The following is a 230,595-nucleotide window of genomic DNA, read 5'->3' as shown; positions in this document are numbered from 1 at the left end:
CTGTCTCAATTGATGCAGCTTTCATGAAAGCGGCACCAAAAAGTTTCCCAACTTGATTGATTGTTATTGGTCTTCCCGGGTGGGACTGCAACCACTTCCTGGCCTCTTCGGAGTAGTAATTGCTACGTGGAGCCATGAAGGACACATCCATAGGTTGCATACGATGCGTGCAATGTGGGGGGAAACATAGAAGAATGATGTGGTTGTTGCGTGCCATATCGATCACCTCAATATTTTTTGTATGCGTGGCATTCCCATCCAATAAAAGTAACACAGGCTTTTCCTCGGTAGGGTTAGAAAACTCTATGAATCGTTTGAGCCACTTCAATAACAATTCTTTTTGCATCCATCCACTAGGGTGATATTCTGCTGTTGTGCCTGGTGGTGTATCATCAAGAAGTTCTGGTTTCGCTCTTTGGCGGGGAAAAACAAACATTGTAGGCATATATATTTCCCCGAAGCACTCATGCATATTTCAGCAGTCACTAGAACGCCCCTCTCTCTACAAATCAAACCTCCTACTTGCCGTTTTCCTCGTAAAGCCAAAACTTTGGGTTGCTTATTTGGCACCGTTTTTATTCCACTCTCATCGACGTTATACACTCTGTCAGGAGTGAAAGAGTATTTTTCATAGAGGCCAGTGAGAAGGTCAAAAAATGTTTTCACAGCAGTTCTATTAAAACCTTTTGCTCTGGCCAGGGAGGTTGGCTCCGGCGAACGTAGTCTTAACTCTGGGTTTCTTTTCAAGAATGAATGAAGCCAGCACTTACATGCCATTTTCTTTGTGGTATTGCAATTATGCTGGGGGTTATTTCGTTCTGCCAATTCATATGCAAGACTTCTAAGCTCAGCTAATGTCACTCCAAACAGACGGCTTTCCATCAGAAGAACATATTCCACCAAATATTTTTCTTGATCTGGGTTGAAAACTCGCTTGTGACGGCCCAAGTCTAAAACATAATAATTCACACATTATGATGCTTCTTATTTTAAAAAGTCAACATTCAGCAAAATAATAGAGATTTTATTTAGTTTTTTTCCAATAAATATATTTAAAACTGATACATATTTATTTTTTACACTTCTTAGAATGCAATAATTTTAAAGTGCTTGCCTTTCTTAGTAGCATCCTTAAGCGATAAACCAGTTCTGGCTTTTTTCACTCTCAACAGAGTTGATTGTGAGACGCCAAACATTTTAGAAGCCTTAAGGTATCCCATTCTGGCAGCCAAAACCTCAGCAACTGCATTTTTCATAGCATCTTGAGACCAAGACTGTCTGTTGTTTGGCGAACATAAGGCATGATGATTCACTGTCTAAATAAAATACTGTACATTAATTTGTGGCCGAAACCAAATAAATAATGGTTTGGAACTTATGGTTAACAATATCAAATGATCATTGTACTTACAGCTATAGTTAAGAAACGGTTTGATAAAACAGGGTATAGTCGGATAAAACAGGGTACTACCCTGTTTTAACCGACCACGCAGTACCCTGTTTTGTCAGACTACGCCTTGCTACAAAATAAAATCATTTCTAAAGAAAGATGAGAAACGTACAAGTTAGTACACACACGTATTTGTAGTGCATACTACACTCATTTCTATGCCCACTCACCTGTATAATTTGACTGTTTCATTCATCTGCAGTTATCATACTAACAAAAGCCAAAAATTACATCACATCAGTCAGAAAACACACTTTTCTCAATAGACAACGCTTGACGCTGCCGACTGCCGCGCTATTAGCTGCTGGCTAGCGGTACTCGTACGAGTAATTAACTGACATGAGCAGAGGTAGATGGCAGCACGGTAAAGTGGAAATAACAGCGGTACCCCGTTTTACCAGACCACCCGGTTTTGTCCAACTCTCCCCTATTCATATCTCTTCGCTAACACACATCCACTACTAGCTAGAGGAACCGTTAAATATGTCTTCCCTTCTTCACTGCGTTTATTAATATCATTGATATGTAGTCTATTTTAAGAAACAAATACGTCTGGAAATAATTTTTCAGTGACTGCTTAGTTGAATAGGTGTATTAAACTGTGTATTATAATTACTTGGTTGTTTGTTTTGCAGTGGGAAGGATGAGTGTTAAGTAATGTCTGTGGTGACTGGCTGTGGTTGTGCCAGGGGCAGCCAGCGTCGATGGGGAGAGGCGAGCCCAGGCCAGAGCAGAGAGGTGGTAGGATGAGTGTTAAGTAATGTCTGTGGTGACTGGCTGTGGTTGTGCCAGGGGCAGCCAGCGTCGATGGGGAGAGGCGAGCCCAGGCCAGAGCAGGGAGGTGGTAGGATGAGTGTTAAGTAATGCCTGTGGTGACTGGCTGTGGTTGTGCCAGGGGCAGCCAGCGTCGATGGGGAGAGGCGAGCCCAGGCCAGAGCAGAGAGGTGGTAGGATGAGTGTTAAGTAATGACTGTGGTGACTGGCTGTGGTTGTGCCAGGGGCAGCCAGCGTCGATGGGGAGAGGCGAGCCCAGGCCAGAGCAGAGAGGTGGTAGGATGAGTGTTAAGTAATGACTGTGGTGACTGGCTGTGGTTGTGCCAGGGGCAGCCAGCGTCGATGGGGAGAGGCGAGCCCAGGCCAGAGCAGAGAGGTGGTAGGATGAGTGTTAAGTAATGCCTGTGGTGACTGGCTGTGGTTGTGCCAGGGGCAGCCAGCGTCGATGGGGAGAGGCGAGCCCAGGCCAGAGCAGAGAGGTGGTAGGATTAGTGTTAAGTAATGCCTGTGGTGACTGGCTGTGGTTGTGCCAGGGGCAGCCAGCGTCGATGGGGAGAGGCGAGCCCAGGCCAGAGCAGAGAGGTGGTAGGATGAGTGTTAAGTAATGCCTGTGGTGACTGGCTGTGGTTGTGCCAGGGGCAGCCAGCGTCGATGGGGAGAGGCGAGCCCAGGCCAGAGCAGGGAGGTGGTAGGATGAGTGTTAAGTAATGCCTGTGTTGACTGGCTGTGGTTGTGCCAGGGGCAGCCAGCGTCGATGGGGAGAGGCGAGCCCAGGCCAGAGCAGAGAGGTGGTAGGATGAGTGTTAAGTAATGCCTGTGGTGACTGGCTGTGGTTGTGCCAGGGGCAGCCAGCGTCGATGGGGAGAGGCGAGCCCAGGCCAGAGCAGAGAGGTGGTAGGATGAGTGTTAAGTAATGACTGTGGTGACTGGCTGTGGTTGTGCCAGGGGCAGCCAGCGTCGATGGGGAGAGGCGAGCCCAGGCCAGAGCAGGGAGGTGGTAGGATGAGTGTTAAGTAATGACTGTGGTGACTGGCTGTGGTTGTGCCAGGGGCAGCCAGCGTCGATGGGGAGAGGCGAGCCCAGGCCAGAGCAGAGAGGTGGTAGGATGAGTGTTAAGTAATGCCTGTGGTGACTGGCTGTGGTTGTGCCAGGGGCAGCCAGCGTCGATGGGGAGAGGCGAGCCCAGGCCAGAGCAGAGAGGTGGTAGGATGAGTGTTAAGTAATGCCTCTGGTGACTGGCTGTGGTTGTGCCAGGGGCAGCCAGCGTCGATGGGGAGAGGCGAGCCCAGGCCAGAGCAGAGAGGTGGTAGGATGAGTGTTAAGTAATGCCTGTGGTGACTGGCTGTGGTTGTTCCAGGGGCAGCCAGCGTCGATGGGGAGAGGCGAGCCCAGGCCAGAGCAGAGAGGTGGTAGGACCGGCGCGTGGACTCGCTCCCTGCCGGCCCAGGGTGACCACAACTACCACAAGCCCGCCCCCAGGAGACAGTTCGACACTCTTCCTCCGGGCAACTTCGGGCCCAAGTCGTCGCAGCAGCACCAGCAAGAGCTTCAGCAGCAGGAGTCGCAGCAGCAACAGCAGCAGCTGCAGCAGCAGCAGCACACGAAACTGCTCAAGGGAGTGCCAGCTGTCGTCCCGGACTTTGTTATCCCCAACAAGGAATCTCCGAGTGCACACGATGGACCCAAGTTTCCTGAAACTCCAAACTTAATGCAGAAATTCAGTGAAATCGCAGGAGGTGCTGACACTTCCGTCGACAACATTATTTCAAAGGGGAAAGAGCTCATTTTTATGAAGTTTGGCCTTGGAAAATGAAGTTTATATTTTATAATTTTGAAATTCGCACAGGAAATTTTACAGTTAGGAGTCACATCATCATGCATTTATACATACTTAGTATCCGGTTTAAAGTTTACAATACCTTAAACTGTAGTATACATGGTTTAAACATGGGAAAATTACACTAACCACAGACTGCATGTTTTTCAGTACAAAAAAAAGAACTGGTAAACTGCTTGCACTATTTTTTATTCATAACACAAACGTATGATTGACCAAATATTCTAGCAAATAATTTCCAATTGTTAGACAAATCTTCTTTTCAAGAATAGGTGTCACATGTAGAACTTAAGATAGTTGCATACTTTTCCTACTTTCAATTCTCTTAAACAGTGTCAATAGCGCCTGAATTTGTCTTAGATAAAAAATGTATCAAGCCCGTGCGGAAAGAAATTTGTGTTCTCGTACATACAAAACAAATAAAAATGAAAATTTTTCTAAAATCTGTGAACTGCACCTATGATAACAGAACGTTATATTTCCCTGTTTACATGAAAAATACTTTGTAATACTGCATACAAAAGTTTTAAGCTAGAAGCAAATGATAAGTTTTGTGTGTTTCTCGAAATATGTAAATAAATGTACGTTTATATTACTACAAGCAGCATGCATTTCAAGAACTTATAGATATAGTTACGAGAACTGATGCTATGTTTGTAACAATGTATATGAGAATGTAAAATAATTAAGACATATGAAAATGTATTTATTTAGTTGCAGAGTTGTATTTCTCGACTTAAGTTTCATTGAGTGTAAAAGAGAAATGGAAAAGTGAAAAATATTGTCATTGGTTCCATCGTTCATCATGGGTATTAATGAAATCATAGAACCTAGCTTGTGAAGCCTGTTAAGTTGTTTATACAAACCTTGTTACTATAAGCAACGCATTTTTTACACTGTATAGTTTATTTAATGGAACATAAAATCTTCAGTATGCCATAAACATTCTTAGCTGGTTTTGATATGTATAATGTAGATTTATAAATATATCATATATTTAACAGCAAAAAATATAGCATATAGGTTAATCCATTAAAACTATTTTGTGAAGTAACGAAGATTCCCCATGTAACGTCCGTATATCTTAGAAATCTTCCACTTTTCTGAAAGACAAGTGAATTATGCACAACATACCACAAAATGTTTTACTTAATTATAATATTTTGGCTGCCGTGGTTCATACCACGAGTTTTTATGTGATATATATTATAAGGCTTATATCAGTGGTAAATTAAATAACGAAATTTACAAAAAATCTTGCTTGAACTTGATGATCAAAATATTGGTTCGTATCTATATCATCTTAATGTTTCCTGGAAATAATATTTATAAAATGTTTAATAATGTTATGCAAAAAATACGCTATCAAATTATAACTGAGAAATACAGCATGCATAATCAAAAAATAATTCAAATGTATAACTACATAAAATATTAGGTAATATTTGTGTTGTATGTATTCACAAACTGAAATTACCATAATTGTAGTTTTGCTCTCAAAAAGTAGTGAATATCATCTGTAATATAAAAGTAAATATAAAAATGTTTTGGATAACATCACATTGCAGTTATTGATCAGTGTTAAAGTCAGGCAAGTAAATTTAATTTAAGTTACGGAAAATTGTTGCATATGTTGTTATGTAATTATTGTGTAAACCAATTGCTTTAAATTAAAATGTGTTTACAAAATGTTGTTACATTAAAAAGTCATCATGAGTTTGAGCTACCTATATTATTAACCATCCCTTCTTCACAACACCCGGCAAAGATTTAATTTAATTGTCGGTACTTTAGGGATATAGTCCAGATTAGTTATATTATACAAAGATAGATGCTGTCATGAAAGCATAAAATGTACTTTATTAATTCCGTATATTTAAAATTCACACTGAGTAAAACATTTCTTGTATGATCATTTGTGAACTTTTTTATTGATCTCGACCACCTTCAAAATTTGTTCGCATAACAAGAATTGTTTTAAAAAAAAATGATTTTTTCGGCAAAAAAAAAGAAAATATTTATCACCAAATCACATTTCTCATATCGTGAAGGAATCAATATGTCAAATGAAGTACACAGAGTGTATCATCAATACTCATAAAAACTGTAGGTACAGACGGAGGACTTTTAGAGAAGGCAGAATGTTCAATGAACTTAGCTCCGTAAAGGCTTATGTTCACCGCTAATGCCAAGTACAATGAGCTGCATCTAATCTATGTTACAAGTAATGCCATATCGACTATCGTGTGCACCGTCCGCAACACACCACACGTGTGGTTATTTATGTAATTTTCCAATGTGGCATTCCCCGAAACAGGAATCCAATGTATCTCTTTCTACATAGTAACGGATCTAGCTATATGAATATGCATTTCCGAGACTATGTCCTTTAATATTTCTGCCTTCTCTTCATGTCCAGTGTCTGTACCCAAAAGTTGACGTGAATATTAAATACAGCGATAATACGGAAAGCAGCTAACAAGTGGAGGGCACAACTTGGGTAGGTAATTCACTTTGGGACGAGACTTGGTGTATAAGTGGTATAACTTTAGGGTGTTCACTCCTTAGAATAATAAAGCGCAGTGACCAACCAATTCTGAAAAAAAAAATCATCTGAAGATTTCAGCACATTTTATAAACTAGTTTGGTTTCACTTTGTCCAACGGCGCAACGGCATAGATGTTAACGTACTTGCCTGCCGCCTTGATGCACATGTTTCAATTCTCGCCGAGGGTGATTTTTTATGATTAAAAAATTTATAAATTAACTTTTTACAATCATTATTTATTTATTTGGTATTTAAATTACTGCAATAATTTAATCGTTCAAATATAAAATAATAATGGTTATAATTATATTTATAAATAGTACTCATAATAATTAAAAATTTGATATTTATTAATACATATTACTCATGTATTTTGTTTTACAAACAAGACTGGGATGAATATTATCAATAAAATTGGAAACCAAACTTGTTTTGACATCTTGAACAATTAATAAAATATGATTGTTTCCATGAAGTAGATCTGTGGAAAAACATACTCCATTCATTCAAGAATAAACTGACATGTTTGTTCACGGTCTGCAGAGAAATTAAGAATGACGAAACTGTAGGAAAATAAAATAAAATATTCGGGTAAGCAAAATAAGTTACCCCATTATCTTTTTCAATGGAAACCATACATACTGATAGAAACGCCACTGCTCAGGATTAGTCAAAACAGGACAACAGGTGTCAACCAAATATTTTTTAACTGTTTGAATGAAACATTTTAAAACTTTTAATTACATTTTAATGACAAGATTATTAAGAATTTTGTTTGAATGAAACATTTTAAAACTTTTAATTACATTTTAATGACAAGATTATTAAGAATTTTTATTAACTATTTTTATACCATTATTATTTTATGTTTGAAGGATTGAATAGTATTGTAATTTAAAAAATCCGGCAATATCTAATAAATAAAAAAAATTATAATAAATTAAATTATTTATATTAAAAATAATATTTGTGAACAGCTAATTTATTAAAAAATTAGTCATTAAAAAACTGACTGTCAGTGAGAATTGACACTCGAAGCTAGTGCGTGAGCACTACACCGCTGCACTGTTAACCAGTGTGAAATTTAACTAGGATATGATCCGTGCTCCGGAATTTGCTGGCCTTGCGCTTTATTATTTTAAGGGTTGCCCTCCCCTTATAAGTGTCAAATCACTACGTATACATGGTCATTAATAATAACTGCCATAATTCTAAAATTTTATTGTAAAATAAATATTTAAAGAATAGCAACCCGCCCCGGCTTCGCACGGGTAGCAGAGCATGTACGCCTACAATAATTTTCTGTCCAAGTGTTGTATCAGCCAATTAAATTTGCATTTATAATGACTTTTAATAAAGCACAAGATCGAAATTTGAAAGTTGCTGGAATTCAATTAACAACTCAATGCTTTTCACACGGCCAATTGTATATGTTCTTGCATTACCTTGACTTCTGACCATGACCTTCAAATTTTGCCAAAAATTGCCAAAAGATTAATAATTCTCCGCCAAAATTTCCAGGTTTAAAAAAAAATCCGCCAAAAAATCTAAAAAATAAAAAAAAAAACTTAATTCGAGGAAAAATTCCCGTTTTGAGGGAAAATTTCCCGTTTCAGTCCTCAAAAATTTCAATAGCTGGAAAATTCCCCATGAGCAAGCTGCACTAAACCATCGAGGTAATGACCTCGACTATTAGAATGCCATGGCCCCCATTTTGAATTGTTACCACTGCACTTTTCGTTACGGTCGTCATCTTGAAAATCCGTATTTTGTATGCTAGAAAATCTAAGATATTTTAAAATTAACAAAAAAATATATTTTATTAAATTTTAATAAAAAGATTCCATTTTTTTGAAATTATGACGGCACATCCACCATCTTGAAAATCAATTATTATTTATCTATAAATTCAATAAAAAATTTAATTTAAATACAATTGCAAAAATATTTTAATTTGAAAAAATGCACTTACCTACATCTTCGGTTCGAACTCGGAGAAAGCAAAAAAAGGGCGACGGATCCTTTCTCCACAGAAGCCAACGACTGACTGAGCTCCCACCAATTATTTTTTTTCCTAACCTAAATTAAAACTAAGTGTGTTGGGGAGGGGTCTGGGTTAGGGAGAGACTCTAAGTGCGTCTCAGGCCAAAGCCTATACGCTCTAATCATGCAGGGGTTAAGCCATGCGGGAGAGGGAGCATGCATCGTGTGCTAGGAGGGGATTGGCCAGCCATGGCAGCGATTGGCGCCATGACTAACTCCCCTCACTGACTATTCTAGACTATAATTAGATAAGTTGGGCCCAGGTAAAATCTGCATAGACACAGGGAAAACCCTGGGCACTTGCATGCGGGATGCAAAATTCATGCATTATTGGCAAGCAGGTTGAATACGGGAAACAGAAGGATGGTTCAGGATGAAGAGTTGGGCAGAGTAGAAAAGAGTCTCCCATGCGGGGGGTTGGGGGCTTGCACATAGCTGTGCGCTTTGGTTTTGGGTGGAACTGGTTGTTTCGGGGGCGACTTTAGTCGTTTCCCGCCAGGCTGCCAGCCAGCCAGGTTAAAAGAAAGAACCTAATTTAATTATATGACCGCAGCTCCCAGGTTGCCCCAGCGCCGCGGCCATGTATGCCCGACACATTGTGCTGCCAGCCTGGGCATGTCAATCATTGGCTAGTCCAATGTTGCTTATTTGCACCGCAGGACGTGGTCAGACACATGGTCAGACACCTATTAAACGATCCCACCACCAATGCCAAGGTGAATATACATAACCAGTTCATATGACGTCAACCCCGCCATCTTGTTTAGTCTGCTGGAGGCCACCATCTTGTATCTGAAATATGGTTTTTGTCTGCTAGAAAGTTCTACAGTCATGTTAGTTTAATTTTCACTCACTGGAGTGCAGTAATTATTTAGTACCAGGGGCACTTGCTATCTTGTCGACCGTCTTGGCCACCATCTTCGTAATCTGTATTTATTAAGTCCAAAATTAATAAACAAATTAATATATTGATTGATTCGATCGATTACAGTGCTTGGTTTAATCCTTGCTCGATCCAAAAAGGTAAATATAGGTAAAAAAATTATTGTTTAGTAAAATATGGTGGAAAGTCCTAAAAGCAGCTTAGGTTCCTAATTATACCAGCCTCCAGTAAGCTAATGATGATATATTGGCCACCATCTTGAAAATCCATAACACTTGACATAGAAATTCTGAAAACTTTCCTAAAATCATTTTAAAAAAATCACTCATTAATTTACTAATTTATTTGATCGATATCCTTCCTCAGTTAGATCCTTGGTCCATGCAAAAAAAAAAGGTAATTTAATTTAAAAAAACCTCAAAAGTGACAGATTCAAGAAATAAAACAACAAAATTACAAAAAAAAGTACCTATTACATAAATTCTACACTACTACAGGAGCACTTGTTAAAGTTAGCAATCTAATAAACATTTAGTTCTGCATTGGCTTGAACTGACTAATTCTCAGCTCCAAACGGTTTACTGAAGACAGAGACTAGCCTGATCCTTTTCTACACAGTCTTTTTCTTCCCGACACGAATAAAGATAGCACATATACTGATGGATTTTAATGTCGATAAATGTAAAAGTAAAGATTTTTTAATTTTTTTTACTTTCTTTTCCCAAATGTTCAATGTGCCGTCCATGGGACGCAGGCATACATCTATACAGCAATAAAATAATCCTGTAGGTGCTACTGCAGCCACTGCTGTTGCACGCAGGTACTGAAAGGATGAAAGGAGAGGCATGCAGGCGAGCTCTTTGACAAACCCTCAAGAGAACAGATCTCATGCGCTGAGGTCGGGTGACCGAGGCCACTGATGCATTGCGCTTCCGTAGCCCATGATAGCCGATCTATCGTTCAGGAAGCTCGTTGTTGAGAAATTATCTGAATTGCAGATGCCAGCAGAAATTAAATTCCCGTAAGTGTTTTCCACAAAAAATAACGGACCGTAAACCCATTCTCGGGAAACGGCGTGAAACACTCATTTTCGTACTTATTATCTTTGAAAGATTTGTGCAATGGGAGAACTCTTCTGTGTATGTTTTCGTATTTGTGGCGGTTTTTTCGTTGTTAGTCCATTTTTCTTTGTTTTTCCTTTGTTTGTTGACCATATTCCTGTTGTGGAGTATTGTGTGGTGTTTATATCCTGATAACAGCAATTTTTTGCTTAATTTGTGTTTTTTTGTAGTTTTCTTCTACAGACCTACATGTGCTTAGCAATGGCGTATGTCCAAAAGCCTACATCAAGTTTTTTTCGTACTATGGTATCTGACCGCTGTGATCACCACAGTCACCCGTTGTGGTGTTTTGCTGTGCCACTGGAATATAATGTGGTCTCGCCGCTGTACACCAAAAGTGAATGACAAGAAATAATTCCCACAACTCAACACAACGTCGTCCATCACCATCACTAAGGGCTTGCAGCACTTGAATCCTGTATGGTTCAAACACAATCGTCGCGGCAAAACATGCCAGTCAGTCGCAATGGGGAATGGCCAGCTCTCGACTACCACGACAAGTGAACTGTAGTGGACTTCGTAAAAAAAAGCACTGCTGAATACAAAACCATCAGTCCAGGTATTTGAGAAAATAATAATTATTTCATAATTAAAGTAAAAAACATTCTAACAAATGATAACGGATTCCACTTGGTAATTTTGTGGAATGTTGAAAGACTACTATTATCTAAATACCTTTAGTGAGTCGAAAGACATTTGTTCTTTTCTTGACGATATCAGGCAGAATATCATCAATCAACTTACTGATGATGAGTTTCTACATATGGACCTTTCAAATATAACATAAACAGTCCTTAGTTTTAGAATGAAATATATATAAAAAAGGAACTTTTCTCATAAAATTATTAAAATAATCCTAATTCTTTTTAAGTTTATAGTGCAAAATGCGAAATACTAAACGCAATTTTTGCTTGATTAAAAACCATGTCTAGTCAACATATTACGATAAATATAGGAAAAACTGCAATAGTAGGTACATTATGTCTAATTTGCTAAGACATTAAAGACCTGAAAGTCCGTAAATAAATTACACTACAATTTTACGTGATAGGAGGGAAAGAGTGTTCGCTGAAGACTGTCACACTGGAAAACTACCATAATGAATTAACTCCGCCTGGCCTGTTCGAAAAAGGCGAAAAAGTACCATAATGGAAAACTGCCATAACTTTAAAGGACAAAGAGTAATTCTGCCAAAATTTCTTATACATTCTACGGAATGAGAAAAATGGCCTTACTCGTCAAATCTTAATGTAACTAGCTTCATAGAATTTACATTTTTCCACACTGGAATAATTAAAATAATTGTAGATCATTATTTAATGAGTGCAAATCCAATGCAAATATTCAAGGGTTTTCTTATGTAATGTTTTCATTATTATGGTTATTAGAGATTAAGATTTTATAATTTCCATATTAATTAATTTAAAGTCTACAAAATGTATTTTTAAGATGCTGAAATGCGAGGAAAATATTTTTGTGTAATGTAGAAGGCACAGGTCAAGCAGTACAGGCGCTCTAGGGGAGACATAAGCTCGTATATCGTATGTTAAAAATAAAGTCTGCTAAAATTTAAGTATTCTTTATATTAGGAAAAAAAATAAATTCATTTGTTTGTGCCTTACAGCACCTATAAAGGAAATACGACATAGAATAACAACAAAAGATACACACTGATACATATCAATAACATGACAACAAAACACACAGATAGATAAAAATTAATAAAGTTCATTTTAACTAATTGGTTACTCTGACATTCACAAAAATCTTAAAAAGAATCTAAAATGGTGAATATGAAATAAATATGTATATTACAAAAGTTTAAATTAACTTATTGCTTAAGTTTTATACCTATAAATGTTTCAATATTATTCGAAAAGAGTTTTAATTTTTTAACGGTTTTAAAAGTGTCACTAATTCTGTAATTGCAAGATAGAACTCTTAATCCAAACCGAGATATTAAGTCTGAACCAACAAAAATGGTAATAAAATGTATATAATAAAACGTGCATCACTGATTGACGTCTAATAAATAGACAATGCAAATAGTTTATATAGGAAAGTAGCATATTAAAAAAAAATTTAAATGTCTGAAATTTTTTAACATTAATTTAAGAAATTTTTCTGAAAATTTCAATTCTATTCTAATTAAAATTAGTTGATGCAGAGACCTAAAGATCTTCATGTGTTGCTTATAGTATTATCTACATGTAAGTGAAAAAAAAGTTTAGCTTCCAACATAACTCGAAGGTCTTAAAAGAGGACACCACGTTTAATGTCAACACTTACTAAGTGATAATTATGATTAATTGAATTAGTTTTTTTACTAAAGGTTATAAAATAAATGCTATCTTAATTCAGAGACTTTTGATAACTTGAAAATCAGATCTGCACAGCTGAAATATATTGCTAAATAGTTTCACAAACATATTTCCCAATTATATATTTTTTTTTCATGAAAATCTATTCTTGATCAATTCTGATAGCAGTTGGAATATCATTTATTAAACATTAAAGAGTAGTTGAGATAAAATACTACTTTGCGGAACACCTAATACCATGAAATTGCATTTGAAAATTTGACTGAAAAGCGTCTATTGTAAGATAATTAAATATATATACCACGCATTGTTTGACGAGGCCTAAAATTGATGATTTTTTAATATTAAGATTGTGTTGGAAAGTATCAAAGGCTACATAACAAAGGTATTGGTCAATAGACTGTCAATAATACTTTATGAAAATATACACCGATAAATGGTTGAACATACAACATCGGTATACAACCACTCACTGACTGATACACACTTAATTCAAATATTTTATGTACAAAAGCCAAATTTTTTAAGTGTTTGTTTGAGCTTAATTTATAACAGTTACTAAAAACTAAAAAATATTTTTGCAAAACTCCGTTCCCCCGGAGAAACCCCCGGAATGGCCACCGCATGGGGAGCCCAAGAAAAGAAACGGGCTCCCCATTTGGAAGCCACCTGGAAGGTTTTTTTCTGTTCCACCCACCGTTTCTTTGGTAGCCTGACTTGTTACAAGGGATTGTATTCCTACCAGAGAAAATGCCACCATTTTGTCTGGGCAATCCGCCTTGGAGGAGCCGGGGCGCGAACCCGGGTCCTACAAGTCACAAGGCAGGCGCTCTACCCCAGAACCAGAGTGGTAGAGCGGATACTTGCAGTCTTCTTAACACTGACATGATGTTATTCCACGAGTTTACTGTAGTTTCGTGTTTCATTAACACGTGCAGTACCTACCTACGTGCAGTAACATCTAACTTCGGTAACGAACAAATTTATGTGTTCTTATGTTGTTCGTTCATGATGAATAATGTAAACATAACAGTGAAATATAATTTGTATAACTAGTCTGGCAATTTTTTAGTTGATTTCCTGCAAACAAACGTACAGTCCCGCTGTACAATAATTATATAGAAATATATAGGCCTACTAGTAAAACATTAGTAAGAGCTTGCACTGTCGATGGTAAAGATATTTTTAAATAAATGTTAGATATTAAAAGAGTGTGTTTAATTAATAATGTGTGTGCTTACAAGCATGAAGTTAATGTGTAAACATTTTATTTATTTTAGTTAAAGCCACAAAAAAGTTACCTTTTTTTATATCACTTTTGGCTTTCTTTGGTTTTGCCGTGCTTAATATGCGCAGCTAATATTGGAAAGCTATTCAAACAACTGTTTGCAAATAGGCGTTTTAAATTCTTAAATTAAGTACTAAATCTATGATAGTGTTGGAGATGTCAAATTTAAAGATACATTTTCATACTGACATCGCCGGCATTTCAGGTAATGATAGTACTGACCTTAAATCGATCAGTTTGTGAAGACTAAGAATTTAGATGACACTAGTTTTGTGAGATTTGCTTACTTATTTAGAAATATTCACATTATTTGAATACAACTATATTTTATAGGAACTTTCAGTACTCCTGAGTACAGAATTCTTGGTAATAGCTCACCTCAGAGTTTAGAAGGAGAATAAATCAAAGTTTAGCAGGAGCATAAAAGTTTTATTTCATACAATGAAACCCTCAGAAACTTAATTAAATCATCGGGATCATTTAAACATTATCTTCTTTGAGTATACAACCACAGAACGTTTTTGTTTAATATTTGTGCACATCGCAGTGACATCACTATTTAATTATTTGTAATTTTAATTGTAACAATAGTCGGAATACGGTGTTTTAAATATTTTGGTTGTGTAATATTACTACGTGTAATAGTAAAAAATACGTATTATATTTTAACTTTTACAGTATCAAAAGTTCAATAAATGGTTGTGTATGTTTATTTCCGTCCAAAAAAAATATTTTATACAAAGTAAAATATCCTTCAACAAGAAATTTCACTTTTCTCATAATTTTGTTGTTTTAAATTATTATGTTCGAACCTTACCTTCAGTTTAACAACTTAAGTATATATAATAATTTCGCTATGAAATTAAATACTCCATACATACTACGCTTGATATTTTAAGATTATTACGAAAAATAATGTAATTTTATTTTAAACATTTTGTTTGCAAACGTACGGGTTTCAAATCCCAAATAAAACTTTTTTTTTATGGTTCTTGCAATAGGGGAGATTTATATATAGTTTAGGACATACACCATCCTGATTACAATGTATGTCATAAGAAAAATCAGAGAACATCAAAACATATAAAACATAGACAGCACAGAAAAATACGTAGAAAGAATTGGTATTATTACCGGACAGACGGATAAAGTTGGCTAACACCGACGAGACAGTAGCAACTAGAACAGTAAATAAAGCAGAAAAATATTTTGGACAATTCACAGAATTGAATTTTCAGTACTTTTACTTAAGATTCTTTTGGGAACCAGTTGACAAGGAATTGTTTGCAATACCTACTAAAAGAAAGATATTATAACTTTGTACATCACATGGCTTTAGTTATTTTTGCATGTATGAAATACAGTTAATCGCTGTATAACTGAGTATTTCTTACAAACATTAACTACCTAATAATTTAATACTTTAATTGATATGATCATTCGGAATTTTTTTTCCGATGGAAAAGATAATCGATCGAATATTCAAAAATTTGCCCTTCTTTTGTTTTCCGTGCTTAATATGCGCAGCTAATACTGGAAATCTATTCAAACAACTGTTTGCAAATAAAATATTGGAGGTACTGGGTCAACACAAAGCATAAATGGTAACACTATTTTGTAGTTATACAGTTATTTTCATGTAAACAAATATGTAAGTTTACATGAATATTTATGTTCCATTTGCCTTTAAAATTTACGGTGCACAGTGGCAAACAGAATAACACAACGATGAAATTTAACAGGTAAAAATTAAAAAAAAAAAGCTATACAGAGACGCACAGGTGAGAACCCAGCGATGTGAATAAACAGTGACGACAGCACAGACGAATACAGTAAGTAACCGTTGAGTGAAAAACACAGATATTTTGAAAACCACAAAGATGATAGCGCAGAATAACACAGTATATGATTCCTAAGAGAACAGTTGCGACGTTTCGGGAACAGATTGAGGTTTGTCATGACATACATTTTAAAGAGTAATGGCGTATGTCCGAAACTTAAACTTGAATTAATTTACCTATTATTTAAAATGCTGTTTGTCTGTTGAAATTTTTATAATGAACTACACAAAATTTGTTGAAATTCGCATAGATACTGACTTTCTTCAAACAGATTTGTGTTTTGTTCGTTTTATGTGTATGCTTGTTTACACTTCTGTTAACAAGGCACAGCTATAAGTGCAGATAAGCTTACTCAAAAGAGGAACATTTTTCTATAACAATAAGTGTCAAGAGCTTAGAAGTAGGGTTACCAGATTTATTTAGACAAAAATTTTTATGTTACAACAATGGCAGGAATTTCAAAAAGCACTCACGGGATCTTCAACTAGCCTAAAAATGTATTTTCAAGCATTATCTTTGTAAAATAGTTTCCGGAGGAGACTGGCTTCTGTCCTCTCCTTCCACAAATACTGGATACACCCATGGTAAATGTGTATACTAAATCACATGTAGTTAGACGCACTAGTACAAAATATACTCAAAACACGTGAATTAAAATTTTGGTGACTGTAATTTTTGGAAAAAAAAAATAGTAGATGTATTTATATTAGATGTCAATATTTTTTCAAGACATGTGATAGCGTACATGCAGTACTCTTGTCTGAAACTATGTATTTGTACTGTTATGCAATGATCGTATACTCACACCTGTGGCATTGGGGCATCAATACAAGGCAATATGAAGATGTGAAAAGATACACTATCGAAGTTTATAGACCGAGTCGTAAGACACTAGATTCATGACTTGATGTAAGCTTTTGGACATACGCCATTGCTTTAGCAATGGCGTATGTCCAAAAGCTTACATCAGTCATGCACTCCCATTGCACAAATCTTTTAAAGATAATACACTAGATTCATATTCCAGAGAACACAGTTTCAAATCCCGGCTGACATTAAGTAGCTCACGACTCAGACGTAATAGGGCGGTGATTCGTGTGTTTGTGTATAGAGAACCAACAACACTGGGCAGTACAGATTGTACGTTCACCAAAAAAAAAAAACCATTAATGTTGATATTATGCCTTCGATATCTCATTTCGCATATCACAGGTTAATGTTAAATACAATTTTCGTCAAATATTAATTGAAATTAATAGTAAGTAACCATTTAGTGTCTGTTTTGAATTAAAATTTTCAGAACGTAGTCACTGTCTCGTTTTTATTGTTTTTATTTTAAACCAATACACTAAATGCGACTCGCTGACATTGACGTTTCACGCGAAACCAACGGCCGCGTGTTCCGATACAGCCCCACCGATTTTCTCTGCTGATTCCTGAAATAAATCTAGAAAATTGGTAGGATGCTGTAGGTCATGGCTAATTCCTTTGACATTGTCGCTATACTGTGGCGTTGTGTTTGACAGTCTGCATTGACCTCGCTATTAATCTGTTCACCGAAATGCAAGCCTTTCAGAATAAGAAGAAATATAATTTCGGAAATAGGCTATTCTTCTAGTAAACATACATAAAATTGATTTCAAGGCTTTCATAAATTAATATTTGAAAATGTTTTCACTTAACCAGCTCATTTGAGTATTTCTAAATGATTTCGTAGTCAATGACGCATTTAAAATATAGGCCTAATTTCACAACTACTTAATCAATAAAAAGCAAACGTGAATCGTTCTCAAGTAAAGTATAACAAATATTCCGTATTCACAGTTCTCAGGTTGGAAATGTTGATTGTTTTTATCTATTCCTAATAGAAATTGTTTTTCTTTAGATCTACATGTTAAAATACTCTCCTAGTGGTTTTCTCAGCACATGCTAAAAACATAATGCTGGAATCATAATACCCTGTGACAGCCCCGACACGACAAAAACAACACCACAGCCATTAAGAAGTAAGGTCGTAGTGAAGTCAGCCCACGAAAATAGAACCCTAACAGCCCATCAGAAACATAATGTGAGTATTATTAATGATGTAGTAACTAAACATATTTTTATATGTGAATTCATTTATGCTTAAGTTTATTTTATCGTTCATTTGATAGACATGACATAAAATAAAATCAATTGACTCACCACCTCAGTACTAGATGGCTATACACCTGATGGTGACAATCTGTCGTGGCATTTTAAACATATGATATAAATCATGCAATATTTTACTTACTTAATAGTCGATGTTCAGGGAATTGTGATTTTCGGTCACTAGATTGCATGTCATTTCAACTAGTGACCTAGAGTTAACACATGAATTAGAATCACAAGACTTTTTATATGCTGCTTATTTCTACAAATTCTTTCTAAGATAACAGACATAATAAACTCATGTTGTTCGAGTATTAGGACTGTATGGTTGTGTTTTAATCTATGGTAGTTTTCCATTATGGCACTTTTACATCATCCCCCAGCGGAACCATATTATGGTAGTTTTCCAGTATGACAGTCTTCCGATGCCCCCCCCCCCCTTCCCCCCCGTCAAAACAGGAGGAATAATGCTATAATGGAAAACGACCATATTTATTTAAAGATCGTGTTTATAAGTATACAGTGCTGCTTCCAATAACCCATTTTTGGAAACATTTGTTTCTACTAGTGCGCAATCTGTTCAGTTGAATTATGACTAACTACAGAAAATCACCACCAGAAGTGCTATCTGTAGCCTTTTAAGTTTACCTAATTAACTGCTAGGGGGGTTAACAGCGCTACCTAGCGACATATTCTCTTCGCTACTTCGAGAGCAAAGCAGTTGTACTCATTCCATGGAGTGAATAAATAAATATGGAGAATTCCGTCTCGTTATGGCAGTTTTCCATTATGGTACATTTCCACCTTTTTCGAAGAGGCCAGGCGGAATTCTATCATTAGGTAGTTTTCCATTATGGCTGTTCTGTCGCCCTGGAAAGACCACGATGGAGAAAGATAGAGTTAAATTAATGATTCAGACGTAACACAGGTCACACCAAACATATAAAATGAAAATCTGGCCAGTCAACAGAGAGCGGCGTTATCGGCCGCACGAGTCATGCTGAATTATGAACTCAGCCGAAACTTCTGCGTGCTGAAAGAACAGAAAAAAATAACTTTGCCCATACTTCTACAAATCCGATTTAATAATAGATATGCAAGCGGGAAATACCCTTGCATAAATATAACATCAGTCAAAAAGTGTAATAAATAATTATGTAGTGCCACATTAAAAAATATGCATATGGTAAACATAATTTAGTTATATAGTCTTAAAATATGAAAATAGGTTCTGCAAAGGATTAAATTAATTAAAGTATCAAAACAATTTAAAAAAAACTTTAAAAATTCATACAAAAAACCCATGCAAATACATCTTTATCATATTTAATTTAAGAAGTTACTCAGAAATGTACAATGTATGGTAAAATGAGTTAGTACAATCGGGAGGCCTCTAGTTCAGATTCTGTTTCATCAATCTTGATTTTATTATTCCAAGGTTTTCCGAAAGTACACAGCATACATATCCTGTGACCTCGCTGTCACATTGAAGCCAGCTGATTGGCTAAACGTTTTCTCCATATCCTGTAAACAGAGCTTGTGTGTAGTATATGAATTGGGCTCCTGGGACTGGGTCCTGGGATGTGGTGCCTGTGATGCCGACCGCCATCTTGGATTATGACATCATGGTGGCCATCTTGGATGACCGTGACCTTGACCCCGGCGGCCATATTGGATCCGCCATCTTGTAACCGCCATATTAGATCCACTATCTTTAAATCGAGCGCCCCACTCACTCATGATGAAATTTTCGTCACGGCTGCCATATCGATTTTTTTTTCTGTTCCGCTGGAGGCCGCCATCTTGGATACCGTCGACTTTGTTTCCACTGTTTGTTCCTAAAGAGCGACAGCATCACTCTTGATTTTTTTTTCTGTTCCACTGGAGGCTGCCATCTTGGATACCGTCGACTTTGTTTCTGCTGTTTGTTCCTAAAGAGCGCTAGCATTGCTCTGTCTCATCACATAAGGTCGATGTTCCATTACCTACCATAGCTATTATGGTCCTTATCGACATATTAAATTAATTTTTTTATGCAAAATACATTGGAAGCGCTGTGATTCGAACCATCGCAGCTCTGATCTATAGGTTGGAAAACATACACCTTTAACCGCACGACCGTCGAGACATTTACCAGACTGAGAATTAAATAAGGTATATATAAAAATAACATGCATATTCGGACTTGTAATTTTTTTAAATTTTAAGTAATAATAGCACCACCTGTTCGAGACAGAACCACCATCTTTTATTAAGACGTAACTGTTGCAATTATCGTTACGGTCGCCATCTTGAAAATCTGTAATTGTTATGCTAGTAATTCCGAAAAAAATTCCAAAAAATATTTTAAAAATTACCTACTTCAAATGATTAGTTATTTAAACGATATAGGTCCTCGGTTCGATTTCCGGCGAGAGTAAACCAGTAATTTATTATTATATTTAAAAAATTCTCAATAAAAAGTAATAAAAATGTCTTACGCCACACGCGACATTCTGAATTATGTTACCACTTGTATCAATTGCCGTTACGGCCGCCATCTTGAAAATCTCTGTTCATTATCCGATTTTAATGAAAAAAGTTCAAAATTCATTTTAAAAAATAACTTATTAATATACTTATTGATTATATCGATTCTTGCCATGATTCGATCCCTGGGCGATATAAAACAACTTTAATTTAAAAAAGTACCACCAAAGTGACAGTTTTGAGAAAATAAAAACACCGCAAGTTCTTTTAAAAGAAAATTTTTTATTACATAAATTCTACACTACTACAAGTACAAAAAACACAGACAAATTACAAAAGTCTTGTTCAACGAAAACAAACTGTACAAGATTTATTTTCGCATTTAATTTTGTGCTGTTCAAGACACTGTATAGCTGTTAGTCCTGTTTTCCGAGGTCGATTAGCGAAATACTTAAAGCACATCTTACACACATAAATCTTGTGCCGGATATTAGGTACCGTCAGTTGGGGTAACATTGGCCCTTTGAGGGTAACTTTGGGCCAAGACAAAAAATGTTATACCATGTTACAACCCTTCCAAATATTTATTAGATGTGATGATACATATGTAACATATGTATCATCACATCTAATAAATATTTGGAAGGGTTGTAACATGGTATAACATTTTTTTGTCTTGGCCCAAAGTTACCCTCAAAGGGCCAATGTTACCCCAACTGACGGTACTATGGCTTGTTTTTTTTAAATTGTTATTTTAATTTTAAATTATTTTTGGAAATTTTATTTTCTATATAATTTGGTTACAAAAGGGTGATTTACACTTTGATAGGCTGGTGTACGCTACTTAGTTAAACTTTGTGCCAGTGATCCGAGGCACCTTTTCTCAGGGACCAATCTGATCTTTTGCAAGTCTAAGATGTCGTTGGTAGCCCGGTTAACATTTCTCCTGCTTACAGTCACGTCCGGGGCCTGTAACATTATTTCCCTGCATGACTAAAACTGCACACTACAGCTCTGGACGAGTTGTTACCATTTCTCAGAGACGAGCTTAGAACAGCGATTACCATCACGCATACGTCTTAGGTTCACGCATAGAAAATCACGTTTAGGATGCTCGTTCCCAGCCTGGTTGCATTTTTTCGTCTCCCTCCACCCCCCTTGATTCTCAGAATTTAGCCCAGGATCATTGTTCTGACGTAATGCCGCCAGGCAGTGACCGACTTCAAGGACGACTTGCCATAAAAAAAATATGTGCAAAGATGGACCACACACGACATCTAGCGGCTGAAATAGTTACTTATTCTCTTGTCGCCAACTCGTGGAGCTGACGCCCGCGACATCTGGAGGTGACTTTGCTAACCTCCCAGCTACCTTCCCCTGTAGGCCGCCAGAGAGCAGCTCCGACTGCACCATTAGCCCCAGGCTGTAGCAAATGTCTCGGGCGAGTCGATCCCTTTTTGTTTCAGACACCCCTCAATAGGTAGCGCTAAAATCGGCCAGTGCTACCAACTTTGAGATATCGAAGTCAGAGTTTTTTGTGATTCCCACTCGGGGAACTTCGGAACCTTTCGGTCCGGATGCCCTAGCCTCCCCCACCACCTTTTGGCTTGAGCATTTACTTTTAATTACGAGACGCGGTCCTTCCGCGGAAACTTCGCGTCGCGATTCCAGACGGACTGTTTGCGATTATCGGCTGATCGACGAGACGCTCTACAAGAATTCCATCCAGCCACAACCAAAAATGTAGTCGATTAGACAAGGGATGCTATCCCTGTATAATTTCTTTAAGTAGTTTAGTCCGTCTGTACAGTACTCAGCATAATAGTTATTTCTTTTAAATAATTTTTTTTGAAAGGATGGAAACGTCCGCGCCTGCCGCGTATTCGCGAGCACCAGATCCGGACTGGCGACGCATCAGAAACTAGAAGCCAACTTCTCTGTCTGGTGAGTTACTATCAGTGTTATTCCCCAACCTCCTCTTATCTTTTGCGGGCATTTTGTGCCCAGTTTGCTAACTGTCTTTGTACTATTTCTGATCATGTTTGATTCGGACTGTTCACAGACAGGGTCCAAGAGCCGGATACAGAATTAGCATTTTCACGCTCTTCCTCTTCAACCAACAGGCGCCCTGGCACCATGTTGAATACTGATCTCCGGGCAACGAAACACCGACCACCGGTGCTACAGTATTTATAAACCTCTTTTGGAACATTCTTTAAATTTCTACGTTCGAAGAAATTTATCATATAAAACATCCATTCTGGACTTTAAGAATATAAACTGGGATGTTTTAACATATTTGTATTTTTTTATTGGTTTATGTATTTTTAATGAAACCTTTTTTAATCTAATTTAGGGCCGGCATATATTTTTTAAAAATATATCTGAGAGCTCTTTAATTATGTAATTGAAATTGTATTTTAACACGTTTTAATATATGTCATAAGTTTCCTTAAATAAATATGGAGTAATTATATTCAGACGGAATCACACCTTGTTTCTATTCATTCCGCATATCTTTGTGAAACTTAAAGATCCACCGTGACAGCAGAGTATAATGTCAATACTATTATTTGTATTCTTAATGTGATTTAACTACACTGCCTCAAAGTAACAAAATGGTAATTAATGAACAAGGCTGTAACAATCTTTCGTCCATATTTTGTAACCAGAGGTCGCACAAGTCGGGAGAAGTTTTTGATGTAGCAGTAGTGTGCAGCACCGCTTTCATTTGTCACAAGCAAAAAATCAAAATATTTTTTTTTTCTTTTTTGGTTACCCGAATCGGGCACATTAAGTAACTGAAACTTCAGGGTTATTCTTCTCAAAAATTTTTATCTGATTTAATGGTAGTGGATAGTACAGACCATCAAAGTTGTACTTATTCTCCAAAGCATAATACCTCTTATCAACATGGTTTTATGACTTCCCTCGACAAATCTTGCCAAAATACTCCATTTAAAACAATACTGATCCTTCAAGTTTTGGCAATTGACTACTGCTCTTTTGTTGACTATTGTCTCAGGTAAAGCAATAAATGAGGATGTGTGCTGGTATGGAAGCAAACTAGCACTTGATTATTTTCCTATGCACATAATCTTGTGACTATCCAGACTGTTACAATGCGAAAAAACCTTATCGCATTTGTCGCACTTATATGTCTCTCGAGAGATTGTCGGATACCTACTGCAGGTTATTAGATGTCTTTTTAAGTTATCATGTCGTACAAATTGTTTATTACATTTGTTACATTGAAACTCTGTTCTTTTCAGTAAATTATTTTGACACCTGCTTTTTTCATGTCTGTGTAAGCTTGAAGTTCTAGTAAATTATGCACCACAATATTTGCACTGACTCGATGAACGCTCTTCATTAACTGATGTCTGGAATGCAGATGATGAAACTTCAGCTGATAATGGAACAGCATGTATCGTTGTCTCCTCTGCAGCCTGTATCGGGATCTCCACAGCTGTCGACACCGCAGCCATTGAGCTCTCCGCTGTCGTGGTCTCCTCTGCAGCCAGTATCGGGATCTCCGACTCCATCAACGTTGCTACCATCGAGAACCCCACTGCTGACGGTAAACAGTCTATCCCGGTCGACATTGGAGCAGTAACGAAATCTCGTGAAACTTACTGAAGAGAGCCGGTCCGTACTGCACAGCGACCAGAGGTGGACTGAGGGCCTACTCGTCTGAACCTCGCTTAAATACCCACGGTCTACTGGCATACTACACGAGTCAAAATATTGTCTGTATTTAAAAATAATTTTTATTAGGTACCTAAAAATTATAGAAACAAAAACACAGAAGTTCAAGTTTTACACATTTATTTATAAAAATTACACAAATACATATTAGGTTAAGGAATTAAGCATGTTCGCAAGCAAGGTTTTTAATGCTGCACGAAATGCCTCGTCGACTCCGGTTCCAACTGGTTCGTTGACTCTGGTTCCAACTGGTTCGCAGGTTACTGGAACAGGAACACAGGTTTCAAGCTGGTCATCTTCTGAACCGACGACAACTCTAGTGAGACATGGACGATTACGTCTGTGACCACGTCTGCGCCTGGGCTTTGGCTCAGTGCTAGTTAGAACAGATTCACTGCCTGAACTTCGTCGACGAGACGCACGTCGTTTGGACATCTGCGTAGAAGCATCACAGGTCGCAACAGGTTGCAACACGCTCATGTTTGGTGTTGCACGTGCAGACGAGGCGACTACCTCAGAGATGCTAGACGGAAGGATTGTGTGTGGTCTCGTGTGATAGACGGCGCAGTTTCCAGGTTCGCAACAATCTAATTGCTGCTGAGTCGGTTCGTAGTACACAGGAAAGTGCGCAAACTGCCAATGCTGAGCACCTCCATCACAGGTTTCTGTATATGTACATAGATACCCGGCATCCCAGTAGCTGTACTCGACACTGCTGAAGCTAGGTCTTACGCTCACGTACACATTAGCAGGATGAAACGTAAACATCTTCTTGCAGGTCGAACGACAACTGAAGGCACGTACGAATGTACGCCTTTTATATATGCAGGCTCCTACTAACACTGTGTGTGCCATTTCTGCATTAACTGCGAGTTTGTACTGGCACATACTCGTTCAAACTTGTCACGTGGCTGCACATCATATATTGCACTAAGCTTGCGCAGAGACAGCTGTAGTCGGTCTGTAGGTCTACAATTTCAACAGGAGCTTCACACAACTTGTTCAGCCATTTCTTCTGTTCAGGTCCGGCAACGTAAATTTTTTCGTTTTGAAATAATAAATCTTCAATAGTGTTTTTCACTTGGTGGTACGGAATTTTTCCTTCGTCCCACTCTAGTTCGTGATAATATTTACATAGCCATTCATTTGAACGTTTACTTTTTTTGTCTAGTAATTTCCAATGATACGGAGGTCGGAACTTGCGAGTTCGAGTCTTGTCTCCGGAGGTGACGCTAATTTCCTTGAGCACGAATCCATTTGACTCTGGAAACCTTGCAGGTTGCAGTACATCTTGTCGCTAACAATGCTCAGTCGTAACTAAATTATTATCGAAAACGAAACAGTATTTATGTCAGAATTTTCACAAGTTTGTCGACAATTGTACGATGCAAGCCGATCGTGAAGTATCAGACAAAAAGCGTAGGTGTTTGGTTGAATATTTCCGCTAGTCGTTATCTCGATCCTACAGTCGATGATGTTTGAATTTATTCGATTATCAAACACCATTAACGGAGCCTTGTTCTTGAAACTGTCGGGACTCAGTATCGGTGACTGTCTCCGCCCATAGTAAGCGTGCTGAAACTTGGCGTACATTTGATATGCGAGAAGAAATCTTCCACTTTCAAAGTCCATGTTCATATCAACATATGGATAGCTTTTGCTGTTTAAAAAATATTTTTACATTACGTATTTGACAGTTATCGAATAAGGAGCGACTTACTCCTGCATTGAGCTGTCTTCCGGTCTGAAGCCCGACAATGATGTATCTTGGTTTTTCCGCAGCGAAGCTGGACTTTACTATCCAATTGATACGCTGACTATGAGGCAAGCCGGGATAAGTTTTCAGGCTCCAGGATCAGAATGGCACATCGAAGTTTTTGCCATTTTCTATGTTCTTCAACATCTTGACTCGTTCAACGGTGCTCACTTGGATGTGGGGCAGCATCCACTCGATAGACTGTAGTGTTAGCGAGACATCTTGAGGGTTTTCTGCAGCGGTGACAATTGCATTAATGTTCGTGTTAGCTAGAAGCAGTACGAGCTCTTGTTTCGAATTAATTATTGTATGCTTGCAGTCCTCAGCGAATCCAAGAAGCATGGACAGAGGAACACAAACTTCGAACTTCCCTTCGGCATAAACCGGAAGCTTATATTCATCCTCGAGAGCCCAACCGGCCATCTTTGCAGCAGACAGTTCATTTGGCGTGAGCGATAGGTAATTTTCCATAACAGATGTTATGCCTACATCTCTCGTCTGGTCTACCTCGACACCATTGAGTACATATGTAATGCGCTCGATTAGGTGAAGAATACCATTGCACGATATTGATGTCGTCGGGTGCATACCATCCGCTTTTGTCAGCGTGCCGGTTATACAAAGAAATGACTGCGAAGGTAAAGTACAAATATCTTGGTGCTGTACGGCAATGCGTATTTCCTATGGTAGTGCGTACGGTCCGAGAAGGAATGGCTGGTACTCGTGCAATTCCATTTTCGTAATGCTGTCATAAAAAATGACCGGATCTTCCACGTTGAGGATATCATCTTCCATATTTATTCGGCACTTGTCCAATACTGAGAAGATACTTTATGCTGTCAGGTGTTAATGCACCGATGTCTAGTAGAGAAGAACTGTTCTTATTCAAGCCAATGCGATTTCTTTTATAACTGTTCGGTGTTACGAACTTTATGCCCATCGCTTCAAGTGCAGACGTAACGTAATTTTTTCGTCTTGAAAATTCACCAATCGTTCTCGCTGGTCAACGATTCTGACGACGACATCATGTGCGCACTTCACGACGACTGGAACGTAAATGATAATTTGCGGTACTTCGACCAGTTTATATCCTGGCGGGACCATCGGCGAAAACTCGTGTAGCATGTTGCTTAGTCTTCCGTTGAGATATGTTCCACTTGCCAAATTACAGTTTATTCTTATGACATTCACAGGCAAAATGTTTACTGCACGCGTGGATTCGTATGTTCTTCCTGTATCATACACCTTTGGTTCGAATCCGAGCCTTGTACCTATGGTCCCAGGTTTCGTAAAGTCGACATTTTCACTGCATGTTAGAATGCTTTTTTGAGTGTTTGGATTTCCACGCAGTTGAAAGTCTACATTCTGTGGTGACATATCCCTGATGTAATTATCAATGTCGTCAATTTCGTAAGAGCTAACAGGTAACTGTATTTCATGAGCGGTCCCATCGCTTTTCAGGAAGCAGATCTTGCTATTTTCTTCGTCGATATTCGGTAAGTCATTATACGTTTGAAAATCTACGAGTCCGATACACCATTCTCCGTCTAAATCCAAAAGCGGGAAATGAACCAGCCGCAGTTCAGATGCGTGATCTGTAAAGGTAAGTGTTATCGACATGACTAATAAATTACCATCACTGCACAATCTTTAAGTAGCAATTGTTTTTGTCAGTTTTTTTTTTAGTTGTAAAGCGAAGACACAAGTCTCCGCAGTTTGTTTGATTAGGTGACTGTTCGGTTTCGTAATTGTAGAACAATGTAGTGGTTCGGCCCAGGTACCGCCTAAGTTCTGGCCGAAGCCGTAAATTTCCAAAACTATTGTAGTACTCGGCCATTTTTCCAGATTTTATGTACGCCACCCAGTGCGTGCCACAACCCGACGATGTATCTAAATAAATGATGACGCGTTCGTTTGTTTTTGGTTTGCTGGGTAAAATGTCTCGCATAAACACGCCGCGGAAATTTCGTATTTTCAGTTTGCGTGCGTACTTGTATTTGTACTTAATATACAAAAAATATGGCACAAAGCGCCTCAAGTTTTTTTCTCATTTATACTAGTATTGCTTATATACTATTGTCATAAATTAAATTTTAAAATTATTTTTAACTTTTTAGTTTGATAATCTTTAAAAGCATGTTTCTTTAGTTTTTTAAACTATATTTATTCATTCGTTTCTTTCTCATGCCTCGACCTGATTTGTGAGGTCACAAGTAGAGTCCTGTGCCTTTTTTTTACCTATGGCAATGGCTTCCATGCTGGCATTGTGTCGTAGTGCTTCCTTTAACTGCTTGCGCTTATTCTTCGAAGTGTTGACTGCCCGCACTATACCGCTCGTTGCACCGATAAGGCCGCCGAGAGCACCCAATGCAGGCAAAAGCAAAGGAAGAAATCCTCCTATAATCTTCTTTTCGAGAGTCTGTAATTTTTGCTTGGCTTTTTGCACACCTGCACCTGTTTTGCGTTTGGTCTTGCGAGAGTTAGTCTTTGACTTGATGGAGCTGGCTCGAGGTGCACCCAGTCCTAATTTGGTCTTTGCATTCATGATTTTGGAAACGCCCCAAGCCGCGATTTTCTCTCCTAGTCCTGCGTTCGTCGATTTACTTATATCTTCGGCTTCCTGTGCCAATATCTCGTCGTCCCGGTGCCTGGATTCCAGATCCTTGCTTAATGAATATGCAATATCGTGCTGCTTGCACTTTTCGTCGAGAGAATTAATGCCCACGTCACCGCGAGCTAACCTTTTCGCTAGTTTAGTGCCGGGGCCGCAGAATCTGTAGTCGGGAATGTGTAGCTCGAATGGCAGATTGTTTATCAGCGGGTGCACGAGTCCTGCACCGATGTGTTTTTTGTTCTTACCTCTTCGAGTCATTGCGCACAACTGACCAGAAAGTTTAAATACGCTTCTTTTATACAATTTTTTTGTCAGTACAATGCACATCGTCAAGCAAGAAGTGTGTTTGCCCGTGCGCATTACGCAAGACGATGTATTTAGTGCATGTGAATCACGACATGGATTACTGTTGCCTACTGCCATACGATGCATAATAGTGGGTCCGTCCAATGGCGGTAAAACGTGCGTTCTACTGAGTTTATTAGAGGAACCAAACGGTCTTAGGTTCGAAAATGTTTGCCTCTATTCGAAATCGTTGCAACAGCCAAAATACCAGCGACTAGCTACGGTTCTACAATCGGTGGATGGTCTGGAGTATTTTCCATTTAATGATAATGCGGATGTGGTACCTCCAAGCGAAACAAAAGCCAATTCCGTGTTTGTTTTCGACGATGTAATGTGCGAGAAGCAAGGCATAATACAAGAGTACTTTTCCATGGGCAGACACACCAAGGTAGACTGTGTTTACCTGTGTCAGACGTACAGTCGTATTCCAAAACATCTCCTAGGAGACAACGCGAATGTCATGGTGCTTTTTCGCATGGACGAACTTAATATACATCACACTTATGATGATCACATAAACACCGACATGACATTCCAGGAATTTAAAGACATGTGCTCCTTTTGTTGGAAAGACGAACACGGATTCCTAGTTATAGTCAAAGACTGGCCTCTATATAAAAGCAGGTACAGACATGGTTTCGATCAGTTTATCGTCAAACATGAGACATAGCATTTCAAAATTCGGTCGTAGCAGTCGAGACTTAAGTATTGGTCTCAAGTCTCATGACGACGTTATCCGCAAATACATTTCGCTACTGGCTCAAAAAGTATAAAGTGTGAAAAACGAATTACTAGAGTATCTCGTTGCCATCGACCAGCGCGTGGAAGCCTCGGATTCTCGCATTCGCGACATGATCAAAATATCGAAAGCACAAAGACATGACGATTTGAGGACTTCTCAAAGTAGTCTGAAACCATCACTAACTCACTTGTCAACAAATTCAGATTTAGCGAAACACAAGAAAGAAGTTTCTGCGAACGAATAAAAAAGTATAAAAGGAGGTCTTGCAATATGTTTTCAGCCAGTACAATGTCGGACCTGGCCAGTGACGTTCATCGAGCTATACAGTCTGTTCGTGAAAAATATCTACTTGCTAGGCGAACCAGACTTGCACGTGAGATGGAAAATGAAGAGATATTTAAACCAATCACTAGTCGCCTCGACGAACTTAAAAATAAGGAAGAACCAGCCGTCAATGTGAAGACAGAAGTTGAAGATGAAATGCCAACTGTAAAGAAGAGAAAGTATGAACCGGATCGAGAAGAAGAGGATTTAACGAGTACAGAGTCCATGCACAAGAAAACAATACCGGAAAAGGGAACTGATATCGTTTACGAGTCGGAATAATGACACGACCTATGGAGTGTACACAAAACATAAAAAGTGGTTCCTCGGTGCTAAATAAATTAACTTTCTACCAGGAAATATCGTGCGTGTAGAAGAGTTCAAAACGCGCGGGACTCTGGGTCTGTACGAATTACTGTTTCGCAGGGAGCCTAAAGGATATTCTCACAAAGACTTACAAGAGTACAAAAAACTGCTAGAGCTAACCAATGCACATTTTCGCGTTAACGATCTAGATAGTGGTGCATATAAAGACGAAGATTATGAAAAAATCGACATTCTCGCTAATCTCTTCAGTGAACTAACAATACATGGTGAAGGTTTAAAAATGCTAGAAAGTGGTCAGATATTTGACTATGTATATTGGGACGACCGCAATGAATTAGTTGATCGACTTAGAATTCTACATGCTTCGCTTATGTAGGAAACTATTCGCACATCAACGAAATAGTGTCCATACTTGAAGAACTGAGGGAAGCTGGCTACATACAATAAGTCGAACCAGAATCGCTCGCGAACTTCATGCTCCTGCTAGACGAAAATACCTTCGTTGCAAGGTTATAGTTCGTGGAATTGATGATTTATTCCAGGCGGACCTTGTTGAGATGATACCATATTCCCAATTGAATAAAGTTTTCAAGTACATGTTGACAGTCATCGATGTTTATAGCAAGTTCGCTTGGGCTAGACCTGTCAAATCAAAGACTGCAGCTGAAGTAGCCAAGGCCATGGACAATATTTTGCGGGATGGTCGTGTACCATCGCACCTGCAAACGGACCTCGGGAAAGAATTCTTCAATGCAACCTTCAAGGCTTTGATGCAGAAGTATGGCATCAAACACTATTCTACATTTAGTAAAGTCAAAGCCTCCGTTGTCGAAAGGTTTAGCAGAACTTGCGTTCCAAGATGTGGCGACAGTTCACGGCTAACGGAAGTTACAAGTGGCTTGACATCTTGCCGAAAGTAATAAGCGAGTATAATTCCAAAGTGCATTCAACCACGAAAATGAAGCCAAAGGATGTAAAGGACAATCGCCTACTTCGAACAGTGTTTTCCAACACGAAGAAGAAAGCTCCACGAAAGCTTAAAGCTAACGTCGGTGACATTGTGCGAATCTCCAAGCAGAAAGGTATCTTCGAGAAAGGTTTCATTGCGAAATGGAGTCCCGAACTTTTCCGTGTGACACATGTACGTCAATCAGAGCCTATAACCTACTACCTCGAAGATTTGGAACACAAACCTATCCGTGGCGGCTTCTATGCCGAAGAGATTCAGCCTACGTTGTATCCCGATACGTACTTGGTGGAGAAGATTATAAAACGAAGAAATGGACGAACCTACGTTAAGTGGTAGGGCTTTCCACCTCGCTTTAATTCGTGGGTGGCAGATGCAGAAATCGAGAAATGCTCAAGACTTTAGTAATTTGTCTGTGTTTTTTTGTACTTGTAGTAGTGTAGAATTTATGTAATATTTTTTTTTTCTTTTTTAAAAGAACTTGCAGTGTTTTTTATTTTCTCAAACCTGTCACTTTGGTGGTACTTTTTAAATTAAAGTTGTTTTATATCGCCCAGGGATCGAACCACGGACAAGAATCGATATAATCGATCAGTATATTAATAAGTAATTTTTTAAAAGAATTATGAACTTTTTTCATTAAAATCGGATAATGAACAGAGATTTTCAAACTGGCGTCTGTAACGATAATTGATACAGTGGTGACATAATTCAAAATGACGATTGTGGTGTAAGATGTTTTTATTACTTTTTATTGAGAATTTTTAAAATATATTAATAAATTACTGAAATAAAACCGAGGACCGAAAACAATTAAGTAACTAAACATTTGAAGTAGGTAGGCAATTTTTTAAATATTTTTTTGGAATTTTTCGGAATTTCTAGCATAAAAATTACAGATTTTCAAGATGGCGTACGTAACGATAATTGCAACTGTTACGTCTTAATACAAGATGGTGGTTCTGTCTCGAACAGGTGGTGCTATTATTACTTAAAATTTAAAAAATTACAAGTCATAATATGCATGTTATTTTTATACATACCTTATTTAATTCTCAGTCTGGTAAATGTCTCGATGGTCGTGCGGTTAAAGGTGTATGTTTTCCAACCTAGAGATTAGAGCTGCGATGGTTCGAATCACAGCGCTTCCAAAGTATTTTGCAGAAAAAATTAAATTTAATATGTCGATAAGGACCATAATACCTATGGTAGGTAATAGAACAATGACCTTATGTGATGAGACAGAGCGATGCTGGCGCTCTTTAGGAACAAACAGCAGAAAAAAAAGCGACGTTATCCAAGATGGCAGCCTCCAGTGGAACAGAAAAAAAATCAAGAGTGACACTGTCGCTCTCTAGGAACAAACAGTGGAAACAAAGTCGACGGTATCCAAGATGGCGGCCTACAGCGGAACAGAAAAAAAATCGATATGGCGGCCGTGTGTGGGGCGCTCGATTTAAAGATGGCGGATACAATATGGTGGTTCCAAGATGGCGGATCCAATATGGCCGCCGGGGTCAAGTTCACGGTCATTCAAAATGGCCGCTGTGACGTCACAATTCAATATGGCGGTCGGCACCACAGGCACCACACTCAGGACCCAGTCCCCGGAGCCTCATTCGTATACTACTCTTGTGTAATATTAGTCCAGAAATGATAATGAAATCATCACCTTAATTTGTACTTTTATGTAAAGGATAATATTTAAAATTGTTTTTTCCTTAGTTAGACCTAAAATTTGAAATAGTTTTAACTAAAATGTTTTTAAGAGATTAAACAACTACACTGTGGCTTAAAATTAACATTTCTGTTTTCTATACATTATTAGCATTCGCACTCAGTGTTTTGACAAGTATTTAACATAATATCCGTTCCTATGTATTTTCTTAAGATATTAAGTTTATCGTGTCTTTTAATAATGAAAATATATAATATATTAACTAATCGACACCAATGTAACTTTATAGAAGAGAATACCTTATGATGCAACAAAAATAGTAAATGAGATACTAAAATTTAATTAGCCCTACATAGGTAATATAATAATTTTTTTTTAAATTTCTGTTTTAAGTCTCGTCAACAGCGAGGTCATTATAGATGGGAATGTTATATTTAAAAACTGTTCTTGGTTATACTTGAATTTAGTAAAAGAAGTTTGTGATCTTTATTTAGTAAAAAAAAAAAAAAATAGCCTAATGTTCATCGTTTAAATTCAAAACCAACAAAATTAAATACAAACAAAAATAAATGTTTTTATTAACAAAAATATTAATTTATTCATGGAACATAAGAATCTAATAATTGTTTCGTTAAGATTTGGTTGACAAACCATTAGCTGATGTTAATTTAGATATGTGTGGAACTGACAGTACCACCTATATTGTGTAATCCAAACTGAACGCAAAAGTTACTTTTTCGCTACAAGAGTGCAGCTCTCAATTCGGGGAATGTAAAAAAAAATTCTTGTTACAGCCTTGATGTCGTCTGGCCGAAGGCCACCCCAAAGGCCGACCTGCAACCGCCAGTATCCGACCCCTCAAACAGAACGCACCCCTAGCAATGGCCCACCCGAGTCAGGCGAGCCCTTGAGGACCAGGTATAACCAAGGGCCATGTCTTGCTTAATCAAACACCTAGACCCCAATTCATTATAAATCAGACCTAATTTAATAATAACGCCACTTTTTATTTAAAAAAAACCCGCCCAAAGAAAGTGCGACGCAGGAGTGCCTGAATCACTCACGTGTGAAATTACGTTAATACGTTTGTGAGTGTTTCCCTTGCGGCCTTCAGCCTAAATTAATTATAGTGTTGTGTTAATGTAAATATTACCTCCCCGTTTTTTGTGTGTAACTAGCCACTGGAACAGTCAACAAGTGACAAACAGTCTCTGGTGTGACTCTTATTATTTAAACTTAATTTATGTAAATTTGTTAACCCTAATTCCTAAAGAGTATATGCCAATTAGATTAATCGTTAATAATTAATGTACGAATTTAGAGCCACTCTCAGTTTCTTGTTACTAAAATAATTTCCGAATAACGGAACTTTAGCAGCTTTGGCGCGAGAGAAGGCTGAAGCCTCCCCTCGCGCCAAGGGCAAACGCTAGTGCCGAGCGACTCGCATACCAGGGCGGACGTGCGTTCCACGGGGAGTAATCACCCTTTGTCTCCACTGAACATTATTGCTGGTAACTATCAGGGGAGCAACAACAGGGTGGGGGGGCAAGGGTATTTTGCCCCCCCTCTGAAACCTTGAAGTGGGGGCAAACAGGGGCAAAGAAAGTTCTGTGTAATCAATTTTTAGATCAAAAATGGCTTAAATAGCACCATTCACCTTGAAATACAAATTTTCCCGGGGGAGGAATGCTGGACCCCCCCCCCCCCCTCCTGCTTCAATAGGGGGGGATCGATGATTCTTTATAAAAAGTTATATTGCCCTCCCCCCTTTGGAAATGTATTTGTTGCGCCCCTGGTAACTATAGTCATTTAAACCAAATCCTTTTTCGTTGCGTAAACTCCCCGTGCGTCCCCAGTCCTTTTACGGTGTAGGGCCTAACCCAGCCGCTTCACTATAAACTCCCCGCACTCGACAGTACGCCAGGCAGTTCACCATACGGCACGGGCCGACTCCCACTCCAAGTGACTTTTTATTCAAACATCGAGTGCACAGGCACCGACGACAGCTACGCATAGAACTTGCATATAATTTAACTGCGGGCCGCGGTCCACACAGTTGGACCCGGGTACCGCCGCATTAGCAATTTTCGGGATTGGCCATCTCCAATTAACCTCCCCCTTAACCTCGACTGGTGTGAGGGTTTAAATTAGTGACAGTGCGTCAGAGCACTCAGTGTTAATTCAATGTAATTTCGTAGGGTAATTCAATGTATGTCGTGTAAGTATAAACTGTAATTAATTCTAACTGTTCGAGCCGATTAAACATCCACTCCGCACACTCTGTGCGCGACGTGTCACCGACAGTACAAAATCCGAATTCATGTGTGTTATTGTGTTGAGCCTCCCTACCCCAGCCAGGAATCAGCGTGTTATGCTGCACAGGGCCTGTGACGTGTTAACAGCCAGGGATCCCTCCAACCGCAAACTTTGCCGACAGTCCTAGCGGGCCACGCAGGGGCTACGCACCCACAGAACCCAAATTTGGTTAGACGCAGAGCTAGCCTGGTGCCCTTCCGGAACACATTTCACTAAGAGCCAATTTTCCCGCTAGTATCCACGCCCGGTCCCGAACACGAGAACCCGGACGACGGCAGCCTTTTCAAAATACTCATGCCTTCTCATCCAAAATGCTAACTAACAAGATTAGGTGTTATGTTTTTCTAAGTTATGACAGTTCTAAATTGTGGCTTTATAAGTTATGCTATTTTTCAAGTTGTGTAGTTTGGCATTGTGTGTTTCTAAGTTATGACTGTCCTAATTTGTGTGTTTCTAAGTTGTGATAGTTCTAATTTATGACATTTATAAGTTGTGTGCTAAGGGTATATTGACGTCGTACCGACCGGAGGCCATTAAGCCCGGACTCGACCCGCCAGTATTGGCTCCTGCTGGTGGAACGCACCCCTCGCAAACTCTACCTGGGTCAAACGGGGAGTAGATACGCAAGTACTCCCAATGTATAAATTTTGTCACGCAACTGCACCTGATGCAAACAAACGATAATAATTCACGGAGTAAGATCATCAAGCCATCCCCTTAAATTAACACGTGATAAGAAATGTGCGACGTAGAGCACAGTGTTTAATGAACACCCTTAATTCTCATCGTGGCCTAGAGCCTTAATTTAAGTAAGAAACAAGGTGCTGAAGCAATATCCAGAACAAACCCACAAACATAAACATAACCAGTGGTTTTTACCAACTAACCAGTAGTCTTTAAGTTGACTCATCTTTTTAAATAATATTTGTTCAATTTCTTAAACTGAAGCTTTAATCAATATTTCATAATACCTACATCTAATGTTAGCATTAATATTCAAACAAGGGTCATGTACAATTAACAAGTAAGTTTTCAATTAAAAACCAAATATGGTAACTTATTTTCTTCACTCGTGGTTTGGTGTGCAGCAGAACTGTCCCCCCCCCCCATGAGACAGCCCCCTCCGGCAGTCCAGATCAGCTTCCGGCCCGGGGTGGATGTGTTCGTGTGTTCGTTCTGTGGGGAACCTTCAATTTAGTACTAACTCACCGATACTTCACTCTGGTAAATATAGTCATGAACCAAATCCTTTGTAACGTCAATTCCTCATGCGACCCCTGTTCGGTTTTTACGGTGCAGGGCTCAACCTTAACCCGGCCGTCGTAATTCCTGCCTTAAGGCCATGGGCCACAGGGCTGCCTTAAGGTCAGTCACTTTACAGACCTGGCCGACTCCAGGACAACCAACGAACTCCCCCCTCTAACGGACTGCCTTAGGGAGAGACAATCATAATTAATCAAAAGTAGTGTCGTGTAATATTGTGTATCAATTATGTCCAAATTATCAACCAAGAGTATTGTCGTGCAATATCGTGTACCCAAATATGTCCGTTAATAAATACGTGTACCACATATTTTCAGTTCCAGTGCGTGTATTACATCTGTAGTTAGGCACCAGCCACCTTATGCTGAACAGGGAGTGTCACCATTGTCTACTACCACCCTTAATATACAGCCACCGAGTCTAGGGAAGCACGCTGGGGCCGATCGACCCATCCCATTGGTTAGATGTATGAGCTAACCTGGCGCCCTCCAAGAAAAACACACCATAAAGCACCACCAGCCCCTTAGACTCGCCACGGGACTCGAACCCGAGACCCCGGCCGACGGCAATATGTGTTTTTAAGTTACGATCATTCTAACTTATGACAATTGACGTGTCCCGGCACCGTGACTGGTGCTGGAAAGGCTGGAGGTGGGGGTGCGAACCCCTTGGGGCTGGATGTCCTCAGTCGCTACTGCCGAACAGCTCCTGGAGTCCAGCAGCGAGTCTGGCTGAGAGGGGCCGTCAGCGATGCCGGGCCTGGGTTGACGCCGAGTCGGAGAGGGTGGGATGTCGACGAGGACAAGGGGGCGGTTGTGGGTCTTGATGGTGGTCGAGGAATGGGGAAACAGTGGCTCGGGAGGCGGGATGTGTGCGGCAGAGTAGGGGACAGGGGCGAAGTCGAACGAGTGGAGGGGGCTGTATTCCGGGCTGGGCGCCACCGCGTCCGCAGGTCCTGAGAAATATCTCCGCCGATAGGCCGACAGCTGCTCCTTGCCCTGCTCCTTGTCTCCCTTGGAGTGCCTCTTGCTGGGCATGGGGAAGAGTAGGGAAAGAGGAGTTAGTTGGAGCCCTAGAGCGAGCTCCCAAAGGCCACTTCAAGGGGGGAAGTGGGGCTACTAGAGCGAGCTCCTGAGAGTTAGAGGTGGGACGCAAAGTATAAACCTGATACTTTGTAACTGATACGCGCCTGTATCAGGTACGGCAAACGAGTACACTATTCAAGTATCAAGTACTTTAATATCAGTTCAGAATTCGCCTGGAACAACACCACGGTCAATGTGCGCAGAACCCGATCGCAGATGAAGGTCACTTGGGCGGAACTTGTGAAAGGGGAGGGAGCGGCACGACGAATAAGGGATAAAGAAGGGAAATAATGTAGGGGAGGAAGCGCAGGGGAAGGCGTTGAAGGAGAGGCGCAGAGCGAAATTGTTATGAGTCGTTTTGTTTATTGTCCCACATCAAAGTACGCTCAGTGCGCAGTGCGTGCACCGTCTCGTTCAATAATAAAACTAATGAAATTTTAATATTAAAAAGTACATTAATACAAGATATAATATTTATATTTGTGCACCTAACAGCTATGAAAATGCAAATAAATTCTCAGTTGACGCTAATAACAGATGTAATCAACATATGGACTTTCTTTTTTCGAAGACAATTAGTAACTAGTGTTTTCATACATTAAAAGATTACGATTTTATCAAAAATAAAAAATAAAAAAAACAGATAGGTGCATTAGTGAGCATACTATATCAAAGTTTACGTTTCAAATGTTTCTTCAGATTAGTCGATGATGATTTATAACTCAGTTTTTGTTTACACAAATTACAATTAGCAAACTCATTATTTTCCGTGAAAAAATTCCACACAAATGAAGTCTTTTTCCTGCACTTATCCATTCCTTATTTCACTATAAAGATACTAACTACAAAGCATGACAGCCCGCAACAATGTACATGGTAATACACGGCCAGGACGAACTGAAGTGAATGTTGGACTGATTGATACTGGCTGTATTAGGCGGGCATGAGAGTAACAGAGGTAGAGAATTACCAGGTGTGATAAATAATGTATCAGAAACACCGATACCTTTTTACGCTGGTGATGACGGCACGGAGGATGTGTAACCTGTAACGAGAATGCTGATACCTTGTCGCTTCCTGAGACTGCTACTGCTCTAACTGATACAGAAGTATCCGATATTTGTAACAGGTACATTACTGTATCAGTATCAGGTTGTAATAGATACCGAAAATTGCTGTAACAACCCACCTCTACTGAGAGTTGATTCAGGGGAGGGTATCTAGAACGATCTCCCGAAGGCAGTACCAGAGGAGAGATAGAAGAGATAGGAGAGATAAGAGTGAATGCATTTACTTTTATTTTTTTTTTTTTTTTTTTTTAAAATGGGAGACCCCCCCAGGGGGTCCGCCCCGCCAAAAAATGCCTCTTTATTTTAAAAAGAGTGGTTACAAGGTATTTACATGGAAGGAAACATTTGACATCAATAAACAGTAATACGATACAAACATATTTACAAAATAATTACGCGGCACTGGGCCCCTTCCAACAAAGAGTCCTTGGGGGCTGGTGGTGTTGCTTGGCGTTCTATCGTTGGTTGGTGGTGCTGAGGATGAAGGGCTGTAGGTGAGGCCGGGCCCGTTTGGCTCGGGTCTGGCCTGAAGATTGGCGGCCGGGTCATATGGTCAGCGGTACAAGTGGGGGTGGGCAGTGGTGTTGATGGTTTGTCCCGCAGTGCATTACCGTAAGAGGTGCGGGCCACCGATGTTAGCCGTCGGCCCCTCTGGCATCGGCGGCTGCATCTTCGTCGACGGCATCACCCAGGAGGAGGTGGGCAGTGGTGAAGAGGGGGCGTCTGGGATGTGGGGTGATAGGGGGTGGTTCGGCGAGAAGTCGGATGAGAGGGTTGAGGTTGGTTGAGCATTTGTGTAGGAATTTCTGTGTGATGTGGGAGATGCTGTGGTGAAGGTGAGGAAGGCCGGTTTGATCGAGGAGGTGTTGGCGGAGGGTGGCGCGTGGGAGGCCAAGGATGAGGCGTGTGCCGAGGAAGAAAGAGCGGGTGATCGGGCGGAGGTTGAAGAGAGAGGAGTGTGCCCAGGTCGGGCATGCGTAGGTGAGGTGAGAAATGACGTGGGAGCGGTAGACTGTGATGCGGTTGGAGAGTGATGTACCGGATGTGGGACGGAGGACATGTGCTAGTTGCCCCATGACAGCGCGGGTTTATATCACACTGTATCATGGTACATAATTAATTACTCGGTGTGAAACTCTGTCAATTTATACCTAGCTTAAATATAACTCCTCCATACACTGGTCACTGATACAAGCGATACATATTCTACACACAGGTCATCATTTGTCCTTCCCAGTAACCCGCGAACAAGAACACTATTTAATTATTACACACATAGCACTGACACGCATCTTACATTGTACATTAATTATAAAATACATATGCACTGTTATAAATGTCAATAATGCTTGATGCTATCTACGTTTGGGTTGCGGCACAACTCGTCGCCTATACCCCAAGGCTGGTGTAGAGAAGCCTGTGGGATACGGCTTTCTTTGAGAGGCAGCCATGTTGGTTTCAGAGGGAGGAGGCCGAGGCCAAATTCAGGACACGACACAGTTTCTAAGTTATGTGTTTTTTTCGAGAATCCTAAATTATGAATGTTCTGAGTTGTGTTTCTAAATTATTTGTGGATTCCATTTCAGTTTCAGTGTCAGATGGTTTGACAACCATCGATACATTTGCTACACCAAATATCCTACAGCTAGCAGCACTAATGCGCGAATCAAATGGTGTAATTTTAATTTTCTCGAGTACTTTTAAAGTTGCAATTATTTGTTTTTATAACCATTAAAGTGTCAAAATGTATTCCAGGACGGTTTCGCTATCATAAGAATTATTTTGACACACCAACACACTTGGTACATCCCGATTATCACAAAAAAAAATAATATTCAAGTTAATGGTGCCAGATTTGGTTCAGTCAACTGGAAGAAATCAACGAAAAAATGAACTGTGCAAATGTGTAATTTGAGCAACAGAACGGCAACAGGTAGGACACCAAAATTCGTTGCCTGAAAATAAAGGACTGGATGTTTTCTATTGTCGCAGCCTCGTCTCAGGTGTGGAGTGGAGACGGGGTGGACGTCGCTCGGTCGTTTGGTAGTAGTGGTGTTTGCCTGGCGCCAGCTCTTGGGTAGAGCAGCCTCCCACTTTGAGGCAGGAGTGGACCGTTCGGCCCAGTGCAGCTGACCGAGGACGTGCTGACAAGGAAGGTGCCCATGGTCTCACAAGGAGTCGCTAGCAGAAAGTCTGGGAGCAGGAGAGAGGAATGCCCGCGGTCTCACGAAGAGTCGCTAGCGGAAAGGTTGGTAGTGGGAGAGAGGGATGCCCGCGGTCTCACGAAGAGTCGCTAGCAGAGGATTGTCCGCGGTCTCACAAAGAGTCGCTAGCGGGTGGGTAGGCAGAGAGAGGTAGGATGAGAGAGAGAAGGAAGCCCGCGGTCTCACTAGGAGTTGCTAGCTGAGGAGAAGGAGAGAGAGGGAGAGAGAGGTATTCCAATAATTCCAATATTACTTATATTGGTGTTTATTCTCCCAGATTGGCTGGGAGAGGAGAGCTGTCTAGGCGATTTTTTTTCCTAGCCTAAGTTAATTCTAAGTGTGTAGGGAAGGGTCTAGGTTAGGGGAGGACCTAAGTGTGTCTCAGGCCGAAGCCTATACACTCTACCATGCAGGTTTTTAACCATGCAGGACAAGGGCGCGTGCATCGTGTGCTTATTGGGGTTTACTGGCCAGCCATGGCTGCGATTGGCGCCATGACTGACGCCCCATTGGTCGCCTAGCTTAAAAGCTAGCTAATGTGACCCAGGCAAAACCTGCATAGACACAGGGAAAACCCTGGGCCGGTTCATGCGGGGATCAATTATCATGCATTAAGCAAGCAGGTAACTACTGGACAAGAGGGAAGAAGGGTCCAGTAAGAAGAGTTGGAGGGGCTGAAAAATCAACCATGCTGGAGTTGGGTGCTTGGGCCTTGCGGCCCGCATTTAAAGTTGGGAGCTCCTGGGTTATTATTAACCAGGGGCGCATGCGCCCCCAGGGGCGGGCGACTTCACGCGTCAGCCCAGCCACAGCTGCCCAGGCAGCCACAGTTAAAACAGAAGTGGGCAGACGAGCCAGTAAACCGGCTCGAACTGCTGGCTCTCGGAGCGAAAGGCAGCCTGACATTGCGCCATCTTCATCTTCCTTCTTCCAGTCAACAGCCAGCGACCTTTCAAACCAGGGTGGGGGTAAGTCGTTCAGGCGAATGAAGTATCTTGCGAGTCGGACCCTCTGGCCCCCCCAATTCCCGGGTCGGTTGAAGATCACGCCGCCCAGGCTACCACTGGCTCCAACAGGGCCCCAACTTGAAGGCACCGCCATCTCTTCCTTCAGAATTCCGATGCTGTTCAATGTCGTTGCGCGCGCGGCAGTCCACAGCTCGGCAAGTTCCAGCCCGCAGTTCGTCTTCACTTCGCATCCAGGGCACATCAAGCTCCCCTGCGGTGCCTTCGCCGACGGAACTGTTTTCTGCCGCGCGCCGAGCTACATTCAGGCTACTTTTCTCCCCGACAGCCATGATAACGACTCCACAGACCGGCCATTGGTCCGCGGACTACTAATGGTTATTCACAGCCACTCCAGCGAGATTGCAACTCTCGAGCTGGGCTCTCATATCCGCCACCTGCGGGATGCTTTCGGTAGCAAATGGCACTGCTAGGCCGCCTCCTGTATGCACACAAATTCCGCACACACTGCCGGCCTTCGGTTACCCTATAGGGCGCAGGGAACTCCCAGCCAACAGCCTGCAAGAGAGACGACCGCCGACGCTGTCTAGGCGATTTTTTTTCCTAACCTAAATTAAAACTAAGTGTGTTTGGGAGGGGTCTGGATTAGGGACAGACTCTAAGTGCGTCTCAGGCCGAAGCCTATACGCTCTAATCATGCAGGGGTAGCCATGCGGGAGAGGGTGCATGCATCGTGTGCTAGGAGGGGATTGGCCAGCCATTGCAGCGATTGGCGCCATGACTAACTCCCCTCACTGACTATTCTAGACTAAAACTAGATAAGTTGGGCCCAGGTAAAACCTGCATAGACACAGGGAAAACCCTGGGCACTTACATGCGGGATGCAAAAATTCATGCATTAATTACATGCGGGTTGGCTACGGGAGTAGAAGGATGGCTCAGGAAGAAGAGTTGGAAGAGTAGAAAATATCTACTAAGCAAGGGCGGGCGCTTGACATTTCTGTCCGCATTTTGGTTTGGGCATGACTGGTTTTTAGGGAGCGACTTTCGTCGTTTCCCGCCAGGCTGCCAGCCAGCCAGGTTAGCTGAAAGAGAGAAATGCAAATTACAACTATAATTATAATTATATGGCCGCAGCACCCAGGTTAACCCAGCTACCACGGCCATGTAAGCCCGACACATTGTGCTGCCAGCCTGGGCATGTCAATCATTGGCTAGTCCAATGTTGCTTATTTTCACTGCAGGATGTGGTCAGGCACATGGTCAGGCACCTATTAAACGACTGTGAGTCTGCTCACTTAATAATTAAAATATGTGTATATTAAATAACATAATTATATGTCCGCAGCACCCGGGTTGCCCCAGTTGCCGTAGCCATGTATGCCGACACGTTGTGCTGCCAGCCTGGGCATGTCAATCATTGGCTAGTCCAATGTTGCTTATTTGCACCGCAGGATGTGGTCAGACACATGGTCAAACACCTATAACCATTGGTGAGTCTGCTCACTTATAAAATTAAAAATACGTATTTCTAAAAAATAATGGGTAAATTTTGTAGTCGAAGCTACGCGGATACGCACTCCAATGTACTCGGCACAAAGCTGAATGCATTATTGGCTTACCGTGTCGTGCGTCTGTGTCTGTCGAGCCTCGCTGCTGGGTTACAGCTCAGCTAGTGTATTGGGAGCGATGGGATCCAACACATTATGCTGCCAGCCTGGGCATGTCAATCATTGGCTGGTCCAATGTTGCTTATTTGCACCGCAGGACGTGGTCAGGCACATGGTCAGAATCCTATTAATTAATTCTTAATATTATACTTAAAAATTGTATGTTTAATTTTAAATCTGGAGCTGCCAGAATACGAGTGTCGATCTGCGCGGAATTTTCTCGCCAGTCCGCAACCGCGGTGTTGGGGTCTGGCCTCGGCTGCGCGCAGGTGCGCTGTGATTGGCCGGAGCTACCAGTCAATCACAGGCCACTATGGGGGTCGGTGCACCAGGATGGATTTCGGGCGTTTGTATTTTTGTGCAACGTCTGGATCATAATTACCAAGTGAGGAAACATGTGGGTTTAAATTGTTTGCACGTTTATCATAGAAAGTTTGTGTCGTGCGAATGTAAAAGTCTTGCAGAGTTTCCGACTCGGTTTCCCTATGCAATGCTTCTACTGGACAGTACTTCGGGGCATCGGTAGCGATTCGAAGATACCTGTTTTGAATTCGCTGTAATTTAATTAAGTGTGTAGGGGCAGCTGTTGCCCAGACAGGGGCTGCATATGTGATTATTGGGCGTATGAGAGCTTTGTACAGCAGTAGGCCGGTTTTAACCTTGCTGCCGCATCTCCTGCTCATTACTGGGTATAGCGCACTAATTCTAGCCTGTGCTTGCGCTTGCTTAGTGTCAATGTGATTGCGCCAGAATAGTTTCCTATCCATGTGTACGCCTAGATATTTCACTACATCCTTGTGCGGTATTTGTTCGTCAAACAAACGTATTTGCGGCCTGTGTTCTGCAGACGGAAGATTTTTGCGAGTAAACACAATAGCCTCTGATTTAGTTGCGTTTACTTTTATACGCCAAGTCGTGCACCATCTTTCGAACTCAGTGAGCGCGACTTGCAATCTGTTTGTAGCTAGTCGGAGAATTTGGGACCTGCTATACAGCACTGTGTCATCTGCATAACAACCCAGCTTTACCAGTCGGTGTGCGGGGCGTGGCATGTCACTGACATATATATTGAAGAGTACAGGGCCTAAAATGCTACCCTGTGGAACACCTGCTCTTATTTGTTTAATGTCAGATAGAGCTCCTTCAGTAAATACTCTAAAGGTTCTGTCTGCTAAATAGGACGCGACTAGTTTAATGTAACAGTCCGGGAATCCTGTTTGGTAGAGTTTGTAGATTAGCCCCGCATGAAATACTCTATCGAAGGCTTTCTCTATGTCTATAAACGTAGCAACTACGTAGTCTTGTACGTTAAATGCGCTTGTGATTTCCTCAGTAAGGCGCACTAGCTGATGTACTGTCGAATGCGTATTGCGAAAGCTGAACTGTTCATTCGGTAGTATGTTATTTTCGTGAATGTGCACATTAAGTCTGTGTAGTATGATAGTCTCCACGACTTTAGACACAGTGCTTAGCAAACTGATAGGTCTGTAATTCTGTGGCAGTGTTTTGTTTTTGCCTGGCTTGTGGAAGACTATAACTCGAGCCTCTTTCCACTGCGAGGGGAAAATATTTAACCTAAACATTGCATTGATGCATTCGGCTAGATATTCTAGTGTTTCGGTCGGGAGTTGTTTGAGAACAACAGCCTGTATGCCGTCATTTCCGGGAGCTTTTCGCGGATTCATTTTTTTGATAGCACGCTTTATTTCTTGTGCCTGTGTTAACAGAGGCGCAGAGAGTGTAGGTAGTCGCAGTTTAACGCGGAGTTCGCGGTAAATTTGTGCTGTGAATAGCCTATCGCAGGGCTGCATGTTGGGTTGGAATGCTGTTTCCAGTGTGTCAGCGAAAGCTTGTGCCTTGTCACGGGGCTGGAAAACTATTGAGGCCTTACTTAAGGCGCTCGAGTTTGAAGTCGGAGATCGCAGAAGGCAGTACCAACTAAATGCAGTGAGATGTACGGTCCGTAGGCAAAAAAAAATGAACTGAATAATAATTGAAAGCATCACTGCCTGTTTACTATTTAATTTTCCCGCTTGGGATTGGCTTGGTACATTGAATACAGAACCATTTACACACATCTGCAGATCTAGATCTCGCATTAAAAAAAAATACATCTAATGTAATTACTCATTACAACCACCATATTATGGTTAATTTTACCAACATTAAGAAAGCATTAGTTTTCCCTAACAGGTCCGTTGATTACAATCTTGGATGACGTATTGTCTATAAAGTTTGTTTAGGCACATTCCCAATATTTTGGTCAAACCGGTCTCTAGTTATGACGTTATTAAGCGAGTCTAACATCCCGCACCACAGTAACTTGTTAAGTCTGGCTTGCAGTTTACGTAATTTCTCACGTAGCGTAAAAGAAAAAAGGAGTAGAGTTTAATTCGCCACATTACGATTCAAGATGCTAGCAAGATATGAATTTGAGTTTATGATCACTCAAGTCTCTCTGCTTATTGTTTCCTTGAAAAACCAACCCGGTCTCTGGTTGTTAATAACGGTTGCGTCGAGGCTTACTTGTAGTCGCGCAGCATGTTGGACGATAACCCGGGCTGGCCACTGGTCGATGCGTAGGTGAATGGAACAGCCTTTCCATTTTAGCAGCGGCGCAACACGCCTGCACCCGTGAGGTGAAGTCGACTCCACCAGCCGCCACCACCGTCTCTCCCGCTCGTCAGACGCAGACCCGTCGCAGGTTAACGCCTCACCATGATGTCATAAGGCTCAGCGCGCCGCGCGGTGTTGGCTCGCGGAAACACACACACGCGCAGCGCCGCGAATGTCCGTAATGCTTTTGTTTTAATCAAGCTTCAGGGCGAGAATGAACCAAGTGCCAAACAATCTAATCATAATTAATACCAAATCAATTTAAAACGACGTTACTGTTACAAAAGGACGTTAAAACAAACAAATAATGAAAGTGAAGTTAATGGAGGCGTGGCAAACGCCTCAAATATCCCCCCCTTAAAAAAAAATAATTTAACACCAAAAACCAAAAAAACTTTAGGTAGCTTCGAACCATAATAAGGCGAGAAAACGGGGAAGCACTCAAAACACGCCATTCAAACAACTAACCTCAAAGAAAAGCAAGAAGAAAAGCACACAGTGAAAAAAAACACGCGAAGAAAAACACTTGAGAGAGACAAAGAAAAACAACAATAAAGATCAAACAATGCTTTGTGCCACTTTCCCGTTTACTCGTTAACAAACAGCCACATACCTCAAAAAAAAGTCTCTATTTACAAGGCTAAAAGGAGCGAAAACAATCATTTACTTTGATCGGGTGTGAACCTCTTAAGATGACTAATATGCGCCTTACGTGTCTCAAAACTTTTGTCCACACGCTGCAAAAGAACGGTTACTCCCCCTTAATGCCTTATCACCTTGTAAGGCCCCTGGTAAGAAAACTCTAATTTAGCGGTTTTGTGCAGCGCTTTGTTACTGATGGGAAAACTTTTGCAGAGCACCCAGTCTCCCACTTTAAAAGGATTTTCCAAGCGCCCCTTATTATATTGTTTCGCAACCTTATTCTGAGCGTTCTGGAGATTTTTTATAGCTTCTACCCATTTACCTTCTAATAAACGTGGACTACTGATCGCCCATAATTCATCTCCTATACCCCAAACATTTAAAAGAGGGTGTGGTATTTTCCGCCCCAGAAATAATTCGGCGGGAGTAAAATGAGTGGCGTCATGCTTAGCCATGTTAAAACCTAAACTCAGCATATCCAAATTTTCATCCCACTGGCGATGGTCTTGATGATGATAAATAGTAAGTGCAATCTTAATATTTTTATTCACTCTTTCTACCAGGTTTGGGCAAGGATAATGCGGGCTGGTGTTAATGTGGCAAATTCCCCAACGAAAACACATGTTCCCAAATATTTGACTATTGAAATAGGCCGCATTGTCAGAAACCACATTCTCAGGTGCTCCAAAAATTTGCCATATTCTTTGCGTAAGAGCCTTGACAATTCTCGCCGCTTTCATGTCAGACAAGGGTAAAAAAAAATTAAATTTAGTGAAACCATCCACAATAATCAAAAGACAATTATTTCCCTCTCGAGATCGAGGCAAAGGACCAAAAATATCTATGAAAACCTTCTCCCAGGGACGCGTGGGCAGAGAAACGGAATATAATAGACTTCATCTCTCAATTTATGATATGTCTTGTCCACTCCTCCATGAGCCCCAAACGCACTATCGTGATAATATTTTAGCACCATAGGCCGTAAGAGCTTAGGAATATAAAGTCTTTTCTCTTTCCCCCTTTGTTGATAATATAATCTATGCTTCACTAACACGAAATTCTTATTTTTGCCCTGCAGTAAATCCCGCATTATATTTTGCCCTTCCAAATCTTGTTCTAACACCTCCTCTACTTTGTTGAATAGTTCTGGCTCCACAGTAAAACGCCCACACCTAATTACTTCACTCTCGTCTTCCAAATCCTGTTCACCCCCTTCCTCCTCAAACATCCGCGAAAGGGCATCCGCGACTACATTGTCCTTTCCCTTTACATGAATTATTTTGAACCGAAACCGAGTGAGCCTCATTACCCACCGTCCTATTTTCCCTAGTTGTCTCGGATGCGAAAACAACCAGGTCAAAGCTTGATTGTCCGTGTAAAGGTCAAATTCGTGATGCTCCAGATAAGTGTCAAAGCGTTCCAAAGCATACACGCAAGCAAGGGCTTCCTTTTCATATGTGCTATAACCTTTTTCATGTCTATTAAGCGTTCTTCCAGCAAACATAATGGGTTGTAGACCCTTGCCAAAATCCTGCAAGAGAACCGCGCCTAACGCGACACTCGAAGCGTCAACCTGCACTACAAATCGCCTCTGGAAATCAGGTAACGCTAACACCGGTGGGTGGGATATGGCTTTTTTCAAACCTAGAAAAGCGGCCTCCTCTACCTCACCCCAATTAAAACTAACCCCTTTTTTTCTTAAATTATTTAAAGGGTGGCACAAATCCGCATAGTTCTCAATAAAGCGGCTAAAATAGCCCATCATGCCCAAAAATCTCATGATGCCTTTAACATTACGAGGTCTCGCGAAATTTACAATGGCCTCAATTTTGTCAGGGTCCATTACAATTTTTCCTTCCCCAACAATGAAACCCAGGAACCGAATTTTCTTTCTGGCCCAACAAACTTTTTCAGGATTGACCGTTAACCCTGCACCTCGTAATTTTTGCAAAACCCCTTCCACATGTTCCATGTGTTCCTCGAAAGCATTAGAAAATATACAGATGTCATCCAGAAAACTAATCACATTTTTAAATTGATATTCTTTCAGGATGTAAGATAAGATACGCGATAAGCATTGTGAGCCAAAATTTACCCCGAAAGGCACTCTTTTCCATTGGTACTGTCCCCACGGGGCAACAAAAGCCGTAAACTTCTTGCTACTCTCCTCCAACATGCATTGGTGAAAAGCAGCATTAAGGTCTAACACCGTAAAATATTTCGCTTGCCCCAAATATTGCAGCACAGTTTCCACCTTGGGCAACGGGAAGCCGTCTAGTTTTATGCGATCGTTCAAGATCCGGTAGTCCAACACTAAGCGATACTTCCCCGGTGTTTTTTTTTTTACTAAAAAGGCGGGTGAAGCGTACTCTAAACTCGCTTCTTCAATAACATTTTGCTTAAGTAAATCATCTATGATTTCCCGAAAAACTAGCATTTTGGGAGGTGCACATTGATATGGCACACACCTCACCGGACGTTGATCAATTAATTCAATCCGGTACGGCATCAATTCACATTTACCCACCTTTTCCGTAATTACATCGGGATAACGAAAACAAATATCCCTGATTTCGTCCTTCTGTTTTTCTGTTAAGTGTTCCTCCACCCCCTTTAAACCTCCGCAACAAACTTCAATTTTATTCTGGGGTGCCTCAAGACTAATTTTGACTTATTTATCAAACGCGAAACATAACCTCCTATTCTTACAATCCACTATAGCTCCCGTGCCCTTTAAAAAATCCCATCCTAAAATCAATTCTTCGAGTAGTCCAGGCATTACCCAAAAATCACGTGTCCAGGCAAAATTTTCTATTTTAAAGTGCAAACGTACTTTCAAGGAGATTTTCCGACTTTTCCCATCAGCCAAATGTACCTCAAACCCTGGCTCCATTTTTAAATTTTTTCTTAGTTCGGGATGTCTCGTTATTAACCTACTCAAAAACGCCTGCTGTACAAATGAATTGCTAGCCCCGGTATCAATTAAACCCGAGACTCTCTCCTCATAAAACCTTACCCTGACACACATATTACTTCTAGTTTTCAATACCGCCAGACGATGCTTATTTTCAAAACGAAACCAGCTAACCCTTTTTTTTTGTAAACAATTGCGAGACAAATGCCCCCACTTTCCACAAAACCCACACACTCGTCTCACGTTATTCCCCTGACCTTTACGCTGCTTCTTCTCTGCGCATTTAGCAATGAGATGCCTCTCACTGCCACATGCATAGCACTTCTTTCTAATTTTATGTTTATTACTTTGATCATATGCTGAAATTTCGGACTTTACACCCACCTTATCAACTTCACTGCACCTATCCACTCTCGTGACATTCAACTCCGCCTCCCCATTTATCCCAACGCTACTTTCACCCTCTTTTGAAATGTTTGATTTTTCCTCCTCTTCGCATAAATCGGACACCCAACACACATTATCCACCTCCACCGCCCAATTACTAATATCGAACAAGCTGGTGGGCCTCTCCACAAAGCTACACTCCCTCCTAATGTGAGGATGCAAGTTTTCTAAGACTAACCGTATCCACTCCATTTCCCTCATTTGGACATTAAGGGCCGAACCATGGTCCAAAATGTCATGCACATAACTCAAAGTTTTTTCCCCTTTTCTTTGGAAGCGACGGGTTTTCTCTATTATAAGTTCCTCTCTAACTCTACAAGGACATAAATTTTCCCATAACGCCTCCTTGCAATCAACCCAGGACATATGACTCTTATAACCCGCAATGACTATATCGTAAGCTAAGCCTGTGCAACGCGAAGCAACAGCCAAAATTAAATCACTCTCATTGGAAAAATAATTTGCGTTAGCTAGCTTGTCCATGGCCATGCAAAACTCTAATATATCCTCTACATTTGCTGACTGCAGTTTCGGAACATTTTCTAGTGATCGCAAAGCAAACTTATCTTTTAGGAAATTTGTACTAAACGAGCCAGACCCACTCGCTTCTGCCTGTTCCGTTTGCCACGAAACTCTTTCTCCTTTCAAATGTGCCACAAACTTCTGTCTTAAAACATCTATGCTTTCGTCCGCACTGTGCTCGACTGACGCAGCCCTTAAATTAGTCATTATCTCCTCTTTATGTAATTTATATATCCAAGCCAATGCCATACTGGTGATATAAAAAATCAATAAGTATCTTAAACACCGAAAACTACCGCGTCTGCGACTCTGACTAGCAGAGTAGCGCAGTTTTGAGGCCTTACTTAAGGCGCTCGAGTTTGAAGTCGGAGATCGCAGAAGGCAGTACCAACTAAATGCAGTGAGATGTACGGTCCGTAGGCAAAAAAAAATGAACTGAATAATAATTGAAAGCATCACTGCCTGTTTACTATTTAATTTTCCCGCTTGGGATTGGCTTGGTACATTGAATACAGAACCATTTACACACATCTGCAGATCTAGATCTCACATTTAAAAAAAATACATCTAATGTAATTACTCATTACAACCACCATATTACGGTTAATTTTACCAACATTAAGAAAGCATTCGTTTTCCCTAACAGGTCCGTTGATTACAATCTTGGATGACGTATTGTCTATAAAGTTTGTTTAGGCACATTCCCAATATTTTGGTCAAACTGGTCTCTAGTTATGACATTATTAAGCGAGTCTAACATCCCGCACCACAGTAACTTGTTAAGTCTGGCTTGCAGTTTACGTAATTTCTCACGTAGCGTAAAAGAAAAAAGGAGTAGAGTTTAATTCGCCACATTACGATTCAAGATGCTAGCAAGATATGAATTTGAGTTTATGATCACTCAAGTCTCTCTGCTTATTGTTTCCTTGAAAAACCAACCCGGTCTCTGGTTGTTAATAACGGTTGCGTCGAGGCTTACTTGTAGTCGCGCAGCATGTTGGACGATAACCCGGGCTGGCCACTGGTCGATGCGTAGGTGAATGGAACAGCCTTTCCATTTTAGCAGCGGCGCAACACGCCTGCACCCGTGAGGCGAAGTCGACTCCACCAGCCGCCACCACCGTCTCTCCCGCTCGTCAGCCGCAGACCCGTCGCAGGTTAACGCCCCACCATGACGTCATAAGGCTCAGCGCGCCGCGCGGTGTTGGCTCGCGGAAACACACACACGCGCAGCGCCGCGAATGTCCGTAATGCTTTTGTTTTAATCAAGCTTCAGGGCGAGAATGAACCAAGTGCCAAACAATCTAATCATAATTAATCTGATTTGTTTAGAATACGCTTCGTCATTGTCCAGGCGCTTCCGTCCTGGACGTCGAGTCTCGCGATTTTAGTTTCCCACTGGCTGCTTCGCCAGAGTGAGATTTCGTCGGAAATGACTGTTTGTATTTAATTTATTCGGCGTTTCGTCTGCTGTGTGCGATGCCGTGTGTATTCGCGCCGCAGTCGATTTTTTTGTGAAATCAAGCTGCGGATGTATTCTGGCATCTCGTCGTGTGCTAACCTAACCTCCTTTTCCGGGATGCAGTGGCTAATATCATCCTGGATTTTCTCTGTTAATTCTAATATCGCGGAATTTAAGTTGTCGCCATTCTCAATGCTTATTTCTGACGCATCTGGGAGATTTATTGATAAATAATTTTTAAATTGTTGCCAGTCCGCATTTTTGTAGTCCCTGAGTTTTCGTGGCTGGTTGGAGTCTACATTGGCATCATCGAAAATCAAGTGGACTGGGAAGTGGTCTGATGACATGTCATGTACAACCTCGAGTTCGAGTCCCGTGTGTACACGTTTATTCAGGGCGATATCTAAAATATCAGGCATGCTATTGAGTCTACCAGTGTCATGTGTAGGCTCTGAGGGAGCATGAACATGGTAGTTTCTGCTAAGTTGGTGGGTGTAGAGTAGTCTGCCGTTCGCTGTAGCGTGTCTGCAGTTCCACTCTATGTGTTTAGCGTTTATGTCGCCTACAGCGAGGAAGCTCGGGGCCGCCCCATACAAGGCGTCCAAGTCCGCCTCACTGAGGGACCTACCTGGTGGCGCATACATGGAGATTAATTTAATCTGTTGTCTATTAATAGTTAGATTGATCTATAGCCTCAAGGTGTTGGAAATCTGGGAGCTGGCAAGCAGAATGCTTTACACTATTGTGGACAGCAAGGGCTACTCCACTGCCTCGTGCGTCTCGATCGCGCCTATAAATGACATAATTTAATATTGTCAGCCTGTCTGTCGGAGTCAGATGCGTTTCGTTTATCGCAGCTATTTTTATTTTATATTTATCCAGGTGGTTGATAAATTCCAGTAGTTTATTTTTAATGCCACGTGCATTCCAGAAGAGGAGAGAATGTAACTTAAGACTAGTGGCTGCGTGTGTGCTGCAATTCGGTCCCGAATTATTGCTGGTCATTAACGACCCCAGCAAGCGCACACACGCAATCCATGGTGGCACGTATTTTGTCGGCCATGGATTTGGAGGTGTCTAGCCAGATGACTAGAAGTTGGCACAGAGGACCGATGACACTCTGCAGTCGGGCGTTGCCTCTGATGGCCTCGTGGGTGTGGATGACCGCCTGGATGTCCGCGAGCTGCGGCGCCTGGGCGCTGGTGGATGGTGTCAGCTGGGCAGTTGGCAGCTCTGGTGCTGCATCGACTGCCATTGCTGCCACTGGTGCGGCCTGCGGCTGGGTGGGGGCTGGCGTTCTCTTCGCCGGTGTTGGTACTGGCTTGGTGGCTGCCAGCTTGTCCTGGGCGGGCTGTCGGGGCCTGTCTTGGGCGGGGTGCTGGGGTTCTCTTTGGCCGTTCTTGTGGCCCGTGGGATTCTTCTTGAATCCTTTCCTCCACTGCCACGGGTTGTTGGCGAGGACTGGGTACTCCAGCTCATTTTGGCTGGGCTCCCAGTGCTGCTGCAGGGGTGCGAACCAGCTCCCGCTGGCCTGCGCCAGGTAGTCGCCGAGGCTCGGCGGCGGGGGGCCCCAGGGGTTGCGTCTTGGGGGGAATGATGTCCCTGCGGTGCTTGCTGTTGGGGCTGGGGCTGGTTGGTGGCGCACGTGCTGTTGCACATGTCGTGGTGGGACTGCTGCTCCCGCTTCTTGCGCTCTTGGGGGGGAAGGTGCCTCCATGTCTCCTTCTTGTATGCACTGCACCCCTTGAAATTGGCACAGTGCTGTTTCTCACAGTGAGCACACTTTTTGTGCTCTTGCTGGCCCCCGTGCGGGCATTCAGTGGCGCAATGCGGGCCACTGCACCATCTGCAAACTGGTGCCGCGCTGCAGCCTTTGCCCACGTGGTTAAATCGTTGGCAGTTGCTGCACTGCGCAGGGCCCTTCGGTCACCTGTAGTCGTCCACGCGAATCCGCATTCCAGCGAATTCGCGCAGAGCCTGTATGATGGCGGAGTCGCACGTCTGCGGCACCTCAATGACGAGGGTGTCGCACTTCTCCCGCCACTGCCTGCTTTCCAGGAACCAGTGGTTCTGGACAGGCAGGTTCAGTGTGGCGAACTCCTCCTGAAGGAAGTCCGTCGGCGTGTGTCGGTGTACAGCGCGCAGCACGAATTTTTTGTCACTTCGTGCTGTTGCAGAAGCACCGAATGCTGCGCCCCAATGGCCTGAAGGGCCTTAATCGCGCGCGTGTGGTCCGCGATGGTGGCGGTGTGGATCATTAGTTCATCCTTCCCGCGGTTCGTGCAGGTGAAGCGCTCGGTGAGGGCATTTTTGAGTGCATGGTACATTTGCGGGTATTGGTGCCCCTGGTCAAGGAACACGAAGAGTGGCTTGACGCGAGGGGCCTTGGGCGCTGCTGCAGGTGGCTGTTGGTTGGGGGGGGGGGGGGGCGGGGCCCGCCTGCTCGGTCGAGGAAGAGGCCGTCATCTCGTGGTGCGACCTCTTCGCCTTTTTCGTGGCGACTGTCTGCCAGTCGCCATTGGTTGCTTCCTCCTGAGGGGAGGGCATTGAATTGTCCATCTCAGTCATTGTCAAGTCCGTGCCTCACACTCTAGCGCACCCACTGACCGTCCCCCGGGACTAAGTTAGCCGGGTTCAGACTGGGCTGTAGGCAGGGTTGGCAAAATGCCACTAATTTTCAGTAAATTCCATGCCACTGGCAAAAACTTGGTTTTTACCGGAAAATATTGGTTTTTATTGGTACAAATTGGAAAATATTGGCTTTTATTGGAAAATATTGGCTAGAATTAAAAAAAAAATATTAAGTGATCGCTTTCTTTTATTTAGGTATTAAATATTAAATAAACCAGCATGTTATTGTTTTTTATATTTGTTAAAATCCCTGAAAAACAGGTTTATGTTTAAAATACTAAATTATCATTTTAAGAATGTAATAAGTTACTCTATGGAAAAAATGTACACACCTCCAGAAATGATATGGTAGCCTAGTAAGTTCTATGTCACTTGGGAAATTTAATGTTGACTTGCAAGTGGCCACACTGGACAGCATTTATAACAATTGAGTACAATTTAACATATAACCTCAATGTTGTTTGAATGTTTTCTTACTGTGGTGTAATGTGTAGTATGTTATACATCTATTAATTAATTTACTGTAAAAATGAGTTCTAAAACAATACCAGGAATTGGTGGGAGGAAGAAAGACATTGTGTGGTCATACTTTGAAAGTGTAACAATTTGTGAAGATGGAAAGCAGTTAGACAAACAAAAGTGCAAGAAATGCAAGACATTTGTTAGTTCGAAAGCTCCTAGGATGAAAGCTCATTGGCATGCATGTTCCAAGAGTGGAAATGAAAAACAAATACATGTACCTGTAAATGACTGTAATGTGTATGCAGATGTTCAAGACATGGACTTAACATTTGATTCAGTAAGGCCTAGTAGTTCAAGTGTGTCAATTATTGACAAATTCACTTGTATTTCTGACTCTCTTTCAAAAAGCTTCCATTTTAATGGGGATAACCAGAATATGCATGCTCTTCCTTCAAAAAATTTAGTAGTTCTGGCTGCACCAGCAGCATCTACTGTTAATCCTATCTCCAGCTCACAGAAATGTCCAAGCTCAAGTGGACCGCATTCTCAGACATCAGTGTCATCAGCTGGCACATTGAAAAAGTTTCAACAACCAATTACTACTTTTGCAGTAAGAACTTCAGTATGCAAGAAGGTGGTAATCAACAAGTCTATTGCCCGGTTCTTTTTTGCATGCAACATACCATTTAGTGTTGTACAGCACGGTGCATTTATCGATATGGTGAAGGAATTGAGACCTGGTTTTGAACCACCTAACAGAAAGCAACTAGCTGGACCGCTTCTTGATTCAATGTATGAACAGCTCAACCAAGAAACATCTCTTGAACTATCCGGTCAGTCAGTTACTTTGATGCAAGATGGGTGGAGCAACCTACACAACGATCCAGTAATAGCCAATGTTTTGTCAAATGGTAGCAAGTCCTATTTTCTATTTGCAATTGATGCTGGCACAAATGCTAAGACTAGTCAATATTGTTTTGAACTAGCTAAAGATGCAATTACTGAGGCACATGAAAAGTTTGGATGTAAAGTTACAAGTTTTGTTTCCGATAACGAAGCAAAGATGAAACTCATGAGAAAGAATCTTGAAGATGAATTTAAAGAATATTACTTTGTATCATATGGTTGCATGTCACACAATCTGAATTTACTGGGCGAAGAAATATTCAAAAAGGTTACTCCAGTTGTGAAGCATGTTACAGAAACTCAAAAATACTTTCGGAATCATCACCATCCAGCAGCATGGCTAAAGGAAGCTGAAAATTCATGCAAACCTCAGCTTCCTGGGGAAACTCGTTGGAACAGCCAAATTGTGTGCCTTGAAACTTTCATCAGAAATAGACCATGTATGTTAAAAATTTGTGAAGAGCATGAAGATGACATTGAAGAAAACATTGTAAGAATCGTTAACAATGTTGCAATCTACACAGAAGTGAAAACTTTATGTGCCCAGCTTAAACCTATTTCTACAGCTTTGGACAGATGTCAAGCAGAAAATTGCAACATTGCAAATGGCTTGGAAATTTGGTTCTCTCTGTGTGAGGAGCCTGCATTGACACCGTATCAAGATGTAATTTCAAAGCGGTTTAATGAAGCTGTAACCCCAGCTCATTATCTAGCATTTTTCATGCAACCTGGCCGCTCAATTTTGCCAATGTTATCACCTGACAACGAGGAAAAAGCCAGAGTGTTTGCTGCATCTCTTAATCCAGATTTTTTACGTTACATAATTTGTTTTGAAGCTGAGTCCAGTCCTTTTCCTAAATCTTTTTTCTCGGCAAATGCAAGAGCAATGGACCCCCTCATATGGTGGAAAGCAATGCAAAAGAATAAAGATATCGACAATAAATTCACATCTTTCATAGTTCACCTGTTTGAGTGCCCTGCAAGCTCAGCCTCTATTGAAAGGGTATTTTCAAACTTTTCATTCATTCACAGCAAACTTAGAAATAGGCTTGGCCTGAGTACTGCCAACAAATTGGTGACATGTTATAAAAATATAAACCACAGCTACAAAAAAGGTGAAGGGATTGGAAGTACCCATTTTGAGTGGTAGTTTTTTTTTTTTAATTTTTATAGTAGGTATGTATATGTACTATTTTTGACTACCAAGTAAATTTTGTAATTTTTTTTTCCATATTGCTGTACTATTAGTATGAAGACACTGCTACTGCAAGAACTGAGTTATATGAATTATCGTGCCAAAACCAAGTCATTAGAGACTGCTAGTACATTTTTTTTTGTAATTTATGAATACTTCCACTATAGTTATGGAATCTATATATTTGTAAAGTATAATACATCAATACTGTAGTTACATGTATTTTGTGCTTGACAAATATTATTGTTATAGTACTTTGTGGCTTTTTTGTTGTCTGTAATGATGTTGAATGAGACATGTACAGTTCACAAATGAGTCACTGTAAATATGAAAAACTTGAAAAATGATTTTAAGTTCTAGACACTGTGGTTGTTTTTCAGGATTTTGTTGTAATAAGTCAATATTAAATATTCCTCATGCATACTACTATAAATTTCATTATTCGATAATTTTTTTCCTATGTGGAAAATACTGGCAAAAACTAATAAATTCCAGGGTGGTTTTAACCTGGAATTTACCAGTATTTTCCACCCAGTGGAAAAAACTGTGCCAACCCTGGCTGTAGGGGATCTAACTCCCCGGGTGTCGCAGAGCTCGCTGGTCGTCAGAAAGATACCTTTACCTGCCTGCGCACACTGGGTGCACAGGCTACCTTCCAAGATACCGCTGGGTAGCACTGAGGGGTGCTACACACAGCTTAGGATCGAAGGTCAAGACGGGCGGCTCCTGGACATGTCCATCCTCCTTCGCAGCGCAGCTGGAACTCTGCCGTCTAGGCCGCCGCCGATCCATCATATTGCCATCCGGGGCAGTTAGTGTGTGTGAGACCAGAAACCGAAGTTTCTATAACTCGCTTAGTGCATTGTAAATCAGGTGCACCCCACACTTTTGTAGAATCACTTGGATCAACGGGCGGGGCGCGTGTCTTGTGGGATAAGTTTGGCACACAGGCCTGTGTGTGCGCTGGTAGGTTGTGTAATGCTAGAAAAGTTACGTGTACCTAATTCGGCGGCGGAGAGAAGCTCCCCACCAGCTAGATCGGCTAACTGGCATGATGTAGTGTCGTGTTGGTGTGCAATAGAGGCTTGTTGGTGTGCTGTAATTTCAAGTGACCTAGTTAAATTCGGGTGTGGCGTGTAGTGTAAAGCTGTGCAAGCCGCTACTACGAACCCCTGGGAACACAGAAACATGCTAGGGTAGTTAGCCCATTATTGCATGTAACAACCAGTAGTTCAGGCCGTCACTCGCACAGGCATATCATCGTGTGGTCGTGTTGGTGATACGGTAAAAGAAATTACATAGATTAGTAAACCACTGGCCGCCTGAAGGACCGAACTATTGCGTTCCAATATAGTTCGGTCAAAGTTAGGCTAAACCAGTATTGCTGTAGCTAGCCCCCAGGCTGTTGTCTTCTAAACCTGAAAAATAGAAAGTGAAATTAATAAATGAAGGTCGTCCTATTCTATTATTGTTCGAGCAGAGAGATGCCCTCGTCCAGTTTTTTTTTTTAATATTATTTTAATTTTTTTTTTTTTAAATCTAGACTTAACGCTACTGTACATGCCCCCAGAACCCTGCCCTGACAGGCATGCATGCCTCTCGGCCCGGATCCCCAGCGAGGGCTGGGGCAGCTCCCTCTACCAGTTAACCTGCATGATTATGCCTTGACAAGGTGCTACGACGTGTATGTGGATTGTCGCGCGTGTTGTAGTGGTGTGACTAAAATGTTACGTACCCCGGGGAAGGGAAAATAAATATTTATTAGGTGATGATAGATTTACGGAACTAGCTTTGTTAATTCAAAATCCCATGCCTTCTGAAACGCGGCCGGCACTGGAGGTGAAGCCTGCCACGCGAGTCTCGCCCTTCAGGCATAGGGAGTCGACCCTGGCAACACAGGCAGTGAACCCGAGGGGATTGTACATACACCTGCGTGCTTCGGACCATTTTGAATTAGCTAGGAGAGAGATTTGCAGAGAAGTTGAGAGAATTAATTGGCTACTATTAAGTGGTGAGGTAGGAGTGTATTTTATTATTATTATTATGATTCAAAATCCCATGTCTTTCCGAAACTCGGTCGGCACTGGAGGTGAAACCTACCAGGCGGGTCGCACCCTTCAGGCATAGGGAGTCAGCCCTAACAACACAGGCAGTGAACCCGAGAGAAGAGTCTAGCAGCAGCAATGCTACCTTCCTGCAACTGGCTGCAAATGCCGCACCGCTCACGCTCGTTCCGGGGCCGGCGGCACGATCATATATGTCATCTGAAACTTCTATTTATCAAATATGGCCTCGTGGCTGAGCGATTAGTCGGCCTCCGTAGCGCAGTCGACGGCACACCGGGCTACGGTGCGGGGGCTCCGGGTTCGAATCCCGGGTAAGACATGGCTGTAATTTGTATTGTCTTACTAACAACCTTCAACGAACACTACCATTCCTCCATGACTCGGGGTGACTTCAAACTACAACATTAAGGGGGGGAGATTGTTGCACACTGGTGACTGTCCAAACTTGCCAGTGTGCCATCAATCTTTTAAACAAAAAAAAAAAAAAAAGCGCTCAGCGGTGCTATCACCTCATTGTAATGTTGATGGTTCAAATCCCGGCAGGTGCGAATTTTTTTGTAGTTGTAAAAATAAATACGAGCACGTAACATTTCAAAAGTAATAAATATATTTGAATAATGAATGCAAATAAAAGTAAATTTATTAATTAAATTGTAATTTTCAGGTAAGGTCATGATAACTAATGGTCAATTAGGTTAGGTTAGCTACATTATAAATACTTTAAAACTTTGTGGACGGTTGATTTGGTTAGGATAGTTACATTAAAGATACTTGGAAATCATGTAAACGGTTTCCTAGCGCTGGATAGCTACATATTAAAAAGTTATTTGCTAATACTTAACCAGTAGAATTGTAAATTATTTCAAATTAAACACTTGAATAATTATATTAAAATAAACACAACATAATTAATTTATGTGTTGTGCACAGTAAATAAACATAAATTACCCTTAACTAAATATTATAGGTTATGAAATATATTTACTTAAGTATATTATAAAAGCCCGAAGGTGATAACTGAATAAAATAAATTGGTTTAATCAAATGCTACTAAAACCAAAATATTTAGGAACCTATAAGCCTATATTTGTGATTTTTAACTAAAGATAACATTAAAGGGACTAACCCATACATTAGCATTCGTGTTCTACAGTCAACGACCATATAGCGGCATAGCTACAGTAAGTAGAAAACTTGTTAGATGCTTTAGCAATTTTATTAAATCGCGAATATCCTGTTAATGCATCACATAAATTAAAAATCAGACTGAAAACAGCGCACATATAAATATGGCACGGGAATGTTTGAGCATAATAAGCATACCGACATTCCTTAACCTACAGCTTTACACATTTCGAAGGCGCATAAAAGATTGTTTCTATACCGGTACTTGCTTAAGTGCGAAAGTAAAAACAAAAAATAGTAAACTAACATGAAATAAATAATGTTCAATCTTACAATTTATTCACCACATATAAAAATCCAAGTACCATAATACTGCGCCAAAACAAAAAATAATACACAAAGACAAAGATTTCTAAACTTCAGTGCCAACAAGCATGATGGGAAGTTTCAATATAATGTCTCAGATACATTTCAGAATCAACTACAATGTAATATTGCCAAAGGAATCTTGCTGAAATGTATCTGAAACTTAATTTATAGACATGAGTACTATGTGTCCAATGAAATGTTTATGAAATATTCCAGAAACATGACAGATGAAATGTAATCTATTCGAAACATAGTAATGTTACTGCAATATCACAGACATGTTTCTGAAACATTGTGTGCTGTATGGGAAGCAACCATAAAATGATTTTACAGGATGTTTAATGTAGCTATACTTACCTAATATAACCAACCATCCACTAAACAGTCTATGTGGCATTTTTATACTGGAGAGAAAAAATGCGCGCGTAAAAATAAAAAACATCCAGGGGGTAGGCACTCCCGAGCGGCCAACGTCGGAGAGGATCTGCATTTGCAGCCAGTTGCAGAAAGGTAGAATTGCTGCCGCTAGACTCTTGTAACCCGAGGGGATTGTACATACATCTGCGTGCTTCGGACCATTTTAAATCGAAAGAGGTGCAGTTAGTTATGCTGAAGATAATGTAAGTAGTATTTATTTTTTTTAATTTTATTATTACATATAAATTATAGTTGTTTCACAATTCATAATCCCATGCCTTTCCGAAGCGCGGCCAACACTGGAGGTGAAGCCCATCAGGCATAAGGAGTCAGCCCTAACATTACAGACAGTGAACCCAAGTCTTTTAAGCGATTTTCTTTTTTTCCTAGCCTAAGTTAATTCTAAGTGTGTAGGGGAGGGTCCAGGTTAGGGGAGGACCTAAGTGTGTCTCAGGCCGAAGCCTATACACTCTACCATGCAGGTTTTTAACCATGCAGGACAAGGGCGCGTGCATCATGTGCTTATTGGGGTTTATTGGCCAGCCATGGCTGCGATTGGCGCCATGACTGACGCCCCATTGGTCGCCTAGCTTAAAAGCTAGCTAAGTGTGACCCAGGTAAAACCTGCATAGACACAGGGAAAACCCTGGGCCGGTTCATGCGGGGATCAATTAACATGCATTAAGCAAGCAGGTAACTACTGGACAAGAGGAAGAAGGGTCCAGGTAAGAAGAGTTGGAGGGGCTGAAAATCAACCTTGGTGGAGTTGGGTGCTTGGGCCTTGCGGCCCGCATTTAAAGTTGGGAGCTCCTGGGTTATTATTAGCCAGGGGCGCATGTGCCCCCAGGGGCGGGCGACTTCACGTCAGCCCAGCCACAGCTGCCCAGGCAGCCACAGTTAAGACAGAAGTGGGCAGACGAGCCAGTAAACCGGCTCGAACTGCTGGCTCTCGGAGCGAAAGGCAGCCTGACATTGCGCCATCTTCCTTCTTCCAGTCAACAGCCAACGACCTTTCAAGCCAGGGTGGGGGTAAGTCGTTCAGGCGAATGAAGTATCTTGCGAGTCGGACCCTCTTGCCCCCCAAATTCCCGGGTCGGTTGAAGGTCGCGCCGCCCAGGCTACCACTGGCTCCAACAGGGCCCCAACTTGAAGGCGCCGCCATCTCTTCCTTCAGAATTCCGATGCTGTTCAGTTCCGTTGCGCGCGCGGCAGTCCACAGCTCGGCAAGTTCCAGCCCGCAGTTCGTCTACACTTCGCATCCAGGGCACATCGAGCTCCCCTGCAGTGCCTTCGCCAACAAAGCTGCTTTCTGCCGCGCGCCGAGCTACATTCAGGCTACCTTTCTCCCCGACAGCCGTGATAACGACTCCACAGGCCGGCCATTGGTCCGCGGACTGCTATTGGTTATTCACAGCCACCCCAGCGAGATTGCAACTCTCGAGCTGGGCTCCCGTATCCGCCACCCGCGGGACGCGGTCGGTAGCAGTTGGCGCTGCCAGCCTTCGGTTACCCAATACGGCGCAGGGAACTCCCAGCCAACAGCCCGCGAGAGAGATGCGCACGCCCCGAGAGACGACCTCCGACGTCTTTTAAGCTTATTTGCCCGCACAATTTATACACATTTCTTCTACAATCATTTGTGTTAGAATTTTACATCTTCTTATCCCTTTGGATCTTTTGCATTTACAATATTATTTATAAGTCTACAAAACATACTTACAATACACACTTAATAACCTTTATAAATATTTACAATAATAACATATATAACATAACTATAATACATTGTCTCTTTATATTTTCAACTGCCATCTGGTGACGAGTGGTGGCACTACCAGGGCCATGGCTGGAATGTTGCGCCGCGGACAGGACTGTGACCCGGGTTTTTGTTTAAATAAAGAGGAGGTACGACGTCACTATCGTGCACTGATTTTGTGTCTTGGAATACCAGCCTTAATATTCAACAATAAAACCATATTAACAGTAATAGTAGGTCGTACGCACGAGATTTTACCGCCATGTTTTCGAACATACTGATTCACAACAGCGTATAGGACGGTCGTGTGCATAGAAGACAGGTCGTGCATAGCAACAAAGAATGAGAGTAGAGTAGGAAGCCATTTTGGCGGGACTAGAGAACTGTTTATATTTATCAAACATATTGTGCCAATTTTTTTTATATATATTACAATGCTCAGATGTAATTCTTGCTTTAAAAATTAATTAATTTTATATTTTATGTAACCAGAAAAAATTGGAAATAAAAAAATGTGTCGTAGTTAAAATGGTCTAAAAATTTTATATTCTCTTGTTTATTTATATGTTGAAAAACTGTTCACAATTTGCTGGTCAAATGTCACGGAATACTCATTTCTTAGTTAATATAGTTACATACTAACACTACTAACATGTCGGATACCTCGAGAAATTTTATTAGCTGAAATTAACATTAAGATTTGAATTGTGAACCGATTTCGAACAATTCCTGTGCATAATCGAGCGCATAGCATGCTAAGTACTCGCGTATGTTTTTTAATTAGCCTTTGATTTACCAATTTATCATAACGTCTCTTTTCAAACTTAGTATGTTGGCTATACATAAATATTTTCTGTCTTTGTCAGTGTTTACACACGATCGTGTTTTGCAAAATGTCCGCAAACCGGACTATTGTTGTTTATTGTTGTCTGAGGAAATATAAAAAATGAAATATAATTTTATCTTAGTAAGTTTTGTGAGCAAAATTATTATATTTCGGAAGATTTAATGTTATGGAAATATTGCAAATGTCCGTATGGTCGCAATTTTTTCGTGTGCATTTTTATTGCAAGGAATTAGAGCTCTTTATGGAAACGGATTGTCATATTTCCACATTTGGTCACATTTGGTTATTGTATCTTAATATCCCTTAAATTTGAGTTCCAGTACATGGGTACGTAGAGATAAACTTAAGACTGTTGGACTTTTCGAATATTAAGGATGTGTCCTTTACTACCGATGCAGCCTTAACCAAAGAATCATGTAATTTTAAGGTTGCATTCAGTGAGAAACTAGCCGTGTCATAAGATCCGAATTATTTTAACGCTAATACAACTTGATGTATTATGAAATCAATATTTTTTGGCAGTCATTATCATTTATAATTTTTTCGCACCAATTTACAGGTTATTTTCAGTATTTACATGTTAAAGTAATTAAATTGATAGTACCATATACACATAAAAGGGTTTAGACAACAGTTGGCTGACCAAGGAACATACTATTGTTACATATTACTCCATATAGCCCCACTTACCCTTCAAAGGCCACAAGTATGCATGTAAGTAGGTGTATAACGTGTCCTTTAACGACAGTCTTTATCAGTGATTCTGTAGGGTTCCTTGAATATATTTGGACGATCAACATAAATGGCTTACATTTAAGATCCTTTAAAATGCACTTTAGGCTAAAGAGTTCTTTAAGAAGGTATTCAGAAACAGTGTTTATTTTGAAGGGAGTTGTGTTAAGATTAATGTTATGTTTGGTTTAATTTATTTCTGCTTATACTAGATATATTTTGTATTCAAGAGTATAGATAAATTAAGTATTTTACATTCATGCATTTGGGAATAGTATACTATTGTATACCATAACTATATGACATCAGCATCGGGGTCTTTATCAAAAATATTAAGTATGTTATTGCTGCCCCTATCTTTTTACGATACAAGAGTGAGAAAATAGGATTTTGGGCAGGGAACATTAATTTTTTTAATTTTATATTTTAGTAAAATAAATTTCTTAGGAAGATTAAATTTCTCGTATTGTAAATTATACAAGGCCCCATACTGTTTATTACACAATAACAATATGGAACATAAATCTGTAAGGTTTTATAGTAAAATAAAATCTCAATTATTCTGCAATATATTTTGCTATTTTGCAATATAAATATATATTTTTTATTTTTTGCTGTTTCTTTAGTACACACTTTAAGGGTTTTAATTTAACTTTACTTGTACGATGAAACATGAATAATAGTTACAACTGTTGGGACCTATTAAAAAACATAATATTTACTATAATTTTTTACTAGTTTTATGAATATAATATAAACCCTTTTTTTATTTTTACTTTATCTAAAATTCCAACCGTTATTCTTAGTTTCCTCATAAAACAGCTTTTTTTTATATTACTTCTATCCTCCAAAAACTCCCGCTTCTATACCACTGCAGAATTACAATACATATTAAATATTGATTTGTCCTATATATAGGTATTTTGATAGTAAGTAGTGTACCATACCTTTGTTTACGACACCCACTCAAATATACTATCGTGTAACTCTTCAGCTTAAAAAATTCTTAATTTTATTAGCCACTCAATATAACTATTTTTCATGCTAAACATTATATTCTTTGTTTTCTGATTTTGAACTACACTTCTCCCTACATATCCTAATAAATTAATAATTTACAAACATTGTTTCTTTTGTCATTCTTAAGTAGTAGTGCCTAAGGATAATTTTGTTTCCTAATTGACTTAGTAAATTCTTTGACTACATACTCATTGTCATCAGTAAAAGAAATGCTTTAATTTGTATAAATATATATAGTGTTGAGGCTGTGACACCAAACCTCATTTATTCTGTAGATTAAAACTATCCACATATTGTTGAGTATTAGAGTGAATTTTGTGTTTCTTACAAAAAAAAATTAATCGCTCAATTTCAACTTTTGGATCATAAAAGTTGCCATAAGACAGTCTCAGCTGTTTCTTTTGACATTAGTTTGGGATCTGGTCTCTCTGTACACAGTGTAGGCAACTGTGTAGTAGGTTCAGGTAAGAAGAATTTTTTGCTGTTCACATTAAACCAAATGTTTGTTGGTAATCAAATGTACATAAAAAAATGTTTAATTATTTTCATAGTTATGCTAGGAGTTGCAACTGCTAATCTTAAAAATGAAGGAATTTATATTTTATTGTCTTTGGAATTTCCAGGCACCAAGATGTTATAGTACTGTGATTTTATACTTAGTTTAAAGAAGTAAGTTACCATTTGAAACATGGGTGAGATAATTGGTTCAGCAAGTTTCTTGCATCTGGGCGACATTGTATCATTGTACGCTGAAGGCAGTGTTTGTGGATTCCTCAGCACTTTAGGGTGAGTAGCACAAACCTGGTTTTAAGGACAGAAAAAAAGATATATAAGTTGTAGTGGTTGTGTGCTTCTTCCCTTAAAGTTGGCAAAATGTCAGATTATGTAGTGGGACCCTATTAGAATCTTTCCCTTTACAACATTGTTGTGTTTAGTTAATGAAATATATTTGATTCTCAATCCTTATTATAAATATTTTTAAAATGTTTATTTGCTTTTTATATTGTTTTCACTTGTGACTGTAATGAAGATGGGTTGATCATCACAGAGACTGGATTGTACCCCAGCCATCACCAAAAGTAAATGACCACGGCGTGAAACTACAGTGGTTTGTCATTGCCTTCAGCAGTGTGGAGGTGAAGTGGACTCGAGACTCAAACCGATCTTTGGCTCGAGTCGGAAGCATGAACCTCTGAGTCACATCTCATAACAGGGTTCCATTGTATTTAGTAGAATAGTTGCTAGTACCTCTAGGTTTGTAATTATGATTCTGCTCATGAAATTCAAGGATATTGCGAGACATGAGCAACATAATAAAAACAAAAATATAAAATATGAAATGAAATAAGCTGAAAACTTATTACTTTTTTTCTTATCTTAAATTGAGTTTGTCTTAGCGTCAGTGAGGTCATTAGAGGTGATAGCACACACAAAACAGTGATAGTTGAAAAGGAATCGGCCATGGTCTATTACCACTGTGTCAACTTGCTCTGTACTGTTTTTTTTCTTAAAATAAATTTAAAAGTTTCAAGTAGTGTAACTGTCATTAACAATTTTGTCTTGACAGTGTGCATACTTAAACAGATTCATGGTAAAACTGCAAAAATTATTATATCATGTACTCTGATTTCAACATGAAAAATGCATTGTTTGTTAATGGGTGTCATCTTCCCAAAAGTCAAGAATTTTAAAAGTTTTCCTTTGGAGTCAGTAAAATAGTTTTCGAACAATTGAAACGTCTTGACCACCCAAAGCTCTCCTAATTTTGTATTTTTGTTATACTTAGTGATGAGAATGATGTGAGGCTAGTTTGGGCCTTTGATGCAAGTGTTATCTTTTTGTTGGAGCCTTGCTTGAGTACTTAAGTAATGCCTGGCCAGACGGTATCCATTTTGCATTTTGCCACACTAGATAACTGCAGTGTTTAGTCCATTATTTTGTTCCTTGTCTCTCTTACCTTGCTTTTGCTGGTATCTCGTTTGAAGTTAGCATATTTTGGTCTTGAATGAGTCTTGGATTTTTAATTATTAAGTTTCATTAGTTATTTGTGTGTTTATAATTTACTGTTGTCACAAATGCTTCACTTAACTGTATGCAAGGACTGTGCTGCTATCTAGCCACAGCAGGGTAAACCTACCTACCTGTTACGAAAATGTGCAGGTATGCAAGCTCTGAGCAGACAATCAGAATAAACCATTACCAATCTGTTAATGAGATGTGTGTTTTCATCAGTATTCAGCTATTTAAAATTCATTTAAAAAAAATACTTCAAAATAAATAAAATTATTTACATGCATCAGAATTTAAAATGTTATGTAACTTAAAGAAAACAATAATTAAATTTTATTAGCATAAAAGTATTGTAACATATGAGCTACTGTACCGTACCTATGTGTGAAACAGCCAAAAATGTTCTTAATGTGTGCTAAAGTTTTTTTTTTTTAATTATGAAGACATATTGAAGACACTGAAGTCAAGTCTCGATCTCACACTTCATGTTGATTTTTTCATTTTCCCATAATTAGTTTTTTCTAAGGGCATTTTCTTAAATTCTAATTACCTCCCTTACTTTGGTTTTTCCGCCTCAGATATTTACTTAAGAGTGTAATATCATAGATGTAAAAAAGCGTGCAAGTCTTTGTAATGATCATTACTGTGCACCTTTTTACACTCATGATATTACATGTAGTGAATATATTAAAAATTTCAGTGACAGAAAAGGAAATGCAAGAAGGTATTAAGTTAAAATTTTATAAATGGCCATTGAATAATAGTAATGATGAAAAAAAAATAAAAAATTAGAATGCAGATGTTTTTCATCCAAAGTATCTTATTTATCATCACATTGAATTTTTTTTAAAAAAAATTTAAACTTTTTAGGATAAGCTATTCTGTGTTTTTCCTGGGTACATCTATACACTGAAACATTGAGCATTAGCTCCACTTTGAATGCATTTGAACACAGGATGGCTAAACAGGCTAACTTAGTTAAGTTGGGCATAAACAGTTATTTCTGGAACTTCCTACCTGTCCTGTGTTGGTGCCATGTTTGTTCATTCACCAACTTCCCTCCTAGACTGAAGAGAGAGTATTGATATAGGCCTACCATTTGGATGGTTGTATTGTTCATGAGTGTCTTGCTTTTATTTAAAAAATGTGGGTTTTCACTTCAGGTTGGTAGATGACAGGTGCGTGGTGTGTCCAGATGCTGGTGACTTAAATAACCCACCCAAGAAATTTAGAGGTATGTGATTCTTCTCTGTTTTATGTGTTACCATGCATAATTTTATTGAGAGCATATTCTTGTGAAAAAGTACAATAACAGGTACTTTGCTTAATTTAGTCATTAGCGCAGCAACAGCAACAAGAGATGGCCTAAGGGGACTTTTATGACTTTGCTGGTAGTTAAATGTAGCTAAGTTGGGTCAAATTTTTGTAAATTAGGTAGGTGATTTTTTATAAAAAAAAATGTAGAAAGTTTATTTACACAGCTTGAAATACTATAGTTTTTGTACTAATTTTTTTTTTTGCTTGACAAGGCATAGAACTTAGCTTTGGGCACATGATGAAGTCTACATTCGTGTACTTAGGTAATCATAATAGTTCTAGTCATCCATGTGAAATAATGAGTTATTTTCTCAGGGTGGTTACAGGCTAGAGCCTGTTAGTAAATATCAGTTTGTTAAAATGTATAAATGCTTAGGAATATACAGTTTATGCCTTGTGCCAAAAAATTGGTTAAATAGCTTAAAATTTAAAATTGTTAAAAAAAAATGAAAGTAATATCTAAGTATAGGTCCTTGAAATCAATGTTATAAATGCATTTGTTAATTATATTTACTAATATAATTTTTAGGTTTTGGCTAGCAATGTTTCGATATGAAAAATGGTATTGACATCCTCTTTTGGCCTGTAATATACAAAATTAATGTGGTGTTCAGTTTTTTTTACCTGAACTCAAAAGTAAATAAAAAAGTTGACTTGCTATATAGAACTTTTGTATTTTAATTGGTACCTGTCATTCTACCAGATGCTTTTATAAGTAATGATCTCATCTTTCTTTTAAAAAAACAGCTAGATTCTAAACATTGAATCATTGTAATAATGCCCATCAAACAGTGGTGTTCTGAATGTGTTTCTTCTATTATGATCATGTTAATCCCAACAGCGTGTTGAGTGTCAAATTGTTAGACAAGTTGGAAACGTGGTGGATGTTGCCATAAGCCTGTGTGTTATATTGGGGCACTCCTGTTTCTCCCACCTATTCATCCAATCAATATTCCATTGTAATTTCATCATTCCATATCATCTCGAATGGCATTAATATTAAAAGACATTAAACCCAAATTAATTTATTGGATCGCATGCTGTGATATAACGTATATACACACATCACTATTGGGCTCATAAAATATTAGATGTATGACTTTAAGTTACAAGAAATAAAAAGAAACTAGTGCATTATGGCAGCTTGATTACTCTCTACTATTTGTATTACTACATTATATGTTTTAAAAATGCAGTGATCATGTTACTTACATTTCTTTTTATATTACAAAAAATCTTTGCACATACAAAATTTTATCTATAATTTCATGTATATTGTAATATTGATTAGATATCACATTATTTCTATATTTGCTAGCTGATCCTTACATTGCACGATCTTCTCAGTTTAAAGCCATGGGTTTTATGTTACATAGGCTGCTTTTTTCCTTTCCTTCTTTTTAAAAGCTCAAACATGTTATTAGTTTTCTAACTTTTATTATATAGTTACCCAATGTTGAGTATTAATTTCATATAAATTTCTCAATTATTAGTTTTGCAATGCTGTCAGAGCACTTTGTACTTGTATTCCACCAAATGAATGAATGTATTATATATGTATGAATTAATGTATGCATTAATGAATGTATGAATTTTATATGAATGTATGTATATACATGATTAAATATACTTATTTATGACTATATTTAAAATAGACATACTAATATATATATATGAATGGTTATATAAATGAATGTATGTACGAATGAATGTATGTATGCATGTATGGATGCATGGATGTGTTAGTCATGATTATAAATTAGTGCTTAATTTCTTGTTGGCATAAGGGTAATGAAATAAGAATGGAGCATTAGGGAAATATGTGGGTGAAACAGGAGCACACTTGAGAAAATCCACCAACTCACAACAGTGTCCACCACATTTCCCATTTGAGAAAATTCCTATTTGGACGCCACCAGGAACCGAACCCAGATTACCTTTTCAGGAGGCCGTCATTTATGGTTTTGGTAATTTACGTTTGAACAAAAACACATGCTTAAATATATATGTTTGAAGTTAGAGATACATAAGTCTCCCTAAAAAGTAAACTAAAAACCACTGTCACTTAAGTCTGAAACTGAATGCTTTTTGTGAAGAAGAAAACAATTTGCTTGGTTTGTGGTAACATCTTAAACTAGTTAATTTTTTTCCAGGATATTTATTATGAATACTGATTATACATTTTCAGATTGTTTATTCAAGATCTGCCCTAGTAACCGTTACTCCGCCCAGAAGCAGTTCTGGAAAGCAGCTAAGCAAAGTGCTAGCTCCTCCACTGATGCTGTGCTGCTCAAGAGACTACACGTGAGTAGTGCATATGCAGAGTATCATTCGAACACATCATCCTTTCGGGTTTTAATACTTCCACAAGGAGTAATAAATTGGTTTTGAATTACCGAGTTTTGTGTTAAAAAATTGGAAAGAATTTTATTATTTTTAATGAGTGTGAATATGTCAAAATATTTTTTTATAGTTTTCTTAATTTTAAATTAATAGCTAAATCTTAATTTTTTTTTGGAAAAAGTACTTAAAATCTATTTTTTGCGTTTATTGTCTACCTTGTGCTTGTATGTGCAGAAACATAATTTTACGTAATTTGAAAATAAAAAATAATTCTTCTGTACTAATAAGACTGAATAGAAACCTATTGTTTATTTCATACGAGGCATGTCCGGAAAGTAAGTACTGTTTGCCACCGCATCAGTAGTGTCGCAGTTCCGCGCATGCGCATACATGTCTCTGGATTATGTTGTGTTTACATGTGTTAGTGTGCGTTCAAAATGTTTCAGACGGTTGCCGATCCCACCGACTGTGAATTGCGTTCTGTAATACATTTTTTGAGCGCAAAGAATGTTAAGCCAGCAGAAATTCGTCAACTTGTAGAGATTTATGGTGAAATTTATGGTGAATGTAGAAAAATAGTTTAAGAAATGCTCTATCATGTAAAAATCAATTTCCTATTGAAAAAAAAACCTTTTTTATACAAGTTTTTCGAAAAGTTACTTACTTTCCGGATATGTCTCGTATATGTTACCTGAACATTAAGAAAGCCCGGAAATATTTTTATTTAACACTGACTAAACCAGGAAATATTAAATTGTGCATTCAGAATGCAAGAAATTGTAAATAGTGAATAAATTTGGTGAATAAACAATCACAAACTAAGACAATATTTAAAATCATTTCTAAATATGGACCCTAGTGTTCACAACTATTACTTTTGGTTGACTAGAACATTTCACACAGTTTGAAAAATTTTTCTTTAATTATCTTTTAGTACATTCAAAAATTTTTGGTACAGAGGTAAAATTTGGTGTATTAGCATTTCTTTCATGGCAGCAGCACTGACCACATGGTTAGTTTTACTGATACTTGTGAAATTACTGTCTTGGACCATAAATGTAGTCAAATGGTCACAAGGCACAAAGTATTTGGTCTTGATGTCTGGCTGCTTATGTAGCTGTTAAAGTTAGACATGGTTTGTATGTTATTTTATATTAATTTTTTTTACGCAATTTACTTATTGGAGTACAAACAAAATTCTGTGTAAATATAAAATTTGTAATTTGCTTTAGTTTGTTTTGTTAAGTTTTTTTATCATTATGATTTTGAAAAGTGAATTAATGTGAAGGTTTTGTTCTTTGCTTACAGCATGCCGCAGAAATTGAAAAGAAGCAAAATGAAAGTGAACATAAGAAAGTGGTTGGCTCAGTGGTCCATTATGGTAGTGTTATTCAGGTATGCATTAAGCAACTTAGTTTTACATCAGTATTTGTGCAGTGTCAATTTATCATGTAAAATTTTTTGCAGATAATTTTTTGGAAGCTTACACTTTTTGAAAGAAATTAGTTAATTTTTTGTTAAGATCAATTATACGTTCAGTAAAGCTGTTAGGTGGTTCTAGCAGAATTCCTCCTGTGTCTAAGTAAGTTTCAGCACTAGTGGAACAGGGTGATGTTCATATTTTGCTCAGCACAAGCATGAGTTCACAGTGTTAAACATGTCTCACCTTCACAATAGATTTTCTAAGTGTTGGCCCCCAACCTCAGCGCAGGCATTACAGTCACAAAGTAAATTGTCACCACATTCTATTTGAACATCTGTGGTGCTTCATATAGGTGTTTGCAAGCTGCCATTATCCGTTGTTGTATTCCTCAACCGTCTCAAACAGTATCATTTAGACATGGCTTTTTAATGGGGCCCCATAGGAAAAATTCCTGAGGTGTTAGGTCTGATGGAGATGGCCAATTGCCTGGACCGCCATGCCCCACTCATTTTCTAGGAAAGGTGTGAAGTTGGCCATGTGCCCGGACTGCCACACCCCACCCAACATTGATGAAAGGTGTCAAGTTGACCAATTGCTCAAACCGTCATGCCCCACCCATTGTCCAGGAAAGGCATGAAGTCTGTCAATTGACCTGACAGTGATAGCAACACCAAGGGCATCAAGATTCCTGTTCTTGATTGGTTGTAGTGGCAATGACATCTTTCTTTGACAGAATTTACCATTTCCCTAAACAATGTGTTGTCTGCCTAACACCATGGTTGGCTTCTGAGCAACATCGTACACAGTTTGCTTAGTCAAATGTCGTCTGCTCTTTGCATTTGCTTGTATTTTGTTTTTAATTTATTTCCCCTAGTGGCAAGATATCCTTAGCAGGAATTTAAACAGGTCTTATATTAGTATTGTTTTGATTTGTTTCAGCTTTTGCATCTGAAATCAAATAAGTATTTAACTGTAAATAAAAGACTACCAGCCTTACTTGAAAAAAATGCCATGCGAGTTTATTTGGATGCAAACGGAAATGAGGGCTCATGGTTTTATATCTTGCCATTTTACAAGCTGCGAGCGACTGGTGATAGTGTTGTTGTTGGAGACAAAGTTATTATGAATCCTGTGAATGCTGGACAGCAAGTTCTGCACGTAGCCGCTAACTATGAGTTGCCAGATAATTTGGGATGCAAAGAGGTGAGTTTTTTTTTGTTACTGTTCTTTGTGACTTTTATTTCATGATACATCTGTCCATGTTTGTAATTGGAAGACTACTTTTCATAGGTAAATGTTGTAAATTCAGGCACGTCATGGAAAGTAACTCTTTTTATGGAACATCGAGAAAATCAAGATGAAATTCTTAAAGGGGGAGATGTGGTACGCTTGTTCCATGCAGAACAAGAAAAATTTCTTACGATGGATGAGTACAAGAAGAAACAGCACGTGTTTCTGCGAACAACGGGCAGAACATCGGCCACCTCAGCAACCAGCAGCAAAGCACTTTGGGAAATTGAGGTACCTAATATTAATGTGAAAATACATTATACTAAGAGGCATCCCCTAGTTAACCACTGATATGCATATGCTGAACTGTGACTTATGTGTTACACCTTGGGCCTTACTCTCCTGACTTATAAAACGTTATGTTAAAGACTTATTATGCTTTATGATCAGATTCAATACACGGTTTGGTTTTTGGTATAATGTAAATATCTATTTTTCTTTGTATTCTTGTATAACTATTTATTTTAATACTAGTCATATTTTGAAGTATTTCTAATAATTACCTTTATTTATTTTGGTGTATTTTTTTATGGTGAAGTTTCAATATGCATAAATGTATTTTTCGGTATTATTTGCCATTATGCTTTGTCTGGAAGCAGGGTGATGCAATGGATGGGTAAATATAATAATAATAATAATAATAATAATAATAATAATAATAATAATAATAATAACAGTAATAAATATAATAGTGTGAGAACAAGGATTCCTGATATGTCTCATGGAAAAGGTTGAGTTTGACAGAATCTGCAAAGAACATTGAGAAAATTTCAAATTGAGATGTGTGTTGTTATTGGTAAGAATTTTTAAGTTGTTTAGTGATTAGACCACGACTTTGCTTTCCTCCAGAAGATAGAAAGTACACATCCATTGCAATTGTTTATTCATTGCTTGGAATTTGACAGGATGAGCAGTGTTTTGCGTGATAGCTCACCAATAATATTTTAATGTAAGTTGCGGAGAATTTCTTGTCTGTAATCTGGGTTGCGCTGTTACACAATTATTTTGGACAGTCTTCTACTTGAATATTTTAACCACAAGTGGCAGCGTACGATCAAGTGAAGCTTTTTTGATAGTTGGTGGCCACACAGAGAGAACAATAGTTCTTTGTACCGTACGTTGCCAGCGACCATGGTAGTTTAATATTGCCAATAGAGCAGTAATATCAGATAGTCAGCAAATATTTTTCCAAGCTATGATCTGTCTTGTTTAGTCAAGCGAAATGGCTTTGTTCTGAAAGTTTTGTTTTCGTAATTTCTTCCTTGTCGTAAGATGGCGGCCGTGTTTTTTATTGAAAAGAAAAAATCCTTTATTTTCAAATTCTTCTATTTTTACAAGAGAATCATTTTAATTCTTAGGCAAATCATCATGAGTTACATTTTATGAAACTCAACCAATACTTTGGAGCCCAATAAAATTATATTAATGTATGTTACAGTTTGACCATTAAACTAGCCAGAAGATCTGAATTGTTACACTCTAAAACCCGTGATATTCTGTCTTAATATTGCAGCATATTAAAACCATTCCATATTCGTATCTTCATGCCATTATGTATTAAATTACTGGCCAAAGCATGTGTTGATATTCTGTCTTAATATTTGCAGCATTTAAGAACCATTCCATATTCGTATCTTTATGCCATTATGTAGTAAATTACTGGCCAAAGCATATAAAAGTAAGAATTTACATTTAAAACAGTTTTATTTTGCCACAATTGAAGCTGGCAGGTAGAGAAAGAATGCATGTGGCTTACGGTTACGCCATTATGTGTTGTGTTACTGCACTTTTATACAAGTCTGTATGCTTTCTTGACTTCTGCACTTTCCTCTCACCAACCCCACATGTGACACCATGTAATGAGCTTACCTCCCCTTCACTTGCTCTCCAATATATTTTATCATTCCATTTTACATAGTCATGATTCCTACTCAATTATTTTGACTCTGCCATACAACTCCACCAACCAACATTACCTCACTCCACTTCCCTACCTTCAACATATCTACCAACTGTACTTCATTCAACATCCCTACATGCAACACAGTCAATTTTCTACTTTAGTCGTAGTAGACAATATAAATCTAAAGTAACAATGTAGAAATTAACATGAAAATAGTATTTACAGACTTATAAAAACTACAGTGTTTAGTTTGTAACCCTTCTTCCTCCTTAATTGGAAGAGGGGTTGCGTCCCCGACTCACTCTGGGCGCGAAGGGAAAAAATAAATATTAAAACCAGGCATAAAAAGCTAAACAATATAAATTCCCCACACCACTGCCCAGGGGTCAGGCCAAAAAATTCAAAGGATATAATAGCAGAGTAACCATTAAACAAACAAGAGGCAAGACTTTGGACGTATGTTATTAAAAAATAGAAATTTGCAAAAATAATTTTTACTATACATAACCATACAAGCTTAGTTACAAAAGCTGACGTTAATAATGGCAGCATCTTATCCCCATTTGCGATACTAACAATAACCTTTAAAAAAATGTAAAAATATAAATACTGATAACAACAAGTATAAAAATATATAAGGGCGTGAGGCGTGGCCACTATAAAATACCAAAATTAACTGACTGCCCTAATACCAAGAATCAAAAAAGACAATCAATACATATATATAAAAATTCTACAATAATAAAACTTAAGTACAAAAAAAATTTATTTAAATAAAGTTCTTAAACTCTCAATCAACGGTTTAGTCTTTCTTCAGATGTTCGTTGCTAAAGACTTGCCAAAAAACAAAGTTAATATCCTAGGCGTGCGCTGGCTTCCTGACCTTCCTCACCAACTCCAGAGTCTAATGCCACGCCGGGCCATAGGTACGAATTCACAAAGGCGTGAACGATAATCAAAAAAAAAATTATCTTATTTTTAAGGGAAATGTAGCAAAAACTCTTCACGTAACATAACTATGTTACCACAGAAGTATTTATCATCTACTTCAAACAAAGTCTTACTTCTTTATTAACTTGCCAATGATTTCATAAAAACGTAGAATGGCCGCACCAACGAAAATCAGACTGCGCATGTAGTGCAATATCGATCGCATACTTTTAATAATACTGCACAAGCTGATTATATTAGCTAAAGCCAACTTTAAGTATGCAAATTCCGAAGACAAAGTCTCAAAAACAAATTGCAAAATGTTCGTTTCTCCCAAACAGGCAAACGGGCGACCTTTTTAAAAAAAAAATCCCACACTGGAACAACGTGTGAAACAAATGGGCCTCTTCACCAAACAGGCTAATAAAAGTTCCGTCCAAATAAAATTTAGTATGGGAAAATACACAGTTCACTAGGTTTGCCAAAAACCAGTGCAGCACCACGAGGGTAAAAATCAAAATTGCGGCCTCTCTTTACCTTGATTTCTTCTGTATCACAGGGCAATCCATTGTTCTGCCACCCAGCGTGGATCCTCCATCCCAATACTCTTCGTCGCCCGTTGCCGTCCGGCACACCAGTCCGCACCGTCACATAGCTCTGTCCTCCACGGTCGCTGGCCACCCACTTCACGCGGCCACAGCTGATTTCCCATTCTCGGCAAGCCGAATGTCTGACGTCATCAGCCAACCGCCGGGCGCTCGCCAAGTGGTAATTACGTGAAACACAATCGATATTCTTAAGCTTATAATCCATAGCTACCAAAAGGTGTATAACTAAATAACAGAAACAAATATAATTAAAAAATTACAGATAAATTAACAATAATTAAAAAAGGCATAAAAATACGTAAAATAAAAAACCATATAAAATTTAGAGACCAGCAACAAAATAAATAACAAGTAAAAATGTGGCCCTGCCGGCCACAACCTCCGCCTAGAACAAAAAAAATATTTAAACAGCAACCTTAAAAAAACTAAAACGTCAAAAAAAAACCTGGACTTGGAGAAAAAGTATTCACAAAAACTTCTAATCCAACAAACCAGCCCAAACTCAAACAAACAAACCAGCAACAAGGAATACTTGCCTCCAAAGCCCCAGCCAAAATTTCAACGCTAAAAAAAAACAAGAGAAGGATTTTCCAACAAGTAACGGAAAAGACAAACTAAACATCACAAACCCAACAAACGGGATCTAAGTAAGCCAAAACAAACAAACAAGCTCCAAAGTCAAATCCGAAACGTATTAGACAAATACTTCTCTCTCAAAATTATCAATAACTAAAGAACAAAAAAAAAAAAAAAACACCAAGTCTGACAACCCGGAGGTTGCAAACAAAGCAAAGAACTATAAAAACTATAACCTCACAGGAAATATATCAAAACCATCACTGGTAATCTAAATGACCACTATAATTCCTGGTGCTGTTCTTGCTCCCGCTTCTTTTTAAAGCAAAATTTTTCTGAATGACCATTTTTGCCACAAAAACCACAAACAAATTTATTAACCTTCGAAACCGAGCAATCCTTAGCAAAAATGCCCTACCTTATTACACTTAAAACAAGTCTTATCACTTTTTTTATTACCCGGCGTTTTAAAACAAACCGTTTTAAAATTCATTTTACCTTTACACTTATCGAATTCACATTTAGCGTAAAAAATATTATCAACCTGGATAGCCCAAGTGTTGAGTTCCTCCACACTATTAGGTCTGCCAATAAATGCGCATTCGTGTCTGATGGCAGGATTTAGATTTTCCAAAATAATAGCTACAAAACGGTGATCATCTAACTGCAGACCAAATACATTAACGTGATTTCTAATATCCTGTATAAATTCTAAGGTGCTTTCATTTTCCCGTTGAAAACGGAAAATCAATTCCTTAATTAGATCGTCCTTCACCCTCTTAGGGCACAAATATTCCCACAAATTCTCTTTCACTACCAACCATCCAACAGACTTATTTATACCTGACGTAATCACGTCCCTAGCGATCCTGCTACATTTAGTCGAAATACACCTTAACAATTCTTGCTCATTTTGTAAACAACAATTAGTTTTCAAACTATCTACCCCCAAGCAAAACTTTATTAAATCTCTTGGCCCACCGGAGCATAAAGATGGCAACCTATCCAGTTCCTTAAAAAGTAATTTACTTTGCATAGCAGTATTCAATGAATTTACTTGGCTGATCTCCGAATTCTCCACATTTTCCTCAACAGGTTTTTTCCTCCCTTCTTTAATGTGGGTACTTAATTTCCTGCGTAAGGTATCAATGTCATCCTCCAGACCACTCTCTACTCCCGCTGCTTGCAAATTAGCGTAAACCTGTTCTTTGGGAAGTTTATAAATCCAAGAAACTGCCATTATTAAAAAAATCAAAAAAGTCGGCAAAATCGCAAAAGTCCAAAGTCTCTGCCAAGCAGAGTGGCGCAGGTTGTAACCCTTCTTCCTCCTTAATTGGAAGAGGGGTTGCGTCCCCGACTCACTCTGGGCGCGAAGGGAAAAAATAAATATTAAAACCAGGCATAAAAAGCTAAACAATATAAATTCCCCACACCACTGCCCAGGGGTCAGGCCAAAAAATTCAAAGGATATAATAGCAGAGTAACCATTAAACAAACAAGAGGCAAGACTTTGGACGTATGTTATTAAAAAATAGAAATTTGCAAAAATAATTTTTACTATACATAACCATACAAGCTTAGTTACAAAAGCTGACGTTAATAATGGCAGCATCTTATCCCCATTTGCGATACTAACAATAACCTTTAAAAAAATGTAAAAATATAAATACTGATAACAACAAGTATAAAAATATATAAGGGCGTGAGGCGTGGCCACTATAAAATACCAAAATTAACTGACTGCCCTAATACCAAGAATCAAAAAAGACAATCAATACATATATATAAAAATTCTACAATAATAAAACTTAAGTACAAAAAAAATTTATTTAAATAAAGTTCTTAAACTCTCAATCAACGGTTTAGTCTTTCTTCAGATGTTCGTTGCTAAAGACTTGCCAAAAAACAAAGTTAATATCCTAGGCGTGCGCTGGCTTCCTGACCTTCCTCACCAACTCCAGAGTCTAATGCCACGCCGGGCCATAGGTACGAATTCACAAAGGCGTGAACGATAATCAAAAAAAAAATTATCTTATTTTTAAGGGAAATGTAGCAAAAACTCTTCACGTAACATAACTATGTTACCACAGAAGTATTTATCATCTACTTCAAACAAAGTCTTACTTCTTTATTAACTTGCCAATGATTTCATAAAAACGTAGAATGGCCGCACCAACGAAAATCAGACTGCGCATGTAGTGCAATATCGATCGCATACTTTTAATAATACTGCACAAGCTGATTATATTAGCTAAAGCCAACTTTAAGTATGCAAATTCCGAAGACAAAGTCTCAAAAACAAATTGCAAAATGTTCGTTTCTTCCAAACTTATACTTTTATTACCACTACAGGCAAACGGGCGACCTTTTTTAAAAAATCCCACACTGGAACAACGTGTGAAACAAATGGGCCTCTTCACCAAACTGGCTAATAAAAGTTCCGTCCAAATAAAATTTAGTATGGGAAAATACACAGTTCACTAGGTTTGCCAAAAACCAGTGCAGCACCACGAGGGTAAAAATCAAAATTGCGGCCTCTCTTTACCTTGATAAGTTCAGTATCACAGGGCAAACCATTGCCCTGTCACCCAGCGTGGAGCCTCCACCCCCATACTCTTCGCCGCCCGGCACACCAGTCTCGCCGGCCACAACTTGATGTGCATCAGCAGTTTTTAAAGTTTTTAAAAGTTTTTTGAGAAAACATGATGAAGTAGATAGTTAGCCTAAATGTGTTTGATTGAGGAATGTATTTTTATTATGGTGGTAATTTTTTAAATCGGCTAATATGGTCTGCATCACCCATATATCTAGATCTCACACCAGCATACTTATTAGAATAGTTTCTTTGGTTGTACCCGTAAGAAAGCTTCTAACCTAACATAACCTAACCTAAATGAAAACAAATAATTGTTTATAATAACACTGATTTAGAAAAAACTATTCAAATATTATATTGTGCTCTTTGCACTTGTAATCCAGAAAGCAGAGAACTGCAGATTTGGGACAGTGATTAAATAAATATGTTGACATAAAAAACAAACAAGTTATGTAAATGAAAGATGAAGATTCTTGAACAAGGCACAAATTCTATTTTATAAAGATGTGCACACTAAGTAGAAATTTTTACAGCAGCAGTTTTCTCGAGTGTAGTTTACTTTCAAACCCATCAGAATCGCTTTTAAGTCTTTGCCAGATCTATTAAATTCATGAATTTTGACATTTTTTACCATCGCAAAATCTAAATGTGGCAAAAAGTAATGTTGTAAACACTTAAATTTTGTATTAAAGAAGACAAAGTTTATTGAAAAATTAAAGAAATTTTGGAAAAATTTGTTGAATTATTTAACTTTTACATATCATTGTGAATTTTATTAATCTATAAATGGTAATTTAACCTATAATAATTACTAAACATTGGTTGTCTATTTTATATACATTTTAACATTTGTTTAAAATTAGGTAGTATGTGATTTATCCAGGACTACTTTTATTCTGCATTGACTTACAAGGCACAATGTGCAAGTGATATGCCTGATGTCAATAACATCACTTTGCCTCACAAAAATACACTCCTAGCTGGACGGGGACCCTGGCTCGTCGGTTATTTGGAATTTTGTATATCAATTGTTACATTGCAGGTGGTGCAACATGATCCTTGCAGAGGTGGAGCTGGTCATTGGAATTCATTATTTCGCTTTAAACACTTGGCTACAGGCCAGTACTTAGCTGCTGAAATTGATGATGACGATTCAATGGATCAGATGCGGTTGAAATTAAGAGGTAAGCACAAATCAGCTTACTCTTGATTGATATGACTCTTGATGATTTACGTATACATATTCTTTTGTTTTTCATATTATGTATACTTTGAAACACAACTGTTTGTTCATGCAAAAAAAAATTGGTAATATTGCGAAAGTGTAGGCGATTACTGTGTCATCCAGTGATTAACTGTCGTATCCTTACATGGCCAGAGGAGACCACTCATGTTTTGTGCTCAAATTCTGCCATGATTCACAGTTTATTAGCATTGAGCTTATGTCTATGGACTTTTGAGCTTTCATATTGACAAAACTCCTGCATAACTTTATTGGTCCTTATGCTTTGCACCTTTTTTTTTTTTTTAATTTTATAATTTTGTTGGTTTTTCATCTTTTGGACACAGGAAAGTATTTGTCTATGGCTTATAGTTAAGAACTATCTCCGCATTTGCCTTAGTGATTTCGGAAAACCATGTCGCACCAAGATCACAATAGATTTACTGGAATTCGAACCCAGGACCTACTATCCAGTGTTTCACCATGTGCCACTTTGCTTGTGCAGATTTAATGAATCATGGGTAAATATTCACGGTTGGATTTTGATGATCTAAAAGGTAAATAAGTAATGGTGAACATGAGAAATAAACTAATACCCTAGGATAATCATTAAAAACCATGAATTTTATATAAAGAAATTTTTTTAAGGGAGATATAATTACTGAATATATATATATTTTTTGGTGACTTTTTCAAACTTTAATGTTAAGTTGTTTGTTTGTTTGTTTGTTTGTTTGTTTGTTTGTTTGTTTGTTTGTACTACTTCTGCCTGCTAGAGGTGTGTAAAGGTTATATATAATTTTTATTTACATTCATTTTTAGTTAATGGTACAAAAGTCATGAATCACTGAAATACTATCAGTGATAAAGATATAGGGCTCTAGAGTTTCTGAAACATTGAGTGTGATGTACTTGAAAAACTACACTGAATGAATTGTGCCTTTAGTAGTCAAAAACAGCAAAACACCATATTTGTTGTGAAATGTATGAATATGAATTTTTTTTGCATAGTAACAGCAGTAATTAACAATTTTAGGTTACGTAACAAAAAAAATTGAAAGAAAAATGTAAAATTAGTATTATTATAGTAATTTTAATTCAATTTAGCACTACTAGATTACAACATACAAAGGTTTAGCTTATGCGATAGTTGTTTCTAAACACAGTTATAGACTGCTTATAGCAGGTCATAAAAAAATAATTATTTAACATAATGTTTTCCAGTTCCAAACTATCACATTTATGTGCAACTTAACAAAAACACTATGTTGCAAATAGCACATCTGATTTAATATTTTATGGTTTTATGTACAATGCATACTGTATGTTTATGTTACACTTTGTTTGAAATTAGAAAGTGAATATAAAAAATACTTTAAAGCCCTGTTAACAAGTTTCTCAAGGTACTAAGAAATTTAGACTTATTAACACTGAAATTTTATTAAAACTGTAAAGTTGTATGAATTTATAGGTCCATTGCAGCATTTTTTAAACTTACTATGCAGGAAATTTTCTCAAGTGGTATGTTGTTAAGAAGGTTTTACTGTACATAAAAATATATAAGAGACCCAAAATAATGTGGTTTACATCATTTTACATTCAGATAAGGTACAAAAGAAGTTGTTTCTCCTACATGAAAAATCAACACAATGAGTGATCAGTGAATAAAGTTGTCAGTAATTGCAATATAATTTATGGGTGCATCCCATCTTCTAGTTGAGCGGAGAGGAAGTATTCACTGCTGCTAAGAATAGCAGATGTTGTCCACAGTTGATTCCAGTTTGTTTCATTTATATTTGGCTAAATAGTGTGGAGCGATGCCAGCAGGTTATGAACTGAAGACGGACTAAGTGAAAAACAATAGCAGGTACTAGCTGTTAAGTGAACGCGGGTTGACTGGCTGTAGTAAGGAGCGGTGGAAATGTTTCAACCAAGCAAACCAAGAGGGTGCTGTTGTCTCTTTTAAGTGTGTACACCATGAAATCTCTTGATGGCTTGGTGAGAACCTCTCTTTCTGTGTGTGTATGTGTGTGTCTGTGCATGTGCGTGTTTTTTCTATCTCTCTAATAACAGAGTGTACTGTTGAAAGACCCATGTAAACATATGATTTGACAGTGCACTTATAGTCTTAAAAAAGATTCATTTTAAATATCTAGTTTTACAAAAACGCCACCTGAATAATATATTTTGTGGTCTGCTAGCATAGTGTCCAATGGTTTTTACATTATTTTTGCTCCAAGTAAAGTGTAATAGTGATTATATATTTTTTTGTTGTTGTAATTTTAGACATTTTTATTTGGGGTAAGCTTTTTAATTCAAACAAAGTATAATGCAAATTAATTTTCATTAACAATATTTTATGTAGTACTCTACTGAGTATTTTATTTGATAATTTAGTATTCTTATTATTAATACTTATGTTATGTTTTGCTGTTTTTGCAGATCCGCATGGAGGAGCAGTGTATCACTTGGTTTCAGTACCACATTCAAATGAAATAGCTTCTCTTTTTGAGCTTGACCCAACAACTTTAACAAGAGGAGACTCTCTTGTTCCACAGTCGTCATATGTTCGTTTGCATCATTTATGTACCAACACATGGGTCCATAGTACTTCTATACCTATTGACAAGGATGAAGAAAAACCAGTGATGTCAAAGGTAAAGATTTTTACATCACTAATATGTATATTAGCTTTGGTTACCTTATGTAAGCAGTAGGGAAGTGTGGACTCCCTAAATGTTTGGTTTTATTTAAAGTATGTTCTTGACTATTCAAAGCCCGAACCAGTTTAATTTATTGAATACAAAACACTATTCTAAAACAGAGATGCATATAAATATTTCTTTCAAAAATTTTTTCCCTTAAATACAGAAGCTTACTCATACACAATCATAACATATTTAGTTAAATTTTTGGTTTAAAAGTTCAGGTGACTTTAAAGAGAACATGTTTTACCACTATATAGTTACTACTAGACTTGATTACTTCCCTATGTAAATTTATTTTTCCAATTTATGTAGCTTTTGTCTGAAAAAAGTTTACATCTTATTGATGAACAATGATATTAATATTATTTAGTTGTGCAATGGGTTATTCGAATGTTACAGACATTGAAAATCATTATAATCTCTTGTCATAAGGGAGGTTTTTCGGGTCGGTGTAAATAGAGATCTTGGGTGCCACCGCGTGAATGGGCATGTGGACTCGGCTATTGACTGTCCCTGGGCCGTGATGTGGCCCGTGGGGAGCTAGGCTCGATTTCCCCCTGCGCGGATACACTAGAACTTACGGCCCCGCTCTCAGCGGCAGGCACGCTATGTTATCAGCGAAGGTGACTGCCAGTGACATCTTGAGGTGCCCCACATACCTCAGTCTCTGTACTCTGAAGTTTGTGGTCAAGAGATGAATATAATCGAGTCAGAGTGACTATCGGTTTTATTGGCACCGTCACGTACATTGATAAGACTGTGTAATCACACAATAAGGAGTTGTTACGTATAAAATAATTAATATTGCCAACGGCAAGTAGTCCAGCTTAAGAGGCAGTGTCACAAATTTGCGCTCCTATCTATATCAATGTTATTTTAAAAGGCAGTTTTTCTCAAAGTCTATAAGAGGTAGTGGCCGGAAATTTTGCCTACTGAAAGTATACAATACATTTAACATAACCGCTTTTTTCAAATTTAGTTATCATATCATATATTATTTCTGTGATGAAAATAATATTATCAATATTTTGATTTGTCCAGATACAATGAAATTTTGCTTATATTTATAATTATTTAGCAAAAACTAAAAAGGCCATTGAAATGTATTGCACATTACCTTCCGATCAGTGTCTTCATGATCATGATGGGTTTAAAAACCTGGGTGTAATCAAGTCTTTAACTATTACATGACAACATTTATACTTAATAATTTGGAGATAGGCCTTTTCTATCCTCAGCCCCTGAGCTTTTACTATCTGGTCTGGCGACGGACCTGACACTCTTCAACCACCCCAGGGGTCTCCGATTGCATATGGATGATGTACCATAACTACGGTACAAACCCAATTGTTATCCTAAGATAATTACCATAAAAAGAACAAGATTCTTTGTCAATACCATAATTGAGGCGGTCTACGTAAAACGGGCGTATAAGCAAAAATGATGTTTTGAGAAAACACAAAAAGAATATTTCATTGCTTTCTCCTGTTGTCATAGTAATCATTATTCCTGTAATTTAAATTTAATATAGATACTAGATCTATATGAAAACACAGTCAATGAGTTTAAAACAAATCAAACGAACAGGACTATCAAAACATAATATAACCACAAAACAAGAAAACCTGACTGTGAAAACCATCTGACATCACCTCACAAAAACAGGTGTACCAACTTCAATTTTCAAGATATTGCGATGAAACTTGCACCACTGAATTATACACGAAATGGCGGATCAAATAAAGCGATCTGCGTAAAAAGGGCGTATGAACCTATACGCCCGTTTTACGTAGACCGCCTCAATTACTACAGAAGCACGATAGCTACCACATTTGCACTACAGTTACCGTAACAACCGAGATGTATATTTACCGTGACGGTACCGTATTTATTTATGACATATTAAAATTAAAGAACATATTGAAAAAAGGATGTTAAGTTTTTATATGTACGGTTGGCACATGTTGCGAAGAAATAATGTGATCTGAAAGAATGCAGTACTACTACGAAAAGTGAAAAGGGTACTCGTGGATTTTTAGGTTATGGCAGTCTCTCTCGTTTTTCAGTAATATCGGCCGAAAATTAACAACCGTATCGGAAGTCGGCAGAAATGCCGATTCAACTAAATATTGGCAAAATCGGCTTCTTCAGTACAGCTCTACATTTGATGACATGAGTAAACATATTTCAGACTTCAGGATATTATAAAGACTTTAATTTCCATGTAGATTTATTGTGCGTATGTTTTTTTTTTTTGCAAGGGTAAATTGAATTAAGTAAAATACTTCCATTTTTATTTATTTTTCAACTGATTTAACTTGAATGACAAGTAACTGATATATTTCTGACTTTAATTTTGAGGTTGAAATATTATTTTTTAAAAATTCTTAGAGTGAAGTCCACATCTATTGAATGTCCGCATCTACTGAATTTTTTTGTTGGTCCCCTGAAAAACGATAGATAGAGGTTTGACTGTATAATTATATGTGAGTAGTGATTTTCCTCTATTTTTAAACGTTAAGTATGCAAAATGTGAAGAAGTTCTGCTTTGAGGGGTGTGAAAGGGGGATAGTGGTTGTTTTGTGAAATATCATGTAGTTAGTAACCTTCTTGTTTTGAAAATCAAGTATGCAAAATATTATCTGGGTCTGAGTATAAAAAAAAATCACTCCCATAGAGATTTATTTTCAGTAAAAGGTTTCTACATTTTCGGAAAATGGTTTCTTCATGTGCTCTTGCATTTTAAAAGGAACAAAATTCTAAATTTCATGTTTCTCAAGCCTGCTTTTTAGAAGTTTCAAACTTTCAACTCTCCCCCCCCCTTTCCCCCCCCCCCCATTTTACCTTTTCAGAATTTTAATTTCATAAAATCCATTCTTAGTGAGCGACTGGAAGCTATAAGAAGCATTTGTGCAAAATTTCAAATTCATAAACCTTATAGTTTGGGAGATTTCACAATGAGTGAGGTAGTGATATTTTGATTTTATATACCTAAATATAATATACCTTTGTGTGCATGCGTGCACACACACAAACACACACATTTTTTATACCAAAAACTTGCTTGATAAATATCAAGTAAGTATGATGTCACAAAAATATACAAATAAATTTGTTACAAGTCTCTGGACTGTAGTTTATTAAATAATTTACATTATTTGGCCAAAACTTTTAGCTATGTTTCAGCTTGTGTAGAATATTATTTTTAGAGATAAAAGCTACAGTGTAATTGAAATATAATTGCTCTTATGAAGTTAAATATTGTTTTATAAGTTACACTTGTTTTAGGAATGGTAATAAAGAAGCTGGTAATTAAGTGTGTGTTGTTTCTTTCCTTATTAGTAATTTTTATTTTTACATTTGTTTTGAAATTTTACTGTTTATCAAACAATTACATTTTTAAATGGTGTGCGCTCATGGTTAACTGTTATATAATTTTTATATAAATATTTTATAATTTAGGTGGGCTGTGCAACCATAAAAGAAGATAAGGAAGCTTTTGCTTTAATATCAGTATCGCCAATGGAAGTGAGAGATTTGGATTTTGCAAATGATGCTTGCAAAGTTTTGGCATCAATATCATTGAAACTGGAAAAAGGAACTATATCTCAAAATGAAAGGAGGTAAAAAGGTTTTTGTTAAATAATTTAGAACATTAGTAGTGTGTGCTATCTATGCCCATGTAAATTGTTCCCATTGTTTAATGAGGTAGAAGTTATTGATGTGTTGGTTCTGCTTTTTTCTTGGTTTGGCTCTTCTGGTTCTTAAAAATTGGTTCTCTGTTTTTTGTTTTGGGTTCTCAGTTAACTCCACACAATATCCGATCATACTCTTAGGGCCCATTAGGCAGCCAATTGGCGGCGGCGAGAATCACTCAAATGACACCATTGGAGGCCACCATTGGCAGCTGCGACCACCGTCATGTCGCAACGACACGTCTGGCCGCCGAGGCCAAGTGTACACTCTTTCAGTAGTTGACACACACCCCCAGGCCGCCGTGACCTGGCTGCCACGACTTGGCCACTTAGTGTGAGGGAGCTGTAAGTTTGCGGATATGTTCTGATAGATGGCATCTTTATTGGCTCAGCACGACTTATCAGCACTCCGTTATACCTACATCTGGCCACAAACAAGTCACCTAGCAAGCAAATGTGCTTTCGTCTCATTATATGGCTAGAGCAGCACACTACCTACATCCTGCGGCACGGCAATAGCCAATAATGTATTAACTATTCTTTGGTTAAGAGAATATTTAATTTATGCATACCAATAAAAATTGCTTGAGAAAAATGTAAATTTCTGTTCACAAGAGTTAAAATAAATAATAAAAATTAAACATTATGACTGACAGTACCAAAAAACCAAAAAGAATTGTCAGTCAGGTATATATTATAATGGGCAAGGGATTGTAACAGTCCAGACCTCTGGCTAGTTCTACTTGGTCCGACTCTTACATGCATAAACCCTTAAAGAATTTGCTGGGTTCCAAAATACTGTTCAAATTTTGTAAGAATATTGCTCCATGATTTATAATAAAAATGAAGTCTCATGGACACCTTACTGATTTTAACTGCATTTTATTAATCCTTAATGAAAATTTACAAGTACTTACAATGGCTGCCATCTTCCGACCACAATACTTTTCCAAATTATCCACAAAAAATGTTTGCTGCTTGAAGAAAACAATTTACTTTGAAATGGTATCATGATGTCAGATTATTTATTATTATTAAGATTATTTATTAGTGATATTGAAATCCCATAATTACTTATGATGCACAGTACAACTCAAAGGCATGAATACAAAGTTAATTTGCCTTGTTATGTGCCCTCACTGACTGCAGTTAACGATTTCTAAATAACATAACCAAAAATGTTTATTAATCGGTGCCACCTGAACCACAACTGCAAAATTGTTTATCCACTTACATTTTAATTAAAATTTTGAATCACATGATGTTTCGACACCACGATGAACAAATGACTACTGGAAGACCTGATTATCTACATCGACGAAGGAGGGAGTTGGTCATGTGTCCCTCACAACCAGTCACACACACAAGATTGAGACACACTTTATATAAAATTGGCCAATCAGGCCACAAATTGCGTACACGAAAAATGTTTACATATATAAAACTAGGGACTTTTCCTTCTCTGTCTCTTTTTATTTCTAATGATACAATTGTCCTTGAGTTCTCACGCACAGCAGATAACTACTGTTTCTATCTCTCTCTTGCACTTAAAGGCATCACCTACCTCTCTCTTTCTCACTCTAGCACGGATGTAATTTATTGCCCCATCGCATCATCATGCTTTCAGACAAAGAACAGTAGCGAAATAAGTAAAGAAAAATACATGACTACACCTGAAAACTCAAACAACCAGAAAAATAGGTAAAAATAACTTTCAGCAGTTATATCAAATTAAATTAAGTAAATTAACAGAAATACTTGAAAACATAAGCTATTATAATGAAGAATCATAAAAACATGGTACTAACTGAAATACTTTGTAAGCATGTACACAGCTTTCATTTACATAATTCCAGAAAATCTAACCAAGTACTGAATATGATCAGAAAACAAAATAAATCTTTAACAAGAACTGTGTAAATACTGGGGAGGATAAGAGCCTGGTTGCAACATGATGCATCCCCCTAAGTTGTTAGAGGTATGATAAATGAGAGTGCACATACATAGTTGGTTGGTCGATTTTGTAGAGCTTCAAAAGTGGTAGCAAGCAAACCCTGCAGTTCATGAGTAGCAGACAGTTCAAAATTGCAGTAGTTTATTTACAAGTATACTGAGTCTGTGTTATTTTTTCCACATATCTTCTTTTAGTTGAAACTATCATCCTTGTCTCCTAGTAAATAAGATGAACAGAATAAAAACGGAAAATTTATTCTTGCATAACATATGAATGCTAAGTTCCAGCAAGTGTACTATGACGACAGTCTCTGATACAGAGTCCAAAGAAACAAAGCTCTGCTAATTGTCTTTAATGTTTTCAAACAGGATGATCGAATAAAATAATTAATTGGTTGTCTGTAAAGTCGGTTTACGGACGATAGTTTGTGACGTCATAACAAAACATTAATGAAATGATTGCATATTTTTATGAATAAAATTGAATCATTTTTATTGAATTATCACTATTTTGTATGGATACAAAGAAGGAGTAAAATGAAATCTACAATTTAATTGATAAATTTACTTTTATTTGCACTCATTAATTCAAATATGTTTATTACTTTAACAAAGAGATTATTTTAACTATAACTTTTATACATGTTTGCTATTTAATTTCTTCCAATCTGTGTTATTCTGTTAAGGATAGGACGATGATAGGAAAAGTAGGAAACGAATGGGAGTGTTTCAAGTTTAATGTGCCTCGAAAAAGTCAAATTAATGGTTGTTCCAATCGAGTGGAAGAGAGATAGATGCGGCGCAAGCATACAATGAGCGTAACGGGACAATGTGTGTAATGGGACACTTTTTCATGCGTGCAGCCGGCGTTCATCGATTTATTAGACGTCACGTCAAAAGGTGGGGACCTCTGCACAAACACTCTTTTGTTTACGTTGGGACACTTTCTGCCAGAGATTTTATCTTTCCATCTAGGTTGGCTTGTGCAAGTGGAGGAAGGAAGGGGAGACACTGTACTGTGCAATTTCCAGAGATTTACTAACCATTACTTTCACCTGTACAGATAGAATCTCTTCATTACCAGTATGAAGGGAAGATAGAAATATGTTTCCATGTGCGAGTGTTGCCCGACAATGGCTTTGTACCAGAAGTCTACTTTCTTTTAACTGGGAAAAGGTTTGACTGAATATTTCCGTAGCGCCGTGATTATTTTTACTGTTCTCATTCCAGTTATATTGCCGAGAACTGGGACCAACACATCACTAGTACTAGTGCATTTTAAGGGAAGCAAGTATTTTTCTAAAAGATAAGGCTGAAAAATTTCTACATTTATTTAATGTTAGATGAATTCAAATAGTTTGTGAAATTTTATAGTTAAATTCAATAAGTAATAAGTTTGTATCACTTAGTAGTAAACTATCTGTTTAGTGCACTTTTTTCATGCATTAAGAAAAATTCAAGTGATATATAAAGAGACAATAAATGAATTAAGGATTATTAAGTTATCTATAATGTGGTTTTATCTTGCAGAAAGTTTTGATGGCTATAAGCATTTGTAAAACAAATTTAAATTGGTTTTTATATGTTATGTGGCAGTTTGATGTGTATATTTATATTTGCTGTAAATCCTTCTATGTCATGTTATGTTCTATAAATTTGAAACATTATTTTGGACATAACACAATTACTGGTTAACACTCTATTTCATAGAGAAAACCTGAAAAATGAATAAAGATAAGTGAATACACAAACACTCAGAAAACAAGCCAATGTCAGATGATTAATTAATGTATAGGCAGCACAAAGAATTTTGTGGAAAGAATTTGTCAGAACAATGTCACAGCACAAACGAACACGGTGAGCTTCCTTTGGCTTATTGTCGTTGTGTTGTCCATATTATCTGTTCAGTGCCTGTCACTGTGTTGTCTATAGTTGTTATTCGTCTGTATTTACTGTTCTTCTTGCAACTGTCTCGTCGTTGTTTGCCCTTTGTTTGACTGAGCATTTATATTGTTCTGTCTTATTCCTTCCGCAGAATTCTCTGTGCTGTCTATACATTTTATATATTTAACTTAGGCTGATTTTGGTTAGTATTCTGTGTGTTTGTGTATTCATTTTGTTAATTTTTCAGGTTTTCTCTATGACACAGTGTAAACCAACAATGGCGTATGTCCAAAAATTAAAAAAAAAAAATTAATAATCCTCTATGAACTCGTAACATAATAGAAAAGAACATTGTAAAAGTCCATTTTACCAAAGAACAATATAAAATGTTTAGGTTTGGTTCTCAGGCGTGCTAAAATACCTGCAGATTGTCATATTTTACAAACTATGCATTGTATATTTCAATTTTGGGAAAATAATCTTTAACAGTTGATGAATTAAACAGCAAATCATACAGACTTTTCATTCACTGTAATTACTATAGTTTTTGTTATATGGTATGAAATAAAAATCCATCAGTGTGGAATTGTTTATGATTTCAGTTGCAATCCTTTGCTTGGAGCTCAGAGTGTTTGAATCTCAGAAACAAACATTAAAACATTTTGTGAATTTCTTTGTGCCTTTATATTTTTTTTACAGTAGAGTCCCATTAAAATGCTTATGCTGCTGTCAGAGGACTTAATTTAGCTCGTATTTTAGGTTTTACATGTTTGGTTGCGCGGAGGTAAACCATCCACCAAAAAAAAATTTTTTTCAAGCCTTAATGGAGATGGTCAAGTGTGGTAATTGTTCGGTGAGAGTGTAGACTCTTATGTAGGACCCATACACGCACAGATATTTATGATTTCAGCCACCAAAGAATGGATACTTTGTTAACCCCCTTCCCACACCCTTTCTCTGTGACACATGAAAGTAATTGTTAGTAAATCTTTGTTGGAAATTACCACGTGCCGTGCCGTATCCTCCTCCCCCACTTTTCATCATTCCCGTGATCACCTTCCTGCAGTAGTCCACCCAGATGGAAAGATAATACTGGCAATAAGTAAGGGAAGGGCAGAATTGCCATAAAATAATGGTTTTTCTACAGTGTACTTTTCGTATATATTTGTACTAAGTTACAGGGATAATCATTTTGTCCAAAAATAGGCTTGTGCTCTATATACTTGAGAACTTATTTTAAAAATCACCTACCATAGTTTTAACTGTCTACTTCTCATGGAATGCAGGTATTTGCTAGCAATTCCGCAGCCCTACGGTACTTTAACTTAATGAACAAATATTATGGGCATATTCCACTTTTAACTTTAGGAACAAGTAACTGAAATTAATTTTTGTAAATTCTTTTTTTTTTTTGCAGTCTATTTTCAGTAGTTTTTTTATTTTGTGTGATAATGCTCAGCACTTATGAACCAAATACCAAAAGTAGTAGATATGAGTAAATAATGCTCAGAAATTGCTGTTCCCAAAGCCAGTAAACATACACAGACTATACCTTCCTCTCTCTAATCTAGATGAGAGTACCAGAAGATAGGTGTACACCCGTAATTATTGCTGGAAGTACTTGAATCTTTTCCACTGTTTTTTTTTCTCTGTTAAAAGATTTTATTTTACCCATGTTAGCAAACTTTGTTATATCAGGCTTCCATAGTATTTAGTTCAAATGTGTTATAATCATTTTAGTGATTAGATGACAACCTAAATGCTAAGAAGTAAATCAAATGATAGTATTTACTTTTAGGCATTGATTATATTGTTAGTAATACACACAAACACACACTAAAGACTGAGTCACACTACACCCTATCTTTAAGAAGAAAAATGTTAACATATATATTCCTTCAAGGCTGATCGCTTAATCAAACTCACTGTTGAAGAATTGAAGTTTGCATTCATTGCCACAATAATTCAACAACTTGTCAGAATGTTTTAGCTGATTTAAAAGTGTTGGTCAAGAACTTGATATTTTAGAAAGTGGCAGAATGTTTAATGGATTAAAATGATTTTCATGATATAAGGTCAGTCAGTCTTTGTTTTAAGAACATGATCTTTTATTTCTTTAGTACCATCTTTAAAGTTTTATCACTATTTGTGTGATTATTAATTTTAAACAGTTAAAAAAATTTTTTACTTAGGTATGGACTTCAACATTAGTAGAGCCACATGCTTTTTTCTTTTTGCTTTACTCTTAGGTAGAAAATCAACTATCACTATTGTACTTGCTCTTTAGCAGAATTTTGGCAGATTTTGTAATCTAAATTTAGCAGATTGATATGTTAGTATCCAACAACACTGTGACCAATATTATATCTTATGTAATGTTGTTTGATGTTCACAGTTACTAAACATAATTACATTTTGAGATTCAGATTATATGTTTGTACAAGTTTCTTTAAGATAACATTTTCCATTTTGAAAAATCTACTTTCTCTTACACAAGTACAGTGTTTTAGTGATTTTACTTCTAAATAACATAACTGCGACAGGTAGTAGGAAATATACTCAAAATTTATGAAAATTAGTCACAAAAATTGACAAAGTAATTGTAAGTTCTTTTAATTGAAGGTTTAGAATAAAATAACTTTTTTTATATATCTGTAGTCAGCAATGTGCAGAACTTAAAAAAACATTTCGAGAACTCTCAGAACTGTTCATGGCTTGCTGTTATAGTTGAGTGAGGAAATATAATTTTATCGTACATTTGTCTGTGGATGCTTTTTGTAACTACTCACAATATTGTTAATGTTTGAGATGCTAGTTTAAATAAAGTAGAGCCATTTTTCTCTGACTAAATAAACACATTCATATGTAGGGTAATTCATTGTATATATGTCATTAACATTGGTTCATCTATCTCTAGTACATCTTATGAAATAAATTTTTCCAAGCATTACTTCAAATTTGGTTTTTTATTTATGTATGTGGTAGTTTATACTGTGGTGCATTTACTCTTATCACATTATATATATAATTTTTTTTCTTTTCACAAATTAGTTTCTCTTAACCGAACTGGAAATAGTGGATTAAGTTGAATCTCCATTATTTACACTGTAAATGTTTTTTATAGGTAAATAAATTTAATGTTTGAAACAGGGAACATTTTTTTTTTTTTGTATTTGGAGTATAATAGCAATAGATGAAAGTCAGTGTTTGATATTCAGATTAAATTTTGTGTAAATAAAATTCATACATGTAAATAAACCAATTTGTCCATGCTAATAATTTCTCAATTATTTTCAGGGCTGTGACCAATCTCTTGCAGGACATTATTTACTTTATAGCAGGGCAAGAAAATGAACAAAATAAGTCAGAAGCATTAGAACTGATCGTGACAAATCCGAACAGAGACAGACAGAAACTTCTTCGAGAACAGTACATTCTTAAGCAACTCTTCAAAATTTTGCAAGCCCCGTTTCTTGAGACAGTTGAAGGTGAAGGTCCGTTTTTAAGGATAGAAGAACTGAATGATCCTCGCCATGCTGCTTACAAATGTATATTTCGACTGTGTTACCGCATTTTGAGGCTCAGCCAACAAGATTATCGGAAGAATCAAGTAAGTTGTGATTTAATAATATGTCTTTATAAATTTTGTTGTGGTAAATGTTAGGCTTTTCTTCACTTTTCTGTGCTTGTAAGGACTGTTAAAGTATTAGGTAACATGTGTTGTTTTAGCAGTAAAAATCTTGCAGTCACATCCAATTTATATAGTCAGTAAATGTAGACCTAATCTTACAAACCTTAGTGTAACCTAAGAAGCTTATTATAACCTTTATAACTGTAATTCTGAAATTTTGAAAGTCTGAAGTGGGAAAAAATACCTTACCCAAAGGTTTTCAGATCAGAAGTTGTGCTTTTTTGTGATTTCGATTCTTGACACCGGTTGCAACAAGGTTGGATTGGTGAGGTCATCATGTGCAATGCCATGTCGACTGAGTTGTCCGCCAGCCAAACACCATAACCAGAACCGCAATGAAATGTTCTTAAAATAGGTATTCTGTTTAAGCATGTAAAGACAGTTTACAGGAAGGCTAACAAAAACAGCTTTATTTAAAGCATTTCATATACACAACAATAAATTAATATATTGGCAAGAACCAACCAGGAAAGTAAAAAACATGTGCTATTTTTATATTTGGCTCCCAAATTAATTATAACCATTTTTAACCACTATACTATTGATTGTATAGTTTATTATATCTGAAAAGGTTTTGAAGTTATACTTCTTTAGGCGTATTATAAAAAATTATGAGAATAAATTTTTACGATATGCGCCCACATGCAACAAAATTTTCACATGATGATAAAAAAGCTACATAGAAACAATAAAGGCTACATACAAATAAATATTATTCAGTTATGTGCTTTTTAAATCCTATAGTCTATTGATTGATATTGAATACTGGTCCATATCATTAAAAACATTTATTTATTGTGAATATTAGTGCTAGAAATTGTGTTTATAAACTTTCTCAAGTGTATTTTCAAGTGTATTTATATAAGTGAAGTTAGGTTATACTTCTTAGGTAAATGATGAGAATGAATTTTTACGATGTGCATGCAGCATGCAATTAAAATTGACAGGATGAAAAAAGGCTACATACAAATAAAATTATATATGTGCTTTTAAATCATATACTTTAGTGATTGATATTTAATACTGGTCCGTATAATTAAAAACATATATTTATTGCGAATATTAGTGATAGAACCTGTGTTTATAAACTATTTCAAGTGTATTTATATAAGTGAGGTTATGTTCTTGTAAGTATGATTTATTTGCATTATAAATCACAGACGCTGGTTAATGAGGCTATGTGCATTTGTGCACCGCCTGAAGGAAGAAGCAGGTGCACAACCTCTCCAACCAATCACAGCCCATCCCTCACAAAATCATAACAGTTTACAAATTTATTACGCCCTGCAACAAAGCTAGTCAGGCAAAAATTATGACAAGAAAAAATCACAGATTCTGTTGATCACATTTTTGACCAATCAAAATAAAAAATACCTGTAAAAAAATACCAGCCAACACTAGTGCATGGCAAAAACATTCCAGGGTCCTTTCTGTCACGCCACAAATGAAGTCTTTAATTAAATAATTTTTTTACTTAAATAATTTCATAGCTTTATGAAACTGAAAACATAACTTAATAATAAATACTTTTAAAACTAAATAAAAATACAAATGGTTTAAAAATACATGAACCAACTTAACAAACTAAATTTCCTTTAAGAGGCTCACAGCACCTGCTACCTATATTTATTCCAATAGCATAACTTAAAATTATAAAAAATGTTTGCCACTTAATTTACAAAAAAATATATATATTAGCATTTTTTTTAAAGTCTTAAATCATTTCAGTTTAGAGAAAGCTCACGGACTGGGCTACAATTATAAATCAATTAAATTAAATTCAGTGAAAAATTCAAAATTATAAGTTCCATAAAATTACCTAAAATTGGCACAGTACTCCTGTTTCCTCCTTTATGTATTTATTTATTTATTTATTTTATTTATTTAATATTTGTTGCATGCCTACCTACAGCTTATGGCCTTGGGTGGTAGGCACGATAAAAACAACACAGATACATACAGACAGAACAAAACAATACAAAATACAAGACAACAAAACAAAATGATACACACAACATGCAACATTTAACAATTAGTATGTCTGTACTCCGAACCCACCTTATCTCTCCTTGCACATTCTTCAAGTACTTGCATACCTCACTTGTAATTCAGACATCTGTTATAATTTTGTTTTTAAGGATGTGTTTTTCGGGCAAATACATTTATGGCCTTAGTTTTTATAATATCTTTACTCAATGGTGTTATAAAAATTAATTATATAATTTTTGTAGTTTGAAAAAAAAATTATTTTGTGGAAATGTACTTTATAGTGTTGTAATACACATAATTTTTTTATATACTGTAAATTATAATTTTGTTACTCTGTCAGTTGCTGTGGATTCTTTAAAAAATATTTTGCTGGTTTTGTGTTTTTTTGCTCCAAATATATAAGAAGACCACTTTAATTCTATCTTTAGCATTATTTATATTAAAGCAATCTTAAAATTATTCAGTAATATGCATTACTGTGATCCAAAGCCTTGCTTTTTATAAGAGGTCACTAATTATAATGTATTTAAAATCTAATGCCATCTATGTAGTTTTAATTTCAAGTAATTCCTTTTCCTTTCTTACTAAAGTATCGTCTAAAGCTATGGTGTGGAGTCTTTTCTAATGATGGTCCACACTAATGAGTGTTGCCTTCAATGTGTGCAACCAAGCATGGTGTCTAGGTTGGTAACAGGCTTAGCGAGCCCTTCTTACCCATATACACTTACATTTACACCCATGTTGCACCAAGGATACTGTCCTAGAGAGAGTTTGTGGTAGCCTAAGAGTATAAATTGGGTTGATTCTTTTCAATTGTTTTCATATTGTGAGAACATTTTAAGACTTTTTTAAACAATGTTATGTTATCTGTTTCAGGAATACATAGCCAAACATTTTGGTTTTATGCAGAAGCAGATAGGTTACGATATCCTGGCAGAAGATACAATCACTGCTCTACTTCATAACAATAGGAAACTGCTGGAGAAACACATCACTGCTGATGAAATTGGAACTTTTGTTGGCCTTGTTCGAAAGAACTTTGAATCTCGGTTTTTAGATTATTTGTCAGATCTGTGCATTTCGAATAAGAAAGCCATTCCAGTCACTCAGGAACTGATTTGTAAAAGTGTTTTAAGTGAAGAAAATTCTGATATACTCATAGAAACAAGGTACATAAGTTACATCAGTATTTCATTAAGTATAATATTTATACGTTTAAATATTAATTTTTTTTTTATTTATTTTTGATTTAATTTGTTTGTATTTAATTATATTTATGATTTAATCAATATTTTAAAATATATAAGAACTTTGTAGGAATAAATAGCTAGCCCTGTTTCTTCTACTTTACTCTTAAGTATCTTAAATTTTATGTATTTATTACAATATTCTCAAGATTAATGAATCTTACAAATAAGTATTTTTAATATTTAACATAATTAAATATTATTTATAAATCAAAACTAAATCATAATTTTCTTGTTTGTTATGAAACGTCATTAATACAAATCCTGTTTATATCATTTATAAAAAGTATTACAATCCCACAAAGTAAAGCAGAATTGCACACATATGCAAACGCAAAGTTTCTGAATAGTATTATGTTTCATAAGTAGTGTACATGTATATTGTAATTTAAATGCTCATTTATTGCATTTAGACAGACTAACTATAGTTAAAAAGTACAAACTTGTACAAATATGTGCACTAGTTCTAACACTTTGGTACTTTCAATACTTTTTAATGGGGATTTACTGTAAAACTATGAAAAAAATTATATCAATTTAAAAATACTACACAATTGAAACTTACCATTTTTTAATTTTTAACTGTGTTTACAAAGTTAATCTTTTATCATGCTATTTTCACTTCCTCATAATATCTGAGGTGTGGAACAGCATCAACTTGTATATCATGTTATCGTGTGTGCTGTCCATTTCTCTTTCTCTTCAGGTTTCATTTACAGAATTAAGCTGTGGGCTTCCACTCATGAGACTGTGACACATGTGAATATTTTTAAGAAAAAACTTTATTTTTAAACTATTCTAACATTAGTTGTTTTCAGTTGTATACCTATTTGTGTGTAGGGTGTACATAAAATTAAACTACAGTATCCATTTGTGGAAATAAAAAAGGAAATCTTTGAGCCAGTTTAAAATAAAAGTTACATATTAATAAACACATTGAATATAACTGTGAATGCTGAAAAAGTTGTCTCTCTTCAAATTTATGATATAGGTAATGAAAGCAGTGGCAAGTCTTTATTCAAAATCAAAAATATGTTCATGCATTTTAGAAACCATAAAGAATTTACTATATTTTTATTCCAATAAGCAGAGACAATTAAATATTGTAGTTGAGAATAAGTGGGATTCCCACGTTAACCTTGTATTGGGGAGAATGACCAAACAGTCCACCTACATGCTTACACTAAGCATAGCTTTCCCTTTGTGACTGGTGACCACAGACCTAGTGTGCGTACACGATAGCTTTTCAAATAGATTTGTAACAATGGATATTTTAAGTCCATATTTTCATTCCTGCAGAGTACAGAAGGGTTGTGTCACTTTAAATGTCATAGTTGCTTATTTTTCACTTTGTGGTAGTCTAATGTTTAATAATGTTAAAATAGTAGTTTTTGTGATTGTTTTTAAATTTCAGTACAAAATATAATTTATGAGTAGTTTTTAACAAATTCATATAATGGTGTTATTAATTGGTTTGAAACAAATTTTCGAAATAAAAACCTTATTTTTTTTTGCCCCTTTCTAATTGACAAAATAAGAACATATATTAAGAAATTTTGGTTTTTTGATGTGAAAATTTTTTAATGTGTACAGTGAAAAAAATCTCATCAAAACTAAGGTTGAAGCAGTGTTTCTGTTGTCAGATTCATCCTCGTTATGGATATTGTTTTTTAACAGTTTCTGATAGCACCCACCAAGATTTTAATAGACTGCAGTACTTGGTTTTGGATTAGTGGGAATGTATTTCTAATGTTTTTTTGGCTCATGTGGGGGATTAGGATGATGAAGATGCAGGTGGAAGTGGAAGACACAGCAGAGTTGGATGACCAGGAAGAGCCGGTTGTCACGGTGGTAGATGAAGAAGAAGTCCTGCTCGTGTGGAATAATAAAGAGGTAAGCATACATTGACAATTGTCATTACTGTTATTTGTTGACAAAACTTTTTGATGGAATGGAAATGTTAAAACATTTATTTGTTTGCAGAAGATACCAAGGATATCTAGCTATGTACAAAAACTAGGAATTTTGGGAGTTGGAAAAGTACCAATTTATTGAAACATTTGTGAATAAAAGTCATGCATTATAGATCTCCAATTACATTAACAACATACTATTTTCAAAACATTTAAAAAATATAAAAATATCAATACAACGATACCTCATATTTACGTTCTCCCTGTGTATGTTTTCCCGCAATTCACTTGGTTGTCTAAAGGTCCAGTTTATTTTACATTTAAAATTTTAAACATTACCTTGTATTACACTGTCCAGAAAATGCATACCGTGTTTAATCGCATAGTTGTCTCACATTTTATGCGACGTTTATGCGAGAAAAAAAATTTTTTTTGTTAGGTAAAGTTATTCATAAAAACAATACCAATTCATGGAAAGGAAGTTTATTAAAACAGTGAACTATAAAAGAGCACGCCAAACTATTTAAATTAATAAGTTATGCAACAAAAACCTTTCTTCAACTTTAAATAGAAAAACAAAATCTTTGATCCGAATGCAAGCCTGAACGAATGCGTAACTATCATCGTAGTACACACTTATCATGAAAGAGTGCGGGCCATGAAATGTAGTTAACTCGGCACTCGACAGATAGCGCGCGTTGCATGCACTTGGCGAGATATCAATATTTGACTACGTGTGCGCGCTCTATACGGGAAGCAACATAACCAAACATGATTGATGCCAACTAGTGCTGGTTACATTTGTGTAAGCGGTATACCGCGGTGACGCAAACGAACCGATAAAGATTATTACGTTTAAAAACATTTTAAAAGAAAATTTACACATCAGACAACTTCGTATTTCCATTAATTAAATAAGGAAGCGGTAATGTCCGAATAAATTTTAGATTTATACTTTAAAATACATTGTTTTATACGTAAAAAAATACCTACACAAAACGCTCGGAAACTAATATCGGGACACAAAAACATCAACGTTTACGCGAGAGGATTTTTTATCCAAATTTTGACAGCCTAAAATATAGGTGCACAATTATGAGAGTACGACTATTATGCGATAAAAGAGGGTATTTGTCTTTTTACATTTCAAAACATTGGAGATTGACACCATTTTTGGATGAATGTTATGCAGTATGTCATAGATTTGTAATACAGCAAGCAAATTTACAAAACAAAGTACTTTGATATCTTGAATGTAGATTTTTTTTACTGTAGTGCTAATCCATAATATCGGTATATGGCACCAACATAATGATTGCTCTTTGCACTGTGCATAGCAACACTAAAAGTGTAATGTTTTGCATCTTCTTACCTTTGATTATAGAGTGAGTTTAGTAAATACTACTTCTAAAAACCTATGCTAACAGTAAAACTGTTTCAGGCAAAAAATCTGTACATTGGATGGAATTATAAAAAAACTATTGAAAATGTCTATTTACTTTATTGAGAACTCAAAAGTATGGTTTTTAAAATTTGTGTCTGTTTGTCTGAGCATCAATCAAAAAATACTCTATGGATTTTGATGAATTTTATTTATTAGGTCATTGGCTAATTTAAAAACTAAGCTATGTATTATTATAGAAATCCACCCCTAAGGAGGTGAAAAAAATATGATTTAATATTTTTGTTCAAATCTGTAAAACTAATGAACCATGAGAAAAGATATTGGCTACCAATAATTAACATAGGAAAACTACCAACCACAGTTTTTATACTTTTGCCAAATTCATCCCCTAAGGAGTGAAAAAGAAATATTATGTTTGAAAAATGAATAATTATATCTCCAAATTTAATTAAATGTAACAAATGATTTTGGGTACCAATAAGAAACACATTGATAACTATGAACCAAAATGTTTCGATTCTGAAAAATTAAATCCTTAAGGGGTTTAAAAGTGTTGAGTTTGTTTTTTAAGATTAATAATGTTAATCTACTTCCAAGGGGTGAAAAAGGGGTGACTATTTTTTTAAAGATTAATAATTATTTCTCTGAAATTAATTAAGCGTGATAAATTAATGTAGGTAATAATAATAAACATACAAAAACTACCAAACAAAATTTTTATATTCTGTGAAATCAACCCCTAAGGGGTATAAAAGGCATAAGTATTTGTTTAAGATTCATAATTATGTGTATTAAAAGATTTTGTGTACCAATAATATACATATGAAAACTACCAACTACAATTTTAACATTTGCGAAATGTAACCCCTATGGGTTGAAAAAGCTTAAGTATGGTTTTTGGATTAATAATTGTATCTCTAAATTAAATTTAGCATTGTAAATTATTTTGGGTTCCAATAATAAACATACGAAAACTACCAACCACAATTTTACCATTTTGCAAAAATCATATCCTAAGTTTGGTAAAAGGGTAAGTATGATTTTAAAACAAAAAAATTAATACTTCTAATTCAATTAGAACTAGAAGTAAGAAACTAAAAATAACTTGCATCTATAGTTACCTATTGCTTATATTTGGTGTTTATTGAAATTCTTCCACAAATGTGGGTGAAAATTGGGTAAGTTTTTATTTATTTTAAAAAAAATTGTATCTCAGCAACTAATTAAGTAAGACATTAATGAAATTGTAAAAATTAGAAACTATAAATTTTTATTTTAGTAATTTGCAAGATTCTGCCCCTAAGGGGTGTTATGGATTTAAGTTTGGTTTAAAAGAAAAAAAAGCATAATTCCAAATTTACTAGATGTAAGGGTTAGAAATCGATAACGAAAAATATTCACATAGAGTTACAAATTTTATTTTTTAAGTTTTCCAGATGGGTTATTTTAAGGGTGTGAAAAGGGAGTAATTTTTGTTTTATCATAAAAAATTAATATCTCCATAGCAAATAAAGCTGGATGGAAGAAACTTAGCATGAATAACATAAATAATTAATTACATAGAGTACTTTTACCTTTTTTCAATATTCAACCCTAAAGGCAGTAATAAATCATATATCCAAGCAAGTTGAGATGGTGAGTAACTGAGCAACAATAACTAACAAAATCATAATTTAATATCATTTTTAACCTTTAAAATTTTTCTATATTTGACTGTAAAAGTGGTGAAAGGGCTGTAATTTTTTTTCTATAAATGTACTTCTGTAGCTAATCAAGAGAGATGTAAGATACTGTGATTTATAAACATGCAAAATCTATGAACTCTTTTTTTATTACTTTGTGAAATTATACTGTTTAAAAGTTGAGATATTGTAAATAGGGTTTTAACATTATAATAAATATCTTCTGATAAAATCAAACTTAATTCAACATATTAGAAGTGATAAATAAATGTTCTCCGAAATATGACCTCTTTAAGTTGTAACAGGGGTTAATATGATTAAAAAAAATGTTATGGAATCCATTATATCATTATTGGCAAGATAAATTTAGACTCAATATAAATATAAGTTTATTATAATTATTTTGGAGTTCATATCTGCGGTTAAAAGAAGAAAAGAACGGTTTTAGTTTGGTTAAAGAATATTGCCATATTTACTTAGTTTGAATTTTTGCATTGACATCTGTGTGGGAAAAGAGGAGAGAGGTAAAAAATGGGGAGATTTTGTTTAAGCAAACTAAGAATAAACTAATATGTTGGATAGTAAATTTGATATTTGTATTCTTTATTTCAAATAAAGATGTGACAGTACCAAATATCCTTAATAATTGGAAGGTATTTTTAATAATGTGAAATTATTTAATTATTCTAAGAATAGCTTTTAACAATAGCAAATAAAAATTGTTAGTGTAAATTATGGTATTAAGATAATTAAAATGAAATAGTTGCATGTTTAACAATTTTTTGAATTGTCTACCTTGTGAAATGAAAAGGAAGAAAGTGTGTTTTCATCAAGGTATATATATATATCCTCAAACACTCTAAAACATAAATTTTTAAATCAGATAATCAGTACTAAAAATTAAAAAGGCCTACACAAAACCACTTTAAAAAATATCATTCTTAAACTGTTTTGTTTTAAAATAAATATTTTATACACCTGTCAATTTATTGTGTCCATTAATTTAGTAAAAATGTTTAGAATTAATCACATAATTTTCTTTGTTGGTAAGATTTTAGCAATATCTGATGTCACGCAAGCAAAGTGGTGAGTTATTCGAGGCTTTCCCATACCATCGTGTTATTTTCATACCACTCTTTCGTAAATTAGTTGTGATTTAAAAATATTTATTTGTTGCAGTATTATACGTATATTTGATTAAGTTACATAAGAATATGTTGTTTTTCCAGAAATCTATGCCTTTGTGTGAACTGTCTCAAAGTGCAAAGGCGAATGTGCCAGAGAGTCAGGCCATCTTGGATTATTACAGGCATCAACTGGATCTTTTCTCAAACATGTGTCTTAACAGACAGTACCTGGCTCTCAATCAGCTCTCTCCACATTTGGATGTTGACCTCATTCTCAAGTGAGTATATTGTGTACATGTATCATTAGTTGTGTGGTTGTTATCAAGAGGGGTGTTACAAGTTTGAAGCCTTTGTTTGTCTGTGTGTGTCTGTATGTCTTTTTGTTAGTGTCTGTCTGTGGATTGTAGCTCCCAAACGGATGGATTGATGTTAAGCCCATTTTTTTAAATTTGAAGACTGGTTTTTTGATTGGGATGGTTCTTAGATTTTTTTTATGACAATCACTTCAGCTGTTTAATGATCATAAGCTCTTTTCCTAGATGGTGTAGGGCTCTCAGTTTTACAATGGATATTTATTTTACTTCCACTTGTCTAATCAACTTGAAATTTGGTACACTATGTAAATCCAGTGACACTGCAATAATATGGTAACCTTGACCAGTCAGCAGACTAACTCCTCAACAACTTACGGAAGATGTATCTTGAATAGATCTTGATGAGTATTTGCTACGTTGTATGTTTTGCCCGGCTAAGCACACAGAGAAACGTAACAAAACAAAGACAAACAATGTTCCTTAGGGATTTTTCATTACGATGGTTCTACGTTATTTGGAAATAAAAGAGTTTATTAAGGCTAAGATCCTTAGTTTTGCAGCCTCCAAGAAAATTATTTCTCCCATGAATATCGTAGTAGATAAAAAATACATACTAGACAGAATTGTAAATAAAACTTTGAATTTTGTAAATATGACGATAAATGTTTTTTCAAAAAATGCTTTCTTATTTAATTTTAATTTTGAAATTTTCAAAACTAAATATTAGGTATATATTTTAATGGTACACGGCTGTTACTTTGCACACAACTTAAAGGAGGTACAATGAACAATTCTGTCTAGTAATTTTTTTAATACAACGTACAGAATTTAAATAATCTGAGTATTAAATACTGTGATTTAACTGTCACTTGCCGCTGATGAAAGGAACGAGTTCAACAGTTTGCCGCTAGAGCTCCGATTAGTTCCGAGTTTACTCACTAGATGGCTCTAATATCGCAGGAGTTCTGGCGGGAATATTATCGCTTCGAAACGGTCAAAACACAACACTAGTATCAGCAATAGTAATCAATGAATTGAAACCCGTCTCACGTTGTCGACAATTTCTATAGATATATTTGTCAGCTTTTCAGTGATGTAAATTATTATTAATATGCTTCACTTGTCGTGACAAATTTATTCATAGAATATTTTTTATTTAAAATCATCTAACTATAATTACTGAATTGTTTTAGTAGATAGAGATTTATTATAATAGTTGGACGTCTTAAAAAAAAAAATTATTTTGGAAATACTAAAGTGCTAAATATGATAATAATATCTAACCTGTTTCGTTTACGGGCATCTACGTGAACGTCGCAAATTACATTTATTACAACATTATTTCACATATTATCTTAGTGACTTCATTATGTATTTTGATATGACTCTTTACCTTAGCATTCACGGTGTATTACAATAATAGCAAAATGGTTTCATATAATAATATAACTTCCAAAATCAATTTAAATTATTAAATTATTATTTATACTTCTATTCAAGAATCGTACATTCAAGACAAATAAATAATTTTTAAGATTTTATTAGAATATTTCAATTATTGTAAAAAAAATTATTTGCAAAATGACAATGATTTTCTATAAATTTATTTAATTATATTTCTTTAGTTATATTTATTTAATTGTGTTTCTTTAATTATATTTGTACCTCGACTTTAGCTCTGGTAGAATGGGCAATACCTCTGGGTGTAATGTTACATAAATGAGTTATGATCAAAATATTAATAGTTACTATTGCAACTCTATAGAGATGTTTAAAAAAAAAAATAGTAACTGAAGGACCAGCCGCCTATGGCAACTTCCTCCCGTAATGATTCAGTTATGTATATAACGATACAAAAATAAGGGCCAATCTCTCGATGCTGTCGTTGAACAATGGTTAGCTAAAAGTCGTTTAAAATTACCTTTGGTTTTTAACAATAGATTTTTCACTACCCAAGCATTTATTGTATCACTAACCTCGAGCAGTTAAACATTTTCGTTAGTTACACAAGTTCGTTAGAAACACAATTACAAAGCAGTGGCGATTCTTTTTTTTTTATTTTTCTTCTGGGGTCATGTAAAATTATGTTTGTAAACAAATATTGGCCAGAAAGAATTACATATTTTTCAATTTAACATCCGCTACATTATTTGCAACTATAAATGATCAAAGAAACATAAGTTCCAAGTGCGCGCACACACGCACGCATATGTATACATGTAAATACTTTTGAACAAGTGAAATGAGGAGTTTTAGCAAATAAACATTCAGGTAATTTTCCAAAATACAATTTTAAAGACCTTTATATTGTGTTCTTACATTTTCAGTTAGATTTATTTAAATTATTTGGCAAATATTACAATCTAAAAACTTTTGTAAGTATGTCCAGTAATTTTTTTAGGTAATTTTATTTGTGTTACAAGAAACCGAAGACCTTGCTAAAGTAAAATTATTATGTATATAAAATGTGTTTAAATGGGTGTGTTATACTTAGATGAAATTGATCTAGAATTATATGAAATAAAATTCTATTGTTTTACCAGCCTTTGAGCTTTCTAGCTTACGTGAAATTGTTATAATTAAACTTTATTGCCTAAGTTTTGAATTGCTCGAATATGCAAAAAGTAATTCACTCGCTCACACACTGGCCTATAAAAATTCCAACCCACACCAAAAGGGCTGGAAACTTGAAATTTGGGTCGCAGCTTCAATGAGTAAATTCGGAAAAGTAACGATTTTTATTTTCTAATTACTAAAAAAATAAAATTAAGAAATAGGGACGCACCTTTAAAATCGGTTTATACCTTCTTTCGGAAGAACGTTGTTGCAGAAATTATTGTTTACTTCTCATGCTTGTACAAATTGAACAGTACTGTAAATGTATTTGATGACATAAGCAATAGTAAGTTATTAGCTGATATTGAATACAAACAATTTTTTTCGTGACTACAAAAAATAAGGTTCTCTGCTTGGCGAGTGATTAAATTATACTAATGTCAAAAAGATGTTATCGGGAAAAAATAAATGAAGTTATTTTATACCATTGATTCACTACCCATAAAATCAAACTGCAAAGTCTTTGCAACTGGTATCTCACACAAGAAATATTAAACGTATTCGTGCTTCATTTTGTATAAAAATAAAACACATTTCATATAATATCGGGAGACTGCCTTGAAAATCGTCCCTATCACCAACATGGCCAATCAGACTCATAGTCATGTTTACGATGGCAAGACAGCTAGCAAACCAGTTCAGTTTATATGCAGCTTAACTGAAAAAATTATTCAATATTTTCGGGGTAGTTTTACGCTCAAAATTAATACAAAACCAAATCAGCAATCCTTGTATGATCATTTATAATACTACAAAAAATCTTCCATTTCCTTCGAATTGTATTGAGCACTAAAATATTGATTTACTTTTGGCCCAGGTTTTATTTGACGATACTCTGTAGAGTTTCGCTTGTTTGCATTGTTTATTTATCAGGTTTAATTCATGGCCAAATTAATTGAAGTGTAGCACAAATTATTTATATATGTGTGTCTGGTTAGGAATCAGTATGATGTACTAGAAAAAATATGTCCTATCAGTGTAATGTATGGTTGTACCCTTACAAGCGTTGAATATTTATGAAACATTTTATTTCTTTGATATTTAAAGCCGCAGACTTGTATTTTATTTATTTCATTTAGACAACAACATGCGTCCGTGTTTTCTACATGGCACGCTCTGTAATATTTTGAATGTTATAGTAAATTTGGTTTTTTAAAATCTGTGATTTATGTGCAGTAGACTAATTTGTAATTTTTTATAATTTCTTTTCACATTTTTAATGATCCATTTGCTAATAGTATATACACTTCTCCATTAATTATAATAAACACATATTCCATTATTGGAATTCTTTCAGAATGGATATCACAAGACTACAAAAACTATTCTCCTGCCAAATACCAGTAAAGAAAATTATCGTCAGAGAGCAATTACGTCTTATATCTAGGGAAACCTGTATTTCGCGAATACATTTCGTGTCAAGGTATTTTACAAAACACTGTAGATTTTTCTTGTAATTATTGGCTGTGGTCGGTGAAGGCTGTTTTCCCGCACTTGACGGGGCCAATGAGGACGTAGTTTCCGTACTGCTGCACGCCCGCAATTCGCCAAACCTCTAAGTAAAAAGCTACAGTTATGTGTGAAATAGCCTGACACGTCATTTATTCGCTTAATACATGTGTCCTTACTTATATCGAAAAATATTTGAACATTGCATGATAATTTTAAGTATGAAAAGTACAAAATACTTTCAAATTTTATACATGGTTTTATATCAACTCTAAGCAGTAAAACATATACTGCTTATTTTCTACAAATTATATCTATACACGGCAACTGATTACGAATCACTTGAGTTTTTTTATAAAGCATCTAAGCCCTTGACTGTAAAAATATATTGTTGGATAAATTAACTAAACTAGGAATACTATACAATGCACAAAAACAGAAGAGTTTGATCTTAATGACATAAAGCATAAACTTTCTATTTAGCACAGCCTGAATAATTCATTCCCTATTGTCAAGACTAAAATAAAAAAAAACCGCTAAAGAATCAGTATAAAATAACTATCTCATTATCTTTGCGGGTAACTCAAACATCATACAAACAATACAAAATATTCTTAAACGCAAGAAAGCATATTTTAAACACTGTAAATAACTTAGATTTTAAATCAAAGGATAATAATCAGTCTGTAAAATTTAGTTTTAACGATGAGTTGGAAACAACATCAAACATATATCATAGGTGTTACTGCCAACAGAGAACTCTCGCAAACAATACAATTACTTACTGCGCAACCTGCAAGCTCCGGTACCTTCTGTAAAAAAAAATATATATATGTAAAACTTCTCCGGAAGTCGTACCACGGTAACGACTGAAATATGAAGTCTTACTTCTAAATCTACTTATCTAGAGAACAAATTGTATTACATTATGTTCATAAAATTAACACCTTTATACTAACAGAAGTTTGCTCTTTTATTCATTTTTTTAGTTACGTGATAATTTATTTTGAGTTATAAAGGAATCCAACTTGAACAGTAAAAAAGAAAGGCTTTTAATGAACAAACCAACTAAGTCATTATAGATAACTGTACAAACCATATAAGATTCATCCTGTTACATAAATATTTATATTTATATACATCTAATGTATAAACAAATCTGAAAAAAGGGCAATAAATTCAGATTGACTTCATTATCGAAATAGAATAAAACACAAAATACACTTGCAGAGAACCACCAAATATATTGCGTAAGTGTTTCTGAAATGGAGTTAAACTTTAAAATTGCCTTTATTATTTCAAAAAAATAATTGAAAACTCCAAGCAAATGTAAGAACACGTCTTCTAGATATAATGGAAGATTATAATGCCGTGTCCGAATTCGCCTGAAGAATATACTTGTAGATACTTTGGAAGTGACTTCGCAAGGCTGTCAGAAATGGACGTGAAGTATGCTATGCAATACGCAAGTAAATGAATCTGTGTAATTCTCGCGTACTTCCAGTTGTAAATACGTCTTCATTTGAAAAAAAATTTGGTCATATTTTATATATCATTTAAATAATTTAAGAGGTAGTAAAATAAATATAATTTATTTTGTATTTTACTGGTATCAATAAATAAATTGACAAAATTAATTTATGGATGTTTAAAACGAAGTTTCAACAAACACATGTATATATTTAGCCTACCGATCGTTACTACAAAACAAAAGTACAATAATAATGTAAGATGCCTTAAATTCACGTGACAGCGATGAAGTGTTAAAAGAAAGGACTAATTTCACATGTGTTTAAAAATAAAATCCAAACATCCTTTTCGGCTGGCTAAACATTAAACATATCCGGATTCGTCAAAGGCAAGTGAAGTACGCAAGGTTGTAAACATGTAACCGCATTACTTTCTGATTAATTTTAATAAAATTATGCATACCTCCAAAAAATGTTCAGTTAAAATTAGTATTGTATTGGTGTTTGTATTAAAATATTATGTATACCGGGTATATTTTTATTGTGTTTTAAGGTTTGTTGACTTTTGTACCTCATGTACTTTTGGTGAAAAGTGAAAATGTAATTATGTAGGTATTATTTATTATCAGGGCCCAAAGCATAACTTTATGTTCGTTGGCCGAAAATGAATTGAAGTTATACTTGTATATCTAAGAAAAATATCTGTATTTTGTATGAATGTAAGTATTTTATTATGTAAATTTTTATTACTTACAAATATTTTGTACTCATAATATCTAGTTTCTATTTGTCTTAAGACATAATCAAATTATACACTCAGCAAAAAATATTTATTGGTTCGCAATTTTTCATTGTTACAATATTTTAAAATGTAAATTTGCTATTCAGCAATATCAAATTCTAAAACGTGAGTAAAAATTATCATTAAATTATATAAATGGCATATTTATTGGATTAGTATTCCTTGCTCCTAATCACTTACTCTGGTTGATTACCTTCTGTATAACCTCACTCAGTGATCGTAATTTATGTACACCTTTTCCCCACTAAGACGATTCAGGTGCAGATTCTGGAGCAGTAATTTTTTATGTACGGATGTGTCAATAAATCCGTCAGTTTGTGGGTGGTGTTGGGGGGGGGGGAATTACTACTCTTAAAATATCACTTTATCTGTATGCTTGATAAATATCCTTTGGTTAGCTCCCTCCGAAATATTCTTATACAACCTATGACGTGTAGCCTACTCCTTAGATATTTTACTTCCAACACGTTTGATTGCGTAGAGAAGGCGATTCTTTGAGTATGTGGCCCTTTCAGAATTAAATTATTATTATTATTATTATTAGTTACAACTGTACAACTGATGTTTATTTCAAGCCTCTTTGACTTCCAGTTCATACATAAAAGACGAACTACCAGTGATGCTTGACGTCACCAGTAGGGATAGCGTGAAGGAGCTCCTCATTTCGCCAGACGCGACTGGCATACACACGTATTTATATTGCAATAATAAATTACTAAATGATAGCTTATTTTTCGAAAATATGATTATGTTTTTTTACAAGAAGTACGAATGCCAGGACATTTACAAATAACATCGTTTTTAAACATCACATATAAAAAAAGGAAGTGTAATCAAAAGCCATAAGCTGCAGGTCAGCTAAAAACGGAAACCAAACATTTTTCTAGCTCTAGCCTCATGTATACATGCTTAAAAACATAATACATTTAAAACACTAAAACTAATGCAATAACCTGCAATATTTTGAAGACAGATATTCAGCTACAAAATATTCTCCGATAGTATAAAAAATTCACCTGTATATATAGTTGCAAAGAAAAATACAGTCCTAATGAGATATCAAATATAGCAAAGAATACCGCTTTGCAACATAACGTCATGCTATTAGATGGTCAACGTTCAACTGTTTGTGTAATACACATACGCACACACCTGTGACAAAATGTGTAAAGAAATAAATTTTGAAGGAGCGCAAAACCTTTGTAGTACACAGTTAAAAATTATTATAATTTTTTTTTACGGGGGCAGGAAAACTACATTACTGGCCAACTTATTTGAATGTAGTGGTTAGCTGTGAACGAGCGTTCTTGGAAAAGAGACCAAATCTTGATAGTTTTGGCCACATAATCACCGCAGTAAAACATACAATTTGTATATCGTATATGTGTAGTGCACCAAATTAATATTTATTATAATTACCTTGGGTTGCACTCGGTTACGTAAGGGTTTCTAACTGAAATGTACCAAAAATAGTAATATTTATTCTCTTGTGCTTTGTTGAGGATCGAGCAGTCTTGGATGGGTGTATGGGAAAGGGACAGAGGCAAAGGGATTGGAAATCTAATGCTAGCCGAGGAAGAGTACACCCTTCCCCACCCCCCTACCCCAGACCGGTCGTAAACATGACACCCCGCTGGGCGATAAGAATTCTGAGAACAGCGTCCTCTTGCCCACCCCTCTCCTTTTTCCGCGCGTCGCTACATCGTTCAACAGTACTGCTAATGCGCTCTGTTGAGGACAAAGATAACTACGCGTGTCTTTGCCCGCTCGCGAGAAACTCAGGATCTTAGCCTTAAATTATCTTTGTTTATTTCTTTTAAAAAAAATGTTTTTTCTCATCGTTACATGGCCTCAGTACACAATTTTACAAATGAAACTTCGTTACTTGCACAGTTTTTTGTCTTTTCTTATAACAATTTTAACGATGTCTTTGAATTTTGATAGGATGAGGTCCAAATACATACCACAGCACCATACATCTTGCCGTTGATGGTCGAGGAGTCTTGTCACTCGCCAAAGAAAAAAAAAACTTAGTAATGTCCCTTGGTTAATTACATAACACAAGGTACTGTCGATCGCGGACCGAAATCACAGGAAGTCAGGCCGATGCCGACGCCTAGGGCCTAAATTTCTAGTTAATTAATCCGAAAAAAAAATGAACTTAGGTTGAAAAAATACGGCCTGGCCCCAGCCCCTAGGTGTTAAATTGTCCCTTAGTTAATTCTCATATTGTGTCGTGACTTGCCGACGACGCAACCGGCTTCGGCGACGATCGAGCAACAAGTGACTTGGCCGACGAGATTACCTTCCCTTGTAAAGATGAAAACAAGGGAGGCAACCCTGTGGGCCAACTGACCAATCAGCGCACATAATTCCAAAACATGACCATATAAGGAAATTCGTACGGGCACATCACTTGACGCCAGGGCTCGCCCTGATTGGCTGGCTAGTGGTAGCCTCCAGAGACCCTTCCAGACGGTCGCTACAGCTGTGCGTACAACGTGACGCGTAAATTCCAAACACGCATTTACAAACTTTCTGGCGCCAGGGTGTCGCGCCTGTCAGCTCTTCCTTCTGTGCCTTCCAGACTATTCTCAAAATATTACCTTAGCAATATCCAATAGAATTTAAAATTACCCAAAAAATTTAAATATAATGTTCAAAATTTAGTAATCAAAGTTGAAATTACTGTATTAGAAATTTAGTTCAAAATTCATGGCCTGTAAAATTATAATCTACACTGCTTTAAACAAAACAATTACTGAAATTAATTATCAAACATCAAAATTAATTATTATGGACTGGAATTAACCCTCAAATTAATAATTAAGTACCTATCTCAAGGAAATAAGTATTTTAAGGCTTTTCATGAAATTTAACCAAAGTAATTAATAACAATTCTTAACAGCTCTGAACAATTACCCTTATCTACATATTAAATAATTATTATCTTTCATATCAAAGTTATTCTTAATCAATATTCTTATAACCCAAAAAAAAAAAATATATATATATATATATAACAAATCCTCATTGTGCAATGCTACATATTGGCTTGCAGATTGTACTCAGGGTCTGATGTTGGAGCAGGAAGGTGGTCACAGGAACTCAGCTTTATATAATAAAAAAAAAATATATATTAGTATTCATTGTAAAATGAAACCATGAATATTAATTACATTTACGTACAATTTTTTTAAAATAATTCAATAAGTTAATAATGTACAGCAATCATAAACTTGATATAAGTATTTACAACTCAAATTTATTTATTATTATATTATCTATCTTAGGTGTTACATTTACAGTAAAATAACTTTTAATAATAACTGCTATACAGTATTATATACTGCTAAATAATATTTAATAAAAAAACTTAAAAATAACTATTTTTGATTAGTAATATTTTTTTATAGTAAAAAGTATTTACACCAAGAACAAGACAACAAAACCAAATTATTGAAAATAAATAGTTATGAACCATAACACAAGTAAATCATCACGTTTGATATAAGATATGAACAAAAATATTCAATTTTTCACTTAAAATTACATAGGAAATGTTTTAAGTTCTTAGGTTGGTAACTGCGCTTAGGTGGGGATAGCGGTCTTGTGTCTTTAGTTGAAATCAATGATTATATTTTATAATACTAACCTTTAAGAAAATTTGTATAAAACTTAAATTTAAAAACCAAACAAAATAACAAACAAAAAAAAGTCAAAAAAGAATATATGTTTATTAATTTTGAAATGATTTTTTTCATCTTTATAAGTGTCGAGGCACCACTGAAGTAAAAATTAGGGAGCTTAAAACAGAATAATTAAGTATGAAAAGAACATTGCAAAATCGTTAAGTAGGTCCAAAAAGCTAAGCCCATGTCTATGATAAAGTAGTTAATTTTGTCCGAAAGATTTTCATATCTATTTAGCCTAACATTATAAGATAGTTTAGTAGTAATACAGTAGAGTCCCGCTAATCCGAACTAATTGGGACCGAACCCTGTTCCGATTAGTGATAATTCGGATTAGGCAGAATTTTCTTATATAATGCCATTTATGGTCTTTATGAGGCGTGGGCTATTTAACATCTGATGTGTCAAATATTAAAGATCAGACCAAAACACACCTTCATTATTTAGCGTATTTAGCATAATATAAATACGTAAATATTAAAGTACTATGTACGTAATCATATTTTTTTCTTTTTAGTTGAAGGAGAAATAGATAAATCATAATTTTCTTATGTACATATTAATAAAAGTAAGACATTACTTGAAAAAGAACTTGTTTTTCTTTGCTTTTCAAGGTTCATAATTGTTATAAAAATATTTCTTTTTTCGTCCTAGCCCTGTTCGGATTAGTCGGATTTTTGGATTAGCGGGGTTCGGATTAGCGGGACTCTACTGTAGTATAGCTTAGTCAGTACTCACACTGTCAGAGCGGGGGCGAGACGGTCCAGTCGTACTATACAGTAAATTAAATAATTGATTTACCCTTTAACTGTGGTCAACTTGTGCAGCAGTCAAGACCTGGCCGGTTCCGCTGACCGGTAGACTGCAGTAGCAATTTGGGCTTGCCCCCGCCTGCTGGCCAGTGAACTTCTGAAGCGGTGGGGTCGTTATCTGCTTTTCTGTGCTTCTTTGTGGTGAACTGCTGGGGAAGCTAAACCTTGGTACTATCCAGCAGATGTGTCACCAGTCCTTAGTAACTTACTTGAGCCGCTTGATAGCAGTGGTATATGGTTCAGAGCTGTTTCTCTTGATCCTTTGCTGAGCGTATTTTATGAGGCCTTGCAAACAACTTTGATGATGTCCTGCACTACCCTTTTTGGATGGTAGCTCACAGGATGGTCAAACATAATTTTTTTACACAATTCTTTGTATTATCCCTAGATCCATCCTGTTTGCTAGCCCTTTGGCTGTTTAGAAACTCGTCTTTTCTGGGTGTTTTGACGAGCTATGTGGCGGTACGTACAAGGACATTGCGGACCGTGAATATATACATTTATATGTTTGTTTAAAATTTTTTTTAATGTCATAGAAAATATATATTGTAGAGGAGGTTCTGCAACTGGTTCTCAATAGTGATTTCAATATAGAAATAGTGAATATGAATCACCATCAGAATCTGAAGAAACTTCTGCCCCACAGTCTACTGCTGTTTCATTAATTTATTTAGCCAGTATTTCTACTTTAGCAGAAATATCTTCAGCAATTCCTTCCATATCAGGCACTATTTCTACATTTGCTGCTCTTTCTTCTTCAGTATATAACGGTTCGTTATATACAAAATAAACAGTTCAACGCCGATTGTAATTTTTGTTGTTTTTTATTTTTTTCCAAACAGAATGCCCCGACGAATCCAAACACTTACAATTGTTCATTCACTCGTTCCACATGTATATCTGACTGTCGAAAAACTGCCGGTAGCTCGCATGACGAAAAATTACCGAAAATTAATAGCGTAGATGAAGTCCTTCAGTAATGTTTTACTGCAAGTACACTAAGATGGTGCGACCTCGAAGAGGACCGCACCCAGCGAAAACGAATTCCGCCCCGAGCCAACTGCCGACGAAAGTGGCCGCAATTTCTAATTCATTGTCCGAAAAAAAATAAAACAAATTAGGTTGATTTAATATTCGGCCTGGCTCCGACCACCAACGTGAAATTATCTATTAGTACATTAAATTATAATTTAGTGAGAAGCCATCGAACGCGACCTACTCGTCCAGCGTTCGACAGACGACTGGTGATCTCATGAACTCGTCTCCTCCACGAAGGGAGTAGACGTCACATGACCTCACCGACCAATCACACGCATGCTTCATTCACTCTTACAGATACAAGCCAATCACAGAACAAGTTACAACACATGAAAAAATCTTGTACACACAGAAATCTGGGCTTCCCCTGATCTGTCTCTTTTCAATTTCACATCGAAATCGGGGACTTCCATTCTCGTTCTCTCTCTCACACCGTGAGAGAGCAGTTATCACCCGGTTCCCATGCAGGGGGGGAATTACCGTCTTTATCTCGGTTGGCGGGGAAGCACTGTTCCTTTATCACTCCCACTTACAGGCCTCTCCTGCCTCTCTTTCTAACCATCACACCAGCCCAGACACAGTCCCGTGATTTATAATTATATTACAACACGTTAAATAAAAATTAAGAACAACAATTATAATACAAATTACTTTACAAAATTAAACTTATTGAGAAAAACCTGAATAAGTAGGCCTAAACACGTAAAAATCTACAACAGCGACTTCTTTGTGAAAAATTACATAAAAATTACTAATGATAAAAATGTCTAATAAAATAATCAATACCTTCTTAAAAACACATCGCAAGCAAAAAATATCAACCCTAAAATATATAACAAACGGTAAAATATCATTAGAAAGACTTTTTAAGAAATATTTACATGCATAAAAATAGTTTAAAATAAAAATTATTTAATTAGGAGGGCAGGGTTCTGCAACATTACAAGTAATAAATGAATCCTCTTCTAGAGAAGAAGATGAGGAAGAAAAATTATTTGGCAGCCAACAAATCTAACTCCAAAAAAAAAATAAGTTTGATAATGTTCATTGTATAAAGAGTGAAACAGATGCAACAGGTTTGAATGAGCTGGGATTTTATTGCATCCATTATAAACAACCTGTGTGAGGAAATAAACAGGTACTTTTCTCAATGTGCGGTTGCTAGTGGTGTTCCTGAGAGGATGCAAACTGAATGGGCCAATGTAAATGAAAGTGATGTTTATATATATATATATATATATATATATATATATATATATATATATATATATATATATATATATATATATATATATATATATTGCCATTACATTTCATTACGAGAATTAAAAAATTAATAGTTTATCTGAATATAGGTTGCCGAACCAAATTTTGCAAACACCAGTTTTTAATCTTGATATCATTTTCAGAACATGCCGTGGTTTCTTCACTTAAACTACGAAGAGTCTTACAGTGGTGATTATTTGTTCAAAGTGCTGCCAATCATAAATCATCTTAGTGATATGTATAAAAAACAGTTCTGCCTATACAAAAATTTTTGCATTTACGAGTTTCTTATGTTGTTCAAGGGCAGACTAAAAATAAAACAGTATATTCCTGCAAAAAAAAGGAGACATTTCGGATTGAAACTGTTGTTATCTGCATTATTGTTACCAATTATATTTTAGACTTTATTGTATATTGTGGAGTGCCAAAGACACTCAAAAATGGTCTTGACATTTCTGGTAACATTGTGGCTATTCTAATTTAACCATATTTACAAAAGGGAAATGCACTTTTTTAACATAGTTCGTACACCAGGCCAGCATTATTTTGTTGGTGTCATGACTGGGTGACATGTGTGTGGGATGGTTTGTCACACAAGGAAAGAAATGCCTTAAATAGCTAAATATTTCAATTAGGTTCAGGCCGAATGCTGGTACTAAAATGGTGTACAAAATATACTTTTATATGCTCTCAACTTTTTGTCTAGTAGACATTAATGAAAGTTCCAAAATTAACTATAAAATTAGGCAAAGATAATATAAATCAAATTTTGTATGAATTACAGTAAGTCAATGGGATTTGTTGAGAACAATGACATGACAATGAAAACAGTGGAAGACATCAGGAAATCATCAAAGTGGTACTGGAAGCTGTTTTTTATTGTAATTGATGTGAGTTTTCCATTAGTATTGTTTATACAATAAAAGGACATAGTAGGATGATAAGCATGGTGAATTGGCCCCAGAAAGATACCTGGGTCATCTTTTTAGGGTATGTTGGTTCTAATAAGATGTGTTGATCCTGCAAGTTTTAGATTGCTATTTATTTTGGTTTTTGAATAAATAAAAAAAAATGAAAAATCTGAAAATACTTTTTTCCTCGAAAATAGCTAAACCGATTTGAATGAAATTTGGAAACATTATAGAGGTATATAAAGCCTATACTGGAGAGAAATAACAGCTCATAACCTTCATATCAATTATTCGAAACAGGCTATTTTTTCTTTAAGAAAAGAATGCGATGCAACATTATGCAATGCAACATTATGTTTTACTACATGCTTCAAAATTTAGTACACTAAAAATTTGTTTTATAATAGTCACGTATCTAAAATGATGATGGTCGGTGAACTGTATTATTTTTTTTTCTTTTAATAATATATATATAAAATATCTCAACAAATATAATTACATATAAAGAGTAAAATACTAAAAATATTGTTATGAACGCGAGCAAGGCCGTGACACGTGCAGGTTCAGAGCTGGCTGGCGGCTGCCGCAACATGATATTTGCCGCGCGCACCTGGAAGATAACAAGGATTGTCGCTTTCCCCTCTCCTTCCCACCACTCCCCGCGTGGTGCCCTGCCTTTGACAAGTAACTGACACCTGACAGCTGCGGAGTTACGCGAACCGCCGACACGTGTTTCGAGAGATTTCTGCCGTCGTTTCGGCGTGGAATGACGCGACTGGCCCCAGCCGCGCTCATGAGTTCCAGAAATGGCGGCTGATATATAAAAAGAGGACGTCGGCCTCAGCAGGAGAGTTGAGCTGGAGAGTTCAGGCGGAGCTCTCCCACAGCGGAGTTTCCGGGGCGATAGTGCCGCGGGTGTGGCAGAGTGGCGAAGTCCTTGGACAAAGGTTCCAGGGCAGGGAGTGAGTGAGTTCAGTGGAATCGGGAGTTTTCCTGCGGTGGAGTTTCTGGGTGATAGAGCGGCAAAGTCCCTGGACGAAGGTTCCAGGGCGAAGAGTTCAGTTCCGGGTGATAGTGTCGCTGGCGTGGCGGATTTCTGAGAGAAGTTCCAAGCGAGGCGTCGAGTGGGATCTCGGCGAAGGGGAATTGGGACGGTGGCGGCGGAGTGCGGAGACGGAGGCGGCGGAGTGCGGCGACGGAGTCCTGCGACGGAGGACCACGAGGGGTGCTGCGGCGAGAGTCGTGCCAGAGGTGCGGCCCAGCGAAGGTGTGCGGTGTGTGAAAACGAGTGACTGGGGAAGCAACATTTTTTTTTAAGTGCAATTGATTATTTGCTATTTTAGAAGATTAATTGTAAGTGACAAGTAGTGGCCATCAATTATATTGTGTAGTGTAATAAAATCTTTAATTAGGCTATCCTTTACGAACCCCCTGTAAATCGTAACAATATGTTTACCAGTGTCAAGTGTGATATTAGAATAAAAAATGTGAGCTAGTCTTTCAGTACTCACCAGTAATGTACTTTCACTACTAACCTCTAACCTCGGTAACGAGCAAATTCATGTGTTCTCATGTCGCAAGCACACTTATTATACAAAACTTGGACACAAAATTTAACATAGAATTCTTTTAAATAATGCTGAGCATGATAAATATATACAAATTGTGTTTTCAACTACATTTCTGAACGCAGATCACACACAGCTTCCGCACCTGCTGCTAGAATTTGCTGCCAGAGCAGCTACATTGACTATTGAATAGTTTGATTAGCAGACCAAAATTTTAAACTATACAATGAAACGGCTCAATTAAAAGTGAAAAAGACTTGGAAAATAAAGTGGGTTGTCTGTAAAGTTGGTTTACGGACAATAGTTTAACATGACGTCATAACAAAACATTGATGAAATTATTGCATACTTAATGAATAAAATTGAATCATTTTTATTTTAATAATAAAACAATAAATATTTGAAATTATACTAGTAATCAGATTTTTTAAATGCAAGAATAATTAACCTTTATTGCCAAAATTTTTGTTGTAATAAGCAATGAAAACCACATTAACTTTTCACTTTACTTTATAAACAGTCGAGTGGAAGAGAGATAGATGCGGCGCAAGCGTACAATGAACGTAATGGGACACAGCATAACGGAACAATGTGCGTAATGGGACACAGCGTAACGGAACAATGTGCGTAATGGGACACTTTTTTGTGCATGCAGCCGGCGATTTATTAGACGTCACGTCAAAAAATAAAACTAAACTCCCTGCTTTGGACCAGATTTTCGACAAGGAATTTCATTAAAATACTGCCCATATTGTTAAAATTCATTGAACAGTTAATACTCTAATGTTTCCCGTTGACTTTGTGAACTTGGGTGCACGGACAGGAATCGCACGTAGTTTCAGCACCCACCGCTAGAATTCACTGCCGGAGCAACTGTGTCGACTATCGAATCATTTGATTTGCAGAGTGAAATTTTAAACTACATATTGAAACTGCTCTGATAAAAGCGAAGGACTAGAACAAATACTAAACCCCCGGCTTTGAACCTGATTTTCAAAGAGGAATTTTATTAAAATAATAAATAGTGTTAAAAGTCATTAAATAGTTAATTCTACAAAGTTTTTCTTTGTCTTCGTAAATTTTGGTTTGCGCCATCCACCACGGATGGTAGCTCCATGGTTGTTACACATTTCCATTTCTTGACTTCTGTCGCATACACGAAATTGCTCCCACCAAATGCTGTATACCAAGAACTAAGATGTTACACATCACCACTTAACAGTAAAGCAATCTGAAGTAGTTGAGTATTCCATATGTGGGTCATGGCTGATCAGGCCACCCCTCCCACTTCAACAGAGTGAAAGGGTTAAAGACTTGCACTTAGCGTTTTGGATTGACACTTCTTAATGATTTTGTATTTTTTTTTTGTTACCCATCTCGGTAGTTCCCTATTTTGTTTATTTAGCGGTCTTCAGACACAGTTTAGAATTAAACATTATTTGGAAATTAATCTACACTGTTAAATATTTGCATCATTTTACATTGAGATGTTTTTGTTATTTCGTCCAGTTTTAACCACGAATGATCAAATTTTTCTGGAATTGTTTTAATATCACTTCATGGTCAAGAAATTATAATTCATATTTTAAAAGTAATTACGCTTTTCTGGTGATAAATAAGGTGTCGGGGACTTAATAAGGATGTTGTTTTTGATTGTCCAGGTGCATGTCGGATGAAAATGTGCCATACGAACTTCGAGCTTCATTCTGCCGACTGATGCTTCATCTACATGTTGACAGAGATCCACAAGAACTTGTGACGCCAGTAAAATATGCAAGACTATGGTCTGAGATTCCTTCTAAGATGTCTATTCAAGAGTAAGCATTAGAGCTACTTACCAAAGCTTGGGTTGCACACTTTTCTTAACTTGTTGCCTATTATGTGGTGTCTTTTACAGTTATGACAGTAATAAGACTCCAGACCACAATAAGGAAGCTGTACGGGCACAGTTCAGTTCAACAATAATGTTTGTGGAGGATTACTTGTGTAATGTTGTTGCCAAAATGTGGAGTTTTGCAGACCAAGAGCAAAATAAACTCACTTTTGAGGTAATTTTTTTTTTTTTGGTGTTTTCTTCACTTTATCCAACTGAAAGCATATTTTGGTTATTGCTTCAGAGTTTTGTTCTTATTTTAACTAGTTTGCACCCGTGGGTTTTTCAGGTTGTAAAGCTTGCAAGAGAGCTTATTTATTTTGGTTTCTACAGCTTCAGTGATCTTCTTCGCTTAACCAAGACATTGCTTAGTATTCTGGATTGTGTTTCAGAAAGTGATTTTGTGGAAGGAAAACTTCCTACTGCTGAAATTGATTGTGAGTCATTTCTGCACAAATATTATTTAGGAAATATTTTAAAAAAAAGTAATTTTTAACTGTCCATTTTCCAAGTAGGCTTTGGTTATATCTTGAAGTACGCTAATGGCCCACACACTAGTTTGAATTTGGACAAATTTGCTTTGTATATATGCTATTACAGTGTGTTTCATGCTATTTTGCATTCTTAAATTTTTAATTTAGTTGCAAATAAATTATACCAGTTATTTTTTGAACATTTTTTTTCCATCATTACAATTTATTTTGGGCTGAAAATTTTTCTTGTATCATACACCTACTCTTTGTCATTTTGACGTAAATTCTGTGCATGATTGCATGTTTATTAGATTATGAACGATAATTTTATGTCAAAGAAGTTAAAGAAATTGTATCTTTGTGCATGTGCATGTACATGTTAATCTGTTATATGTGGCATTGGTTGGTTATGGAAAATTACTAGTGCACATAAAACTATGGGTGTTTGTTGGAAACAAATTGCATGTTGTATCTACAAACTTGGATTTTTTTAAATCTATTTTATGTATTGCGTGTAATCTTATATTTAGTCACCAGATGGCTATGATGGTTGAGTGGTCATAAGCACTTGCTTCTCACCAAGGTAATCTGGGTTCCATTCTCATTTGGGTCAAACTTGATTTTTTACAAGTGTGAGTTGTGATGAACATTAAGAAAAAAAATTTTGCTTCACATTCTCCAAAATAAAGGTTTTCATTAAATAACGAAATACATACAGCATACTTTGATGTAACTTCATCAAGGATATATTTTTCGTCAAAACAACTAAAACATTACTTTGATTATTTTGCTTTACCAACATTTATAGATAATAAGTTGTTTAAAGTGTAGAAAAATTTAAATATAATAATACAACTATATGTTCATTTTATATTCTAACTTTGATTGAACTGTACAAGTTTTCTAAACATTATCATTTCCTGCTTTAACATTAATTTAACAATTAAATGAACACAAACAACACTTATCTTTATCCTCCAGAGTTATATCCCAGTCATCTCCCCTCCTCAAGACCGTAACAAGCTCCTGTTTATACTTGGCTGCCAATGCCAACACTTTCCTTCCCCTGGTGCCGAGAACAGTCTATACACTCCCACCAATATGGCGTGCAGTGAAGTTTTGCCTTCACGCTACCCGGCGCTAGTGATAACGTTCTGGAGTCGACACTACATGACACATTGTGTTTCTGTCTTCGTGCATTCGGTCTGCTGCCAATCGCTGGCCAAGTCATACGCAGTGTTGTGATGCAGCCGATGCCAACATTGTGTGACGACGATGATATAAGAAAGGAGAATCAATGCAGGCAGGAAATGTGCTGACCATCACATCCTCCCCCCCTAAAGCAGAGTTGCAGGGAGTTAAGCATCCTGGAAAAGTCAGAGCACCTTCAAGATGGCCGGTCTTGTAGATGCCCCGAACTAGGACTTCCTCCACCACCTTCTTCAACAGCAGATTTTATCCTTATTTCTCTTTAACCCTGGCATCATCTTCCTTTATTTTCTTGAAACTGTGAATCTACAGCAGCCGAAAGACAGCATTGGCGATGCAGTCAGGAGGACGAGGTGAGTCTGTTTCAGACATGGTGAAGAGAAACTAACTGTTCTTTATTTCCTAACACCTCAACTAAAATATAAAACTAACACAACATATTATACATTCAACATAATTCACAAAACAGTCACAGCAAATGATGAGATATGGACTGGGCCTAGTTTTCCTTGTTAGCATTTATACTTTTCACAGTTGTATCACATGAGCTTTAATGAATTTATTTAGCATCTGAAAATTCTCTAAAAGCAATGTGATAGTTGTCAAGAACCTTTTGATAACAAATGGACCAATATACAGTGCTAAGAGTTAATGCTCAACCTTCACTCTTATAGAGTGAGCTGCCAACCACACATAATCACCTATTGGAAAAAATTATCTGATCATGAAGATTTATTAGATTTATTTTCAAGCGCTTTATCATAAACTTTCAGGTTTTTTTTTTGCTTAGATGATAGGCACAAAAACAAAATACAATTACAATTAAAACAAAACAACACAGAACTACTCATGAACAAAACATACAGGTACAAAGAGATGAAATGAAAACAAAAGTACACAGAATTGGACAACACTAAAAACAAAATAGGTCAGTACATAAAATAGTCTTTTTTCTTCAGAATGAGGTTAATGTGAATAAAAATGTTTTTGGTGGGCCTATTTAATTTATATTAATATATATTTTTTTAAAAATAGATATAAATTTAGTGGATCAACTGTTTGCCCTCCTGACCTCTGGGAGAAAGTAGAGAATGACAGTAGAACCTCTGGTATGGGAGCAATCCCTAGTCTTACACTTGAAGAGCTGGCGTCTCTAATGATTTTGTTGTCGACAATACATTAAGCCCTAATAAAATTTAAAAAAATTATACTAGTTACTTTATGTATGTTAATAGTAATTCTGCATAGACTTGTTTTAAATGATTTACACTGAAAAACATTATTTGGAAGAACGTGACTTGTGGAAAGTTTAAGCATTGTTTATGGGGATTTTGTGGGACCATTTGGATATGACTCATAGATACAAACTGTCATGCAGAAATGATAAATAAAGGTTGCATTGCAATGGGTTTTATAAATTCAGGAAGTATTTATGTAGACATACATAAACAACTATTAATTTGAATTTTATTAATACTGTGGACCAGTTGAGTTTCATTACAGTCTACAAAAAAACACTACATAACACTATTTGTAAATAAAATGCTATATTTTTGGTCTTTGATATGCTTATGAGACAATGTACTTTGCTTTTAAATGATCATGTCCTGCAGTAAATAAGAGCAACCAGTAACTGTGACATACTAAAAGTCACCATCACAATGAACCATCTTTTCATTCTAATAACACAAAACACTTTTCTTGTGGGAGAAAATATTTTTGACCTGCGTAAATTCATCTGTGAGTGATGTGTAGTGAAGACTAGTGGTAGATATGTTAAAAATTTTTTGCATAGAAACCAACCTAGAGAGTGAAGAGTCGTAGTAAGGGGAGAAGAGATGTATGGTCAGGATTTGCCCTATTGTTTATTGGATGTAGAGATATGACTTTTTTATTATGATAATTGTGCCATTATTAAGGCTTGTATGCTATTATGAGACTGCAAACAATCAGTATGACTATGATGGGCTAAAGTAGTGTCTGTATTACGATGGACAAAGGTTGTACATAGAAATTAATAGAAGTTCATTTGACTTAGGTTAACAAATGGTTGCATAAGTAGTATGAATTTGAGCATGATTGTTTTGTTGATACTAAAAAGGAGCATAGCTCCAATGCATGCTACTTATTATAAATAGAGCTTAGTTTGATGAAAACAAAAAAAAAACATTCTTCTTGGAGCATGCAGCTGTCTTAAAGTATTCACTTAGTTTAACAACCCACTTCAGGACTTGCATGGTAAAAAAAAACTTATCCTGAGTTCAAAAACCGACTTGTTATAGCACAAAAATGTATTGATTCAAAAAGTCAGATCATTACAGTTTTTGTTTACATAAAAAAAATTACATTAAAATTTACACTTGAAGTATTTTACCCTATATAAATTGGATATAGGCAGTTCATGTTGTCCAGTAGAGCCTTAACCATACCCGTTCCAGTGCTACTAATAGTTTTAAAAATATTTTTCTCAAATGTTAATTTAGTCAAGTCTAATTCTACAATACTAACTCATGGTGTACAATTTTATTTTCATTCATTTACATATAGTAACATATGCAATTTCTATTTTGTGTTAAAATTATTTTATATGTTTTAAATAGAAATTGAAGGTTTGAAGTAAATCAGAATATAAGTGCCAGTTTCATAATTTTGAGGAGCTTTACATATTGTCATGTGATAAAATCATTATATTGGCTGAATTTTTAATTCCAGACTACAAAATATTTTTACATACACATAATAAGGCAAAAATATCATAATTACATAAAGAAACTAGAGTTTTTAAAGATTGGAATCGTAAAATTTCAACTGTACTAAGTTCCACAATCTGTAATATTAAAATGGAATAAGTGCCACTACTTCTAACATATGTAATGATTAAGGAGAATAAATAAAAAGAAAATATATCAATGTAAGACTGTTAAATAAACACTGTGTTTTAACAAATGAAGTAATAATGTCATAAATTCTTTAAAAATACAAATATAAATATTTTAGAAAAATCCAACACATAATAAACTACCATATTCAATGCAAAATTTATTTTTATGAGACATCAGTTTTTCATAGAACTAACTATGTACCTTGTTTTTCAGATCTTTAATATTTTCCTCCGACTGTTTTGACATACAGGGCAGTTAGGAGTGACATATTAGCTATGTTCTCATGTGTTACACCCTTGCGTAATTAAAACATACTTTTCAACCCATGGCTCTAAACCATTGAACATTTTCTTGTGTCCTCTTCTCTCACTATATTAGTACATATGTTTACCAGTCTTATTTAGCTTCACCAGACCTTCCACTATTTTTGAATACAAGAGAAATATATCTGAGAAGGTTCTCTTACATACTTGAAAGTGTTTTCCTTTCACATTTGGAACAGTATAAATTGCAGGTGATTGACACTTACATGTGGATGGTGTATTTTTTTTCCATGCTTGCATTTTGATTACATGCTTCTTCACCTATTTAGCCCAACCAGTTAATTTTGCTGTTTACACTGATGTACTTTATATGTATAGTTAAATATCTGCTTTTTCACTTTAGGGGATAGTTATTTACAAATGTAACGACACTTAAAAGACACTTCATTATTTGGCATTTGTTTTACAGGAACTGGAAACATTGCTTTTACTCACGTAAGCCTTTCACCGAATCCCGTAGCTTTTATTTTTTTGTTTATTCTCTTCTATTGCCTTTTCTATGGCATTTTCAACCACTAAGATTACTTTTGTCAGACATAATAAAGTGCTAGAATATTACAATGTAATCGTATTACAGCAAATACTAATCTGAAAACAATACAACACTGTTGCAATCTTCCCGTGTCTATCTCAACAGATTATTTAATGATTCAACTGTGCAACATTATTGTTTTTGACTGAGAATTCCCACACTTTCAACTGCAACGTTCCATGACACCTGCTTATTGACCATGATATATATATGCATGCTGTTGATGACTGTAACATCTACAAGGAATATCGCAGGCTCTTAAACCATTTATTATTCTATAGGCTTATGCACATGGAGCCTTATTCTGTTCATAACTCAAGTTTTCTCAAAAAATGGTACGAAAATCCTTTTTTACTTCAAGTCTTCAATTGTTTATCATTGTAAATAATCTCTTATGTTACTTTTACCTTTCATAATTATACATTAGTAGGGTTTGTCATTTTGATATTCAGGAAAAATCATCTATTTTGATTTAATTTGAGAATATTTTTGTTTCAGCTGAAGGTGGTGTCTTGCGCTCAATTGGTGACATGGGTGCAGTAATGACAAGTCTTACACTTGGAAACCAAAGTCTTCCAAAAAGTGTGATCACGTCATCAATTCATAAAAATTCAACTCAATTTAAAAAAGAATATCCATTGGTAATGGATACTAAACTTAAAATTATTGAAATATTACAGGTATCAGAAAGATATGCTTTGGTTGTTATTAATTAAACGCACTGCCAACTTTGTTCGTGAACATTAACAAAATATAAATTTTTATTTTATATTTATTTTTCAGTTCATTCTTGATGTGAGGTTGGATTACCGAATAAGTTGTCTACTATCAATCTTTAAGAAGGAGTTTGATGAAACTGAGAAGACATCAGGGGAAACTTTTTCACTAGGAAAGGGTATTGATTTAGAAACAATTGGTACTCAAGCAGAAGGAATATTTGGGAGCAGGTAAGTTAAGAACATTTTGCTGTGCAGCATTTGTTTACATAGTTTAAATATTTCAGTCTGTTTGAAATATGCCTATTTTCAAAATAACTAAGATTATTTTTGACCATTTGTTTTCTTACAAGAAGTAATAATTTTTAATTATAAAATATTGGTAAATTTGACTGTCTATATAAATAAATTTTTGTTGTCCTAAATACTATTTTAGAGCCTATGAAAGCATACAAAAATTATTCACATCAAAATATAGGTAACTTTATTCAAACTTTCTTGAGTCTTAAAAATGTGTACAAGAAATAGGCAATGCATGCAGATGAACTTAAATAGCTTTTCTATAGTAATATCTGCTTTTAAACAAATTTTTATTGTGCATGGTCTTAACAAAATCCATGAAAATATTCTGTAAAAAATTTAAAAGACACGAAATAGGAACATATTACATAACCACGTAAATGCTACAAGAAATTATAGGCCATATGTAAAGATGTCATATTCCAATGGAACAACCTTTTTTGGTTGGTGAAAAATTCATTTTGCCAGAAATATTTTCGGAGTATTAATATTTACGGGCAAATGTTTAATTTATAGTGAGTTTTACATTTAAAAATGTTTATTCTATATAATTAATTTCTCTGTAATACTAAAGAATTAAAATAAAATTTTATTTCATGTATTTGACAGTAATTCAACACTGATTGAAGTCAAAATGGAAAATAAGGAAACACACACTGCTAGAAGTTTTTCTGAAAAAATTTTGCAAACCAAAGTTGTTTATTTATTTTAAAAAATGTACCTATAGGAACAGTGGTTATAATAAAGGATTAGGTATGTAATACATTTGAATTTGTGTAAATGTTTACTGTACATAGTTATACACTAGAGTCCCGTTATAGCGAGGTGTCACGGTTCCGGGTTTTATCCTCGCTATAACCGTGTCCTCGCTATAACCGAATTGGACAAATTTTGGCCCCCAAAAAATAAAAATTAACTGAAGATAGCATAAAAATTGTGTTTAAACCTGTATAATTGAAAAATAACAGGTTATATTAACAAAATCTTAATTTCTGTGAGCAGATGTGTGAATTCTCTTTAAAACGATACCCTATAAGTACGGATGTGATCACCAATTGCGTCAAAATAACCAGAATAGAATACCCTACCACGCCACGTAAGTATAGCATCTCAGCCCGCTGCCGACGCAGCATTGTGCTGCTATCTATTGTTGACGCGGGCTGTCTGCTGGCGGCCATGTTGGTTCGAGATGTTGCAAACAGGTGGTGCTAGTATAGCGCGACGATTTAATTCCTTACAAAAAAGCAGGAGTGCGGCAACGCACGTACGACTCAAAGGAAATAGTCGCTGGAAAACTATACCTTTTTCATTTAAAGAAACCTGTCAACTTTTTTAGAAAATAAATTTGGGATTAAACTCAAACAATCACCACCCCTTTCCCGGACAGATACCCCAACAACTGACCGAAACAAAAGTTACAAGAAAACTGTCCTAGCGATTCGGAAATAAATACGGTAGTGCCTACTAGAGGTGTAAAAGTAACGAAAAAAATGCGTACCCGTATGTATTCGTTACTATAACAATTAGTATTTGTTACTATCGTTACGTTACTCGTTACTTATGATACAGCATAACATGCTATGTCATGTTGCAGCAACGAATCCAGTCGTATTGCGTACGCGTACAGTATGACGTCGCGTAAATAATAATAAATAGAATATAAACAATTAACAATATTTGAGAATTATTAGTTTTTGTTAACCAAGAAAAAATTAAATCTCATTAGAGCGGCTTTTTAATATTATCTCTTTTAAGATAACAACCAAAAAAACGTGAAAATACGCGATTATAAAAACAAAAACATACATATTTCTAATTTGTAAAAAATACTTACGTTGTTTCTGTTCCAATCTCAAACTTTGTCTACACAGACAATACCGTTAATAAACAGTAAAAAAACTTGGACGACGAATTTCCAAATTATACTTTACTTAATAAACAAACCTCGTTCTTTGTAACGTACATTCATCTAATATGCAGGCGCATGCGTAAAACATATGAAAAAAAGCGCTCTTCACAATAGCGCGGCGCGGCGCGATCTGGCGACGCGATGAAGCGATAGCTCGCGATCTAACGCGAAGTCGCTGGCTGTACACTTCACAATGGCGCGACGCAGCGCGATACGACTGGCGAAAAAAATGTTGAAACAGCCTGCTATCTGCCGGCGACATCTGATAACATATAAGTAAATACAAACAAACTATGTGGATGTATTTTAAAATTTTCTCTTTTTTGTCTGGCATTGCATATGCAAGTGTACTGTAACTAAGCATCGGTGAAAAGAGGCATGAATATAAATCGCCATGCAGTAAATGTTCACAGGCAGAGAGTGTTGTTCTGTTTATTATTACTTGATAATAATAACAGAAGATGGCACACAAGGCCCACAAATGCAAATAGATTGGGTCAAGGGGACTACCATAATCTTATCTCAGAAATGCTATTAGGAGACAGTGACAACTATTTCGTATTCATGAGGATGTCTCCTAATGAATTTGATGCGTTGCTGCATATTGTTGATCCAATGTTACAAAAAAAATTCTCACCGCCTACCATTGAGCCCAGCAGAAAGACTGTCGATGACTAACGTATAACTTGCTAACTTGCGTTTCTAGTGCAGATATTGTGTTTTTGTAAGTACAGACACTTCTTGTAATTGGTTTGAATTTGGCTGATTTTTTTTAAAAAAAAAAAAAGGGTACCTTGCATCAGGAAATTATTTTACATCAATATCACTTTCCAGATACCTATTACCTTCTATTTAAATCGTTTGTTTACTAACAACTGATATTCTTATAACTCTCCGAATTATTGCTTGCGATTGGCTGTTTACTCTTACGTCATCAGCGATGTCGCCCGCCGCGGCAAGGCAGTCTTGTCGCTTGTGCTCACGTCGCGAGCTGTCGCTCGCCGCGAGCGATGTTAACTCTGATTGGTTGGTATCGAATGATGTCACATTGCTACGCGTCGCATCGCGCCGCGCCGCGCTATTGTGAAGAGGCCTTAACGAGATGCAGCCGTGTGTAACGTTTCGTAACTTGTTACTAGATGGCGCACCCGTTACTCAGTACCGAATACATACAGTTTGCTACAGCTCTAGCGCCGACGGAAGTTTGATAAAAGAAAGAAAGGACGAGATTCTATTTTTAAAGCCACGCACTTAGGTGGCGACTGCAAGGCTGAAGAATGTGACAAGCGTCAACGGCAAGATGTCTAGTGGCGAGCGAGAGGGGTGGAGATAAAGCAGATAAATAACAAAAGCGCGCTTTAAGCGATCACGCCGTAAATTCCTCAAAAATACCTCATTATAGCCGTGTTCTCGCTATTACCGTGCTCGCTATAACGAGATTCTACTGTAATTGTTTTGATGTGATTGTTAGTGAAGAATGTGCTGCTCTCGACTTGGACGGCCAAGGTGGACGCACATTCTTGAGGGTTCTCTTGCACCTCACGATGCACGACTACCCTCCACTTGTGTCTGGGGCACTTCAGTTGCTGTTCCGTCATTTCAGTCAAAGGCAGGAAGTTTTACAAGCATTCAAGCAGGTACAGTAAACTGCAGTGGTTTGGTATGAACTATTAAAACTGTGTTCATTTACTGTTTAAATTTATTGTTTTCACAAGGCTTGTGTTGTAATTGGGTTGAATTCTTTGAATAATTTGTTACTTTTCACTTTTCCATCTTTGTCATAGTTGTGCATGAATGTGGTGGTATTGTCAGCAATTTATGTAATGTGATGTCTGGAAAGCAGTAGTTTTAGCTGTCTGTTAACCTAGCAATTATAGTGTATGTGAACTTGAGTTATATGTTATGATTAGGACAGAGCAAATATCAGTTTTTAAGTTTGAATCAAATTTGAACACTAGTATCGAACTGGATAGTAGGAATGTGAATATTTGAAATCCCATAAAAATTTATCATCATATTACACAACAGAAACTTCAGGAAAGGAAATGGTAAATCCATTGAGTACCGGCATGTGGGAAATCAGGCAAATAATAACTAAGTGAAAGTTTGGTTAGGTGAAGTCAACTATAATACTTAAAATTTTTGTCAAAATAATAAAATTCTCAGGAGTATTTTTTGATGCAGCTCATTTCACCTAACCAAACTATCCTTTTGCTTAAGTTATCATTTGCCTTATTTAGTCTAACTATACACACAGAAAATTTTCCCGGGACCGTAAAATACTGTGAAATCCAAATCCATTTCACAAAAAATTGAAATGGCTTTATTTGTGACGTAGTGACAAAATGTGCTCATATTTACATTAAACTGTAGTTATTTGCCAGTTTCAGGTTTGTTAATGATAGCCAGGTAAACAGAAAAATTTTAGTTAGCAATTTTATGGATACATTTTCTGAAATTTATTCTTAAATCCAGAACTAATATAATCTTTTATTTATTTTGTTTTTGAGTTGCAGCATTTGTTTTGTCATAAATAAATACAGCAAGTTATCTATTCTCTGTCGCACATTGGTAGATCGCACGAGACTATAAATTAATATATCGTTGCAACTAGCACTTTCACTTCTTTTTATATCCATCACAAAGAAGTGCCTGTGTTTCCTGTTGTAGTCCATGTACCATTACTGGTACACGTGTTGAAAGGAATGTAAATAACAGTTTGTTTTGAATTTTTGATGATTTTGAATGTTTGGTCCTGTTTAAACATCTAAACTTGGTATCTATTTTGTATAAATAACTTATCCTCAGAAATCAATATTGATATTCGACAAACTCACAAGCTATATATACTATGATAAATATTTATAACCAAACGAATATGGAACATTTCAATGTGTTATTATTGTAAGTTGAATCGAATATTAATACATAGTAACAAACTGCCCATATCCATATTTTAATATTCACACAGGCCTAGTTGTATATAAATTCAAATTTTTTAAGTTTTTAAACTTTTAGTTATAATCCTTTAACTTTAAGGTAAATAATATCACTTGTTCATTTGTTTTGTGTAAAATTTCTTGAGTCTAAGTCAGCTGGCTGCTGTGTATTTTGTGGCTATGTTATTTTTTAGAATCATTTTACCAAACTTACACTTAACAGAACTGAAATACGTAGGTCAGAGGTCACATTTAGTTTATTTTCTTTTTCATGTCGTAAAATAAAATTTAAATAGTTTGAGTAAATAATATAGGTTTCCTACACTTTGATGTATTAGACATTAGATATGACAAACAGTGCAAAACTGCAATGGCATATGTGCCAAAACTGCATTAAATCAAAATTTCTCATTGCATGAATCATTTAAAGAACGTATTTACTAATAAATTATGTTTTTGTTTGTTCAGATTAGTTTTGGTGTTCATTGTACAAAAAATTAGCTGTTTCAACAAAAATTCGTAATTTGATAGATTTGGACAAAACTGTAAAATATTCCATTACACTCAAAGAACTATTAGTTTCCTTTTGTTGTGTTAAAGATTCTATGGTGAAATTTTGGTTGCAATAAATCACAATGCTAATTCCTAAACACTAAAAAGAAAATTATTGACAGTAAAATAGTTGGAAGAAGTCACAAACTTTATGTGAAATTTTTTCTGATTCACTGGTGTACTCATGGTTTTAGTTGTGACAGAAGTCCTTTTCCTTTAGACAACCAAACTTGGTTAGGATTGAGAAAAAAATTTTTTTTTTTACTGAACTAAGATCAGCATGTGTTGACCATTATTCATACACTCGGTTTTATATACAGTAGTATCTGGTGTGCATCAGATATTAATATTTTTGTTGTGTTCTGTGTTTTGTTTTCATCCCATGAACTTAACAGTTCAGGGTGTCTACAAGTCACGAAAGTCCCGAAAGTAACGAAAAAGTAACGAATTTTGATGCGAGGTCACGAAGTCACTAAAAAGTCACGGAATTCGGTACAAGCTCACGAAAAATATTTCTATTGACGTATTTTCACGTGTGTTTATTGGACACTAAGTGACTGTGTAATTGGCACAGCAGTATTTTTCTTTCTTTAGTATGGTTTGGCATGCGATAGAAGAACAAAGGGCTGAAATAAGATACCATGAAACGCAGTGGTGAATTTCAATGCCATGCCAAGCTGATTGTCGTGCTATGTTCGTTTTCGTTGTTTCGTTTTTTAGGGCACAGGCCGTACGAGTATAGCATTGCCTGACGTATGAAAAGTCTCGTATTTGTACGAGGATTCAGAGGTTTTCAAACCATAAATGGTACGTACAACTTGTTACGATAACGATGCTTTCCGCCTCCACGTCTTTGTTGTCACACTTGGTAAAAACTTACGTAAATAATATCACTGGGAACTTATCTATGTAGTAAAGTACGGGACTTCGCGTGTGTCATAAAGAAACTCAAAATGTGTTTTTGTTTACGTGTTCGTGATATTTATTTGCATATACATTGCCGAAAATCTAAGAAATGTGATAGTGCCGCAAATTACGTACAAATGTGTGCTTAACCTGTTTTGCGATTTCGAAATAAAATTTAAAAAAACTAGCTCAATCAATGGATAAACAGAAGTTTGTGAGAAATGAACCTTAATTTGTGTTATAGAACTTGAGGTTGGTTTTTCACTAAATTGGACTTGAACCACAGGTTTCGCTATAATGTAAATAGGCCAGTTGGCTCTTAAGGTTGAATTAAAATGCCAGGGAAGTGTAGCTTTCAAGAAAGTTGGTAAGACCAACCGTTTGCAAGTACGTGGAAAATGTGGTTAAGGCGAGTTGAAAGTGACAAATTCAGAACTCATTGCAGTACTTGTAAGACAGATTTTGATGTTTCTCATGCAGGGGTCAACTCGGTAAAAGTACATGAAAAAGGAAAACGTCACTCGCAGTTAGTGGCTGGCTTTCTTTCTGCTAAACAGTCGAGAATAAATTTCTCAAGTAAACTATCCTTAAACACACAACAGAGAGACACAGCATGGTATCAAGATGATTTATCCAAACCAAGTACATCTGTACATGTAATTATAAATTTGGTGGTCATTGGTAGTTCTTAGGCATAATTGTTATGCCTAATGTGTAATTTTTTTTGTAAAAGTGTCAATTAGTTTAGTCAAAAGTACAAAGTAAAAAAAAAATCAGAATTTTTTTTTGCCATTTAGGTCAGTTAAAGTCACTGAAAAGGTCACTAAAAAGTCACTAAAATTGATTTTGTCACTTCTGTAGACACCCTGCAGTTTCATTATTTAAGTCTTTTTTGATCCATTGTATTTAAATTTATCATATTATTTTTATCATCAGTGTACAGTTTTTCGGCAATCTTGCTTAAATACCGTGTTTTATTGCACAATGGTCGCACGTGCGTAATCGTCGCAACCATATTTTAGGCTGTCAAAATTGGGATAAAAAAAACTTCTCGCGTAAACGTCGCATGATGTTTTTGGTCCCGCTAGTAGATGCCGAGCGCTTTGTGCAGGTATCTTTTCCGTATAAAACAATGTATTTTAAAGTAGAAATCTAATATTTATTCGGTCATTACCACTTACTTAATAAATTAACGGAAAAATACGAAGTTGTTTGATGTGTAAATTTTCTTATAAAGATGTTTTTAAACGTTATTTCCTTTATCTGATCGTCTGCGTCGCCGCGGTGTAGGTATAATCTAAAATTTAATTTCGGTCATTACCACTTATTTATTTAATTAACGGAAATACGAAGTTGTTTGACGTGTACATTTTCTTATAAAGACGTTTGTAAACGTTATTTCCTTTATCTGATTGTCTGCGTTGCCGCGGCGTACCGCTTATAAAAATGTAGACTGTGCATCATTCATGTTTGGTTATGTTGCTTCCCGTATAGAGCGCGCGCACGTAGTCGAATATCGATATCTCGCCGAGTGCATACAACGCGCGCTCTCTGTCAGGTGCCAAGTTAACTACATTTGATAGCCCGCATTCTTTCATGGCAAGTGTGTACTACGACACGTTAGTTCACGTCAGATTCAAGTGGCTTGCGTTCGCGTTAGAGTTTTGGTTTTTCTATTTAAAGCTGAAGAAAGGTTTTTGTTTAAGGAATTATTAATATAGATTGTTTGGCGTGCTCTTATATACTCCCACCTTTTTTTAAATAAATATACTTTCCATGAACAGGTTTTGTTTTTATGAATACCTTTACCTAACAAAATTTTTTTTTCCGCAAATTCGTCGCACCCCTACTTTTCAAACTTGATTTTAGAATAAAATGTGCGACGATTATACGAGAAAACATGGTAGGTAGCTGAGTTAATATAAGAACCAAACATTCTACAATCTAATGCATGTTTGTTTAAGAATGGTACAAAGTATACACATGTTCATTTTTTTGTTACGTACACTTCTATACACCTTTTAAAATTTATATTTTGGTAGCGTATATTGCTATATCAATTTCACTGGACAAGATTACTAGTTAATTTCTGTTAAATTTACTCTCTGCTATCAATCTCAAAAACTTTAAGAATGCTAGTTACTTTATTCTGGCCAGTGAAATTGAAAGACTGGGCTAAATGTCTTACTACTTGTCATTAATTAACTCTATGGCTAGCTATTAAAATAGCTTTTATAATTTTTCTATCTACGTAGTTAATTTATTTTAGAAGTTTTCAAAGATGCTAATTTTAGTTAGAAATGTGTAATTCATTTTTGAATTATTGTTGTAATCTTTTGACTACGTCTAGTTCAAAAATTGAGAGAAAAAAGCTAGTCTATAAAATTTTTTGATAAAGGTCAATTCTAATACTCCTTTCAAAGAGCTGAAGGCTGAAGTAAAAAAAAAAGTATTATTACCCTTTACTTGATTTTAGATAAGAATAATAGTAAGGATTAAATAATTTAAAACAACATAATTGCATGAGTGTTCGTTTTAATTTTTAGTCTTGATATTTTTTAAAATTTATTTACTTTGTGTTGATTGCAGGAACCAAGTTTCCACAGTGGGTATTATTTGTTCTTTCAGGTCCAACTTCTTGTTTCTGACAGTGATGTTGAGTCATACAAACAAATAAAGTCTGATTTAGATGTTCTGCGGCAGTCTGTTGAGAAGTCAGAACTCTGGGTTTATAAGTCTAGAAGTGTTGAAGAGCACGGGAGGAAAAAAACCAAAGACGACGATGATAGTGTAGTACACGAAAGAAAAACTAGTTCAAAGAAAGTGGCTCCTGTGCTAAGTTCAACGGAAAAACAAGGTTCTGCAATTGACTTGGATATTGGACCGCCTCTTCATGGTGATCAGGCTGAGGAGTACAAGAAGATACAACAGGTGTGGTTTTTTGTGTGGCTTCAAAATTTAGTGATAACCATAAGTCTTATGTAGATTCTAGTATTTTAGTGGTTGTGGATATTGTTTTAATATATCCTCTAATTTATTCTCAAGGCTTACGCTTTAACATTAACTTCAATTGGTGGTTGTTAATGATTTTTTGCACTCCGTATAGTATGATTTTAATACAGCCTCTTTTTATTCTTTATTTCATGTCTATGGTCCTCTTAACAGTGTTTTCAATTGAGAGATAACCCTTTTTGGCATCTTGAAAAAAAACAGAAGTCTAATTTAAGTCAATTTTCAACACCACCTTCACATGGTGTGATTCACTATAGTTCACAAATCTTATGACAGAAATATAGTCCCCCTATTGTTTATTGAAGGGTCAGCACTTTACTTTTCACTCCTGTGCAGGCAGAAACTTGAAAACATTACTTCATTAGTGCTTTTGCATATAAACACATCACCATAAAAAAACTTCTTGAGAGAGTTTGCTAATATTCCTAAAATATTAGTGTTTTTACAAATAATTTCTACATGTGTATATTTGTTAAGAAATTGAGTAGTTCTGGAGAAGATAGGCCTTTAGTACCTAAGGCATTTTCACCCAGAATGTTTTTAATGCATTTAGAGATATTATTATATACACAGTGATGCAAAAATAAATGTCCTCTCTGGTGTTAAATCGTTGAAGTAATTGGGGATACACAATAAATAACTATACGGTGATTCATTTAAAACATTTTTTGTGTGAAAAGGTCTATTGTCAGAAGCCCATCCTCCCCAGAACTCATCAGTTGTGTGTTATAAGTTGAGGGTATTACCAGAAATGTACATAGCTGCCAACTCTTACGATTTTCCCGTACAGTGTACGATAATTGGCCCTATTGTGCTATTGTACGATCGTGTGTGTCTTTCTTACGGATATCATTACTTTTGGAGTGTGGTTCGTTGTTTGGATGTACCGTAATAATAAACCGCGCACAATTCTTCGTAAAATGTGTGCTGAGAAAGCAGGGTGACGGCTTATTCAAAATTTGACAATGTTGCATGAAGAGGGTTGATGGTAGTTTAAAGTAAGATAGAGTTGCACATGTAATGCTTTCAAAATTAGTCATACCACACAGTGTACTGATACACAGTACAGAGCAATGTTTTTTTATTTGTTTATGTTTTTCACTGCCTCAACTGCGTGTGTGGTATTTGTTTATTTATATGTTGGTACTCTAGGCCGGCATTTATTTTCGTGCATTGTCGTGACAACTACCAAAATAAAAAGTCGCCACTGCTAGGACGCCCAGAGACAACAATTAACATTTTAAAAGTAACGATTTGCTTGGCTAATATGTAAGTATAACGCTATTTTTCTGGACTGCGTTTGGCAGATGCAAGAAAGGAACAAAAAGTGAGTTAAGGCCTATCGACGATGGCGTCACGAGACACATTTGTGTGCGGCGAAATATTGTGATTTTGCTGTTTTATGGCCTTATACGTCTCGTAGAAACGTGTACTACGACGGAGATTAAGTAAGAGTACGTCTGGAAATAATAATTTTCATTCGTGAATTAAGTTATTCACGATATTTGGCCAAACGTCACGAAGGCTAAGGCTTCTGATCAGGTATGGCTACATCCTAACTTTGAAGTGACGTTATACCGTTTTCCGTTTATTAAAGACGTGTTTTGCCGCTAAAAACATCGTGCATTTGGAAAATTATTACTAAACTAACTGTGTTTCGAGTTGCAAATCCTAATAATTCCTTTTACACAACTACCAAGTTCAGTAGTCCCGAGTTATGGAATTTCAAACTCTAACGACTGAGTGAGCTGGCAAAAATGACCCGGAGATTTAAAATTTAATTTTGTATTGCGAAAGTTACGCATCTAAAAACTTTTGACTAATGTGTGTGCACCTTACTGGCAACGTGGAAGCTAGCTATTTGTATTTGTTTAAATATTATTGGAGTGGTTATGAAAACTTATTAAATAATTAAATAATACTTCATTTATTCTTGTTTGAAGGAAACTATGGTTTTCATTGTAGCTAGTGTTGATTACACAAGTCAGAATATTCAAAGCATAAATTTTATTTTTGTTATTTATATGGTTATGTTTACCCAACTAATAGGCCTAAGTATAAATGCTACAAAATTGCACCCAAAAATAGTATATGCTGTGACACTAACAGAAAATGACGCAGCAACGTGTGGTTGTACAACAGCAATGCTGAGTGTGAGAGGGTTTTCAGCAGTGTTAAAAAGAACAGGACAATATTTAGATCATCGATGTCACACCAAGTGCTGAACAATATATTGTTGGCGAAATCTGATAATAAGTGTTATGAGCAAGAATTTCAACAAAAGTTCCTGAAGAAAGCTAAAGCTGCCACGTACAAAACGCTGCAGAAGGCAGAATGATTAATACCTACTTTTCTTTAAAAACTACCCAGACGAACAATGTAGTTTAATTGAAAACAATATTTGTAGTAAATATTTTCCTATTTTATTTAGTGTTAAACAAAACCTTATTTTAAAAATTGTACTATTTTTCATTTTCACAAGTTGGCAGCTTTGCATGTATATGAACATGCTCATAAGCTGCCCTAAATAATTAATTAAAATAATTAACATACAGTAAACCTCTGTTATAAAATTTCTGTAGTGACTTAGGCCAGCTTGCATAGTTGCGACTTGAGAAAAAATAATATATTTCTCAATTTGATTAAGCTGCAATTAATTTATTTGGATTTTATTCTGGTGACTGCAAGCGGCTCTTAAAATTTTCCACTTATTAACCAGTAAAAACTTCTTAAACGTATTCAGTCACATGTGTGTATAGATAAAATGCAAAATATGTTAAACTTACTATATGTTTATTTTAATATTTAACTTTCTTACTTATTCCATTTGTTCATTTATGACCAAGTGACTTGTTATAAAGTATGTGACTTGTTGTAAATTCGCTACTTCTTGAAAGTTATGAAAAGAAAGAGAGAAAAATATCTTGTTCTTCTATTGCAGTTGTTGTCAATATAAAACGTTTACTCTTTGTGCCTCTCACTGTAAAGTGTACAATGTTTAACATAGTACATGCCGTACATCTGAACACCTGTGACAATGGGTAGGATTACAAGCCATGACGAGAGTAGACCAAAACTTGCTTCTATTAGGAAGATGGATGAGCCGATCTGGTGTTGATTACTGATAAAGAAAACATATACTAGAGGAAGAGAATATTTAGCGGCACTCAATGTTCATATAAAACTATTGACTGCCAGTAGGCTCAATATTAATACACAGTTGTATATATGATGGCATAACCAATATCAGGCTAACAATTTTTGTTTATCATAAAAGAATCAAGTACAAAGCTACACTGTGGCCACCATTTACAAGTGAACAAGCAGGGCAGCAAACAGCTCAAGAGGGTCTAGTAAACCCTGCGGTAAGTCAAGGCGCAGAAACATAAGCAAACATGCATAAAATTTCTGCACCCAAATGAAGTAAAGCTGTCAATAGACTAACTTGATTACAAAATGGCTACACAAAAGTGCAATCATCATAACAATTAGAAATTACCCGTAGTTAGGTGTGCCACAACGTGAAATGGTAAGGCATGTATCAATATGAACAATTGAGAAAATTACAAGTTAATGCGAATACACGCTCTGCATACAGATGAGTCAGGAAGTGAAATGTTGTGGATATTAAGAGCATGATGTACACAATCACAAAGTCAGTTCATGAAGAAATGACACAGCAAATGAGGTCCGCGAACACGGCTGAATGCCGACATCCCTAAATATTAGGAAAGGAAAAATAATGTAATAGCAACTGGCTGTACCCACAGGTGTGTAAGGTTTTGGTCAATCATGGTTAACAAGCATGGCAAGGTACAAGTTAGTTAACACAATTTAACAAGCAAATGAAACATGGAATAAAAAGTACAACCAAACGCAAATTCATATGGTGGTAGCCAAACTGAATTTGGCAAAGGGAGGAATTATTAAATGTTATGGCCACCTGATATCTAAAGTACAAAGCTCAACAGAACATACCTCTACGTTCCCACGGTCGAGGTACAATGAGAACACTGTTACCCACACTAATGATCTCTAATCAATTCGTTATCATGTTGTATTGTATTATTTGTACAATTATTTTTAATATGGTGTACAGTGCACATAGACTACATACTCACTAGTCTACAGTGTGCACTCTGCCCCCGGCAATTGGCTGCTGTTAATTCTTATATTGAAGTGTCGGCCTACTGTCTAAAAATATTTTACATTCATCACTGGACATTTCACATCCTCTGTTTATAACTATTTTTCAGGTGGTGAATATAACCCAAAAAATTATATATTAGTTTTAATTTTTTCTTATTTAAAACCACAACTTTTTTAATTTTTCGTGAAGATTTAAGTTATTTATTTAGAATTCGGCACTATTTTTTTTTTTTCATTCTGACTGCCATTCGTATAACGTACAACCAGCAAGAACGCATCACTTGATTTATTACTTTTCAAATGGCTGAATTTTTGTATTCAGGCACTGTTACATTGGCCACAATAGTTATGTATAAAAATTTAGTGTAGGTGTAATGTGAAACAAACTATATAAATATTTTCAAACAAGTGTTATTTTGCTTTAACATCTATGTTGTTATCCTGCAGAAAATTGTGAAAATGCTGTTGCATTTTGTAACTGTGTACTCTAAATTTAATGTTTTTTATAAATATATTTGATAATACTATGATTTTATGTTTGTGTGGTAAAAGAGGTTCAAAAATGGTTTGTGCAATTAAAAAAAAATGTTTGTTCACAGATACTGATTCGCATGAACAAGCTGTGTGTGCAGACTAGCCCTGGTGCCCCGCCCAAGCCAAGAAAGCACGAACAGAGACTCCTGAGAAATGTAGGGGTGCACATTGTGGTTCTTGACCTACTTCAAATTCCTTATGACAAAAAAGAAGATATTCGCATGATTGAACTGATGCGTTTGGCCCATGAGTTCTTGCAAAATTTTTGCTTGGGGAATCAACAGAATCAAATGTTGCTACACAAGCAACTAGATTTGTTCCTCAATCCTGGTGTAAGTATTTGTTTCTGGTATTTCAGTATTATTATGTGACTTTAATCTGCTAATGATGTTCTCAAATTTAATTTTGATTGTTGTTTTCAGATTCTTGAAGCTCAAACAGTTCGTAGCATTTTTCAAGATAACTTAACACTTTGCAATGAAGTTAATGAGAAAGTTATTCAACATTTTGTGCATTGCATAGAAACTCATGGTCGTCATGTACAGTATCTAAAATTCCTTCAAACTCTGGTGAAGGCTGAAAACCAGTTCATTCGTAGATGTCAAGATATGGTGATGCAAGAGGTAACCACGTTTTTACAATTGAATACAATTTAAAGACAGCATCGTGGAAGTTCTGCCAAAACATTAGCAGCAATATTTATATGTATATTTTAAACTTTATGGTCATATAATTTAGTTGTATGGAAAAAAAAATTAATGTTCTAATTAATTTAAAGAATTTTTTCTGTAATATATTTAAATGACTTCTTTTACATTTGCATAGTAAAATGTTTAAATTAGTTAAAATTAGCTCCAAATTGAAATATGTTTCATTTATAAGATTTGGTTATTATAGAGGCTTTTCTTATGCGATTTTATTAATTTTACAACCAAATTTTTGTTTCTTTTTAGTTTATAGTTCGGTTTCAAGCTCTTATTTCATAAAATGCTTTGTGGAAATTTTTTTTTAACTGTACACTGTATTGACTATTTCTGTACATTCGGGTCTCCATAATGAAAATATCGAGCTGACGAAACCAACCCCAACAAATTCTGTCAAGCCGTTCAGATTCTATTGTTGATTTTATTTTCTCCTTATTCATCCTTTCCTATCCTCTTGAGGTTTGTGTAATTATGTCCACCTCCTAATTGGTCATTACAACATTAAAACATTTGATGCACATATTCTTAAACTCCAGATGCTAAGAAGTTTTTTAAATGCAGTTAAGTTTCATGTAATTATTTGTTACTGGGTGAGCCACTGGCCTCTCATTCTGTCATTTTGTATGACCTACAGTTTATAAGATACCTTAAATCCATGATACTGTTAATATTGATGAATTGCAAAACAATTTGATGACTGGTCGACTCCAGGGGATAGGAGGACCCAAATGCCAGTGAATACTCATTTTCAACAATCCAGAATGCATTTACAATAAAGTTACTGGTCTTTTGGTCTTTCATTGTATATTGGCTGGCATTTAAAGTAAAATGTAGTGTGTGTCATATTCATTTTCTGTGAATAGATGTTTATATGGATCTTGAGAGGAAACTATTAATTCAGAATTTGGCTAAAATAATTTTAATTTAATATCTCAATTATATTTTATTAATGTAAATATGGGAAGCAACAGGCAGTTGATTTTTGTCACTTAAATGTGAAGTTTTTAATGCTATATAGTTACTCTAGATTTATCTGTATTGGGTATGTTTTTGTTCTTTTTTTTTGTATAGCATTTTCTTCTTATTTTTTTTAGCTGGTTAATGGAGGTGAGGATGTATTGGTGTTTTACAATGACAAAGCATCATTTAACCACTTCATAGAAATGATGAAATCTGAAAGACACCGTATGGATGAAAGTAGCGCTCTTAGGTAAGTTTGAGTAAGCACTTTTTTCATTTTTTCTAACTCTTTTGTATGTTTTTTTAAGTGTTATTCAAGTTTTAAGTAAATAACTGTATTGATATTTTCTTTTTTACTTAAAATTTTACTTCAAGTCATGAATAAAATTTAAACAAGCATTGTGTTATATTTATAATATCAATTTCTTATAATATCACTAATTTTCTTTATAGGAGAGTAAGTTTTTCTTATTTGTAAATGTTTTTCCTTTTATGTATCTGTGTGTGTGTTAGTATTGTACATTAAGATAATTTCCTTTTACTATATAAATTGCTATGCAAATACTGTTCTAACTGTAGGACAGCATTCCTCTCATCTAGAGAATGAATACTGTCCCGGTGAGTATTGTTCCTACTAAGCGATTTATCGTTGATGACAATATTATTGATCAAATTACTTATCATGGAATGTGTGCAGGTCTTAAAATAGACTTGGCTCTTGATAGGATGAGGGTAGAGGTGGAAATACAGGAACAATTAAATCTGGATAGGCAGGCAGTGCATTACTTGTCTACTTTCTCTGGGTTCTCTTTGTTTTTTAATTATTTATGTACATGGAAATAATTATAAAATGCAAACCAACAAACTATTAGAATAGTCAAAACTTTTTAAAATGTTTTTGCAAATTATTAGAAACATAAACTGAGAGAATAACCTCGTAGAAAAAAATACTTGCCGTTGTACACAATATTTCTTAAATTCTTAATCTTTTGAGTCCACCTTTGGACACTGTTATATGTTTTCTTTTACTATTGAAATAACTATACTAAAAATATTTAGTGTTGTGATGTCCTGATTTTTTTAATATTTTAAGTAAAATTTTTAAGGGATTATTGATGCACAATTTTTTTCTGCAGATCATTTAAATAGTAAAGTTAAATGTTTGGATTCCATTCCTTTTGGCCACTTACCTGCTGTTTGCGAGCTGCAGGGGTGAGCATGAGTTAGGGTCCAGCAGCTCCACGCTGCTGGGAAAGAGGCAAGAACTTGAGGTTGGGAGAGAGTTCCACGCAGCCCTTGATGGTCTAGTTGGCCAATTTCTCTCGTGGGGTGAATTTTGAACGCAGGATGTAACTGGAACCCCACTGAGAAAAGGCAACAGTTATTACAAGGCGAAAGGCCAAACAAAAACATGATGGCGTCCAAAGGCAGATCAGAGAAATTCAGAGGGCTATTAGGTTGTTGTTTACTTATGCTGAGGAGGTAGGGCAATCAGGCATTTAGAACATGATTATAAGAAAGCACTTAAATTCTAGAAGAAGGTGGAGACATCTAGGAAAAAAGCTACCTTGAAGTTCAACAGTTATGTAGTTCAACAAGGATGCAGAGCAGAAAGTTGAGTTTAAACCAATGCCACATCAAGTCTGCTCTGGAGAGGGCAGGAGCCATATGTATTGAAAAGTGTCCCCCCAGGAACGGTATAAAAATTAAAATGTACTGAGAACGGTTTTCCAAGAGGTTAGGAGATGACTTGCAGAACAAGAAACCAGTGGCATAGGAAGCCTCAGTAGTACAACATGTGGCCACTAGCATGAGTGGTTGGTCATGTGGCGAAGCACGCGTGCAACCAAGGAGTCTCAGCTGGGGAGCATAAGGATCCTAGGAGCCAGAAGGTAGCTGAACACAGCTTGGGGAACTTAGGAGAGGGGGTTACCAGAAGAAACTTCTAGCACAATGAGAACGTTGCTGGCATCAGGGTGCCGTTGTGGATGTGACAAAGGCCCTGTACACTGGATACAGCTACGTGCTTCTACCCTTGGGCCGTGCACAGCCGTGATAGTAAAGCGATTGGCACAGTTTAATCTGAAGCGACTGCATACGGAGGCATGAGACAGGCTACCTGCCAACTGAGGTTGAAAGGATGTGGCAGGCCATGACACCTGTTTGAAAAACTATAGTTTGTAAGTCCCCACACACAAATATTAAAAGTTAGTAAAAAAATTCCAAACGGGTAATTTGGAAAGGCATAACCAAAAAATGCACACAATCCTAAAAATTAAAATTAAATGGTGCCTAGTAAATTAGCTAATTCCTGACAAAATACCTGTTATACGATTGTAGGTCCATCATTCCATATCCTTTTTAAATTTCATTATTTAGGATTATGTCACTCACACTGTGTTAACATCATATCTTTAACATAAAAATAATTAGTAACAATGATTTACATCAGTACTGCTACTTTTTTGCTTATACAATTAAAAGAAAAAGGTCAACTGCCAACCTTGATAGGATAATCATTTTGTTATGTAGATTTGAAAGTTTTACTATTGTGTCCATCATAGATCTTTGACACCATGCTCCCCGTTTACAAGTGACATAAACACAAGGAACAGCAGCTTCTATGTGGAATAGTTATTTCTCTAGTCAGCATTTATTTATCTGTGTGCATACGTATGTCTGGCATATGTGCTTGGAAGTTTGTAATAGCAGAAGAGATCATTGTGTTACACTTTTCATGCCTGATGGGAAGTCCAGTGTGTACCCAGACCACTTCACGATCATGCATATCAGAAGTGTCGTTGGCATGATGAAACATGGAGTTTGTGAAGTTGCTGGTTATTAAATACCTATGACTTATTATACAGTTGTAAAAGTTTTGCAAATTCTGTCTATAAATGCATGCTTCAAGAAAGATAAATATGTTGACGTACTTTTGCTTCATTCAACATTATTATTGTTATGACAATATTTTGTGCTAAACAGAGTGGTAATTATTATAATTATTATTATTTTTTTTAATTTTCAAGTTCTATCTGAATATAGAAATTTTGTTAACCTATTTGAGCTAGGTCGAACCAGGCTAAATTTGTAGTTTAAGATGAATTCAAGCTATTAATTATAAGTAATTAAATTTTTTTTTCTTGTTTCGAATTTCAAAGATGTACATATTGAAATAGATTACTAATAATATACCAAATACAAATGTAAACAGTTGATGTGAATACGTTGACTTAACCTTTGATTTTTTTTTTTTTTACTGTGCTATTATAATTCATTTTTACTGCTGTGACATTACTTGTGTGTTTGTGTGTGTTAAATAAAGTAGTGTTGACCCATTTAGTGAAATTTACTCAAATTGTTAAATTTTGTTTAAAATGTTAAATCATTTTAGCTTATGCCCCAGTAAAAGTTGTTTTGGAAATAAACATTCCTTTTGTATACACCTTTAGCAGGTACATGGTCTAACTAAAAATTATAAATGTAGTGTAATTGAAAAATTGTTATGATGAGACTCAAGAATATGATCTTGAATAACTTGTACCTAGACACTAGTCAAGACGACAATAATTTTTTTTTGTATAGTAACTTTTGTTTGTAAAGTTAGAAATTTTAATTTGACACTATAACATTAAATTAAATTATATTGTTTTGTTTCAGGTATCATGTAGAACTTGTGAAGCTATTAGCATGTTGTACAATGGGAAAAAATGTCTATACAGAAATAAAATGTCATAGTCTACTTCCTTTAGATGACATTGTTGTCATGGTTTCTCATCAGGATTGCATTCCCGAGGTAAAATATTTTATATTAGATAATTGATTAACATTATCTTTACTTTTGTGACTGGTTTTACAAAGTTGTTAAAATAATATTAGATAGTGCGACCAAGTATTATGAAAATAATCACAATGAAAATATAAATGCAAATGACTGCTTACATGTGATTATAAATAATTACAGTTTGGTTACAAAATTAAGATAAACTTCTAACTTTTAACAAACATATGTGGCAATATTGTGGGAATATGGATGTGACTGAATTAAGAGCAAGTGATTGTTATTTTCCAAACCAGTAATTGTGAAAACTTTATAAAATGATTTTTATCTTATTTGCAAGTAACGTTCTGTTTCAAGCAGTCCTGTGTGACCAATTGAGAACATGTTTTTAAATTCACAAGGGGACCACCAAGTATGGTACAAACGGATTTTAATGGGTCTTATATATGTTGTGGAGGAAGGCCCCCAGAGTACTAAGCTAAAAGGATTTTGTCCAATGCGCCTTAGTTTTCGCGAAAATGGTAATTAAAGTTTTATACGAACATTTTAGACCGGTACATTTTCCGTCGCGCCAGGCGAGCCAGCCTAGCCAGCCTAGCCTAGTTGGTAAGGCTCTTGCCTAGCAGCCGGCTGTTCAGGGTTCGCTTCCTGCTCATAGACATTTTATTTTTTGATTATTTTATAATTTTATAATAATTCTTATTTTAACACTAGCGACAATGTATTCAATTCGTACTCGAAGTGTATTAAAATCACATTGAATAGCATTAAATATAACAATGAGTGAATGATGTGTTATAGTTGATTACTTCCTGACCATTTATTTCCCCTTGAAAAGAATAGAATCCCATTAGGACTCGCCTACCGTAAATACAGCATAAGAGAGATTATTAAAAGGAAGGTTGGGAACGGCAAAATCAGGTAGCAATCGTTGCCCAAATATGATTGAAAAAATACATTCGCAAAAATAAAATATTTTTTGACTATTTATTTCAGCGTTTAGTACTCTGGGGGCCTCCCTCCACAACATATATAAGACCTATTAAAATCTGTTTGTACCATACTTGGTGGTCCCCTTGTCAGTAGTGATAGTGTCATCTGGCATAAGGAGTCCATGCCATACATTTTAATAAACTAAACATAATTTTTTCACACTTAAGAATTTCAAGGAAAAATCTTTTAAAATGTTTTTGTATTTAAAAGCACCATTAACAGGAAAATTGCAGGCTTCAAAATGCAAAATATGTTAGGTTGAAATTAGCTCAGAAAATAAAATCTTCAAAATTATGTAAACAAAGAATAAAATTGAAGATGAGTGTTAGAAAAATTGTGTCCATTGATTTTAGTTTGTGTGTTGGATTAAGTTCAATAAAATTACACCAATAGAAAGCAGATGCCAACATTTAAAACAATTGCTGGTGCAAAAATTAATTCATTTTTGTATAAGTTAAAAGTATTTGCAAGAAAATAACTTAGAAGTTTTGTTTTCTGTTTAAAAAATGCCTTTGTAAAATACATTATAAGTTGTTGAATTTTTTGCACTGAATTTATTATGCTATATTTGGCCTTAACTATACTGATTGCTATTTAGTGATCATTAGAGCTATATTAGTCAGTTAGAACAAATGTAAATTTGAGTCTCTATGCCCCTGTGGATAATTCCTTAGCACATTTCAACTCGGAACATGGATAAATTCCTTACAATAAGGAAGACTGTTAGTCTCCAGTAAAACATTAGTGTTCCAAGTGTCCTCATATGTGCTTTTTTTTATGGCTATGGTATGGTATGGTATTATTGGTTGAGCTGTTTGAGTGATATCCACGGAATGTGGATGCACATTATTGTACTGATGAATTTCATTTAGCATAAACCATAGCAGTGTTATCAAATTGGGATTTTAAATTGTGACAGATTATAGCCCATAAATAAAGACCTGAAAATTTTGTGATTCCAACTAACTCAAAATAACGTGGTTTATAATGCTTCGGAGTTGAAATGTGATTTTACAATTTTTTTCATGTTATACACAAATTCCCTTCCCCCCCCCCCCCCCCTTCCCCCCAAAGCTCTTATTTTACAAATGCACGTTTTCACAACTTTCTCTACTAAATATGTCGTAAACAATGCAGTGAGAAAAATGCATAGAATAAAACTTGTGATGATTTTTTTTATGAATAAAATTGTCTCTACTAAATATTTTTAATCTTATATAATTCTTCTAATTTATTGGTTAATCTCCATATGCATTCTGGAACAAAGGCAATTTTTAATCAAATCACATTATTTGAATGGTTTTGTTATGGTTAAAAAATTAAACAAGTCTTTTTTGTATTTCTTTAATTATGAAGGTAAGATATTTGTGTTGTTATACGAATGAAAATTTTAAGTTCTTACAGACTGATAAGGACTTTTAGGCTATATATTATTTTTTTATCAGGTTGTTCATAATTAAAAATGTATGAGAAATACAGGAACCATGTGAAATTTACAGGAATTGTTTCTTGTGTTGGAAAGTATTTGTTGTGTACAAGAAATTCAGTACTTGTCCTGAAGTTCACAGTGCAAGGAATCATGACTAAGCAAATTTGAAGCTGTAAACAAATTGATCATCACTTATGCGAGCTGTATGGCACCACATCACAATAAATTTCTACTTTTTCTCGAGCCATGACTTCAGGGCGTTCAATTTAGATATTTTCTGGCAATGGCTAACACTTATGTTCATTGAGCTAGTAAACACTTATCAATACTCGGTTCTTTCAACAAGCTCTTATTTGCTAAAGAATTAAGAATTTATAGCTTTTAGGTGCATTTCTGGGAGTCAAAAAATAAACATAGGAATGTAAATATTGAAATGCAGTTTGGCAAGCACTTAGTCGCAATCTGGTTTTAATGCCAAATGTCAAGTTGGCCAGTATGATGTTGAATGCCAATCAGTTTACAAGAAAACAAAGTAAGTGTGCACCAACAAAAAGCTAGTGTCTTTTTTAGCATTATTTTGCATAAGAATTAGAATTAAATTAAGTTTGTGGTATAAAGACTATTTATTAATCATGATCTGTACATATTAATTTTTAAACAGAAGTTCAGTTTGATAATAAAAGATTCTTATGATGTGTATCAAGCTAAGTTCGAGGTAGCCAGTAATAGGGTATCAACAGCTCTTGAAAAACTTTCACAAATAATATTATTGTTAGAAATATAGCTGATTAAATATACAACATGATTATACAGACTTGTAGTGCAAAAAAAAAATTGCTAATATCAAGTGGGCAACTACTCCAGAGTGTTATGCACTTGGATAAATTTAGGATTAAAATGGAAATATGTAAATAGATTTTCCTGTTAATCAAGAATAACTTGTGGCACAGCAAATCATTTAAGATTCTGTAACTGCTAAGATAATATTGTTTGTATTTAATATATTTTGTCTTGGTATTGAGAAATGCCATGACAAAGTTTAAAGAAATTTTTGAAAGGTAACAAAAATACCAAGTGACAGAAGAACATAAGCTTGCTGAAAAAAGAATGGTTTCATAAATAATGGATCTTGAAATCAAGAGAGATAAGTTTATTGAAGGTTAGGACTAGGTAACTTCCAAAATTTTAGTGAAAACAATTATATTAATAAAAGTCAAATTACTGCAACCTGCTGTATTTAATTTTAATAACACAGGTAATGAATGCAGAGATGTATGTACTATGTGCCACATTTGTTAAATTTGCATTGTAATATTATATTTGTGATGTAAGTCTGTTAAAATAGAAATACAATTTTATGAAGTTGTATTTTGTAATTTTTTTTAACCAAAATATTTGATATAAAATTGCTGGGATGTATACAATATTCCTTTGAAAGTATAAGTACTGGAAAATCATTTATTAGTTTATAGAATAATAATAATAATAATAATAATAATAATAATAATAATAATAATAATAATAATAATAATAATAATGCCAGAGTTCATCATGTTTCCTGGTTATGCTTACACTTGTACCCTTGGTAATTTTATATTTTATGGGCAGTTTACAACTTAAATTTAATGCAAGTAATCTTATAAAGAAGCGGCTTTAAATGAAGTGTATATTAACTTCCGTGAAGGTTTTGTGGGATGTTGGAGGAATGAAAAACATTTTGTTTTCTTCTTTTGAAAATTGAAATATTGTTACAAGGTTTTTTTTATTTATTTAGCTGACGTAACCTATTCAATCCTTAATTTTATTTATCATTCACCTTATTTCTCAGAACCTAAAACTTTCCAGAAATACCTCTGTGAACTTATATCATGTGCCTAAATAACTTTGTAAAATAATTAAAAATATAATCTGTATTAGTAAGTTTATGCATTAATTATTTATTTAGACCCATTCTTTATTTCCTGACACCACAAAAACTCTTGTGTAACTATTCAAGGTCGATACAGTTTTCAAGGACTTGACTAAAAAATAATTAGTTCTGGACTCGACTCAACTAAAAATTTGCAAAATCCGCCATCTCTTATGGTGAAGTTTGATTTTGTTTTAATTCATGAATATTTTGTTAAATCACTGTATAGCTTGTAAGGAGTGCAAAACTAGTGAATGCTTACTGTAGCCAAACTGAAACACCAAATTACAAATTGTGAAATTATGATGTTTTAGGTAAACAGTATTTCTAGGCAAAGAGCTTCATAAAAATGAAACCATTATACCGTATGTAATATTAATAAATTTTGTGTTTGAAACCTCTCATTCTCAATTACTTCATAAATAGTATGATTTTTGCTAGCCATCATTTGTTTAGCCTTCCTGCATGAAACATAGGCATTTATCAGCAACATGAAGAGAAAAGTCTGGTACATAAAGAAACCTGCAGTGCATCTTTATAATACTGAAAGTCTCTTTGTTGTAAATCCTGGAGAAGTAAAAACTATGGAAAACATTAACGTGCGAAAATATGTGGTGTTTGTAAAAATTTTAGCCTATAGTTTTCAAAATTTTTCCTGAAGGAACCTAATGACTACTTTTTCTATGGTGTATGGATCTTCACAATTAGGCATAGGAACCCATTTAAAAATTTTATGCTACACCACTGGTTTTCACCCATGTCTTGTATTAGGGAGATAAGGATAAATTATTACCCAAGCAAGGTTTAAAGTGACAGCCATCCATTCTGTAGCAAACTTCTTTTTTTTCATACTCTAAAATTAGAGTGGCAGTAAATAAAACTAAATAGTGAACTGTGCTGCATTTATTTAATATAGGTAGTATTTCAAATAATTAAATTACTTAAATGCTATGATAGTGATAAGATTTATTTAACCAAATTTTTCTTTTTCAGGTAAAAGAAGCTTACATTAACTTCTTGAATCACTGTTACATTGATACTGAAGTAGAAATGAAAGAGATTTATACATCTCATCACATGTGGAAATTGTTTGAGAAGAGTTTTCTCGTTGATATGGCAATTGTTGCTAATTCACCATGTGACAGGAAACATGCAGACCATGCTCTTGAAAACTATATAATCAACAGTGTGATGAACATCATATGTACATTTTTCAGTAGCCCTTTTTCAGATCAAAGCACCACTGTACAGGTAATTACATCATTTTACCTACTTTCATTGCAAGAATCTTATGCAGATATTTTTATTTGCCTTTTTCTTTCAGCAATGTTGGCTAACGAGCTCACGTACCTGTGTATGTATGTACATTTGTGTACTTGCATTTGAAAGAGAGCACACACACACACACACACACACACATATCTTAAATGGGCTTTACTGTATATTGTGACAAACTGAAGGAAACTGGGTTCGAAAGATAGCGGTATCAAATGATTAAATTGTTTTATTTTTTATATTCTATTTATTACACTAATATTTACACCCATTTCTGCCTGTACAATTATAACACCTAATAGACAAAATGCAGACGCCTCTTGTCCTTTGTGTCCGCACACCTCTGTCCCTGCTTCTCTCTCCCATGCACCGCATCGCTAACCTCCGCCTCGCCGATGTCACCTCAGATCATCTTCATCGCCCATAAAGTCGCAGCACAGTCACTTGTCACCAGAGAACATGCCTCCTTGCTGCTATCACCAACAGTTCATTGATATCTGTTGGGCCCCCGTATAATCTGTGCCTTTCCGAATATCTGATTAACCTCCACATTACATTGTGCAACAATTGTAGCGGCTCATACCTTTCTATGTGTTTATTGGCGTTGTCAGCGAGCCAGTGAGGCATGAGTTAAATACCACAGGTATGGTGGCATGTGACACTGCTTCTTATGCACACGCCAAGTGTGAGTGGGCAGAGGTTGACAGACCAACCACATAGGTCTTCCCAGAAGACCACCGCTGGACTGGCGATGTTCTTTGTAGAAATATATTTGTAACTTCCAGGTTAGCACATATACATACTTCATAACCATAGTTGTAATGAATGATCGTTCAATTGTTTTAAAATAATGTTTAATGAAATAATGTATTTCAGAGCTTTTAGTTTTAAATGGTACAGTGTTATGATGTTTTACTTAGCTCTGTGTAAAAAATATTTTTTCAGGCACGTCAACCAGTATTTGTACAGCTTCTTCAGGCCGCGTTCCGTATGTCTCAGTGCACTTGGTTGAATGCGGCTCAAAGGTTTAGTGTTGAAAATTGCATTCGTACCTTATCTGATGTTGGTGAGTAGCAAGTGTATATTAATTTAAATGATATATTATTTCATATTTAACGAAAACCAAATAGAAAATTATGTTGAAAATGGGAAGGTGAACTAATATAATATTTTTCTTGGCTAGTAGTTTTAAACTTTTTGATAGTTTTACTAAATTTACAAATGTCGAGCCTTATTGAAACATCAATTCTGTGATTTAATTTTTGTAGCAAAGAGTCGAGGCATTGCCATACCAAGTGACCTTGAAAGCCAGGTGGCATCTTTATTCAACAAAGCTGCGATACTCTCACGACAAACCAGCAAGTGGTTACAAGCTGCAAAAACACCAAAGATGGAGCGTTCTCAGTCCCAAGTATGTATTTGGAAACTTTGTACATTAAGACTGTAAATTACTTTTTTATGACTTACAAACCACTGATATTCCTAGTAAAATGTATCCCTTAAAATATTTTCTTACAAATTTAAAATATAATTTATTTATTGTATAAAAGGTATCTACCAGTAATAGAAGTCAAGAAAAATTCACATTAATGAACTTATGTTCATGGACATCTCGTAAAAATCATGGAAGTTTCCATGTTGGTCATGTGAATCTTGTAAATTATGCTGGGCCTTTATCTTAATACATAAAGTAGCTATGTTCCTCTTACATACTTTTACTTACTTTAATTTATTGTATGTAATAAAATTAAAAATTTAGCATTCTTATTTACTTTTGCATTGTAAAATGTGTGATGTTTGGTGGTATCGAGAAACAGTTGACTAAGGTTGGTTTTATGACTGCCTAAATAAAGTTTAGCAAAATATGTTATTTTTTAAGTACAATTTTGAAAGATTAGGAATGAAAGTATGACCAAGTGTAGGAAAGGATGCATTTACAACTTTTTCTTCACTATGTAGAGAACATACTTAGATATACTACTGTGGTGTAATTTAATCAGATGAAACTAAGAAGTTAGTGAAATCATTTTGAGATACTTAATACTATCAAGTTTGGTAAGTAGCAAAATATTAAAATATATTCTTAAGTGTCTATTAAATTCGTTAGCCACAACAATAAAATTACATGAAAATTTAAAACTTTGAAATGGTACCGAAAAGTCACCAAATGTCACTGATTTTTGATGGATGAACTTGTAGACTCCTATTTTTTAATGGATTTTTATTAAATGGATTTTTCAAAATAGACTAATCATAATTTTTTTGTCATCTTGGTTGTTAAGAAATTACATTATTATATTTATTTATGTTTAACCTCTCCAGCTTTAGCATTTTGGCCAATGCTTCCAGTGTTTTTTTACAAGTGATGATGTTCTCTGTTACATGTTAATTTTTCATAATAAATTTGTTATACAAGTTACTAATTATATTGATTTCCTATAATTTGTATCTCATTTTCAGTTTATAAAATTATTCCACCGATAAGTAATATGTATGTACATTTATGTAGTTAGTAATATTTTTTGGTTTATTTGATTTACTAAGTCTGCATAAGACAGTAAGTACGCAATGTGAATCTTCTAAAACTTACTGCCATTTACTACACTTCCTATGGGGAACGTATCTTTGCTACACAGAACTGATCCGGACTCAGCTAAGAATATCTAGTTTGAGAAAGAGTTGCAGCTGGCAGTGGGTATGGATTTTAATTCTCCTGAGAGGCAACCTGTGCATTAGGCAGGATAGGGGGTGGTTCGAAGGTTACTGAAGGTTGAGACTGGCTGAATGAAGGCAAGGCACCATAAGAAGAATGTTTTCTGTTGAAATACTGATAACTCCATGGTCAAGAAGATGAACACCGTTATATATTGGACTAATCATAATTTTTTTGGATAATTTATATTGGCAGAACACATGATATGGGATCGGAATGATCAGTCTCCAGAGTGGGGCAGTATTACAAGTTGTCACGCGACTACTGAACTTGTTCTTTGCAGCCCGAGGACTGGTGGGGGGACAGATGCTGGTCAGTTATTCCCCCAAGAGATGGTGTGTCATGCTGATTGTCACTGTGTTAGCAGAGCCCATCTGCTGTCTGGTGGTTCTCTGAGCAGTGGTTCTGAAGGGATGTGCCATGAAATTCCAAAAGTGTGATGCAAGAAAATAATAAAAATATAATTAAAATGAAATATCAAAAGATTTGCTACATTGGAAAGAATTTGAAAGCAAATAGTAGGCAAAAAGGTGGCTCTGTCCCCCTCCCTTCCAAAATGAAATTCTGCGTATGCTGCTGCACATAGTGAACTGTTTGCAGGCTGCAGCCTTGGAGTAAAGGATTTAGGCGCAAGGAGCGGGGAAAACCTTAGTGTGGGCAGAGGACAGAGCTGAAGTGGTGAAAAGTGACGCGAAGGTGGTCGAGAGAGCACTGGATGTGCTGGGACCGGCACTCGCGAAATGTGAGCATGAGCTACCGATTGCTAGCACCTGTTTTGGGTTAGATTTTTCAGGCCGAATGGCTTGAAGGAAGAAAAATGTTAAACTCAAAAATATTTAACTATTATGTGCAATCGAAAAAGTTAGAGAATCAAAAATCGTAACTTAAGATAACTAGACCATACAATACATTTCAGGTAGAATTGAAGAAAAATATTGATCTCAGAGTTTTGATATAGTATAAATTTGCAAAATGAATATGACGAGATAACTGTATAAATACTGAGAAAACAAGGGAACATTGTTCTTATGAACTACACTCGCTTGCAACTAAATTGATTCACCCCTCCTGTACACACAAATATGCATAATTTTTTATCATTAAAATCTGTACATTTGTTTTCAAATTAATGTGATCTGAACATAAGCATAGCAAAATACGCTCTGTTGGTAATTATGAGTTGCTCGCAGTAATAATCCCAATTTGTTAGATATTTCTCATCAGTTGCTTATCAGACATTGGCCTGAACACATATCTGCAGTTTCATTCATTGTTTTTTCAAAACCATGGATACTATGCTAGAAGAAGCCTCACAAGTTGTTGCTTTGATTCAAGCAGGCTGTAGTCAATGAGAAGTTGCTCATCAACTGATCTTGGCCAATCTGCTGTCTCAAGAGTATTCAAAAGGTTTCAGGAAACTGGTATCCTCTCGAGGACCACATATCAACCGGCTTCGGTGCACATCTGAGCGGGACGATCGCTTCATCGTCTCAACTTCACTGCAAAATCACCTTCTCATGGGCGTCTATGTGCAACAGGAGCTGAGACAAGTTTGAGGAGTAGCTGTTAGTCAATGAAAAGTCAGAAGACTCTTGAAGAAAGCCAACCTCACTCCATGACAGCCAGCTAGAGGCCCAGAGTTGACCGCATGTGACCGCCAAGTGCAACTACAATTTGCTCAGAACACGTCAGTTGGAGCATCAATCAATGGCGGTTCATCCTGTTCATTGACGAGAGCAGAATGTGTCTCCATGGTAGTGATAGGAGAAGCCAGGTCTACCAGCGTCCAGGAGAGCAATTTTCATGGTGCTGTTTTTGCTGTAACAGTCTCGTACTGCAGCGGTTTCTGCATTAGGTGGGCTGGCATATCACTTGAGGGAAAAACAGATCTTGTTTTCACACCTGGTGGAGGTCGGAAGGGGGTCTGACTGCTGAACGATACATCGAGGAACTTCTCCTGGATCATGTTGTGCTCTGCGCAAGATGGATAGGGAAACACTTCATGTTGATGCATGACAATGCCCGGTGTCATACAGTGTGTACCAATTGGCAATTATTGGGGGAGGTTGGTCTCGAGACGATGGAGTCACCAGCTCTCAGTCTCAACATGAATCCGATTGAACATTTATGGGACAAGCTCAAACGGTGGGTTCGAGCCAGAAATCCAGCTCCATCTGACATCAACGAGCTCAAGATATCGCTAGAGGAGGAGTGGAGTGGGATCCCTCAAGACTTTGTCAAAACCATAATAAGGGCTTTGAGGAACCACATGTGAGTCATTGTAAAGGCAAGGGGAGGTAATAAATACCAAGTATTGATCAATAAAGTGTTGTTTGTTTTGCTTGAATGTTTTATTGTAATTCAATTTTAAATATCTCCAATTATGATTTTTCATAGTCATGCATTTTATTCAAAATGCATTATAAATAAAAATACTGAAGAAATGTTCATGATAATGGTGTAATTGTAAAGTAAAAACATTGGGCTTTTAAAAAAAAAATGTTTTGTGAAAATCAGTTCAGTCATTTAAAAAAAAAATACACTTTTTCGCGCACTTTGGAAGGGTGAGTCGATTTAGTTGCACGTGAATGTAGTATAAAGTGGGAACTATATTCCTTTGCATATGAACTTATGTGTCTGCTACCATGTTCACAAGTCTTTCCAGAAGAATAACACTGAAAGCAAATTGTACTTGGGCTTTCTTTATGAAGCTGGATAATTTGAATTGAATTAACTGCTTGGTCCTAGAATTAACCTTATAAGCTTAACATAGGATAATCAGGCAGTCCATGCTCTGAAAAATGATAAGTTGTACAGGCAGGAACAATAGATACCTAAAATTCTCAAAGCTAGATTGGAATAGAACCCCCAAAGACGAAAGCTTCATTAAAAAATGGCCGTAAAAATTTTGTGTTACCATCCCCACTATTCACCTTTGGATGACATCTGTCACATTATCAGACAGTGTTAAATCTAGTGTCTGCCATGGAAGAGCCAATCGCTCATTTAACAGTATTTTTTCTTTAGGTTAATTACATAATATATTTTTGTGTTTCTTATAAAAGAACTAAGCTACAAAATTTGAATTTCTAATTATTGGTTTTTGCTGAATTTTAGGCTAAACTAGTCCAACAGCATCGTTCATTGCCTGATGTATTTTTGAATTACATGTTTTCATTCTGTTTTATTGGTCACATTGTAAAAATTTAATGAATATACCTAACTCAGTCTTTAACATCCTGTACTTCAATTGAGGCATTGAGGATATTGGAAGTGAACTTGCAAAGTACAAGTTTTGAGATGCAGCATGTGAAATTTCCAGTTCAATCATTATCATCAGCATGATCTCTCTTAATTCTAAAACAAATTTACTAGTATTAGAAGTGAATTTGGCTCTTGTAACAGATTACACCAATTACTACGGACTTTAGTGTGTATGTTTAAAAAAAATGTTTACCTTTGTATCAAACGTCTGCATGAACTGCATTCCATCTTAGCATAAAACTTATTATTTTACATTTTTTTAACTTTACACTCATTTTATCCTGTAATGCGCAAATATTTTTGTGATATTTTGTTTGATTCAGCTGATGCGGCTTGATCGAAGCATAATTGAAGGCCTTCAAGACATAGTTTCTCTCCTTGAAGATCAACTGCAGCCTCTGGTGCAGTCGGAGCTCTCGCTGTTAGTTGACATCTTGTATAGACCGGAACTTCTTTTTCCACCTGGAACAGATGCAAGAAAACGATGTGAAAGTGGTGGATTCATAAGACGGTAAGTCTGGTTATATATTTTTTAAGTTCAGTGCATGTTCAGTGCAATTTGAATTCATTACAGTAGTATCTTTGTATCCATGGATAATATTTCATAACAAGCTAACTTAGTATCATAAAATTACAGACATTACATACAGTTTATAGCATAATCAATTATTTTGTGTTGAGTAATAAATTGAAGTTTAATGGACTCTGTGGATTTCCTTTTTTTCCTTAAATAATTTAAATAGCCTAGTGCATTGGTTCCCCTTTGGGTTGCTGAGTTTACATGTCTTTATTAAAATTAAATGTTTTTATTACTCTGGGGGTGGGATACGCACTGCACACACTGTGCGGAGGAGCCATCCTACACTGCCTTTGGTTGTAGTGTGGCACTGGTGTCGGTGCTTCCGTTGCGGTTTTGTCAGTTTGGTTTCCGACAGTGGCAATGTTTATATAGGGCACAAAGTTAACATTAGACTAACAGGGAAATGTTTATACCGGACAGTTTTACTACAATATTTACATTAAGTGGACATTGTGAAGTTGACACTCCTGTAGCAATGGCAATGTTTACATTGGCCACATTTGCAGATGGGTTCTTGACGGTACACATGAGGGCGCTGGCAAAATGACCTCATGGTGGTGACCCACCAGTTGTGCTCCGCAACGGCGGCAGCGTCAGTGATCTGAGCGGTGGCAACAGCCATTGTGCTGGCTGTCATGTGCGGTAGTGGTGCAGCCAGGGTCATGTGGCTGGTGTCTGTTGAGTAGGAAGCGTGGGTGTCGCTTGGCACAGCCCGATTCGGCCTGCCAAGCTGGTGGGCCCTTCGCTATCGGCCTTGACAGGCAGGGCCAATGTCATCCAATGGTGCAATGTCGCGAACTTGAAACACGCCTGAGGTGTTTCGAGTTGACAGGCAAGGTGGTGGTGTCTCGGTGGGGTGGCACTTCTTGTCGGCCCCAATGTGAGCACGTCAGGTGAGTGCTTGGCAGGCGAACTGGTTCAGATAGACGTCAATAGGGGTGTCAAGTGCCTCGGCACTACTGACCAGTAGAGGAAGCGGCGTCAGACTGGTGTGGGCGGGTGAATGGATTGGCTCAACCAGTGGTGCTACAAAACTAGACGGACACAGGGGTGCCATTCCAGGGGGCGGGACACAATCGGACGTCGTGTTGGCATCGAGGCGCTGAGTGTCATGTCACAAAGCGGTGAATCCAGGTGGTGGTGACGTGGCACGGCGAGCAGATGAAGAGATGACAGCGGAAACCAGGCGGGGGCGGCATCGCGACGCAGGGGGTCGGCGATTAAGTTGAACGGCGTAGGGATGTACCTTCATGGTGTCGGACGTTGCAAAGTGTCAGTGTCATGTGGTGACGAGTTTGTTTCGGAGTCTAGATTTGTTCTTGACACGGATTGGAGTATTGATCACACTGCAGACTGCTGCAAGATGGTCGGAGACATTTGTGTTTGGTGATCTCAGCAAGGCATCGTGCCAGGAACAGAAGGGGAGTCTTATTCCATTTATAGCTTTTAAGGCATTAAGGAAATAACTTTGCATTATTGGAATACAGTGGTGTCCATTAGGTGAAATGAGGCCTGCGTAGTAAAATTTTAATTTGAGTTGGAATGGTTACTATTACAGTGGGGTTAGTTATGCACATAATTTTATCATATTTCTTTGTTGCTACTGTGAGGTTTAAAGTTATTCCCTGCAATTATAATGGCTATAAACTTCTTTATTTTGTGGCCAAGACATTTCATGGCGATTTGTGAACATATAAAAGGTACACAGTCAACGTCTTAAAAAGTGTCGGAGAAAACATTGGAACTGCAATTTGTAAGCTTCAATTTGGAACAAATGTGTAACCCTTGCATGTGCAGTTCAAAATCTTTACTGCATATTGTGAGTTGTGTTTTATAAATATACTATGGAACTAAAATTGTAAAAAATGTTTTGATGATAGTGTTGAATGAAAATTAAGGGGTCCAAGATTCTTATAATGTTTAACATGGGACATGACTTATTAATTTTTGTCTGCAAATCAAAACTCACCAGAATAACTTTTAAAAACCTCCACTAAACTCTTTGGACACTTAAGTAGAGCTGGTGCAATATAAATTAGAATCTACGAACATAACACTTAAATGGAGAACTAAACTTACAAAGCTAAACTCAAAGTGACAACGGAATCTTGATTCCTGATAGCGGAAATTACTGACAGAAGTACTAGAAATAAAATGTAGTATTTCCTTCTGGATGATGTATTTTTACATAACTTAATCTTTACCTTGATTAGTAATAATTAGTCAAATTTACATTACACATATGTCATAATGTCATAAAACAATTACTTTCACTCTCAATTGAGCAGGGTTAAAACAGATTAGTTTACACTCCACTTTTCAAACTGGCATCCTGAGTTAGCCCGAGAACGCGTTTCATAAGGCAAACCCAGTGCTGCCAGATCTGTCAACTTGTAAGCAGTCAACTCTAACCAGGTCTTTGCAAGGCTGAATTTTTGAAAATTGGTATTACATTAGTAGTTAGTTTTAGTATTAGCAAATGGCTATGAACTTTTTAAAACATAATTACTTATACTTGATTTTCCTTTACTAGAACCAATCTCAACAATTTTCTGGAATCTCTCTTTGCAGCATTGTAGGGTGTTTCAGATCATCATGAACATACCTCGTTATCCTAAAGGACTAAAGGCTTTCATAGCTTGAGTCACTAACTACTCCTTGGTTTCTAGGTTGAGGCAAAGTCAACTTTTATGGGTAACCGACCTTGAAGAATTTGTTCAGGGAATGGTTTATTAATAACTTTCTAACTATTGGAGGTACTGGGACAATGCAAAGCATTTGCAACAAGACATGCCAAAATGTCTAGTACCACAAATTTTTCACAAAAGCCAAGAAATAGTGATATACTAGATTAATGTAAAAAAAAAAAAGACATAACCAGAAGTCTCTTTTCCTGGTACCTTAGGACTGTTGCCAGTCTAATCACAATTGACATCAATAAAATTAATTAATTTTAGTTGGCTTATTAAGCAATATGGTTTACTGAACTTGTACTTTTGTAGCTATTTTTTTACCTTTAGGTTAAGTACTTGCATTTCAATTTATTAATTTGTATAGAGCAAGCCACTATTGATGGCCAAATATTTGTAGTAATTATTTAGCAGTGTACAATTCTAGTCAATAATTATGTTTGTGCACGCAACCAGTCAAGGTGAAGCAGTTTTTCTAATTTTACATGCTTATAATAGTTTTCATTGGTTGCAGTTTAATTAAACATACAGAGAAATTGTTGGAAGAAAAAGAGGAGCGACTGTGTGTCAAAGTCTTACACACTCTGCGAGAAATGATGGCAATTGATCCAGAACATGGCGAGAAGGTAATCTAAACTTACAATTATAACTTTGCTTTGACAGCAAATGTTTCGTAGTACACATTTTGTGTCAACTCTTTTACTTATTACTTGTTTTTTTATTCAAAGTTCGTAGTTTATAGATTTCAATTGCAATAGAGTTTTAGGTTTAGATTTAATAATTCAATCTAGTTTGTTTGTTTAAGTTAATCGATTTTCACTAGAAAATTATGTTGACTCTACATGTAGTGAATGCAAGCGTACTGTAGCTATACTTTTCAGTGAGTGAAAAATATTTTAGTGAGAGTACGTGTGACTTATTACTTTAGTACACTAGTTTTTAAAAGTGCAAGAGTAAATTTTGTTGTAACTTTTATGCTATCAGTGTCCAGTAAAAATTAACTTTCTTGTTACTTGGTGCTACATTAGTTGGCAATGATGAGTGAATGTCATTACTGAATTTATCTTTATTCCTTCACTTTGTTGTTGATGTTAAAAAAAATGTACATCTTTAACTTTGAAAGCTTTTTAGATAACAGTACATAGCCGAACAACTTAGGAAAATAGGGCTGGCTTGTAAAAACTTCTTTTTTCCTAATATCATCTGCCTCATTTTAGATAGTGTGTTTCTGTAACATCTCTAAAAATGCATTCAGAGTTGAGGCTTTACTTATTTCCCATGCATCAAATTACTTATCTTCAACTTGTGTAAGTTATTTAATTAATATGGTTTTTCAATAAATATAAGTGCACATGATTCATGAATATTCAGTCTGCTGTTTATACTTGTTCAAATGTAATGCTACAGTAACTTCTATAATTACAAAACTTAGGTGCCTTTTTAATCTTAAGAGCTAATTGAATCTTATGACTAAAGCTCTGTACACTGTGCATGAAGTGTTAAGCTGGCAATTTTAAACTTCAGAAAACATATAAGTTATGTACTTTAAACAAACCATGTATAATAATAGGAATTTTAGTATAGATTTAAGAAACATTTAGATCAATGTAAAGGTAAACAACTCTCTAGAATAAATTGCCTGCAGTACAGGATTATATTATTTCTAGTTGCTCATAGATACACTGCATATGTTTATTTATCAATTAAATATAGATCGTGTTTCAATAGAGATGATTCTTAGAAAACTAAATTTAGCCTAGTCAATGTTTATTAAGTATTTACTTTGTACAGTACAACACAAAAATGATATTTTCAAGCACTCTTTAATTTTCAATCTACGTTTAAAATTTTAAAATTTCTGAATACCGCTGTAAACATTAAAATTGACATATTGGCTGCAAGTGTATGACATAATATGTAGTACTTTCCGGCTAAACCATTGTCGTAGTGTGGTTCATGGAAGTGAGCATACATATTGTTTGCAGTAAAGGGATTCTAAGTTGCTTTGGTAATATGTATATTTTCTGTAAATATACATTGATTTGTGAGTTTTATTGTAAATAGAAAAACTTACATAGGGTCTTAACTAAAAGGAATGTGGGTATAAAATCACACATTTTTGTACACTAGAGTAGGATCATTGGGTGTGTAATGTGAAAAGTTTGTAATAGTTATATTTTCTCTGTTATATTCATAGGTTTTGTTGATCCTTTTTTTTTTTCATTCATTTGCTATTTACACAATAAATTTCTGCCTTCATAATTTTTGTTGATATTTTAAGTTTTGTTAATCTGTTTAATGTTATTGTCAAAATAATGTAAAAGATTAAGGTACATGCATTAGAACAGAAGTTTAATAAATTTGTAAAAGAATAGATGAAACTATAATGTTTGTTATATCTAGTTAGAAATAAAAATTAGCACTGATTGTGCTGCTTCCAAGTCATTCACAAATTATTGAAGCTCATTTGTCGCTTGACCTAAACTATTGATTTTTTTTACAAGAAAAAAAAAAATATTAATTTTGTAAATTAAAAAAAACAGTAGAGTTTCTTTTTTAATGATGGAAACTTTAAGCATCACATTTATTAAACTTTGTTTTTAAAATTTCTGTATTTACATTTCATATTCATTACATATGTTCTACTGTACATGTGATAATTACTAGCATACACAATTATAATAGTGTGTTAAAAATATAGTGCACTGCTCTTAAATATTTTTTTATCAATATTTAAATAGTTATAATTTTCTTTGTTATTTGCATCAATCTCGTATATCTTCATGGCTAGTTGTAGTTTAATGGAAGTATTTTTCTAGCATTCAGTCATTCTAAATGCAGCATTTTGTCACTTGGGTTGTCTGGTTGAAAAGACTGTTGTTGCTTTAACAATTCTTCACAATGGTCGTACAATAAAGTACTTATGCGTATACATGGCCGTAGCCAGTGCACCTCTGAAATTACCAACTTTGAATGGAATCATATGAAATACAACTAGCTATTCTGGTTAGACCTGCACATAGACAAGTTCTCTGACATCACAGCCACAAATCAAATGGATGTTAATTTTTCCCATGCAAAACTGTACTGTCGCTTTAGATCTGTTTTTCTCAGATTCTGTTTGTATTTAAATGGAACGGTTTGTACCCTGATGCTTACAAATCTAAAGTTTATTGAAAATGAGCATTTGGAAAATCACATTCATTTTACAATTTAAATCCTTTAAAATTTTTGTAACATAACTGTGACTTAAATGCTTAGAACAGGTGGTGTTTCTTTTTGAGCAGAAGTTATAATTCATTATCTGCTGTAGGATGTGAAGACTGGCAAACCCTCAGGGCTCATCACCTCATAACCTCATCACCTCATCACCTCATCACCACCATTACTTGTTCTATGGAGAATGAATAAGGTCCATGTCTAATCCTTCAACTGCTATATCCTCATTTTGTCCTTAATTGTCTGTCAAAACATTTCCACCATCTTTCCTAACCCTTCAACCATGCAACCTGAAACTGTCAACATAATGATACCAGCTGCTGTAGTCACATTAAAGAAGATATAACAGGCATCAAATTGTTTACTATTAAATTATTTCCTTGTAGATGATGAATCACTTAGCCAAGATTGATTTAAATCTCCAGCCATTACCTCAGTATGAACATGGTAGAGTTGATAATTCTGCAATGGTTTACTATAGCCTGACATGGTCCACCATCTCACGGAGAGGTTTTGTAAAATTTCATTTCTTAGTCGTCTAAATATGATAGGTTGCCATATTTTAGAATGAATGGTAAAACCCCAAAACAATATTCTCTACTCAGACTTCTACCAACTGATATTTTTTCACTGTTCTCAAGGTCAAAAACCTTAACTACATAACTGATTAAACCATATATAGGGTCTAGTTGTTTTGTCACAAGATTAGTTTGCTTGAGGCACTTTATGCTTATAAGGGTTTTTTGTGTTGACATTTTTTTAAAGAAGAGAAGTTACTTATATGCAACTCCAATTTTTAATTGAGTGCATGTAGATCTCCTATTGGGTTTAAATGGAAATTTGTTCTGTGAATGTATTCCAAAATTATGTGGGCAAGTTTACTAAGGGTCATTTTTAAATTACTATATACCCAAGAATCACAATTTTTTATTAAGTTAAAAAATTATAAAGTGTGTGTAATATGGAATCCTATCCTCAAAACTAAAATTTTGTGCTTTTTTTTTTTTCTTACGTATACAAACTTTCTTGTACGAAAACCAAGAAACATTGTAGGTACAATATTATTTGAATACAGAACATTACTTTTTTGATTGCACAGAGTAAAACTAATTTTTTTTTTGACCAAACATTTCACTCATTACATTTGGCACAGGAATTTTGTCTTTGTGCATCATCCATTGCGTGACATTTTTATTGTGCTATGTATTGAAGAGACCCTTGAATGGTCGGTCCATTGGTTGCAACTTGTGGCTTGTGTGGAACGGCAGGCACACAATCGTGTGATTTTTCCTTGTTCAATCGATGATGTCACGTCAGTGTTTGGGGTGAGGAAGTAGTGGCCAGTAAGAATTATGATAGCTGGATCTTCCTCCGTTGGTTTCACATAATCAGTGACTTTTTTAACCATAGTGTAAAAAGGTCCATTTGAATTTACCCTGAAGGGTGAGCGACACAGAAGGTTTCGTCATATTCTTGCAGGGAAAGATCATTACAGGATTAAGTTTTCTCCTGAACTTATACAGCAGACTACAGTTCCAAGTTCCACTGCAGTTAATGAACACACTTGTCATTTACTTTTCAGAGAAATCACCTTAACCATTTTGATTGAACATTCGTCAAACCACTTTTATTGACGTTGTACACCTTGTTAGCTTTGTATGTATTATTTCTATGTTCTGTGGTTAGAACATCATAGAATGAATTAACTCACTCGTAAAACCTGTGGCCCTGGCATATGATATTCCAGTAGGATTTCTCATAAACACTTGTTTTACATGACGTCTGAGAAATTGGTCCCGCCAAGCCCTTTCAGCTAATTCTGGTTTGAAAGGGTGACTTAGTTTGTTGCGCTTAGCAATTTGAAAGGCCATTGGATGAACATTTATTCTCGTGAAGCTGTAGAATTTTGTCTCCATAAAAAAAAAAAAAAAAGATAATCCACCAACTCTTTCTCTGTTTCATTTTTCTGCAGAGGTGTTTGCCCAAGTTTAATTTTTACTGTCTCATCAACAGTTGTGTCTTTATCATAAGCGAGGAGGCATTTAAGAGTGGTTTTTGATGCTGTAATACTGAGCAAATATTTCCAGGCCCATTTTCTTTTCGTGAATGCCTCTTATCACTAGTTTTATTTTACTTTTATCCCACACTTTTCTCTTCTTCACCTCCTTTACTCTGAAGAGCGATGCCCTCGGCATTCTGCAACAAAAGGATAAAAAAATACTAAGAAATGAAGACCAAATATGTAAACAAATAAATTATTAGGTATACATGTAAAATTAATTTTACTGGGAAGAAAACTGAAAGAAGTTGGTACTAATTCGGAACCATTAAAAGAGGGGTTTCATATTATGTTCCATATTATGTTACTAACATCGCCACAAACTCGGAACGTCTCCTCTCTCAACAGGTGAACACAAGCAACTGAAAAATGGTGGGGGCTCTTTTCTCGAGTAAAAGGTAACTCAAAACAAAACTGGTTTTATTAAAATAATAGTCTTTTTGTTCCATCCAATTTATAAACAATGGCCCATACTTTGGCCACAGATATGCAGATGCAATCATTATTTAGATGTTGTTACACATAGCCCAATTTTAAACGTAGCACATCTGTATGTTACATCTACTGTTACAGCACTTGAAATATATTTTAGCAATGTAATATTGGAAAGCAGTGTGAATTTTTTCGTATGGTTATGAAAATTGCCTTTTTATTATAGAATATTGATTTTTATTCATCTTCTCAGGGATTTTGCCATTATCACAATTAATGTGTGATTATTGCAATATGAGTTAGAAACACACCATTAAAGAAATTGTCATATTGATAACTCTACATATATTTAGAATGAAAGAAAAAGTTAGCTACAATAATCAATATTATAAATTGTTTCAATAATCACCTGCTACGATAAATCAATAATTGCCAATAGTCACAAATTAATCGAATATAGATCTAATATAGACCTGGGTGCACAACTAATTAATTATCTTTCTTTACTTTACCTGTATTTGTGAGGTTATGTGTTTTGTTATTTTTAATTACTCTTTTGTGTGATACTGATGGCCTTGTTGCAGATGCAGCTTTCTCTACAGTAACTGTCACTCAAACTAACTCGCTTACTCTCTCTCTCTTGTACTCACTCGTGTATTTATTTCTGTTTGGACTTTCAATATTTGGACAGTAATTTCTGCAGCAGTTATATGTATGACTATCATAGATTTGAGTTATTTTATTTTAACTTCTTTTTTTTTTCAATGGCTAGTTATGTTTTCGGGAAATTCCTCCAAATTTAAATACAAGATAATTATATTTTATAGTCATATTTACCAACCTATTTGTACAAGTTTGTTTTGATCTGTATTTTTCATTGTTCCAAAATGTAGGAATTAGTACAAGATACAATTCAATAAAGCTATAAAGCACGGAAGTCACAAGACGTCACCAACCCTACAACTTGAAATTGCAAAACAGTAGAAAACAAATTTCTTCTTTAGGCTTTTTTTTTAATTATTAATATTTATCGTGAAAACAAAAGAAGTTTTCAATTATTTGATTTAAAAGTGTTTTTTTTCTTTCTTTCACCATGTAAATGTTTAACAAGTGTTAACATTCTGTATATAATAATAAGAACACTGTGAGCTTCTCAACCTACCTGTTTTACTAAGTGAATCTTGGCCTTTTTGACTGGCTGGCAAGGACATTTTGCTCTTATGCAATAACTTTGGAAATATTGTTAATCCCAAACATTTAAGTTTGAAGCATGCATTTTTACTGCAGCAAACCATGGAAGGGTCATGTCTTTACAGATTCCACAGTTACTGCTTTCTTTTTCCTACACTATGCTTTTAAAATTGTTCAAAAATTCATTTTGGGAATTTTTTAAAAACTTTATTATGTCAGTTTAAAAAAAAAAAATATTAATTTTAACCCAAGTGGCGTGGTTTTTGCTCTTCCTAAGAAAACAAGAGTAAGATACTTCAGTAAACTTAGTTTTACCTGAAAAATATAAATGCCAGGGAGTAAATTCATGGGCTGCCTTAAATTATTTGATACTAATTTATTTTGTTGTTTGCTATCATGTGGACAGTTAATTATAGTGCCCCATATAAAACATTATAAAAAATAAACTACTATTTTTATTTTATATTTATAAATTATTTTTTATACGAGATATAATATGATTCATTATTATGTATTACATAGAAAATATAAAAAAAAAATCTACTTTAATTCATATAGCGTGGTTAAAATCATAAGTGCTTTGTTTTTCAAAAACAATTTATTGCAGTGTATTATTTGTTTGTTTGCTTGTTTATGTTGTAATGTTTTCAGCATATAATTCATTTGTTTCAGCTATTTTCATTTTTAGTAGAAGCTAGATCTAAGCAGCGAGATGTCTCTAGTGATGTAACTTTTTGAACTGAATTTTTTTAAATTTATTTTATATGCTGCAAGTTATGAAATTCTGTCACAATATTCGTGATGAAAAATTTCTATTTTATAGTGGTACATAAGTTTATGTCATACAAACCTGAACAAATTCTTTTCTGCTAGATTATAATGCTCTCTTTCATTTCCCCCCCCTAATTTCTCTAGTCTTATTGTTTTGTTCATTTTCATAAATTTTAAGAGTTGTATATTAGAATAGTTTCTTCATTTGTTAATATGTGGCTAATAATTTAATCAGCATTAAATGATTCTCTTAACAGTATTAAATAGCATTAATTACTAACTTATAATATTAAAATATTTAATACAAACTGGTTTTGGTTACATAACTTTTCACATGTGTGTGTCATTTTACACTTATAGATAGTGTGTGTATTTGTTTCATGTGTTTTCTTTTTTACACATGCTGTCTCAGTGCGATCTGTCACTAGTTGGAAAAGAAAATGAGGTGGAACCTCTCTCGTTGGTATGGTGGACATTACCCTATAAGTATGCTTCTGTGAAGCATGTTTTTCTCTTTGTACTTCCTTTCTTACTCTCAGCTTAATTGCTAAGCTCTGTACTCATCTCTTCTCGCTCTGTCTGTTTTCATGTCTGTGTTATACTCATACATAAACCAGTAATAAGTTCTTTCTACCTGTAACTGCATTCCTAGTAGAAATTCAGTTTCCAGTGAGCTCTTCCTTTTGCAGAGAAATGTGTTTGAGTACATTCTGGCCAACTGATGTTTATTTACATTTTGTGTATGCATGAACGTGCAATGTTACATGCATTTCTGTGTACATATGTGTAAGCACACATACATCTGAGTTAGGAGAACCGGTTCTGAATTCCCAGGTGTGCTAATTATATGTATAATTAATCAGCTTTAATCAGTGAACCCATCATTGGATGGACCAGGTATGGCCACTGGCGGCACTCACACTTTCGTTGAAAATATTTTTAAAGTTGATTATTTCGTCAATGGTACCAATGTGAGACAAACCTTGTCACACTCCAGACCTCCAACTGGCTCAACATTGGTCTAGAGTGCACATACATGAACACTTGAAGAAATTAGTTGGGCCTTGAAAAAAAATTTTTAGTTCTAAATAGATGTTACTGCTCATGATTGATAGCTTAATTAAAATCTCTCAGGCACAAACTTATTTCAAATGTTTTTTTATTTATTCATCCTGTACGAAAATTCACAAGTTACAATGGCCACTGTCTCCCGACCACAAAACAAGTACATGTTGGAAATACAAATTGGTCACACAAAACAACTTCACTGGCTCAAAATAGATTTACTGTTCATAGGTACCGAAAAATGAATATTAAATACTGTTCGCAAGTAAATTCCATTGTTGCTTGCATTTCACAGTACAAGCCAAAGGACTCAGTCTTAGGTACAGTGATGAAATTACTCCATCATTGTTTTTATCTATTATCGATGACTGTGATCTAATGAATTATAATTATAGAGGTTCCAAAAAGGTTTCATGTTTGGTGTAGTTCAGACCACAGTTGAAAAATTCCCTTTTCACCACATTATTGTGTTTAATCTGAGCCATCGACCGAAACACACGACCTAGCTGTACCTGGTACAGACGCTGACTGATGCCATTGCCACCCTTCTCGTACGAGAAAGACAAAGGTGCCTACATGACGTAATTTCCACCCAATCACAAAATTACACAGAAAAGATCAGTCAATACTAGTGCAAGGCAGCAAATCATGAGTCATTTTTCTTTATGATCAAGCAACCTCTGTCTAGTTCTTACACGTCAGGGAAACTATCGCATCAGCTATCATTCCAACAAAGAACCATGGTGAAAAAAATACAAAAGAAAATTACGTGAACACACATAAAACTTAACCAACTCAGAAAAAAATTAGGTAATAAAAAGTTCCAACAACCTTTTCACAATAAAGTAAGCAAATAATTAGAAATACCTGCCAACATGAAATAATGTAAATCTTGATTTTACAAAACACTGCAAATGCACAAATACCTCTCAAAAGAATAATTAGCTGGTTTTTAAGTCATACCAGAAAACCTAACGAAGTATCATTTCTGATCAGAAAACACAATAAATCACTATTAAAACTCATTCAGCTATTGGGGAGGGCAGTAGTCGGGGTTGCTACAACCTATGTAGCATGTTACAAAATTTGAGCTTCAGTGGTCATAATTTTACCTTCTTTTCGTAAACCTTCTTTTAAAACAATTTTCATCCCATTAGACACATCAATAGCATATGGAAAATATTAGGTGCATTAAGTAACCTGAGAGGAAGCTATTATTCTTCTTTTGATAGAGAGACTTGTGGCAAGTACTCAGTTAACCTTTATCTTATTTATTAGTTTTTTTCCAAAAACTGTGAGTTCCTCTAGTAATCATATCAGGCGCCATCCAGGACTTCAAGTTGGTTTTGGTATTGTTGTTTAGGTTTGCTCGGCCTACATCCTCTGCACCACTAGTTTGTCAATGTTGCAACAAGTTGTCCTGATTGTACAAAGCTTTGTATGCAGTATGTGTGGACACAAGTGTGTAAAATTGTTATACTATTAATGCTGCTGTACAATGTTTACCTGTATAATAGGAAATAATGTGTAGTGTGGAATTCATTATTCATTTGGTGTGTTTGCTTTTTTACATTCTGATGCAAATTCCACGTGGAAGTGTATTTCCTGTTGAGAAAAAGTGTTAAAAAGGAAGGGGAGTGCTTAATCACATAATTCCCAAGGGCTTAGGAGTCCCTTGACTTAGATGATTAGCCAAAAAAAATGTTGTTCTAAGAAAATGGTTTTAATTTGAATAACTGTGAAACCATCCAAATTTTATTTTTTAATTGTTGGTGCAATGAAGTTCAATAATTTTAAAAATGGAATAGTTTTGCACAGTTGAAATTTATTCATTAAGCCATCTAATGATTGAAAAAAAATAGGATTTGGTTAATGGTTATGGTAACTTATCCGAATAAAGGAAATTTTAACAAAAGAAAGCGTATTCAATGGAGCTAGGTTCCAAGACCTCCCACAAATATTCTCTATGACCTTGAATACAAAGCGTGTCAAGCATTGGTCATAATAAATAACAGGACACTCTTCTTTATTAAAAATGAATTATATTTGACCCATGTAATAATAGTACCTAGATGTAACCTGGTTCATAATATTTTTAAATTATTTTATTTTTAGACAAAAAAAAATTTGCTATGTTTTACACAATTTTTGGTTCCTATTTACTTTTTTACTCCATATTTAATTATTACACTAGAATTTTTTTATTTGATTACTTATTAAAATAATTTTAAGATATACTGTAGTATACATTTTCTTTATGTAGTGCTTGCTTTTGCATTTTTATAGTTTTTTTTGTTTTCATGTTAATTCATATTTTATCTATTTTAAAAGTGCCATAGCCAGTGATTTTTTAATTCACTGTATGACTTCTTGTTCATTTTTTTTAGTCTTTAATTTATTAATATTCAACTATTATAAATTATTTTATTTTGGTGGTATGTTGCTGCTGAAAATAGTTTTATTATTTCTATACATATTAATAATTTAGTGTGGACATTGAACACTACGTACATATTTATTTTTCAAAAGAAAATAATAACCTATATTTAATATTACGTAAAGCTTAATTCTTTTTGTTTATTGTGTTCTGCATTGTAATTTTAGCTTTGGTAAGTATTACATTAAATATTTACTTTTGTGAAACTCACAATAAGATTTGTAACAACTTTTATGTTAATCTTCAAAACAAGAATTAATTGTGAATGCAGTGAGAGTTACCATTATAAGTTATATTATGTATAAATAAACATTTTACTTTTCATGAAAAATTTCACAGAACCCACATCAACAGTGCATATTTATTAAGTTTTTGAACTGCATGCATGGAATATTATTCCGCAGCTATAAGCTGGTCAGTAAGCTAATGTTACTTTGAACTAGTAATCAGGCTTTTTTTTTACTGTCATCCCAATGCTATAAAAGATTGGTACTAGCATTGTATTCTGTAGATTTTTTAATTGACCTTCTGGCTGAAACTCATTACATAGATGCTGATTATCATTATAGTATTTTGAGTGATTTTAGCTTTTTAGTATTTTTCAACTGCTTAGTTATCTTGTTTGCTTTTAAGTGCTGGAAACATGTTAGGCTTTTTTATTGCATTCATTAGTTTTTATGATGGCGTGTTATAATGGTTTTGTGGAATGGTGGATGTTGATATGAATCAGTATGGTTGTACTGAGCTGATGTGTCATATCATACGTAACCTTACCACTAATAACAGAGTAGCAAAAATTAAAAGGTACCACACTGGACATTGTCATGTCGATGAAATCGTTATTCCGTAGCAAAGTGCACCAGGCATGACAGTTGAAACCAGCATTTCAGAGCAAAGCACTGCAAGGCAAATACTGTTTAAGATTGAAAAAAAAAATCCTTGATTTTCCCCCCTGGAATTGTAGAAGTTATGTGTTTTGCTTGAAGCTCAACTGACATTCAATTTAATGTACCTATTTACAGAATTAAAAACACATCAACTGGTGCAACACACATTCATAGGTCAGTCCACAGTTCCTTCATAAACAATCCTCCCTCCAATACATCAGGTGGTGGCTGATAAACTTCTGACTTGCAAGGGAATGGGCGTTTGTGTGAACCGTTCAGAGAAAATACGCTTAGTTGTGTGTCAGGCTGCTTGGAGTAAGATGCTGGTAGATGCTGGTGCAAAAAAAAAATTGTTTCATTGGGACATTTTTTATCATTTACTATGCAGACTTTTAATATGAATCTTAATAGGTATTCAATTTTGCACATTCACAACTGCAAATATTAATGCCTAATATGCCAACTGTTTTACCAGTTCAGTTGTCCATTTTACCAGAATGCTAAGCATTGATTTTTTCCAACCATAAAGAATTAGAAGCTGTCTTGCTTTCGAATTTCATGCGAAAATTCAGATTGTTGATATTTGTTTGCTGCCTGCTGTCTTAAGTTATTGATTAGCTATATAACATACTATATTTTCCAGTAATATCAACAATAAATGTGGTATAACAAAATGAAGTAATCCTTTTACGTGCTTGAATTTAATTTAATATTCAGTCTCACAATGTTAACGATACAAATAACCTTTATCAACTGCCACTTTTTTTTCTGTTCAAATGTCGTACTTAATGAAAATTTGGAAATGGAATGCAAAGTGTATAAAAATCTATGTAGTGCTAGGCTTATTTTATAGAAGTATTTTATGCAGAAGTGAGCCAAGCTACCTGCGTCTTTTCATATCTACGACGGTGAAAAACGCTAGTGAAAACAAACAAATGTCTAGATAGTGTGTTAGAAAAAAGTACTGATTATTTTCAGTTATGCTAGTTTAAATGTCTATTAAATATGGAGAAGAAAACTGTAACTTTTCTGGATAATTTGATGCATCTGAACTTCTGAAGTTATTTGTGTAGTATAATAGAGGTTAAGAATATCAACAGTACTTGCAAGGCTTCAGTTTAAAGAGTTTTTTTTTATTTCTTTACATACATTTTAGTTTTTACAATAGAGTTTATATAAATGATACAAACATATGTAATCAAGTTCCAATGTCATTCCATTCAAAAAATTTTATTTTCATTGAAGGCAAAATTGTAGCCCTTAATGGGGTGCCTCCCATTTCAGGTCAAGATTTTATATTTACAGTAATTACATATAAACTTGTAGACTTTTTCAATTGTGTAACTTTCGCGAAATGAAATACAGCGCATACATTTTACATGATTAGCTTTCAAAGTTACATTTTTAACGTTTTTGGGTTTTACAAATAAGGAGAATTTAATTTATTGCAGAACTGAAACTTTTTAGGTTTAACTGCAATGCCACTGGCTACTTCAAGAAATGGTTTGAATTTCTTTCAGATAATATTAATTATTTTAACCTGGCATTTCTAAATTCTCAAATTTGTTACGATTTTGACAGACAAGAAACATGAAATGAGTTTTTGTGATAGAAATGCAAACCATATCACCGGACAAAAAATTAATCACCCTATAGTGCATGCAGATGGATCGTTAAGCCTGTACAGATGGCACAGCGAACGAGTCCCATGCTCAACCACACGCGCACTGCCTCTAGATGAGCATAAGGCAGTAGCGATCAGTGAGACATGATGTTTTAAGTAGACAATGTACGGCAACATGTTGATGTAAGGATGTTACAGATTAATTTTGTAATGTGCATCAGTTTCTTCCATTTTTGATATGCACTCAAAATAATAAATTAGACACTTCTATTCCCGAAATAATTGTGTAAAAATTAAAAATTATAGCGTGTTAGAGGCAGCATATTTTTAAATCATTCATATTAACTGTGCAACTGAAATATTTTGATTTAACATATTTAACTATATTCATCTAAAAATTATGTTTTCTTATTTTCCTTTCCCAGTCTGATTTATTTTTTAGTACACACTGGAGCCACATTTATGACCCAACTGATGTTGTTTGTTCAGGGGGATGTTCTCCGCCACACCTTACTCGTGCGTTACTTTGGCAAGAATTTTGTGTTGAAAAGAGAGACGGTAGAGCTAAGCACAACTTTCCCACCTGCTGTAGTTTCCCATGGGCCCGGTGGTAAGTAGTCGTGGCTGTGTACTGTAAACAACCACATGAGTGGTCTCTTTATTTTGTTTTCTGTCTTGTATCTTGAGTATAAGCTGGAAATTATTTTTGTCAATGCCACATTTCAAAAAATTAATTATGTATCATACAAAATGGGTCAGAATTCGACAGACAAACCTTGGCTGCAGGTTCATCGTGAGAAAATAACTTAAAAGCATTTGCACTTCTTTCGATTAAATTTCTTCCCTTGGCTGGTACCCATGTATGAAGTTAGAGCTAAACAAATTTTTTTATGGCAAATAATAGAGAAAGTATTTAAAATAGAATGCTAATTATCTTAATAATGTTTAAGTGAACAAAGTTTGTTCAACCTCCGCAAAACATTTCACAATCATAAAATGATATTGTTGAAATAATTGAGGTGGAACATTATTATTTTCCATACATTTTTTTTCTAACAAGTAGCACTTAAAGATCATAAGTCATGCATATGTTTTCGACACATTATTTTGTAATGAACCTGCAGCTGAAGTTTGAGTCAAATTCTGACTCACTCTGTATTGTGTAATTTTGAAATTTTCCTGCTCACTTTTATTTCTTAGCTTTTCTGTGAATAGTTAGGAGTAGAAAGAGATATTTAAATACATTTGGAAATGGGTCAAAGTGGTTGAGAGGTCAGCCAACTCACCTCCCACAAAGATGATCCAGGTTCAATTCCTGGTGGACGTTGTCATAAGCTGGTGAGTTCCTTGGAGGTGCTCCCGTTTCCCCTGCTCACCCATTCATTCATCCTCAACTTTTCACCCTTTGTCATCTCTAATGACCTCTGTTTCTGCAAGACATTAAGCCCTATTCCATTCATTCATTCATTCATTCATTCAGTCAATCAATCAATCTTGAACTGCAGTGAAGCAGCACCTTGTAATACTCAGTTGGTGCATCCTTGGTTGTAAAGGCGTACTTTTTTTTATTTTTTACAATATTCTGGATAAGTAGGCTACAGTCTTCTGCTTTAGTAGTGTAGGTGAGCTTTGATCAGTACTGAGCAAGTTTAGATTGTTCTCAAAGCTTGTGTTGGTGCTGTAGTGAGACACTGAACTCAACTTCCCGAGGAATAGGCAATGGCCTTACCTTAATGTGTGCTTTTGGGTGTAACTGTTTTGTGACCTCGCTGTTTGCAAGGTTTCAACCTCATTTTAAAGAAAAATTCAAGGTACTTTGGAGTCATTGCCATTTTTGCACAGAATTAATGACAAAATGCCTTTCATTTATTGGTCTGTACTTGTTTCACTATATTCTTTTTCATCCTTGTATTATTTATATAGTAAACCATGGTATAACTTTTTTTAAATACCTGCCTTAGCTTGTTGGGAGGTATTTTTAAAAATATTCTCTGTCATGATGAGGTAGCAATCTCTGAATTACTTAAACAATGTGAAATTAGAGGTAAGAACAGAGGATTTAACCAGTTTTTTTTTTCAATGTAAAAGGATTGTACAACAAATTTGCTGGTATATGTCAGGTATGCTTAGTCTAAAATTGCAGTAAACTAGAATGATGAACACATGATATATGACACAAAAATATTTCTCTGCCCAGTAGCATTCTGTAAAGACCAATATTGCTGCAGTCACAAAATTAAGAATAAAGATTTTATTTGTGATAATTTTTTAATCAAATTTTTGTTTAAATTTCATTGTAAAAACTGAATTCTTTGTTAATCTGCATAGAAAGTATTATTGCTAGCAAACAGTTCAAAATCATACACTTCAGAAACTATACATTTCTTCACAATTCCAAAAACCACAAAGCTTCAGCTTAGCAACTGTTTAGAAAAGCAGTGTTTTTTTTGCCATACAATGAATCATTTAATGTTGAAAAGTACTGAAGTGCAGGATTGAGCCCTTTCTTACACAGAATCATGACTCAGTTATCTATAATAAGGAGTGAAATAAAAATCACTATAACCTAAAATGTCATATTTAGTCAGTCTTTGAGGTCAAGCTTTATGAAGAGTGTTACGATTATATTTATAACTAAATTTTAAAAAATTTATAATTTACATTATGTATGGTTAAGATTTCATTCGCTATACTATTAAGTTGTAATTTGTCATTTTTAAGTTGACACCAATTAAATTAAATTTATATGCTACATAAAATTGGAGTATGTCACCATTCTATCAACATATTGATTGTGGCTTCTATTTTATTCTGCAAATAAAAAAATATTAATGTTTCATCTGTTTAAAATTTGCAGTGTGTGTATATATATATATATATATATATATAAAAAATAGCTGAACTTTTTTTTGTAATAAATTTGAGTTGAAAACAAAATGTACAATACTAATACTGTACAAAACAAATTCTATCTTAATGTTTATTGCAAAATTTGGCTGCTAATAGTACTTTATTTTATTTTAATACCAAAGGCATGCTGTTATAAAAGTGTATCTTTTCATAGGTTTAAGTGTTATGTATCAAAAAAAATATTGCATCAAAATAGTGTATTCATTTTAAGCATATTTAGTCCAGAATACCAAAAATTGTCTTATTACATGTTGTTGCAAGCTTCCCTGTTTGTGCAGTCTAGATTTTTCAAAACCCTTCATCTCATAGGCAGATGCATCAGCTATAGCAATCGTGATGCTGTCCAAGTATTTTGATGGACACTGCCAATCTGTTGCTTTCACTTTGATTAATCATATTTATAAATGTGCAGTGACTACCACGTAATTAAGATTTTATATAAATTTTCATTTTATGTAATTTTTTTGTGTGCTGATTATATGCTTTAACTGTATGCAGTCATGTTTTGGTTTTACAGCAAAAATTCTAAGCCGAGCTGGCAGAACACTCTTTGAAGTACAGAATCATTTAGATCGTGAAGGGGCATCTGACTTGGTTGTAGAATTGGTCATAAAATCAGTTAACTCACCATCAATCTTCGTAGAAGCCGTAGAACTTGGGATTGCTCTACTTGGAGGTGGAAATCCTATAATACAGAAGAGTATGTATAATAAATTGATGGGAGGAGACCTTAGTCAATCTTTTTTTAAGGTAAATCAGTTATAATGTCAAGAATAACTAGTGCATGTTAGTAATAATTACAAATGGCACATTCTTAAACTGTCTTGGTTGCGTGTAACAATGTTTCACTATTGGTCGTGCATGAAAACTTTTTCACATTCGCTTCTTTCATTATACAAACAAATCTGAGTAAATAATAGAATGCATATTGATAATTTTGTCACTATCCTGTATATTTTGTGCCCTAAAATTATTTTAATATTACATTTACTTGAATATAAATGTTTAAAAACAAAAATATATATTTTAATATAAGGATTTTTTTTAACTCTTCAGATTTATGCTTAGTTATGGAATCAAGGCTTCGAACAAAATTTTAGATGAAACAAAGTTAATATGTAAGTATTTTTTATAAATGAAGTTTTTTAAACCACACAGAATTTTTATTTTTGCAGGTTGGGAAACTATAAGTAGATACTTATAGGCATATGGGTGCCTCACATGTTGAGCACACATTTTTTCATTTTCAGTTTTTTATTGCAAGAACAAATGAACAAATCTTATTTTCAGGAAATATGTTCCAGCATCAATGCAAAAAAAAAATTAAATTTACAGAACCTGCAGTGCCACCTACAGTGATATTATTCACAACCATCTCCTTCAGTTTCACTTGCGTGACTGTTCCCACGGAGAGAGACGCTCTCACTTACTAGGCATGCCAGTAAACAGAGAACTGTGGCAAGTTCAACATTGTATCATTCATCGCAACCAGTTTGGGCACTGGCCAATGAAAGTTGAAGACTCAGCTAGACGAGAGGGCAAGGTGCTACGACTCGTCTTCATAAATAAAACCATATCATTTTTTAGTGTCAGGGAAATGCTATGACAGGTTAAGTGAAATTGTTTTGCTATAGTATATGTCAGTGTTTGTATGTTTTATTATTTTCAGGTATTTTATGACAAAATGCGTGATTCACAACAAGAAATCAAATCAACAGTAACTGTAAATACATCTGATATTGCTACAAAGGCTCATGAAGAAAAAGAACAAGGAAAGGAATTTGAAAAGTTATCAAAGAAGAAAGGATGTAAGTACTTGATAATTTTTCTTACTTTTAGCTCATCACATTCCATTTTACACGAATAATAGGTTTTGAAAAGAAAAAAATATATAGCTTATGTATTATTGTGTATGTGTAGGACTGTATTTGAATTTAATAGAGGTAGATTTTTTGCAATTTTAAAGTACCTAGGGATGTTAAGTATATTTAAAAAGACTTTGCTGTTTTGAAATAGTTCACAAATTGATTAGTGTAACAGAAATGTTAGAAAACAAATTATGATCAAACATTGTAATTATATTTAATTTGTCAGTTTGTTCATTGAGTAATCTGCCTTGGCATTATTTTTATGGTATTAAAATTTTAGGCATTAGATTTTTTTAAATTTAATTTATTATTATTTCCAATGCTGATTGTGTTCAACCTTTTGGGCTTAAAGGAAGTAATCCAAAGGTTTATTCTGTAATGTTTTAATGTAAGTATTTTTTGTTAAATTATTGTCACCTTATTTTACACGGATGGATCAAAAGCATATGGCTCATCTCAATGGCCTTTAGCTCTAGTGTATGTGAGCTACATGATCATTTAAAAAACTAGATGTCCTAGATCTTTTTCAAGTGTAAGCGAACAGAACACTATTCCGGTGCCACTTCTACTGAGGGATCTGGAATACCTCCCAGGTCGAGGTATTTGAAAATGAAGGCTTCAGAAATAGTTTTAGTAATATATTTTGACATAAATAACAGGGTTATCAGTAATCTTTACTTACCACTTGTATATAAAAATCTTGATGGTCGTTTCAAAATTTAACAATTTTGCATGCTATTTGCATAAAAATACATTTATGTTATACTAGTATTAAAATTATATTATTCAAGCTATTTCAAAATCATTTTTATCTTACTTTTTTCCATGAAGCTGTAAATTAAAATACCTTCTTATTTCTTCCTAATTTCCAGAGGGTTAGCATTGCAGCTCGTCAAACAGTTCAACTCAATTTATATCTAATTGTTTATCACTCAAAAAACTGTGAAGATGTGTACCCGCATCCTTCAACTCTTTCCTATCCCATGTCTCCAGATTTCCAGTGACGATAAAGAAATTTTTATCTCTTCCTGTGGTTTTCTTGAGTTCAAACCTATATTTAAGCAAGGATATTGCATTATGTCAAGCATAACAAAGAGGAAATTCACTTTGAATGTTGTTCTCCCAGCCTAAAAAGGTTCAAATTCACTCTCGTAGGAGAATTGCATTTTTCTTTTCCTTAGACAGACTTTGGTTTCTTTGCCAACACCAATTTGTTTTGCAAGTTATTTTGCATCTTTGATCATGTTATTGTTCAGGGAATTTTAGAAGGGTAATTGATGGTCTGCTAAGGAACATTATGCTATAGTACATAGAGACAAATATGCTTTGTAAAGCTGAATAAACACGAGTGGATGTTTTTGCACCAATGCTAATAAACCTGAGCTGCCTTAGTGCATTGTGCTTGTGACCAGATGCTGCTGTTTGTTTTATTGGTAGGTTTGTGTATATTTTGCATCAATTGCAGACTGTCATGTATAAAATATTTTATGAGATCAGGCAGATTTTCAGTAATTTTTTCATTTTCAGTGAAGCCAAATGGTATAATAATAACTGAAGAACTTCATGAAGAGTTGAATCAAGCAGCATTAGCAACTTCCAATGCATATTCAATAGCAAGAAGTATTTCACCAGGTATTTCACATTCTGTGCCTTTTTGTGTGTGTTGTGGCTTCTTCAGATTTGTATACAATACAATTCAAATTTTTGTACTAAATTTATGTTTACTTCCTTGTTTCATTTTGTGCTAACCTGACTATATATGTAATTATATATGATGGTTCATATGCTTAGAGAGAGGTGGCCCACTGGTAAAATGATGGATTTGTGTTTCACTGGACCCCAGTTTGAATCCTGGTCGGGCCACCTGGATTTTAGATTTCCCATTGTTTCCCCAAATTACTCCAATAGGCCATGGCAAATTCCTCTCTTAATATCCCTGGTCCGTGTTCTGTAAATTATTGTCTGTATCTATAATGACCTTGCTGTCAATGACACAATAAAACTAAAAATAAAGTTTTTACGCTTTTAAAATTCCTGGAATAGTACCTGAAAAAAATATTTCATCTTCAAGTCCTTGGAAGTACATTGGAAATTAATTTAGTCCTTGAAGTTTTTTCAAATCTTCAAATATGCTTAAATTTTATGTAAATTTTCAGAATAAGTTTGGAGATCAAGGTATGAAGGACATGGGCAGTCTTGAATTAGTGCATTTCCAGAATCAGCAAAGACTGTCCAAAGTCGATGAATAGTTTTTAATGTGTTATCAATATACAAAAAGATAGAAGCTATCTTAAAAATCTCTTTAGTTAGTTGGATATTTTTTTTAAGTTAAAATTTTTTTCTTGTACTTTGAGTTTATTTTACATTTTATAATTGCTACAGGACAATACTTATTTTTGTAAGTTTTGACAGTCAATAATTCTTTGCATTATAAAGAGATTTATGTAGATTGTTTATGAGCATGTGATGACCAATTCATATGTAAGGAGATGGTGCCAAGAAGACAGAGCAGACAGAACCAAAGAGTGTTCACATTGAAACTGATGTTGTGGAGAATTTTCAAGGAATCATTCAAAATCTTGGTGGGTCATGGACTTGGGTGATACCACATGGATGGGCACGTGGACCTGGGTGATACCACATGGATGGGCACGTGGACTTGGGTGATACCACATGGATGGGCATGTGGACTTGGGTGATACCACATGGATGGGCATGTGGACTTGGGTGATACCACATGGATGGGCACGTGGACTTGGGTGATACCACATGGATGGGCATGTGGACTTGGGTGATACCTCATGGATGGGCATGTGGACTTGGGTGATACCACATGGATGGGCACGTGGACCCGGCTAACGACTCTCTCTCCTTGGGCTGTGACGTGGCCCACATGGAAGCTAGGCTCGATTCGCCCTTGATGAAAGTAATTAATCCCTACCAGCCCACTCTTAGCAGTGGGCATGCTGTTACTAGGATAAACGATGGTTGTCAGTGGTATTCTTCAGGCATCCCACACACCTTAGTACCTCTGCTGGTGCACATGTGGTTTTGCTAACAAACTACTCTCGGTTCTGGTAAAAGGATTTTATTCATTCTGGTTTACACTCAAAACAGAAACAATGACAAAAACCTTTACATACTGAAGTAGTAAGAATGCCATCTGCAACTCAACTGGTTTAGGTTCTGCCCAGGGCACCGCGTGACCTGGCCTCGAGTTACAGTTCACTATTATGTTTCAAATGTTTGGTGGAGAACTTAAATTATTAAGACTGGTAGGTCATTTATAATACCATCAAGAAACAAAATACCTTAGTGAATCCTTTCAAGTGCTTAACAGTGTATTAATAACTTTTACTTATTTATGTTATTATTTAAGTCCACATGTGAACTGCCAGCATAAGGGTGTGTTTTGAAAGGGTTGCACATAGCGCTGCTCCGTCCACATGGTATACCCTGAAAACACTTACACTTGAGGGCGATTGTCATAATTAGTATAAACATGACAATCTAATTAACTAATAATTAAGTAATTTGGGGTTTGTGACACTGACTCTTAAGTGCACCTGTTACAGGGTGGGATAACACACACACATACGCACGCACACGTTGGCGGGAGGTCCGAATGAGTCGGGGTGATAGAAGATGTTGGTGGGAGGATAAGAGGTCTGAAGCAGTGCGAGGCACTTGAAGCTTAAGGGAGGGCGTAGCCCTGGTCGACATCAAAATAGATCATTGGCAATTTCTGCATGGTGGCTAGCAATCAGGAAAACAGGGAAAGCTTGTAAAAGTCAGTGTATTTTCAGCAACAGAAAAAAGTCTGGGAGAAGTCTAATAATTCCTAATATATCTGCACATGTGCCATTTACAGATCCTTTCTTCCCCCTTTCCAACATATATTGTAGTGTTACATACAGAAGTTTTTCTCCCATTTGTTTTTGTTCGTAAGTATATAAGAACTTTGAACATGCTCATTTACTTCAGTGTTGTCAAATGTACGGTCATAAGATTACTGATAGTTTCCTGTTGCAATAGTAAAATGTGATTTGCCTAGGAGTAGTAATTTTTAATTTTAATTTTGGATAGTTTATGGTGACTAACTAATATTGGTGGTCAGGGCAAAATTTTTCTAAGCCTAGAAAAGTCAGGGAATTTTTTTAACTCAGGTTTGCTAGCCACCCTGTTTCATAAAAATAGACTGTAACATTGTACTTAATTTTAATTGTGCAGGGAACTTTAAGAAACTTCTAGCAATTTAAACAATTTTGGTTGCAGACCCATGTAATGTAGTGGTGTTGGTGCAGGGGAGGAGGTGGGCTCCATCATCGTGGGCAGTGGGTCGGCGTGGGAGGACATGCTGGCAGAGAAGCTGGAGCGTCACCGCGAGCACGACGAGCAGAACAAACTGTCCGGGAAAGTCTTGGTGATGCAGCCCATACTTCGCTTCTTGCAGCTGCTCTGTGAAAATCATAACAGAAATCTGCAAGTAAGCTACGACTTTTACAGATACTTAAATTTATATAAATATTTGATTTTTATTTTGACATGACATCCGAATGGTTGTGTTCACACTTGGAATTAGAAATGTTGGATATTGAATCTAAACATTTAGGTTGTTATTATTGGTGTTATTTAGCTAAATTTACTTAATGTTCATAGATTTATTCTTTTTTGGTGTATTATTAATTTTTTCTGGAATCAGTAAAAATGTAACATTGACTACTGTTATTTTTAATTTTTAATATGTAGGTCTGAGCAAATATTCAAAATTTCAAATATAAAACGGCCACACCCTCCGAGTTAGCCTAGCTTCATCTTTAATATATCTCCTTAATAATGGTAATCACTGACTTGTTACCACAGGCTGCCCCACACAAGTGAGTCTTACTTCAACTTTGAAACATCTCTCTCGACCATAGCGACAGGTTAGCAGGGGAGGCGCGCCCCCTGAGTGAGCCTAACACCTTTAAATTACATCTAATATATAACCACGATCTCCGACTCATTACCATGGGCTGCCCCGCTCGAGTGAGTCTTGATCACCCACTTGAAAACCCTGTGCCCCCTTCCAGGTTTGTTCAATGCCACCTTACCCAAATTTCGCAACCGTGGCCCAGGCTAGCTGAGTGGACCCCATTTCGCCAGTGCTGGAGGGGGCAGCGCACACAGTTTTCATTACAGCGTTACCTGAGAATGTCATCCTGCTCTTGCACCAGGCGTGCAACTGTGTTAACACCAGACATTGGAATATCCTGTTTTGGCAAAACAGGCACCCGCGCTCGCCACCATGCTCCTATTACTGAGTTGTGATACAGCACTACTCAGGCACCCACTGGGAGTCTGAACCATTAAATACCTAAACTTCAAATTCTGTGACACTGAAAAATTCTGGAATGTGATATTATTTACACCCTTGCATGGTGAAAATTAGCATCAGTAACTGAAAATGTAAATTATATGTATTGATGATGCTGGAGTCTAATTAAACCTAAGAGAAGGGCAGTTTGTTGGTCCTTCTGCACTAAAAAAATTGTTTCAAAGGGGAGAGGGATGGACATTTTTTTTATAAGGCATAAGTTTATTTTTTATAAAAATATATGGAGAGGCAAATAAAAAGTCACCAATTTATATTAGTACAGTCTAGGAAACACCTTTTTGGACAGGCAATTTGTTGGTTACATTTACCCACACCAAATAATACTTTCATTATCTTCTTTTGGCTGGTAGTTGATTTAAGTTTCCCATTTAAATAGATGCAAAATGTCTGGTCCTGCCAGTTGACTGTTGGCCTAAATTTTTGCAGTATTCTTCACTGAAATATTTTTTCTGTAATTAATTTTATAATTTTTTATTAACCAGTAGATCATGCACCCATTTTTTGGTGGTTACTCTTACATCTACTTAGTGTTATTTTTGTTATAAATGAAATTATGCTTGATTGTGTAAGATTTATTTTTTCAAAACTTTTATGTTTCAGAATCTGCTACGCAACCAGAACAACAAAACAAATTATAATTTGGTGTCTGAAACACTAACATTTCTGGATTGCATTTGTGGGTCAACAACAGGAGGTTTAGGACTCCTTGGACTTTACATCAACGAAAATAATGTTGCCTTGATTAATCAAACCCTCGAAACTTTGACAGAATATTGTCAGGGTCCATGCCATGACAATCAGAACTGTATAGCTACTCATGAGTCCAATGGTTTGGATATAATTACAGCGCTGATACTCAACGATATCAACCCATTAGGAAAGACTCGTATGGATCTCGTGCTAGAACTGAAGAATAATGCTTCAAAACTACTGTTAGCCATCATGGAAAGTAGAGGTGATAGTGAAAATGCAGAGAGAATTCTTTATAATATGAATCCCAAACAGTTGGTAAGTATGCAGCAATTTATAAATAAGAATTAAAATAGGTTGGATGCGATGATGTATTGTAGGCCAGCACTAATTTTGTACAGGTAGATGTCGCTTGCCGAGCCTTTCACCAGGAGACACGGGATGAAGATGATGATGGTGAGGAGTCTTCGACGGAAGGAGAAGATGGTGCCTCACCTAAGGATGTGAGTTGAAACTATGCTGCTTGTAAATGTGTGTTGATGATGTAGTGGTAAACCGGAATATGGCATTCTGTTTAAAAGAAAATATAATTGGTCTCCGAAAAGGGATCGATGCTTAAGAAATGTGTTACATGCAAATGCTGCAAACACTCTGTGGGGATAGGGTAACAAATGAACTTATAGAATATGTTGGTGAGGCATTCAGTGTTGATAAAACTGTAATAGAGTTAAATTTAGACCAAATCTAGAAAATCTAAAGCATATTCTAACACGTGGGGTTAAATAGTTTTTGGCGAAATGAAAAGATTAACAACAGGAAGATTTCATAAAACAGTGGTTTTTAACTTGTTTTTAATCCAGGGTCAATTGTTTCCTCAACCAGTGTTTTGGGGGCCACCTTCTTTCACATACATGTTATCACAATAAAATAACGATTATTTTTTAATGAGCATTTATTCTAGAGCTGTTATGATACCAATTTTCAATCAATTAATCAACCAAGATTGTCATCTTACCGAACGTAGGGATCTGAATCAAGCTTGCTGGTATTTCACACTGATCAGCTACTGTATTTACCCACAGAAGGGTCACCCTTGCATATGGGTTGCATCTATAGTTTTAGACATAAAAATATGTAACTTTATACCATAAGGGTCATCCTTGAATTTGGGACCCACCATATTTTTGTCTTCAGTAGAGTTCCATAGATACAAGTGAAGTCTTTTATGATCTGCATCTCAGCTTATTGGCGTTATCTCAGCTTACTGGTGTTGAGCGTCAGTCTTTCTTTGCTTTCTGCTCTAATTTATTACTCTGGGTGGGGTGAAGTGGCAGTTCTATGCCTACTTTTCTACCCCCTCCAAACTTTATGGCCCAGTCTTTTCCTACACCACCCAACAAAAACACACAAACTAACAAACTAACAAAAACTACCCATGTTTCTCTTTCCATCTATTGTACATCATTTTTTTTTTTACCTGTCCCTTTCCAGAATAGAGGAAAGGCAGCAAGGTACTGTTTATTGTCGGTTACTTTTCCAAAAAACTAGCACTCATGTTACTAAAAAATTTTGAGAGGGCGTTTCAAGTCCTCAAATGGATTTCTAGATTTCACAAAATCATCATGAATTTTTATAAATGCAGTTTCCATCATACCTGCACATACTTCATAATACGTTAAACAATAATTATAAATGGCAAAGAAACACAGGATGGTTTTTCTTTTGTTTGGTTGCATTTATAAGCAAAACTTACCATAGACATAGACAACATGGCACAAGTTGGCAAATACTTTGGTGAAGTACGTAACTATGGTCAACTGCATATGATTTCTGTTTAGCGCTGCTGTAATTGATTGTATTTAAAGGTAATTAGAAATACTTAAGTGGCAAAATAGTCAATTATTAAGTTTGTTTCAGAATTTTCTTACCATTTTTCTCTGTGGATTTTGTATAATTTCTAGGACTTGGAAAAATATACTAGAATTAAATACTCGCATCCCTTGTTACGATGAACTAAAAGCTTAAGGATTCACCATATTGAGCTCTATTTAAGCAGAAGTATAAATGAGAATGGGAAAACCAACTAGAGGATAAAACCAGGGAGCAGCGATTACCAGGCAAAATGCAGGGTGTGTAGTTCAGTGCCTAATATTGTCAGTGGGGGGCTTAAGGATCGGCGAGTCATTGCAACACCTAGTGCCACAAAATAAATCAAAGAGGCATAGAACAGAGTTTTCCATTGTCCAATTTTGTGGTAAGAGAAAATAATAGTGTGGTTTATGCTGAATTACATTGGGCAAATTTTGTTTGTAGAAACAACCTATCAATAAGTTTAATAGGTAACTTTGATAAACTATTGCCAAATATGTTCCCTGACAGTGACAGTAAAAAAAATTCATTGTGGTCACACAAAAATGGGTATGACAAACAAGCCAGCTTTATGACCACAAACAATCAATTGGGTAGAAATAACTTGATAAATTTTTGTGTTGTTTCAAGAGTTTGTTTTAAAAATTCAAACCATAAAACTGTCTTGTCTGTTCTAATTGGGCTATGTTTAATTTACCAGTTTTATATTAACGAAGGTGAGTACATTTTTGGTAAGCCTTCTGATTTAAATTTCAGTATATGAATAATTTATTTAGATAATGAGATTTTTGCAGGATTTCAGTTGAAGTTTCAAGGATTTTTTTTCATGGGATTTTTATTTTAATTTTCCAGGATTTCTCAGGTTTTTTTTAGTGTTGAGTCAAGGATTTAAGTTAGAAACCAGTTGTAGTCCTGCGTTAAAGGAATCCTACTATAAAATGTTTTGATTTGGCTCTGCTGATTTTTGTGGGTTTTATGTATCAAAAATATATTTCCAGCAAAGTAATCTATCCTTGTTCACAATGCTCTGTTGAGTTTATTTCGGCAACTGTAATTTTTCTGAGATGTTTAAACATTAGTTAGATTCTGATAATATCCATTTTATTCGAACCATGAAATGAGAAAAATGAAATTTTACTAACCAGCACTTAATTTTATCCAAAAATTCAAGCAGAACAAAATCATTCATTGTGAAGCAGCCATTAAAATATGTATCATTTTCTAAATACTTTTTTTACTGGTTTAACTTAATAATAGAAGCCCAGTGGTAATAAAGAATATAATTTATACTGATCATTTTTACAAATAACTCAAGACTGGGAATGTGAAATCAGTCATAGACTATGAATATTCGTTACTAATTTCTTAATATTGACTTTTCCTAGTGTATGTTGTATACAAATTTGTCTACTATTTTACCAACCAAATTTATTTAATTAATGCTGCTGTTTTGTAACCAACAAATGTATGTATGATGTATTGCTGTATTTTTTTTTCAGGTTGGACATAATATTTATATATTGTGCCACCAACTTGCTCAACATAACAAAGAGTTAGCATCACTGTTGAAACCTTCTGAAAGCAATATTGACCCACGAATTAACCAGGCATTGGAATATTATGCATCTCACACTGCACAAATTGAGGTATTCTTTTGGATTGTGAATTTATGCTAGAAACTTGTATTGCTAATGACTTTTAAGTACTATAAACTTTATGTTAAAAAGATTTTACAGCTCTCTTTTTCTGCTGGTATTCATGAAAGGGAAATGTTTAAACTGTTATTCTTTAGTAATGAAACATTAGTTTTTCATGATGCAGGTACATTAATGTTTAGATGGTTCGGGTTAACCATGGTTATTTTGTGAATCCTAAACCACAACACATTGATTGCTAAGAAAATTTAATTGCATAGTGATAAGGCACTTTACTCAACTTTGGAAGGACTTAGGTTGAAATCTTGGCCCAGCCTTCCTTATTTTAGTTCTACGAGGTTTTTTTTTTTTTCAACCTCCGATCGGCTGTAATAAAAAAACGGGAATGAATTGGGAAATTATTTTAATGTCAAAATAAACGTACATCTTTACTCTATTTTTCCACATAATCACAGTGCAGATTGAGGCATTTGTCGTACCGATGCACCAGCTTTCCAATACCCTCTGCATAAAATGATGCCTCCTGCCTATTCAGCCACGTTTTAACAGTGCTCTGCACAACACTCATTCGGCGATGGATTTCTGCTGCAGTGTGCCCTTCTGCCTGTAAGAAACGGATGACTCCACGCAGCTCGCATTTCGCCGTACAGTTTATCGTTGCAGCCATGTTGACATTTCCATAACCAAGCTTCAACTGAGGTGTGAGTTGGCCGCTCCACATGGTTGGTGGAAGGGGGTAAACACTACGAGACGTGTCGATTCGTGTACGAGCGATTAGGGTATTGATTAATGGGCATGCCATGGAGAAATGAAACTGTAATCACACTGCAGGGCACTGTTAAAACGTGGCTGAATAGGCAGGAGGCATCATTTTATGCAGAGGGTATTGGAAAGCTGGTGCATCGGTACGAAAAATGCCTCAATCTGCACGGTGATTATGTGGAAAAATAGAGTAAAGATGTACGTTTCTTTTGACATTAAAATAATTTCCCAATTCATTCCCGTTTTTTTATTACAGCCGATCGGAGGTTGAAAAAAAATAACCCTCGTACATGGTTTCTGAGCTCACTCAAGGCAAGGCAGTTTCTTTGTATTTTCTTTTTGTTTGTTTTGATGTATGTTTCTGTCTTTAATGAACTTTTCGTTGAGGAAACATAATATCATAATCAATAAATTATTGTTATTTCACTTCAAAAGCTCTTATTTCCCTTAGAGAATACTTTTTAATGGATTTATAATTCATGACCAGTTGACCTAATTCAAGACTATATATTTCATTTTAGATCTCCGTGTGTTGGCAGAGGTGAATACCACCACAGCCAACCTGTGCTTGTGATAATAAGTGACTGATAGAAATGCCTTTTGGAGCTGTTTCCTCTTTTACATTGTCATTTTTTTCATCTCATTGGTTCCAATTGCACCTTCTGTTTCTAAAGCATCTTTTGACATCGGAGTGGTGTTCTTCCCAATGAAGGTCTGTCCTAACAAATTGGTGTTGCCTCCAACCACACGTGTTGCCAAGTCTAGTGACAGTCTCCCTGACCCAGCTGGCAGATCTAGATGTTGAGCCCATAACACCTACGTAGCATCAATGGTGCCATCCTGGTAGGAGGGTAGCCCACACTCCTTTGCTCGCAGGGGCATCGTGTTATTGTGTTGAGAGGAGACTGGCGTAATAAATGTTTTCCCAGGTAGAGAAATAAATGTGCCATCGCTCTGGATATACAACCTGTGCATGGTTTTCCTTGGTGTAAACGTGGGTACTACTGAAGCTGTAATTCTTTGTGAATAGCTTTAGAGGGTACCCATTACTTAATACTGGTTAGGTCTGTGGGAGGATTTGTTCTCTCAGTGACACAAACTGTGAGATGTTTGAACTGCTGGCTTTAATGCTTTTCCCTCCAAACAGAAGGATGTGGTTTACGGTTCCTATTACGGATGGCCATAACCATGGCTTCTAAAAGCACCCAGGTATCACCCTTCAAAATCAAAAAGTAATTAATATTGCTGTGGGTGGTACAGTCATAACTGTAAAAAGATAAACGAGAGTTTGGCCTTTTTGCTTGAGACATCAAATTCTGGCCAGTTACGTGGTCTGCTGGCAGTGAAGGTCTTTAATTAGGCAACTTAAAAGTTCCTCATTGAAATGAAGCTCCATGTTAGCTTAACCTCCAGAAAAAATGCCATTTGGTATCCCAATCTGATAGATGTCCCAGAATCAGAATTATTACAAGAACTAAAAAGATAATGAAGAAATAGGATAGTATGCTTATCACAACAGCCATTCCCATCTGATCTTCGGTATCCATGACCATCCCCCAATACTCAAAGAAGGCTATACCTAAATATGAAAGTAAAATCATTCTTACCAACTCCACTCAGTTGCTTCAACTGCCAAGAACATGGACACGCGTCATCAAATCATCAAATTGAATGAATACCCCAGTTTGCCTCAAGTTTGCTAGCCACAGCATCCTGACATACGAAGGTGGTAAACCCACCGCTGTGTGTTACCTGTGAACAAGAACACATGTCCAAGAAATAACCTTTTTACCAAAAACAACATGGTAGCCAGAAAATAAGAGCAACAGAGAAGGTTTCCATTGGAGAGGCATGCCAGAGTTTTAAGGCCCTCCCGAGTCCTTCACTGTGGTTGCCAGTGCTCAAACAATGGTAATGAATGCATAAGATTGGAACTAGTGTACGCCGTGACCAGTTCAATTTGAAGTAGTACGTTTTGTTATGCACCACAAGCTTGGTGAATGTTAAGGCATTTGGTAACTATTTAAATTGATAAAAAAAAAACACTTTAATAGTGAATTAAAATAAATTTGAACAACATATTTGTTCAGTGATTGATAAGGGTGATATCCTCCCCCCCCCCCCCCTCACACATTATGTAAAAATTCGCAAAATATCAGTGAAAACAGTATGATACTGTGTGAGAAGCCTCATCACCTGCATATACTACTGTAGGCCCATAAGTCAGCTTGTTACTGTCAATAGTAATGAAAAATTTTTGAATATACATGTTCGAATTTTAATTTTGTTATATTGTTTTTTAAATTTCTTCCACCCTTCCCGAAAAAAAATTCATGTATCCACAACTGTATTAATAAGTTGTTGAACAATTTTTGGTAATAAGTAATACTTTGAATATTTTAATTATATAACATTGTTTTGTGTGCAATTTTTCTTTTAATATTTAGCAAGTATTTGTGCTTATGTCTTGTCTAATTTACGTATGTGGACGCAGTAAATATGATGTAGCTTGTTTCTCACCAATTCATTCAGTCAAAGTGAAACAAAAAATAATTCAGTTGTACTAATATTAGTTATAATGTGATTGTTTAGTGAGTAATGTCTTATTGCTAGTTATGATGTTTTTAGTCCGCACATGTAAATGTTTTGTAGGTTAGGCACCGTCATTGAAATAACATTTGTATGTGGACAAAGTGCCTATATAAGTTATCCAATCAAGTGATAAATGAGAGTGTTAAGTTTATGATAGTGTATGTCTTTGTTTATAATGTACACCTTATTAAAAAAGGGTAGTAGTAATTCATTATAACAAAATTAATGTTTATGGAGTGATTACAAACAAAATTTGCTGAGTACTGAATATTTATACTTGATTCTGACCCGAATTTGAAGCATTTTTTAAATTCTCACTCAAACTTGATTAGACTTAAAAATACTTGAACTCGTAGGTGCCTAATTTTATTCAATAAGAATGATAGCTTTCAACATGTATAAGTGAGAAACTGGGAAGCTTGGGAATCATATGTTTATTTGATATGGTTTTTCTTTCAGATTGTTAGACATGATCGTACGTTGGAGCAAATTGTTTTTCCTATACCAGAAATTTGTGAGTACCTCACCCCTGATACAAAAGTTAGAGTTTTAAATACAGCAGAGAAAGATGACCAAGGTTCAAAAGTGTCAGATTTTTTTGAAAGAAGTCAAGACATGTTCAATGAGATGAAGTGGCAAAAAAAGCTGCGAGGTATGTATATTTTGCATTCAAGTATTGGTGAGTATCTTGTGTTAAGTGTTCTATGAGGAAGTACAAATTTTGTTTTTTATTTCAGGACAACCTGTTCTCTGCTGGGTTAGCAGTCATATGTCGCTTTGGAGTAACATTCTTTTCAATTGTGCAGTCCTGATCAACGTAATTGTTGCATTTTTCTACCCATTTGTGGACTCAGTACCAGGTATGAAATGTTTCACAAGTTGCGAATAGTTAAAGCGTTTGTCAGTCAGAAATAGGCCAATTACATATTTTGCAGACCACACTGATGTAGAGCATAGTTTTGGATGAGCTCTGGATTACTAAGTGCCACACTCACATGGGGTGGGTTCTATGTTTAATCCCAATGTCAGACATGACTGAAATTTATAAGTGCATACTGATTCAGTACCTAAGTGGTTATAAAATCCAACTGTAATCTTGTAATGGAGTAAGTTGGTTCGTTGGTAAGCCAATTGAGTCGCATTCCAGGGGATCCGGTACAATTTTTGGTCCGGACATACTGATTTTGGTTTTCAATGGTTTCCCAAATATAACCGAGTCAAATGCTGAGATGGTTCTTTACTTTAGGCCATGCTGATTCCTTCCTCAACACAAATGCTTTATGTAGTATACAATATAGAGAAAATGAAGACCATGTTATGTATGAGGTTAATGATTTACAGCCAACTTTACAATTTTTTTACACTTTGTTTTATTTCTGTATCAATGGAACATTATTCACGGACCTATATAAGAACTGACATGTTAAGTTCACTTGTGTAGTGATCGTTATCTCACAAATTTTGATACTTACTAACTTAATGTTGCTGAGATACTGTAAGGCCTCATTTTATTTATCACTAAAAGATATATTTTCATGAAAGCTAAATGTCGTAAAACTATTGTCAAAGTTTCACACCACAACACACAACGGGGATGTTAGGGAAGGTATCAGCCTGGAGTGATTTTGAGCAGGGGTGGGGGCAGGGGGAATGCAGGGGGAAGGGGAGCGGAAGCAAGAGCCTTATCCCCCCCCCACCCATGAAGTTGAAAAAAATTTGCAAAATATCAGTGAAGGTAGTATGTTATTTTTAGTTTTGCAAGTTGAGCTGTTACATCGGCAATTTAAACTGTGTGAGGAGTCACATCACCTACGTCTACTTCTATAGGCTTATATTTCAGTGTTTTAGTGGCAGTAGTATTGTAAGGTTTTTGTATACACATGTTCAATTTTTTTTTTTTCACATCACCTTCTCTCCCCCCTTCCCCACTTAAAAAAAAAAATCCCTTATATCAACAACTGATTTCGGTAAACCATAAAAAAACCAAAATTTAGATTGCCAGATCAGATTTGGAATCTGGGTCCTCTACAATGAAAGTCCGGTCTCATCCCACTGCACTACATACTTCGCTTCATTTCGCTGCCAATGGTACTGAAACCAAGTGTTATTTTGGTTACCAATTTCCGTTAGAAATTTACTGTATTATTGTGAGCTATTGACCATTAATCAGCTTCAGTAGCCCTCATTTTCATAGCATATGTATTGCCAACATCAGAAATAGGGCAAATCTGTTACAGGTTATTTTTCGTAATTTTTATCTGCCCAACTCCAGTTTCTGTATGTTATTGGTTACTTTTTATTTTCCAGAACTCGGTCAGCATATATCGGGATTGATTTGGGCAGTGATTTTGGGGTCGACCGCTATCATCGTCACTGTTCCCCATGAGTCTGGAGTGCGTACATTGGTTGTTACCTCAATTCTGAGGATGATCTTCTCGTTTGGACCAGAGCCAACTTTGTGGATCTTGGGGACAATCACGGTAGGACTGCAAAACAAAGAGAATTGTAACTATATGAAACTACAGCCTCTGTCGTATCAGTTGTTATTTGAATTGGGTGTGATTTCAGGTTATTTTGAAAATCATTCATCTTATCAGCATAATGGGCAATCAGGGCACGTTCAGCAAGAATTTCCAGCAGATGGTTACAGATGCAGAACTTCTTTACCACTTGGTGTACCTGATATTCTGTGTTTTGGGACTCTGCATGCATCCATTTTTCTTCTCTGTGCTGGTAAGTTTGTGTTTTATAAGCAACATATAATTGGTGACTTTTGCAAAGGCTCACAAAGTTTAAGTGATTTTGTTGAAAATTCAGGAGGTTGTTTTAATTTTGAATGTTTTTTGAGTTTCTTGTATCATAAAAAAATTGGAAGGAAATCAAATATTTGTATAATTTATCATGTACTTTTCATGGTTTATGGTTTGTGGCAAGATTTTTTTTTTTTAGCATCACAAAAATTACACCTTAATATGAGTTTATTCACTTCATAATATCAAAATACAATTTAATGCATTGTGTGACACCCAAATTTTAGTTCAGTGATTAAATAAACCAAAATCTTTAAATAACCTAAATCTAAAAAGTTTTAATTTTGAAATCCTAATTTTAATGCATATAGTTTTGTTACTGTCAACTATTGATGCATGAATTCAGTGAATGGTAAAAATTAATATTGTTTGGGTTTTGTGATAAACTTATTGTTAAATCTTGATTTTATTTACACTGGTATATGTTTTAATACACTGTTAAACCTGCCATTTTCTCTCTTAACATTGTTTAGAGATATTTATAAAACACTTAAATTTTTATATTTGCTCAGTGAGGTCAATGATTTTTTTCCCTGTCTTACCTTGATGGTAATGTGTACAGATTGTTCGAGCTTCACAGTTTACTTTCTTCTCAATCACGAAACAGGAATCATTATATGTTTTCCGTCGTAAGATGCCTCTTTGCCAAAGGAAGACCCGAACCTTGAAGAAATGATACAAGGATATTTACCTATATGTTTATGTAGATACACTGGTGGTAAATGAAATCCCGACATCAAGAAGACATTAGTTTAAAGGAATGCAATTTAGTGTCTAGGCAACATATTTATTTGATAAAGTGTCAATGTCACAGGTTCAGGTATGCGCAAAGACATGTGACACAGTGGAACATTAATAATTGCTTCAGTTGCCATGATTTCAAATGCAAGCGTGCATATGTGTATGCATTGTGTTGTACAGGTGCCGTATGTCATTTTGTGGGATGGAGTTCCATGCCTGTTGCACTTGGTCAGTCAAATCAGCAACAGTTAATGCTGGTATTGGATGACACTGGATTTGTCTTACCATTATTTCCCATATGTCTGGTATTCTCACAGGCCAAGGCAACTGGTTGACACTCTGTAGAGCACATTGTGTGACAGCAGCAGTATGAGGACGAGCATTATCCTGTTGGAATCCTGAATTCTGCAAATGAATGGCAGCACAGCCGGTTCAGTCACCAGTCGGATGTACGAAGCTGCTCTCAAGGTTCTTGCGATAATGACGTTACTGCTCCCGTTGCCAAAATAAATCATTCCCTTGACCGTTACTTCAGGTGTGGGTCCCATATGTCAATGCCACAGACAACTTTGTTCCAAGCATTAATCTAGCCTCCTTACTAACCTACAGCCATTGTTGGCACCAAGACAGGAACGGCTCTCATCTGAGAACGCAACAGATCTCCACTCCGTCCTCCAATGAGCTCTAGCTTGACACCACTCAAGTTGCAGATGGCAGTGATTATGTGTTAGTGGCATGAACGGTACACGACGTCTGGCTCGGAGCTGTCCCTCAAGTAATGAATTTGTTACAGTTCGCTGTATCACTCTGTTGCCAACTGAAGCTCTAATGGCTACTGTAGATGCAGGATCCACCAGAGCCATGCTGCAAATATGGCTGTCTTCCCTCTCCGTAGTGGCCCGTGTGAGGCTGGACCCTGGTCTTCTTGAAACAGTGCCTTTCCATGACCATTGTTGCCAACATCGATGCACTGTGTATACATCCCTGCCAAGTGTTTCTGTAATATTGCCGAAAGAACATCACTTTCTCGCAGCCCCATTAAACTGCCTTGTTCAAACTCGGTAAGTTGCTGATACTGCTTTGTCTTCTTAAAGGCATGTTTGTCTCACACGCAACGTCAACACAGGACTATGACTAAACGCTCACAAAATGTTCAGGTCGTATTTAAAGCAAACTTGCTTTGCAAGGTCATAGTGGCATTACTAGCACTACTCTTAATTTACTAGAGCACAAATTTGATTAGGCATCATCTTTCACATATGCAAACACACCTTCCGAATTTTGTTAATCTGCATAACTCCTTCTTGGTGTTGGAATTTCATTTTCAGCCAGTGTAGTTTGCTAAGGCTTTTTTAGCTGTGACAATTGTACATTGTCTGCAACTACATATAACTATGCATTTTAAAACATTTCGATGTCCCCATATTTTTTTAATTACAGAAACCTTAGTGAACGAACTTCATTGATGTTGACTTTGAATTTGTTCTTCATCCAGTATTAAAATGATTTTCTGATGGTGAATAGTAAAGAAAATAGAATGGACAAGTAGGCAGATGCTATTAAAACTCAAAATTCATAATGTGCATATTATAATGAAAGGGTCTCTATAAGTATTTCACACTAGGAAGTTGTTTTATAGTGTTCAATTAAAAAAATACCTGGTGAGAGTTTTAAGTTTATGTTAATAATTATGTCATGTGTAAATTGTTTTTGTCCCAGGCAGCTGTTGAATTTATTTTAATTATGCCCTAATGTTTATACTGTTGAGAGAGGGAAAACAGGTTTGTAAAGGGTACCACAAATAATTAAATACTGTTTTATTTATTAACTATTTACAGTATTAATTAAATTAAAACACTTAAAATGTCTGTCCAAAAATTAAACACTCTTTCGTTTTAGTCCACAGTTTACTCTCCCGACTAGAGCTCGACTCGAAAATGGCTGCCCCTACTGCTTGTCTTTTTACCTCGCACCGCTGTCCCAACACACTGACAAGCACTTCTCACTCGTCCGTCACAAATAATACAGTGCCCATGCACCATTCTCTGCATATGAAGCCTGTTGCTCGTCGTCCGCTTTTGCTCATCAAGGAGTCACTCACCCTCTTCACTTCACTGCCTGATGTCGCCATACCCCTCAGCCCCCTTCTGGAAAGATCTCACACTCCTTTGAAATGTTGCGTCATCAGGGTTGAATGGACATCCGAAGCTCCCAGAACAAAGGTGTCTTAGTTACGTCACTTCACACAGGCGGGGCTCTGGGAACATGCTGAACCCTCCAGAGCTGCAGAGAAAGCGCTGAATTGGGAAGCTTGGGGAGGGGAGTAGCGAGATGCCGTTGCTAATTGGATTAGGGGTATAGTGCTAATGGACCACACCCCACCCACAGGCTAATGGATCACCTGGGTGGCTAGCCCGGCCATTTGTCAGCCTTGTGGCCTTGCCTCTAGTGTACACTTTACAACACTAAAGCCATTTTTGTACAATTTTATTGTTGATTGCTACTCTCATAGTTTAAATAACAATCAAGCTATTAAATTATTTTCAGGAAAATCACTTATCAAAGAAGTAATATAATATTACATGAATACTTTTTATTGTATATAATATTAAATGTTTGGTACTTAATTTAACGTAGTAAAATTTCATGTATTCTTTGAAAAACCTTAAAAATTATGTAAAAAAACCTGAAATTTGGTTTTCCCAAAAGAGTGTGTTCTCAGAAAAAAAACTATTTTGTTGTAAAGATGAGTTAACAGTAGTGCAAAGGCTATGACACGTTATTTTAATAGTGAAATTGGTCATGTGATCAATTCTATTTGATAGTGTTGACATGGGTTTTTTTTAAATCCCCATAAGCCTGAAGCCTCTGATACAATTATGGGTTTCATCATTAGTTGCTGAGGTGGAACTTCAGATGACTTTGGTTTGATAGTGAAGTGTAGATGTTTACTAAGAAGTTTCCAAAAAATATCATATGCAATGTCACCTGCATATATCAATATGTTGACATTGTTGTTAAATGTTACTTTCTGTCAACAGCCATTTTACAAAATGCCAAAATTGTTTATGTTCTAATTTTATTTTGTGGTTTAAATGAAGTCTTATACCTTATCTCGATTGATCAGTTTTTTTTCACAGACTTTCTAAAAGCAACAGGGATTCTTCTTCTTGCATTTATCTACTGCCTTTATTTTAGCAATTTTGGTTTTAATATCACCTGTCTTTCATTTATTTGGCATCATTTCCCTCAAATTATGCTTAGTAAAGTAGCAAAATAGTGACAATTCCATTCCAGTATGCATAAAAATTACCGGTTTTTAATAAATCAATATCTTTTGATAAACAGTAATAAAAAATGGGTCATGAATGTAATAATATTTGTAGAAATTTGTTGTAACTACAAATGAAACTTATAATATCAAGCACAATGCATTTGCTTTAGTTGATTATCAGATGATCACTAACTGTGTGTCACAAAGACAGTGCTACTATATAAAACAGTGTGCTATTTAAATATCATCAGTCTGTACCAACTCTCCATGTTTTATGATGAAAGAAAAAACTGCTAATTTGTAATAATGTATTGATCTGGTATAATAAATAGTGTTTATTTATGTTAATATTTTACTTACAAACCAGATTTTCCAATAAAAAAAATTCAGTATTATAAAATATTATTTCATTGTTATTTATAGGTTTATGCCAGGACCTAATAGGAAGTGCAGATAATTGAAGTGTTTATTTATACACCTGAAGATTTTTTTGTGCTTGACTGTATATGTTCTTTAACTCTGATTGTATATTAAATTTTATGCTGTTAAAATTAATTTATGTCTTTAATTTTTGTTATGATGGCAAATACACTTTTGTGTAATAGAAAATATTTTATCAACAATTCAGTATTTTTAATGCTTTTATTAAGGCAAAACTTTTTTTTTAAATTTAGTTAGAACCTTTAATTTTCTTATTTCTAAATGATTAATATGTCATCCTCAAATTTGAATTTTTTTTTTTTCAGCTCTTTGATGTAGTCTATCGTGAAGAAACACTCTTGAATGTAATACGATCAGTAACGAGGAATGGGCGGTCAATCATCTTGACAGCAGTTTTGGCACTTATTTTGGTTTACATGTTTTCAATAATTGGATATATGTTTTTCAAGGATGATTTTCTTGTGGCTGTTGATGATGAAGTAATACGTAAGTAAAAATTATTCTTCTCAAAGATATATCTAATTTGCTACTGGTTTTTTATTTTAATTGTTTTACTACCTTTATGATTCACCTAAAATGCATTGTGTTTAGCAATAGATGGAGATCACTCACATGAGCAGCAATCTTTAGAAGAGACATGTTCAGCGGATGATTGCAAAACAAAGCTGAATTTAAGTGCCTACACAGTCACAGGTAAATTTTAATGAATTTATTGTTTTTTAATAGACTTGTGCTCAGTGTTAGTAAGTGTCCATTGTCATGATTTTTTAAAAAATTGCATTGGCTATCTTTTATTAAATCTTATAATTTCTTGTGCAATAATATTAAAAGGGCTTGGAATGAATGCTGCTTTTAGCTATCTATAAGTCAGAAGTTTGATACTTTAAGACCTGAGAATAAGCTTGCAACTAGTTAATCATATTTTGTTTTGTTATAAAATTATATTTAAGAAAGATAGGTCAGTTATAAATAATATTAATAAATGGCCATCTGAAACGGCATTATAAAAGCTTTCATTTAGTTTTGTTATCAAAATTAATTATCTAGTATTAAAATTAGTTTTAAAAGAACATCACAACCTAAAACATTTTAAGCCAATTAAAATTGTTCGTAGATACTTAAATACTTTGTAAAAAAACATGGGGGGGGGGGGGGGTGTTTGTCTGTAAAGTCGGTTTATGGACGATAATTTTACGTGATAACATCGTAAGAAAACATTGATTAAAAATTGCATACTTTTTAATTTTCAAATATTTTTACAGTTTTTGAAAATTTAATTTAAATAATTTGTTTCAATTTAATCATGAACAGTTAGTAATAGAAATAAACTGAAATCAAAACAATGTCAATAAATTATTAATTTGAAATGAGGAAATTGGACAAATAAATCAAATTTTTTAAATTGCTGCTTTTAAAAAGCCCGCCTTAACCTGTTTGATATTATAGAAGATTTTCTCGCACGGTGGTTGGCTGGTTATTGCACCCTCGGCTCAGGTGGAACGTGACAATGAGTCATGCTTTTTCATGCGTGCAGCCGGCGTTCATCGATTTATAAGATGTTATCACGTCAAAAAAATGTATGTGGTATAAGCTAAAATTTTCTATAAATATCTTGCCCTGAAAAAGAAAAACTGCTTTACACATATTTTGTGACTAAAACTAAATAACTGATTTTGCATTAGACATATTAACACAGAATCATGCACTAATACATACCGTATTTACTCGCATATAGGTCGTGGAAATTTTACCAGATTTGATGGGGAAAAAATGAAGTGCGACCTATATGTGAAGAAAAATTTTTGAGGAATTTTTTTTGCAATATTTTTCTTTAAAATGCGAAAAAGAAGTTTATATAGGTATAGGAAAATTTATTTACAATGTACACATACAGCAAAACCCCTTATTTACGTTACCGTTATTTACGTTTTCCCGTTATTTGCACTATATTCTTCAGGTCCCGTTTAGTTCCCATTTAGTCCAATACAATACTTTCACGCAAATTACGACTCAAAAATCGAATCCATCCCGCTATTTACGTCACGTAACAACCATAAACAACCATAAAATACCGTGGGTACTTTAAGAGTAAATAAGATTAGCTAGTAGGCCTAAAAACATCGTGAAAAACGTAACGTTTATAGTCGGCAATGAACATTTTAAATAGCAAAATATACATATTTTATAACATGAAAAGTTGCTTTTATTTCTAAACATGTAATAATTTAAGCCTAGGCGTGTAAAAGTCCGAGTAATTATAGCAGGAGACAATCTATAATGCACGAGGGAAAAACGTAAACTCACGAATGTATAAACGTGGCTGATTGTTATGTTCTGATACTGTATTTATGTCACAACTTAGCTGAAATACTGGTACGAGACAAACTTCACAAGATAAAATGAGCGGAGTCTTGGTAACTGTTTTATACGTATTTTATAATTTCGGAAGTATTGTACAGTTGACGCATATTTTTTAAACTAACAATTTATTTCTGGGGATCATAATTAATTAATTACTGTTATCAAGACATCAAGATGGACGTAAACTTGAATGTGTCATGGCAGCGAAAAAACTGGTGCGTATACCAATAAACTGGACAAAACTGGTACACGGGAGGTGGAGCTTATATTTTTTCCCGCTAAGCTCGCATCTATTGGCTGGCTGCTGATGCAAGGTCACGAGTCTGTGCGGAGCGTTGAGTGAGTTATACTGCGCATGCGCAGCTCAGTGAACAAAGAGAGCCAGCAGGCGTGCCGTAACAGCAGCTGATCGAGTACAATGACCTTTCTCCTCGCACGATGCACGGCGCGGTAATCAATTACCGGTGCGACCTATATGGGGGGAATCTTAAATACCAAATTCAAGACCTCAAATTATGGGTGCGACCTATCTGCGATGGCGACCTATATGCGAGTAAATACGGTATGTAACGAAAGCTCATTTGTGAGACTGTTGTAAATATGCATCTGATGTCACACTGGTATCACAATTTTTTAGATGTAAACCCACCCCATGCGCCAGTAGGGTCACTTTGTTAGACAAGAACTAATGCAGACTATCGTAAAAAAGGTAGTTTGTGTAGAAGACTAGAGGTAGTGTGAGTTTCGCACATGTATATATACTGCTCAGGTCTTTGTAAGGGATTTTACAAATTTTGTTAATGAAATGCTGTTTTCCTCAGGCTCTGGGAAACCTTAATGTGGACCAATCACTAGGCATGAGCATGAACACATTGGTTGGGAGGCTGCTGGGATGTGGCCAGCCCTCAGCAGCATTGACCTGGCCTACTTTTGGCAGGGGAGGGTGGGGGGGATTTGGTTTTACAGTGGCATTGTGAAATGTAAAACAAAAACAAATGATGACACGGAAAATAGTAAAATAAGACCAGCTTATTTGAATTATTTATTTAATTTATCTATTCTAATAATAACACTGTTTGAGGTAAAAAGTCTGTACATTGGTTTAAATATTGAAAAATTATTGGAAATGGCTATTTATATAAACCAATAGATTCACCAGAAACACTCAAATTTTCGACCACATTGTAGCATTTTTGGACTGAAAAGCATAGCATACAATTTTTTTTTGTATCAGAAATGCTAAGGATAAAACATCAAATGAAAAATAATATGAAAAAAAAAAAATTACAAAATTAAGGATTTCCATCTTTGGTACGTAACATTATACACAACTTTAGCATTACAGTCAAACCTCATTATTACAAACCTGAAGGGACCATAATTTTAGCACTTTGTAATAACGAGGGTTTGTATTAACCAAACTATTGGGATATCATGACAAAAAAAATTGATTGAACTTTAAATGCCTATATTTACAATTATAAATTCTGGTTTGCACTATTTTTTTTCTTATAGGCATTGTTTACCACATTTAACTTTGGTCGTATCTACTGCTGCCGACTCCCTACACATAGTTTTGCCAACAAGATTGTTGCGATCCTTAAAGCGTTGTAGCCAACCATTGCTGAACTTGAAGTCTGAAATTCCTAACCTCAATGCTAGGTAGTCTGCCTTCTTCTGAATCAAAGGTCCAGAAATTGGCAAGTTTGCTGCACGCATTTCTTCAAACCACTGCAACAAGGTAGCTTCCATTTCTTGATGTTTTGGGCCTCGCATTCTTTTTCTTGTTGATAATCTGCACGAACTCGCAAAAGCCGATTCAATCATTTCACGATTATATTGTCGACAACGACGATTGCGGGATGTTAAATTCTCTCGCAATTTCAGTTTTCGTTCTCTCTCCATTGTTTACTTCTTCGATAATTTTAACTTTAACTTGCAATGTAAGGTCGTAGCGTTTACGTTTCGCAGTCATATTACAAAACAACTCACTCAAAATTGAGGTTAAGACACACGTGCGTGAACAATGGAAAATATCAGAACTTTTTTCCATAGATTGTTTAAACTTCTACGTATGTACACTTCCGACGACTAATATTAATAAGGTATAGAGTACTTTCCTTTTCGTTTTCCGTTTACAACATGGCATCTTTTCTAGTTTAGTTACTAACATCGCCACTAGAGTTAAACGTTTCATCTTGTTTTTCGACCATTTTGCGCTGTAGGATACATACATGTATCTTTGGAGAAATGTTTGTTTACATGACGATTATGAAGACGTGATTTACTTTAGACTTCGGCGGTGAAATTCGTACTAACCGTTTACTTATACACGTTAACAGCTACTTGAGGGATCAAAACAACTTCGTAATTCATATTAACCGTATTTCGTATTAAAAGTACTGAATAACATAGGAAAGCATACTTTATTTTCTGGGACTGTGAAAGTACTTCGCATAAACGGGAATTTCGTACTAAGTGGATTCGTATTAATGAGGTTTGACTGTACTATTTAGTACCTAATTATCATTCCTGTTTTTCTGATACACATGTTTTCCTTATCAACAATCAATAAAAAAGTATTTTTTAGTTCTAATTAGCGAGGTCAAATGTTCGGTATCCTTGCCTTTTTGTTTGTTTGTTTGTGTGTTTATTTTGTGATTTAATGGGTGAAGGGCAAACAAGCAAGTGCAAATGCCTGGCAGATAGACTACATGCCACACAGTAAGGCAGGGTGTGCCCCAGGCTTTTTGGGCATTCTGCAACCTATTTTATACTTATTTTATTTTTGTATTAATTTGTTTGTAAGAGTTAACCTAACGATATTTAGGACTACTTTAAAAAGTTAACTATTAAATATTTTGTAATTTTTATAATATTGTAGATTTGAATGTACTCTGTAATGAAGAACTATGTATTGATGTTTTTAGGACCAGTAGATAATCGGGTCACTGTGTCTGGAGAAGTCAAAGAAAGGGCTTGTGACTCCCTTGTGATGTGTATTGTTACAACTTTAAATCAGGGACTTCGAAATGGCGGAGGGATCGGTGACATTCTTCGTGCTCCAAGCAGTAAGGTGAATATATTGAGAATTATAACTTTTCTTTATATTAAAAAGTGATCTATGAATATAATATTTTGGAGCCTTTTTTAACATGAAATGTTTTTATTCATTTTTCAGGAACCACTTTTTGTTGCGCGAGTTGTTTATGATTTGCTATTCTTCTTCATTGTTATTATTATTGTTCTCAATCTCATCTTTGGTGTTATAATTGACACATTTGCTGACCTTAGAAGTGAGAAGCAGCAAAAAGAGCTTACTTTGAAGGATAACTGCTTTATATGTGGTGAGTAGAGTTCTAGCAACAATATGCTTTTTGCCAGTAAGTTAAGATAACTTGAAATAATACTTTAGTAGGGCTCTTTTCAGAGGAGTAGAGAAAATTTTGCATGGTTAGTAACTTGCAAAGTAAAAATTAATATATTTTACTTACATGGTATTCGTTCCAAAATTATTTTTAATACAGGAGTCCGTACAATAATTTTTATAAAAAATATGTTTACCTGTTTTATGTTTTTATTAAAAATTCATGTAAAATCATTCTGTTTTTACAGCTTGAGATAAACAATTCGTGGCAATCGGGGGGAAAAGCAGGAAAGTTAAATAAATAGGGTTAGAAATAATTTATTTTTCCTAGTTCTGATTATAGGTTTGGTTGTGTTGGGATAGACAGACATGGCTTTAGAAAAAGGGAAATATTAATCAATTTTGTTAGCAAATTTTTTGCTTAGATTTTCCATACCTGACTGCAAGCAGGCCTTAGTTTTGATCAACATTCTGTAACTAGTACATTATTTGTAGTTACTTTAAGGTTGTATGGAAGACTGTGATAATGCAGTGGGAAGCATGGTGCAAAAGTCAATAGGTTCCAATCGACTAGTAATGAATTGTTGAGCAGGTAATCCAGTTTGTAAAGCTCTGTGTATTTCTGTGTGATGGTTGTGTCAGATAAACATTTTTCCTCACTGATACTCGAGTCTCAGTGCGTCACATAATTTATCCAACAACACTGAATACTGCCTACTGCAAATTTTTGGGTCCTGAGAACTTGCACATTCCAGGTGACAACAAGTCTTTCATCAGGTGGTTTTTAATTTCTATAAGACAACAATCCGAAACATAGCTTTCATTAGATTATTATCGTGAGTTATATCCTGCAGTCATAACAAGTGTATTGAAAAAGTCGTAAAATATTCTAGTTTTCCCTTGAAAAAATATACATAAAGTTTGTTGGTGATTCTTATGTACAGGTACTATAGACATGTAGTCTTGCCAACAGGAAGGGAAGGGGGTCAGTGAAACATCTGCCTCCTGCCTCTCCAAGATTTGTCTGAGGATTTTAAGTATATTGTGCTCCCTAACATTTTGCAGCCTCACTTTTCAATATGCCTTTTTATGTTTTCAAAATAATTTGTTTTAACTCTATTATTTTTAAATATCACTGATAATTAATTTTTTTGTGTACTATGGGCTTACTACAAGCAGTAAATATATTGTCGAAAAAATCATCATAGCATTTTTATTTTGTCGTATAAGTTTGAAATGAATTCAAAAAATTTTTGAAATAAATCTATTTGAATTAATAATGAAAATGGTGAAGACATTTTTGCTCATGTTTAAAATATAAAAGTATGTATTACAAATTTAGATTACAAAAATTAGATAATCTGATATTGTAACAAATGTAAAAAAAACATATAGGTTCAAAGTTTTTTGATAAATTAAAACGTTAAACAAGTTTAGTAGTATTTACTTAATGAAATTATTTTATTCAGCTTAATCTACCCTTTCCTACCAGTAGGATAGGTCACATGATCCTGCTTATGTAGTACACAGGTTTTAAGTTCTGATTGGTAGAATTGTTTTTCAAACAATGGTTGGGAAAAACTGAAATCTTTCAGAAATCGTGTTGACGTTCACTGGTTGTGTGTTCTTCTAGGTTTGAACAGAAGTGAATTTGATAATAAGACAGTGAGTTTTGAAGACCATGTCCAGTGTGAGCACAACATGTGGCACTACCTGTACTTTATTGTGCTGGTGAAGGTGAAGGATCCCACAGAGTTCACAGGCCCAGAGAGCTATGTGTATGCCATGGTTAATGTAAGTCTATTGAAATGCCATACTAATTTTTAAAAATATTAATTGGGGTATATTTAATAAGCACCAGTAATACTAGCAGTCTGTTGGGTTGATTTCTAATGTGCATGCACATTTATGCTTTACCTACCTGTGAGCCGAAGTAGTCTAGATAGCCGACCGCGGGTAGCGGCATTAATATGTATTTATTCATTATGATTCTTGACTTGCTTTTATTTAAACCACAAATAAAATAAAATTATGTACATTACTATAGACCCACACTACTGTCTGCAAGACAAATTTTTCTGCAATTTACCTTTGTTAGTTTGTTGATTCTCATCCAGACTGTTCCTTAGTCAAAGGCATTCTTTGTAACCTACAGCTTCTCCTTGTTCATATTTTACTACCACTTCTAATCTTTATATGAATTTTTTTATTTCTGTTCACTGCGTCAAATAGTAAACCTTTTGAAGAATGAAAGTTCTTAAATTACAGCACTAATTTTTCTGTAGCTAAACATGTGTATATTCAGAGAATAACAAGAATGTAAAGCTTCAAATTGTACAGTGTTATTCTAAATTAGCAGGGATTGTTAATTTGGATTTTTTATGACCATCATGTGTTTAATGCATTGAAATGTTAGTTTTAAATTCCTGTATACAACCACAAGAAACAGTATTGCCATATTTGTATAGTAAAGACTCAAAAGCACAGCATTGCCAAAAAGAAATTCACTCTTCAAAACATTGTTTGAAAAGCTGCAAAAAAAATCCAAATTTTGTTAAAATAAAGCTGATTAGGGAGTGTTCTGTATTTAATATTATTTATATTCAGGCAATAATGATTTCTTTGAAGTAGAAAACCATTGTGTTTGTGAAAACTTAATTTCAAAACGTGCACTTCCACCTGATATAAGGGTGGAGAATTGGAGATGCTTTGTTAGTATGTATCAACTTTCAGAATTTAATAAATGACTATGTGTTTTTCATAGACGTGTGACAAAATTTTACATCAGTTTAAAGGATTCTATGTGATAGCTTGCTAAGGCTCTTGGGTGATATTTTAACTTTCTCATGGCACTAAGTGAGTACTGAGGTGGAGTAGAATAATTTGTATTATCAGGTTCCATCTACTAATCTCTCTGTGCATAACTTCAAAACAGACAACTGAATGCCACACAGTGTCCATAGTTGTATTTTTTTCCCTGTTTGTATTTTGTTTAGGATAAGATCTTGGAATGGTTCCCCCGCCTGCGAGCCATGTCCTTGTCAGCAGAAGAAGGTGAAGGTGAACAGATAGAGTACAGAACACTACAAGCGCAGTTGGAAAGAACTCAAGATCTGGTTGCAAATCTTTCCAAGCAACTGATGGAGCTGAAGGACCAGGTATGTTGCAGTAGTATTAGTCACTGTCATGTTTATAGAAAGATTTTGAATATTGTTATTGTTTATTATTATTTATTTTTTTATGTTACCGAGAGCTAAGACATTTAGGTGATTAGTAAAAATAAAAATCATATCAGATAAAAATAAATGGAGCGCGTATAAATAATAAGATTTAACATAACCTGTTAATATTTGGGAACTATATTAAAATTATGCAGAAAGTTTACAAACAGTCTTTTGTAATCATCAAAAATGATTCTGTAATAAGTGACCCTGAATCTATAGCAAATTCTTTTGGTAAACACTTTTCTAAAGTCTGTGATCAGCAAAATGATAAACAGTTACAACCACAAATACATATGTATGAAAATAACTTGCTACCACCAACAATTACCATCAGCTTGGTTCTTTGGGCAAGAAAATCTCTCAAATCAACAGAATCAGCAGGAGTTGATGGCATTCCAACCTTCATTATTAAAGACTGTAAGAATATTTTAGCACCTTTTTTAACTCATATTCTCAATATAAGTCTGTCTATTTTATACGTCCTAAATAATTTCAGAATGCTATCATGGTTTTGTACCATGTAACATAACAATACCAAATTTATTTACATTTGTAAATTATACCCACGGTGGGATATTGTCAAGTGGTCAGGTTGATACAATATATATTGACTTAAGTAAAGCTTTTGACACATGTAAGCATTATTTTATAGCAAATAAGTTAACTAGTTTTGGTTTAAGTGTCTGTTATACTAATTGGGTTCATAGTTAATTAAATGAAAGATTGTTTTCTGCAAGATTTGGGAACACTATATCATCTTCTTTTAATGCACCCTCAGGTGTCCCTAAGGGGAACGTTATCACGTCTTGTGTTTCATATATACATTAACGACATAGTCATTGAACTAAAGCAATCCAAGGCTTTGTTATATGCTGATGACTTAAAAATTTTATCAGCTTTAATATCTTTAGAAAAGCTGACATGAATTTAAACACCATCACTTAGAAAATTTTTTTTATGATATTTGGTTTCTGTTGATATTTATTTACACTAAGATTTAATCCTCTATGGTAAAAAGCATTGTACATCTTCCAATATCACGTAAATTTAAACACAGGAGGAGGTACAGAGTTACTTTTGCTCCAAGTATGGCGAATCATACCTACGGTACACAAAAAGGCATAACAGCAATAAAGAGGATTTTATTAACATATCTTATACCAACAAATTGTTTTGGTTTGTAAACCATGTGTAATGTAATAAAATAGGAAACAGGCAGCTGTAATACTGAATTAAATCACTGGTACTCATCAAAGGATGATGCTCCAAATAGTAACTTATTTCATTTTCATCCTGATCTTTCACTGTATGTATATTGTTCCAAACTGTGTGTCATTGAAATATGGTTGTTTAATATTCTGTTTGCTGTACTCTTTCAGATGACTGAACAAAGGAAGCAGAAACAGAGAATCGGATTGCTCAATTCAACATCAGCATATCTTCATAACTTGCCTGCTCAATAATCAAATCTGCTGACAGCTCTTGCTACTGCATTTTAATTTATTTTTCATATATGTGTGTGAATTGTTTGTGTTTGTGTCTGTTGAGTCTTTGCTCTCTAAAATCTCTCTCTGACAAGTCATGTGATAAACAACGTACTTATTTTCACATGATGCTTATTATGTAGTGATGAAATAATAGAAAGTAGGTTGTATATGAATTTATTAATTATGCAATTTCTTTAATGTTTTACTGAAAATATAAGATCATTTAAGTATTGCAATTGTTGACTGTTTGTGTATAGCTATATATTAAACTGTTTCTTGTATTTTTTACTCTTGCCTTTATTTGCATATTGTTATTTTGAATGCATTTATTCAATATTGTTATCAGTGCACATGCTGTACTTGTTTTTTATTGTGATTTAGCAATATTTGTTATAAATTTATTCAAATTAATTATTTTTGGAGTCTTAAGTATGTGAAAGAATCATTGTTTCAGAATTTGTACACATGTAATTTGTTGCTGTATTAAAGTTAAAAATTGTTTTAATGCTGGCTGTTGTGTTTTTATGTACCTTTAATTTGAGTTACTTTATATCTGTCCAGTTAACTTTTATCAGCTATGTAAAAAAGGTTTTAAAATTATTATTATTATTATTTTAATAGTATGCATGCCACAATTCAGCATGTAGTAGAGTCTAATATACGTACAGCAGTTCATATTCTGCCTCCAATAAGAGGTTCCCATTCAAGAGATTTTTAAATGCATGTTGTTCTTCTAGCAACGTGTAAAAAAGGAAAGAAAGCCATGAGAGAGTACTGCATACTTTAGTTTGACAGAATAATAAGTTGTAAAAGGAAATTAGCATATTTTTTTTTTAGTTTTAGATAGGATTTGATAAAGCTCAAATTTAGTGAATTTGAGTATTTTTTCACCAAATAAATTTAATTTACAATAATGCAGTGTACACAGATTGATGGTTATAGTGATATTACTTTAATGAGCCAAAATTCAATCAAATGAGTGTTAAAAATAACATGAAGTATTAAAACGTATACAAATTAAAATTGAATTTATTCTAATGCATATTAATTAGTATTGATTAAAATATTTTATTATTTTCATATTCCAGTAGAGATTCATAACTTTTTTAATCTTTTTATTTTGCACAAATCTTTAGACACAATTTTAAAGACTAAATGATCATTTACCATGTAAAAAAAGCAGGTAGTAGGTAAATAAAAAACTCAAAATATTTTGTAATAAGACACTTTTCTTAATGAAGCTATCACTTGGAACAAAGCATGTCTATTAAGATGTAATAATAATATATGCATGTGCTGTACATTGGACTTGTGTGGAAGCTGTACTGAATGCAGTACCTATCAAGGAAGATTTGTTCCCTTTAAATTCTCTTGAAAAATCCTTTTTGAACTAATATACTTATTTACAAAATTGAAAATACAAACACTCTTGTGACCAACACTTTTATGAACTTAATTTCTAACATTTTTATAACTTTATACTTTTTGTCTAAATGGGTTCTTAAATTTCAGAGATTGTTGCTCCTTTGTTTTACTTATTTCTCCTTCATTAACCGCTACTGTAGATGAAAATTGTAAAATATAAATTAGGTTTTATCTTCAAGCAAAAATATATCATTACTCTATGTTACACAAACACATATTTATTACCTTATAAACCTGACTAGAGGGTGAGGTTTTTATTAAAAGAAACCGCTCACGAACATGTAGGTCAGCCTGGGATCGCGCACCAAGAAAAATGCAAGTATACCTGCCCCTCGAAGTAATGCTGTTCGATTTGTGTGGTTTTGAAGTAACGAAGCCAATACATTAAAGCATGATTTGAGGTAGAGTCATAGATTTAAAGTAGCCCTGTTTTCTTTTATGAGATTTTTTATTTCTATGCAGGTACAATGGCAACAGCACTTGTGTAGCATTTAATACAATGCAACAAATTAATAATGTGATGAAACAACAAACTATTTTTTTTCATAATAGCTATTCGGTTCCTTTATTGTTTATTTATCTCAGACGATGGCCCAAGTGTTCAGCCAACGTTAATATTAGCCACCCCATATGGAAGCAGCAGCTCTGGAGAGAGAAGCCAGATACTTTCAGTGCTAGTTTACTTCGCGCCTACTAGGATTGGCTAGTAGCAAATCATGGCAGACACACATTTAGTAAACAACAAAGTCGGGGAATTTCTTTAACAGGTTAAAATCTTTCTAATAATTGAAAACATTTTGTTTATGATTTTTAAAATTTTATGAGGATTGAAATATTTCTCATATAATAACAACATTATTATTTTGTAACTTCGAAATGTTGTTAGAGCCCCTATTAAGTAAACAATGAGGTTCCTGAATATTTTGATTTTAATTTTAGTTTGTTTTAATCTCAAAAAGTTTCTTAATATTTATTTAAATGTATTTAAAATGTATTTATACATATATTAGTATGATAAATTTATTTGATCTATAATAGTGTCTTGATTAAAATGTTTGTCAGAAAGCATACTTACCCATTGGAAACCAAATTATTTTGATTAAAATACACACTTATGGAAAATAAATGGTTTTGATTAGCGCTTTTTTCCTGGAAGGAATAAGGGTGTTACTTCGAGGGGCAGTTGTAGACTTTAACATAAAAAAAAATAAAAACCTGGTAAACATACTTGACTGTCTATGATACAGTGTTAAAATAATTTCATACATTGAGTTACCATGTGTATTGACCATCTATATTTAATATATTGCAGTAAAATCAATTTCAGTGCTTATTTCTCTCCTCAAAAAAAATGGGGGGGGGGGGGGGGGGGAAGGGAAATGTAAACAAAATATTTGGTTGCAGGATAATTAACTTGCATATAAAAGAAAATGGTGACAGAAACAGGGTGTGTTCCATTACTCCTAACTGCCTACAAGTCTGGAAACTAAAAAACAAGTAAAGCACAAGTTTTTTTTTTATGTCAATGTGCTTGTTTACACTTCCAAGTTCCATCTTAAATGTAATGTTAACCTCAATTGTATGGTGGACAAGTTGCACAAAATGGAGTTTTACCGTTTTAGTTTTTCGTAAGATAAAAATTATCTACCTGGTATTTGTGATTGTGTTAAAATGTGGCACATCTGCATCTCAGGTTCCTAAACCTCATTTAAAGGTGTACACTATACCAAACAGGAACAATCGTGCAGCAGCATGCCAATCTAGCTTATGCTAAATAATGTGCAGTGGCAAAGGATGTAATATTTTTGTGTTTATGATGGACACTCATGAATATTTTTAATAGTGTCCCTTATTCTATGGATTTATTGTCTGGAGCAGTTTAATAAACAACACTCTTCAACCCAACACATTTTTATTGGGCATCTTGGCTACTCTGCTGCCAACCTCACAAAACTCACATTCCTTACATCACTACCAACCTTGTTACTATTACAAATTCTTTACAGATGGGACATCCAAATGTAGGGGTAGTCATCTATCCAGGTTTATATGGTATAATGGTCCCTCTTAAGAAACTTTACACTTTTCATTGGCAGTTAATTTTACCAATCATTTAAAAAGAGGTAAAATAAAGAGTACATTACTGTTGTATGTCCAATTATTTTTCAAGTTCATGGACATAATAGCACCAAGCTTGTTTCAATATTGTTTAAAAATCAACACAGGAAATACTCGTAAAACATAGTTTTTCTGTTTTATGTTGCAGAATTATTTAAATAAGCAAGCCACTGGTTAAGCCATATAGAGATCTTCCTATTCAGTACGCTTCTGCTGTACAAGCGCACTTGGCGAAGGTGAACTTCTCCTTGTGAAATTTCTTGAAATTCCCCGTAAACTACATATGAACATTGATGGCACTGCTACAAATGCAATGTCTGCCATGCCCGGTGGTTTTTAGAACACTAGCTCGCTGTGATTATATGTCAAAGAGTACCAATTATGAAACTGTGAATGTGTCATAAATGCATATTCTGTCTCGCAGGTAAGCGGGTATCGTTTCCTTGGTGAATTGCATTGAGCAATACTGATGAGTGAATAAAGTTGAATAAGAAGGGAAATTATAGTCATGCCAAATCAACTAAATTTTAACTAAATCAATTGCATTGCCAGATCACCCTATAAAGAATATGCAAAAAAAAGATGCAATAAACTTGCCAATAATACAACCCCAGCAGGAGTAGGTGAGATACCTATAAAGTTGCTGCTAATGCATCACTAGTAACAACTATGAAACCTTATGCGGTCCATAAGCATGTCGATATAGCCCCAGTAGTGACAGTTGTGGTATACTATATATGCATGACCTATCAGCTGGACAGTTGGGTTACTGTGATTTAACAATCAGCTTGTCAGTGATATATTTTCCCCAGCGGTAACATTTACGATACCTCTGAGGATTGACGAGTTTGCCGCTCATGACTCATGATTGGGCTGCCACAAGCAGCTGTTTGTAGTTGAGTGAGGAAGCGTAAGAGGGAAATGAGGATGACTTTGCAGTGAGCAGATAGGTTTTCTCAGAGTATTCCCGTTTATTCCTGCCATTAGTTCCGATAATGCTCCATGCTCGTCTCACCACCTCTCATCAGGTCACAGCAGAAGAATCACGTCCCGACCTCTTGGGCGCTGGTTCTCCAAACCTGCCAACTGCTACCACCAGTCGTAGGATTGGATACAAAAAAGTATATAATATTTCTGTTAATACATCTTTAGCTGTGTGTACAGCTGGCATATCATGTTTGGTCCATGAGATAGATAATGTCTACCCAGTAGAACAACATTTGGCACTTCACACGTGGCCCACATACTTGCTGCTTGAGATGTGCCTTCACCAACCAGAGCACACTTGTAAACCTCTTGTGTCTATTGATATGTTCTCAGTGTGCCAACTGTAAAGTAAAGAACTGGGGTACGTACCAAGTATTTGGTTACAAGCATATTTGGACCACAATTTCATATATGCAGCCACTACAAAGACAATGTGGGCCAAAACTTAATTTGACTTATAAGTTCACTTCAGACACATATTTCAAACTTAATTTGTTATAACAGCATTATTGCTTTTCCTAATCTCACGATAAAGACCATCTTGTTTCTCTCATGTGTATTATCCTATGTATAATTTGTAAGCAATTTAATGAAAGCTAGTATAAAGTAAAGATAAATTTTAAAAAGGTTGCACATTTATACTTTCCAGTAATAGTAAAAAAAGAGGTTTCAATAAAAAAATTTTTTTTTTTTCAAAAACATACCATTTATTATTTTTCCAAAGTACAGGTACAAGTAAATTTCACAAGCAATGGGAAACTTGTAATACAAAATAGCTTCAATTTTGGTTTTTGAGTGCATGATATTTTGTATATTGTGAATAATTTCCAGAGATTTCAGAGACAGATTAAAATCCACGAAATTGTTTAGATTATAAACTAATACAAAGTCACGCTTCTAGTCATATTTTATTTTCTTAAATACCTGGAACTTCTACAGCAGTACAACTAAGGAACATTGTATGTACCTATGCTTATGCATAGTTCTTACACAATTAATATTTGATGAATTATTGTTATAAACTTTATCATGTTAAACTCATTTGTTAGCAGATATTTGTACATGAATGACTAAGGTCCTACTGAACCAAAGATTTTAGACTGTTTTTTTTTTTTAATTTGTGGTGTTGTATATTATATTATGCAATTATGTGTATGAATTTATATTTCCTGCACCAAATATATGAGAAATGGTGTCTAGATTATGTAGGTGTATACTTAGGTCAAAGTATTAGGCAAATCTGTCACAGCAGAATTATAATCAATACGACAATATGTATCAGATGGTGAGCATTGTGACCTTACATATTGTATTCTTAAGCATTATGAATAAATAATGTGAGAATTTAATCAGCAATACCAGTTATACCTAATGACATTGCATTACAATAGAAAAGTTGAAAGCATATGAGGCCTCTTTGTGTGATCTTTTGTTTTGAATAAAGGAAAAGTATAACTTAACCTGTTGTGTGCAGATACCTAGGTAATTGAATAATTGAATAATATGACATTATGTTTAGATTAGCAAAAGATCTAAGGAAAGCATTGAGGTGGTTTCTTCAAAACACGTATAACTTTATTTGAACCGATGTTGACACTTGTAATGTTAAAGCGAAGGACGTGCAACACTTGCAGTCATTCTCATCAAATTGTCTTTACGATTAATATCATATGCTTAGCTGTAGTGATAAAACTGATATAAACAAAGTTTATTTTAGTTTTTATATCTCAAGCAGACACCAAATACGCAACAAATGACATAAGCTATCTTATATGTTTTACCAATTTGATGACAAAACAAGCAGTCCCCACAATGAAAATGAGATAGTTCTTTGTCAGCATTTTTAATGTGTCTTTATTTTACAAACACACTCACATATATAAACACAAGTATAATTGTACAACAACAACAGTGATATCTTACATGCTCCACCTCACTAAGCTTCTTTGTGTATGTCGTGGTTTTTGGTACACATGTCAATCACACATTGCCGTACATCATCACATAACAATAGGAATCATTAAAAAAAATCCCTGTGCTGCAACTCTTCGGGGTAACAAATAATACATGAGTAGGCACAGGGATTGTGAGTCTGACATACAATTCTTTCCTGAGCTTCAAAAGTAAATGAAAAGTCATGAGTGACATCAGTTTCAGAATTCTGGTGTAAAAAGTCAAAATTTAATAGAAAAACCTCCAGAAAAATTAAACTTCAAGGTTTTACAGCATTTAGTAAATTAGCAGTTTCGAGCACAGAGCTGCAGTATGCAAGGAAGAAGTATTGAATGTGGTTTGATCGGGCCCTGCGTGGAAGAGCCCACTCACTGATGTGTTCGTGGAAGGAGCTGCAGGAGCGAAGTCAACCTTCGACACGACTCAAGTTTCTAAGTATCCAGCAGAGCCCAAGTCGTGCTGTGGATAGGTATCATTGTTTTAGGCCTGTGAGCATAACTGTTTGACGTGAAAGCCTTTTACCATGGATCATAATTGTTACCATTGGACTGAACAGAGCTTCAACAAGCACCTAATATTGCAATCTCCAAGATACTTGACTGATCTTCAGGCACTCAAATTCTGTTTTGTAGAAATCACTGGGAAGTTGTAATTGGGCTCAGTTGTAAATGATTGTGATATAAAATATTTTTATTTGCAAATGAAATCATATTAAAATGTAATCGATTACGAGTAAAAGTAGATATCAATTAGTCAGTGATAAATTCAATAACATTTCGAAAGAGCTTATTTATAACTACATGATGAAAGCTTTTTTACTCAGGCGTAAACTTTATTATTTTTTAATTAAAATAAAGTGTTTTTCTCACACTAAATCGTATTTTAACTGTTGCGCTTAATAGTACCTACTTAAAATCTGGATTAGATTGATACATTTTTGAGTTTTTGGAAATTACGTCCCTTGAAACAAATATATCATTTAGCATCAGGTATATCGCAGAACCAATAACAGGATAAAAACGTGAAGATTAACAAAATAAATGATGAATTATTAAACCTTATAAGTAGTTACAGTTAATATTTAATTTAATTTAAACTCTAACGATTACTTCTTTAACGACTGTAATTTTGATACCAGTAATTGTGTTACTTTAATTTTCCTGGCTTTTTATGAATCTGAAGGGCATTTCACATAGTTAAATATTTTCTAAATCAAATTCTAGGTTTGAAAAGCGCAACCTCTTATGTGACGTCACTAAACATCTAAACAGCGAGCTCTCGTGGCTCAAAAAATTTTAAGTTTCCAAGTATATTAAATATTTTTGTTTCTGACATTTTATTTTTTGCCTAATGTTATTCCTCGCCCGCCATTTAAATAGGCTTTAACCCTACATTCATGCTGGTCTAGTCAGAGATAAGTAAATTGACCAAATGGAACATAAACACATCATTTAGGTGAGGAGTTTGAAGTCAGGAGGGGAAAGGTGAGGGGGAAGGTCCGCCATATTGCTTAGTGAATAACATCGTTGATTTCGCCATTTGATTACATTGCGAGTAGGTGAAAGTTTGTTAATTTATGTATCGTTAATTTGGTTTTTGAGTGTTGTAGGTGAATCTGTTGTAATTTCTCAAAAGTTTGGTTATTTTAGAAGTAGAATGTGTGATTTTGAACCAGTGTGACAATCTATAAAGCATGATATATTAATATAGTATGGCATCGTTTGTTGCGTATGGTTGTGTGAACAGAAGTTCTAAGAAAACTGAGAGCCAGTTACTGAAGGAAAAGCATAAGAAGATAACCTTTCACAGGTAAATTGTGTTTGATTATTTTAGTGAAATACTATTTTTATGTATCGGCTCTATTAATTGATATTTATATGATATTTAAGATGCAATAGATAATGTCGTAATTCCGTAGGACCAAATGTAATCAGACGGTATTGAAAAAGCAGTGTTACACATCAAATGTTAATAACTGTTGGATGGATTCATTGTTAAAGAACGAGATATTAGTGTGGGCGATGGCTACCCTGAATTGTTGGCTGGGGAGGAGGATTCAAGGTTGAAGGCATAGTTTGAATTTATGGATACGTAAACGAATAGAAAGCATGCAGTTACCTTTCTTTGTTTAAACTACATCAGGGTTAGGTAGGTAATGGTGGAATTGATTATTGATGTTGAAGGGGTAATTATCTCGACTAGCCCTCTACCTTAAAAAAAAAAATGAAAAAATCGGCAATACTTTTATTTCGTGCTACAAAATTTCCTCTATTTAACACATTTTGTGGAGATAAGAAATTCCAACTCATTTAGGAGATATAGCTGTTTATGAATTATTATTAACATACCTGTGCATTGGTGCGGACGGAGCCATTTATTTTTGCCATGTAACCGTGTATGTTTGTTTAGAACAAACTCATGATAACTAATGGTCGATTAGATTAGGTTAGCTACATTATAAATACCTACTTTACAAAATTGTGGATGGTTGGTTACATAAAGGTTAGTATAGCTACATTAAAAATACTGTCAAATAATTTTATGGTTCCTTAGGAATTTCTAATTTAATATGTAGCTATCCTGACCTAACAAACTATTCACACAATCTCCCAATTTTTTTAATGTAGCTATACTAACCTAATTAACCGTTCAAAATCATTATTTTAATGATTTTAATGGTTTTAGAAGTATAACAACAAACGTGTGTTTGTTGTTTAAAACAGCTGTTCATGTAAACAATTTCTCAGCTACATAGGCGCCATATTGCTTAGTGAATGCCAGCTTCAAGAAGTATCGGTTATGTTCCATCTGGTCCATTTACTTATCTCTGGGTCTAGTGTGTACTGAAAACTATGACATTAGTTTTTTGAAATGCATTAAGCAACATTTGGTGAAACTAAAGGAAACATAATTCTAAACATAAGCCAACACAAACATTACTAATAAAACTTCAATGATCACAAATAAATTTTAAACAGTTTACTTTTCGTAAAATAAACAAAACGAAACCAACATATAAAATAAAATTAATGGTTATTTATTACAGCAATTAACAAACAATGTAGTTAATGGACATGTGTGAAATGCTTTCCAATAAACATTTTCAATACTAGATAAATTCAATATTTGAAGTGCACCAACCCTACAGCGAACTCCAGTATCTGCACTGGCCTGAACTCGATGTTCCAGCCACTCTACATGATTTGCACTGAGTGCAGTGATCTTACAAGGTCCAGGAATGTTCTGTACCAAGTGCAATGTCGCTGGAGACAGTGAAATCTGGTGGGCGGTAAACGTGAACGAATCAAATTATTTAGAATCATAACATATACCTATTCGTGAAATCAGTTAATTTTAGTTTTAGATGATGAAAAGCAAAAAATAAAATGTGTTATAAAATGTAAGCAAACTGTAAATTAATTAATAAAATCACTTATATGGATGGTGTAGTTCTTCACTGTGCGAACAAAGCAAATGATAACAGATATGTTAAGTGTTCCAGTTTCTGGTGTGACAGTGAGTCTCACTTGTCACAAGCAGTCACGTGACACTTGCACTGTTATAGTTTTCAGGGCCCACTCATTGCAGTCCGCTAGAAAATGCAACTAGAATTCAATAAATTATATTCAATAAATTAGTTTTATAAAATGTTTGTTGGTATTGACGTCGTCTGGCCGACGACCACCCCAGAGCCCGACCTGCACCCGCCAGTATACGCTCCCGCTAACGGAACACACCCCTGGCCATGGCCCACCCGAGTCAGGCGACCCGAACAGCAATCAAAGACAAAGCCGCGGAAACCTGAGTAGACAAGAGAAGAACCGTACCCATTCCTCCTAAAACATTAAATTAGGATTTTAGCGACAATAAAATCTCTTCCAGACACACCCGTTTGGAGTCTAGCGTAATGAGGTCACGCCTGGCGCGAGAGAGGCCGAGCCTCCCTCAGACGCCATGCCAGTTCGGCAGTTCAGCGCAGCTCATGGACCGGGGCGGACCTACGTCCCACGGAGAGGCAACATCCTTTGTCTACATTGAAAGTAACGTCCGGTAACTATAGCCACTAATTAACCAAACCCCTTTTATTACTTAACCTCTCCGTGAGTACCCGGTCCCTTTTTTCGGTCCCGGACCTAATCCGGCCGCATCAACTTAAGGACACCCCGCACCACACTTGGTCAACGGGGCTGCTCTTCAGCATACGGCACGGGCCGTCTCCCGCAACGTACAGAACTTTGTTTAAGGTCACGCGCACGGCGCTGACCACAAACCCGCAAGGGAACTTGGACAAACTTAATTGCGGTGCGTGTTTCACCACAGTGGGCACAACACCCGCGCCGAGACATTTGCATACGGGATTGGCCGTCTCCAATCGCCCGCCCCTTAATTCAGTGTATTTTTGTATCCCGTATTTTGTACTGCTAACTTACGTTACCCGAGTAACGAGTGCCACGTAACTTGTGCGCGCCACCTTAATTCAGTGTATTTTTGTATCCCGTATTTTTTTTGCTAACTTACGTTACCCGAGTAACGAGTGCCACGTAACCTGTACGCGCCCCCTTAATTCAGTGTATTTTGTGTCCCGCCTTTGTGTTACGAAATTACGTTACCTACGTACCCAGTGAGACGTCTGAGACATAACAGCATCCGAGGCCACGTAACGCGGAACACAAACAATAAGGCGCCACGGAATAACAAGTAAAAACCCCCCGGGGACCTCTGTAGAGTGTTGTATCGTGTACGACTCGCTCCTCTGAATAAAAGGTACGACACCACCACCTCAACTCCACGTCTCTTATTTAAAATCATCTCACGCAACACCGCCGCCGGCCCTAGTGGGCCACGCAGGGGCACATACATCCACGACCCCAAATTCACGACTAGAAACGAGCTAGTCTGGCGCCCACCCGGACAACACAGATCAAGAACCGCCTTTTCCCACTAGGAGCCACACCGGGACTCGAGCCCGAGACCCCGGACGACGGCATTATAAAAAAAAGCATTATGGTTATTCATAAGAAAATATTCTTCCATGTTTGTGACTGGCAGTATTTAAATATGTTGCACGAAAATATGCTTATGTGGAGAGACAAGTAGCAATAGCTTGCAACATCCTGCTGGTGAACATAGCGTTTTGAAATTTATATTGATATTCTATCTATATAGTTGTTTTAAACGACAGAAAATCTTGAATAAACTTTACATATTGATGTACATAAAGTCTATTTACTTTTAAGATAAAAGATAACCTATCTGAATCTACGAGATGTCAAGAAGTAAAATAAAAATAAAATAACAGTGACTACAATTGTAGAATGAAATTGCATTGTGTCTTATTTGTTTTGCTAGACACTTAACCCTAGCCAACAATATAGGACAATTATGTCAGTATTGATTGGCCAGCGAAGTATCATGTAGATACCATCCAGTGCACAATGTTTCAGGCATTTTTCATAAATGATGTAGTGATACAGTGATGCTTAACAACATCCATCGACATTTAAAATTTAAGACAATTCTTGCTTGGATCTGGTTGAATACCTATCACCAAAAATAAAGCATAGCATTTTAAGTAAATCGTCAGCTCTAGTAGGTATGTAACACCTGTATTTGGAAGCTAAGGAAAATAATGAGCTAGGAATACATTCATGCATAGGAAATTAAAAATAGCTTCCATAGAAATAGCAAAAGTAACACATTGATGACCTGTGAGATACCATCATCTTGTTTCTAAAAGATTCGGGCAGTATGAACTTAAACAGGTCATTTAAAAACTATGGGGAACATGAAGTTAACACTTAGTAGGTATTAATTAAAACGTAATTAACAATGTTAAAACCGCATGGTGAGTTGTTTTAAATGCCTACGATACGTCCATCAGAATGAAGACAAAGTTAGTAAGATTGCTTAAAACATCAGTGAGAATGTCGAGTTAAATCTGTACCAGTATCAACAGTCAAGAGATGCATACCAAATTTGATCTTCTGTCATGTCAACTATGATGTCCTACTGATTGACATAGCAAATTATATGCAACAGGATTTAAAATTCTGTGACTTAGTATGTTACAAAAATACATAAATGGGCCAAAGTGATATGGTACAAAAAGAGTGAGCAAATGCCTTGCATAAGGACTAGCTAAAAAATTTCACTTTTCTTTGACATCGGAAAGTTCACAATAAAGAAGGCATTAATTGATTACCCTAAGGAGAAAAAAAAAATTCAAAAAAATGTTTAGACTTATTTATGGCAATTAGTCTTAATTACATCCAAGAACATCACGTAGAAATTTAGGCAGTGCCAAGAGGCAGACATATTCCATAGAGTGGTTGTGCTGAGCAAAGCGTAAATTATCACAGCGAGGCACACTATAGTAGTCGGTATGTGAAGTGAAAGTCAAAATTCAGCCTATTTATTTTGTAGCCTTTATTTCAATAACATGGTAGTATGAAAAATATTTTAATTCTTAACGTCTCTGCGACATTAAAGTCTTTAGAAACGATAAGGGAATGCAGTAATGGAATGCTTGGTGGGGGAAACGGGAATACTCAGAATAAAACACCACTCAAGGCAATGTCCCCCATTTTTCCACTTTTGAAAATACTTGTTTGAAGTTGTGTTATCTGACCGCTCAACACCACCTAACGTTCTCTAGAGACTACAGGAAGTTTCTTCCTTGACAAAAATGCCATCATTAGCAAGTATTGCTTTAGTGTTAGGTGAGTGAGGTAAAAATACTGTGGGAAATGCTCTCCAAAGCTGACAATTGTGGACTGGCTTCTGCTGCAGTGTAAAGTGTATGAACTTTCTACTTTCAGACTGTATAGTACTGTCCAATTCTGAGTATGTTTGGGAGGTTCACCGGAAACCATTGTCAGCCCGGTAAAGTTTGACTCTTTCTAATCTCTACACTTTATGTTATAGTCTTAAAAAAGTATTTAAAAATACTCTCATAAAGCCATCGTCAAGGAAGTACTAATCCAAAACCATTAAAAAATGCACGAATGGCAGCAAATTAAAAGTGGCGGGATATAGTTTGAAAAAATAAGGATACTGTTAACTTGTGTATGAACACAATGTTTGTAGTTTCTGCTAACATGGCACTACTTCTATTTGACTGAGTGTTATGAAATTAAAATAACTAATGTAAAGTATAAAATGGGCTCTGCAGTGGTGCGTGATGCTTCGGAAATTTGTTTAAGGCCCGATTCGGTGGACCAGTTAGAATTCTATAATGTCATGATTGCTAGTAAAATTTTGTAAGATTTGAAAAAAATGTGCTTCAATTATTTTATTTATTTATTTTTATTTCTTGCCAACAACAGACGGATAGGCTACAATAGGTTCAAGTCGTGGAAATGGCCGAAGAAGTGAGCAATGGGCAACAGAAAATAACTGTAATTGAATGTGCTTGGAGTGAAACCATGGAAAATCGATATCAAAATGTGTGGAGGAACTGGATTTATAACCCAATTTCCCCCCCCCCCCTCCTCCTCCCAAGAGCATGTCCAATGGTTGCTGTTGCGCCAACTGACTCAGTGAGCTTCAAGTACAAAGTTCTGCATCTGAATGGATAATTTGATAAACGTTCGCATAGTGTCAATATTTTCATTGCAGATTATAACATTAAAACAACCCCAGCTGTAAAACATCTTACGAATTCCCTTGCAGGAATGTCGGCTGTCCACAATCATTTTCACTATTTGTACTGACATCTATTTCCCTACTGTTATAAAGTCTTCAGGTGCACGAAAAATTTCCCGCCTCTGTTCTGAAGGTTCAACAGTTCGCTAACTTATGCTGATTATTGAAGTTAAGTAATCAATGTTCGCGCGAGGAATCAAGCTTCAATCGTAACTTTTAGAGGCATGTGAATATGCGTGGTACAGCATCGCATGCTCTCCTGGCCCGCGGGGGGTCGCTGGGAACAGGGGCGGACTCGCTCGCACCTCGGGGCCATCCTATAACCTGACAAACAGAAGGCGTAAGGCGTGTACGTAACAATATGGAAGTGCGTGTTGAGAAGGTGTGGTTTATGCTCGCCGTGTACGTGTGGCGTAGGAATACGTCTCAACGTGAAGACGTGTGGGAAATGGCTAAATGTTATTTCACGGCGTGTGCAAAGAGTCATCACCTAATCGGAGGAGAGAATAGACAAAGAAGTTTATCTGTAAGTATTTTGAAGTATGCGTGTTAAGGGAAGCAGAGAAAATGATATTTTTGTTGAATGATGAATTTGAATTTACGAAACATATAAGTTTTCGTGGATAGCTGACAATTCAATGAGTGGGGAACCCAATAGTGAAATTACCAAAGCTCTCAAGCTATACGCATTACTTACTAGTTATAAGGCAAAAACAACAAATGCGTCATTGTCTTTTTACCACAGAAAACTATTAGTTTTTTTATCTGTTCGAAAACTAAAACGCCACAAGGCAGAAGTGGTAAAGCTTGGCTTCACCAGATATTAAAACCTTCTTTGTATTTTGCTAATTACATGTGTTTATAAATAAATATTTTGAAAATATAACAGTAGGAGAAAAATTGTTTTCAAATCAATTAGGGAACACATATAATGAACTCGTAATGTGTGACCACGACGAAATTAGCTGCGCAGGAATTTCAACTATGAAAAGTGCCTTACATTTTACGAATAATTCATATCTTCTAGATTAGCCAATTATCTGGCGCAGACACTAACCAGAAAAAACAACAGAAATGCTAGTTTTGTGAAACATCTGTAGGAATTGCAATATAAGAAAACAAATTATGTGACGATGCACTAACCCCATGTGGTGAATGGAAACGAACCTACAAGCTGCGAGGTGCAGTAATGGCAGAGCAGGGCAGGACAGCGCTGCGAGACACAGTTGTCCACGTACATTGGACAGCAGTTTTGCGAGGCACCTGATGAAGTACCTGCCTCGTGTTGTGCTCAATCTTGTGGTGGAATCAGAGTCGAGGAACCATCTCACTCAATACCGTGGCCGTCAAGATTTCAGCTCTTAATCACATTCAGATACCGAGACAGAAATATTATTACTCCATCGAATCCAAGAAAGGTAAATTCGCGGGGGGGAAAAAGTGAAAAAATATAACTAAAGGAGTGGTTTCTCACGAATTATTTAAATTTTTCTTAGAAATATTCCATTTACCCGAAATAAAATTACACAAATTGAGACATAGAGGAAAGCCTGTCACACAGTCTCAAATCGAGGTGTTCCATCTAAGACATGAATCACAGTACCTGAGTTGTCCTTCATGCGACACATGGCCGACATTGTGCGCCCGGTCTTGAACTTAATTAACTCATGTTCATGGAAAGTTTCGCTGGAAGTACTGCCAAATCTCTTCCACAAGCATTGAACATCCGAAATGTGTTCTTCAACCAGCAAGGAACCCCCGCAACGTGACTTATAAGCGTGACCACCGTTCCTCTCCTGAGGATCAGTTCGACACCGACTGCGAAGACTTTGCAGGAACAGCTGACTAGGTGGGGTAGGTTTTATAGTTCGTAAATAAAACACACGAGGAAACACACCCAACACAACCATGCAATCGCATGTTGGAGTTTACGTGGACGCTTTCAAAATGAATTGAACAAATTTGCCAACGATTGCCATTTGTTTCCATCAGATCACTAATTATATCGCAATATTTCACTAAGATTTTTTGTAGCTTATAATTTTTTTTTTACATTTGAGTTAACTTAAGCCATCATTTGAGTTCCTGACCAACAGCGAAACGCTCGTCTCGTATGTACCAAAAATAATGTAATAAAAATAATATTGTTATCTTATCGTAATCACGTATTGCTACAAAAATATATATATTATTTTCAAAAATCCATGCGAAGGGAATAAGCAATAATTTTATTTGAAACTAATGAAAACGTAGCTAGCAACTGTTTATTGAGCAGAATATACGGCGCTCTGTTTCCTGTGGCCGAAAACTGCATTGCTAGATCAGTACTGGGCGATGCCAGTTAACTTACAAAGTGGCGTTCATTACGTACTTTTGCTATCGCTAGAGAGCTCTTCTACACATTTGGCCTAACTTACTCACCGTATTTTAGTTTAAAACCATGTAACAAGCATTTCTTTTGAAAAATGTTACGTCTTTAATCGAGACCGCATCTGGATATGATAAAGTTATTTTCGTAGAGCGAGTACAGATATAGAGCAATTTCTGGCGACTGTGCTCAGTGCCAAGATATACGTCACTGAGCAGGAAAAACACCGTACACATGTAGTCGTAAATACCAATTACGAGAATTCAAAGTATTTCCCAGGATTAAATATACATCTTGTTTCAAAAAACTGCAAAAACAATATGAAAAAACCTGGTCTAAAATTTTAGGTACACACGGGTTTTTTTATTACGGTTACGTTTATGTTTACGTTCATTTCCCACAGTTTTCATTTCTGGCACGAATATTTACTGCTGATTGGTCAAGCGAACGTATTACCTGTTTTGTAAGCACGCTAGATTTTAGCTACAAAATTTCGCCACTGCGAAGCTTTGCCCTTGCTCTAAGTCTACATGCACTCTATGGTTATTTAGCAGTACACGCACCCTGTTGTCCGTGTATTCTGCACTCACGGCGCTGTGAGGTGAGGCCCAAGCTATCGTCGACCGGAAGCCTAAGATGCACATAAAGTTCTGCCATTCCCGATTACACCCGAACAATTCACTTTTGGCCAACCTCGGATTTATTTATATATATTTATATTTCTCTGTTTATTTTAATGTAGCTATACTAACCTAACTAACCGTCCATAGTGTTTTAAAGTGTTTTAATGTAGCTAACCTAACCGACCACTTTTAATATTTGAATTCATTTTCCTGCGCAAAAATATAACAAATCCCGAAGTTGGCCGAAGGTGAATTGTTCAGGTGTAATCGGGAATGGCAGAACTCTATGTGCATCTTAGGTCTCCCATCGTCGACACCAACTAGCGGACTTCACGTCTTCGTCCGCGTGGCTCGAACACGTGAATCACCCAGCACCAACTCGCGCACAAAAACTATGCATTCTTACAGACCGCGCGGAAGCTGCGTAGTAGAAA

General features: G+C 35.7%; 1 protein-coding gene and 1 long non-coding RNA gene across 4 annotated transcripts; one reads left to right on the top strand and one right to left on the bottom strand.

The window, feature by feature from the left end:
- Nucleotides 1–64,113: 64,113 nt before the first annotated feature.
- On the top strand, nt 64,114–213,548 carry LOC134529630 (inositol 1,4,5-trisphosphate receptor). Of its 3 annotated transcripts, none has more exons than XM_063363928.1 (49): nt 64,114–64,242; nt 66,498–66,660; nt 69,048–69,118; nt 71,390–71,505; nt 72,853–72,939; nt 73,907–74,170; nt 74,258–74,488; nt 81,913–82,054; nt 84,535–84,749; nt 88,263–88,423; nt 95,630–95,942; nt 98,889–99,181; nt 101,038–101,152; nt 105,489–105,664; nt 122,985–123,140; nt 123,221–123,371; nt 123,486–123,633; nt 129,114–129,295; nt 129,399–129,562; nt 133,012–133,177; nt 138,566–138,868; nt 143,698–143,964; nt 144,055–144,255; nt 145,431–145,546; nt 148,957–149,092; nt 154,402–154,659; nt 155,629–155,749; nt 155,952–156,094; nt 160,984–161,171; nt 164,445–164,556; nt 178,105–178,225; nt 181,043–181,275; nt 182,195–182,333; nt 183,921–184,025; nt 186,698–186,879; nt 188,371–188,778; nt 188,862–188,963; nt 191,829–191,975; nt 195,798–195,990; nt 196,076–196,198; nt 197,646–197,818; nt 197,907–198,071; nt 202,910–203,090; nt 203,196–203,297; nt 207,896–208,041; nt 208,147–208,312; nt 209,966–210,126; nt 211,329–211,490; nt 212,936–213,548. In XM_063363928.1, the coding sequence occupies exons 2-49, from the start codon at nt 66,563–66,565 to the stop codon at nt 213,017–213,019; spliced, it is 8,187 nt and encodes a 2,728-aa protein (XP_063219998.1). In that variant the 5' UTR covers nt 64,114–64,242; nt 66,498–66,562; the 3' UTR covers nt 213,020–213,548. The 3 variants fall into 3 exon arrangements, with proteins under 3 accessions (XP_063219998.1, XP_063219999.1, XP_063220000.1); XM_063363929.1 differs by having other exon boundaries at nt 64,135–64,242; nt 160,987–161,171; XM_063363930.1 differs by lacking the exons at nt 64,114–64,242; nt 66,498–66,660; nt 69,048–69,118; nt 71,390–71,505; nt 72,853–72,939 and having other exon boundaries at nt 74,077–74,170; nt 74,277–74,488.
- A 4,706-nt stretch (nt 213,549–218,254) lies between these two features.
- LOC134529629 (uncharacterized) lies at nt 218,255–222,884 on the bottom strand. The gene is made up of 2 exons (XR_010074643.1): nt 221,875–222,884; nt 218,255–219,985 (listed from the first exon to the last, which is right to left on the bottom strand). It is a non-coding gene; the product is annotated as an uncharacterized LOC134529629 (long non-coding RNA).
- Between the last annotated feature and the right edge of the window lie 7,711 nt (nt 222,885–230,595).

Source organism: Bacillus rossius, chromosome 2, assembly GCF_032445375.1.
Source record: "Bacillus rossius redtenbacheri isolate Brsri chromosome 2, Brsri_v3, whole genome shotgun sequence".
NCBI lineage: Eukaryota > Metazoa > Arthropoda > Insecta > Phasmatodea > Bacillidae > Bacillus > Bacillus rossius.
This window is presented reverse-complemented; position numbering and strand designations above follow the sequence as displayed.

What these genes read in the sequence shown, in the direction of transcription:
- LOC134529630 (XM_063363928.1), top strand. Translation starts at nt 66,563, where the DNA reads ATGGGTGAGATAATTGGTTCAGCAAGTTTCTTGCATCTGGGCGACATT. An exon ending in ATTTGTTCCTCAATCCTGGT is followed by an intron (nt 143,965 to 144,054) that starts GTAAGTATTTGT and finishes TGTTGTTTTCAG; the next exon opens with ATTCTTGAAGCTCAAACAGT. An exon ending in GATGAAAGTAGCGCTCTTAG is followed by an intron (nt 145,547 to 148,956) that starts GTAAGTTTGAGT and finishes GTTTTGTTTCAG; the next exon opens with GTATCATGTAGAACTTGTGA.